The sequence below is a fragment of the Anoplopoma fimbria genome, chromosome 3, assembly GCF_027596085.1.
Source record: "Anoplopoma fimbria isolate UVic2021 breed Golden Eagle Sablefish chromosome 3, Afim_UVic_2022, whole genome shotgun sequence".
In the NCBI taxonomy this organism is placed as follows: domain Eukaryota; kingdom Metazoa; phylum Chordata; class Actinopteri; order Perciformes; family Anoplopomatidae; genus Anoplopoma; species Anoplopoma fimbria.
The window spans coordinates 19,590,320-19,819,206 of NC_072451.1; the positions used below are offsets into that span (position 1 = coordinate 19,590,320).

The following is a 228,887-nucleotide window of genomic DNA, read 5'->3' on the forward strand; positions in this document are numbered from 1 at the left end:
TCTTAATGCCTTTCCTGTCTACAGGCCTGGACTTGTTCACACACAAACTTACACACACGTACCCACACAGAAAGAAGATCAAATGTTGAGGACTGTGATGGTATGTTTTGAAATATGACCCACTAGCAATTTCCCCATCACTCAGAGGCAACAAAGCACAAACATGACTGTACCGGCCGCTTCCTGCTCCTCTTTGTGTTCGACATCTGAAAATCCAATTTTTGCTCTGCTTAGACATGTGATGTGAATGATGAATTACCATTAAATTATATTTTGTCTGGGCTCTAAAGCATCTAAATTAGTAACAGATGAAAGTACTGTGGGCCCAGGAGGGTGGAACCTTCTTTAACAAGGCTGGCTGGTGGTGGAAAGGTCATAGGTTCAAACCCACCAGTGCCGTACCGCTGCAAGGCAAGGACACCTACACAATTTACAACTGATTTTGTCGATGTGGGTGCTGGGAAAGATTTTAGAACAAGACTTGTCAGAGCGAGACTTGGTTAGACACAATATCAAACAGACCTGATCAAGACACTTATACTAACAATCTTAACATTGAAGCCTGTTTAGTTAAAATTCTTGTAAACTGTTTTAGTTTAACTTGCCTTGTGGCTGCGGTGCCATGGTGTGAATCTACTGACAACGCAACATCAGCGCAGAGCCAAACACTGTTGACCTTATCACTCTAAAAATCCAGTGAAAGGTCAAAATGTATCCTGCTCTGGGCTTGCACAATAAACTGTGAGTGCAGAGGTCAAATGATCCACCTGTCAGTCCTAAGAGGGGGCTCAAGCTGAAAGGAATTTGTCTCAAAGCAATTATAATTTTCTTTTGCAAATACCAAAAGAGCTCACCTTCCCATAGAAACTATAATAAATTATAAAGTTATTATAAATGTTACTATAAATTTCCTCAATACGGATGCATGTAAAACATTTGTATCAATGAAGGCAAGTGACTAAATTTAGATTAAGAAAAAGTTAAACACTTTGTTTGGGTGTTCGTCATGTTGCACCGCCATGTTTCTACAGGAGCCCAGAACGGACAAACCAGACACTGGCTCTAGAGAGAGCCTTTCGCTTTTTTTTATTACCTAAAGGCCACCGTAGTTCTCCGACACTCTTGGAAAGGGAGGGGGGATTTTTTATGACATGAACAATTCAATGAAAACCAGGCCAAGATCATTTGATACAATCAAAAGCTCCAGAGCAGCTCTTAATCTTTGGTGATGCTATTCATTGATAGTTTTTGCTTTAAAGACACATTGTTCGCTGTGGTCTCGTATATCTACATGTTACAAACAGATTCAATAATTATAAAATGAAAAGTTTTATGGGCAGCACAAGATGTTCCTTCTCATAAATGTTTACAGCAACACAAATATAAAATCTTATTTACTGGCACAACTTGTCTGGTTGAAAAGTCTAAAAATAGTTCTACTTATTTAAAAGTAATGGCATTAGAAGACATTGATGGATGCATGTTGTCTCTCTGACAGAGTACTTTGCCTCCCAGCATCATCAGAATTGACAGTGGGAAGTCTGATTTGTGCGGCTGCTCTCCACTCATCTTCCTGCCACCTGTGAGCAGAACGTTCTGGATGGTCAGGAAGCATTTCACAGCTTTCTGTTCGTCCTTTCTCAGACTAATGCCAGAGCCTTTGAAGCATGCAGCTGCCTGTCACACCCAGGGGGAAACCACTTGGACAGAAATATAATGGAATCTCCATATCTGACTTTGTACTAACCCTTCACCAGGACTGTCATTTTTTTGTTAATCCTTTTTTCATGTTTTGTCTAGCGATGCTGCCCTGCAAACATTATTATGTTGAACAAATGTCTTCTATCTTTTTGTGAAAGTAGGACTTGTTGGACAGATGTTTTCAAAAATGTTTTAACAGTCCAAACATTTTCTGTCCATTAAATCATTATATACAAAACTTACATTACATCTAGTGAATTAAGGGTCTGAGACATTTCAAACCCCATGAAAGCCTCAGTGGCAACATTTTTGGGGTCTCAGAAATCAAAAGATAATTATTTGTTACTTGCAATTGTCACAATAATAAATAATAATATATATTTTAAAAGCTGACCAATGCCCAGCAGTTTTCCTTATTCAAACTGCCTTAAAACTGCATTTGTTCACAAATATGAATAGTGAATGTGAGATACGATTTTTTTTTTTGTCTTGAATCACGCAACCTGCCAGAGCCGCTACAGGTTGCTTGAAGTTAGCCTGTCTTCATGTCTGTTTGTGAACTTAATTGGACCCTTTTAGACACATTTGATCGAGTGCTGTTTGTGAGAACCTGGATTAAAGCAGGACGAGGTCTGTGTGTTTGGTTTGAGCGTGTGAATGGGTAGCGAGATGGAGGCGAGTGTGCTGTGCATATTCGGTTGCAGGGTTTAGTTGTGTAGTTGCAAGAGCGGCATTACTACAAACAATATAAGCTTTAGTGATGTCTGTGCAAAGTGTATAAAGCCAAGTTGCCTTGACTTGCATCCAGGAAATCTTGTATATGACTTATTGAGTCAGTTTTGGACTTCAGCGTAACACTGGAGCACTGTCTAAAATCTTTAAAACAATAATTGCTACAGACAAAGTTGGTACACTGGTTTCCATATAATTTTGTCCTCAGTCCTCAAAAGGCACCAGATTTGTTTTTTTGCTATTAACTCATGATCCTTGAGGTTGACTCTCTTGCAGTTGGAAAGAAGCATACTGGCAGCTTTGTTTTTTCCTTTTATGCCTTCTTTTCAAACACTTAGTACCTACAAGGCTGGTTTTCTATAAGAATTCAATGTGTGTATTTAAGGTTATGGTTGTGCTTTCTAGAATAAATCACTGCCGCTTCAGTCGGCTGAAGGCCTCTGCTTCCTCTTCTTGATGCAGAGCAGGACGATGTCGAGTCAGCCTGTGTGTTCACCGAGCAGCTGGCACCATGGAGGACAAACATGGGCCTGTCAGAGGAGGCCAGAGGCCGCTGGATGGGCCAGAGGCCACAAAAGCCACAAGAATTCTGACTCTGGCATGGCAGAGCAACAGCTAAGGCCTCTTTTAGGTTGGTCTAGAAGCAGAAAGGGTCGTGCTGCATCATGGATTTCTGTGAATTTCAAGGATGTTGTCTTCCTTTGGCTTGTGCCAGTAATCAAGCTTCTCCCCTCCTTTCCTTTTTTTTTCTTTTTTTATAATTTTGTTGTTTTTCTTCCTTCAGAAGGAGCCATGTGCTGCAGCTCATTCTTGTCCACTATGAAAAACAACCTCAGCAGACTTGCTTAGGTAAACAATCCATCACAAAAAACATGACAGCTTATGGGATCAGTCAGTGTTTCAGTTTTATCATTATTCCTCTGAGCCGAGCCCATTGTTTTCATATCAGCACTGCATTACGTTACGCTCTGCTTACTGTCAATCACCTCACACTTGGAGGTCTCCTGGAGGAAGTAATCAAACCTAACATCTGGAGGTTCCTGTGGGACGGCTGCAATAAGTTGGAAATGAAAGCCTGGGTTTGTAAATTATATTTAAAAAATAAGCTAAATTTAAAAAAAAGAAAACTGGATGAAGACAGCAGGAACTGAGTATCTTCAGCCTCTGCATCTTCTTCCTTTATTGTCTCCTTGGTTTTTTGTGGGGGGTTTAGGGACAATTTCTACTTGACCATGCAGTTCAACACAATAGGATCTCTTGTGGCACATGGGAGTATTTACCAAAGCAACACAGATGAAAGGATCTTTTCTCTCCCCTCCACATCTCTCTGTCACTCTGTTTCCCGCTTCCAGTCTGGATTGATTTATCTGTACTATTTCAATTGTCTCTGTAGCAGCAGATGTCGGCCATATTGAAACTGAACTTGGAGCCAGGCCTTCTCAACTGGGCTCAGGGCTGTCTCATTGGTTTGACTCATTGTTTGATTGCTGAGTTTTTTCTAGTATCACAGTTGTCCCTCTAAAGTTGGAACAACCCTGGGTCAAGTACAGTACAGAAGTTTGCAGAAGAACACTAAGAGGGCCAGAAAATGTAAGTAAAAGTAATATCTCTATTTGAAAGAAACCAAAAATATTTGATTGGTTTTTAAAAGGTGCATCTCACCTCCTAAGAAGATTGAATGAACAGTACTAATTAGACGTAGTCACTGTTTAAGCCATGAGCCACTGTCTTAGCTTCTTTCAGCTCATTGTTTTGATTTCATGACTTTCAACTTTGTTTCATTTTAATCTCACAGCCTTCATCAGACTGCCACAGCAGTGAGATGGCTTTAAAAACCCACTTCAAGTTGCCTGACCGTCACTAATCAGCTGACAAACAAAGTAAGCACCTATAGGTAGCCATTTTGCAGCTACAAGCGCCAGATACAACCTTCAGGACTTGGTGGAGACCAAATACAGAGCTAAAACAAGGGGGATACAGAACACCAAGTAACTGATTATGTTGCTCCATAACTGCAGGATGTGTAAATAAGAAACTGTTTACTGACAGGTTCAACATATCATCTTAAAATATGTCAGTGATGTGTTCACAATGTCTTTTGTTGCTGCCCCCAAGTGGCCAATATATGTGCGAAATGCAGGGTCAAAGTAGCTTTAAAATCATCTCTACACTGCCTGACATTGTACAATATATTGTCAGTCAGCTCTTCATTGAACACAAATTTTCAAACCCCATTTTTAATATGGCGGAACTATTCCACGAAATGCACCTGTGCGTCATTTTATATACTTTAAATATATATTTAAATATGTCAGTTTGATATATTTGGTATATCTAAAACCTTTGGGGTCTCCATAGTAGTCAAGATAAAATCCTGTAAGCTTGAGCAATGTTTGGCTGCACAGTAAGAGTTTGGCTGACCCACCAGTGAGTCAGCTTAAGAGGTTAAACTCAAGATGATAACTAACATGTCACTGAAAACTCATTGCTAGTACTGTCAGTAACTCCTCTGGCCTGATCTACAGTAACAAACAATCAACAGTTAAACAATTAGCATCCCATAACTCAGTTTTATGTGCAATGTGCGCCACTCCCTTCTCATTCCACTTTTTACAGCCCCCTCCAGAAATGACACAAACGTCTACAGGGAGACATGAAGAAAGAGGCAAACAGAAAACAGCGCAGTCATCCAGTTCTTCAGAACACAGCTTTAATCAGAAACAGAGAGACTGTTACTTTGAAATGTCCCCTCTCACATTCATCTGCTCTGACATGTTTGGGGACACTGATGACAAAGGCTTAATGCAAAAAACCTGTTAGAAAGATCCGTAAATGGTTTAAAGAGAGAATAATAAGTTTGCAGCAGTTACAGGCAAAAGCATAATATTAACACTCACTATAGGAAATGTGAGGATACAAGTTTTTCCTTGGTTTTACTGTCCCATTGAGCCTTTTGACAATCAAAGCAGCCTTATTTCCACCTCTCATAGATCACATTCCTGCAGCGAAACAAAGAGAGTGCAGTGATGCTTTGATTAGCCACACAGGACAACGCAGGGGTCAACACACCAGAACAAGCCTCCCAGTTTCACCTCCCTGCCTCCAGCTTCTCCTTCTATACAACTCTTCTTATTAATTCCCCTTCCGGGCTTCTTGCAAATCCTATCAGTCTGTTTGTCCGGATCTCGCTTGGCGGCTTTTCCGGATCTTGAGAAAAGAAGGAACTAAGAGAGAGAGAGAGGAGGGCTGGAGTCACTCTCCCAGAGCGTGGATCCAGGATTAGAGGAAAAAGGGCAAATACCATGGAGGGTATAGAGGGAGGCAGCCGTGAGGGTTAAGACGCCAAACAATAGAAATTAATTAGAACTCTCTCAGTGGAGCATTGCTCTACTGATTAAGGATTTGGGGATTATCGGATAACCAGGTGAAATACTGTTATTTGTGTAAGACGGGGCCTCTTTCACTATAATTTGTCACTACATGTGAAGGCATGGATGTAAACTTTACACTGCAAAAAATATTTTGGCACAGAAGTTTAAGTTGACTGAAAAATAAATCAATACATGGTAAAAGCTTATTGACCCCCTTTGAACCAATGTTCCTCTTTTGTTTCCCCTAAAGCTCTCTTTTTTCCTCAGTACTCGGTTCCTGTAACAATTTACTTAATTGTCAAGCAAAAACTCCAAAAATTCTATTTTATTTAACTATCTTAACTAGCTATAACTTTGAGAGAGTTTGTGATGACTGCCACTGGCGGTTCAGTTAGTTATTAAAGGGGAACTTTTTACTTCTGTATATGTGTAAAAAAAGTTGTAGGGAGCCTTTTGTGGCTCCAGAGGAAGCTGATTAATTACCTCAAGTGATGTCAATTGAGACAGCGTCGTTGGTGCTAAAGACTACAAGTTTAAAAACAAAGAAAAATCTGGTGGTGTGTAGTTAAAAATAAGTGAGCTCTGTTTGAGGCTAGCAGCTCAAGGCTACATTAGCATTTACTGGCATAAAACACCAAAACCTGCTGATAATCAGTGATTGTGGGTTGGAATTAAACTTTGGTGCTTTTGTGAAGATAAAATCTGTGTTTGAATACAGGTATAACACAGTTGGTCCAGTGTCAGAGTGGCTGACTGATTAATGAAGAGGAGCTGGAGACTCTAACCTGAGGGTCAAAAGATCAGAGACACAACAGCGGAGAACCACAAGTTGAAAAGAAATAGGGAGATGGTAACTCAAGGCCAAGGTCTCTCTCTCTCTCTCTCTCTCTCCTCTCTCTCTCACACACACACACACACACTCTCTCTCACACTCTCTCACACACACACTAACAGACATTTTTGGGGAGAAAAAGTCTTTGTGAAGGTTTGATGTTGTTCGTCGCTCCCTCCCACCCTTCAGGCAGAATGGCTAATGATGAGAAGGTGTATAATTTGAGGGCCACAGTTAAGAAAAATGTGCAGCATTCATAATGAATGATAACAAGCAGGATGTTCAACACAAATTAAAAGAATGAAAAGGCTCAGTGTTGTCCCAGGACAACTTTACCCCTTATCAATCCCAAATAACACAAGTGTAGTTTGATTACCCATTCACTATTCTATCAGTGTAAACCATTTTAACAACCCATTAACAGTGTGACAACAGAGGCTTATTAAGAGCGTGCACAAAAACCTTAGTTAACCATGTTTTAGCCCATGCACATTTAGTTCAGTCCAGTTAAACTAATTCGGGCACAGTCCTTTTCATTTTTTATTTTTTTTATTTTCGGACTTGGACTGTGTGTTGTTGCAAACAACAAACAAAAAATACCTCACTGTGTTACTCAATTAGTTTTTTGGTTAAATAGAGTCCTATTAATATAAATATCCTGCTTCGATAACTCTGCAACAGCCTAGTAACTTCTTTGGTGTGATATCAGGATTTTGCAAGCCGTTATTGTTCGAAAATAATTTCAAGTGTAGAAGACATTATGAAAATTACAAGTAGGTAAAATGTGCCAAAAATGTCAGTCTCATATAGAGTAAAATTTGGTTTTCTTCAAACCCAGTGAGGAAAATTTATGCATGGGTTGGCACAATTTGGTGTTGTAAAGTCTCATTTTAAAGGTGGTTATTGAAAAATAATGTTAAACAAATATTGATTTGACACCATGAAACGTTGATGTTATGATGCTGCTTTGCAGTTTGGCATTAAGTATTTGTGAAATAATAATCATTTTCAAATGTATTCAAAGATGTTTTCATACTCAAAACATCTAAAAATTCAACAGTTGACCATCACCTTGTACACGTGGGCGTTTTGTTTTTTTCAGTGTGCATGTAACGGTAGAAAACTTCAATACATACTCCGCCCCTAAAATCTCTCGAGAGTCTGAGGGGGAGAAGAGAGTCCAGTCTCTAAACACACGTACAAACACTCCTCCAGCACGCACGTAAAAGCAACCGAGCTGCTTCACTTCACCAGTGAACCAGAGCGTTGAACTCATCCAGTCTGCGTCCTGTAGTGGAGTTGGGACTTTCCTTCGTTTTCTAAGTGCGATTCTTTGTTTTGATTGTTTTGAACCTCAGGGACAGCGGGTTTTTTGCATTGCATGTAGCGAACGTGTTTCCTTATGATGCCCGGATATCCAAGGAGTGTTTGCTCCACGCTTTGGATTCATAATGGGAGGATTTGTGTCGGAATAGACAAGGACGCTGCGTAAAGGAGATCCTGAACTCCCAGTGTGACCATTGAAGCTCGTTTGAATCCTCCAAAGTGCGGTATGGGTCTCTCATCGACACTGCTTCTGGTTGCTTTTCTGGGTAAGACACTGTTTAAGTTACCTCAATTGACTCTGATCCATGAAGTGCAGCAAGTGTAGATGTTCGAGTGAAAAATGTGTTTGACTCCACGTGTGCGTGGTAAACAAAATGCGTAAACAGCCTATAACCCCTGATGCATAAATAACAGATAATGGTTAGATCACCTTAATTATTATTATCATTATTATTGTTTATTTTGTTTTAACTTTTTAAATTTGCAATACATTTTGAAGTGCTTTCTTCCTCTGTGGAGCGTATCTGTCAGGTAGAAAACTGACATTCCTCTCCTAACCTCAACACACCTGTTTATTACCATGGCTGTGTGTTTGTGTCTACCAGCACTAATAGTAATAATATTTTCTTGATAAGTTATCCCTTATGCCACAGTGATGAACATGTTTGAAGGCTAAAAGGCAATAAAAAGCTTCCCCCAGGGCTGCTTGGGCAGATGAAAGCACTTGAAGAGTTAAGAGCCACTTAAAACATCCATTCCTGATGAAAACCCTGTCTGAGCAGCAGAGGATTATGGGACTGCAGTTGACCCAATCCATCTGCTGGCAGTGACAGAGGAAGGCAACATTTGGCTGCAACTTCAAATGATTGGGTTGAGATAAAACGATATTTTAGAGTTCAATTATTCTTAAGTGTGTTTGAGTCAATCTAACATTCAATTAAGTGGTGTGTTATTGCAGCCTTTAGTAGTGGCTATGAAAATGCACTGTCAGGATAGATTAGTGTGGGCTGTAAATCTACCGGGGGGAGAAAACTTCAGCAAGAGCTTCAGAGAGTTAAAGGTTAAAAAAGACTCAGAAAGAAACATGGAGCAGCAGCTGCTTGTACTTCACCTTTTTACTGATGTGAATAACACTTCTGCTGGGGCTCTATACTGTAGGGTCTTTACATATTATTTAGTCTGTAAGTGTTCAGCAATTTCCAAAAAGAATGGTTGTTTAAGTAATTGCTTATCCTACAACTTTTGATTTTCATCTTGATGTTGGCTACAGTAAAGATATGTGTGAGTCTCTCTCAGATTTTGGTGATTTGCCAGTGCAGGAAGTGGACAAAATGGCAAACATTAACAACAATGATAGAAAAATGATAGAACATTTTAATTTAATTAAACTTAGACTCAGCAACAAGTGTCAAAAATACATGGAATCAGCCTGTAAAACGTGAATGTATTGAGTTATATTTATTTGCATGCATACTTTTTATACATAAATATACGCAGCTATACTGTATGTTTTGTACCGTATATACTGTACTTTGCATGCATATAGCTAATAAAACACAGATTTAATACATTAATGGATTTTTAAAAGGATTATGCTTGTGAGATATAAAAACAACAAAATGTTTTTATATTATACATAAGGGCAAAATGATTATCACGATTATTTTGATCAATATTGAAGTTGATTATTCATTGATTTTAGAGTAAAAAATAATTTATTACACATTCAAATAAACAGCGACTGCTTTCACTTCCATTTTGTGCTACATTCCTGCTAATGTACAATACTTTGCATCCCGATAACACTGGTCCTTATTCACAGTGCTCCCCTAGCTAAGTATAAATAAAACAGTACCAAAACTTTTTACCCAAAATATAACTCTTCTGCTCTGGACTGCAGCAGCAAAATTTTGGAAAGTTTTTCATAGTCTGCCACTATATGCGTGAAAGCTCCCCTGAAGTGAAGCCAAAATAACTCGATCGCCCCCTGTTGGCTGGCTGATAGTTTAGGAAGAGCTTGATTTCATATTCTGATAAAGTTGTTATCAAGATTTATATACGATAAAATGTGCAGAGAATATTCATCATTCCTGCAGGACAAACACTGATGTTAAAGAATAGATCCTTGACAAAATGATCTCACCTCACGGTCCATTTAGTAACTGCTCTAGAGTTTTCAATTGTATCACATGATCTTCATCAACAAGTAGAGTTTATCATTGAATTTTAGACGTTTATTTTCCATTTAACCTTTTTGTCCATGTTCTCTTATACGTTGTGCTTCGAAATTCGCTCTTGACTTTGGAAACAAAAGAAGAAGCTTGGTAGTTTCAGAAAAGTTTGGTACTAAATGGAAAAGATGGGACTGAATGGACCCTGTTATTATCAAATTATAGTTTCATGATGTTTGGTAAATGTTGGTGTGCTTTTTAGATCATGTCTGAAAAAATGTGTAAGCCTCATTACACAAATAATTTTAGAGTTTCTAAAAAGTAAGCATATAAAATGTTAGCATCAGCCTGCTACATATGCTATTGGGCCACAACACTTCTAGCATGGCTATAGCAAACTGTTAAGCTTATTCTAGTCTGTTTTATTATTTTTGTGGAGGTTTTTCCTCATCCTGCTTTTCGTCTTTCTAGGCTCATATCTGCGACGGTCTGTTGCATGTTAGCATGCTGGTGTTAGCATTTAGCTTAAAGCTCCACTGTGCATATACAGTCTAACTGAGCCCCTGGAATGGCGACACGTGTTACAAACCAAAACAATATTTTATGATTTTCCTCTAAGCTGAATGTTTAAAATTCTTAAGATAAATGTGTATCGGATTATAAAAAGTGCTGTGTAGAGTAGTATGTAGAAAAAATATACTCAAACCAGTACCTTAATTATTATTGTACATCTGTACAGTCCTTAAAAATCTGCAAGTGTTATGTCATTTTCTCCAGACCCTTCAAGGTTAACATGGTCACTGCCAAATGCTAAGATAACTCAAAGAACAGTCCTTTGTCTGGTGGCTGCTCTGGCACTCCTGGATTATTCTCTTCCCATAAACGATGTGGAGTCTCTCCGCTTGTCAGGGGTCCCAGTGCTGTTACCTCACTGGTGGGATCAGGCCAACTGGAAATGTTCTCTGTGGTTTGGGGCTCTGGGAGTTTTGTGGGTGCTTTGATTTAGATAGAGAGCAGCAGTCTGGGAAAGCAGCAGCAGCGAGGGACCGGAGAGGGTTCAAGTCGAGCCTGATTATTGCCTTAATGTGGGGAGGGTTTTCTTTAAAGAAAGCTTTTGGAAGAAACTCACACATTCAACACTCATTAAATGTGTACAGACGCTGACACTTAAAAAGTAATTTTACAAAAAGGCTACACATAACCTCTTTTTAATAATTTCCTCATTTATTTCTCTGTAAGCCTGTTTTTCCATTTTGAGTCATTGTTTGGCTTTGATGTGGAATAAGTGTTTGTAAAAAAACCAAAAGATTTGTATCTGTGTTTAAAATTTCTCTAAATGAAACTTGTGTTTCATTATAATTATGATTTTCTCACAAAGCCACAAATAAATGTTGAAATAAGACTGAGAATGACTTGTTCATGCAAGTTATTCTTAGTTTAGAATATAAATGAGCTTTCCTTTCAAGATAGTGTGTCTTTTTAAGTGAGGAAATTTAATTGGAAGCTGGGAAGGAGGAATGTTGAAGATATTGGAAAAAGATATTCATTCAGTATCTTACCAAACATTACCCCAAATCACTTGAAAGCTGCAATTACAGGCGATTACAGGCGATAAAAAAATAGGTGGGTGGAGACCATTTGAATTCTCTCACAAACTTTCCTTTGCTGCTGTACTTAACTTACGAACATAACCCAAATTTCTTAAGAAAAATACTTATTTAAACCCAATGAACCCATCATCTTTTCCTAAATCCAACCAAGTAGTTTTGTTCCAATTCACAATGTTAACCACTTGTTTAATAACAGCGATTGTTTCACCGTTGCACCTGTCAAAGGTACTCTCCACCGGTCATGTATGTAATTTCGAGAGTCCTTTCCAAACAACCTATTCTGTCATTTAAGGTATGAGGATTTGTTGACAAATATCCACAGATGAGAGGCTGAGTATTGATTAAGCTGGTATTTTTACTCGATGTCCACTTAGTAATTAATTAATCCACGTATTTCATGAATAGAAAAACTACTACATGGACAAATGAATGTCAGTAATAGATTCGTAATGCCGGTAACTCAATTGATAATGGTTGTTAACCAGCCCTTGTTGTGTGTATGTTTGTACTTTTAATATTATGCCTTGTAAAAAAAAAATGCAGTTGTGTATTTTTGCGTATCTATTGCATGCATGTATTTGTATAATGATGGAGGGGGAAGTGTGTGTGTGTCCTAAACTGAAATTCACCTGCTATTAAATCTGAGGCACGGAAACCTCGTTGAGGTTAAAAGTGTGTTTGCATTAAACATCTCACCAGGTTTCCTATTAAATTCACACACACACATGCTGGTAGTTTCTGCTCTCCTCGTTGTTAAAGCAACTGTTGGCAGCCACTTAGGTTTTTTTTTCCTCTGGTCCAGAACTGACTGCAGGTGCAAAAAAAAGGCCTCACACACATAAACACACACAGCAAACTGTGAAGCCTTTTCTTTGACTTTTTTTATCACAGCTCCAGCCAGCAGCGTTACTAATGCCACCAGCTGAGTCGGGGTATCAGGTCTCCCCCCGTCGAGTGTTTCCACAGAGCAGCGCTGTGATTTGGTGATTTACACACATAGGAGCTGCCTCGCTGGGTGTAAAAAAACTTGAAGGAGCTTTGTTCTTCATGGAGCTTCTGGCTCCTTTAATCAGATGTGGGTTTATTTGTTCCTCCCTTGGAGTTATTAGTCTCAAATTAATAGCACTGAGGCGACTGCAGCAGCATTCCAAGGTGTTAAATGATATCACCCAGCACGTCGGGTCCAGCTAGAAAGAATTTAAAGCAAAGTCTTCATATTTCATGGTAGATTTTGATGATATCAGAGTAGTACATTTAATAAATCCTTGCTGGAATGTGAGCCTCAAGGCTTTTCTTTGGCTGAAGGCTTTGAAAATGCTTTAATTTCCGATATTGTATCCCCTTAAGCTCAGCCCATTGTTGAGCATATTGTTGTTTCATGTGGTGCATCGAGGGTACGCGGACAGGGTGGGAACTCAATCTTCAATGCTGCTCTTGTCCTTTTTAACCTTCTTTGTAGCTTGAGTTTATTTTAGCATTTGTTTCAAGTCAGCTGTAGTAGCACAAAGCCATGTATCAGTTGTTCAACTTGGACATCTAAGCTTGGCCTGTTCGTCACATGTTCAGCTAATATTAACCCATAAACACCATAAAGACTCATACCAGGTGTTGCAGGTCCCAGATGAAGCCCTGTAATCCTAATCATAATGATGACATGAGTTAAAATGACTACATAAAACCTTCTAAAACTCTTCAAAGAATAAGCAGAGTGAAAACTTGAGCCAAACCTCAAACTAAACTGACAACTTCTTTTCCTACTTAATTGTAATTTAAAAGCAGTTGTGCTTCATTTATTAGGGGGTAAAGATTTAAAAGAATAAAAGATCTGCCAAACTAAACTCATTCTTTAGCGGTTTATTCAACCTCAATGAAGCACATGTCTGAGGTTAAAACCTAACTGAAAGGCTTATTCAGCACCAGTGTATCTATTCAGGATTTCAGCATAATTCATAACACTGCGTTAATAATCAAACATAAATAAACTTTTATCCTCCCAATTTCACATTCTTTTCAGAATAATATCAGTTGAATCCATAAGGGGTGCTCATTTTCAGGTTCATACTTGTTATGTGGGTTTCTACTAGAAAATCTTATAATGCTTTAATGGTCAAAAGGCATATTTTCATCATACCATTCGTCTGATTATACCTGTATTCACCCTCTGTTTAAGCGCCTGTCTCTTTAAGCCCTGCTCTGATTGGCCTGGGAGAAAAATATGGTGCACCTTTTTCAAAGGTAGTTCTCAGGCCGGGGGCGGAGATACTCAGATGGGGTGCGATAAATTCTAATGAGCCTGTGACATAGCAAGGGAAACCAAATCTTATTGGCTTGTAGAATCACATGTTTTCTGATCAAGTTGACGAGTTGTATTCTTAGTCAAAAATCTTATGGTTGAAACCCCTTTTTTGTTTATATTTCTCTTTATGAAGAGCAAAAAAAATAATAAAGTAGAAATCCCACCCAAGCTAAACCTTTTGGTGTCCTTATTGTTTCCACAGGCTGGGCTGAAGGTGGTTCCTCTCTTCACTACTTGGACGGTCGGTCCGGCCGCCTCTCTCTGGAGAAAACCTTTGGCCGATCGCTCAAAGACTCCCAGTGCCATCACATGCTGAAGCACCTTCACAATGGAGCCCGAATCACTGTGCAGATGCCTCCCAACGTAGAGGGTCACTGGGTTTCCACCAGGTAAAGAACTAGGACTTATGTCTTCTATGCATCTTTTTTAAAAGCAGGCAGGAATATTTGACATACAAAATCCAATGCAATTATCCCCTATATGTTTAAACGAGGACATTTAAAACATGACATGTAGCCTAAAATAGTAAAGGTGATAGGTGATCTGTAATTGGGGAACCTCCATCGTAGAGGTTTAATTCAAACATACTGGTGTTTTTGCTTGTCATTTTGAAGTGTACCTTACACCAACAAGCAGTTCAGGCTGGTTTTGGTGAGGTATGAAAACAAAAAATAAATGCAAAGAAGATCTATGGGATGTCCCCTAAATAGTAGATGTTCTCTGCAACATGAATCAATTCATAATTTCATGTCGAATTAATTCATTTCTAGAAGACATTATTGATGATTTAAACACTTTCTTACCAAGAGAGTAGTAAATATAGATGTTGTGCAAGGACATGCACTTATGATGAAGTCAGAAGGCAGTTTAAACAGCAGCTTGACTGAAGTATATTGTGTAAAGCAAGCAGAGGCAGAAAAACACCAAAAATAAAGAAATGGCTTGCTGCACACTAAAAAGCTCTCGACCAACTTAAGACCTTTTGGTATTAATTTATAAAAAATTTAAATGAGAACTTGCACAGTATTTATCTGAAACCTCTGTTTCCTGTTGCAGCTGTGAGGTGAGACCAGGTCCGGAGTTCCTGACACGCTCTTACAGTTTCTATGCCAACAACACCTTCCAGGCTCACCAGTTCTACTATGAGGACAACCACTGCACCAAACCCACCTACACCCTGGTGATCCGGGGTCGTCTGCGCTTACGCCAGGCCTCCTGGATCATCCGCGGCGGCACAGAGGCAGAGTACCACCTCCACCACGTCCAGATGGTTTGTCACACAGACACTGTGGCCAAAGAGCTCAGCCAAAGGCTCAACCGGAGCTGTAGAGGGGCCGTGAAGGGCCCCTGGGAGCCCAGTGTGATCTATGAGCTGTGGAGCGAGGAGGGCGGCTACGACTGCTCCAGGGAGCTTAACTTTGCCATGCATGAGCTGCAGCTGCTGAGGGTGGAGAAGCAGTACCTGCATCACAACCTGGATCACCTGGTGGAGGAGCTGTTTCTAGGAGACATCCACACCGAGCCGTCCCAGAGGCTGTACTACAAGCCGTCCAGCTACCAGACCGCCCTGCAAAACGCCAAGGTAAGTCCCTAATGATCATCTCTCAGGTAGTTTTGGGTAAAGGGGTTGAAATGTAGCTGTGGAGTTTTTGTAGAGCAAAAATATATAGCTAGTATAATTTTGTAGATTCCCCTTTAAAGGGATCACAACATCATTTTTAGGGATCGTGAGGTGATAACCAGAGTAGGAAACAAGTCTGAAAACACAAAAGTGTGTTTATTTTTTTTAACAAAATGTTGGCCTTTTATTCTTTTAATTGTATTGCCATGCTTGCAGTGGGGCTTAAGGAAAGATAATATCTGTAGAGGCCTCAGAAGATTTTCAAAAGTAAAAGGCCATGTATTTGTTCACTGTAGTACTTGTCACTCTTAACCTGGAGAGGGTTGCACACAGACTTATTAGCTGTAGCCAATATTCTTTCAACAAGGATGAGACATCTCGTGTCAGAAACAGCATGAACTGACCTGGAGAACAGTCTGTTATGAGAGTTTATCTTAAGCGTAGCCTAGCAGGGCTGTGAGGAGACATGGGTAAAAGAGCATTTGAAAGTAAGTCTTTGCATTTTGTTTATTAGGTATCAGAGCAGTGGACTGATCAGAAAAAAACCAATAAGTGCTGAAGGATTAGCTTAGAAGGATGAATGTCAAGTTATTTTAATATTGTAACTTGTGAGACAATCTGAATGGTTTTGCGGCTGTAAACTCCACCTGTCTGTGGCAACAAACTGCCATTTAAGACTTATTTAGATACCTTTTTAATCCAAATCTGATTTAGGATCAGTGTATATGCAACAATCTTTCCCCTCTGCACTAAACATTTGCACTAGTAGAAACAAGAAACTGTGTACTTATTGACTTCATCTCCAAAATCTAACATCAAGAAAGAGCCCTTTCTTTCCTCCGCTGTGCTTACGGGACGTAATTTCTCTATTTACACTGCTGAACAGCAGTTTCCCCGCTGGGTGAAACCTTAGAGTGTTGTTTTCACTGTCACCCTCTACAGAGATTACAATGAAATCATGTTCGGGTCCGCTGTCTAAATAAACATCCATTTGAACGGGGACGTTGGGGCTTGGTGTTGCTGATCAGAATGTAAACAGAGTGTGAAGTGAGGATCTGTGATCAGACAAGCTCCCCTGTGATTCTGCAATGACAAGAGCTGCTCTCCTTAAGCCTTTCTGGCCCGCTGAGGCGCAATGTGAAACCCGGCCTATCTCTGGGAGCGATCAACATGTGGTATTCCTAGAATTTGGAATCTTGCGGCCATATGAATTATTCCAGCGAGCACATACCAGGTCTGATTTCATGCATGCCTGAGACTCAAATCAAAGTGTTGCATGTGCTCTATTTCTCCTTCTTTTCTTAAAAGGAGGAAGTGTGATTCACTTTGCAGTTAAGAGTCAAACTGAATTATAGCATTGTCTTAAAGGGATGGTTAGGTTTTTTCTAAATGGGGATGTATAAGGTACTTATCCATAGACAGTATATGACCTACAGGAGATGGCAGTCAGAACGCACCCAGTTTTGAGAAACAGACAGGAGTACCGGCACAGAAGCATAGCAATGTACTGCTGAGGACCCCTTTTAAAAAGGGCTCTCTGACTACAAGGTAAAGCAAATCGAAAATATTCTAAATATACACTTTAGCTGATATTGACTTTAAGGTAAGCTTTTCTTTTTGGCTAAAATGTTTTGCTGCTGCCCCCATCCACAGCAGAAAACCCAAATATGATGGAGGTGAATGAAGATCTGATTGTGGTTCTATGAAACATCACATTTACAGAATTCAACATCAACAGCATATTTTACTAGAAAAAGCATCCCCATTTACACACACTGTCAAGATTTATAGCTACCTTTTTATTTTCTGTAGAAAGTTGTTCCAATATAAAATGTTCGCCATTTTCTTTGGAATAACTGACAATGTTTCTGAAGACATAATGCTGTTGAAAGTTGTAGTAAGCAATATTTTTGAGGTTTTATAATTATGTTTAATGGAGAGGTGACAAACTTTGTTAAAAGTAAAGTGAATATTGGTGAAAAGGCTTTATGCAATGTTTTCCACATACGCAATAGTACTCCCCAAGACCTGTTAACAGACTTTAAATTCATCAATTGGCCAGACACAAGACTCCATGCTGTTTCATGTTTGAATGTGTAAATAGCAAACTATTTGCTAATATGAGTCTATTATCAACTTTATAAGGTTGTCATTGTTATGTTCACAGCTTGCTGCATTCCCCCAAGTGGACGAAAAATGTATTAATGCTGCTTTAAATCTGGCACAAAAATGATATTCCATTCACCTCCATATGCGTGGAGGCAGAAAATCTCAAATGCAGTCTTATCACAAATTCAGCTCATAATGCCAAAACTATCTGCTTGGCTAGATCCCTGTAAAGAAAAGTGAGGAAATATATTATTTTGTAATTTGAGTGATTTTATTTAATAACGCAATCCTGAATTATAAGCATTTTTTCAAAACCTTCATAACTACATTGGTCAAATTTGGGCCCTATTGTTTACCAGCTATGCACATATAGTAAATTAGGTTTTAAATTCTATACTTTTTGGGTGAAACAGTGGTAGAAGGTACCTCACTCCTTCCTACTCAAAAAAGCACTAAATCCGACCAACTCTTGAGGTTGTAATGGTTTCTTTTCAGGGATTTTTATTGCAATGGTGACTTTCCAATCCATTAATCTTAAGCGGTGTACCCACAGCTGGTCCCAGTCCAGAACATTTGCTGGTGCCAGCATGTTCATTCGTGGTTATTGGGTGTATCTCAGAAGTGATGCAAGAGTAAAGCAGCAGACTATGTTTTTAAATTTGTTTCTGTTCTGTTCTCTCCATTTTCTGTCGCCTGGTTCACCGTTATGTCATTGAGGCAGACTAATGACCACTTGATAATGATGCTTGTTAGGAAGGGATCTGTGTTTTTATATTGTTGTTGTTGTTGGTAAAGGGTTTAGGTGGTTATCGTGTTTTCACATGTATCCCTCATGCAGAGAGTCATTTGTCACGCTTTCTTCAGTTTGGTTTATGCTTTGTTGTCTTTTGCTATTTCTTTTTGAGACTATAAGCCTTTGAAAAATATTTAAAACTTGAGCAATAAAGCCAGATAAGAATCTTATTATGGATTCCTGGGGAGTCCTCTTACAGGAGAGATGCTGGTCTAGCTCTGAGGATCCTATCATAAAAAAAAAAACCTTGGGTGAAGTTAGTGGTGGAAGAAGCATTCACATCCTTTACTTAAGCAAAAGTACTTATACCACTCTTTAAAAAGTGAAAAGTAAAATGTTCCCTGTCAGTGTTTTACTATGAATATGATTTTTTGGGGATTAATATTTCTAATGCGTATGTTGCATTTTACTGCTGTAGATGTTTATACAGCAGTTTAAGTATAACATAATATATAATACTACATATTATATATGTAATTTAATCAACAGCAACACATATTCTTTAAGATCAGCATATGCTTGTAGCGCTGCTGTCCTGTGAGAACCACTAATCTCTAAAGAGTCAACGATGCAAGGGTTTTAAAAAAGTTTATTTAGTTTAGAAAATAGGATAATTTTCACACACACATAAACACATAAAGGAACTCTTCATGTTTTAGTTTATCACAAACATTCAAAATCAACACATGTGGAGATAAATGTATATATTTAACTTTGACAGGAAGGGGATGAAAAACTGTAATCTGAAAAGTAAGCTGTCAGATAAATATAGGGGAGTAAAAAGTACGACATTTGCCTCTGAGATTTAGTGCAGTAGAAATATAAAGTTGCATAAAAGGGAAGCACTCAAATGAAATTCAAGCACCACTTGAGTCACTGTACTTAGTTACATCCCACCACTGGGTGTAGTTTCTATGATATAACCAAGAAGTGTTTTCAAGCCTGACGTGGTTTCTGTTGCTTGTAAAATGTTTGCTTCTGGACATCATCTTCCCCTGAATTATGGCGGTAATGCCCAAATGAAAGATTTCTGCCAAACAAAGTGTCATTCAGTTCTAGTTCGCCTTGATCTACTGTGGCTTGGATTGTACCTCATTTGTACGTCAATTCAGACCAAAGTGGCTGCCAAATGTAGCAGTAAAAATGAAATGAATAAATCTAATTTATTTGAAGCAAGAGAAGTAATATCCTTCCTCATTTCCTCCATTTTTTTATTTAATTCCAATAAGGGTATAAAATGCTTTGCTTTCAGTATAAAGAGCCAACAATTTATTGAAACACAAGATTGAACAGGTCGGACATTGTGTGTCTACAGTTGTGTATTTTGCCGTATAAATGTAAAGTTATAACTTTACATTCTTCCTTTTTCCTTGTAGTCTTAGTATGTTTTACATGGTTTGACTCTGGCTATTAGTTGAAGAACCATCCAGTTAAACCATAATCTGGGTTCTAATCATTATTTTTGAATGTTTGAAATAAGTATGGTGTCCCACCAGCAGTAAAACTTTTATTTGCAAGCTGCAGAAATGTGTACAAATACTGGGTAAAGCTTTCCTAAGGCTGCTCTGAACTGGCTTTTAAACTCAATGGTGTAATTTCATTTGAGTAATCTTCAGTTGTTATCAAAAGCTTAGCAAGTGAGTGCTTTACAGACCTTTTTCTCCTCTAAGGCTACATACAGGAATCCCTACTTTATTGCTGGAATGTGTTGCAGAGTGCAGACACTACTCAGAGCTGAAAACTAGCACTGCCATGTTCAGATTACAAAATATAATCTATGTTTTTGTATACAGTTAATATATATAATTTAAGGGATGCTAACATTTAACATCAGTTAAAGGATAGTGAAGCACAGTGGGTTTTTTTTTTTTTTTTAGTAAAGATGAAAATACCACATTATTGATGAGAAAGTAGCAGGTATCAAGGACCCTAAAGGACTTCAGATTTACCTAGAATTTCAATTTTTGTTATGCTATTATCGAAGCATGAAGCACAGTTACCAATTTATTCATATTTATTTAGCGTTGCTTAGTTGATTTAAATGTATAAATGCATCCATCCATTTATACATGGATGGATAGATCTCTCCCCACTTTTGAAACTAATCCTATGCCCTTGCTTCCATCATTCATTGCATAGAAGGGCACCATGAAAAATGGGGGAGATGACCTAAAGAAAAATAGATTGAAGACATTTTCATAGTCGGGCCATTTTTTTCAGCTCAGACAGGCCGTCTGTGTTTTATGGGCTCAAGACCTGGAACATGTTTTCCACACCTGCAGCCGTCTGCACTTTTTCTTGTAAACACACGTGTTAAAATAAACTCTCTGCATACTGTAATTATTTATTTTTCCTCCTGCTACACATATACAGTATATATGTCTTACTCGTACATACAAATACTAGTTACAAAAGTGCAGTAAAAATGCACTACGCTCTCATACACACATGGCTGGATTCAGAGGAGGCCTCCCCTCCAATCTTCCTATTAACCCGTCACTCTGAGGCGTTTATGGAGCTGCACTGGGATTATCATCTGTAGGACATAGTGACCTTTTTCTCTTTCTTTCAGAAAGTTTCAGTTACTTTTTTTTACTTCCCATGAATCTCATGCGGACATAGTGTTGCCTGGGAAAAGAGTGATTGGGTTAGTGGGATCAGGTCTTAAATGTTGACCACCCTCAAATAACAAAAACTCAACTGTCTCCCTGGAGTTTAGTTGTTGGAAAAGATTTTGTAGAATACAATATGACGGAAGCTTCCAGCTCTGAATCCGTCAGGCCCTCAAGTCTTTTCTGCAGCCAGAGACCCACAGCTGTCCTGCCTGTGGACACTATGATCACATGCTGCATCGGGGCTCCACTAAACCACACACGATATGAATTTAATATGATTAATGCTCATTTATAGACACTTTTTAATCAATATGAGGGTGAGGAAGAAACCCTGCTGTTTCGTAAGAAGCATGAAAGTTCAGTTCCCTATTCGCTATGTGACATCCTTTTGTCATGGCTGTAGTTCGACCAGACATCTGTCTTTTACAGCAAAATTATGCGATCACCCTGAGAAAATGCTGAACCCTTGTCTGACTTCCAACACTCAAGAGAACCAGACTGAAGGAAATAGTTTTTCTCCTTCACCTCTTAACTGAAGCCAGAAGTTTTTTATGTGGATTTCATGATGCTATATTCTGATAATGGATTAAAACAATTTTACAGTGCTGAGGGATTTAATATGACTGGATTTTTTTTTACAGCAATGTTTAAAGGGAACTTCAGCTCAGAGTTTGCAAACACTTAACAGCCTCAACAGCTGATTTATTTTCATGAATATTTATTGTTTGTCTTTCCTCACCTGTAATAATTTACTTTTCACTTCTGTATCAATAGAGCCCAATACATATCATTAGCTGATATTAGCTCATTGCAGATGTATCAATAAGTGTATATTTTGGCAGAGGTACTAAGGAACAGCAGCACAGAATTAGCAAAGATTCTTTTCTGTTTTAAGGTAATTTAGAAACCGTGTTTCCATCACATACCGCTGAATGAGAACAGTAAAAGGTCCCTTCTTGTTTATTTATCTAGTTCAGTACACATTTAGGGTTATAGTATGATAAGTGTTGATGTGGGAAAAAAATGATGTAAATGTACAGTATTTGATATTTGAAAGTCCATCTCGGTATCTGCATTGAGAAACCCACCAAATTGTAAATCAAGTTGATATTGCACACTAGTGGACTATTCTGATCTGAAAAGCTAACCCATGCCTTTATTTCCAGTAGATTGGATAACTGCAATGGTCTATTCACAGGGCTTTAATAAAAAGCTCTTTGACAACTTATTCAGAAGGCCACTAAGTCTAGGGTCCTGACAAAAACTAGGAAATATGACCAAATTACAACAGTTCTAAAATGCTTACACTGTCAGAGAAATAATTAAAAATATTGCTGCAAAGTCTGCGGATCACACACTTTGGGCCCAAATACATCTCTGATCGTTTTTGCTATATGAACCTTTTAGAACCATCGGTACTAGCTTACTGGTTGTCCAAAGAGTTACTTTAAATTTTGAATCTTTTGCGTCACTGGCCTGTACTTTTTGAATTGCAGTAATTGTATTACCATGTAAAGCTCATTGAATTGTCCTGGTGTATGAAATGTGCTATACAAATGAAGTCGCCTTGCATTGCATAATACAGTTGCTTAACAAGCAATTGGTTTCCTTCTTTATTAAGGATCTGTAGTTGGAGTTTATGTAGTTGTATTTGTATTTGTATATACCAGACTCACCTTTCCCCACCTTGTTTCTCAGAACCATGACCACGGCTGCATTGCATGTCGTATCATCTACCGCTCGGATGAGTTCCACCCTCCCATCCTGCCACCACGAGCCGACCTGACTATCGGGTTGTACGGCCAATGGGTGAGCCAGCGCTGCGAAGTTCGCCCCGAGGTCCTTTTCCTTACCCGTCATTTTATCTTCCACGACAATAACCACACATGGGAGGGCCACTACTACCACTACTCTGACCCCGTCTGTAAACACCCCACCTTCACAATCTACGCCCGCGGACGCTACAGCAGAGGGCTTCACTCCACCCGTGTCATGGGTGGAACAGACTTTGTCTTCAAAGGTAACTGGTTGATATTTTCTGGCCTTACAGCTAATGTTTTTTCTTCAAACGTTAATTACCAACAATTCTCAGCAGTGACTAGAAAAAACAAATGATGTGACTCTGATAACACAGTTTGAAGCAAATGTGGAACCAAGGATTTCTTATCTTTAGCTCTTCCACACGTCTCTATATCACATGCTTGCTTGAAGGAGCTAAGACCTTAGGGAAGCGAGGAGAAACATTAGCATAATGAAAAGCACCCTGACTCTCAGAAGAAGTTAACAGGTCTTTTTATGTCTTTCCTCCCTTAGTGAACCACATGAGAGTAACTCCCATGGACTTTACCACCACCTCCCTCCTCAACGTCTTCAATGGTAACGAGTGTGGTGTTCAGGGGTCATGGCAAGTTGGGGTGGAGCAGGACGTCACCTTAACCAACGGCTGTGTTGCACTGGGCATCCGTCTCCCCCACACAGAGTACGAGCTTTTCCGCATGGAGCAGGATGCCCACGGCCGCTACCTACTCTACAATGGCCAGCGTCCCAGCGACGGCTCCAGCCCTAACCGTCCAGAGAAGCGGGCAACCTCCTATCAGATGCCCCTGGTGCAGTGCTCAGCAAGCAGCCAGCCGTCCGAGTACAGCAGAGCGGACGACATCGACAGGCCTCTGCAGCATCACAATGACTGCACAGGATGGTACAGAGGCAGCCAGCAACACGTCCAGATGACTCTCGTGGCATTCGTCACTTCTTTGCTTCTCAGTTGGCAAAGCTAGAGAGCAGTTAGGGTTTTCTTTTCTACATAAGACACAACAAGACAAAAGTGTGGATTACAAGAGCAGACAGCTAATTTTAACATTTTACTTCTCTGATGTGAAAGAGGATGAAAACCGGTGCCCCTGATCCTCTGAACTCCTTCCCAGCTACCAAAAGACTTGACACTGCTGCACCACAGAAACTTTAGCACTTTAGAGTGGAACCAAAGACCAACCTGCCTGTGTTTCCACGACTATACAAAGATGTCTATATATCCACACAGACCTGAGTTTATGTTTTATGCAGTGCATTTACCTGCAACTATCAAGTTTTTTCTTGGTTCTGCAAAAAGACTCAATTTGATGTGTGGAAACCTTTTCTATAATAAACTCTTGACAATGAGCTCCGTGTCTCGAGGAGATGTGCTTGTGGATAGTCAATGTTTACAGTAAAAAGGCACTACACTCCTTGCATAACAGCAGTTTCTTTAAATATTGCAGGATGATGAACTCAACAGTAGTTATCTGTAATCTATTCCAGTATAAGGTCATGCCGTTAATTTGAATCAATAAAGGTAATTCATTTCCATGCATTCTTAAGAGAGCGCTCCATATTCACTGGCCAACACTTGACCTTGTTTCTATTGGGGCCATTTTGAAATGATGTTATACTCTGATTGGGAAACAGCAACTGCAAAATTGGCATATAAACGAGCAATTCCAAGCCATCACATGTTTTGTTTTTCTCGGTTAATGGAATACATGAATATATTTCTAGACATAAATGGGCCTCTGTGTTATGTTCAATTTTGGTCTTATTGATCATACATAAAATAACTGTCCTTCTGTTCTATAAAAGACTGTGCTTTAAGTTAAGTTTGTTGTAACAACAAATATAGAAGATTAAGGTTAACCAGGAATTTAACTATTTTTGGGTTAAATATTCCTTCAACTGTTTACAACCATGGTCTAACATGAATAACTGGACATTTATGTAAATGAAAAAAACAGATTCTGGTCACAAAGCACTGTATAGTAGGCCACACCATATCCAGATTGTGCAGCTCCTTGAAAAGGTTTTCATTGGGGAATCTGTGAAATGACAAAACAAGAGATTTGGGTCATTTTTAAAATTTGAGAGTCGAATACATTTAAAATGGCTGATGTGGCATTAGGTCTTCAGGTGTGGCACAGTATCAGCGCCCCTCAGTTCTTTGGTGGGATCTCAATTATAATCTTAATAAAGGACTCTGGGATGTCATCAAGCCCATAAGGGTGGACAACTATGTGTTTTGGAGTTTACCAGCATGCTTCTTCTCTACCAAAACTTTCAATGTTCAACAGAGAATGAACAAACATGCCATCACAGCATATTTTATGTCTGCAGTGGAAAAATGTTCCTTCAGCCTTATCTTTGATGTAGAATCTTGTTCAGACTGAAGAAACTGTATTGGACTTAAAGACATGTCTTTTTGTTACTGGATACATGTAAATAATAATAAAAGGTTTGATACTCCATCTATCGAGTCATTTTTTTAAGTGTGTCCATTTCTTTGTATACTTTGTAAAATTTGCATAGGCTATATAGTGTCATGAAAAATGTCTTGAAAAAAGTTATAGTATAATGTGTCATAAGAAATTCATAGTATAGTACGTCATGAAAAATGTGTTGGATAATGTCTTAAAAAAGGCATAGTATACTATGTCAAAAAATGTCATGAAAAAAAAGTAATATGTCGAAAGATTTCAAAAGTTTTATAATACTTCAAAAAATGTTAGGATAAAAGTCAGTATAGTATGGTGAAAAAGGTAAGGATGAAAGTCATTGCATTGTATGTTGAAAAACGTCATTGAAAGTCATAGTAAAGAATGTCGAAAAGTGTCATGAAAAAATTCAATCATAAAATGTCAAAATATGTCAGGAAAAAAGTCATAGTTTAGTATGTCGAAAAATGTCATGAAAAAGTCATAGTATAGTATTTCGAAAAGTGTCATGAAAAAGTCATAGTATAATATGTCAAAAAAATATCAGGAAAAAAGTAATAGTATTGCATGTCGAAAAATGTCAGAAAAAAATCATAGTATAGTATGTCAAAAACATTTCAGGAAAAAAGTCATAGTATAGTATGAAAAAAAATGTCATGAACAAAAAAGTATAATAGTCGAAAAAATGTGCATATATGTCAAAAAATGTCAGGAAAAAAGTCATAGTATTGCATGTCAACAAAATGTCAGGAAAAAATCATAGTATAGTATGTCGAAAATTGTCATGAAAAAATTCATATATGTCAAAAAAATGTCAGGAAAAAATGTCAAAAAAATGTCATGAACAAAGTCATAGTATAGCATGACAAAAAAATGTCAGGAAAAAAATCATATATATGTCAAAAAAATATCAGGAAAAAAGTAATAGTATTGCATGTCGAAAAATGTCATAAAAGAAATCATAGTATAGCATGTCTGTTACGTACAGTGTCTTGTATGTATACATGTTGTAGGCCTACATGTATTGTGTTCTGTTTTGTGTTGTTGGTTTGTGGTGTTGTTGTTCTGTCTCCTCCTACTGTTTTCATTCTCCTCCTTCTCAGATGTGCGCACCTGGTTCCAATCATTAATCATCACCACACCTGTTCCGGATCTCCTATCAGCCATTCACCTTTAAATGGTCCTTGTTTGTGTTAGAGAAGGTTGTTGTTTTTGGGTTGAGCTCTGCTTGGTTTTGCTGGTTCATTGATTTATCTTTAGTTAGAACACCTTTGTTAAAACCATTTACTTTAGTTGTTAGCAGCCTACTTTTGTTTTGTCTTTTGTTAATTCTTTGTTGTGCGCACAGGGACAAACGAGGGTAGGTAAGATACCCTGGGTATACATATTACATGCACGTAGGTTTACCTTTTGTTAAAACCCCAGATTTGCAAATTTCCCCGCTGCGGGACCAATAAAGGATTATCTTAGCTTATCTTATCTTAGAGTGAGCACCACCTGCTGTACTTTTGGGATATTTTTTAAAAAAAGGGATGATATTTTTCAAAAGTGATATTTTTAAAAAAGGATATTTTTCAAAAGTGAGGATATTTTACCAAAGGGATGATTTTCTTTTTTAACAAGTGAGGATATTTTTCATGAGTGAGGATATTTTTCATGATATTTTTTAAAAAAAAGTGAGGACATTTTTCAAAAGTGATATTTTTTAAAAAGGATATTTTTTTTTTTATTTTTCAAAATTGAGGACATTTTTAAAAAGTGAGGAGATTTTACCAAAGTGAGGATATTTTACCAAAGTGAGGATATTTTTCATAAGTGAGGACATTTTTAAAAAGTGAGGATATTTTTCATAAGTGAGGATATTTTTCATAAGTGAGGACATTTTTAAAAAGTGAGGATATTTTTTATGAGGACATTTTTAAAAAGTGAGGATATTTTTTAGGATATTTTCAAAAGTGAGGATATTTTTTGGAGCACATTTTTAAAAAGTGAGGAATTTTTAAAAAGAGGATATTTTTAAAAAGTGAGGACATTTTCAAAAAGTGAGGATATTTTACCAATTTTGTGAGGATATTTTTCAAAAGTGAGGATATTTTACAAAAGTGAGGATATTTTTCAAAAGTGAGGACATTTTTAAAAAAAGTGAGGATATTTTTCAAAATTGAGGATAAAAAGTGAGGATATTTTACCAAAGTAAAAAGAGGATATTTTTAAAAGTGAGGATATTTTTAAAATTTTGAGGATATTTTTCAAAAGTGAGGATATTTTTTAAAAAGTGAGGATATTTTTCAAAAGTGAGGATATTTTCAAAATTTTTAAAAAGTGATATTTTTCAAAAGTGAGGATATTTTTAAAAAGTGAGGATATTTTTCAAAAGTGAGGATATTTTAAAAAGTGAGGATATTTTCAAAACGTGAGGAGATTTTACCAAAGGGATGATATATTTTTTTAAAGTGAGCACATTTTTAAAAAGTGAGGAAAAAGTGAGGATATTTTTAAAAAGTGAGGATATTTTTCAAAAGTGAGGATATTTTACCAAAGTGAGGAATTTTTGAGGATATTTTTTTTTAAAAGTGAGGATATTTTTCAAAAAAGATTTTGAGGATATTTTCAAAACATTTTTAAAAAGTGAGGATATTTTTAAAAGTGAGGATATTTTTCAAAAAGTGATGATTTTTTTTCAAAAGTGAGGATATTTTTAAAAAAAAGTGAGGATATTTTAAAAAGTGAGGATATTTTTAAAAAGGATATTTTTTAAAAGGATATTTTCAAAAAAGTGGGGAGATTTTACCAAAGGGATGATATTTTAAAAAAGTGAGGACATTTTTCAAAAGTGAGGATATCTTTTTTTAAAAAAAGTTTTTCAAAAGTGAGGAGATTTTACCAAAGTGAGGATATTTTTTATTTTTTAAAAAAGTGAGGATATTTTTAAAAAGTGAGGATATTTTTTTCAAAATTTTTAAAAAGTGAGGATATTTTTGAGGAATTTTGAGGGGATATTTTTAAAAGTGAGCACATTTTTGATTTTTTAAAAGTGAGGATATTTTTCAGAAGTGAGGAGATTTTACAAAGGGATGATATTTTTAAAAAGTGAGGATATTTTTAAAAAGTGAGGACATTTTTAAAAAGTGAGGATATTTTACCAAAGGGATGATATTTTTAAAAAGTTAAAAAAATGTCACAAAAAAGTTATAGTATAGTGTCAGGAAAAAATTCATAATAAAGTATGTCGAAAAAATGTCATTAACAAAGTCATAGTATAGTACGTCAAAAACATTTCAGGAAAGAAGTCGTATAACATGTCAAAAAAATGTCAGGAATAAATTCATGGTATAGTATGTCGAAAAGTGTCATGAAAAAAATCATACGTCGAAAAAAGTCATAGTATAATATGTCAAAAATGTCAGGAAAAAAGTCAGTTAAGCATGTCGAAAAATGTCATGATAATTTCCACATACTATAATATGATTATTTTCATGACATTCATAATAAAGTCGTAGCATAATGAAAAAAATGCTTATGCAAATTTCTACATGCAAACATCTTTAGTTGTGAATCTACAGAGAATCTAAGCATATGTCCGTTGCTGTCTGCATCCCATAGCGGTTTTGTGGCTACCACTTACCATGTGGGGCCGAAGCGCACCGATCACCATCAAGCCTACACTTTGACAGAACAGCAACGTAATTAACTTTAACTTGATCATACATTGAATACCTAAGAAAATGCAGTTTAAGACTAATACGTTTAAACTGATATTCTATTTCAGATGCAGCAACTGGTCATTAAAGCACAGCTTCTCTGTTGTCTCATATTTACAATTGTGTAACATTCAGTTTGTCGCACAGTATCGCCATAAAGTAACAGTAAAGCATGTAATGCTTTAGTCTCCCTCTCACTCCTGCAAAGAAGAAAAAACTCAAATCTAGTGGTCTTTTCCCACGCTACCCTGTCCTCCAGGAGTCTGTATGAATCATACTACATTACGCTTTAATTAAATGATTGCGGGTTTCGCTTTTTGGGAAAATAAGTATCATGCAAAGAAGGTTCTGTATTTTAGCCATCATGCTGAATTGAATTAAGTTTGGGACCAAATGACCAGTGCAGATTTTGCCATCCAGCATGCAATAATGTACCAAATTACCGTGGCAGAAAAAATACTTTTATGCAAGATGGAACCATTAAAATGTACAAAAATCTCCTCCCTTCATAACTAAAAATAGAATCCAAACTTTCATTTGGATTAATCCCTTCAATAAACAAAGCATAACTTAACACTAGAGGGTTTTGTTTTTTTCAATTAAAGCTCATAACAGAGCCGGTGTCTGAGGTTGAGAAGCATTTTCTAGTTCTGCGACTCTTGGCAACTCATCACTAAAAGCCAAATAATAATATCAGTAGGAATGTCTAGAGTAATTAAAACACGTACTGTACTTGTACTAAAAGAGAAAGTATAAAATACAAAATGGATGCAGCAATACAGAGGGGAAAACCTGGCACACAAACCAAATCAAATCAAATTTATGGTATGAAATTATTAATATTTAAGGGTGTATCATTGAAGAGGGAGAGACAGGAAAAGACGGCTATCAACCATATTTTTTTTTTCATTTTTATTTCTTCAATGCTTAATACCATGGGACAGGATTTTAAGAATGGAGACCTTATTTCAGTCAATATTTGCCTCAGAAGGAATATATGATTTGTATAATAATAATAATAATAATAATAATAATAATAATATAAAGTCTGCATTGGTGTTGTGAGGAAAAGGAAAGGACAGAAACGTACAAGAAGGAGGCACCTATATTATCCCCAGCTGGACCTGAACATTCCAAGACAAGAAGTAGAAATTACAAACTGAACAAATTTACTTCAGAGGCAATCCAGCAACAGGTAGCAAGGTCTTTTTGATGGAAGTTCTTTCCTTTTTTGTTTAAAAGGATTTAAAACATTTACAAGACACCTAACATTCCATTCAATTCCTATTAAAAACAACAGAGAGAGAAAAAAAAAATGGATCTTTTGACTGCCTCTTTGCCCATGGTTCACTCTAGGTGCATCTTCCATGTTGACTGATAGTATACAACTCTCATTGTCCCACCACATTACCTGTATAATCCAGCCATCAAAAAACAGAAAACAAAGAAAGGGAACATTCACTTTTTTTGTCGCCTTTCTTTTCTCAACTCTCTGTGTGTACTAACCGTGTGAGATTGTAAAAAGGCGACGCCTTTGAATGATGCTGTACAGATGTGTTCACTGTAGGCCACACTACCAATGATATGGCAAAGTCAACACAAAGACTTCTCGTTTTTTTTTTCCAGGCCTGTTTTATTCCGGAGCCGGGGGCGGGGGGATACGGCTGGCATGCATCTCCCAGTCTACAAGATGAACTTCCCTAGGAAGAAACCAATGAAGATGGCTGCTATGACGACGAGGAGGGAGGGCAGGGAGGCAGTGCTGGCTTCTCGGCCGAGGAGGCTAGTTGAGTTTGATGTCATGTGGTCTGAGCGGGGTGCCTTTCTCATTCTAATACCGTCATCCTGTAACAGAGGGAGAGGGGCAGAGCAGAAAACCGTCAACACATGTGTAATACGTGTGTAATACAGGACATGTTTACATGCATCGATCCCGAGGGATGGCCTTCCTTATGGAGCCAGCTTTAAGTTGCCATTCGATGAATTGCAGTTTTTGGCACTATAGTGTTTGCTTATTTTTCAGCTGCAGAGATTACTGCTTCGTCTAAACCTCTAGAGAGCAGTACGACATCAGTTCTCTAAACACCATGATTCATGACTGCTTTTAGTTTTATCTTGAGTAAAATACATTAGAATGAAAACCACAAAACGCCTTTCTCACAGAAGACATTTTACCATGAAACTAGTAAAAGCAGAGGCTTAAATAATGACATCAATGACCGCTGAATTCCATTTAACTCATTTCATTTTAGGTTCCTGGTATCGAGCATGCTAGCTCACTGTGACTAGAACACTGAATAGAACAGAGCCATGGTCGATGTTATTCGTAAGATGTGTGCTTTTCCTACTATGACTAGTCAAAATGTCTGGTGTGATAAAGGCCTATGAAAGCACAACGTTTCATCATGTTATGAATATCACTCGTCAACCGATCTGACCTTTAATTGCCGGTTCTCATCAGTCAGCTTGTTCATCTCAGTTTGCATCCTCTTGCACTTCTCCAGCACTTTCTTCATCTCCGTGTCGTCCACTGAGGCAGCTACAGGCACCGCGGCTGCTGTTGGTTCGGCCTTCGCAGAGTTCATCACAGGGGCTGCTTTGGTCGCCTCAACGTCATTCTGCCCAACAAGTAGAGGGAGAGAGAACCACTGAAGTGAAATCCACCATGTCTTGAGCTAAGTAGGGAGGTTCGCCCCTAGACGGGAGCCTGAGCCAAGGAGAGGAAGCCTTCTCCGAGGCCCAGAAGCTCACAGTGACAGATCAAAGAGACCAGAGAGGAAATGCGTCCCTCCAGAAGTCACGTTTGATGTGGCTTTGTTTTGTGGGACAGACAACATGACGGCATGAGGAAATGAAGGGCTTTGTAATGGACATGCAACAACTGTAGTGACGGTAGATGAGGGTTGACAATCAATACACAGACAGGATATATTGTTATTATCCAATGTACCACAAGGCAAGCATTTATTATAAAAGTCCATCAAGTCCAAGGTCTTTTTTTTTGTACAAAATAATACTAAACAAGCCCTACAGCATGTTTTATTAATTTAGGCCCCTCAAAAGTAGGGCTGCAAGATTAATCTAATAGAAATGTCAGCCTGAGTGATTATATCGCCCCAAAAGGCTGGGATTTAATAAAATAAAAACATACATGTGCGAACACGACTCTTTACAACTAATCTCTGCTTGTGGGAAGTCTGCTCATTATCTACGCCCATAATAAAGCGATGACCAATCAGTCTCTGTTTATGCAGTGAAGCGTGTGCAGCCGCAGCATATGGTTGACATGACTACGCGGTGTGCCAAGTCAGACGAGGAGGCTGACGCTGGACTGCTGGCCCCCCAAAAAAATGCAACCTCTGTTACATGGCGACACTGAGCAAAAAAAGAGGAACCGAGTATAACTTGCAAAATAAAAGCCACGACATTGTGTGAGAACAAGACAAATTGGTACAAGCATAAAGAGGTTCATGTGGAAATAACTAGGGTGAAGTTCTATTCAACTACTAGAAACCTGTGGTCAAGCAGGAGGACTGAACCAAACATCAGCCTAACCGTGCACTTTGTCGAAAAAAGCTGCAAAAGCTTGCAAACATTGTATTTTCTCAAGGATCACAACAGAGAGAACAGAGGCTTGGGCTTAAAAGAGGAATTTCATCCATTTCATTACAGCGTTATATATTATCTTGTACCCAAAAAAATGCTGGGTTGAAAACAACCCAATTTGGGTCATTGTCATAACCCAGCACTGGGTCAGTATGTAACAGAACACACACTGGATTATATGAAATACTGAGATTTCTTTTTACGTTTTACATGAGTTTTCTTTTTCAGAAAACTTAAAAACACAGCAATGTGTTGCTGTTTTCTACTGAGGTACTATAAAATAATGAAAAAATAAATCCTACATATTTACGTAATTACCTTTTTGCACATTCATACATGTTACACGTGCAAAAGCAGAGAGCAGATACCGTGTTGACTCAGCAGTCCACATACCCACACTGTTGAGCCTCTTAACATAAGCTCAATCTGGCTGGCCCTGGTGGCATTTTCACCTGAACTGTGAGGACCTGCTGAGCTGCCCAGCAGCACTGCTTATCTGAATCCTGATTACACCGAGAGCTCATTAATACAGGATCCTAGTGTTCACAGAGTCACCGGCTCATTATGAAGTTCTGTTTTAGTTGACACGGTGAGTGAGGTGTTGATTCAACTCTCGGAAATTTAGATGCCGAGTTTGCTCGGTTATACGAGTTATCTCATATATGACTAAAAACAAAAAAAAACATTAAATGGCATTATTATCATAGTATATAATGCTACGTTCACAGCTATAATGTTACTGCTAACTTAATTTTGGTGTTTCACGATATACGGGATACTAGAAAAGGTATCGCAATAATAATAATAATAATAATAATAATAATAATATATAATTATGGCTTATAGCTTTTCCAAAGTCTTTTGCCTTTATGGAAAGCTAAGGTATTCTGGACATTTTCAAAGTTGAGCATTTGACAGAAATCCTCCAGAGACAAAAATCATACTTCAGTTTATGATTTTAAATTATGTGGAAATAAGCTGTTTTTAATGCGAGGCAGCATCTCTTACCACTTTATCATTTTCAGAAGGCAGCTCGAAGACACATCTCAGCTTGGAATCCATGAGATCATCGGGTTTTGCATCTTTCCACTGGTGGAGATGAAAAATGGGCATGTTATTCATCAACTAGAGCTGCTAACAGCTGGATTCTATCCACACACACTTCAACCTACATCATACTATTCACATGCAGTGCAGCCTTGAATCTATGGACATTATAGAAAACATGCACAGCTTAATTTAAAAAAACCAAACAAAAAAAACCCAGTAAGAACCCCCTTCTCAATTTACCGGTCACAAGTGTACATTTTTCCACTGGTTTCAGGTCTGTATTTTTTGTGACAAATTTCCATCATGTCATCTACTGAACTGTGAGACTTTTTTTGTGATTTTATTCACTCTAAAAATTCTAATAAAGCAGAGAATTGCTTTAAGATTAAGTTAAAGAAATAATCTCTGTCATAAGTGAACACAGTTGAGTAAAGCAGTAACCTTATTCGATTCCAGTGTAATTATCAGGACCAGTGAGACCTTTGTTCCTCTACACTTCCTGGATTTTGCTTCTCTTTCATGACAAGTCAGTTCATGAACATGACTTCAAGGTATGTGAATGTTTTACCGACTGACTATGCCTTTGCTGTCCTCTGGTGGACAACTGAGAATGCATCTCTATTTTTCTTTCAGATGTTTGCTGTCATGGCCTCATCAAAGAGCCTCATCAAAGAGCCAAATATCAGCAGAATGGCAATTACCCTGCCATACTTGATTATCAAATTCAGAAGTTCAAAGTTTTTCTTTCATTTTCAGTTAGTCCTGTAGAATAATTAAAGATGTAAGAGTGTCATTTGACTCTGAGGCGTTAGAATGTATTGATAGGTCTTTTTTAATAAGCAACAGAAAGCACACAGTAATCTGTATTTATCTTAAACAAGAGTTCAAGATTAATTCAAAGAAAAACACACACTAATTCAATTTGAAATTCAGGTTAAAGAAAATTGCTTTTTTTAGGGAAAACAATGTAGTTTAACCATTTGTCTGTTTTACTATAATTTTTGAGAGACTCCAGCTTATTTGTGTTCTACCCTATTTTGCTGTTCACTTTCTGCAATGTGAGGAATATTCTAAGCTGCCCTAGGTACAAGAGGACCTAGTTGCAACTTTTTTGGTTGTTTATTTTTGTGTGGGCAAGCTGCAGAGTAAGAGTTTGTGTTATACAGAGTAACACAATTTGTGTCAAGCTCCAACTTCAATGCATCCTTATTAATGAAGGTGTGTGGATTTCCAAATATTTGAATGGTTAATGACACAACTGGAAAAAGTAGGTGTTTTACTTTAAATATTTTAAACAACATCTTTGCTAAAAGTCTTTAAGTAAATAAAAATCACTCACCAATGAATCCATGTCAGTAACGTTTGACGGGGCAAAAATCGTCTGCACCATGAACTTATGTTTACTTTTCTCATTGGGGTCATAGTCAAAGGGCTGTAGCATGACTGTAAATGAAAGAAGAACAATGTTAAAACATTACACTCTCCACAGAAAAAAATATTATGTAAATAATCAGCATAATAAATGCCAGAAATCAATTTTCTGTGACAATGTTGATTACCCAAAAGGTGACAATTTCGCAAATCTATTCTGGCTATGTCAAACAAACATGCTTTTGGCCTGGTGGCATTCATCACGGCAGGAAGCAAAATGGAAGTCATGTAATTTGGGGGTGTTGAGGTGTTCATTTTCAAAATCTTATCATTACATTTGATTTTACAGCCATCATGTGAATTATATTTATTTTTACAAGGCTTTCCCTGCTTAAGACTTTTCGAGGGGTTGCCTGTGTTCAGTTTTTCCCTGCTTTCTATGGAACGTTGCCCCTCTCCTCTGATCTGCAGCTCTGTGTTGCTGTGTGTGCTTCTGAAAAGCTTTGGGAAATCATCTCCGAGAGCCTTAATGCATTAAAGAATGCTGCAAGGATAACGTATTTTTGTCGGGCCAACCCAGAAGTTAGCATTGTACTGGTTCCCTCGACAAAAAGCCAATGGGATTGAAAATAGCTGAGACCAGCTACACTTTGATTTGTAGCTCCTTATGCAGCACCAAGTGTCGGGCGTCAGTTTGTAGCTTCATGTCTTTGACTTCCATTGAAAATGACTTGTAGCCTGTAGCTGTATGTCCCGCGTGGTGCAACGTTCATTGGGTATGTTTTTCGTTTTAAAGTGGTTTGTGTGGTTGCCTTTATGGTGGCGGAGGATATTGAATTCCATCAGATCGAGGTGCGAGTAATCTCTCAGAGAATGATGCACCAATTTTTAACACAATCACACCTGCTGGATGTAATGAAGATAATTTTGTTTCAATGCTTCCTCTGAACTCTGATGTTTCAAAACATGGAAAGATAGACTGTATATAACAGAACCTGTAATCTCAGTTCAAAATGTTTAGTTATTGATGCTATTTCACCTGTTTGCCATATTGTCCTTAATTACCATCTGACCCTTTAAACTTTCCAATTACCTGCCAAGTCCTGCATTCAAATGACATGACTTCCATTTTCCTTCATGCTCTGTTGAAGGCAACCTGACCAAAACCGTAGTGAAATTTGATTAAGTCATGAATCTCCTGATGATCTGCGTGTGCCCTTTTCACCTTTGGGTATTTAACATTGTAACTCTGTGAACTTGGGTTTACCCCCAAAAACAAATACTGGTAATGTTTATCCTCTCAAAAAACCTAAATGTTAAAAATCTAATTTACCTAAACGGAGTGGATGTTCACCTCAGCAAGCCAAAAATGATGTTCTTTATGTAACGTGTAAATGTCAAGTTAGTACATTCCTCCCACACTGAAGGTAGAGGGCTAACATCTGATCGCCCTCATGTTGTTGTGGGGGTTTTTTTATTAGTTAATTCTATCATCTCTTAACCAATTTGAAGAAGATGTTTATTTTTACAGATTTAATCCAGTGTATAAACAGTGAATCTCCAATGTCTTTGTCCACCATCCAAAGTTTTTATTATAAATAATCTCTCCTGTGAGGCCTTAATGAACGGCTGCTCATTGGAGGCAGCTTGTATTAATGTCACTTGTAATGTATGATGGTAATATGTTTTCAAGCAGCAGCTGCCTGATCAGTAAATGGCGGCCGTGTGTCCGGTACCGCTGGCTCTACTAGACCATTATCAGTAGCCAGTCAGCTAAACCAACATGGCAATGTTTGGATTTGGGTATTCAAAAACAAAAAATGTCCCACCTGACTACCATCATTGCATTATTACTGTTGTGCATTTAAAAAGGTAGCTAGTGACCATCCAATCAAAAGTGTCTTTTTTTGTTTTTGATGAGGCAAAAATATATTTAAAGAAATTTACCATCAAGTCTATTATGAGACTTGAAGATATCCTCCTGGGCTGAAAATGAGCCTCATCTCTTTGCAAAATGCTTTATGCAGCATCTGATTTCTTAGACTTGGGTTACATAAATTCATATTTTTAAATGCTGCTGTGGCACATGAGGTAGAGCGCTTGTCCCGTAACCACAAGGTTGGTGGTTCAAACCCCTCTACCGGCAACATGCCGAGGTGTCCTTGAGCGAGACACCTAACCCCAAGTTGCTCCCCGGGCGCTTCATTGCAGCCCACTGCTCCTCCGGGATGGGTTAAATGCAGAGAATTGTAATTTCCCCATTGTGGGACTAATAAAGGATTGATTATTATTATTATTAAATACCGTATGGCAGTACACACTTGCAGTATTTAACTGACCAAGTGAATATAGAAATACAGGAAAGTTGTTTGTAAGTTACTTAATTTGGCCATTGAAGTTTCAAATGATGGCTACATCCGTACTCCACAACTGGCGTAAAAGTCATTTTCTGTCTAAATCCAATATGTACACTACATCACATAGTGGACTGCAGACCATGTGGACTTGATGATTTGGTAAAAACAGCTTCCAAAAATAACAGATATGGGCTTTAACGCCTCAGCTTCAACTTATCATGTGACCTTGTTGACCTGTGACCATATTGTGCTACAGCTCCCTGGCTTGCACTGCGTTCCAAATAGCAAACTTTTTCTTTTACTTCAAGTACAAACTGCAGCTGCCCTTTGTAAGTATGTACTGTTGCATGCAGTATGCATTCAATTGGGATTTACTACATTTTCATAACATCGCACCTTAGACTTTGACCCTCTTGCTCATATATCCACTGAGCAGAAGATTATGGGTCAGAATAGCCAGAAAGGTTTGCTGGACTGCATACTGCAAAATGCATCCGGATGCAGTAAGATATGCTGGTATTTTTGTCATACTATGTATTGGGACTAGGAATGTCAGTTTCGGTTGTTGCTTTTGATAGCCCAACACATAAGACAAAAATGCTAAATGACATGAAGTATAAAAGATGCTATCCATATGATACCCCCACATTTCACTACAAAAAAATAAATAAGGTGGCAGCTGGCTCAAAAGCCGTCTGTATGTTTGGCTTAGTTTAACACATATCTTTAAATTCTTGTAAGCTTATCTGCTGGCTTATCTGCATGGTGTAGTTTTTTTTATAGCCTAACGTTTGCTTTTTACTGCCGATTGCATTTACTTACAAAAATCAAAAAAGGTGTTAATTTGTTAAGATTATCTTGTTGAACAAAATGTATGTTGAACAATATGTGTAAAAGTATCAAAAACTTTTGTTTGCCACAGAGCTTATTTTCAACAATAATTCAAAATGCAATGTAAAAATCTCATTGGCCTGTTGTTGAGGGAACTAGTGCTAAGCTAACTTACAAAAACACATCATCTGTGTAGTACTCTATTAACAACAATTTGAGGGGCTAAAGTAATGTTTGGTCACTGAACTTAAAAAGGGAAAAAAAGATGAATAATAAAAAAAATACTTACCAGAGATAATGACAGTTGCCCCGGGATCGATGACACCGCTGTTTGGCCGTACACAGTATCTGCGAGGCGCAGTTGTCTTCACTTTGAAACACACTTTTCTGTCAGAAGGGTTCCTCAGTTTGAGGTTGGTGGTGACTACATCTGTGAAAGGACCTGATGGACAAAGAATTACAAACAATAGTGCATTATTATTTCTGTATTTTTGAGTAGACTCTTCTCCTGTTGGCACACCACCACAGCCAAACTGTAAAATGGAAAATAAAGCAAAAAATAATATCCTTATAGCAAAACTTAAAGATACTGCTGCTGCATTAAATTACATGGAGACATAATTTACCAGGGCATTTTGAATATCTTTAGAAAGGTAGGTAAAAATGCAGAATAGAGTAAATTAAATATTTCAAGTTATATATCATCCCTGAATGGCAGATAAGGACGACAGTGTTTTGGTGCCAAAGAACTTCATGAGGTCAGATCAAAAGTCTCGCCAGGGTCCAACTCCATTAGGCCTAAATGATTAAGAGGACTAATTGAATAGTGACTTCCTTGGCTTGAAGCTCGATTGCAGGAGTGATACCTTAATATTATTAACATAATAATATTACAGTATTCTAAAAACAGGGGATGGATGAAGGAAAATAACCAGAACTGAACTCATATTATTAAATATAAAAAAAAAATGCATCCTCAAATAGCTGATCAACTATACAGTCCTGACAGAGGGGTATTACTACCTCAAAACGAAAGCATGGCATGAGACATTCAAAAAGGTCAGGAGCTCCAAGAAAATGTAAACTCAGGTCATACATCTGGAGGATCAATAGTTAGCTCTCCATCTTGTGACAGAGCTTGCTTCAAATTAGCTCCTTAACCATAGTCAGCACCATCCACCTTTGATGAGTCATATCACGTCAAAAACACAAATGGAAGCCAAGTTAAATAAAAACAACTTACAATTAGCTTCAGAGTCATGAAAGCAATGTGTCCCGATCAGAGTTATAGGGCGCAGAAAATAAAGGAGGCAGAAATAAAATTCAATCCCATGTCTAGATTTCTGCAAAACTCTGATGGGTGTCTTCATGAAAAAAAACAAAATTTTGCGCATGGTTGATTTCTGTTAATTCAAGTTCCCGTGAGGAATATTCTACAATATATGAGAGAGACAAAAGAGAGAGGGAGTGAGTTGCAAAGGTGAACTTCCTTCTCTTTTAGAGAGACAGTCGCCTCTCACTCTGCACTCTGTCAGTCAGTGAGATAAATAAATCTCAGTCGGATATACAGCTGCTCGATAAAGGTACCCGGTAGCAAAGAACCATTGGTCCCTTTCAATCAGGAGTACCACGGAAAGATAAGCAGGATTTCTCTCCCTCTGTAAAAAAAAAAAATGTTTTATTTGTCATCCCCTACCTGCCTCCTGGGCCCTTACCATGCAATCAGGCCTTTGCGCTGACAAAAAAAAGCTGTGAAACTTTCCTCAAATTGTACTTTACAAAGAGAGATGAGGACAAAAATCTGACTTCACAGATTTCCTTTACTGACACAAAAACTAAATGTGCAATAATCACATCCAACAAATTACAGGAATGGCCCTTAAAAACAAATATGCTCATATAAAAAGGTCTTTAAGCAAATTAATAAATAAATAAACAGATTGTAGCCTATACCAAAACAATAAACAAAAGATATGGCTTTGCTAATAGTGTCTATCGATATCGTCAGCTGTGTTTCAATATCCTGGGGTGATCTGCCTTTGTGTAAATAATATTTTGACAGAATAAAATAGTTTTACAGGATATAGTTTATCAGTATTTGTGGTTTTATTCTCAGTCTCAAACATAGCTTAACCATGGCATGTGAAATGCTACGTCAATACACTTTAGGAACAAATATAACAGGGATCACTAGAGAAAATTGCAGATGTTGCATGTAAAATACATTGATTGAGCCAGTTAAAGGCATTGTGCACAAGCATGTGTGCACCATTCAAGATAGTTTCATCTCCACCTCATTTTAAGACAGGGAAAACCCTGATGTTGCATGGTTGGCTTACAAGTGTTTATTTTGATGTCACAAATTCTAATACAAACTGGAGTTTAATAGTGCCATTTACAAATCGGCGACATTTGTAGGCAAACCATGCAAGTTGTCAAGCCATGGAAAACTGAAATTGACTTAGTTGTGGTTAATAAAGTTGAATGTAAATTTTGGACTGAGATACGAGATTCTGGCGGTTTAATGTGACCTCACTTAGTGGAAGTACTTTAATTTATTCTTAGGAATGCAAAATGATAAGTCATTAAAACAAATTACTTTTTTGTGTATTCATTTTCTCATTTCCCAGTAAATCGCTACTTCAAAATAAACTTCCTATTAAAATCATCATCATATGTCTCTGATGATGATTTAATAAAAGGTCTATATATTAAACATTTCCATGAGATAAAAGCATTTAAATATTATTTTCTAGTCTCTCGCTATACAATTTTATTCCAGCTTGGTTGCTCAGGAGTTCACAAAGCCCACATTCAGCACTCGTTCACACCCAGTGTTCATAAAGATAAGAAGCAATGCATGACCAGATTGGAGTGGCTCCAGCCAGCTAAAGCTAACAGAGAGTTAAAGTAATGACTGGGGCGTTGTTTTCAACACAGGTGTGTCACAAAGGCATTCCTACAAACCTGAAAAACCTCATTTGCCACATGGGATTTTCCCATGCACAAACTCTGCTTCCGACATCTTAGTTTTTCCTGTTCACTTTCGTAAAGCTAGAGGTAGAACATACGAGATGCTTCCTGCTGTGGTCATACCAGATTATTGTAACAAAGATGGTGAGTGATAATACACACTTGTGGAATTGTAATTACCACATACAGTGTTTGTCAAGATAAACTGGTATATCCATTTTCATCCCACTCCTATTAACTGACTCAGAGCAGTAATGCAATTTTAAAGCCTGGAGTTGCTTAAGTTTGAATAGTGACCTTTCGGATGTTTTGAATGAGAGAGGAATGACGGTAAGTAAAGGTGTTGAAGAGTTGAAGAGCTCAAAAGTACATGGCAGGTATTATCATTACAGCGTATAAACCATTCCTCCTGACTTTGCACATGCCTGAAGCCTTTCTTATATCCTGTACCTGCTGGTGGGCCTAGTGAAGCATCAATTTATTTATCAAACCTGTTTCTGTCACACAGACACAATAAAACCGTGTAGACCTAAAACAACTGTGTCATTTCTGCAGGAAAAACACTATGTGGTACTGTCAGGTGGTGTTGGGCTGTATACCGATTCATGCGGTTTTAATTTCCCCTATGATATCAATTTTTCATATACCGAGTAGGCCATGAAGAGCTCTACAGACGGGGAGAGCTAAGAGTGCGTTGAGAGTTGACCCCTCTGAATAACTTACACAATAATGAATAACCCACAACTAACTCTCTTTAACCGGGTAAAACACCATGGAACAACAATTTGTGAAACTTAAACAAGTTGTGAAATTAATAATTGTACATTCACAAATTCACAACACCAAACGGCATCCTGGGTAACATTATAGCTGCTATCATGGAGCATTACAATCTGTTAACAGCTAGGAGAGGCTCTGTCGCTACTACGCAGTCAAGAACAGAAAAGAGAGATCGATGATGAAGAGAGAGAGACCAGAGATGCACTGGAAGAACCAAGAGAGGAGCTGAGTCCGTTAAAATCCGTCACTGTTGTTTCCAGTAGTGCTAAAGCTAACAACCTCTGTCAACGCAGCACAAAACGTGATGGATAACCAAGAGTGCGATTACGGTCGTTGGATTTCTGGCCGTCAAAAACAGTGAAGCCAAAAGGGTCAGACTCCACTTGTAGAGGCATTTTCCCATGACACTGCATATGACAGGAAAGCAAGAGGTGCAGTGAGCGACATAACAAACACACAACAATCCACCTATGCAAGTTCATGGTCCAACTACAGTCAATTGAAAAAAAGATCAACGATTAAAACACTGGTTTCGAGGTATGTCTTGCCAGGGCGAAAAAAATTCAGCCAAACCTCTATACCAAAATTATACCAACAACACCGACACAGACGCCCTCTTTTCCACAACAACAGACCTGTGGTCAGTTTGTTGTGTTTGTACAATTATCTTTAAATATTTTGTTTTGGAAAGATAGATGTTGTTTTCATAACTAAACTAATTTATTTTTTTTTTTTTTCTATGTTGCAGTTTGCACATAATTGTTTACATTCTGCAACCGTCTCATGCATTCTGATTTCATAATATACAGTAGTTCTGTGGGGGTCAAGCAAAACTTAAGTAATTAGCCTTCAATATAAAGCCTTCAATATAAATATGAGAACATAACATTTTTTGTTTATATTCTCTGTAATCCTGACTGTAGAATAAGCCACCATCACCCTATATAGAGGGCTATAAAAAATAAATACTGTGATGTACCGTAAAAGATCTTAAAGAATCTTGAAAAATACCGTGATACAGATTTTTTGGGTCATACCGCCCAGCACTATGTGTAAGCATTACTATATCAGTACTGAAACAGATGGATCACAGGAAAGCAGTTATGCACATCAGATACACACCCACACCCACATAGCCTGCCTCTATTGTCTAACTCTGAGATGCCACCTTTGCTCAAGCAGCGCTAGCACCATCTCTCTCATCTTGTTGCATGTATGCTTAGCTAGGGTCCCCCAGGCCAGTTCTATTCTAAAAATACCAGCCAAGGAAAGGAGGGCTGCCCCCTCTATCTTGCTGGAGGAATCCCAGCAGAGGCTCTAAAGCAGACCAGCTCTCAGATACACGCAGACCAATTTAGCACGTCCTCTGTGACAGTAAAGGAGCCGTGGTCATGTTCCTTCTCCTAAGATTGTTTTTCAAAAGGCAGTATAGGAACCATTTTATTAATATCTGTGATCCTCCTGAAGTACAGATAACCTCCCAAACGGAGTGACCCGTTCTCTTTCAATGTAGCGCTTTGTGTTTGATTTGACCAATCTACCCTTTAATTTAAATTGTCTGGGTCAAGGTGCAAAGACTATTTGCATAACGCATTGTATTCAGAATCAGGCTTGCATAAACAAGAGGTTAAGAGGACTATTCAGATTGTACAAGGGCAGATACAGCGCAGGTGTTACTTGAAGTCAGCTTGCTAGTTATTCTCAAACTAAACAGAAATACCAAAAACATTTTGTTCCTCATGCTTAAGATTACAAAAGTTGTGTTCCAGGTGCAATAGAATAGAACAAGTGGTCAATAAATGATTATCAATTAATGATCAGTTTTGTCATAACTTTGTAATTTAGCTTTGCATCCATTCTAGCACACAGAGGTTAAAAGTTGAACCTCTCATGATAACAGAAAATGTAAACCGTGTGACTAAGCAGAAAAACTCTAACTGGAGCATAGCCTTCTGAAATCAGATACAAATAGGAGGTACTCTGATCAGATTTTGACAGACCACGTCTCTGCCATCAGACTTAATAAAATATCAAGGGGATTAACTCTTGACTCCGATTTTCCAAACCTTTATCTCTCTACTCTCGGCCATTTCACTTCTTCACTGACGAAGTCTGTTGAAGCCCTATCAACCTGTTGCACAACATTAATGCAAGTCTGATCTGGCAATCAAGCTTAAAGTCAGTACCAGTGTATAATTTTAACTAGCTAGTTTGAAACTTAACGCAGCATGAGTTTTGTTTATCTCGAGCTGTAGCCATTTGTAATTCACATTGACTGACAGGCTCTATTCACCACCACAAACCCCAAACCTGATACAACAGTCACAGATCTGCAAAAAAAACCCCAAAAAACAACTTCCTGATTTGAAGAAAGAAACAAAAAGTGAACCACTTTTAAAAAGTACTGCAAATGATCTGGGGTAAACATGTGGCTTTTCATGCTTCCCCCTAAGCCTGTGTTATCATCAGGTGTAGGATCTGCATTGTGTAAAAAGATGTGACAAATCAGTTCTACGTAGGACACCTCACCACCAAAAACATCTGTGACCTCCCCCCACCCAATAGCTATCCTGTGGGTCTGGTATTTGAACTGGTGACCTTTCCAACAATCCTGTCATGTCCAGGCTACAATCAATATCCACTTACACCAAGTCCTTACTGACAATCAGCATCAATGAGCTGAACAATTCCTGGTTCTAGAGGAGGGGTAAAAACACATACAGCCACAATGACAATCAGGCCTGCAGCAAAGACAAGAGTAGTGACACAAGAAATGAGAAGGAAATAAGTCTGTGTGGTGCTGGCCTGGGATTGTTTTAGAACACCATAACTTACCAACACTAAAACTATTGTACCTATTCGTATTAGTTTGTTGCACTTATTGTATTCGTATTAGTTTGTTGCACTTATTGTATTCATATTAGTTTGTTGCACTTATTGTATTCGTATTAGTTTGTTGCACTTATTGTATTCATATTAGTTTGTTTCTGTACTTTTGCTCTTAGATGCTTGTTTAAGAAAGGTGACTTCTGGTGACTAGTAGTTCTCTTGATACCTATGTTGAATACACTTATTGTGAGTCGCTTTGGATAAAAGCGTCTGCTAAATGACTGTAATGTAATGTGATGTAATGTGATGTAATGTGAAGCGTGTCACTACTTAAATCAGCACAATAGGCAGAGATCACCTCGTGCCTTAGCAGTAGACCCTGGCCACCATCAGCCAACTGTTAACTGACACATCACTGCACGTTATCAGTGCCAGGCCAGCAATCAGTGGTAATCTAAAAAAGGTGTGTGCATTACTTTGATTTCCTAGGGATGAATTCAGAGAACACTCTTGTCCTGTTAACACCTTTTATTGAGCATTTATAACGTGATTGTGATGGGTGGAGTCAGGAGAAACGACCTAACGTCAGCTGGACGCAAAAACCGTTGCAGAAAACTGACGGTTGTTAAGCTCAGTTGGAACTGTCAGTTACTTCATCGGATTACCATGACAACGTGTCTGCCATAGGTGTGCCAGGCTTAAATAAAAGTTCCATTCCATTGCTTCCATTTTACATCCGGGTTATGAGCCGTTAGCGCTTTCAGTGTGTTACAGCTGTTGCTAACGCCACTAGCGACAGCAAACTGTTAGTAGCTCGCGCAGCTACTGGAGACAAACGTGCGTAACGTGCTCGCGTCCATTCCATTCAACAGCCGCTGGAAGTTGTGGCTAAGTGTTGTCAGTTTAACGTTGTCTGGTTATAAACGGCAAACCGGGTCCAAAAGACACGCCACGCCGGCTATCCACGTCACTACACTGCGAGGATACAGCGGCCCGTCTCGTCCCTGGCTAACTTAAAATGGCGGTGAATGCTAGCTAGCTTCGGCTTTGAGGGAGTGTGAGATCGCTCCAGTCGGGTCTTTCTCCACCGCCTTTACCCCGCGGGACGTTTGACACGTCAAGAAGCGTCGGTTTTACCTACCTTTAAATTTGAGGTCGCAGGGAGGGTCGAGGACAAGGATCTGATCCAACTTTGACATGTTAGCTGTGGGGGATGCACTTGATTTCGGTGTAGGGAATAACTGACAAGTGGAAACCCTCGCTCCCCTGCTGCCACTACTGAGTCAAACGCTGACTGAGCTCTGCGAACGAGCATGTGGCTACAGAAACTTGAACGCGCGAGTGCACAACCCTGTTGCGCGCCCTCGTGGCTTGGCAACTGAACTGACGCGATTATGGGACATTAACTAAGGGGGGGGGATTGATCATTTAATTGCAAGTTATTTAGTCTTTGTTTGTGGTTTAAATACACAGTTAGACAAAACATTTTGTGTGTTCAAATAAAATGCTTTTTTTTGTTGTTTTCTCCATTCGCTTTAAATTATTTCCTTACTTTAAAACTGTCAACACTTAGTAATTATCCTTTATTGGGCAGGGCATCCCTTAAAACTATTAATTGTGTTAAACTTGTTTAATTCAAAAATAACAATTAACAATATAAGATAAGATGAAATAAGATAATCATAGACGAATCTTCAATTTACCCTTTGATAATTTAATTGCAAGTTATTTAGTCTTTGTTTGTGGTTTAAATACACAGTTAGACAAAACATTTTGTGTGTTCAAAAAAAATGTATAATATAAGATAAGATAAGATAAAATAAGATAATCCTTTATTAGTCCCGCAGCGGGGACATTTACAGGATTACAGCAGCAGAGAGGATAGTGCAAACAGGAGACATAGTAAATAAATAAAAAAACAAGATCAAAATAAGTATTATAAATAAGCAAATGAGCAATAAAAAACAGTAAAGAACAGTAGAGAATCCACAGTAACTGAAATATTATATATACAGACAGAAACTATTATAACTATTGTATTGGACAGTGTATTATTGTCATGTGGTCTACTATATGTCATTTTCTTAAGTTAATATATCCTTGCTTATTTCTTGGTAGAATTACTAAAATGTCGTCTATTTCATTTAATTTCATTACTTTTGTAATTATTTAAATTAAATTAGATATCAGCCAATATTTACATTTGAGAGTTTCAAAGAATTTGATAATTAAATGTTGGATGATATTTTGTTTTCATGATATCAATGCATAACATTAGTAAAATATGAATAAAGTTTACTATTTTTCATTTTATTATTATATTTCAATATCCCTTAAATTTGGTTATTTGATAACTGTGGCTAAGATATGTAATGTGCAGAGAATAAACTTGTAAGTACGCTTTGATTGATACACTACACACTAACGCTGTTGATGATGTTGAATATATCATAACCATTCTTTGTACTACATATCGGCCACAATCTATGCCAATGCCAATGCTGTGATAAGCTAGTATAAACCTGCTAATTAACCGGTCAGGCTCTACTTCTTAATCAGGATAAAGTAAGTTTTCAAAGCTAGTTTGGATTATTTATTTACCAGAAATAACGTGTGTCCATCTTTATGCAATTTCTCCACTTTATCTGTCATTAACCTATGAGGTCAGTTCTAAACAAAGACATTATAAACACATTAACACATACAACATTAAGTAATCGAACGTAGGTGTAGGATTTGATAGAGCCAGATAGAAAAAAGTATAAACAAAAATAAATTTTCATTTGTGTTAATTCAATGACATAAGAGTTATAAACATGAACACTGTGTTCGGAGTCAGACTACCATTGGTAAACAGATGAAACTGCATGATCACTTTCAGATTGGCCTTAATTCCCATCATAATCAGTCAAACATGTTTTATTGTTACTGAATGCCATGTCTGAATGCTAAAGCCATTTCAGGAAAAAAGGTTCCTCCTGAAAAACAGAGACAATATTCTCCAGTCTTTACCTTTACTTACAGAGAGACCATTGACAACTGTGGCTATGGTTAAATCAGTCTCCGTGACAAGAAGTTTAGACCTGCCAAGAGTAATGCTCTGCAGTGTACTGAGTAGGACTCTGTGGGAATGCTCTTCTCTGCGTGTAATTTGTGTGGTATATGCTTTTCAGAAGGTTACATCAAACATACATGTGCAAAAATAACACAAAACTAACTTGAGTCTTTCCTATTTTTGAGCTAAAGCTAATAGGTTGTGGGAGAGTAATAACTCTTATGTAAGAAACTCCCACTTTGGATAAGTGGTAAGAGGAGAGCAACAACTAAAATTTAAACAAAACAAGGTACTTTGTTCTCACATAATGTGGTTTTGCAGTGAAAATGAGTAAAGCTTTATCAAAACTATGAAACCAAATAGTGTAATTTTCACTCTTTAGGTTCCTGAGGTGTTAGTTTAAGTGAGTCCCCCTTTTATCTTGTTCATCATTCTGGTCTCCAATAACAAAACATAAAATCAGTGAGGCTATATAATAATCCTCTAAGAGTGTCCTGGTGTCTTTGACATTTCAAAAGACATATTTCATTCAGGTGAAGTAACAAAAGAAAAGAAAAGAAAAATAGAATAGTCACTACTTTATTACACTGATTAATATACAAAGGTTAATCTGGTCTACAGAGGATACAGGGAGCATGATTTAGGCAGACAGTATAAGGATGGCTGCAGATAATTGTTGACTGTTTTGCATACAATTAGTCTGTGCAGAATTAGTCAAGTAATTCATGCATTACTCTTGACGTATGCACTTTAAGCGGTGTCATACATTTGTTTAGAAAAACACAAAAAAGGCACTTGTGCGGCAACAAATAAAACACTTGAAAATCTCATCACAATGTCAACATGTAACCTCTAATAAAACTTATTTGCTCATAATGTAATTATCTCTAGTATGGAGGTAATATAACAAACTGCATCAAAAAAGCGGTGTGATTTTAAAATACTGTTATCAATCTGTTGGTTGATTTCAAAAGTCCGTACATCTGGACTACAAAGCAGCTCCTAATTTGATGTCTGATGTCAGTTTCAACTTTCCATTTCAGCCAATTACTACATTACATTTAAGTGGAAGCAATGACACATTAATTGGCTGATTTCTGAGAGGAGTTTGGATTGACTTCCCATTAAAAGAGACCAGTTCGTATCAGCACAGTTATACATGAGTGCATTAAAAACTACGAGTTGAATTCCATTATCCCTTCATACATGTTGGTAATATGATTTTTTCAGTGGTTATATAGAACCAGAAATACTGTTACATAGGAAACCACGTTGTATCTAGGTCAACTTTCATGTCCATTTAAAAAAAATGCTGTTAAATAATACTGTTACTGTTTCAACATTTCCAATTTTTGTAAAAAAAATTCTCCAAATTAATACTGTTAAATGTATGCAAAGGTGCTGTTATAAAATTATTAAGTGGCCACACCCAAAGGCACTGCTGGCAAAGAAACATCAGCAAACAATTTACCTAATCTTACCCTTTTTCTACTTCTTTGCACGCTAGAATTTATTGGTTTAGGCTTTAATAAAATATGGTTTTTTTTAGAGCTTGGTTAGTATATAGATAACCCTTTCAGCATGTTTTGATTTCTCCTCTTAACAGTATAATTGTAACTCCTTTTCAGATAAAAAGAAAACACGTCACACAACATCATTCCCTGTGGTGAAATCTCAGACAACACATTTCAGCATGTAGAAAACAACTTTAACAAATCACCATGTAAACAATTCTAGTATTGGTCACAGTGTTTAAACAGGGGGTGTCAGCCCGTAATTACGATTTTGGCCTCTAAGCGGTTCATTCTGCAGCATTATTGTTGTTAAACCCTTATAGAGTTTTTGTGTGTGAAAACACACAATCAAGTGGAATGTAAAGCCGCTGCATTTGAGCTACAGAATTGAATGTTTGTCTAACGTTTGATCTCGACAAACAGAAGTTAGAATATTTTAACTCAATACATACACTTGCATTAAAGCTCCATGAGAAGAAAAGTATAGCCTTGATAAAAAAAACCTTCATTTAATGTGTGCCATTTAAGAGCCACTGTGCAAATCTACAGAGCAGATGACTCTTAAAAATGAAAATGTAGTTGCATCATAAGTCAAAACTCTGCGTAAAAGCACATCAGCTAGATCACTTGTCATTTATGTGTGCTGAATTTTAATGTTACTACGGTAAATGGGATAAAGCGGCCTCTTTGTAAAGAGCTGTGTACTATACCGCACAGAGAGAAATCTTTATGTAATTCAGGCAAAACACCACCTGAGGGGGACAAACTGCAGGCCTTCTGATTCCAGACCTCATCAGCGGTGAAACTGCTACAATCAAATGAAATAAATGTGCAATGACCTCTGTTGTACGGTTGTTTCATCTGACAGCCGACCACACACGCAAGCTGATCTCTGTCTGTCCACTGTCTTGTCTTTTCCAGGAGTAAGACACTGTGTGCATTGTGGACTACGTGCTGTGCTGGTGGGGTCTGTGGTGCTGAAGGGAGTAATCTCATCAGCCACCGTTGGTACTAACAGCATCTCCTGGCGGACGGAGCAGACTGCCGGGTGAGTTTAAAGGAGTCGTTGCTCTCCACCTCATGATTTTCCAGGGGTGGGATCTGTTTACCTAAACACACAGCACAGGGTCATTTACAGAGTTACCATGGCAGATTTATCTATTTTAATCATTAAAAGTGTTTTTATTATTACTACTGCGATGTATTTGAGAGTACATCCTGGTATATTAACCACTACTAGAAGTCTCAAAACAAAACATGATATATTTGCCGGTTAAAACACTTTTTTAATACAGCACACACTGTAAAATCAAAACATGACAACTTCCAAAGGTTGTTCAGATGAAACAGATACATAAAAAAGGAATAATAATTGTTAGAAATCTGGCATTTTAATTGTCTGACAAATAAAATGGTGTTTTTTTGCCCCATATTTTGGGGGAAATATATTTTAGGCCTACAACTTACAAACTGAAGAAATGAAAACACATTGCCTAAAAAATGTCTGAACAGTAAATGAGAATATTTATTTTATATTTGCAAGAATTAATGTTTTTATTTGTGTCTACATCCCATGTGAGATTATATGGCAGACAATTAAACAACATATAAATAACAGCTCCGGGCATGGTTGAAAGGCCTCTCAAATTATTACAGTACATATATACAGACTCACATGACATAGACAAAACATACAGTAAAGACATGACACCTACTGATTTTCTGAAAGAGCTCCTCAACGTTGACAGCATTTCTGGCACTAGTCTCGATGAAAATAGCTGCAATTGATTCAGCAAACTCCTTAGCTTCCTTCATTGGAACTTCCCTGCAAAAGAGAAAGACACTAAAGTAAACATGGAGTAGGTTCAAATTTAACAAGTGTCCCATGGCAAATCAAAAGATTTTTATCCATTACATCTTTTCTATTTAACTCGTAGTCAGAGATGTTGCGGTGGCCAAAAGGGAGAATATTAAAAATGTTTGGACCTTTACCAATGTTTTGGAGGTGTTTCTTTAGCTGCTATAGTCAAAGAAACAACAACTTATGATTATTGTGATTTTTTTATTTTTTATTAATGAAGCTGTTGAGAAACAGCACAAATTGTATCCGTTGACAGTTGAGTGACCAAATCATTTTGCTGCTAAAGCCTCAGCTGGTTTCTACAAGCGGCCCCTGGTCTCTTTACAGCTGCACAACAATCGCAACAACAACAACAACAACAACAACTATTTAGACATGATTTTCTTTGCACAGTGAACTTGACATGAGCTTCATGAAAGGTACAACAAGAACATTACTTTATTAGTTTTGCTTGTTCACTAAACTTGTAAGAGTTTGCTGTCCAGAAAGTCCCTAAAGGAGGTGATGCAGTGAAACAAGAGTCATAACTGAGACTGCCATGAATCTTTGGGGGCAAATAATAAAGCAAGAGGTAAGAAGCTCAAGTTTTATAAAGAAAAAAGAGATGTGTTTGTGTTGATGCATGGCAGACTTTTATTATTTATTGTTTCTAGTAGTTGGTGTCTCTTAAACTTGAATATAATCACCATAATATCCAGCTATGACAGTCTAAGAAAAGAACCCTTTGCTCACCTGATGTCTCCTAAATCATTCTTGTTCCCTGCTATGGCTACAACAATGTCCTCTGGACCATGTTCTTTCAGCTCCTTCACCCACTTCTTCAGTGTCTGGAAAGAGTCCTGAACAACAAGAGCACATCACGGTAAACTGTGGGATGGGTTCCTCAAGAGAATATGCCTGTTTTCTACAACTTGTGTCACATATTCATTGTATTAGGTGATGTTTCCATGACCAGACCAGGAAAGAATGACATTTGTAGGTCATGGAAGCGAGGCATTCCAGAGGGATGGAAAAGTAATCCAATTTTACATCAGGGTCAGAGTGTGAAACCACTTCCTCTGTTACACACATTTAATACACCAGGGAGTTAATGAACACAACAGCAGCTCCAATGGTACTTTTAGGGGTGAAGGGCATTGCTTGCCCTCAACAGTTGTTAGGAGGGCAAAAAGGATTGTTAGATTTTCCATTTTGTCACAGGGATTTTGTCCACTGATCTTGCGATATGACCACTCAACCCAAGTTTAATTTACTGTCACTTCTTTGATCAAAAGATAATAAGTGTCCTGTTATTCTTACCAGTTTAGTGATGTCATAGACAATGACAGCAGCAGCCGATCCTCTGTAGTACATAGGAGCTAATGAGTGAAACTAAAAAAGACAACATATTACTGGTTAGCATGATCAATTAATAGTTCAATGTGCTTTATAAAGATTTAGACTAGGGATGTCTCGATCGCGGCCAATCAAGGCATGCTTTAACTGATTGGTATCGGCCTATTTGATCCTTCGTTTTTTACGTCAGCTGTCAAGTGCGATAAAATAATTATTAATCGAACTCATGCAAAGGATGTACAGACCATGAAGATAAACACCCAACGGAACATAGTTAATTAAGGTAACTCAGGCAAAGACTGCACCAAAGCAACAAACACTGGAGGACACTTTAGAGGGAGGGAGGAATTCCCTCGAGACAGTGACAAGGCCAAAGAATATTAGAGAGATGTTGTGTTATTTTATATTCTTTGTTGTTTTACAACATGGATGCAGGCATTTTTTTCTTAATGCAACGCAGTACTAATTAATTGTGAAGCAGGGGATTGATTTTAATAACTTTGCACTGTGCAGCGGTCTTATTTAGGAAAAGTATCGGATCGGGACTAAGTATCAGCAGATACTCAATACTTACTAACGCAGATCAGGATCGGACGCAAAAAAACTTGATCGGGACATCCCTAATTTAAACTAAATACAATTTTAAATCTGGACCATAACATTAAAAATAAGGTATTAACTCATAAAAGACTCACAGAGTGTACTGTAAGTAGACTGTGTGATGTTGGCAGATGGAAAGGAGTTATTTCCTTACAAGCTTCAACTCATCTTAACTCACTAAGAAGGTTACATTCAGTGTTTTGAAGAATGTTCTGACAGAGAACTCTTTTCCACATAAAAACTGTTGATATTACACCAAAATCCACTATGTGTATTGTTAAGGCCTGAACATTTCCTTCCCCAAAAAACATCAAATTCTTTATTTTAATGTTTCAAAACCTAAGTTGTTTCCATCGCCTTTTACTTTACAGCACATCACCATCACCAACAGCAGTCAGCACAAATGTGTACCACATCACCCCTGTGCCCGTGACAGTATGTGCAATACAAACCATGAGGGGGCCCACTCATCAAAAAAACATGTCTATAAAGCCCACTAGTGGTCAAATTGTCTTTATATTTCATGCAGCCAGTGGTTATGATGACAGCATTTTAGTTATTTAAGTGCAGTGAAGACATTTACTCAAAAAACAAAAAAAAAAGTTTCTTAGTATTGCTACATTCACATTTTGACCTGTATGTTATGGTGTTGTTTACCAAATAGATCACACAGATAGTTACGAGTGATAAGTTTAACATTAGCCCCACAGAAAAAGAGAACTTTAAACCCTGGTGAAAGAGGTTTTTAAGGAATTGCTTTCACACAAAATACATGCACTAGTTTTTTCCATGCAGTAAGCAGTCTCGTAAGTTTTAACTACCCATACCAACCCTCCATAAAATGAATCACCGTGATGTTACCACAGTCCCAATTTACACCTAATAATAACTCTATGTCAGGAGGAACCTTGTCAGTGAAATGATTGTGTCACTGCTAGCTTCCTGATGCAAAATGTAATGATACATTTACTTTTTAAAAAGTCATGTCATGTGTGTAAACTTAAAGCTAATAATAGGAAAATCTGGAATTTATGTTGTAGGTGCACTCACCCTTTCCTGTCCAGCTGTATCCCAGATCAGGAATTTGTGTAGTTCATGTCCAGACGGCACTGTTTTGGTTAGGAATGATGCTCTGTGGATGATGAAGAGCATTTCACAACAATGCTTTTAAGCATGTTCTTTAAAAGGAACAGGAAGCAAATCAGTACATGTCAGCAGGAACCAAATAACAGAGAATAAAGATGGTCGACACAGAACCTATTTTGTCTCAAAGCACTAATGCAGAGGTCAGACAATCAACAATGGTGAAACTGAACTAGATGGTGCCGAAACAATCTATGGACTTGATCTCACACTGAATTTAGAAGTACAAAAAATCTGAATTAAAAACAACACTCTTATGTTTGATTGATTCTTTTTCTTGCTGTTACACTGTCATTTTGTGATGTGCACTGCTATGCTCTTACCCTATTGTGGGACTTATGTTGTGGTCAAAATGATCTTGAACGAATCGGCAAACAATGCTGGATTTCCCTACTCCTGTGTCCTGAAAACAAAAGGTCGCACATTAGTCACATGGCTCCTGACACACACACACACACACACACACACACACACACACACACACACACACACACACACACGTAAACAGAGTCACTGATCAGTGGTCACTATTGAATCCTATTGATCAGACGAATGTCTGGTCACATGCCAAACCCATGTGATAGCTCCAAGTTAGTCCACACATTTTACAACTAGCTTTTAAAGCAAATATTACTTATTCATGCAACACAATGCAATGCATCTACAAATCTCCTTGATTTCCATAACAGTTAAGTAAATTAACATGGAAACTTTTGGCTGCATGTCATTTGTTCTTCAATAACAGCTGTCCATATGCCTTTTTGTTAATCCAGGCACATGGACAGCTCTTATTCCATCTGTGCATGGTTAAAGTATTCATCTCTGCAATATATAAACAAAGTGGAGAACCAAAGATGTGAAAGTACAGTCTGTGGTCAACTTTTAGGTTGGCTATCAAATGCCTGGTGAGCATGTCAGTTCCTGTGGCTTACTGCACATGCCTGTTGAGCATTTGTGCAGCTCTCACAAGCTCCCAGTCCATCCTGTACTTCATTGATAAACTTCCACTGTGCAGTACTTCATTGATAAACTTCCACTGTGCAGCCTAACCGCCTCTGACGGCCCCTGTCACCGTCCCCTCACAGAGGGCAGTGCTCTGTTTTGCGAACGCAGCAGGAAACCTAGTTAACGGCTCGCTGTGACTATGACGTCATGCGCCATAAATTGAGCCGTTATAAAAAAAAAAAAAAAATTAAAGACAAACGCAAGACAACTTCAATAAGACGATTTATTGAAATTAAACGTCACGTAACACGACGATAAAAAAAAAAAGGAAATGCTTAATGATTGCTGCGCCCACCGGCCGACCAGCTATTGTTTTTCACTTAAATAACGTTGACTGTCAACGTTTTTGAAGTTTTCTGACCAGCAACAAGACGGCAAAGTCATCAGAATTTTGAAAAGTGACCGTTAACAGCATTCGCGTCAGTTGGAGTTGGAGTAGCTAACGTCTGTAAATTTGCTGTTAACGTCAAAATGTTGTCGGTTGACGTAAATTACGTTACACTCGGAGCAGACAAGGAATTTTCCCTACAAGTTGATCAACAAAAAACAGCTGCCACTTACCCCTAAAAGGCAAACTTTGAGCTCCCTGATGGCCATGGTCAGTTTAGAGAGAGTTCAAATCATTATTTTAAAGTGTTCACTCAGTGTCTTTGTCTCGTCATGCTTCAATTATTTCTTTCTCCTCTTCTTGTGTTAAAAGAGAAACCCAGCCCCTGAGACTGAGACTGACCGTCTAATAAACTAGTGTCAAGTTTTATGAATGAATGATAGCACATCCGGTGGTGACTTTCAAAATAAGACCCCCACACTTACCAAAAGTCTTCTTTCATTATTTGTGTGTGTGATCTGGATTTTCCACACAAACTAATATAACCTTGTTAGAAAATTGTAAAATTACATTTACTCTTTCCCTCTCATTGGTGGAAAAAAACTAATCTATGATCATAAACGAACCCTTTTTTTAATTTCTGAATTTTAACAAGTAGACGCAAGTCGTTTCATTGTGAACTTGCATTGGAGATTTCAAATTTTAACATCACACAATGTTACTCTGCATATACATATTTCTGAAAAGTGATTGGCAAAGTTAAACATCCAAATGAAGTAACAGTATAGGCAAAATACATTTTAAATTCTTCTAATATCAATATTTATGAACAGAGACACTATCTGATTGTATTTCAGTAAAAAAAGCTTTGACATTAGATTTGAAATAACTCATCCATGAATAAGTTATTTTCCAGTAGTTTAATAATGGAGAGATGAAATACAAAAAACTCAAATATAAGTTCAACCCAAGTCGTTCATTTAAACTTAAGCTTTAACTTTGAAACCCATTTTGCTTGTATCCGTTCTGTTTCTGGCTGTTTTTTTGCTACTTGATGCCGATACTTTCCAAATCGGAAACCAGTTAAAGCGATGACAAAACAGTCAGGGGCTTCAACTATCTCTATGATACCAAGGCCTTGATTCTCAGTAAATACTTAATTAAATACTTTACCTCCTCAAAATGGATGCAAAGGATTTATCTACTGACTCATAAGGGTGGGAGAGGGGAAAGTATTCAGAGAAATTGTAATGGAAAAAGAAAGCACTAAATCTGGACTACGCTTCCAGGAGGCATAGTTCAGTAAAAAGGTAGCCTCTGTGTGAGAGAAACAGACAAAGATACAGATACATTATTCGGATCGACACTTTATTCTTCACAGCATTATTCTGACTGCAACAATAAGCTACAAAAGCTTGGAACAATATGAAAATAACCTCATGAGAAGCTTCTGAGCCCAATCTAGCATTTATCTGTTTCAGTCACAGGATTATTAACATGTTGAATCATGAGTCCAGATCAGATTGCTTTGATTATCCCGCGACCAAAGCAGGGGGAGTCACACTAGCGTACTACATACAGGTCATTAATAATAAAAAAGAGGAACATATGACAAAACATAAAAAGCTGAAAATACAGTATATTTGCAATTTTACAATGATATAAACAATCGGTAAGTAAGTGCAGGCCATGCCTTTGCTTTAAATATCACTGAACAATGACAGTACGTTGCAATAGTCATGGATCAGTTGTGAAATGAAATGATTGACTTGTTATCTTGAGTTTTTTTGTTTTTACTCACTTCCAACTGATGCCATGAACGATAACTCCACACATCAAGAACCTTACCCTTAAAAAACACGATCAAATACACAACAAAACTAAATAAGCCTCCTGCGTGTCTCTGCACACATATTTTGGCGATAATAATCATCACTTCAGATGTAAATCCATCATAAAAGTGGAGAAATATAACATTTCCTTGTTTGTGCAAGAGAGGCAGAGAGAAAAGAGAAGATGATTGCACTACAGAGCAAAGTGTGACTGTAACAACGCAGCCTCCAGCTGTCTTTCTACATTTTCCAGTGATGAATGTACTTTTTTTGCGTATTTGTTTGCTGTTCATGTTTTCATCTACTGGTCAGTTGCGGTGGCACCTACAATACATTTGTACACATATTTATATATTACTAAAAAGCTGTAACTTAAAATCAATGTATTTCATGAATAGTCATCCGTATTCTTCAGAATACTACTTAAATATATAATATATAGATCGACCAATCCTAAGTTCTTCATTAATTCAAAGAGCTTTTTGTATTAGTGGTTCTCTGGGGAAAACGTGGCCTGTCTGGTGTCTTGGGTTATGGCACAGTGGTCTCTATCCTAACATGTCCAATTTGCATCTTGGTGAGGGACATAGTGAGATACAGGGACTGAGATTATTTCTGGTCTATGTTCATCTTTTTTTAGACCTTACCAGCAAAAATAAAACTTTGTCATATACTGGCAAGGCTCCTGAATTTTGCTTTTTTTTCTTACTCTATTCCTTCCCCTTACTTGCTTTATGAATCCCTTCATTTCTCCTTTCCCCCCCTCTTCCTTCATACAGGCTTTGCACTGTGGATCTGATGATATGATCCACCTCGTCTCTCACAGTAGTAGCCAGTTGTCCGCTACAGCAGCTACTCGATTTCCTTTTTTTTTTTGTGGTGTTTGTGTTGCATGAAAAAATGAATGCCATCTGTCACTTGGTGGACACAATTACTACCGAACCCATGGATCCAGCAGAGAGAAATTTCCAGTGGATAATGAGAGACACTGCAGGACAACTGACCAGCGGTAGAGACGTACAGCAGCACAGAGCCACCAAACGCATCACTGAGACGACGTCTCACATGTTGGTGTCCCTCCTGTCTTTGTTCGGCGAGGGCTTCGAAGGATCCTTAGCTGCCTTGCCGTTGGACGAAGCAGCGGTATCTGCGGCGACAGCAACCGTGGTGACAGAGCGTTTGGTGTGCTCCTCGGTGCGGGGCTCCGGGCTCGGCTGCGTGGGCGGGGCCTGTTCGGCCGGCGGCTGGACTGTCAGCTCCTGCTGCAGTTTGTGGCTCTGCAGCAGGCGGAGCTGGACACGGAGCTCCAAGATGGCTTCTTGCTCCTCGTGAATGGCCTGGTTCAGATGGGTGTTTTTGTTCTACGTGGAAATAAAACACAGATATTGTTTGAGAAACCAAATTAAAAAAAAAAAGAATCCTCAGACAGAAAACCACACCTGAAACCTTCAACTAAGTATTGCAATTTTAAAAACACAAACAATATTCTTAAGTGTTCCTTCAGACTTTGTCAGAAGTCAAGACACTTTATTCAACTTTTACTTTTATATTTTTCTTTCGGCTAAATAACGGACTATGACAGCCGACGTTAAACAGCCAATATGTGTTGAATATTTTGCACACCTCTAGTTCCTCATTTTGTTTCTGCAGATCTTCCAGAATCATCTGTAGCTCTTCCTCATCTTCACTCTCACTTTCACTGTCTGATGAATATTCCTCCGTCTCACTGCGACCCTGCTGACGACTGAGGAACAAAATGTCGGGTTACAGTTGAGACCTTTAGTGCATTGTAACGACAGTTGTGCATCATATTACAACATGTTTAGCACCTGAAATGGTCTCAGTGTTTTCTCACCTCTGGATGTCTGCAATCTCCGCCCGCAGTCTCTCGATTTCTTCCTTCTCAGTGGCAATCTGTCGACGAAGCACCTGCTCTAGAGAGATCAGCTCCTCCTGCTCTGTTAGGATCTCATTTTCCTGATTATTGAAAGACAAGATTATTTCATCTCAGGTTGGCATACAATAAGGACTTTTTTTAAGACAAGTTTAGGTATTCAGGACCAATTCTTGTGGCATTTTGTTGGTCCCAACACATTCTTTATTAACTTGTATTATTGTGTGTTTGAGTGACTCACCTGTGCTAAGAGGAGGTTAATTACTTCCTCTTCATTCTCAGTCATTTCCTCTTTTGAAACATCTTCCTTAGAGAGGCTTGCTATCTCCTGGGCTATCTTAGTCTCACACTCCTAAAATGCAAAAGGAGGAAAGATAAAGAAATAAAAGCACAATGGTCATTTTTGAGGCAGTAGTTTCTGATATTGTTTTACTTAATTGTATTATATGGCAGAGTGTTCATCATAACCACCATGTTTATGCAAATTAACCTGCTTGAAATTTGGTTCAAGCACTGAACATTTACATTTGTGCTGTAATTGAACAGCTTTGATTGTTTGTTTCCTTATTTAAAAAAAACAAAAACAAAAAAAAATAGATACATATGCTCACATATAGTATCTAGACACAACTTACATGACGTTTAGCCTCCCTCAGTTTGCGTTTCAGAGCAGTCAAGATTCTCTGAACCTCCCAGAGACGCTCCTCTTTAGATAAGTCCTTCACCCCGGCCTGCAGGTCCCTGTGCAGGCAGTTCAGCAGGAACTCCTAAAACACAAGCACATTTTTACTACATGTTAAAATTCAGTTGACACCCAAACCACAATTTAAACAAATTTAAATGAGGGCAATACTCAAACAAGTTTCACTTCCTTAATTACAGCAGAATTTTTTTTTAAGCGTCACATAAGGCTATTTATAAACACTTCAAATGAAATGGTAAGTACTTCTGGCGAATGATGAGACTATCAAGTCCTCGTGGTCTGAGAAACAGAGGCAAAGATAAAGATGTGCACTGCTGACAAGACAATGTAGTATCAACAGAACAGAAGCAGCTTACTTCTAAACGCCTGCTGCATCACTACAAATCTACTCTGAAACACTTAAATCCATACTTAAAGTGATAACAATTTATCATCTAGTTAATAAATAAAAGAAAAGATATATAAATATTTTAGAGAACTTGAAAATCTAATATACCCAATTGAGTAAATTCCAGTGTCTTACTTGAAGACTTTAAAGCAAGAAGTGGATTAGGGCTGCAACTAGTGATTACTTTCATTATCCTCTGGTTTTGTCTATAAAATGTCTGAAAAAGTTAAATAAAATAGTCATCATTAGTTCAAAGTGATATTTTCAAATAGCTTTTTTAGTCCAACAATACTTTTACACAAAAACCTTCAACTGACTATTATATAAAACAGACAAAAGTAGGAATCCCCATATTTAAGAAGTTTAAATTTGTCATTTTTGCCATTTTTGTTTGATAAATGAGCTAAACTATTATATACATATTGTCTTTTTAAAAGGAATAAAGTTTGAGGACCCCATCATATCTGTCCGTTCAATATTTACTCCAGCTATGAGACAGTTAGCTTAGCTTAGTATAAACACTGAAAACAGGGAAACACCTAGTCTGGCTCTACCCAAATGTAAAAAAATTATTTGATGAAAAAGAAAGAATTGGCTTCAGCAGGACTGAACCCACCTGTCGTCGGATCTCCTCTTTGATGTTCTCTTGGGTCTCAGGCAGCGCCGGCATGGTTGCCATGTTGGACCAGCGGAGCGGCCGCACCACCGGCTTCAGGACTACGTCTCCAAACAGCTCCCTCACGTGTGTGAAGAACGTGTAAAGAACACGGTTCCCAATCTGAATGAAAGGTAAACAAACCCAGTAAAAACAAAGAAAATCAGCTTCAGAGTTTTTCACAAACTGCATGAAGTCTTGCATTGCATGTGAGATAGGCTTTGTATAATGTGTGTAAGACTGTACTATGAAAGCCAATTGTCTCTGTGCCACCTTCTCCACAACACAAACTCCTGCATATTTACTTATCCTAATTAAACTGACTCTGGACTACACTCACTAATTGAGAGAAGTGTTAATTTAACGGTGTCGTGGCTCCTGCTGCTGTTGGTTCAGAATAAGTGGAGCAGCCAAAGAGGAGTCCCTTATGGGAATAAATTAGATTCACTAAACTAGGCCAGGGTTTTAGAGAAAACTGACTGTTTGGTCCAATAAAACCTTGGTTGGTTTGTTGCTAAGGGGAGGTTTCTTATCTTTGAGCTATACTTGAGTCTGAGCTCAAGACCTATTTTTCTATTTGACGTTTAGTTTGACTGTTGCTGCTGAATCACTGCTCTCTGCAACATTTACATTTTTTTTTACCAGTTTCCCTCCTTTTTTTGATCTTTTCCCATGAATTTATTCCTCTCTGACCTGTATGGTTGGGTTGAGGACGATGGAGATATTCTGAATATTCATCTTGGTGTCCGCCTCCCTGGCGATGACGTGGTCCATGTGCGTGATGAGCCAGGAGAGAATAAGTCGGCTCTCCGGCAACACCTCGGCCAGCAGCCTCTGGAACTCTGTCATCTTCTCAGCCTCCACCTGCCGACTGCAGGCGTCCTCGAAGCGCTGGGCCAGATCTCGAACCAGCAGGTTATCTGGCAGCTCGCGTAGGTACTGCTTTAGCAGGCTGGCCACCGTGTGGGGGTCATACTCCTCCAGGCAGGGGCATTCCTCACGGTCATAAGCTGCTTTCAATTCATCCACTTTGGACTTCATACCTGAGAGGGAAAGAAGTTGATGTGAGTATCAATCAGACTTTAAAATATTGAGATACATTCACATACTAGTTCTACCTTTTTTGCAAAGTGATCAAAAAATCAAAAGCTCAAAGTCTTCTATACCTGAGACCCGGTAGATGCCTTCACACTTCATGCCATAACTCTCAATGTAGTCCACACATTCTCTGAAGACGGCTGGCAGCTGGATGCCATCATACAGAGCCGTCCTCTTGACAGCTTCAGTCAGAGGTGCTCCAAAGATGGGCCTGAAGGTGGGGATCTCCACCGGGACTGGCTCTGCCTCTGTGGTGGGCTTCTTCTTCTTCTTCTTCTCCTTCCATTGTTTAACCACGTCTGCAGCCGTCAGGTCCTTTGATTTTTTGTCCTTGGCCTTGTCCTCCTTGGGCCCCTTCTCCTTCTCCTTCTCCTTCTCCTTTACCTTGAAGTCCTTTTCCTTCTTCTTGGAGAAGCTGGGCTTCTTGAACACATGGATTCCCTTGGAGCGCTTCATTTTGGACGGGCTCTCTGCTTCATCTGCTGAACTGTCCTCCTGGAAGGCGGCGTAGCCTTCGGCTGTGGAAGTGAAGAAAGAGTAGGAAGAGGCAAAAATAGGGTTAGAACTGAGGGGAGAAACACCCCTGTTTTCTTATCCTCCTCCTACGAAAGGACCATGAGAGCAGTGAAATAGAAACAGGAAGAGAGATGTGTGAGAGAGAGAAGATAGCAAAGGAGGGAGAGAATTGGGACTCAGAAAAGAGGTCATCCACAGATTTAGCATAGCTCCCAGAGCCCCTTACGCCTCTCCTCTCTAGAACAGGCTCAGTTTAAGTATTTTTCTCCTCGGAGGAAGCAGCTACACCACAGTGTCAAAGACAGTTAGGGGCCTCTTTGTCTCCATTGATTATCTCTACTCTGGGTTTTCCGTAAAACAAGCGCTTTGTATCACACAGCTGAATGAGACACACCTTCACTGGGCTATCTGGGTGTGCTCTGAACTGTCCATCCCTTCCTCTCCTACACCCGACCCTGGTTTAGAGGCTAAATACAGACATGGAAAAATCCTGATCAATTCTCAGTAAAGGAACATTTCTCACAGCTACAGGCAGCAACAGCCCACAGGATGGAAAAGTGGGAAGCTCTCTCCCTTTACTCAACAGCTAATACTGGGGTGACCTTCAGCAACATTTCAATGGTATTCAGTCCTCAAGTGTTCTGAAGCTGAAGGTAAGTGACTTGAAGTAGATGATTTGTTTGAGCTTAGTAGCTCCAAGATGTTAAAGGATAATGAAGGTGATATGTGACCTGTTTGACATTACTAAAGTAGTACTCATTTGCATGCCAATCATATACCGACCAAGTATGCTGCTTGCCTGCAAGGTTGCGATTAATGCAATATCATAAGAGATATTACATCACGATTAAGTTGATAATAGAGTATATTACAAGGTGAAATGCAGCAGAAATTATAACTTACTGGTGAGCCAAGAATACTAATATATATATATGATATACAGCGGGTAAAATAAGTATTGAACACGTCACCATTTTTCTCAGTAAATACATTTCTAAAGGTGCTATTGACATGAAATTTTCACCAGATGTCGGTAACAACCCAAGTAATCCATACATACAAAGAAAACCAAACAAATAAGTTCAGAAATTAAGTTTTGTGTAATCAAATGGAATTACACAGGGAAAAAGTATTGAACACATGAAGAAAGGGAGGTGCAAAAAGGCATGGTAAGCCAAGACACCAGCTGAAATCTATCAGTAATTAGAAAGCAATCCTGCCCCTTGTCAGTGCAAATTAATATCAGCTGGTTCAGTCCCAACTGATGGCCTATAAAAAGGTGTCTCACTACCAAGGTGTCACACAAGAAACATCTCATGATGGGTAAAAGCAAAGAGCTCTCTCAAGACCTTCGTTTCTCAACAAGCTCGTTTAAAGTTTGCTGCACAACATTTAGACAAGCCTGTGAAATACTGGGAGAATATAGTCTGGTCAGATGAGACCAAAATTGAACTCTTTGGATGCCATAATACACTGCACATCACCCTAAAAACACCATACCAACAGTTAAGTTTGGAGGTGAGAACATCATGGTGTAGCGCTGTTTTTCAGCATACGGCACTGGCAAACTTCATATAATTGAAGGATAAAAATCTGCTGCCATCTAGCAGGATGATGAAGATGAAACGAGGGTGGACATTTCAGCAAGACAATGATCCCAAACACACAGCCAAGGAAACTCTCAATTGGTTTCAGAGAAAGAAAATAAAGCTGCTAGAATGGCCCAGCCAATCACCTGACTTGAATCCAATAGAAAATCTATGGAAAGAACTAAAGGTCAGAGTTCATAGAAGAGGCCCACGGAACCTTCAAGATTTGAAGACTGTTTGTGTGGAAGAATGGGCCAAAATCACACCTGAGCAATGCATGCGACTAGTTTCTCCAGGTGTCTTGAAGCTGTCATTACCAACAAAGGCTTTTGTACGAAGTATTAAATAAATTTCAGTAAGCGTGTTCAATACTTTTTCCCTGAGTCATTCCATTTGATTACACATTACCTAATTTCTGAACTTATTTGTTTGGTTTTCTTTGTATGTATGGATTACTTGGGTTGTTACCGACATCTGGTGAAAATGTCATGTCAATAGCACCTTTAGAAATATATTTACTGAGAGAAATGGTGACGTGTTAAATACTTATTTTACCCGCTGTATATTTTTATGGGATTTACCCATTAAATTGTTTCCATTTTCAACATTGCCTATTACACAGTTTTTTAATTTAATCTTGATTTTGTCATTACTATGAATTTCTTTTTGTTGTACTCATTAACATGTAGCAAAAATATAAGGGTTAGTCTGACAAAGACTTATAGCACAAAAATCACTTAATGAAAGATTTCGAGAGCTTTCAGCTATTTCTCGTAGCTTTGGCAGCATTTGGAAAATTGCTCAAAGATCCTCAAAATGTCCAGTGAGTGACCTTGAGCTTTTTCAAAACTATTTCTAAGGTCATAATAATCTTCAAACTGAAATTACAGGATAGTTTCTTACTCCTTTTCTCCTTCTTCTTGAACTTGTTCTTCTTCTTGCTGTGCTCTTTGTCATCGTCTGAGACATAGGCATCGGGTGCCTCGTGGTGGTGGCCATCGTGAGGCGGCGATGGTTCACCGGTGCGGTACAAGCCGGGAAACTTAGTGGGACTGATCTCCTCAGAGCTGGGGGTGCGGGCCACGCCCCCTGGGTGTTCAGCCCTACGCTGCTCTGCAGGGCTGCTGCTGGGGGGCAGGAAGCACTCGGTCATGACTGCTCTGGCCTATCACTCCTCTGACTGACCCATCACCTCTCCATCACACCTGCAGTAGGAAGAAATACAAAATATAAGAAAACAATACAACCATGTATTCACTTAACAGATAATCTCAAGTTTTGTCCTGTTTGCAGACAGATTCTTTAATTATTCCTGCTGCTTGTTATCAACGTTAACCGCCCTTTGGTTATGAGACCATTGATGGCCAGGCCTGTGAGTTTTATTCTTTGCATATTTATTTTTGTGTTAACTTTTTGATCATATTTGAACAAAGAACTACATATATATAAACTGATCTTCAATGTAAGTAATTACTGACTATTTGTTTCTCATTCCATTTAATGATTTTAACCCTTCAACTTGGACCTATTTATACTCTATATGCTACAATCATATGTATGACTGAACTTGGTTTGTTGCAATGTTAGTTTTCTCTCTTAACGTTTTTCTCGCTGTGCTCAGAAATTCTTCCAAAGGAGATCTCAATCAGAATGAATTTATCAAATCAAAAAAAGGTTAAAAAAACCACTTTGGCTCTACTAAGAACCCGCTTATCATAACGGACGGAGCGTATAACTATTTAAGAGCACATTATAGCAACACAAATGTACAGGGACAGCAATAGCAAACAAATCAAATCAAAATCCATTCAGTATCTCAGTATAGGCCCCAACAAATGACAATCTAAATTCATTTTTTTCCAAAAAAGGAAATATGTACGGATAGTTTAGAAACCATGTTAGCCAAGTGCAGAACACAGCTGTAACATAAACATTTCATCATTACTTTTTTCAGACAAGTGTTAGTGACATGAGTCATTTTCCCTATAGACTAATATTTCCAATCTGTAACAGATCTATTCACCTGTAAACAAAAATAAAGCATGTTGTACTCAGAAAGTTAGAATCAGAATAAAACAAGATGTAGCTCTTCCCTGCTTCTTCTTTTCTTTATATTTGTTTCCTGTATAAACAGAACTGTAACAGTAACGTGCACCCACCAGATGGGGCTCTGCTACATGGACAATCACATCTTGCATGTCCTACTTCTAATTTAGCCAATTCTGACATCCACAGTTAACTAAATCCACCTCATCATCTTTCGAAACGGTGTTTATCACAAACACATCCCTGATGACAGTAGATAAGAATACACACATGTTCAGATGAATGTTTATACAGTTATTTGAAACAACAGCATGGCTGCCTGCACAGTGTATTTCAGATTAAAAGGACAAAAGGGAACTCCTTGGCCTTCAGCTTGTACGTGTTAGGAAGTAGATTAATTACATAATAACCACCAGGGTGCTGAGTGTTTTAGAGATTCAGGTTTCCTGCTCATCACAGTAGCAGGTTAAAGATCTCATGTTACATATTGAGACTAGAAACAAGTGTTTAGTATTGTGCATTCAAGAAAATACGATGCACTACTGCCACGACAAATGTGTTGACCAATAAAAACAACACTTATAGATACAGCCTGTCTGTCTGGCATCTTAATCTATTATCTTGCTCTGTCCTGTTTCCAGTCAAAGGCTAATCAAACACACAACCAGCCACATAACACCTCCATATTACAACACTCCTCCTAGTTTCTCCAGTAGCGAATTAAAGCACGTTTCCATGAAGAAACAGTCGGGGAGTAGCAGCTCTCCTCTGAATGGAGGGGCCCATATGCTAACGGTGGCTCATGCTAAGCTAGCCGATTAGCCAGCCTATCCGTCCCGATTAAAACCAGTTGTTTCGTCCAGATAAATAAAACTAACATGATATATACAGATAGATAAAGGTAATGGACTCTATTTTGTAGCCGCTCTGCTGTCATTGAAAACGCAAAACAGAAAACACCCAAAAAACTTTACCAAGAACTATCCCGTTCCGTCAATTTCGGAGTGGAGCTTCCGGTTTTCCGAATACTAAATAAACATATCTGCGCATGCGCGTCCGCCCAGTTGTATGCTGGGAAATGGAGTTCGAAAGCGATTCTAACAATCACTTGGCTCTCTCACCGCAAATGTATAGTCTATGTAGGTTTCTTGGCCCAGAATGATCTGGATTTAATGAATGAATGTTTAGGCTGTGGTCTCATTTTGATTCTAACCACACATGCGCTGTAATACATGCGTGTGTACAAGATAAACTGTCAAACAATGTGTTGAAAAGCAACTACCATCCACATTTAGCAAACCACTTGCTATTCTGAATCATGTGGACTTTCCCAAATGCTGTGGTTGCACTCAGAAGACTGGTGGTCATCCTGACATATGAAACACATTAGTCCTCTGATCTTTGTTGGCACCGTCTGCTCCAAATCCACAGCTGCAATTGCGAAATGAGGTCGTGATTCAATATCATAAAAAAAAAGAGAAAGAAAAGACAAACAAGGTCTCATTGTGCGTCCGGTACATTAGTCTGTGCAAACTGCTGTTGCATGCCAATTGGGAACAGAATCAGTGATAGGGCACCCTGCTGCCCTTTTGAAAATGCACTGGCGTCACAAAGAGCACTTGTGTGTGGCGGTGAGAGATTGGCATCGGTAAATGTTCCCTTTCCCCTCCGCTTGCATGAGACGGTCAGTGAGCACTGGAACACCTGTGGACCAGCATGGTATAACAACAACTCTGTTTCCCCAGGAAATTATGTGTTTCCTCACTCGGGCGACACAAGGCTAAGATTAGAGCAGGAGACGCGCAACTTGGAGAATAAACATTTACTATTCCACTCATGCACTTTTTTACACATCATTTAAAAAAAAAAAAAAAATGTTTAGAGAAGGAAAACATATTTTAAGATCAGACACCTTTCTGTGAGACAAAACAGTCCATGTCACCAAACTTTTCTTTATTTGGCATGTGACTGGGATTTAGCAGACAATAGTTGTAAAAATACGTTATTCATATACACCTCTAGTAAAAAAAACTATTGAAAACATCTAAAAATATACAGTGAAACATAACAGCAGAATAAAAACAATTTGCTGGAGTAGGAGGGGTGTAGGGAGTATTTTACAAGGTAACTGAGTAATTCTAACACATAACAGTCATAGTTTCCTCTGCCCTCAGTCCTCTGGTATGGCCCAGACATTTGGTACCAATATGTGCCCGCACTTCAGAAGAGACAGTTCATGCACTTCACAGCCTTGCTGCCGTAGTCCACACACTCCGGTCCGATGCACTGGCAGCAGGCGTTGTGAAACCAGCGGTACTTGGATCCTCCCATTGACTCACAGTATAGTTTACACTGGCGGATAGACACGCAGTCGTCAAAGTAGACCACCGTGCACATGTTCTCTGAAAGAAAAATTGTAAAAAAAAAAAAAAAAAAAAAAAGAAGGGGAAAGAAAAAAATGTGAGTCACAAATCCAGTAAAACGTGGTTCATAAAAACAAGCAGCATTTTAAAGTAATTACCTTTAACTCTGAATGTTTCTACTTTTACTTCAGGGAAGGAAATTAATTTGCTGCAACTGAGTATGACCATATGTGTTGGTGAGCTTAATGAGTAAACTGCTCAGCTTTGTGGGAACACTCCCATTATGAGTGTGTCTTTACAGCAAAAAGTACTGGCTTATAGGCAGACAGTCAAAACAACCACTATTGAAAATAAATAAATGACACAGGAAAAACACTTTTAACAAGGTTCCATTACTCAAACTGGAGTTCTTTTGGCATTCCTGTCCTCCTGAAATGATGAAAACCTGACCCAACTCAAACCGGTCTTCAAGTTCAAGACTTTGTAGTCTGCTTCAGCTCTGGGCAGGGCCAAGTTTTATTACCATGGGTATAAGTGTGTGTGCAAAAATGAAAATGAAAAATTTGACTGAACCTGACAGGACCAGAAAAAAAAATGAATAGCAATGTGAATGTGAATAAAGCACGCTTTGTTTTTTAATGTAATGTAACTTTTTCAGAATCTGAGTAATGTTAGATGCAAGCTCTCTATTAAAGCCTCAAACCAATGTGATGCTGCACATAATCAAACAGCAAGTAACAAATCACTGTTCTTCAACAGAAGTACAGCAGAATAGACGTATAAAGAAGCATAAAATAGAAATACTTCAATATATCAGATTACCTCAAAATAATATTTACATTAAGTTATGTACTGTACCAGTCAAAAGTTTGGACACACCTTCTCATTCAATGGTTTTTCTTATTTTAATTTTAATTTTTTTCTACATTGTAGATTAACATTGAAGACATCCAAACTATGAAGGAACACATATGGAATTATGTGGTAAACAAACAAATGCTCAACAAACCAGAATATGTTTTATATTTTAGATTCTTCAAAGTAGTTGAATGAGAAGGTGTGTCCAAACATTTGACTGGTACTGTACAGTGGTTATTTTACACTAAATAAAACTTACACTTCCCATAAAGAGGAATGATATCAATCAGTAAATGCATATAATATAGATAAAATCTAGATTTCTGCGGGCTAAAATAATCCTTGAAAGCTGAAGTGTTACCTTGAGTGTCGTAGCTGGCGTGGATACTGTTGCTAGGCACAGAGACGTTCTGAGGCTGGCTGTCGAGCGACTCCAAGAAGGACACCAGGTTCTCGTGATGGGAGAGCTCCTCGGCGACGGGGAAGGACACCACCATCATGTTGATCGGCGCGTCGCCCTCTGTGAGGGCGCGGAACAGCGAGGGGATCGGACGGTGCAGCTCCTCCACGGTGCTCTTTGACGTAGCTGGAGTGTCGCTGTAGTTCTTGGGGTTACACATCCCTGACATGAAAAGATGGATGGAGGCATTAAAAGTCAGTTCGTGAAAAATACAAAATAGTTTGTCTCTATTCAGCCATGCAGATAGTTTTATTTTCACAGGGTTTTTGAGATACAGCATCTGTCCCTTTTTTATCAAATGGAGTTTGTGGTGGTCACAGTTTTTAAAAATGTAAGACAGACTGTGAGAAAAACCTAATTTTGAGGAAACGGCCTTTAAAAAGATACATATTGTAAAATTTCATACATTTTGAAAGACTCTACTGGTTAACAGGGTAAAAATAACCTAATTGATATCTTTATGAAACTTCTCCAGTTGATTACTTACATTAAGATATTTCTTTTTTGCATTTCAAGTTTTCTGAAATTGTATGTCTATATATTCAAATTAAGCATTATCCAATGGTAACTTTTGGTGAATTTAGGAGAAATCTACAGACGCAAATAGACAAAGTAGTAAATTAAGCACCTAAATGTGTATTTTGGATGTTTTCTTTCCATTAGGCTAAAAAGAAGACATATTATGGAAGCAAAATAGCTCAGACTTCAAAACTATATGACTTTGTTCATATACTGCATATTCTAAATACTGTTACAAAACTTTCTCAACACTGCCCGGTATCCAATTCTAGTGGAGAAACATAAGTCATTAGTCAAATTAATTGATTAAACTAACAACGGTTCTTTTTTTTTTTTTAAATCAGCCATTAAGAACCCAACATTTTTAATATGTGTTTCATTATCGAACGTCCACTCTTCTTCATGTCTTCAAACTCCTTTAAAATCCCAGTTATATTAGCAAGAACCCGACCTCATGTCCTCTGGTTGAATAAAACTAAAGGGTTTTTGTTTTTCTTTTGTAGTTTGGGTGAATTGACCCTTTAACCAATTTGGCATGGTTTCATAGTTAAACGGTTTCACACATGATTTCAACTTACAGGGGCAGTTTTGTAAAACCACACAGCTGTCAAGAGTATCTTGTCTCAATTAAGATCCTTTTAACACTTCATTTAATTTCCAAATACAGTAGTAATCGTTTGACAAAGTCCCCACATCCTCCGATAGGATCTTCTTAAGCCTTCAAATGAGTCAAAGTGAATTACAGCTAATGGGTAAATCATTTAATGGGGAACCGAGTTTGACAGTAGAATTGGATTACAAACCAATGCTAAAAGCAGAGCCAGAGCAGCTGTTTTAGATAAAGCTTACACATGGGTCCTCCCTTCATGTCCTCACTCCCTCCTCCTCCCTTCCTCTAAAATACAAACTGTCCTCTCCCCACCGCTCCTCTACTGGGCTGCTCTAACCACTCGCAGATACACACTTCAAAGTAGCCAGCATTTGGCACTGATAACATGTTTAGAGTGGAAACTTACTTAAAGTGGTCATAAGGCTAGCGCTCTGAGAAAAAAAAAGAAGAGCATATAAATGAGAAATATATTCTAGTTTAAAGCAACAGGCTGTCCTCAGTGTTTTGTAAAAGGCCTGTTCAGGAGGAAAGCTCCACCAGCGTAACATCTGTGCAGCAGCAAGTTCAGCGCTCAGTCAGATTCTTGTGTTGATGTTCCACATGAAAGAGTTTTAATAAAGCCTCCTTGTCAGCACATACAATAATACCTGTCTGTCAAAGCTGATCTGAGAGCCTGCTGGTTTACAGGGGCGGGGCAAGAGAGGTAGGAAGTGTGGCTTAGGCCCCTTTTGGTGGCCATCCTACCAGAGTAGGACAGTGATATGGTAGCTGGGCTACCGGGGACTGACCCGCCAGTAAAGCCCCGGTAGCCCAGCTACCATATCACTGTCAGATGGGTCACAAAGAACCATCTGAGAAGGCGTCTTTGGAAACTGTTTGGAAAAGGGCAGGCACTTTCAAAAAAATATGTGGCAGGTGATTGGATCCATTTGTCAATCAAACTGAGTTGGGAGAAGAGTAAAAAAACATATTTTCCATCAAGAAAAGACTTTAGTGCCATTATTTGATCTTCTTAAGAAATACTCTCCAGTTCTGATATAACTGATGGTACTGCAGCATCTACGCTAACCTGGTGCCGCCATTGTTGTTTAAAATGAAAAAGTCTTGCACACACCTAAGCCACGCCCATAGCTGCCAGCAGCTCCTCACAGGACACTGATTGGTCCATAACTCTGGCCTATGAGACACGCATTACAACGCATTACTTGAAGCCTGACAATAATCGACTTGGTTTGATATGTGATCCGAATCCAGCTGCCATGCACAGCAACCATGGAACCTCTGTATGAACATGTCCTGTGACTGCAGAAAGAAATGCAAAAAATGACCAGAAAGATGCACAAAACTACGCGCGAAATGGCAAATAAGTGATGCAGAACGAGACATAGAACAACATGCAAAAAGATGCAGAGCGACAATAAAGACATGCAAAACAACCACAGAGACACAAAACAAGACACAGAATGACTTGTAGATATAAAAGGACTAAAAGGAGAAGCAAAATGACACCAGAGATGCAAAAAAAAATCATAAAGAGACACAAACAGACTATGAAGTGTAGCAAAAAAGGAGACCACAGACACGCAAAATCACACGCAAAATGACTAAAATAAAAGCAAATCAGCCTAAAAAAGATTCAGAACGACAACAAAGAGACACAAAACAAGCCAGCCTGTGTCTCTCGTTCCAATAAAGCTTGTGTTGGGGGTCTTTTCCATGTCTGTGTCTAAAAACCAAGTCTTAAAATTTGAGTCTGACGCTCATTTATACCTATTTTACAAAAGTGCCTCCATTCTTTAAATCTGAGCCTCAGTATGCCGCCTGCCCCCCCCCCATTCACAAGTTCCCCGCCCCTGCTGGTTTTGAAGCAGGTTACAGATGAAGAGAGGAGTTAACAAGCCGAATGTCTCCTTGTTTCACAAATCCGGTCGTTGTGGATCTCGCTGGGATTTATACCCCCATCGCACCTCGTCGCCGGGAGGCTGAAAGTCAAAGTTCATTTGAGCGGGTCGACCTCCTCGTCCCCCCTCTCTTCCGGCTTCTCCATCCTTTGATCTTTAGGAGGACTTCGAGACTTCCTGTCCACATGTGTAGGTGCTACTCGGTAGTGACAATATCCCCTTTAATTTCCTGCGCTCTCATAAGCGGTGGTCCTTCCCCGCTCTGTTTTGCATTAACCTCCACGTTGTCACCTCTCAGAGGCACCTTCGGTATCTGGCTTCACTCTCCTCACACTCATCTCGTATCAGCGCAGCAACACTCTGAACAAACTGGGTCCTTTCTAAACCAGCATGCTTCTCAACTGTTAAGTGCAACAGCCAGAAGCTCATTTTTCACAAGCTTTTTTTTTTTTACATGGAGAAAGTGCTCTGCGGGCAAGGTGACTGAGACGAGTGTCACATGTGTGGAATGAGCTTAGTGCCAGAATCATTTTAAATATGTCGCAATCACAGTATGATCAACGGGGCTCATAACTTACTGTTATATTACGTTCTGTCACCTGGACTTAATTTAACTCAAATTAACATAACTTCTTCTTTTGACATGGTTCATACTACACACTTGCTTGTTGTTTATACTTAACAAGGCTCTTTTCCCTGTATATACTGCTTGTGTAAATACTGTCCACATCACAGTTACATCACAAATATATCAGAGCTGCAATCACTCATAGCACATGCATATTTTTATATTGGTTGTATGTTCATTTTGTACATTAAATAATTTGGTAACTTTACTTTAACCCTCGATTTAGCATTTATAAGCAGTATGTAATCAAATACATGGTTTATAGAATGGTATAATATAGGTGAGAGCAAATACAAGAGTATAATTATAACTCTTCCTGTTGGCATCCACAAGCAGAGGCTGCTGTTTAAACATAGACTCTATATAAGAAGTGGATCAGCGTGAGGTCACTCATTGGTTTGTGGGCAATACAGTTTTGGAACCTTGAGTTCGGCATTTTGGCTGTCGCCATCTTGGCTTTTCGAAACTACAGAAGTGACACGAGTGGCTGGAGTTAAGTATAAGGGACACTCAATGAGACTTTTAGGCGACCAAAAAATGTTACAAGTAACTTTCACGAACTGAAAACACACTGTGAGGACAACTCCCAGACTGGACAACGCCGTGGAAGCGACTTGTCCACCACCACTATGTAGCCTTATTGGCTTTATAATCTATTTTTCTCTAAATGGGACTAAATCATTTATTTTATAAACATCATGCAATATTGAAGAAGACTTGAAACTAGTGACTGAGGCCATTAACTCATGTGCACAATATTTACTGAGGTAATAAATCAGTGCAAAGTAGAGTCATTTTCTCATTGACTTCGATACAATCTGACTTATTTTTGTAACCAGAGGAGTCGCCTCCTTAAGGCCATTACAAAGAACGCAAGCTTAAGGCACTTCTGCATTACTTCACTGTGCAGACCCGCAGGTTTACATCTGTGTATTATAAGATTATGTAAGACTATATAGTAAAACACAGGTGTAAAAATACTAGCAATAGTCTTCACAGGGGCGGTTAATTGTTAACAAACACTGCACATTGATAAACACCTAAAAATGCCATTAAATCTGCTTACTTTATAGGGAGATATAATCGATTTATTAAACTGTCTATATGCTGCTCATACATTATTAATGGGGGTTTATAGTAAAGTGTTAAGATTCATTTTTATATAAATCTACATTCACAACAAAAATGTAATCTATCACTCTTACTGTACAGCTATGACATGAACACAATATGTTAAGTGGCTGACAATTAAAGATATTAAAATGAATATGTCACAGTCAAGAACTCTACAAATGATGGTGTAAATTAACTTTAAAAATGATTTTGAATGAAAAAACTTTGCACATTAAAAAAGCATCCTAAAACTGAAATAAATTATAACGTTTTTATTCATGAATTCAGACTGCAATTTCTAAAAAATATTTTTGTCCCATTTTGAACGGGAGATATGATGGTTAAAGTAAGTGTTGAACAGCAGTAGCACCAGATAATAAAATCCTACATGAAGGATGAACAGAGTTACGCGCATTACATTAAAATCTAATTCAATTTCACTCCTGGTTTCACATTAAATTGTGCCTCAACCTTCCAAAAGCAAACCTGACAAATGTATCATCAAGACATCTCAAATGCAAATCTTTGCCGGCACTTATCTCTTTTACAGATGTTCAGCTCAACCGTCATCACAGAACGTGGGCTACACAGAAAAGTCCAAAAATGATATGCTGACTTAACTTTGCTGCTGTCAGCTGTAAAATATGTTGCTAATAAACGGAGACGCAGCACTCACCCACGCAGTCGCAGCACTCCTCCCAAAGGTTCCCCAGACACAACATGCACTCTTTACAGCATGAACAGTTCCCATCAGACGGACGACACTGGCACAGCTCCTGCGGGACAAACACACAAATCAGTTACATATAAAATAGAGACAAAGAACATCACAGATCCATGTCCGTCACCAAAATATAGTACTGTTTGGTAGCCTGATAGTAAAGACTGAATTTTGATTTTGTTTCCCTTTTGAATTGTTGATAAAAACAGATTTGGGCAGAAATTCAGAAGTCTGGGAAGCGTGCTGATAATTTGGAGTTGAGCAGCAGATATTGGACATGATACATGGCTAGATGATACTTTCCAGGCTCTTAATTAGGGTTATCATTTGTGTTGATTTGACATTGTCTTTACTCCCTCATTGTTTGGTGTCCCACGGATCCCAATGCTGCCCTGTACATTTTAAGATAATAGGAATAATTGAAAATCTACCAATCTTTTCTTTTAAATGTTCTCTGAAACCCCAAACAGAAGTAATGTACCATTTCTTGTAGCGGTGTGAAACACCATTAGCTAAAAAAAAATCATGTTAACATGCCATTTTTAAAACAAAATTGAATGTGTTAAACATTAGCGTCAAATAGGGTGAATACAAACAAGTAAACTCAACAAGTGAACCAAGCAGCAACAAGATGCAACCTACACATTTTGTAAAAATTCAAAAACAATGGTATAATAGTTATGGATTTCTTCTATTTAAAAAATAAAATAGAATAAAAAGGTTGAGCTTTATTATTAACCATTTAATCGCAATCAGCCCGAGATGTCATTGCTTAATTACTTTTTACAAAATGTTGTAGTGAGAATAATAATTCCTACCGAGCTAATCACTTTAGTTTTAAGAAGATTGGAAAATGCAACTGTCCATCATACATTCAAATGAAATAAAGAATACTTTTCATTATAAAAAGATCAAGGTCTGATGGGTGCAGTAGCAGCGTCAGGGTTAGAAAACACACAGCAGACAGAACACAACACGTAGACTCACTCTACAAACAGGAGACGTACCATTACAACGTCAACACAAAGAGCAACAGCTGCAGGTTTGCTTCATGTTGTACAGTAACTATTACTGCACGACATGTGTGGCATGTCTGGTATCCATGGAAGTATGCAACATCGTGATAACTGTGAGAAAAAATAATAAACCTCAGCTGTATTTCAATACAGGAACACAGCAGGTTCTGACACGTCCAACCTGACAGTATTCAAAACTTTTTCTTGAACACGCTAGGCTTCTGACAAGTACTGTACTCAACACAAGTACGAATTATGGTACTTGTACTTTACTTGTGTTTCCATTTTATGCTACTTTAAACTTCTAATCCAAGTACTTTTTACTTCACTACATTTGTCTGATAGCTATAGTTACTTCTCAGATCAAGACTTAGGACTAAAACATAAAATAAACTTTGTTACAGAGTTAACCAACCGACAGTTCATACAGTTGTTAAAATGTAACACTTCAAAATGGAGACATTTTGCATAATGGCTGCTAATAATTTAACTTGCGTATTTCTTTTTCATTGTAGTATTACTATATATCTTCCTCCAACACTGCTGACTGAGTTTTCATTTCTTGGCAGTCCTTACGTCTTTAGGGATAGTTCAAGATGAGTCATCATTCCAAATCACAAAGGTCAAGGGTAAGTCTTGAGCAAAAAAAGTTATTAGCTGACATTTTGTGAATGTGGTGACTGAAAAAAACTCCAGGGTGCACAGACAGTTTTGGACTTGCAGTAGTTTCTCATGCACATTTTGTCCACAATGTTATTTGCAGCATTTTGGGTGCGCTCGCTTTCAGCTTTACCTCAGAATAGAGTGGTTTGCCTCACTGTATGACCGTCTGACTGCTCTTTGCATAAATGCCCCCGTGTAACCAGAGCTTAGGGACTACTATGTTATTATAGCTGATTGCAACCCGAGTTGTTATAAACCAGAATTATTCTTTAAGTCAGGGATGCACGACTAAAAACACACTGACCTTATTAAAGGATCAGGTATCGGCAAGAATCGCTGACCAAAAAAGATCCAAATTAAATAGTCTGTTGTCAATGTCATTATAACATTTAATGTTTATGCTTTCAGTTACATTTATGTTACCTTAATAAAAAATAAATCCAATAAGGTTCATGTAGTATGGAAGAGGTTGTTGATCAGGTTTTGATATCGACAAGTTGATTTGATTTATTTAAAAGAAAAGAAAAAACACAATATTAATGTAAACAGAAAATGAAAAAGCACCAATCTCCCCCAGTTTTAATTAAAGACGTTCAACTAAAATAAACTTAACTGATTATCATTTTTTAACACAAATAATTGGTTTCAAAACATATATTTGTTATCCTGTAACCAAAGTATCACACAGATAACAAAGGTAATATGAAACCTTTACAGAAGTAGAATAAATAAATAAACAAACTCCAAGAAAATAACTGAGACTGAACCTTAACTAAACACTAAAAAGTTTAAGGCATTAGAGTAAATGTCCCTACATGAAGTCCTAATCAAGTGCAAGTGTCAGGTCTGAAACCTACAGCTCGGACATATTTAGTACAATATACAACCTGTCAGCAAAACAAACTGCTTGTTAGAAATTATAGACAAGGCAGCAGTGAAACTAAAACAAGGATAAAAAAGTTTCCACAAACTGCTGATTTTACAGCTTTGTTATGAAATTAATGCATGCAAGAAGTATTTATATCCTGTTAAAGTTATTTCTTGCAATTTCTTACGTACAGATCTTTTCATTTTTGTTAATATGCTTCGTGCACAGGCGGGGGAAAAAATAAACTCTCTTGCCGAGAACTTCTTGCGTTGCTTTATATAGATGGAAGGTAATATTATTACAAGAAGGTCTGCAAACATCCAAAAACATGCAACCTCTGCTGATCCCATAACTCTCCAACAAACACTTAAATAGCTTCATTCCTCAACGTCAGTTTGTCTCGGGGGACGCAGAGACAGTGAAGGAAACTAAACTCTAAAAACGTGTAGGTGGGGCTGAAAAGTGGGTCTTTCTCCCCCCTTCTGTTCTCTCCTGACACAGAACAGGGAGCACATTCCTCCAAGTCAAGGTCACCGCCGATGAGGGAGGTGGGGATGGGGGAGAAACCGAGCGAGGGAGGGAGGGAGAAGAAAACACCTGGAGAACAGAACATGGCTGCTCCCTTCACCCCCAAACAACACACTTCCCCCTCCCTTTCTCCCTTGTTTTCTCTCCTTTCAGACTTTCTTCCCTCCCCCTCATGCCCTCCCTTCTCTCTTTCTTCCCATTTGCTTTCTTTTTTCTATATTTCTTCTCCTCCTTTATATCTTCGCAGAAGCCGTCTCCTACACAACAACAGTCCCCGGCGATGATAAAAGACTCTCCAGTGACTCACCCAGTGACGGATCGCAAAACCACACACACAGTTCACTTAATCACCAGCCTCTCAATCCCCAAACCTCTGATCAGGATCTGATCCCGTGAGTAATTATGACTCTCAATAGGTGGAATTATATATGTTATAAAAAAGAACTGTTGCCACGGTGAAACACATCCATCTCATATTTCACAATTCAGAATTTTTTTTTGAAAGCGTTCAATAAAAAACGCTTTAACAGACATGAAGGTTGTGTCAGTAACTTCCTGTTATCATAACAGACTTAGTTAAACAAACAAGATATATTTTCAGAGCCAGGATCTTCTCATCTAACTAACTCTGATCTAAGAAAGTGAAATTCCCAAAATCTCAAATGATTCCTTTCGCAAATAGTGCTGGATGATATGGCTTATAAATAATATCAGGACATTTCTAGGCTATGCGGCAATAAATGATATGAATCTAAATGTTTTCATATTTTGTCTAAAATAACATTATTGTTTGGTTTAACCCTTTGATGATGAGCGCGATCATTCTAGCAAACTAATCAGATTTTAGAGGGAAACAGCTAGTTTATGACATTTTAAAGGACAATTTTGACCAATAAAACTAGGTTGGATGTGGAGAAAATGCGCGGAAATTCAAGAAATAAACCCAGGGGGAGCGTTTTTTAAAAACAAGCGGCACATCGCTCAGGCTGTCCGCTGACACAGAGCATGTTAGGGCGTCTTCATTGGGTATAATTGAAACAATCTGATGTTCTCTTGTTCGCATCGTGTCCAGTTTAAGAAGAGGTGTCGTACATCTCACACACTCGACCCCTTCTTTTTCTGTCTATGAAAAAGCAAAAAGTAAATTTGGGTGTGCACCATACTCATTTGTCAATATATTTTTGTTCATGGCTGGTAGCACCCTAAAGAATATATTTCAAACAAAGCGAAAGCATTTCTTTAAACATTTTAAAAGTCATGATGAGTCTAAATAGCACTCTTACTGAAAACTATAACAACTGAAATAAGAGCATAAAAAACAAACAAAACAATATTTTCATCCAAAGACGGTGAACATGTAGACCATTTTGCGTGATTTTGAAATGATTTTGTCAAACGTTTATCAAGCAAAGCATGGCAAACATTCTCTGGTTCCAGCTTCACATAGTTAAGGATTTGTTGTTTTTCTTTGTCTTATATGTTGTAAATTGAATTGAGTTTTGGACAGTTGGTTTGACAAAAAGAATTAAAAGAAGTCACCTTTGGTTTGTAGAAACTTGTGATGGGCGTTTTACTCACTACTACAACATTCAACAGGTTTAAACAATCGCAAAACTACGACCAACAACTTCCTCACTGCACTGGATGAGGTTATCTCAACGACTTTTAAGAGCTCCCATTAGGCTTCCCTCAAGCGGGAGCTGCTGTAATCAGTCAAAACTCAGCTGCAGCGAGAGACAAAAGGACTCTGGAGAGAAAGTGAACATGTGCCGCCTCGTCCTGCCGAGCCGACCGCTGCTGTGTGTTAACTCTGAAATCTGCTGCCCCACCCTGCTGAACAGCCCGGCCCGGACAGAGTCGGCCTGTGGATCTCTGCACCAAACTGTATATTTCCCTTCAGCCAACCTCCCCCAACACACACACACACACACACCTCCTGACCCTAACCTCCCCTCCGTCCCTCCCTCCTCTCAGGTTCTCCCACCCCCTCAGGGTTTTTTGGGGGGGAATTTCAGACAAATGACTTGAGATTGCAGCAGAGCGTAAAAGCGAGCGTCGGACAGCAGATCGCACTAATCACAAGCAACGTGGAGCTTCTAGAGAGACGGGCCAAGAGGTAGGAAAAGTTTCTCCTTCATGGCACACGCACCATCGCTCTCGCCTCTTGACAGCTAGCGAGTCGGTGTCGGCGGGGTCGCGGAAGCTACAGAGCTACAGTGATTCATCGGGCGAAAAATAAGCCACCTGGAAGTAAAGAAGAACAAGCAGCAGCCACAAATGTTCTGCTGATCACAGGAGGTTTAAGTCGTACAGGAGGAGGAGCAGAAGCTGGTGGTTTTGGTAGCACTAAGTGTGCAGACTGTAAACTATAAAAAGGACCACGAAACACTTCATTTCCTGTGAAGATTGACTTCTTTTTTTTTTAAGTAGACTTGAAATTCTGCCTTTTTTCTTCAATTTTTTGGGTTAAAACTTTAAATTGGGCGGCATTGACATGCGAGTGCTGCTGAAACACCAAAATGAATTGATTAGTAAAAAAGGGGAAAATGTATAATCTATTGTTTAATTGTTAAAAGTAATTTATTAATAGATCAATTCCTCCAGATTACTGGTTCAAGCTTTTCAAGTGTGAGAATTTGTTTATTTATTTTCTTTAAAATCATTGTAAATCAGATATCTTTTTTTTGATTAAAACAAGTTGATCAATGGACTGTGGGAAATTTCAATAGGTACTACTTTAGAAACAATAAACAGATTGTATGGGCACTCAAAATCATCTTTTAAAGCAAGAACTTTTGAGTTCTTAATTCTGACAGACTCAAGTTGCCTAAAATAAAAAGCAACAGATTCTTAGACTTGGCTATTGGGTTTCTGAAGTCACATCTTGAATTAATTCATTGATTTTTCATCATTTCATTTTTTTATGGTTGCAGCTTTGAGAGTTATTTTTAAATGCATATATTATAAGAATTTATGTACTGCATGTTTTTGATTTGTCATTAATGGCTAATTCAAAGCAAGTTTCCCTTGAAGCAAAATAACAATTTAGTAATAGTTAGGATTCTGAAGCATTAAACTAAGTTGGGGGGGTCGTATTTTTAGCAGCGGCGAAGAGAGGCCTGCGACAAAAAGCGATGTCATGTCTATGGAAATCTGTGGCAGCTGCTCAGAGATAATGAGATGAAGTGCGGCCAAACTAAAAGTTGGGGGTATATTAACTTTTGGCAGCAAAGTGCGGCCAGAAAATGTCTGCAGCCACTTTATAAGGAGAACCCAACGTGATGCCTTAAAGTTGCTTTTTTTTTGTCTGACCAACAGTCCAAAATCCATAGATATTCAGTTTACAGATGATTTATCAAAAGAGAAAAGCATCAGATCCTCACAGGCATGACTGGCTTTTTGCTTTATAATGGATTTAGCAATAAATTGATCATCAGAATTGCAGATACATTTTCTCTTGATTGGGAGGTCTTAGTGGTTAAAAGGTACATCTGAAGCTCCATCATACAGGGATCATCAACAAATGCTAAAAAGCCAAAAAATAATCCTTGAAAAAAAGATTATAAATTAATTAACCTACTGTTTCAACTCCAATTAAAAAAAGCTCAACTTCCTGTGCCATGAACCGTGTCTACCTAAACGATCTGAAAAATCCAAAACATAAAAAAAATCCTGTAGTTCACTCACACAGGAACTGAGGTCAAACAGGTGAAACGGCCACTGAGGTTAAATACAGTACTTTAAAGATGTTAATGGGAGAGGCAGGTCCACTGAACGAACACACACACACACACACACACACACACACACACACACACACACACACACACACACACACACACACACACACACACACACACACACACACACACACACACACACACACACACACACACACACACACACACACACACACACACACACACACACACACAAAGGACAGCGCACAAGCAAGCAGCTCAAATTTGACTTGACAGGTGTTGCAGAGACAGGCCGACACTTCTCATGTTTTTCCCTCAAAAATAACCAGAATGCATGACAGACTGTGTGTTAGGTAGCGGAGTACCACCCCTCCACCCCTCACCCACTGGGCTTCAGAAGGGAGGGAAAAAGTGACACAAAGGAAGTGATGCTAGAAAGTCAACAAAAGTCAGAGGAGTTGACATTAAAATAAAAGAGGAAAAACCTCACATAAATCAAAGAGGTTGTACAAGTAGAGAGCAGGTGTGCAAGAAGCTGAACATTTAGATCACATATCTGCTGCTCGCTCTGGGAAAAACCTTCCCTCCGGACCTCACTCAGCTTATCGAAGGAATGTTTTTGGATTCTTCACAACAGAATCCATCTTTGTTCTCCGATCCAGTTCTCCATCAGGAACGATTTTAAATTAACTTTGGCTGCTGCTGCTGGGTTTTGTTTTTATGTGAACTATTTGCACAAAACTGATGTTACAACAGAGTAGACATACTTTCTTGTGTAGATTTGAGTCTGTCCTGCCAGTTTAATGCTCATTTAAATTGTATTAAAAGAAGGTTTGACTCTTAACTTGAACTCAACTCTGCCTGCAGGCAGCGTTTAATTTGTGGTCTGATCAAGAAAAACAACAATCTCTGCTTACACGAAAACAGCTGCAACACTTTAGGAGGAATAGCTTGAATTTGGCTGCACTCATGTAGAAAGTTCCCACTTGTTAATCGACAGAAAAGATCAGCACTCAGATCAGATTATCCGTCTGCAACCAGAAAGCTTTTTTTGTTTGAGCAGTGATGTAGAGAATAAAAAAAATACAAGTCTGTGTACATTTTTAAAGAAATCTTTGAAGATGCAAACCACATTTTCATGTAGTTTAACAGCCGTTTGACATCAACAAACAGAATTACATTCATTATAGTCCAAATTTAAAGTACGAAAAAGTGACATTTCGTAAAGTGGGTTAGATTTGGGTGGAATTCTTTGCTTGTGAGTCAGAAATTTGTTGCTGCCATGTTTCAGAAGGGGAAGGATGAGTCGTTCGTGGTACAAACATCATGCATCCGACGCTCTCAGTGAAAGTGTGTTTATAGAAAGTGAAAACATTAACGTCCTTTACCTGGATGAGACACTTGCTGACGTCGCTCGCACAGAGGGCTTTGTTGCAGCCGGAGGTCAGAGACAGTCCTGATAGGAGGAAGAGGAGAGTGGCGGCGGCGGGGAGGATCAGCTGACCAGGCCTCATCCTGACAGCTCACCAGCACGGCACTGGAAAACACCTACATCAACATGAGACACAGGACAGGACCTCAGGGACCAGCACAAATAAACAAAAGTTCATCACTGACATTCCACAGGAGGAAAAAGTGAAGAGCTGCAGTTGGTGCATAATAGATGAGAAGACAAAAAAAGTGAAAAAGTGGTGTCTGATGGTTAAACTACACTTGTTAGATTCCTCATACTGAGCAGGAGCCCTTTTATTTTTTTAGCCCAATACAGATCTCAAAAGGTAAATATTTTTTTATCCATCAACTCCATCAACTTTTTTTATCCATCAACTCCTGAGAAGATTTTAAACAACAATACTGAACAATGTTTTTATACATTCATACATTCTCTGTGATATCTGAAATCTTAATTTAAATTCTAAAAAGGGCTCTAAAGTGCAGCAAAAATTACATGTACACACATTTATAAACATATATATTATATATATATATATATATATATATATATATATAAATATAGTACCAGTCAAAAGTTTGGACACACCTTCTCATTCAACTACTTTGAAGAATCTAAAATATAAAACATATTCTGGTTTGTTGAGCATTTGTTTGTTTACCACATAATTCCATATGTGTTCCTTCATAGTTTGGATGTCTTCAATATTAATCTACAATGTAGAAAAAAATAAAAATAAAAATAAAGAAAAACCATTGAATGAGAAGATGTGTCCAAACTTTTTACTGGTACTGTATATATATTTTAATACACATTTTATATACACATTAATAAACACACACACACACACACACACACACACACACACACATATATATAAACATATATTTATATACACATAAATACATATACATACATTTTCCATATCTAAATATATATCAGCACACTCTTGACATGTAAACATCACATTTTAAGAGGCCTGCGTCACATTTCATTCAAAGCCAGAACTCACTCACGTTACTGTTACTAGATAACAACACACACACATCTGGCAACATCAGCTTCCTTTCACCTATTCCCCCCCCAAAGTGTAGCGCGTAACCCTCTCCTTGTAACACCTCCGCCACTTATGCTCCACAATGTTCCACTTCACATGACGGAGATGAAACATGTGAGAAACATTAGCTCCCTCAGTCATGAACGCGTTTCTCTACCTTCCTTTTTTGGGGGGGGGGGGGGCTCATCGCTAACACCGAAACTTTGTTTCACTCGCGCGCAGCCACGAGAGAGTTCACTGCAGGAAACAGCGACATAATAAAGAGAGAAGGAGTTTCAAACTCACCACAACGCTGTTAATCAATCCGAGACTTTTTCTTTTTAGGAGGCAGAGTGTCTGTTCTTCTCTTTGAACTTCTCCAGGATGGTGCTCTCTCTGCCGCCGCTCAAGTGTCCACTGTGTCCAGAGGGCGTCAGTCTCTCCGCAGCACAGCGCGACAGGCAGTCGGGCGCCTTAAAGGCACACACTCCATTTTCTCTCCCACGTCTGAGGAGGAAAGCACCGGGTCAAAAACACACACACACACACACACACACACACACACACACACACACACACACACACACACACACACACCGGAGTGTCTTCAGGGTAACGGACATGAATGATCCGACTCACCTCACAATGAGCACCACCACCAGAGACAACATCTACATGTGCGCCACGCGGGAGTTGTGTGCGTAAAAGAGAATGTGCGTATTGTGCGTCAGGTCTGCTCTGTTTTAGCCTCTTTTTTTTTTTTTTTTTTTTTTTTTTTTTACACAAGCAATTCCTTGCCGAGCCTCCCCCCACTCCATTAAACAGTCCTTTGTCTCCCGTCTTATCAGCGGCCTTGTGAATGCGCTCATTAGGTGAGAAAGGCCGATTCGGAAGCTGTGAAGTGGCGCAGACTTCCCGCCGGGACGCGTCCTCCCCCTGGGCTCGGTTGTAGCTCATGGTCGCGGCAGAAACTTTCTCTCTGGTGGTTCGTTTCACTCCACAGGTGTTTACACGTGGTTTGCTTCATCAAACACAAACACATACAACAGGCCCCACTGAGGTCAGACAGGGAACGAGGCAGGGCCTTTTAATAAACTTGTATGATTTATTTAAGGAAAGTCAAAAAAAAAAAAAATCATAATCTTTAAACATGGTTAATTAATGATTATTGTGGTTTCTTATCATCAGATAATGAGTTTTTGAGTCTGAATCATGTAGTTGAGTTATGTTAGTATTGTGGTTTCAGGTAAATGTTATTATTTTGGAAAATACACTGCCAGTTATGAGGTAGCTACACATTTATTTCTAAATCTGATGCAGTCTAATACAACAGCAGTGCAATAAATCAAAGCGCTACAAAGGTTTATAATAGAGGTGTTGATTCAACACCATAGTCTTTTTTTTTTGGTTGCTTTGTCTTATTCTGAGGGAAGTTTCTCATATTGATGTGAATGGGAGTAATCCCCCCCAAAAACATGCTATGTTTAGGTGCAGTTTATGTGCTTCTACCTGCGTGTTGTTGAAGCCAATGAACAAGAACTACAAAGCAAAGGTTTTATACTTGAAACGTTTAATTAGCCCCTGTAAATGATTATGTGAATGCAATGAATGCCAAACATGCAGTAGCTACACAGTATGTTTGATTACTTAGCAATTTGTGTCTTTCAGAGAAGGAAGTTATTTTACTCTAAAAGTAAAAGAGTAAAAGTAACAAAACAGTTGTATAATACTCAAAAGTTAATGCATTCAAAAACATTTTATTTAAGTTAAGAGGTCATAAGTTGTCTAGTATCAAATGTAAAAGTACACAATGCAGAGATTATTATTTATCAATCATATTATTGGAATAGAATTGATGCATAATATGTAAACAGCATTTTAATATTGTAAAAGTCCCTGACTATGTATGACACATGATGGTTAATATTTAAGGAGCTCTTATCAATGCAAGCTCAATAAACTGACTGGATGATCAGTGTTGTGTACAGCGACATCTACTGGCTGAGGATGAAACTGCTGCAAGAGAATAAAAGAATAACTAAAGATGCATTTTAAATGTTAAAATTATGGATTATTTCTTGTTGGGCTGCAAGGCACGATTCATTTAATTAACAGTTAATCTTTTGATAGTAAAATGGACATTCAAATTTCTCAGAAGCTTGATTGTACTTGTAAAATATATTCTCATTGCAATAACAGCCAAATAGTGAAAAGCAGCAAATCCTGAAATTTGAGAAGCTGAAACCAGTTTGGCTGTGTAGCACTTTATACAACTAAAACACTTCTAATCAATAACAAAAATGTTTATTGACTAACTGATTAATCTGATTGTTTCAGATATAATTCCTTAAATGACACCATAACAAACACTTTTAATTTCACAACAAATAAAATTTATTCAATTATATATTACAAATATGTACAAGTCATGTAACAAGTAAATATTAAAATAGACATTTTTAGAACTATCGTTCAAAAAGGCATTATGTTGAAAAAATAGGTTTTGTTGTGATCTCACATTGAAACTGTAAAAGTATGCTTTTTCCCCCTCGGGCGCCACAACAGACTTTAATGTGCGCGAGACACAATGGACAACAACATGAGGAGTGAGGCAGCAGAAATGGACATAACACAATGGCGCAAAAATAAAAAGCTGGAACACGTCAGTAAACCTCACAATTATGTCCACAGTACAGCTTTTTTAGGAAAAAAGTACAAACAACGCAACGCATGCACAGCATTTAATTGCCAAAGTCAAAAAACACCAGCTGTGGCGTGGAACTCCAGATGAGGAAGGAAGAAACAGTAAAAACAAAAAACACAACATAAGCAAACACATGCTTAAGATTTTAAGCCAACGACAACAAGAACATCACCAACGAAGAGGACACTTGATATAAAAACCAACTTTGGTCCATTAAAACATGAGACGGAACAAGTTTACAATCAAAATATCTATTATTTTTTGTTTTTACAAGTTTAAAACAATAATTACATGGCTATTTACAAATGCACAATTGTTTTTTATGTATAAAATAAGTTAAAAAATTAAGAGCACAGTCTGTACACAATGTATGGACACTCATTTTGAAAACAATTGAACTCTCTCAGTTGCGTGACTCTGCTTGATGAGGTGGTCGCCGTCCACACTGCTTCTTGCTGCAGCTCTCCGCTCGGCCCGGCCCGCCCGGGCTTTTGGTCTCTGCTTCCTGGGCTTCATCTGCGGCCTGGAACCCCCTCATTCTTCACGAGGAACACTCGGCCTTCGTTCCTCGTCCTCGATGTGGGCGTGCCGGTTTTTCGACTGTTAAGTGCGCCGGAGTCAAATCGTCTTCTTCTCTGAATGCTCTTTTGTACCACCGCCACATTCTGAGTGCTTCACATTTTTCTTTCCTTTTCTCTCGAATGTGTGGGCTGCCTCTCGTGTCCGTGATACGGCGGACGCTGTGGCAAAGCACGTCTGTCCTACAGCTCATATCGGGGTGAGGTCGAAGTCGTCGTTGACCTCCACGAGTGGGATGTAGAACTCTGGAATCTCGAAGATGCTGGTGGACTTGTAGGTGGCCGGGTCCAGCTCCTGCAGCTTGAGCTGCCACTCCAGACGCTGCACAGCGTTCAGGGCCGCCGCCTCGTGCTGCTGCCTCATCAGAAGACACGTCTGCGGAGGGAAAAGGTACATTATTATTATATCCAACCAGATGGTCTTACTAAGATCGAGTTTGTCTGTTTTTTTGTGACAAACACAAAAAAGCACAAAAGAAGTGGCGAGAGTAACAAAAAGAAGGACAATTCGAAAGGAAAAGGCTGCGACTTTGGAAGACAGACATGATTTGTCCACTGCTGAAGCCTTGCATTAACCTCATACATTGTTTGCTATATTTTTGCACATAAAGAAGACTGTACATGTGTTCCCCTATCACATATATTAACAGGAACCCTAAACTGCCAATGAACAGGAGGAATGATTACAGTTAATAAAACCTCTGTATTACAGTTCTACAGGTTTCCTGCAAAAACACTAAACTTGTATAAAAGGAACCTCCCAGTCGTAATCAATGGATAACCCAAGTAAAAGATATGCGATGGATGTTTACCCTAAGGAATAAGGGGAGAACCTTCCCATAAAATGGTAAAAATGGATCATCTTCCTTGCAAGCAATGAGGACAAAGTCTCATCTGGATCTGAATACACACTGAAGGACATATGGACATGAAGATAGTAGACCAGGAAATGTATCCCCACGTGGTTCCAATGTTTTGTTTGTCCGTTCAGCCAGTTAACAGACCGTTAAAACGTTCAAGTAAACAGCTCGCCTTGACTAAGAACCGAAGTGCAAGGCCAAGTGGTAAATGTATCTGTGCAAGTAAAACCGGCATCCGTGACTGGAGACAAGCTTTTTTTTCTCTTTTTTTTTAAAGTATGATGTGTACTTTACTGTATTACATTATTTCTTAAATCTAGCCATAGGGCTGCAGCCTTAGGAAAAATGAAACCGGGTGTTTTTGAGGTCTACAAAGCAAAAATAAATTGCAACCTTGCTGGAGGAAAAAATAAGAGAAACATCTAGAAATATTTTTGTTATTAATTGATAAACATCAAAGATCACTCCTTACTCTGTGGTGAGTTTAAAGAAGACTCTTCACTCCAAACGCACCCGATTGTTAAATGGAGGTGGGCAGTGAAAACGGACAACAATCACAGCAGTCTCACCTTCAGTTTGTCAAACTTGTCATCAACATCTTGTAACCAGGACATGAACTGCCGGGCGTTGAATCGGTCTCTGACTGACGTTTTGCCATCGTCATTCTGTGAACCAAGCACAGAAACCACTCATCAAACACACATACATCTGCACGTTATTATCAAGAGCTGACTGAAAACAAAACACGGGACTAATGGAGAGCTGCCACTCACCTGGACGTCTTGAGGCATGTTGTACACTTCAGCATCCAATAAAACGGTACAGGCACTGAAAGGCAGAGTCTGATTGGCTAGTGTTCTCGCTGCCCGGTAATGGACACGTAAGACTTCCTGTTCATTTGAAACAATCAGCTTTTCCTGAAGGGAAGGGAGGAAAATAAGTCCAATTAATACAGTAAATCCAACATTATATGTGGTATTAAAAAAAAAAAATGTATAGCAAGTAACTTGAGCTCCACTTGAGAAACAAAAACAAAAAGCTCTGTGAGTTAAACTACGTACCCTTTCAATGCTGTGTTGTAGTCGTAGTTTCATACGGACCACCTCTTGCTGTTTGAACATCTCTTTCAGCTGCTCTGGTAATGATGGAGGCGGAGTTATCTGTTCAAACACAACAATGGAGAAGGCGACTGTTTAAATGCTTGTTTCAACGCTGCAGTGAGATGTCTGATGAGTCACAATGCAGATATCAGAGAGTAGAATATATTTATGTCATTTTATATTCCTTTTATTTGGACTGAATATTATCTTTACACCATATAAAAAGCAGATACGAATATTTGAACAGCTTTGGATACTGCCAAGTAGATAAGGGTTCTTTTCACACATCAGGGTTCAGTTAATTTGAATCAAACAGAGGGAATAAAATAATAATATAGAATCCTTTAAGTTTTGGTCCGTTTTGTGTTCAGTCAAGGTTTTAAAACAAACCAAGAAGAGCTTTGTGCATTTATTCATTGTCTGTGTTGTGACAAAGAACTCCAAAAGAAATAAGAGATTATGAATAGGTAGGGACAAACAACATGAGACGCATCTTGTACGGTAATATTACAAAGGGGAAGTACACATAATAGGACAATAAAATAACACTCTGCTGTCATCATTAATTTTCACTTTCTGATGTATCAAAAAATCCCTGCACTCGTGCTGAAGCATAAATGTGTTAACATGGTTACCAAATGATTTTGACTGTTCCTGATGAGCAGTTGCATATAATAGCTCAGGGTGAATAATTCATGCTCAAATCTCATATCTGCTATCAAAAAAATCCTCAGTTTGGTTTTCTTTGCTTTCCCACCAAAAATGAGGCAAATAAGATCACGTTAAAAAAGGTCCATCTCGTTATGATTCATGACAGGCGCTGTGACAACGCAATTAATAATTAAGTAATCAAAGTTTAAATCAACAGATTGATCGATTATAAAAAAAAAAATAGCTCTCAGTTGAGACACAATCTGACCATGTTTGACCAAGAAAGGAAGAAGAACTCACAGTTGGTATGCAGAGCTTGCTGAGTGGGTTTCCATCTAAGAGGTAGGATCCGTTGAAGGTCACATATTCATCATAATACTGCGGTGGCTGTGGGGTGACGCTGCACAGGACCTTGCGCTTCTCCTCGATCTTCTTCCGGATGTGCAGGAACTCGTAGTACGGGTTGGCCCTCTCCGTCTGGTACGGCTGAATCTCCTCCAGCTTCACGGAGTCCACAATAGCAGCTAGAGACTGCTGGCCTCTCTCCCTGTCATGCTGAGTCGCCGAGTACGGCTGGGAGCCCGACGCTTTAGGCATCTTCCTCTTGCGCGGGTGGGGAACATGCATGTCCACGTCCTCGTCCCCAGAGCGAACCTTGTGCCTGGCCCCCGAAGAATCAGAATCCCGGTCTCCAGATTGCGGAGAGCAGCTCCCTGAGGCGCTGCAGGTGCTGCTGCTACTGCTGTTGCTGCTGCTGCTGCTGCTGCTGCCACTGCTGCCGCTGCTGCTGCTGTCAGTCTGAATTGCCGACTGGACGGCGCTTTGACTTTGCTCTCCTCCGGCTAAAGATGACTCTGGTCGCTCGTCGGCAGGCGTCACCTCCATCGGCTCGGAGCCGGCGTCTGCTGTAGATTCAGACGAGCCCTCTGTCGCCACGCTGTCCTCAACTGATGAACTCTCCGTTGTGAAAGAAACGGCAGCGCCACTGTTGATCTCTGAGCTCTGTGGGAGGTCGGTCATCTCCTCAGCCTTGTGTTCGGGGCTCGCACCATCGAATGATGCTGGAGGTGTACTGTCCTTTCTCTCCATCTCAGCATCGGGACATGGAGCTGCAGCGTCACTGGGGAGTCTTGAGTTCTTGCAGTCTTGGTCATTTGCATCCAGATCCTCTTGAGAACATCTGGACTCCATGATTGTTTGGCTAAAGCCTGGCAAGGTCTCCCCTGCTGCGGAGCTGGGAATGTGTGAACTGGTGGAGGGTACAGGACTTCCTCTGACCTCTGTTCTGAAGCCCTCTGTTTCCATACTCTCCTCCTCTGCTCCATCAGCACTCTCAAGAGGTTCATCTCTAAGGTCAGAAGCATGTGTGGTACCCGATTCGGTTTGCTGCAGGATCTCCACACCAGGAACAGTGAGCGGTTCCGTCAGCTGGAGGGGTTTTGTGTTTGTGAGCTCTGGCTGCTCTGCAGGTAGACAAGCTGTAGGTGTCGATGTTTGATCTGAATCCTTGTTACTGCACTCTGCCTGTGAATTCTCTGTTGGACACTGGATGTCCTTCTCAACAGGAGGATCAGAGGAGGGAAGAGTTTTCTGCTCTGTTGACTCTGTTTGAGAGCTACTGCACTCTGGAAGTGTCAGGCTTTTGCTCTGAGGATCTTTGTTCAACATCTGTGGTGTTATAACTCCAGGAGGGCTCGCTGCTCTCTCTATGGCGGAATCACAAACTGAATTCATCCATTGTTGTTGACTGTTGAGGCTCTCTTCTGTTTCGGCTGAGGGCTCTCTTGTTCCCGGCTCTTCGGTAGGCTGGCTGGGTATCGGGTGATTTCCAACAGCTTTACCTTCAGTAGATGAGTTGGCATCCTCGTCCAGAATGGCCCTGAGGTACGGGGATTCGTGTCTGCTGGGCAGCAGCGTCCGATTACTTTGCGGCACATCTGGAAGACTGTTGCAATCTTTGTCGTGAACCGACGGCGATCTGGTGGCTTGAATGACGAGGGAAGACTGGAGGAATGCAGGCTGAGAGTCTGAGGCTTCCAGGTTCATGTCGGAGTCGTATTCAACGTGTCTGGGCGTTAACGTCGTCGCCTGACACGAATCCTCGGAGCTGGCGACGGAAACCAAGGACACCGACCTGGACATGAAGCCGCCGCGTTCACTCTCTGGTCGGGGCGATCTGGTCAGACAGTTTTCCACGGCGGACATGACCTTTGCGCCGATAGAAGGCAGACTCTTTCCATCGAGCGACATTGTTCTGGGGCTGGTGCCGTCCTTCAGGGCTTTATCTCTGCTGTGGACATCAGAGGCCTCAGAGCTTTTGGAGCGCATGAGCTCCTTACTCAGGCACGGTTCGGTCTTTGTCCTGTCTTTAGGCTTGGACTTCCCTGGATCTGCCAGAGGCCTCTGTTTAAGCCTTTCCCGCTCCTTTTGTTTGATTTTCTCCAGGTGTTTGCGATGCCACTGCTCAATCTCCTGGTCCTTCAGGCTGAGCATGCGCTCAAAGCTTGTCTGCATCAGGTCGTCGTTCACGAGCCTCTTCTCTTTGGGCTTGGTGTCCCGTGTTGCTGGCGAGGCTTTTGATTTGGCCTTGTCTGCATCCGTCTCGTTGGCTTTGGCCTTGCTGATTTTGGCCTGCTGGGAGCGGTCTTTGTGGCGCTCCTTGTCCTTCTCCTTGTGTTTATCCGAGTCTCTGTCCCGGTCTCTGCGGTCGCGATCCTTCTCTGGTGTTCTCACAACTTCCTCCTTTGATTTTGCAGATAAGGACTTGCCACTCTCGGACAAATAGCTCTTCTTCTCTTCTAAAAGTAATTTCAGATTGGAGCTTGAGGACAGAGTCCCATCTTTTATTTTGTCTCTCTTTTTCCTGTCACAGTCCTTTTCTTTTGAACGATCAGATTTACCGTGATCCGTGTTCTTCTCAAGAGGTTTTCCTCTCTTATCAGAGTTGGTGCGTTCCTTTTCTCTGTGATCCCCAACACCATATTCTCTGTCCTGCCTCTCCCTATCAGACCGCTTGTCGAACTTATCTTTATTTTTCCTGCTGTCCTCATGCTTTTTGGTTGAGGATAAAGATTTTAGCTTATCATTCTCTTTGTAGTTTTTATCTCCAGGCGAGTGGGAAGAAAAGCTTCCTGTTCTTTCTTTTTCCTTCCAACGATCCACTGAGTTCTGTACTTCGGCTTTGTCTGCGTGCTCCGTTTTAACCTTTTTTTCCTTGTCAGGATGCCTTTTCTCCATTTTCTCTGAATCCTTCTCTTTTCCTGGGAGCCTCTTGTCAGTTTTATCACGTGAGCCTTTTTCAGAGAGCTCCAGCTGTTCCTGATCAGCTGTGATCCCACTTATGGGTTTCTCCTCCGTCTCTTCTTTCATGCTGTTGCTCTGCAGCGAATCGTCAGGAATCCGCCCTGAGCCGTGGCAGTCCACTCTCTCGTCACGCTCACTCAGCTTTGAATCCTTTACCTTCTCCTCTTTACCAGCAGCCTCCTTCCGCTCTCTTTTCACCGCCTTGTCTTTTTCTCGCTCCTCTCTCGGCCTCTTTTCCTTGCTGCTTGCGTGTTTCTCCTTGGCGTTTCTCTCATCTTTGACAGGAGGTGAATCAGAGGTTTTCTGAAGTGAACTATTGTCTTCACCTTCCTTTTTCACTGGCAGATGTTCATCCGTCTCATCACTTTTGAAAAAATTCTCTTTCCAGAACTCTCTGTCAAACTCCAAATTCCTGTGGCTGTCTTTCCTGGCCTCCTTCTGCCTGTGGCGGCTGCGCTCCGCCTCGTATTCCCTCCTGTGTTTGTCTTTCTCCTTATGTTTAAGTTTATGCTTCTTTACCACTTTGCCGTCTAACTCGGTCTTCCGTAAGGCACCTTCAGAGCTGTCTACGCTGTTTCCTATGCTACCGTCTTTGTAAGGACTCAAATGACCGTCGTCCCCGTCTCCACTGGAGTCTTTCTGCTGATGCTTGCTCTTCTCCTTGTGCTTACACCCCTTGGTGCTAGAGCCTTCAGTGCAGTAGTCTGCCTCTGCGTAGTGGTTGTATTTGACGCCGTCCACCGGACATGAGCTGTCACTGATGGAAATGCACATCTTAGTATTCTCCTGTTTGAGTGGTGTTTGTTTATCCGTCAGGCTGTGGTTCAGTTTTGGAGATTTTATGGACGACAAATGGAAGAGGTGGACGGATGAGTCGTCTTTAGGACTGAAAGACATCTTGAACGAGTCTTCCTCTCTACACTTTTCTGTGCTCTCCGACACGGTTGCGAGAGAGAGGACCAGTGTTTTGCTGTTCTCTTTCCCATCCTCTTGGTTTTCCTTGTTCTTATTCTGGCTTTTGCTCTTCTTCTTGACTTTGCCCTTGTCTTTGTCTTTGTCTTTCTGCTCAGCATTCTCCTTTTTAGACCTCGTGTCTGCCTTGAGGCTCTCTGAGCTCTGAGAGCAGGTGGGGGAACACCTTTTCTCCGAAAGGCTCTCCATTTCATCGCTGGAGGTATCCGAGCTGCAGTGGACACGAGAACTCTTCGGCTTTTTGGACTTTGCGGTGGAATCCCCTTTTCCACTCTGTTTTCCTGCCACATGATTCCTCTCTTTTTCCTCCTTCTCACGCTGCCGTAGTTCCCTCCGGAGAATGTGTCTGTCGTTCAGGGCTTTGCTGAGATCCTCCTCCTCTTCTTCGTCCTTGAACTCATACTCGTCCAGACCCGGAACGGACGATGATGGTTTCGTGGTCGGTTTGCCGTCAGAGTCCTTTTCAGTGTCGGAGTCTTCCAGGTTGTCATCTACACTGGATGGATTGACAGACAGCACTTCTTCAGACTCTGCAGAGAAGAGAAGTTCACCTTTAAAATAATACAAATGGAGAAAATAAAGAACTTAATGATTTAATCCAAACACAAGCAGTTATGAAAAATATCACAAGTTCAATATAAGTGACTTTAAACAGAGGTCAGCTAAACTTTAGATCATTCTCTGCCAACCTGAAGAGGTGTCCTCTTGGTCCGACAGTGGCACCTCTCCCTTTAATAGCTGCTCCAGCTCCTGAGAGTCTGCCACATCCACGGGCCGCTCCCCGCGTTTGTTGGCCTGAAAGGCGTTTCCACCGTGGCGCAGCAGCAATTTCACAATCTGTATAGAACACAACAATAATTGGGATTGAGAAGGTTGTAGACAAAACAATTAAAAATGAAAACTCTTGTCCTTTATAGCAATTCAGTTCAAACTGATTTTTAATACAGTGTGACCCTTATTTATTGTTTCTAAACACTATTTAAGATCATTGATTGGCAAAGTTTTGTAACGTTATGCACTTTATAAGTAAGTTAGGAGACCATCAACTATGGCAGGAAAACACACTGGATGTTTTATTTTGCATAGGACAACAGCTCAAGATATTTATTATGTCCAAACATTCACTGTCTTGACTAACCCGTCTACATAACTGTCAAAATAAATCTACATTTTTGGACACTTGTACAATGGGACTATGTCCAGTCTGTAACAATTTCAGACATGTCAGACCTGTGAAAAGACCTTTATCAGAATTTTTAGTTGAAGTACTACATTACTGAGGCAGGATAAACTTCGAGTGAAGCCCTTACATCTTTATGCCCGCTGCTAGAAGCATCGTGAAGTGGCGTGTCGTCATCCAGACCCTGTGTGTTCACTTCTGCACCTGCTGCTATTAAGACCTTGGCCACGTCGTAGTAACCAAGATTACAGGCTTCATGAAGAGGAGTCCAACCTGGTGAAGACAGAAAACAGCAACAACGGGTCAAAATAAAGACTTCAAATGAAACCACCCAAATAATGTGCACAGAATGTAGTAAGATGCACACTGATTTGTTTTTATTATCCCATCATGGGACGTCACCTTTGAATAAGCAGCTTTTACTCAGCTGATGTCAGATTCATGCCATTAATAGCTACCATACAGACAGGATGAAAGCTGTTAAACGGTCACCTCGCGGGGCAACGTACCTGCAAAGTCTTTGACGTTGACGTCAGCTCCCAGGCTAATGAGCTCTTTAACTTGCTTGGCATCTCCCCTGATGGCCGCCATGTGAAGGGGAGTCTCCCCTCGCTCGTTCCTCTTGTTGACCTTGTCCTTCTGTCGAGATGAGGCGCTGCTGGGGACTTTCTTCTGCACAGGGGTCGTTTGTGAGGGGTGACTGGGAGTAGAGTCTGGAAGCAGGCAGAGAGAGAAAAGCACTTAATTGATGCTCGGAGCAAAATCCTGTCGCAGGTTGAGATAACGACCTGAATTAATGTGCAAGGCACTGGATTGAGCAACAACAGTGAAACTCAACGTTGAAGACTGATTATACGCGTCTGTGATTGAGTAGGTATTTATTAAAGGGAAAACAAAATAATAAAAAATAAATAAATAAAATAATATATATATATATATATATATATAAATAATATGCTTACGCAATCCCATATCTGCTGGTAAATTTGATGCTACAGCGAGCAGGTGGTTAGCTTAGTTTAGCAAATAGACAAGCTAGGAGGAGTAGCTAGGCTAGCTTTATCCAAAGGGTAACAAAACAAATAGACCCTCACAAAACCGCCAGTCATTTTTACAAGAACTATTGTTATTTTAGCTTCATTGCGATGCCATTTTGCACGATAAACACATCGCAAAAGATTGCACCATATTTTATGAGTTAGCTGAAAGAGAGTGTCAGTGGAAAACCGCACTTTGCTGCCTTTTAGCAGGATACTGAAAGCAGCAAGAAGGCAGAACTGACTACACTTTCATAAAAAGTAATATCGTTATTGTGATAGGCAACATTACCGCACAGTTTCCTCATTTTATGCAGCCCTTACTTTATTTTTGTATCGATTACTCTAACAAGATTTACAAACTTTTTAATTAGTGAGCTTTAGAGGTGCTGGTAGGTGGATTTTGTGTTAATTAGCAAAGTATTTGATCGAGTCACCACAATGACACTAGAATCCTGTGCTTACTTGTGTCGTTGGGTGTATTTTCTGCAGGTCTGTACTTGTTGTACTCATCTAACAACTATTCACAACCTATTAGTTGCAGAAAAATGATCTCAACTTCTAAGGTTACATGTTTGATGGCAACAGCACAATATCACTGGGAAATTATAGGAAACGGCTTTCTTTCCAGTCGAGCAGTGACCTTAAACATGACACATTGCCCTTTTCTCAAGCAACCTTGAAATATTAGAAAGCACGTTTGTCAAAATACTCAGAGGCATGACTCATCCAACAGTAAATATACTGAGTCATCTTGAAGATGGTGGTTAAGGTGAGAGGGCAGGCACACAAACCTGGACTGTTGGCAGTCATCTGCATTAGGAGAGCCATCTGTTTGCGCTCTGACAGTGGATACCCAAACAGAAGGTTGGGAGCCTGGGACTTCTTGGCCCCAGACTCCTTTTTCACCTTCTTCTTGTCTGGTACATCTTTATCTGCAACAAAACCAAGAAAGATTTGAAGAGAACCGTCCAAAAATACACACACAAAAAAAAATAATCCAGCAGCAATTTCATCGTCACACTAACACGGTTTTCCTCTTTCCCTTGTATCTGTTGAGAATGCAGAGAAACAGATGACAAGCATGAGGTTTGAAAACGAAGACAGCATTCTCTTAAGCCAGCCAAGTGCCCCCCCGCCTCCGTCGATCGTTACTAAACACAGACATGCATGAGCTGTAACGGAGGGGGGGAGGGGGGCAAATGCAGGGCGAAAACACACACACGTGCATGTGTGTATGTGTGTTTACAGCGGCATAGTGGCGCAAAGTGGGTGGCGTGACTTGTAGAGGACACGAGGGCTGAGGATCGGGCTGCAGCGTTTACCTGCGTATATCCTGCAGGGAGGCACTAATCTCTCTCCCCAGGTCTCACTCGACTGGCCTGGGTCTGAGTCATCTACAGTGCAAAGCAGAGAGGATGGTGAGGGGGGAGAGGAGGGAGGGGCAGAGCAAGGGGGAGGTGGAAGGGTGGGAAAGCACTGCATTAACGCTCACTCTCTCTCTCTCGCCCTCCTCTTCCTCCTCCCGCATGTTCTCAAATACAGACAGGCACAGAGACTCGCACTCCACGCACAGATTATGAGTCATGGCAACACAGAAGAAAAGATCCAACGTGGTCAGTGGAGTAATTACTTCCCTTTTGCCTTCAGCTGCTCAACACAGGACCTGAGAGAAAAATGCTGCTGGAAGGCAAAGCCACCCTCCGTGCTAGCTTAGCTCAATGACCTGCGCAACATAAATTAAACCTCGGTGAATTCAAAATTGAGGGTTCTTGTCTGGTAGGATGACGCAGGACCACACAATGAAATGCTCTACAGAGGAGATGAAGGCAAAGCTACAGGACCTTAAACTGTCTGTCAAACACATTACTGGACTTCATTTCTAATTACGATACACTAACCTACTTTTAGGTCTCTGATGTAAACATGCAGTTAAACTTCTAAATGGCAGAAGCAGAATTGTTTATTCATACAAGTAAGAGAGGTAAGATCAAGTGAATAGTGCGTTTTTTGGGGACTTTTTTCAGTGTGTGGGTGAATTTACATTTGGTGCCCCTTTACAGCACCAGGATGGTGTAGATGGGAGTCGACATAAACCACCCAGTGCAACAGTTCGGCTCATTGATGTGTTTGTTGGACAGGAATGGAAGTTCATTGCACAGAGGAATAGAGATGAATAAGACTTTTGACCGAACAGATAACAGGATTTGTTGACAACATTACCTACCCTATCATTTTACCTTAAAAAAACAAAAAGAAGACCGCAGATCATGAACTAGGAGACAATCTAGTAAGAGGAAAGTTAACAGCCAAATTCAAACATAACTACATTTATAACAATTTACCCATAGATTTTTTTTTCTCCAGTCTTATAATAATAATCTCATTGTTCAACACAACAGGCCACAACCTCATTAACACAATGTTTTTTTAAAAATTGTAATCCTGATGCAACACAAGTTTAAACCCAATGACCTATCGACAATCTCCCTAAAGAAAACGTTCTGCAACAGGCCATCGGGGGGCAGTGTGAGGACATGGCAGCCAGCCAGCAGCATGGCTGATGAAAGAGTAGCAGGGAGGAGCAGCAACAGCTCTTACCAGTGTCTGAGTCTCGCTCCTCAGTCCGGAGCGGACTGGTAGTGAAGGAGAGCTTGCGCTTCATGGAAGACTTGGCTTTTCCTTCTTTCCCCAGCAATTCACTCCGGTCCAACTTCGGAGTTTTGGTGAAAGGGGACAACTTGTCTTTGCTCTGTAAGAGGTGAAGAGGAAAACTATTTTAAAAACATCAGGCATTTCAAACACAGCAACGGTGTGGCCATATTTGTAACACGACTCTGTTTGTTTGTGTGTGTCTGTGTGTGTGCGCGTGTGTGTGAAAACAAAACAGCTGTGACAGTAGATAAACTGAGGAGGCCTCATTTAAAAACCTGTTAACTAGTTTTACAACAAAAGGGTTGAGCTTATTGTGCAGGTAGTATTTCAGTTGAGACTAAAATAACAAAAAGTGTAGATGATTTTATTACAGGCTCGCTGTTGTTTCGGTGCTGTAGGCAGCAGGTTTGTCTGCATGACTCAGTAAAATATTATTCCCAAGGCTGGGTCTCTGCCAAGTAAAGAGGAACAGATAAGGAGTGACGAGGTTTTTTTTTTGGTTTACTCACAGAATATAAAAAACGAAGGAGAAAGAAGCCTATTTAATTGTACTAAGCTTTCTAAAGGTTGATCATTTTCACAGTAGTGCTGCAAGTTAAACTCCCAGAGTAGCGTTGGATAATAATAGACTTATTACATTATTGGCTTTTCCCTTAAGTCTGGAAAAAAACAAAAACCTATAAGACGGACAAGCTGCCCTTTACACTCACATTTTAATATGTCCTGCTTTAACAAACATGTCACTCGTACATTAGATCTTATAATACAGGAAATAAAGAAGAAAATAAAGCTAGTGACATCTTGAGGATGACTTTGCAAATCTAGCAAATTAAATAATTAAGTCAACAGTCTATAGTTCTAATTTAATGAAACTGAGGACACAATGAATACATATACTGAACACAATCTTGTTTACACACAGAAGCACACTATGCTAACCACATGTTCTGCCACACCAAAGTTACATATTTCTTTTAATGACCAAAGTCTGGGCTATAATGAAGCTAAACGCTCCCATTTCACATGACAGCATTTTTCTAATTTTATCCCTCCCACAGGCATCTGCTATTTGCTTTTATGCATACAACTATGGTTTTCACTGCATCAATTAAAATGTGTTTTGCATGTGCATGGATAGGCTATGTGGATTCTTCAGAAAATACTAAAAGTATGGTAGGGGTGAAGGAAAATACTCCATTGGCTGATATGCCACCAATGATAGCACCCCTGCATCAGGCCAAAACATTAAACCAGTATTATCTATATTATCAGAATGTCTTACACATTTTAGTTACAGGGTTCTTGCCCTCTGATTTGCAGATCAGGCTTTTTCAGTTCCAGAACTTTAGTGAGCTGCACTTTGGTGCAGTAAAATACATTTCTGGCAGGAGGAAAAATGTCTGCAGTGTGGTGCTTCTTTGATCTCAGTGAAGCAATGTGCCAGCGGTGCAAAGCTGAAGTGTCTGGCAGTGTTGAAAGTAGAGGAGGGTTAAGAAGAGAAACACTTCTGCCTTAAAAAATGAAAGAAGACATAAATTGTCCCTGTCATTTATGAAGAAGGAGATAAATAAGTAGTATTTGGTAAAACAAGTTGAGGGACAGTATATTTTTAAATTGCTGCAATGCCCACCTGCGCGACTATATCAGCAATCGGTGGTTTTTGGTCTGACGGCATCTGGTTGGAAAATTTTAAACATATCGCTCAAATCTAATTGGTACAGAGAATAACGTAGCTAATGGGTGTGTTAACAAGTCTGGAAAGGGCAACTTCCTGAACAGGTGCACAAAAGTGCCATGACATAAATGCACACTCTCTGAGGGAAGCCTTGATTACATAAAGGTATCTTGTTAAAAAAAATAGCAAATCTGCTTTACCATTTTTGCATCTCATAGCCCTCGATGCCAATAGTGTCAAAGCCATTGTCTCCATGTAAACGATGATAAATGAAAATTAAAAGTACTCATATACTAGCCAGGGGTTAAGATGACTTAAGATCCGGAACAGCTTCTAAATTAACCATATTTTGTCAACTATTGTTTTCAAGGTCAAGAGTGAACTCTGACTATGGATCTAATGATGTGCTAAATATCTATATTGTTTGGATCAGGATTAAAAGAAAAATAAGGCCACATTCATGGAGCTCTTTACAGTAAACAGTCATTATATTTGTTTAAAACGGTAGGAAGGCAAAGTGTAAACACAAAGAAAAATGTTTGGATCACTCCTTGCTTAAGTGTTGTTTTTAGTGCTTCTCTGTGTCTGTGCTTACATACCTTCTTCCCCGCCTGCTTATCCACCATGGCTCCATCTCTGTCGCTCCCAGGTTTGGCCATGGTGCGGCACCTGACTAGCTGTGACAGCTACAGCACAGTAGGATCATCATGCACCTGGAGATAGAAAACAACAGCAATGAGAAGGATATCTTTTTTACTACATCAGTCTGGGTGGACGAGCGGCCCTAGTGTTTCTTTAGACCGGGTGTAAACAGGCAGTGACACTGGCAAGAACACCAGGCATGTTTAAATGCAGTTACAATTAGATTTTTCTCAGAGACTGTTCAAAGGCTAAGCTTTCAGCCAACATCTACATCACAGAGGAAACAATAGCCAAGTAAAGAAAAATCACTTCACGCGTAGAGGAGAAGCGCATGAAACGGCACTGCTATAAAGTGTAACTCAGCTGCGTTCCAGGATGTGTTGAGCGGAACAGTAATCAAGGAATTTTATAAAAATTTCCATTCCACTTCTTAAAAACAGATCCTAAAAAAACTGGCAGGAAACAACTACAGAGTAGCATGAATCACAGCTTTAGGGACTCTTGAGCTTCTGAAAGGAAAATGTCCCCCTCTGCATGTTGTCACCATGGTCTACTCATCAGTGTAACCAAGCTTCTCTTTGATGTGGTTTGTGTCAGTGTAGTAGCGCATGCAGCAGAGTCAATGGGGGCCCTGTGGGCGCCAGCAGTAACAGGAGAAGTTTAACACTCAGCTGAACATGCGCATGGAGCCGGCAATGGCACATGTCACTTATCTTGTCACATGAAGTTTGCAGTTTTCAGTCACAAGATGCATTTGTCATGCCCCTTTCTCATGTACTTTCTGTGAACTTTTGGTGCTTCTTTTTTTAAAAACACACTCACTTACAGCATCCAATCTGATTTTACAGAAATGGCATTTTTTCTGAAGCCAACTGAAAATACAGCAAACAGCAAACACTAAGCAATGTAAACCACTTACTGTGATCACAGTTAAAGTGATCAATTGCTTATATTGATCAAGCTCGGGACCGAGTAATTCCTTTGCAAATACTGTTTAAATAATTTGTTTACAGTAATCAAGTCCACTTGTGTTCATTTTGGGTCTTTTCAAACATGGCAACATTATGTAACGTTCAAAAAGGACCGTGGATTAACGTTAACTCAATTTATGTTGTTATTTTCTTTACTCCCTTGATACTTTGCGTCGGGGTAACCTGTCTGCCAAACATTTAATTTAAAAAGAAAGTTAAAATTATCTCAATGAAAAACGTATGCGCACAAGTGAAACTCTGCGCCACTACAACGCAGGCAGCCCATGCAGATGAACGGCCATGTGTCCCTCCAAGCCACTCACCGGGTGGGCGATCAAGGAGCCCCAGCAAAGAGCCTGCGTTCATCTACATGCACCGCCCGTGCTAGAGTGACAGAGTCGGCCAAAAAACGGCAAAGCCTCATCCCAAGTGAAACCTTCGTGATGGAAAAGGCAAAAAATTGGCAGCAAGCCTGTAAATAGAGCAGCTGTCCATTTAATTACTTTATAATCATGTAATAGATATTAAACAAAACTTAAGAAAAAGACAATAAGAAAATTTGACCCAGACAGGCGTGATCACTGTGAGTGGTTTCCACTGTATCAGGACACCTGAGAGCCACAGTTAAGTTATGAAGCAGCCGCCTCAAAATGACTGGGACAGCCCCGTTACTCAACATGCATCCTGTTCGAAATTTACCACACCTTATAAAAGCACTAGCTCGATTATTTCGTTTTCTTTTTTTAGTATTGCAGTTATTCACACAGCGAACAGGATTTCTTTTGGGGGCTACCCACATTGCTTACGAGAACAAATTTTCCCAACAATTCAGGGGATTTCCTCCAATCAGAAGCTAGTTTCCTCCATCAGGGCTGAGTGCTGTTTTGATGAAATTATTTAAGTAATTCATTAATCGTTTGCTCATGTATTTATTTCACGGGTTACAGCTTCTCAAAATATAAATCTTAGTCTTTAATGACAGTAAATTGTACATATTTGGGTTTTGATATTTAGGTCAGACAAACAAGCAATTTCATGATGTCATCGTGGATCCTCCTATTTTGCTGTGCTAACCAACGAAAGATGTAAACAAATTCTTCGAAAAGGCAAAAACATAAATGCAAGTGGATGCACACAACTAAGACAGAAGGGCTCAAAAGGACAGAAGTAATGTAGCAGGCAGTTACTGGACTAAAGAATCAAAAGATGCCAGACCTGTAAACAGCACAGTCAACAGTGCACACTGCAGAAGAATACTACCGATGAAGATTAATTGATCACAACCAGGCGGCAACCTCTGGTTCTGCTGAGTAAAGCCAATGCTTTAGTGCCTTAAAACTTGCATTATCTCTACTCACCATCAGGGGCAACTCCTCTGGTTTAGAAAATAAGTAAAATTGTATTTAAGTCTTTGAGAAAATGACCCTACTTCTCACTTGATTTATTCCCTTAGTAAAGATTGTGAACTTGAGTTTATGGTCGAGATGACTAGTTTCAAGACTTCTCCAATACAGCACAATGTTCCTTTAGTAAATTATGGTTCTATTTAGATTCAAATAGAACATATAGCAGAGAATGCTTTAGGGCGGGATTACTGTGAAAGACAAGTCGCTGCTGCTACCAGAGCCGTATCCAGCGTCACTCCTCCACATTCCAAATATGGTAACTTCCCTTCATTGGATGTAAAAAAGCCAAGATACAGACTGCCGTAATCCAAGATGTCAACGGCAAAATCAACGAACTTGAGGCTTCATAACAGCAGTCCACACACTAATTAGCGACGTCACGATCATCACAACAGACCGCAAGCCTTAAATCATGAAGGTCATCAAGAGAAGCACATTCTGGCATTTAAAACACATTGCCTTGAAGTGGTGGACAATTATGTGGCTTATTTAGGATTTATGTGAAAGCCACAAGTCTGACAAGTTTAAGCAGCTAAAACACTTCACGTTAACAGAGGAACCTGTTTTGCAGTTGACATTTTTAAATGTATGTTCTGTCAAGTCTCAGTTTAACATGGACTTTCTTAACTTGGGAGTCCTTGTGATTGATGTAACGTATAAAGCTTTGGATAGAGTTTCCAGATGTGAAATGATCAGTCGATCAATTCAAGTTTAAATCAATTAGTCATGTAAACACACTTATAAGAAGTTCCCAAGTTCCCCTTTCAGTACTTATCAGCTATCCTACCACATCATACTGGAGACAGAACCAAAAGATGGGTGGGTACGTGGATAGTACTTCCATCTTTATACAAGTTTTGTCCTTTTTAAAACAGAAAACAAAAGTTTCACATGGTGTTATTTACTAGAATAATTTACTAGAGCCAACAGAAAGTAGATTTGCAGCACCGTGGCCATCTTTCTTCAGCCAGCTATGTAACATCACAGCCACAAACACAGACACAACATGCCTGTTTGGAAGATTTGATGTAAATTACATTAGATGTGTTTTTGTATATTGTGTTGTTCCTGTTTTCTCTGTGAAAACAAGTGAAATATACTGCAATTCATTTTTAGTCAGATTTTTTTTTTTATATATACCAGTAACGTGGAGCACGTTTATTTAGAGATTTGTTGGATCGAGAGAAGTTCCTGTAACTTTGTCCAGTTTTGGAGAATATGCAAGTAATTTAATAGTCTTTGTTTTGTAGTTGAACATATAATTGAATATCAATTTTCCATGAAAGACAAGAATCGAAAAAGAAAATTGCAAATTTTATTCTTTGCCTTTCCCAGATGGGATCCAGTCGTACTGGTTCACAGCAGTAAATGATCATGAATAGGAAGACTAGACTTCTCAGAGGAATCTAACGTTTTATTCTTCAAATGCCATTTTTTTTTTTCCTTTGCTGATCCGAAGTAATAGCACAGTGTTGACAGGTATCGTTTTCCAGACACACAGCCGTGCTGCTCAGCTGAGGCCAGTGAGAGGTCCATCATTAGTCAGCAGTTAGCCAGTATGCAGCAGCATCGTCATTCAGGCAGCTGAATGGGAGAATATAGCGGCCCACAGTGAACACGTTGGCGTAAAGAGGTTAGTGTAAGGGGGGTATTAAAGCGGTATGGACAGCCCGGGACCAGACCAGAAAACAAACGCTGACAGGACTCCAATCTGACCCAGAGACGAGGCGAGGAGGGTGTGACTATAATTACAGAGGTATTTGGGCCCTCGCCAGTTTGGCATTCTCATTCACTGCCATTTCATGAGCAGCTTAGGGCTGAATAAGCCCCATGCAAGCTCTGCCATTAACCTTGGGCTGTTTCAAGTCTAGATCCAACCCTGTCCTGATGACTCCAACAGCTCACAGAGACTAAGGCTGAGATAAGTTTTAGGGATGTTAATAATTAACCATTAAGCCGACAATGCAAATTTTGACAGAACTTTAGAACCCTCACCTTTTTAAAATCATAGGGTGGCAAGCAAGACACCGGAACTTGAGTTGTAGTTATTACTCACCAAGAAATAACCAAAACTGTACAAACACTGCACTGCAACGTTCACAGCTATTACGTTACTGCCAACTTCATACTTCCCATCACATCCACGGCTGGTCGCGGAGCTTACAAGACTCTGGCAGAAACCCTGACAGAGTGTGCCAGGCAGATTCACAGCTGACAACCTTGCAGCTAAACTCGGAGACTTACTGGAAAAAGTGGCTAAATGAGTCCATGACTAGGCATGCGACATCGTGGCTACTACTACAACTACTCAACTTGGGACATAGTTGGGGACCTACTTTTTGCTGTAATTTAAATGCTATAAATAGATTAAAAGGATGCCGAAGTAACTTATAAATAATGCTGATTTGTAAAAAGTCTGAATTCATGCTGTCTTACATTTGGCTGCCTTGGTACAAGCATTTTATTTTTTTTTTTTTTTTTTTTAAATGGAGTTTGGATCGATAAGTGATAGGCTCTGCTAACATTGTACCTGTCCAATCAACACACGCTAACAAAATAGCGTCATTGAGGCATAAATACGGCAGCAACATTATCACCATTAAGGTGTCTAAATTGCAGCCCTAATTAGTTTGATATCGGATCCCGTTTCATTAAAAAAACAATGATAGCAACATTTATCCAACCAACTTAAATTCCAATGTAGCAGATCATGTAAATGCTAAATCACAACTGTAAAAGGGTGAGAATTGGAAAACAGACGAGATACACATGTTGCCTCATTCTCAACATCAACAATGTGGCAAATAATTCAGCAGCTAAAGGACACAACCAAATATAATACGGCTGCGACTTATGATTATTTGTATTATTGATTGATCTGCCATTTATTTTCTCAATTCATAAACACTATCTATAAAATGTCAGATGTCAAAAGAGAGAATGAAAAAAACAAAATAATGAATCAACAATCTTAAATAGTTGTGGATTCATTTTCTGTCAATTGACTTATCGAGTAAAATAAATAAAAACCAAGCAATAGTATCCCAAATTCCTTTGTTCCAGTGTCTGAGGATTTTGTGCTTTTCTTTTTTTAATACAATAGTTTAATTAAAATCTTTGGGTTCTTTTTTTTGTTGATTGGACAAAGAAACCCCCTAGGGTTCCCCCTAGGTCAAATCATCAAACGTCATAATGTCTCTTTTCATTGCTACGCAGGCGACACACAGATATACCTTCCACTGAAACCCGACGACCCAAGAAGCCTAGCTGCTATTATGTTGGATGGCTCAAAACTTTCTTCAACTAAATAATTCGAAATCTGAGATCATTTTATTTAGTCCCCCAAACCCCATCACTCCTATTGTAAATGCACTTGGTCCTTTAAATATAAAATCCACGGCAAGGAATTTAGGAGTTCTATTTGATTCCAACTTCACTTTCAGACCCCACATCACAAAAGTAGTCCAGTCCTGTTTCCTCCAAATCAGAACCATTTCCAAAATAAAACCTATCCTCACTCCCCCAGACCTGGAAAAAAAAAAAATCATACATGCATTTGTGTTTTCAAGACTGGACTACTGTAACTCCCTCCTCTCTGGCATTAACCACAAGTCACTCTCTCGCCTCCAACTGGTTCAGAACTCCGCAGCTAGGCTTCTTACTGGTTGTAACAGACGACATCACATCACCCCAATCCTGGCTTCTCTTCACTGGCTCCCTGTTCGTTTTAGAATTGATTTTAAGATGTTGCTGATCACTTTTAAAGCACGTCTGGGTCTGGCCCCGACATACATAGGAGAAATGTTGACCCCGTATGAGCCAGCTCGCAGCCTTAGATCCTCAGGTGGGGCCCTTCTGGTTGTTCCAAAGTCCGTGCTTTTGCCATAAGGGCCCCTCGGCTTTGGAATGACCTACCGGAGGAGATAAGGCTTGCAGAATCAGTAATCTCTTTTAAATCACTTCTTAAAACACATTTCTATAGATTGGCTTTTATGTGATGTCGTCGTTTTATTGGTTCATTTTCATTTGGTCTTGGTATTTTATCTTATATTTGTTTACTATATTTTACCATTATCACTTGATTTTATTTATTTCATTATTTTGTTTGTTTATTTGATTGTCACTTGTTATTTCATTTTGTTTCTTATGCACTGTCTTGCTGGCTGGTCTGTCAAAGCACTTTGTAAACCTTGTTTTTAAAAGGTGCTATATAAATAAAGTTATTATTATTATTATTATTATAAAAGACGTCACATTGAGCTTTCGGAAATGTTTTTTTTAAAACCATTTTCTGATGTTTTAAAGACAAGACAATTAACAGCATTGCTCAGAAGATGACTATCAGATTAAAAAGACTATAATTAGTTTGCCACCATTATTATTAGACTAGTCATGCTGGCTCATGGTAGTCAGTGAAACCACGTACTAGGCTCCGTTTCCCGTGTAGCCACATAACTGTAACGGTTTAGTGGATGACCAAAATATGGAGACCATCTGGGCCGGAGGTCAATTTACTTTTCAGATTACGAGACTTAAAAATATAACAGTTTCTAAATGATCCTCTTCAAGCCTGGACATGAAAACCACATGTAATAAAAATAAATATGGGTCGGAATTTTTAAATCTAAATATCCAACCCCACCGACTGAACTAAGTCAGTGAGATCCCAAGTAAACCGTGCTGGCTGCACTGCTGGTTCCTCTGAGAAGCAGATGTCTCTGTATTTATTTATAACCTGGTGTTCCTGCTCTTTAACTCAACTGGTTTCTGACTAGCAACAATAACAACCATTTCCCTGTGTTGCTGGAGCATGTTGGCCCTGACAGCAGAGCTGCTGCTTCAGTGCGTGTCTTTGCGTGAGCATAGCGGTTTGAGGAGTTGTGGGGTAGAAGAGTGTGATGGTGAAGCGTGAATAGATGAAGAGCACGCACACACTGTACGGTAACCTGATGGGGGGGGGGGGGGGGAAGGGGCTAAGAATAGCACGAAGCCTGAGACACAGAGCGCAGAGTATGCCGCCACCACCAGCAGCAGCAGCAGCTAGTAACATTACTCCACTACAGCTTCCAGAGTACTGCCTGCTGCGAACGCTCACACACACCATGTGGAAAATACATGTGATTTCCCCTTGTCTCCCATGTGGTTAGACACACAAAGGAACCTACTAGAAAACAGGCTCTGAATGCATCACTGTGTACAAATTGTAATAGATGGATTATAAGCAAGAATATTTAAAATCTAAATTCAAGCTAGTCAGGTTTTCCTACAATAGGAGGCAGGTAAATCCTGTAACACACTCGAGGAGACACACTACGCTTGCTGCGACAGTAAACAGCGGGTCACGTGATTGTGGTCCTGTGTGTGCCGTCAGTCTAAATGATGGGGGAGGTCTCTCTCAGCTGCGCATCCACTCCCAGCCTTCGTCTCCTCCGCCTCCTCCGACTACCTAATGAGTAGCAGGACAAAGCCAGGCGCAAAAGGCCCTGCTACTGAGACTACAGGAGAGGGGCAGAAGTGGCAACAATACCCAGCAGAGATTCAGCCATCTTCAACATGATCACACACACAGACTAACAACATGTATGTCTCTATCACCGACCAATTAATGTGCCTGCAATGTATAAATACCTTCGCACTGTGGTCGCCAAATCTGTTGTGTGCCCTAGAAATGTCCAGTCCAATTATTTTCTCATTGACAACACAAAATAAGAAGATAATCCTGTTCTTCAACATGTCAGTAATCCAAATTATTGTAAAAATTAGGGAAAATTATAAACTATCCATTCAATCTATTTATAATAACACCAAAATATGCTTGCTGAGTTCATTCTTAATCTCTTTATAAATTAATATTAGGTTTGTAGCCGTTAGTCAGAATAAGTAAGCAATTCTGAAACCATAAATAAAAAAAGACCTTTTTTATTGTGCCTTTATTGAAATGTTTAATATGGAACCGAGCAAAACATTTATTTCATAAAATACTAGATTAATTACTGACCGAAATTAGGAGTTAGTTCCGTCAAAAATCAAACAGCAATATGTAAACCAGGCCAAGTGTCTTTGTTGCTTGTTACACTAGAAAAGCGTAGACTTTTTTTTTTTTTATTTTTTTTTTAAATATACGATAAACAAAAACATTAGCCTTATCGGTTGGATGTCATGCAATCCTGCTTTCAAAAGCATAACATTACATGCACAGAATAAGTGCAGCTCTCCTCCCGTCGCTGGGTCATCTGAACTGATTTCGACATGGACAAACAAAGAGCAAGTGACACTGGATGCCTCAAGGCGTCTGTTCACCTCTCACTACCCTAACCCCAGACAGACAAAACACACACCTCCTCCCACCAGAGTGTCTGGCCTTCGTTCCGGTGGTTGTTTGGTTGCAAAAAAAATGAGCCAGTCATGTTCCTGGGAAGAGATGGAGAGCTCTGGTTCAACCTCCCCCACATGGGAAAAGCATGGGTTACCATTGCCAATAGTGGTGCAGAAATGAATGAGCAGACACAACTGCTTCCAAATTTTCACAGAAGCGATCCGTTTTATCAAGGCACCAGCCCATTACAGATAACATTTGGTAGTCAAAATTAAGTCACCTGCTAAAACTGTCAAAATGGTCCCTTGATGAGGACTAAATGGTTCATTTCCTGCCCAATCTAAAATACATCAAGCGTACTCTTCAATTAAACCATATTAGTTTGGCAGAAATACTTCCAGGACAACAAATTGTCTGGCTTTATTTCATAATAATCCAAGCATTAAGCTTTTTAAGACTCAGACATAATGCACCCTGTGTCCTAAATATGTATTCTTATGTAAGATTGAGTGCTGAACTCTTTCACGGCCTTAGCCATGACTTAAAAGCTTCAATAAAAAAAACAGGAATAGCCCTAAATTTACAAGGGAGAGGCTCAGGGCATTGCTCGCACACAAATCAAAACAATCATAAAATAGCTTGATGTTTGTACTCGAGACGCGTAAATGGGGTTAACTTTACTGGCAGGAGAAAAAGGCTCAGCCCACTGGAACTCGCCCATTAAAATTACTCGGCGAGTCGGAGAGCCTTAAGAAGCCTGAATGTGGGTTAATGATCAGATATCCAAGCAGCGGACAAGAACAATGAAGCCTTTACTGTTGATTATGGGTTAAAAAGGAGGGAGGGGGATGCGGGATGGTGTAGAGCAAAGGTTAGGACCTAGGCGTTGGTCTTGTTCTTATTTCAGTGACAAGCTCACGACTGCTGTTCAACTTTCAAGGGAAGGTCAATAACACAGCAGAAATTTAACAGTAGAAATAGAGAAACCAGATTCAAAATTCATAAATAACCTTTAATTCGTAAACAAAAACCTTCATTTCTTAAAGACTAGTCACTTTTCAACACAAGCAGTAATAAAACAATGTATAAAGTGAAAAAAAAAATGCTTTATCATCTTTGTCACCACCCATGAAACAAAACATCTCTAACAAGGTGTCATAACCTGAACGTGTCTCCAATCTACTGGGCTAAATATGAGCAAACTAGCTGGCAGTCTGAACAATAAACCATGGAGGGAAATGCTGTTAGTTCTCATCATAACATTCAAGAAATGACTCCATCTACACCTGCCACATCCTATTAAGCTTGGTGAGATGTCGATCGAATCACAGGCTGGCATATGTGCCAAAACCACAGCTTTGCAGTGCCAGAGCCTTAGAGAGGCCAAGATGCAAAGGGTGACACAGCATCCCCGTCTTTGAACTCTTTAAGCAGTTTTCATTTCACCATTGGGCTTTAAGATAAACAAGTTAAACTCTCAACAGAGCACATATCAAGTTAACTTCTACTCCTTTATTGTGCACATTAATAATAAAAAAAGTCAACACACCGGTTGAACTCTGTGTTCTTGTTGCACAATGATACACTGCCCAAAAAGATAATTTGCCAATGAACAGCGTGTGCGCAATACAAGGCAAAAAAACAAGAGGAAATAAACTGCATCTTAAACTGGTTAATGCCAGCCCGGCTAATTCTTTTAGCAAGAAATAAAATGCGCTGTATTTGTTAATGCATAGCTTGAACAATTTAGTGAAAATAACTCATTTTGGTGTAGGGCTGTAGCTTATGATTCTTTTCTTTATTAATTAATCAGCAGATTGTTTTCTTAGAGAGCCAACAGACCAAATGTCAAAGGGATCCAATTGTTATAACAGAAGACTTAAACACCAAACATATTCTGATATTAACCACCTTTGCTTAAAAGAAATACTTTAAATCAGCGCTGGATCAGAACCAGCCTATTCATATTGAATATCTCTGTCTTTATTTGGATTCTCTGGCATTCCAATTAAAACGTGAAGCTGTGTGGGGCTGAAGGACTTGATTCCTCTTTCGCACAGAAGCTTAACACTTGATTGATGTGAATATTCGCAGCATCAGGAATGATAGTATCTGTATTATAAACATAAGACCTCGTATAATTTAATCCAACTGCTATTGATGATTTTAACACTATAATTATTACAGAAATGGACAGCTGACAACCTTACATTTAACACTCACATTTAACACAATACATACCAGTTTGGATGTACTAGTAACCTCCTACTTTATTGTGATATCAGATTGTTTTGATATTGGGAAAAACACTCATCTATCCAAACTAACTAAATATCAGCAACAAGTAAATACATGACGTACTAACTAATTGGACTGGAGGGGAAGGCTTTTACTGTGACACCGCTGCAGCCACGAGACATATCTAATGGTTAACTTAACAAAGCCACTAAGTGCCAACTCCATTCTACCTTAAGGTTGCTCTGCATCCATTTTTGAATATCTTATCTTTTCTTGTAAGAAGGGAGAGCAGGCCAGGAAAGAGGAATGCTCGTATCTGGAAATGATAAAACGTAATACCATTTGGGAACCAATTACTCCTCCATGTTGCAACAATGATATTGGCTGATTCACAAAGACATACTCAATGTTAAATGATGTTTCAACATTTTGTGAATACTACATCATACAAACATCACCTCTGCAGTTGTCATCTTTATCAACAGCTGCTTTTTGCCGCTGTTAAATGTATAAAACAAACAAACGGCGCCTTACTCTGCCTTTATCACAGCACTGAGCTCAGGGTTTCTTGTTCGAAATTTGGATTCTTACATGTTTCTTGAGCTGGACCGTAGTCAGGCTGCTAGCCGTTGCAGCTAGAAAACAAACCAGGAGCTACAAGGCAGCTAGGGCCAGTTGCTAATGCTAGCTACGCAAACAGTAGCAGCCAGAAAGAAAAACAACATATGATTCATTGCCGTTTGATAATCTTAACATAGAAAAAGTTTACTTTAGGTTGACTTTCTAAAAAGGAGCCACGGGGAAACTTACAAAATACTGTTCTATCCAATCTGGTCATTTTTGCAACAGTGGCACCAACAATACCATCACTTAGAAAAGCTTGGGGGAAGAGTTGTCTGTTGCATCTCCCAATAGCTGAAAAGACACCGGGTCTAAAACTAAACAATTTGAAATCTATTGAAACTATTGAAGTTTAAGCTTTAGTCATAATGTCTGCAACTCATCAGAAAAAGAACTATTCATAGCAAACCATGCATCGCATTGAAGCACCATGAGTAGTGAATAATACCAATAGCAATGATTAACAACATTTGAAACCAATTCCAAAAAAAAAAAAAGGTTCAGGTCAAAAAGGTCCGAGAAATGTTTGAGGGGGGTTGCAACAAACAGAATGAAAAAACATGCAGAGAAATCTTCCTGTGGATTAAATACTAATTAAACTATTTTTGCAGCAGGAGGATCCTTGGCCCTCAGAAAGCATCGTCACTGTAAGAGCCAGAGTAAACAGGATATGATCGCTTTCTTTGGCATCAGTAAAGTGAAAGCAGCCCAGCAATGAAGAATGCAACCACATGCTCATTGTCAAATTGTCTTCCTACCTCCAGCCTGTAACAATCAATGCACGCTCTTATCTCTCTAACTGCTTATTCATGAAAGGAAACATTTAGGTCTTATTAATAATTAAAAAGCTAGAATGTTGTTATAATACAAACCATTTTCCCTTTATTTCCTTCCCTCTGCAGTGTCATTCTGTATTCTCCTGCAGGAAGGTCACGGGCTCTCAAATTGTCAGTCTTTAAAAAAAGGATGGATTATCAGGGAAACCGAGATCAGCCGAGATACTGCACTCAACACTCAACACTCAACGTACCAAACAAAAACAATGCTCTACACACATTCAGCTGCTGGTAAAGGCTAGCACATGTTGTGTAATCAGGAGGCTCTACCCACTTCACACAAATATCCACACACCCACCCACCCACACCCCACCCCCACACACCCAAACTCACACGTGCTCGGCCTCTGGAAGACGCAGATATGCGCCCGATGGAGCCAACTGCAGAGCTTTGCTAGAGGCACTTCGTCTCATAAACGGCACTAGTGCTTTCACAGTCATTTGAACTGCAACACAATAAATGAGGTCTACAAATTGAAATGAAAGCGATACAGAGCAGAACTGTAAGCTGTCCGGAATAAAGTAACCTGATTATTTTCTGCTTAAGGCTTTCTTTATCAATTTAATTTATTATAACCTTTCCAGACCGTCATATAGCCGGCGTTAGAAGGAATCCTAAACAATAGGAAGAATAAGAGTAAGACAAAAACTCTGACTGTTTTGGGGGGTTTCCCTTAAGAGACAGTTTCGGTGTGACCACCCAAAAAAAAAAAAAAAAAAAAAAAAAAAGGGGAACAGCATTCATTGTATGTTAAAAGGCCAATACTTCACAGCTTTACTAGAGTCCGAATCCATTACAGGCCTGTGTTGCTAATGAAGGGCAAAGGGCATCAACTTTAGGAGTCATACTTAGCAATGTTGTGAATACCTTTTTTTCCCCTTAAGGATACCGATTCCAACACCTGAACTTGGTATTGGCAGCTATAGAGTACTGATTTGATACCAGTGATTATATTTTATTATCAGCTGTATACCATTAGTCCTGTATGGCTGTGGTGGGATTGGTATCGTTGTATGGACTGGCTTAGGTTAAACCCTTTGTAAAACATGAACATATGCATACAGAGAATGAATGCCATTGAACTTTCTTTTATCATATAACGCAACAGATTTTCCAGGGTAAAGTTAGGGCTGGACGGTACAGCCTAAAATGTATATCACGGTATAGTTTTGAAGCTGAGGCTGTGTCAAAGGCGTTTCAGATACTGGATTTGGAACAACTCAAATCCTAAGGATTCCTCTTAATATATACATGAAAAAGAGCTTAAATATTCAGTGAAATGAGGCTCACACAGAACAAAATTTGCTGTCCACCACTAAAAGACCTTAGTTTGTGTTATTTCAGAAGCATTTCTATCTTTTTCCAGGTAGAATAATGATTAGTTTATGGCTAAACACTTTCTTTTCCATTCCACTGATCTGCATTTATACCCAACCACCTCCACGTGAAGGTCACTTTACTACCCTACCTCCTCTTATTATCCCTTTCTTAAATTACCTAATATACCACCCTAAAATGTGTGATGCAAAAAACGTTTGCCATGGACACATCCATCAGTCTGTTGAGGTATGCAACAAAGTAGTGTTGTGCTATGAAAATAAGATGCCTAAGCGCACTGTGTCTGATCCATCGTTCCTGAAAACAAATCCTCTCTGATGAAAAAGACAACTCCTAAAGCAGACCACAAAGGGACACTGTATGTCCTTACATAATTGTTCCTGCTTTACAGCACCTTGATGAATACCCTATTCTTTAACTAAGAGGCTTAAAGTCTATAGCAGCCATGGTATGCTTTCCCTAGTTCCATATACAGTAAGTTCTTTCTGTACCAGTAAACAAGCCATGTTATCTTTAAATGGTCCAAATATAATTAAGCAAATTTGTTATTTTTATTGTGACTGGATTTCCGGTTGTTAAGATTGTGTTACCAATACATACCTCACATCAAACTGTCCATTATGCCTCTCTTGGGGCTGTATTCCTTAACAGACATCTGCGTTGCTACGTACCTCTCTCTCTGCTTGTATGAACTTTTGCCTGGACTGCACATGTAAAACTGATGTGACTGCTGACCCCCCCCCATCTGATTTTCACGATCTGGGAGAAATTAGAGGAACATTTTTTGGCATCCAGACATGTCTGTCAATGCATAAGGGTGAGCTGAGAGGATGAATGTTGGCCCTGAATGTCGCCACGGTAATTATAGACAACAATATTGCAAAATCGACTCCCTGGCTGAAAGTCATAAAATCTTCAGACTAGCACCAAAGCAGGACTGTAACAAACTATTTTCCATTAACATTATCAAGAATCCAGTTTTTCAAATGATCATTATGTAGAGCAGAAACATAAAATACTCTCAAAGTACTCCAACTAGCCGCCAAAAGATGAAATATTCCTATAGGAAAAAAAAACAAACAACGCTTAATCGTTGTAGTTGTAACCTACTAATATTTACTCTGAAATATTAGAGATATTGTCGCTACAGACTAGCTGGTTTATGTACATTTATATTGCCATATCGATCACGCATCTATGCAATGTCATTGTATATGACAACAATAAAAGTGCATTTGCATCTGTGCAGAGATCCTTCCATCAAATTAAATGCTCCAGATTTCTCTCCAGGCTGCACCAATAAATGACCCGACCATCACACCATGTGACAAACTGTGCACAGGCACAGTGGGTAAGCAATAAAACAAGCCTAATGTATGTGAGAAAGATGGATGGGTAATTGTGAAAGAAAAAGCTTTGGGGAAGCAGCAAAACCAATATCAAATGGATATGTCAAGGAAACTCTTCTATAAAAAGTGAGGAAGAGGAAATTAACATCTGCAACCCCAATTCTGACAAAAAAAACACCCTGCAGTCTCACAGAATATCAGGCCATATTCGGGTTGTGGAAGCCAAGTGGCTTATTAAATTCCCAGTCATCAATTTAAGGTCAACATATATCTGACCATTGACCCAACCCAAACATATAGTGTGCTTGGAGATTTAATGGTGGCATTAACCAGTTGGCAGTGACAGTTAAACACATACTTTGAAAGCAATGTTTGCAGTAGTTGCAGCATCACAAGATAACGTTTGTAGTAATATCATATTAAAATACAAAAAACTAAAGTTAGCAAGGTCATTAAAACTGCCAGAAAACTCCCTGCAGCATTGCAGTACCTACCTGTTGGGGTTTAAGGGGGTAAAAGGGAATCTATGAATGCAGACAGTGGCAGCCCCCCAAATTGACTGGACAAGGCTTCAGTGTTTTTGGAGTAGACTTCATCTTAGCTGAAGGTGAGCTGCGTATTCTAAATTGTGAAATTCAAGGGTGTGCCAAAGCTAAGCAATACGTTTGACGTAGCGCGGTAGCTATCAATGATTCAGATATTTAGGATTCTACAGATCATTATTACCAATAAACTGATCATATCATGTGAGCACAAAACCTTTATTCCTGATGTCCACCATCAGGAATAAAGAGGTGTCTGTCTTTTGATGAACATTGACATTCTTTTGCCAGAAATCAGTGTTTTCCATAGGACTGTAAAAGTAAGTGCGTTTGTCTCTCGAACACACTCTCTCTCTCTCTCAAGCACTTGCTGTCCGGTTGCAATGCGCAATTGCATCTATCAAAACTAATAGATGCTTTGGGATTGCTTGTGACAGGCCCAATGTCAACCTTCAGTTACATTCGCAAAAGTAATCTGCACACTGTTGACTGTTGCCTACACCACCGCAAACCCATCCCATGGTGAGGGTTTGCAGATAGGTGGACAAAATAGGGCTACAAACAAACAGGAGTGTGATATTCCTGTTGAACCAAGTGGATGCGAGAGTCCAATACCAGACACTAACACATAAGCTGTGTCCCAATCCAGCGGCTGCAGCCTTCGGAGGACCCAGCCTTCGCGGTCTACGTCGGCCGGGTCCTTTGAAAATAGCGTCACATAAATGAACCGATCATCCTAAAACAAGTGTGATCTGATCAGGCCCCTTGTATTTAGTTTAAACACTTGTATCTGTAGATATTCACGCGAGTTAAAACCCAATAATTACATTTAAATGTGAATTCTCCCGTTGCTGGTCCACTAGTCACCATGTCATTAAAAAAATAAAATAAAATCTTGGGATATGTTGGGCCGTGAAGGATCCATCAGTTGTATCCTCCAAATCTGGGAAAAGTAGCCTGCATTTGTCGGCCGCATTAGAAGGAGTCGTTGAAATGGGACAGCCGTTTCGCGGCCGCTGTGACGCAATCGGTCTACAAATACACCCTCCGAAGGATGCAGCCGCTGGATTGGGGCACAGCTAATGTTTGCTTAATCTGCGTCAAATATTTCCCAAAGAGACGAAATGTGAAACATAAATAGGCTTAAGAAGAATCAAAATATTAGTGTGATGTTAAGAGTAAAATATACTCCTTGAAACATTTAATTAAGTTCAACCGAGATTAATAGAGGAGGTCAAGAAACACAGCCTTTCCTACATACAGGGCGACATAAACTGTAAGGTGACATATTGCAATATAAATTACTTTCCTCATTCCATTTTCACACTACAACCTTTAGCACAGTGGGACTTCTCATTCAATCCGAGCTAAATTACCATCTGATGCGTCCTCAAGATACATCAAGACTACTACGTTACTACGTTTTAATATGTAAACCTTTTGCCTTTTGCTTCGTTTAAGCCTAGCGTCCCCACTTCTCCTGTGTTTTAGACGTTTGAAAAGGCGACGGACGCCGTCTTAGATTTAAAACTCTGGTTCGCGTTTCAGTCTGGATGAGGAGAAAGGGTGACCTTTGGAAACTATGTCACGGACACCCCCATCCGCGACTTGACTGGATCTCAGCAGTCCCAACGTGTCCTTCTGACTCATTACTCCACAGATGGAAAACAAACAAACAGCCTTGATTACCAAGCAACTACTAGTGGTTAATTCAACATGGATAACGATTTACACGAGTTGCTGACCTTGTTGTCTATGCTAACAGCTGTTATGCATTCGAATTCTGCATTTTATAATGCTACTGCCGCCTAAATGCAGAATAGGTAAGCCATTATTTGAGCGGTTTGCGAGCGGCATGTGCAGCAGAGTAATCAGCCCTATGGAACAGACATTGGAAGGCATAGTTTTTGGTTTAGAGGAGGGTGATGGACATAAAACAGAATACTTTACTTTTCCTATCTATGCTTATTTTGTCAGCACCACTATTGTGAAGTTAACAAAGAAACTGTAAACATATAAAAGGATAAATGCTGCTCTCCAATATGATGAGGTCTTCAAGCCACGTCACAGACTGATGCCATCAATTTAATAATAGTAAATGGCCAAATAGTGGTTGGCAATTTTCCTTTGAAGATATATAGATATATTGTGTTCAAACACCTGTTCCGCTAATAATGCCTTTAGCAACTCAAAAAATACTAATTTACATAAATTCCTAAATAGGGTCCAGGAGGAGCATGGGAAAAGATTTTGTATTGTTGCTCTTTGTGGTTACATACATATTTTTGATGACATAACTAGTTTGTTCTCTGGCAATATCTTAGTTAATTCAAATAGCCCTTTCGCGATCATGGAATGTTTTACCGTATATTGTTGACAGAAGCCTTTTCTTCCTGAGCGTGAACATTTGGTAATCCCAAGTAGTGTTTAGCAACAGAAAGGCACACTTTCCCTTGTGTTCACGAAATTAAAAAATATCTTATGTTGAGGTCACAAAATATTTTAAGAAAGCATTAAAATGTGCAGGCCCCCACGTTCCTATACCTGGCAATACCAGCATGGTTGAACATTTTTTTGCATTTAAATGTGACAGAAGTGTAGACACTCTTCAAATAATGTGCAATGTTTGTCTTTAGTGTTATATTTTTGATACATTTGTATTTACAGTACCAGTCAAAAGTGTGGACACACCTTCTCATTCAACTATTTTGAAGAATCTAAAACATATTCTGGTTTGTTGAGCATTTGTTTGTTTACCACATAATTCCATGTGTTCCTTCATAGTTTGGATGTCTTCAATACTAATTTAAATTTTAAATATTAAAAAAAAAAAAAAAAAAACATTGAATGAGAACGTGTGTCCAAACTTTTGAATGGTACTGTATACCTTTACAAACTAGTGCTCAAGCTATGTTTATGTGAAGGTATCCCATGTTGTGAGGGTTTAAGCTTCTTAGAATTAAATAGTTATATACAATGACTCGAACAGTCAGATTTTTAAATCTTTTTTTAAATCTATCTAATAGTTATGTTGTTTATTTAAGAATGTCAATTGTGTCTTAGGGTAGACAATGACGTCACCAGTTTGCATCTTTTTAATTTTTACATTGTAGAAAAAAATAAAAATAAAGAAAAACCATTAAATGAGAAGGTGTGTCCAAACTTTTGACTGGTACTGTATGTCAAATGTATGGTAATGCTTTGGCAAAATATTCCTCTCCCCTCTCAATATTAACAGTGTGTGTGTGTGTGTGTGTGTGTGTGTGTGTGTGTGTGTGTATACATGTGTATGCCAGTATATGTATACACACACAGATCATTAAATTCTGCCTCAACATAATATCTCTTGGATGTTTTAAATTCCAAGCTCGACGTTTTGTTGCTTTTAAGTGGTGTCTGCACGGACAGGCATCTAAAAACAGGCTGCTTTTGCATCAGGCAACACACCCCCAAGATGTCACAGTCATCGGCTGCGAGGCGCCAGCTCCTGGTTATCAAAGCTATGCTGGTTTCTTCTATGAAATGGCACACACACAAAAACAAAACATAACCACACATGTCCACTAGATTTAAAACAGTAATTACCCCCCACCCCCCCAAACGACTGCGCTGTGGGTAAACATATGGTGGCGTCTGGCTTCACCATTACAAAACCACCACCACCACCACCACCACCCACCTCGCGGGTGATGTAGCTCGTGCTTGCTTATGTTGAGCGCTCAAATGTTCAACTTAACACAACGAGCTAGTGTCCCGAAATGCGTTGCACGTGTACATACGGCCAACATAAAAAAGGTTATCCACGTTTTAATGGCGGTATTTAAAAAATAAATAAATAAAAAAACAGAAGAGCACAGCCGGAGACAAAAGCCCGCTGCAGCCCCTCCACTGCCCCCCCCCTCCCCTCCTCCCTCCTCAGCGCTTAATCTAAGCTAGCTAGCGAGCTCGTTCCCAGCCCGACATAGCCTCTCTGTCTCGGGGCTAACCCAGCTCTCTGTGCTTCGCCATTCGACATTTTCCTCTCGGCTTCCCGTCTTCCCGCTTCAAGAGGCGACGAGTGTTCTAAACGCAGATTTATAAAAAAATAAAAATAAAAGCTGAACATTCCAGCTCGCGACGCACTCGGTTGTGTGTAACGCACGTGGCATAGAACTCTAGCGAGCGCACGCAGACACACAACGTTCCATTTTCGAACGCAGTTTACTTCACGTTAGCTCAGCCGTTAGCACGCTCGCTGTAAACCCCCCCTTCTCCTCCTCCTCCTCCTCCCTGTGTATGATCCGAGGCATTCAAACACAAACCTTGTTCTCTCCGCTTACCTTCAAACTGGGCCACACGTATCCCCAACTGACTCATGCAGGTTCTGCTATCTGTGGGGGGGAAATTGCGCAATATAAAGAGTTATTTCCTAAATATTGGAGCTTAACCGTAGCCTACGGCTGTGTGACGTTCATCGCTGGGTTTGAAAACATCCCAGCCGTTCGTCGCCCGTCCTCTCCGAGAAAAGCCCAGCAAAACATGCAAGCGGCGTTCCTATTGGTCGAGGGGAGTCACGTGACCGCCCGAGCCCCACCGAGCTTAAAAAACGTCTCCGTCTGCTGGATAGACTATAGATGGGTATGTGTGGAAACGGTTTTAACTCGTTGTTTTGTCTGTGCTGTGAGTAAACTCGCAACTTTTATCGATTAGACGTTCTCCTAGCGTTCGCCCTGTGTCAGCTAGTGGCGTTTATAGCGTCCGTGGTTGCGTATAGCGTCTGTATTTGGAGGTTAAATAACAGTAATGGGCACTTGACGTCATCTTTTCCGCTGCTGTTAGTGGGAACTTTCTCGAAGATCACGGCTGATGTTAACAGCTGTTTATTTCTATCATGTGAGCATGGTTTAATATGTTGGTGTCAACTTAATTTAAAACAAAAGCCTGATCGTGTGTGTGATTTAGCCCCGCTTATACAGCCCGGAGACTGATGGCATCGGCCCGCTCAGAATCGGTTGCGCAGTGGCATTTGCATCATGGTGTGTGTGTGTGTTGTGCGCATGCGCCGTGGTGCACAATGTTCTATGTTGCAGAGCAGTGCTTGAAAGTCGCAAGAGGAAACCGGAATGGGGGAGGGGCACCGGCTAGACACGAGAAAACGCCACCGGGGCAGGATGGAAATGTCAGGAGCAGTTGTAGGAAAAGGGTTAACATTATAACTAGCTTAACCGGATTAACTAAAGATATGTGGAATTCCTGAGTAAATCGGTTTATTCATTTAACATGACCAGAACAACATTTTGACTCCTCAAAGTGCTCATTTAGGATACCAGTAATTCAATTTTGTTTTAAGACTCAAGGTAATTTTGAAATGAAGTTGTAGCCTCCATTAATCATATCCATATTTAAGAGCTTGGGGTATTCAACATGTAAATCCTTGTTTAAATCAATCTTGCAACACAAATGCAAGATATCTTATTACCTGGTGACTATCATTTCAATCACAAACATGTAATGATTTAAAATTCTAATATTGTTAGATTTATTTTTGGATAGTAAAAATGGCATTGGGTAGCCTTGAATAAATCGCAGAAAGCCTATCAGTAATCTGTATTCAGTACAGCTAGTATGTGATCCAATGACTTGATTTAATCTTTGCCATCATTGCATTAGGAATGCTGACCAGAAATACAAATCTGGATGTGTTTTTTCAGTTTTGGTGCATGGACTGGTTTGCAAGCATTAAATGTGCCACAATTTCACATGATAAATGCACATGACTCTTCTAAAGGCATTTGAATGTATATACTGTATGATTGGTAGTCAAGTGAAATCCTTTATGAGCTTGTCAGAGAAAGCTATTGCCTAAATTACACTGACAATGGAAACTGCGTCATAAGCTGCTTTTCTTTTAGAGCACGGCGTTAGTCGTGAGGTAAAGCTCTGTTATATTTAACAAAATAAAATAGTATTTTTCTCTAACAGAATTACAGATACTAATTTTACGGTTCCCCGATATGTCAGAATAATAATTCTGTACAATACCAGATTGTTAAACATGCCAGAAAATACTTACAGAATAAGACTTCTAGTGTCAGTCCTATGTATTTATATTCAAAGCCCTATTGTCAAGTGTGACTCAGAGATCCCACAGGACAAATCATAAATATATAATCTGTAACATTAATGCAGTTATTTTACCTTGCCATTATTGGAATCCTGTAAGTGACACCATGACACCTTGAGCACGGGTATATGAACAATTTATTTACACAACATGTTTGAATTAAGCTTTATATCAGCTTCAGGGACAAGTTGCTTTTAACAAAAGCAGATGGTGGCAGAAAATGTCTACAGGTCCGGTCTTACACCGAATCCTGGACCTTTAGGAGGCTCTATCAGAGAAGTCAATCCACCTGCAGGCTCACAGGAGAAACGCCCGTTTCTGTAAAAAAAAAAAAAAGGAAAAATGTCTTAAAGGCCAGTCAGTGCACATACAATGTCAGACAAACAAATTTCAATGATCAACCAGAAAAATATAGTAGGCTAGTTAATTCATGATGCTTTTGTATGTACCTGGGCCCAGGTAGTGGGACTCTGCCTGCTTTAAGCTCATCAATAATGTCCTCAATGTCCTTCGGTGAGAGGTCCTCCTGAAAACAAGAAGAAAGCAGGATGAATATGAAGAAAGCCAGCTTTTCATTGATAGTGGTCTTGTGCTGGATAATTAACTTTTGAATAGTTATTCAAATTCTTCAACCTGTATAGAGAGCTGCAGGGATGACGTATTTTCGTCAAGCGACCCCGGAAGTCAGCATTACTCTGGTTACCTCGACAATTACTTAACGGGATTTTTACATTACATTTTTGATTATTGCAGAAAACAAGTTCCATGGCAAAGTTCACGATACATACACGTTAAGTTCAGTAAAATAATCTTTACAAATGAACCTCACTTTTATTTTTGAAGCGTGAATTCTATGTAAAGTTAAAAAGTTAGCGTCAGGATATAAACTAACTACATCACGGTCACATGACTTCAAATATACACAACAAGGCTGTAAAGGCGGACTACTGGTCGTGATGACGTTTTGTAGTCTCATTCAGCCACTTGTTAGCAACCTTCTTTTAAAGACAAGTAAAATCTTAAAAACTCACAAGGGTGGTATTTTTATAAGGTAGAAAAAAACATCAAAATAAATTTAGCATGTGTTCACGACAGACCTTATTACAGACATCTTATCAGAAACCCATCCAAAAAAACAATTGACTTCGAGACAAGGAAACCAGAGGTGCAAATATGTTAACTATTTACCAGGTTTTACGACTCAGTTCAAAGCTAAGGAGAGAGGGGGAGGTTAAGAGGAAATACTTGAAATACTACTTTTGTAATATTTCAAGTAGCTTTTGAGGATTATGGAGATTTTTCACTGTCAAAAAAAATGACCAGACTTCCTCCATAATAACCCATTTCAAATTTAAAAATAACCATTTTTGTACAGAAAATGACTTCTGCCATCTGGTGCTTCTTGCTTCTGAAACTTAATCAGATAAAGTAAATTTCCATGTGCTATAACAGGTAATGAAACTGTTGGTTCATATCCCCTTAAAAATATAACATTGTTTTTCCTAAAGTCAGTGCTTAAGTGGCTACAACTGTGCCAAATAATAAATTAAATAAAACCAAGTCCATGCAATAGGTGACAGAATGAGTGCATTTCTGAGTACCAATTATACAGATAAAATGCTAAACTCAGTTCCACCTTACTCTTGATGTTAACACATTGTACCTGTTCTGCCTCCAGTGATCACACCTCAACAATTTGAGGTGTTACAGAAAATTTCTCCTTTCTCAGCCACATTTATTTTAAATGGGTCATTCACTTTTTGCTCGGCTTGCAATAACTAAACTTCCCATGACAATTGAGTGCAGGATGATTTAAGATAAAAACAAGCTTTTTATATCTTATCTGGCTCCTGAAGTGATTCTTTGCACAAGACAAATATGTTATTCCAGTCATAAGATTGTTTTTTCTGCCATGGTTTCCATTTCCTAAATTTATTAGTTTTAACTTTACAAGCGTAGGCTGAATCACACCTGTACTGGCTTCCAAAGAAAATAAAAAATGGTAGCACTCCTTAAAAAGGGCTGACAGATTTCAGCCTTTAACCTTATTTTGTTTATTTAGTTATACTGTTCGGTCATGAGGCCATCTGCACAGAGTAGTCAAACACTCACGTAATAGTTGTCGTTGATCTGGACCATTGGAGCGTTCACACAGGCACCCAAGCATTCCACTTCTATTAGAGTGAACATCTTGTCGGGGGTAGTTTCCCCAACTTTGATACCTGTGGGAAAACAAATAAAGACATTTATTTAGTTTATATTTAGCTACTCTTTTCTGACAAAATGAAGATTATGTTACGGAAACAACAAATCATTTTAACTCAAGCAGTGCTACCTAAAATTACACAGCTGTAAGGTGAGTTATAACTATTAGTATAGCCTCACTATGTGGTTGGTTGATTGAAAGAACAAACTAGTATGAGGATGCTCTATTGAATGCTACACAGACTGAAGAAGGTTAGCAGAAGTTGTCTGGCTTGATTTCAGGCTGATATGTCTTCTTGTTTGCTGCTACAGTTCGCTGTTGTGTGTATATATAACAATTGTATATTTACAAGTTTGTTCCCGAACTCTGTTTATCTCAAATATACACAATAAAAGCAAATGTCATCTGCCTTTTCATCTCTTCATTGGTGTCGCACCATAAACTGAAAAAATGTCTCTCTTACCCAGTTTGTTTTGGATGGCCTCCAGGATGCTGTCTGAGTTGCAGAGCATGCAGGGTGTTGTTGTGCAGATCTGAATGAAGTATTTCCCCACGGGTTGACGCAGGAACATGGTATAGAAGGTCGCTACTTCATACACTCTCATTGGAGCAACTTCCAGAACCTCAGCAACCTGAATGAAAACAATTACAAACATTCACCGTGTCATTGCATGACACACAAGACATGGTGTTGTATGGCCTTTCATATTAAAATGTTTTCCAACGAATTCAATAAGCATCACACAGCTGTAAAATAATATTGCAGAGGAAACTCTGTGCCTTGTTCATGGCAGAGATAGGGAGCCATCCATGTTGCCTCTGGGCTACGTCCAACACTGGGATGGTGGCTGCCTGCTTGTGTCCAACAGGGTACATTGAAATGATCGCCTCAATCCTCTACAAGGGATCAAACAGAAAAATAGTTACACAATGATTATACAATAATTAGACCAATTTAAACTATCAAATGTTCATACAAAATAATTAACTGAACAGTATTTACAAGTAATGCACTGATCCTGGTATATGGATTGACATCAGCTTTAAAAAGTAATGTGAAGCTGAATACAACAAAATAATCATTGTTTCACCTTGGTGATAATGATCAGGTGCTTATATTTTACTGTCCATTAAAATGGCAAGAACTCATTTAACAATATATCAATAGAAAACCAATTAATCACATTTCAGCTTTATAGATAAAAAAAATTAAAATAAAAACAACGTGAAAATAAATATTCTGGCTGAAACAAGAGAAACAAATGCTGTTTCACTTGTTCAATTTGTTTGTCTGAATTTGTATTTAAAGACTTGTACAGACAAATCAGAACAGATCAATTGACGCAGGGAAATATAAGATATTGGTCAGTGCTTCCACTGAATGCACTACTCAACACAGGTCAACCTTACCATTTTGTTCTCCTCAGTGAAGTCAAAAGGAGTATCTGCATTGTTGTCAGGAGTATCTCGGTGCTAAAACAGAAATACCACAGTTTTAAATGGACAGTAAACAAAGTTTTCAAAGATATAATTATCCTTAGTCATCTTCAAATAGCATTTATCTGCCAGTTTATATTTGTTCCCGTTTCAAAAATGTGAAGCTAATACTTTTGACTGAATATTTTGTTTATGTTGTACATGGATATGATGCCTAAATCAATATTATAGATGTTTTTTTCCAACAACCACCGCTTTCATGTGAGCAACAGGCTTATGTATAGTATTTAATAAGATCTGATAAAATATGAATAACCCACCATGTAAGGCCACAGGGGAAAACAGGTGCTGCTATCAAACCGTTGAAAAGACTCAACACAGATAACAATTACTTGGGCTTCTGCACACACTGCCCCCTTGTGAGCAACAAATATCCTTTGTGCAATTAAGAAAAAGAACAACTTGAAATGTAATGGAGTTTGAAGGTAAAAGTGTTAAAAGACAGCATAACCAATTCCCAAAGAGTTCAAACACAATTCAGCCAAACCTACTTTTCGCCAGTCACAGATTTAAAAACATCTGTACTATCAAGGGACAATGAAACCATGGCATGTTTCCATTACATGACAATAACATGTGATGTTTTTGTTGCACAGCATGGCTCTAATAGGCTCTGAAGGAAGCTACTGGGATAAATTAAGAGCTTCTGAAAACTAACACCTTAAGGATTATTACAGCAAAAATAGAAGCAGAAGAATATTGCTGAATCATACATGGATTACATCTATACATTAGTTGTATTGGCTGAAACTTGTACAAATAATATGACCACCTGTAAATAACAGGTAAATACAGTCGTTAACTCAACTGACTTAAGTTCGTGGTTATGAAAGATTTATTTATCAGTATTGTGTGTTAACTCTCGAGTAAAACAGGCATTCTTTTTTTAATAATAATGTTGATGGACAAGTAAAACCTCGATCTCCAGAATGTAGAGCACAGAATGAAGGAAAGAATTGTTGTTTTGATTTAATCCTGGTGTTTAATCTTAAATCTTTCATCCCAGTCCCATATGTGTTTTCTTTAACCACTGAAAATGCATCATATTGTAAATTTTATTTTCATACTTTAAATAAAATGTTGCAACACAGTAAATTAATATGCCACATACGCACTGAAAGGTCATTAAAATAGACGTAATGGACTGATGCTTTGACATAATAAAAAGTAATGGTTTAAAATATTATTTGCATGTTCTCTATTACAGCTGGGCTGATCACACTGATACAAGGGAATACAGGTCAGCAATAAGAGCAATATTTCTGAGCACCAGAAAGAAAAATGTGACTGTCTATTTCTATGCACCTTCAGTGTTGATGGTAACTCAGTGCATTCACTGCTTTCCCATGTAAAAGTAGTCCCTGATTTAGGAGCTAAAATTAAATCTGCTTTAACCGAATTGAAAACCACTAATATTCTGCCCCATATAACCAAGCTTAGGGTACCATTTATGTCACAGATTTGGGTGGAAGCATATTGACATTATGACAAATTAATTATTCCGATGATTCTCTATGAAGCTGCTGATTCAATGTGAACCACTGTGTCCAGTTCAACACTGAAAGTTAATTGTGAGATGTTCAACAAGCACTGGACAAATTAAGCCTGCCTACACTGCACTGGCTACTCTGTTCCAAACCTCTTCCGCACATTTCTTGACTTTGGCAAAAAAACTGTAACTCACCACAAAGATGCCACCAGCTCCAGCGCGTGCAGCAGACCGATGCAGACTCCTCACCTGTCTGGCCTGCAAATACATAGGCAAAGAAGTCAGAATAAAATACCTGGTTGTGTGTGTGTGTGAATTGAAACATTAACTCCCTAAGGGAGAGTCTTTTGGGCGGGCATATCTCGCTTCCGATTACCTGAAAGGACTGGAAAATTAAAAAGATGCAAACTGGTGACGTTGTCATTGTCTACCCTAAGAGACGGTGTGTCAAGTCCAACAAGGCATAGTTTGAGGGTATTATATAATGGACATTCTTTGAATAAACAACTATTAGATAGATTAAAAAGATTTAAAAATCTGACTGTTCGAGTCATTGTTTATAACTATTTAATTCTAAGAAGCTTAAACCCTCACAACATGGGATACCTTCACATAAACATAGCTTGAGCACTAGTTTGTAAAGGTATACAGTACCATTCAAAAGTTTGGACACACCTTCTCATTCAATGGTTTTTCTTTATTTTTATTTTTTTCTACATTGTAGATTAATATTGAAGACATCCAAACTATGAAGGAACACATATGGAATTATGTGGTAAACAAACAAATGCTCAACAAACCAGAATATGTTTTATATTTTAGATTCTTCAAAGTAGTTGAATGAGAAGGTGTGTCCAAACTGTTGACTGGTACTGTAGGTGTCATTGACATTTGCACATTAAAAGGGGTAGAAATACAGGTCGTATTCTACAATAGTTAGAAGCATCCTTGTTGTTCTAGTTTGCATCTTAACGTAATGATTTACGTTATGGGGACCTGCATGTTAACGCTACATGTTCTGAACCAAACTATGTCAAATACGTAAATGCTCATTTCAAGACAAACGTTTCCTTTGAATGGCTCATTTTGTGCAACGATCACCTTGTAAACGCTTGACAGCAGTAGGCTACATTAGCTAGCATGCTAACGTAACCCAGCCTTACTTAACACTAGCTTAGCGGCCTCCGCTACTTGCCCTTGTGAGGAGTCATAGCTTTTTTCTCCAAGTTGTCCAAAAAGAGCATTTATATTTTTACCCAGAACCATCAGAAATATCATAAACATACCGTCTGCGATACTGCAGAGCGAACTGCAGCAGACAGAAACATCTTGGGGCTTGAAGTTTGGTCCCAGTGCGTTACTAAATGGAGGGGACAGCAGCAGCCGACATCAACACAAGCTCCACGCTCGATTGGAAGGGTCTGACGTCAGACACTACGTCAGGACGTCAGACACTACGTCAGACGTCAGGAGTCAGGGGTGCAACTGAATCGATCCCAGAGTCATTTATTTGAACAGTCATTTAGACATTTGTAATGCAACGTTTACCGGCGACAAATATTCCAGGGCATAAAAAGAGCGAATGTGTTTAATTACACATTATTACATATTATAATAATGAAATGTGCATAACATTTACACAATAACAAATTGTAACACTTTTACCACAAAACAAAGTGCTTCTCAGTAAAGCAATGATACAATCCATATTATAAGTGATAAAAGCGAGATGCTAATTAAAACTATTACTTTAATAATGTTGTAATGTTTCTTCTTTTGCCAATTGATCTTGGCTCAGGGCATTTGTTTACTGGATGTCTCTCTCTGTCCCTGTGCCCCCCCCCCTTCTCTCTGTCTGTCTGTCTCTCTCTCTCTCTCTCTCTCTCTCTCTCTCTCTCTCTCTCTCTCTCTCTCTCTCACCGACCCTATCAAATCAAATCACCTCATGCCTACATGAATCCCCAGCATTCATCCTGTTGCTGCACACTACCTCCATCTCCACCTCCTTGCTTGGGAAAATAATGCCATCAACAGGCCAGCGGGGGCTCATCCAATGAAAAAGTGGGAGTGCCGCACCCTGCAGGCCGATTGGCTGCCCTGGCCCTGAGCAGACAGAGTGAGCCTGCAACTCAGGGATTAGAGGCGGGTCTCTATGCATGCTGAATTGTGCTGCTTCAGTACAAGAGGCCTTGCAGCATTCTTACTTTACTCAGGAGGATCCAGACAGATCAGATTAACCCATATTCTGATTCATCCTCAGATGATATAGGCATCCGTCCTTTCACAATGGTGGTTCCTGAGTCCCAGAACAAAATGTACTACCCTCCTGATGACCTGAAGGGGGATGCTCATGTGCCTGATTTTAACTCCTATTTGGCACTGTACAGGAAATCTCTTGAGAATCCAGAAGGTAGGTCAAAAACGTCTTTATTTTTAGTGCAGTGCTTGCAGGATTTCCTTGCATTCTAGCTCCCCCTGATGTGGATGCAGTATCTGTTTGTGTTTATCTGCCCTGGCTGCAGCCTGTAACACTGACATGAAATATTACTTTGTTTCAGCGTTCTGGAAAGAAGTTGCTGATGATTTCTTTTGGAAGAAGCCAGCATCAGGACCAATGCTGCAGTACAACTTTGATGTGACAAAAGGGAACATTTATGTGAAATGCATGGAAGGGGCCAAAACCAACATGTGCTATAATGTCCTGGACAGGCTTGTGAGGGAGAGGAATCTTGGTGAAAAGGTTGCCTATTACTGGTAAGAGACAGTTTCTGTCCGCCATGAATGATAGCTTTGATTGGAAATACTGAATGGAGTTATGTCAGGTATTCCAGTCAATAGCAACTGTTGCGTCCCCTGTGCCAACCCGAGTGCAACAAAGCAAACCTCAGCTAGTACAACACAGTGTCAGTGCCTCAAACTTTCTCTCCTCTGAATCAACAGAGAAAATTAAACAGGATTTTTTTTTTTGCAGAGTTCATATGAATTGGGTACAATGCATTTTACAATCTAGCATGTATGCAAATTGTAAGAGTACTTAAACTTTCATAAAAACAAGTTTTGAGGTGTTTTATTACCGTACAAAAGACGAGTTCTACTTGAATCATCCCAGATTCTTCCAATATGAAAAGTCTAATAACAACCTTTTGGATTATTTTTACGACTTCATACATTCTTTCACTGAACCCCTTTTGAGCTTGTGATTTCCACTTTCCTCTACTTTATGTTGTTTTCACTTCATGTTATGGTGCATATTTACTCTGTAAACAGAAGGAGGCTTAGCAAACAACAAATAGTGGTTTTGCAAACTCAGCAGTAATAGGGGTTTATTGGAACTGGGCACAGTGGAAACCAGACATCGCCCACAGTGTCTTAACGCTGATTGTTCTGCATCAAAGCATTTATGCAATATGCTCAAGTGTTTGTCATACCGGTTTCAGCACTCCATATGAGGAGAATACAGTCTGTCCTCTGTAGTACCAAGGTTATAATGAAGTTATCAAATCACATCCTGTATGAAGGTATTGAATGTTAAACTAAAACAATTAGAGCCTTAGGGGTCATTCATCAGCTGCTTCAAAATGCCCTTTTGAATTGTTAAAGGTCATTAGAAACAGTTTCTATTAGTAATGCATTAGCTTTTATATCTGTAGGCTGCAGACAAACGAAGATATCTCAATGTCAAGTTTGTCTCAGTTTTATTTTATTTTTTTATTTTTACACAAGAATAGGCAAGGCAAACAAACCAATGAATGTATACAGGATGCATGCATCACATAATATATTAAGACTGAAATAATGAATAACATGAAATCAAATACAGACTAAAAGAAAAAAAACAAAGAAAAAGTCAAGAAAACGAAAGAGCATAATGAATAAAAGACTGAAAAGTATGGTGCATGTACAACAACAGCACAGCAGCTAAAAGCAGCTTCACCATGTTTGGATTGTATGACAGATGACCTCAGATGATCTGTTGGATCTTTTTGAAGTGGAGTAATGTGCTCAGCTCTCTTGGTGTTTGTTCTTTCAAGCAGCAGCATTTTCAATCAGACCTGTGAAAATCCTATTATAGCAGTCTGGCCTGCCAGAGATAAAGGCGTGGAATACGCTTTTTAAATATTGTTTGTTCAATGCACATTCAGAACTAATGAGAGCATTAAGCAGTTGAAATAATTATTATATTATATTCCTTTATTGATCCCCATGGGGGAAATAAAGGGGTACAAGGACTGACCCCTGTGGAACATTTGATTTGGTTGGTTCTGATACATATTTTCAGAGATGCATAAAATAGTATATAAAGACAATAAAGACAATCGAATATATGTACTTTATTGATAGCAGTTGCTTTAATGAGTGCAGAGTTTCATCACTGTTATCAATTATTTCACCGTCATCATAGCGGTAAGGTTGATGACAGGTTTGAGTGAGTTGAGTAATATGCTGCTCGTTGGCATGTGAAATATTGTACAACATAGCTTTACAAAAAACGATCACACAAACATTCAAAACCAATAGTCTCAGAAACAGGGGGGGGGGTTAACTCCCCTGTGAACTCAACAAACTCACAGGGAGAAATCCTATTGTCTGAAAAGGTACTTTTAGAAAAAACAGGGTATCTGGAGGGTTTTTAACGCAATGTGATTAACACACATGGACAGAGCTTCATACAATCTGAGACAGGCTTTGCATGTAACAGAATTGGGTTTTGTTTCTCCATCTGTATTTTGTCCTCTCAGGGAGGGGAACTCACCTGACCACCACATGGCCATCACCTACCGCCAGCTGCTGAGCCAGGTCTGCCGTTGTGCTAATGTCCTCAAGCAAATGGGTGAGACATTTTAGACCTAAACCACATAACACCAATATTAATTGGCTCGTAGCTTAAAAAGAGATCACTTCATCCTTTTAAATGACCTTCAGCAGGTCAAAATTTGAGTAAAACAAGAAATACATGGACGCATGCCTGAATCATTGCTTGATTCCAACATATTTTCAGCTTGTAGCTACACACTAGATACTACTATATAGCCCTATGTGGTATGCCAAATGCACTTGTTACATATCAGACAAACAGATAGGATCTGGCATATCCAACATGTTGAAACTCACCTTAGAGCTACATTGCCATTGCTGGTTTGAGTTGAGAAGTAGTTCAGATGCGGCAGATATCAGGCCCAGATGTGATTTGTGTTATCCAAAACATCCAATCGGCTTGTTTCTGTGTTTAAGGTGTAAAAAAGGGAGACAGGGTGTCCATCTACCTTCCCATGATCCCAGAGCTGGTCTACACTATGTTGGCATGTGCAAGGATAGGAGCTGTTCACTCCATTGTGGTAAGTAGTATGATGAACGATCCAATTTTTGATGAGAATTATTTTTGTTTCACAAATTTTGGAGAGGCAGATGAGTGGGTTTTGCTACATGTCAGCATGTTAAAAAGAAAACAAGATTTTATTTCTTAATGTGAGCTATTTCACCTTCTCTGCAATCCAAGCAGGAGTCAGTCAGCATTATTTTATGGTAATATTTAACCCATAGCTTGCGTGCATAAGTTCCAATCTATGTGACTTTCTCCTCATCTCTTAGTTACAATTAAGTCATTTTAACAGTCAACATGTAGGTTAGCAGTGTTTGCCCTGCTCTTATCAGCTGTTCTCTGTGTGAACACTGCACTGACAGCACATGCACTCAATATATGAGTCAGCCTCTGGCTTTATCTAGCTTGGATAGGCGACAGAGTCTTTGCAGTTTTGCAAGGAAGCCAACTCTATTTTAGCGTTTCAACCTTCTTCATCCATGCAAAGGTTAGTAGCCCTGTTAAAAATATCTCAAGGCTGCTCCAAGATGGGTTTGCTTCATAACTTGCAAAGGCCTATTTCTGGCAGACTAAGTGACCAGTCTGTGCTTGGTCATTGTTGAACAAGTTTTTTTTTTAAATACTTGATATCAACACCACTGAGCAACATAAGGATCTCTTGCACAACGCCAGCCTCCTGGACTCTCATGTGACTATTAATAATAATCATAAATTAGCTTGGCATGAAATTAAATCATAGATGGAGCCAGACAGGACAGTCAATGCCAGGTATGCAGTGACATTTTGCTGAGTCCAGAGTCCTCAGTGTCCCAAATCATAAAGCTGTCATCAACACTGGAACGCCACACTCTGTGAACTCTTAACCTTGACCAAAACACAAGCGTCTGGCGGTGGACGCAGTCGATGACATTCCGATAAAAGAGTTATTATAAATGTCTGGTTTATTATGTAAGATTGAACAAGGTGACTTTGCTCTACTTGATAAAGGGAGAGAACAGCATGCAGCAGACTGTTTGCACTTTAAAGCGAGAGTATCAAACAAGGAATAATGGTACAATCTAGTTAAACAGTTAGTAGAGAAGAGACATAAAGTCAAGTGTGTGGTTAATATCTGAACCAAACTTTTAGTTTGTGAGACGAAGGATCATGGATGGGTTACTGAACAGGCCTACCGAGCACTGGCCCAAGGAGGAAAAGCAATAGGGGCCCCTCTAGCCTTGACCTACAAAATGTAAAATAGACCCGTATCGACAGGGAAGGGACTCAAAATGACCACAAATAAACATAAAATAACTACAAGGAAACCAAAACAACTATGCTGTGCTTTTATATATGTTTTATGACATTTTTGTTTGTTTTACTCTGTGTTTTATATGTTAAGTTTCTGACTAATGTTAATTTCATTCTCTTTGTGTTTTAAATGTGTGCTGCTTTTATTCTAAAGCACTTTGTTGCAGTGTTTCGAAAGGTGCTTGATAAATAAAATGCATTATTCTTCTTCTCATTATTATGGTAAACGGCAATCAAAGCTTACAGACCGATTTCATTGTTATAATTTAAAGGTTTAGGTAATGAGGCAAAACTGTTGTCTTGTTTACAACCAGTCATGTTTCTTGCCATGTTGGATAACAATGTTATCAATAGAAATGATGGACAAAACCATGACAGTAAGATCAAAGCTGTAATAGATCAGAATTATCCTTAAAGGTCATAAGCTTGACCTTCTCTTTCTCTTTACATGCTCAGTTTGCAGGTTTCTCCTCTGAGTCTCTGTGTGAGAGGATCATGGATGCCCAGAGCAGCGTCCTGGTGACAGCAGGTTTGTCCGGCAACAGAGCAGCATCAGGATGTGATGTGTTGTAGCGCTCAGGGGCTGTAAAGATGGTTATCAAGTTCACACAGTTCATCACCCATCTCTCCATTCCTTTGTAATGTACAGATGGTGTTTACCGAGGAGAGAAGCTGATCAACCTGAAACAGATTGCAGACGAGGCTCTGGAGAAGTGCCGAGAAAAGTAGGTCTGGCTGACCAGGCCAACAAGTTTCTCATTTCTCAGCAACCGCCCTTATTTACACTAGCTGCTCTGCTGGTAATGGACTCAACCCTGACATATGATTCACTAGACACACAACACCCCCCCCCCCACACACACACACACACACACACACACACACACACACGCAAAGCAAAGTCCTATCAGCTGATATCAAGGACGTTGAAGAAACACACTTTCCAAATTTCGGGGTTGCTGGGCAACATGGGAAACTCAGACTATTTAGGAAAGCTCAAGCTGCTTGTTCCCCGTAGCAACATGAGCCGGGATGTGATCTGTTATAGGGGGTGCAGCTGTAAAGTTATTTATTTATGCAAAGCAGAGCAACACAAGCACTTAATGCCTTTTACTGCCTCGAACAAAACCTTTTTTTTTTTCTCACAGAGCGTCATCTAGTGTCACTAAATGCCTCGTCATCAAGCACCACGCACTCAGGACAAAAAGCGGAGCTGCATGCAACAAACTACAGGTATGTATGTTTTAAAAATAACCACCTAATGTTTAGGTTTTATTTCACTTAAAACACATGCTATATAAAAAATCTTCTAACAAATTACATGTCAATTTATAATTTACATGGTCTGTTATCACCCCTATTTTCGCAAATTATTCAAGTCGATAAAATGAGTGATTTTATGTCCTGCATTTGTTCCTTGTTGTGATGCGTTCAGACCTCCTGGGACTCAGACTGTGATGTGTGGTGGGATGAGGTGATGAGAGACTCTCCTGAAGAGTGTGAACCCGAGTGGCTGGATGCTGAAGATCCGCTGTTTATCCTCTACACCAGCGGCTCCACCGGCAAACCCAAGGTAAGATGAACGATGTGCAAAGAAACCAGTTTTATATAATAGAAACACAAAGAGTAGCTCAGGAAATCTGCATGTAAATTCTCAGCGAAACCATGTTTTTTAATTCGCAGCATATTATTTCCTTCTCTAATAAGGATCTAATGTTGTTAACTGTGCTCTCTTTGACATAATATTTTGTCACTGCTGTGAAATAGCGAGAATTTATGTTTTTCTAGAAGGCATAAATGAATCCCTAGGCAGTTGAAAGCACAATAATTGCTTTTGTATTTAACATGTGTGTCATGTTATTATTACATAAAACAAAGGACTCAGAGCATCAGATATATGAAATTATCTGCGTTTTTGTCTCTCTCTCTCTCTCCCTCTCTCTCTCACACACCCACACAACAAACAAACCTGCATAAGCCCCTTTATTTTTGCTGTCTGCTGTCTTTTTGCTGACCCATTACCTCCTCATTCATGTTTCCGTGCTTGTGAACTTTACAGGGTGTCCTCCACACTGTTGCCGGGTATCTACTCTATACGTCGCTGACCTTCAAGTACGTTTTCGACCATCACCATGACGACGTGTACTGGTGCACCGCGGACATCGGCTGGATCACCGGCCACTCCTACATCACCTACGGCCCCTTGGCAAACGGCGCCACAAGCGTCCTAGTGAGTCTGAAAGAGACTTTTATCGCATTAAAAATCATCACAGTGCCATCAGAAGACATATCTTTCCATACCATTTTTAAGACCTCCTTTGAGATGCATGTTTGTGTTTCTCCAGTTTGAAGGTATCCCAGTTCACCCTCATGTCGGCCGGTTCTGGGAGATCATTGAGAAGTACAAAGTGACCAAGTTCTACACAGCTCCTACAGCCATCCGCCTGCTGATGAAGTACGGACGGGAGCCGCTGCAGAAGTAAGAGCCTGCATCTTCTGAATGCCACAGCAGCTCAGAAACATCTAGATTTCCGAAAGGCTGACTCATAAGTTTGACTTTTAAATAACAGGTTGATGTGGTCTGTGCTTGGAGCGTATTGTAACCTGTGATACATCTTGTGAAGTGTAATCCAAAACTCATTTATCTGTCGTATGCTCACTACTTCCCAAACACTGAGGAAAGTTTTCTCCTCTGCCTCCTCCAGGTATGACCTCTCCAGCCTGAGGATTCTGGGTACTGTTGGTGAGCCCATCAACCCTGAGGCGTGGCAGTGGTACCACGAGGCCGTCGGTCAAGGCAGATGTCCCGTAGTCGACACTTTCTGGCAGACAGAGACCGTAAGTGCTCAGCTGGCATTCATTTATAAATCAATATCATGTTTAGAGGGTTAGAAAACATTTCAGTCCATATATACAGAAGAATACATGTGATAAACTGTGCAAAAGCATTTGATGTTACCAAAAACGACTAAGAACCACTGCAATTTAGATTTTCCTTCCTTTTAATATAAATTTATATATCTTTAGGGAGGTCATGTTTTGACTCCTCTGCCTGCTGCCACGCCGCTGAAACCAGGCTCTGCCGTAAGTGACAACATCTGTTATCTCGTAATATTTTAATGTAAATCTTAAACCCACCAACATCTACATACTGGTATGGAAGGGTTGGACTAAACCAATGCAGGAGATGCATCGTTTCTATTTGGCTTTAGATTATCATCCAGACTAGGAAACATAGAGGAGCTGTTCAACAAGAGAACACAGTGACCTCACATTAAATCCACTTCTCATGTTTCAGACATTTCCATTCTTTGGAGTGGAGCCCACAATCCTCAACGAACATGGAGAGGAACTGGAAGGCGAGGGCGAGGGTTATCTCGTGAGTATCAATTCAATTCTATGCAACTTTATTTATCCATGCAAGGGAAATCGTGTGCAGCAGCTCACCGCCCAGATAAACAAATAGGAAAGTAAGAAAATACCATAAATCATAAACATTCAAAGGCTTTAGGATTAAAAAACAAAATGTACTGTATGTGTAACTGATAACTAATACATTCATAAATAACTGTATAAGATAAGTTCACCTTAACAATTCAGCTACAATTATTATTGGCTTGTCAACCATTCATTTTGTGTAAAAACAGTTTTCAAATGTATTAGTTTTATATAAAGTTTAATACTGATTTTTGATGTTATTGTTTTATTTGCTTATTTCAGTCTTTTTATAGTATTTGATTATGTCTGTATTTACCTGATTTGAATGAATTGTAGTTCTGACTCATGGTTTTTAACATGTAAAGCCCTTTGTTTTGAAGGGTGAAGTTAATTATATGAATTATAAGTTTATTATTATTGATGGTAGCGGTTATACCTCTGTTATGTATTGTAAGTATTTTCTGTGTTTTGTTAAAGGTATTCAGGAGACCCTGGCCTGGAATAATGCGCACTGTGTACAAAAACCACGAACGCTTCGAAAACACCTACTTCAAGAAGTTCCCGGGCTTCTATGTAACGGGTGATGGTACGCCAAAAAAACTTTTAATACGTCTTCTGTCTGGACACTGAAGTTAAAAAACCTGCAACACAGACTATATGTCAGAAGAGTTTTAATACCAAAAATGTACTTGATTATGTTACTTCTCTCAGGTTGCAGGCGGGACAAAGACGGTTATTACTGGATCACAGGAAGAATAGACGACATGCTGAATGTGTCAGGTACTGTGCTGTGCTATTGTCTGATAACACCGCTGCTTCTCAAAACCTTGAAGAAAAGGTTATTACAATTGTAAACTGAGGTACTGAGGGGAGAACAAGGGGGCTGTGATTTATCTGTTAACAATTGTAAATAATTAAACATTATTTAAACATTTTCTATATCTGTTCTTTGGATTTAATGTAATTTTACAGGTAAAACATTTCCAAATGAGTTCAATTTTCAGACAAAGGACGTGTAAATAATAAAATACTTATTTAACTTTAACAAGTTTTGTCTTTAAGCTTTTGGGCTGGTATTTATAGTAATAATAATGCAAAAAAAAAAACCTCCTATTATCGTTTATTCAATATATAAATTCAGTATGTGTGTCTTTATCTGGCTACATAATATGTTCAAGTATCCTGACTGGGTATACACAGTATAATATGACTGACGAAGTAGAACATGCTTAAAGAAATAATAAAAGAAACAGGAATAAGGAGCAAGAGATTGCTGATACCTGCAGATACATACAGCAACATGTGAATAAGCACGTCTCCATATGTATTTTTATGACCTTATGACTGTTTCTTTGTGTCTTTCAGGCCACCTGATGAGCACAGCGGAGGTGGAGGCGGCTCTCACGGAGCACCTGGCCGTGGCGGAGGCTGCAGTAGTGAGTCGGCCTCACAAGGTGAAGGGCGAGTGTCTGTACTGCTTCGTCACCCTCAAAGACAGCAGGGAGTTTAACCACAAACTGGTGGAGGAGCTCAAGAGACTGGGTGAGCCTCCGACACAGGGGAGGGTTGTCTTGAGTGTTAAAGGAAAAAATGTACTCAAACTTTTTTTTTCTTATAACATGGTAACTAAAATATCTTTGGGTTTTGGACTGTTGGTTTGATAAATGGAAGAATTGATAATGAAACAAATCATCAGTTGCATTTGCAGATATTTTTGCTCTCAAATAAGATAAGATAACATACCACTCTATTGATCTAGGGAGGGAAATACTGTATTAGCCTATATCAGAATACATCTCAGCTTTGTGTGGCTGTGCACAATAATGTATGATGAAAAATATTAAAGAAGAAAATGACAGTGAACAATAAGGCTCAGATTGTTCACCAACTAGCTGACATGCCCATAGAAACACCTTTGAATGAAAGCAGCCATTTTTAATTTTCAGTCAGAACGATCTTTATTTTGCTCTGCGCTTATTCCTTCTCTGTATTCTTTTGTCAGTGAGAGAGAAAATCGGACCAATCGCCACGCCAGACTTCATTCAAAATGCTCCCGCGCTCCCGAAGACTCGCTCAGGTAAAAAGCTCAACTCATCATTAAAACCAACCTCCTCCACCTCCTCCTCATCTACTCTCCTCCTCAGTAACATCTGTCTCCTCTGACTCTGGATCCACTTTAGGGAAGATCATGAGGCGAATCCTCCGGCAGATTGCCCGTAACGAGAAGGACCTGGGCGACCTTTCGACCCTGGCCGATCCGAAGGTGGTGGAGGAGCTGTTCAGCCAGAGATGGGAGGCTGCAGCCTGAACAAAAACCTCACCCTCTCTCTCGTCCTCACCTTCTCTCTCGTCCTCACCTTCTCCCTTCATGCTATGCAACAGCACACATGAAGACAAATCACAAACTGCTGGTCCTGGGTCTGCATCTGTGCAATTGTTGGGACTGAATGAAGGGGCTGGGATCAGAAAATGTGTACTGCTGATACTGAGATGTTTAAAATTGTGTTTTAAATGGAGAAAAGAAAGAAGAAAACAATTGATTTCAGTAAAATGTCAGTGGTTGCTTTTTACAAGCTGATATATGGGGCTGTTGTTGCTTTGCGTTTGGGCCAAAATGTCAAACAAACTAGTAACAGAATTGCTTTTAGCTTCCTGTCTCATATTGTTGGAGGGGAAAGTTATTTTTTCAAATTTTGAAATAGAAAAGTCAGCTTTGCACAGATTGTTTTTGACTGACGCCTGATGTATATTTTCAATATGTGACACATTTCTATGAGTTGATAATGAAGTGTTTAATCTGTTGTTGTTGCCTTTGTCCATTTCCTTTCAAGCTCAGCAGTTGATTGGCCCCCTCATGTGGCAGGAATCTTCCTCTACAGCTACTATCTAAAGGTTTCCTGTAAAATGCCCTTTTCACTCTTGTGTCTTCTGTCTTTTAATGATGCACAGACTGCACACACAAGGCTTTGAGTCCAGCAAGGAGCTGTGATTATGGCAAAGATAGAGGGATTAAGAAAAGAGAAGGTGGTTTAATCTTAAATGAACTGGATTCTTTTGAAATTACAGCATCAGTTAGTGGTCTTCAAAAGGAAGAAAAAGAGAGATTAGATTGCAGCTGGTTGTTATTAAAGTAGCTCAGAGGACTGCTCTCTTATCTAACTGTAAGTGTTGGGTCATGTTCAGTCCGTGCACTCCCTTCGTTTCATGTTATTGGTCTCCTCTACACCATTAAACATAACATGCATGCAGCGATATACTGTATGGTTGTGTAGGTGGGGAGGACGAGGAGATAGGAGCCCAGAAATACAGCAATGGGTAAAATTACATCATCAGCCCCAGCAGCCGAGGAGGGGTTACCATGGAAACCTCTTCATCCCCACCTCCTCAACACCCACCCCCCAAACCCTTATTTTGCCTTTGACCACAACAGCAGTCTGCAGATGTTTTGTAACCTGATGACGCTGACTTCCTGGTCTCACACACACACACACACACACACACACACACACACACACACACACACACACACACACACCCTAAAAAACGGTTTCAACATTTTTCTGCATCCCTTAAAATTATTTTAGACATTAAAAACAACATTTTTTTCTTCTAAAAGCAGTCATGCACCATACCATAACGTTTGACAGCTTTTTTTTAGAGATGTGTTGATTTAAATGTGTGGTCATTTAAGAGGGTGTGTTTTATAATGCTGTTGGGCCTTATTCTGAGAGGTGAAAGGTTTCACTTTCTCTTATTTATAGGTGTTATGTCATCCTTAATATCTTTAAGATATATAAAATACACACATTTAAAACTCCAATCTGAATCTAACTCTCCACCAACCCAACAAATAATAAATTGTTAAAGAAATAACAACAATGAAGCAGATTATGGAAACCTATCAAAAAACAAAGACATAAAAATGTGCACACATATCCAGTTTTAGACACCAACAATCCTTCACACGTCTATAACACATTTCCACAAAACACCCTTCCCATGCATATTTCTTTCAAAACTTAGGGGAAGAGAAACTGATAGCCATATCCATCCTAAAATGAAGGAAAACATCTATAGAAATCTTTGTTCCCAAAAATATGGAAGAAAAAATGCCCAAAAATCTTCTTATACAAATACTACAGTTTTGCTTCTCATGACTGGTAAGAACTTTGACAACTGATCGTGATAATAAAATAGATTTGCAACCTAAGTAATCATAACTAATAATATAATTGACCATTTGTTATATGGTGTTAAAAATATATAGGGAACTTTTTCCGATATTTTACCCAACCCATAAATATATCGTTATAGATTGATAGATCGACCTTTAGGATGCCAGAGCAGTTTATCAATAATTCACTGTGCGCCATAATGTCTTCTTTGTCTGATGTGCTGCTGCTTGTCGACATTCAGCTGACCGTCACTTTGTCAGGACCGTTCAGTCAGCAATGACCAGCTCCCCCCTCCCTGCCATCAATGCTTTAAAGTCAGAGTTTGTGAAACTCAATCTCCTTAATTCAGTTACAAACAAAAAAACTGCTGTGTGTGTTAATTTGATACTTGAGGTCAATATTTGATTGTTAAATAAATGTAACAATGGATTATCAGATATCTTTGCTGTTCACGTTTGATGTGATGTGATGTGGATGTTACAGCTCTGTTGATTAGACTATTATCCTGTAATTGATTAATATTCGGCAACATTATCCCTTTATCTGCTAAATTCATCATGATATTTTAGATTTTTTGTCATATTTTTTTCCAGCAATGATCACTTCTATTGCATTTTGGGAGAATACTTAAAACAACAGCACACTATGAAATCAAATGTTTTTTATGCTGTTTTGAGTATTTTTTGTCAACGCACCATATACTCAAAACCTTCTAATATGTATGTTGAATGGATAAAGTCATGTTTTTTGTTTTCTGTTTTGGTCTCGATTAGTCATGTAGTGGTAAGGGTTAATGTTAGGGTATGAATGTAAGTCAATTCATTTTAAGTCCCACATTCATTTTGTGACAATTTTTTAAATGACCATTTTGGCAAAAAGAATAAAATGTTGGAACTCATTCTGAACACCCCAATACATCTGGGAAACAGAAAATATTGCAAACACATTTTAACATTTTAAATGAACATCTATAGTAATCCAGAAGGAGACACAGAACATTGTGTGTGTCTGTGAAGCATTACAACTCCAGTCCAACCTTCCTCAACCCCAAGCTGCCGGAGGATTACGGCCAAAAATCCTCCGTTATTGTTTCTGATGTGGTATCACACCGGCTCAGAGAGAGAGAGAGAGAGAGAGAGAGCGAGAGAGAGAGACTTACTGTCTCAGATGTTGTGGGACGCACAGGTTTCAGCGCTTTACATCCCGTTCTGTGTGGAGCTAAAGCCCCGCTGTGAGTGAGCTCTGTGTATGTATGTGTGAGAGACTGAGCACGTCCAAAGCAAATTACACAAACAAAAGAGGAATCAAGGAGGCAGCAAATGAATGGCGTCTTTTTTGTTTCTGCTTTTCAAAAGACGGACAGATGGTCTAACTGAACTTGAAGCCCACTGGACATTTTATTTTTATTTTGAAATGGTACCATACATTGAAAAGGAGGGCTTTTTGAGGTAACCTGGTGGAGGTCAATCACAGGTCAACGATAAGCAAAAAAATGTTTTGTATACGAATAACACTGAGCAGAGTGCAACAAATTTGGTATTTGTCTTGTATTTAAAGATTCCCATTTCCATCTGGGAAAACTCAATGATATGCTACTTTATCCACCACATTTCAATTAGAATTTAAGTTTTTATTACACTACATTTATTTGGCAGCTATAGTTACAAGTTACTATAGATTCATATTTTACATTTTCTGTCTGGGGCCCAGTGTCACATTTCAGATGTCTACCAGTAGTTAGCAGTTCCACCAAAGAGACATTTTCCCAGTAAACCATGTGTCAGTACCATGTGCTCTTTTTACTCTTGCTCTCTACATTTCGTAACATTAGTACTCCACCGCTCGTTTTAGTCGCTACTGCAAAACCTCCCCTCAGTGAGTCTGTTTAGTTTATACAAAGTTGGCCAGCTACAATGGTCCCAATGGCTATGGTACAAATTAAAATGGCTGCTGCTCTTACCATCCTGCTACGTTGATTTGAATGTGAAAGTCCGTTCTACCCTGATTTTATTTCTATGCTGTGCACTGTTTCTACTTCCCTACCTACTTTATAAATCACACGAACCCTATGATTTATCTTGTGACCCTTAGGAAGGGATCTGGCCTCATAGGCTGGGAACTACAGGACAGCCAAACTGTAAATAAAGAAGTTTAAACTCACTCAACCTCCACCAGAGTATAATTATATATTAGTCACCAGGGGCCATTTGTCTGCAGAGCGAGTACTTTTACTTTTGATACTTTTAAAGAGAGATCCTCTTTTTTATCCCAAGCATTCTTCTTTCTTGTCAAAACCTGCTGCCTACATTACTCACATCAATGTGACTACTATTCAGGATCCTACTTCTGTTCTTTAACTTAAGTATAAGTTTAAATGCAGGACATGTAATGGAGTATTTTTAGATTGGTTGGACTTTTTATTTAAAAGATCAGAATACTTCCTCCACCACTGATTTCCAAAACGTACATAGCCAAATTATAAATGTACTTTGCCGTAATTCTCTTGTAGAGATGCTTTCTAAAAATGTTTCCCTCGCTGAACATATTGTTTCGGATTCAACGCCAGCCTGAGCGACGGTCCTGCTGGTTTAGTTCAGGGTTCAAACGGCCGTCACACTCTTCAGCACAATGGGACTCTCTGTTTACTCGCACAATAGTGTATTTCTCGTGTTAAAATCCAACAACAAAAAAACCCCACTTGACACCCAGCCTCTGCCACGCTGTTTCCACAGCTTGAACACCCTGGTGGCTGCCTCCGCTCTGGTCGGAGCCTTTTCCTCGCATGAATAATGATGTAACAGAAAGTGAGGAGAAGTGAAGGGCCTCCAGGCAAAGCTCTCGCTAAATATTAAGTCTCCTCTGGACTCCTGGTCGAGTGTGGGGCTTTTTGTAACGTTGGCATGACAACCTCTCAGCTAATGGCACAGCCAGGCCCATTGTGTCGCTCATTGTCTGTTAGAGGCCTTTGCACACAGCTGCAGGCATGTGCAATTTGGGGTCCAACTTTTGACAGATTGCACGCTGAACGCGACAGCGTGGAGCCTTAGAAACGTTAATTCTGTCAGCAGGACACAGGGAGAACGAGGGCAGTTTAGTAAAATTGATTTAATTGTGTCTTTATTCATGTCAGATTGTACTTGCTGTTATTTAACTGTCTGGACAACAGGTCTCCTTATTTTAAATATATTTAAACAGTGAAAGGTTTCATTCACTGGAGTATTAATGTTTCCTTGATGTTTTGGTTAATTTTCAAGTACGGTATACTTTATAAAGGGTTTCAAAATTGTTAATAGTAACAATTCAACTGATTATAAAACACTTCTACTACTACTAAGCTTTTAGTAAAGAAGCATGCGTTTGTGAAGTAGTGAGCGTACAACTTGATAAATGAGACTTTGATTATACTGCACTAAAGTGAGAGATTGTAAACAGATGTTTTGAAATAGTTTTGCTGTTATATGCGGCCCCCATTTTAATTCATGAAGAATTTTCTGTTTTGGATTCTTCGTTCACCATGTAGGCATGCGAGAAAAACTGTTTTCTTCAAGAATTCAAGGGAACGAGGGGTGAGTAATGAATGCACAAATGGATATTTTGTGGGTGAAGTATTACTTTAAGGGATTGTCACATTACATTTCTGTCCTGCATATATTTGCTTCTTCTCCCATTCACTTCAATTAAAAAGGGAGACAGTATCAATATAAAACTATTTCACAACTGGGTGAAAGCTAGAAAAATGGTAAATTAATGGTATGAATGTCATCTTATTTGTGGTTAGTATGAAGGTGGTGATTTAAAAAATCTGCTGTTAAAGACAGACTTTTAGTAGTTTGCTCTGAATTTTTTTATTTTGGTGTCCGGGACACCGAGTCCTAATAAGACTTGATAGGACACTCTTCTCTGCAGCCGTCTCACTCTGTGATTAGTTTAATAAACGGGGCAAAGCTTTCTGCTGCTTTTGAACAAACAAATCTGCAAACGAAAGTCATTTGTCTTTCTCTACAGTGAGCCTAGATTGTTTTGACATCCACTGGACTTTAACACTGCATGTCGATCCCCAGTGTTCAGATCCAACTGTCAGCTGAGGCCTCAGATGGCAGCGGCAAACTCATCAGCGGCAAAAGAGAAAATGAAAGACTAATCTCATCTGTTTAGTCAAACACACAAAGATTTGGGAACACGAGGGGAAACTGCTCTAAACAATCTGACAGAGACGACCAGACAGCCGCCGCTGCATTATTCATCTTCGCAGTCACAGAGAAAAACGTGGCTCTTTTTATTTTTTTCAATCACAGTCAAATGTTCAAAAGCAGCTTTTCAGAAGTCGGACACTCACAGTTTAACTCAATTTACTTAAAAAAAACACCCAAACTTGTTGACACCCCAGTTTTGGCCAGAAAACCCCCCAATTCATATTGATTATTCTGTTAGTTTTTCCGACCAATGAAATTTTTATTTTGTTTGCATCAAGAGTCCTGAATGTATTTATCGAGCAGCATTTTTTGGATTTCACACTGTTGGCTCCAAATGACTCAAAGCAGTGAAGACAATGCAGTGACCCATTACAAAGTTTTAACAGGTGTGAAACTGTTTTATAAGACTATGTGACTTTGTATTTTGTTTTTTATGTGTCCTGTCAAAGACAAAGTAATCATATTGGCTCAGCAGATCACTGAATGTCCTGACAAACATCCAGTAGCCTCTCTGATGCATCATTTATTTTTCTTATCAGTTAATTGGATCAAGTGACTTTGTAAAGTAGTTCGTGTCAACTGTGAGGTGATCAGACGTCGGACGATAAATCACAAAACTTAGCATATTTGTATTACACTATGTAACTCTTCTTATATAATGAACTTCGGCTTGTGGCCAACAGAAAAAACATGTACAGTAAAACATCATCGAGTCTAAAGCACAAAAAAATATTAAAGAATACAAATATTTAATCAGAGGTGGGACAAAGTAAGTCTCACCCCGGTCTGCTCCAGCTTGTCCCTCAGAAGCAAAGGCTGGATGGTGTTGAAGGCACTGGAGAAGTCGAAGAACATGACTCTCACAAGGCTGGAAGCACTGTGAGAGTCATGTTCTTCGACTTCTCCAGTGCCTTCAACACCATCCAGCCTTTGCTTCTGAGGGACAAGCTGGAGCAGACCGGGTGGACCACCACCTCACTGCGTGGATCCTGGACTACCTCACCAACCGTCCACAGTATGTGAGGATAAGGGAGTGTGAGTCAGATCGGGTGTCCTGCAGCACGGGGGCCCCACAAGGAACCATTCTTGCTCCATTCCTCTTCTCGATATACACATCAGACTTCACATACAACTCTGCTACCTGCCACCTGCAAAAGTTCTCTGACGACTCTGCAATCGTCGGCCTCATCTCCGCCGGCGATGAGAGGGAATACAGAGAACTGAACCAGGACTTCATAGGATGCTGCGGAAGTCCACCACCAGCTCTTTGGTTTTACCAGAGTTGATCTGGTGGCGGACTTCCGCCGGGGTAAACACTGTCCTCCGGAACCAGTGAACATCCAGGGACAGGACATTGAGATTGTGCAATCTTATAAGTACCTGGGTGTTCACCTGAACAATAAACTGGACTGGACTAATCATACAAATGCACTTTATAAAAAGGGTCAGAGCAGACTGTATCTGCTGAGGAGACTGAGGTCCTTTGGAGTGCAGGGAGCACTCCTGAGGACCTTTTTCAACTCTGTGGTGGCATCAGCCATTTTTTATTCAGCGGTCTGCTGGAGCAGCAGCATCTCAGCAGCCGACAAGAAGAGACTCAACAAGCTTGTCAGGAAGGCCAGCAGTGTGCTGGGGTGTCCACTGGATACGGTGGAGGTGGTGGGAGACAGGAGGATGATGGCCAAGCTATCATCCCTGATGAACAACACCTCTCACCCCATGCAGGACACCCTGGCAGCTCTGTGCAGCTCCTTCAGCCACCGGCTGCTTCACCCCCGGTGTGTGAAGGAGAGGTACCGCAGGTCCTTCCTTCCTGCTGCTGTCAGGTTGCACAACCAACTCTGCTCCCAGCAGACCACATGACACATGACAATAAAAACATGACAATAAAAACCTGTGCAATACATTACACTGTGCAATAATAGTTAAAATATTTTTTTCTGTCTGTAAATATAATATTTCAGTTATTGTTGATTTTCTACTGTTTTTTATTGCTTATTTATAATACTTGTTTTTTTATTTTCATTTTTTATTTTTATCTTGTCTTTCTTCTACTATGTCTCTTGTGTGCACTTTACTCTACGCTGCTGTAAGCCTGCAAATTTCCCCGCTGCGGGACTAATAAAGGATTATCTTATCTTAAGGCAATAAAGTTCTGAGTCAACTGGCCATCCATAAAAAAACGATAGCAAACATTAGAAAATGTTTACACAACATATAAGGTTCTCCAAGTCTACACAAGCCCAGTTTTCATCTTACAACTCTAATCCTTTCATAGTGAGTTTCAGTTCATGAAAGTAACAATGTTTTATACAGCGTTCAGTTGTACTAAGCTCAAACCTCGTGTTTCAGACCAACGGGAGACATTACGCTGACTACGTCCACCTCTTATACAGAGTCAATGGCTAAGTGCCACTGACTCGGAAGCGAAAATTTTAATTATTGCTAGAATGACTAATTAATTAACTTTGTATTCGTCAATTTCCTTATAGAATAATTGCAGCCTTATTTTTAATTCTTAAAAAACTTAACCAACAAAAGACAAAAATCCAAGATTCATTATGAAGATATAAACCCCTTCAGCTCTATTCAGGTCCTCCGGCAGACTGTTTCAACACCCGAAAGGCTAAAAGCTAAAAGCTTCCTCATCAAAGGTTTTAGTTCATAAATACCAGCAGAGGTTGAAGTGCCACCTACAGAAACTCTGTCTGAAAATGTCACACATTAAATTTGAAGTGGCTTCAGACTATGTCCTGCTCCGTCTTTGCTTCGGGACATCTGCAGTATTTTAGTGTGACTTCTATTTCACAGAGGTCACACCCTTTTTGCTGCGGCCAACATCAGACATTATTGCAGCAGAGTCCAGTGTTTAGAGAGCAGCAGTGTGCTGTGTGTGTGTGGAGGGACTTCAAGGGCTAAATTATTCAGCAGTGGTGGGTTTCTCTTGGGGCGGATGGAAGTAAAAGCAGAGCATCTTCGTCTTCCTCCCTCCATTGACCTGCTCGGTGCCATCAGCAGCTCCCAGAGTGCAGCTGGGTCGCATTAATTATTCATCGTTATAACTCAATGAAAGGTATACGGGGGCCTTCCGCTCTCTGCCTCTTTATCACTCCCTCTCTCCTGCTCTCCAACAATCAGCTTTCTCTCCCTCAGAGCCAATAAAACATTTGAGTTCTCCAGTTAAAGCCAACAGTTTTAAAATGTATTGATTTAATTCTTGTGCACGTAATTTCTTCTCAAGACGTGAAAAGCTAAAAATGGGCAGAATAAAGAAAGATTAAGATATTTGTCTCTATCAGCAGGCAGCAACATCAACCACAAGAGGCTGCTGCTCCTTAAATACAAATGTGTTTTAGATTTTTTTCTTTTTATTAGAGGGTTAGTTCACCTGAATCACTTTCAGTTATTTTAAGTGGAAACTAGCAGACTGTAGAACTCAAGGTCAGTCTTTGTATACTTTTTCAAAAAGCATCGTCTTGAGACTGACCCAATTTCTACAACACATTTATACCAACATTTTGCTTTCCTGAAGAGTGGATATCAAATACATCCCTGCAGAACCAATGGACAATGATAAAACAAATCTAAAACTGCACAAAACAAGTTTTTTTAACACAGTAATTGCATTCACAGTAATGGCAGTCACTGGTGAAAATGGTCTGTGCTTTCTCATGCTTTTCTCATTTAAAGGAGAATAAAATAGTCCAAAAATGATCTAGTCATGGACTAACCTAAAATTTAAGGTACAGTTTGTTCCAATTTACACTTTTTTTTCACTTACCTAAATAACCTTATATCTAGCAATGCAGAATATTAGGTGTTATTTGCCCAGTTTTTAACACATCTGAACAACGGCAGTGGAGGTAAACACAATTTTGTTCGTGATGCTGAAAGTTTCGTCTCATTACGTCTGAAAACTCAACTGCATCTTATCCTTCCAGGTCTGCGATCTTCAGTAATTAGAACTCAATTCTTTAAAGACATGTTGTTGCTGAGCTTTTTAAATGATAGCTTTAAAGTCTGTCCTCACTATTCACAGGAAAAAGACAGCACAAAAAATGTAAGGTATTTACGTTTTCTTACATGTAACTTCTGACGGTGGATGATCTGATGTACAAAGTGTTTGACTTTGACGTAGGAAATGTGCTACAAACAGTCAAACTGGTTTCTTTTAAACACAATCATGTCCATGATCTGTCCCCAAGCCTTAACCAAGTAGTTTCACTTACCTAAACATTACCAACACATTGAGGTTGCAGATCAAAAAACACTCAATCAAGTCATTGTTGTTGACATGGGTCATTTGGGAAGACAATAAGACTTTTTTGAGACATTTTTTATGATTTAGCTCGAACAGCATGGAATTTAGCTTTCTTTGTAAAGGCCTTTTCACATCGGACATTTTGGTATATCACAAGTAGTAAAAAGCAAGGACTAGACAAAATATAAAATTATAGATGACTGAATTCCATTTGGGATACCTTAATGTTTTTGCATATAAACCCAAAATATAACATAAAATAGTAATATATATGGACACAACTAAGGACATGTTTAAATAAACTAGTATATTTTACTGGTCTTTATCTTGCGTGACAAACTGAGTAACATGAGTAAGGTGACACATTTATGACCATGATGCAACAGGATTTGACTTTTGGGACGACACAATCTTCTTATTCCCATTCACTGTGTGTGTGTGTGTGTGTGTGTGTGTGTGTGTGTGTGTGTGTGTGTGTGTGTGTGTGTGTGTGTGTGTGTGTGTGTGTGTGTGTGTGTGTGTGTGTGTTTGTCTGTCCCCCTGACCCACTGTAATCCTGTGGTCTGCACTGTAATCCACACTCACACGCACGCATGCCACACACACGCACACACACACACGATCCAGGATCAGTCTGTGCCTACAACAGAAACTCAGGTCTAATGAAAGAGCGTATAATGTATCACAAGCTGTATTTAACCTTTATAATCGAGATGTATAAACATACAGATATATATATATATATATATATATATATATATATATATATATATATATATATATATATATAAAACAAGACCGACAGATGCAAACCGTAGACTGTATATAAAAGTGTGGGTGGTCACGGTGACATCAACCGCTGGTTTGTGCACTACGGTTTTGAAGCCTTAAGTTTGCTGTTTTGGCCGGTGCCATCTTGGTTATTTGGAACCAGAAGTGACCACATCTGGAGCAGGGCCAGTGCCGATAGCAGCTAGTGCTAGAATGGTTAGCAAGGTGAATCTGTAATTCACATCAACTGTCTTGTTATTTGGGATGCTAATTTTGGCTAATACAAAAAAAGGCTTAAAACAAAATGTGCTTATATAAAAAAGTACACTTTAACTCTAAACACGTTATGGCAGCAATGCCGTGGTGGCAACCTGTCAGTCAAAGCAGCCTTGATATAATTTTAACGGGTGAGTTTTATACTAAATTCAACACTGTATAGTTGTCATAAACAGGGATATTAGCTATAGGTAACAAAATATTTTTGTAGGAGACTGTTAACATGTTTAATTCTGCTGTAAAGTTAGGGATTTTAACATGAGGGTCTATGGGGATGGACGTTGGAGTCAGTTCAAGTGGCTATTTGAGGAACTTTTGGCTGTTCGTTCAATTTTTAAGACCTAAAGATTGTTGCTTGATGCAAACAGACACACTGAGAGGAGGATATCTTGTAAATACACATTCATGTTTATTACCATTTAGTATTTACATAAGACTATAGATCTGTAGACTTTTTTGACATAGACTTTTCATTTAAAACATTCATTTTTTTTCCCACAATCCCTTTTTCTTGTCAAAAGAAAAAGTAATTAATATCCAATAGTAACAACTGTACAAAGACAGCCTGGTAGATACAATAACTCACTTAAAAATTCTCATTATTTTAGTTAATGCAAATCTTGTGTCAACAAAAACAACAGCTTGAGAGTTCCCATCACAACATTTTTTTTTCTTTTCCCCCCACAGCGGAGCCGAGTGATCACAAATGACTAGAGCTCATATGTACATGCACTAAAGTGCTAGTGTTCAAAAGGCATGCAAATATTTGACTGATATTTGTACAACTGCCTTCCAAATATGCATCTTCTACGTGTTTATAGAGCCGAACATTCATCCCCAACTGAAAATAAATACGTTAGCATCAGAAATGACATCATGTGTCTCTGCTTCAGACCCGATGAAGCAGAAGTAGTTTTTTTTGTTTGTTGGCTCTCCCCAAAACTAAACAGAAAAGTCATGCTTCAATGGCCGGCAACCAAAACACAGAATGTTTTCTCTTATCGAAACAAAATAGTTTGAACATGAATTGATGTAAATAACGTAGAAAAAAAAAAGAAAAATGTAAACAGATGAGAAAAAAAAAATCATGTAAACTTCATACAAATGCAACAGCTGACCTACAGTTTCCACAGATGAGTAACTTAAGTTTCTGCAGGCACCTCTTATGGAAATGTAGTTTTAAAATGTTTTTTTTGATGATATTACAGTACATTCCATGTTCTTCTAAAAAAAGTTTGGGTTCCTCGATGGTCAGCTGGTGCTACTTGGTGGATACCAACCCCCCCTTCAGGCTCCATCCGTTGGGAGTCTCTAGATTAAGGGGGGATTGGGTTTCTGAGGTACTGGGTCTTTTAGGCTGAGGTGGAGGATGGAGAGAGGAGGTAGAGGACGGCCTCACGCCGGCTCCTCGCCCTCCAGGATGGTCTTCCGGTGTCCTGGCGGCGGGAAGGTGAACCTCCTCTTTGTGCCCTCGCTCCACTTGGGGGAGGAGCAGGGGGAGCGGGAGGCCCAGCGCGAGGGGGGGCGGCGGTTGGCCGGGCGGGCCGGTCTCAGGAAACAGGAGTCCAGGGGTGGAGCCACCGGAGAGCGAGGCAGGTCCTGCCAATGACAAGGAGCTGTCAGTGAGTGGGGGGCGTGGGGACGACGACAACGAGGCGAAATAAACAGTAAGTGAACGGATTTAAACATAAATGAAAGAAGTGAAAGAGTGAGCAGGGTGAAGATGAAGTGATTAATCTTCCACTTCAAGCAAAGAAGGACTGAATGTGTCAAGAAGAAGAAACAATGTCAATTTTATAGGAACTTTCATTTTCTTAGGCGATTTCTATTGTTAGTGTGTTACCATTCTGTCTACAACCACCCTTTTAAATTTGTGGAGCAGCAGTTTTTTTAGGTACCTATTTAAAATCTAATGCAGTAGATCCTGATGAAGATTGTGGTCTTTTGCTAAAAGCAGCATAACAAACAAGTAAGTGGACCTTGAGTTCAGATTGTTTAGCAATGTCAAAAAATTAATGTCTAGACCAACTACACCAAATCAGTTAAAGATGTTAAGGTTACAAATATAAGCATTTTCTGAATAGAATTTTAACTGATTATATCGCAACATGTATTCAGCAATTGCTTCACAATAACTATGTTTACAACCCTATACACAAATACAGAGTAATCAGATGAAAACAATAGTTTGATTTAACTACACTGGGGTATTCCCATAAGCAGAATTCTTATCAATTCATATTTTCTGATATTCTTTTTTCAATTTAGACGACGTAATTGTGTATCACAATATCTCCATATATGATTTCATCATAAGCCCTACTTCAATCCACAAAATCAATACTAAATGGTAACTTTGAGGCTGCAGGTGGTGGTGGTGGTGTAGTAATATTTATATTCTCATGTTCCCCTTGTTTACCTAAATAAGGGACAAAATATTAAAGACAGCCTTAAAAAGATGTAATGCTGATAACCAATATGAAGGGATGATGAGCAAGAAACTAAAGAAAGCTAAAATAAAATGAACCAGTAAAATCCACAGCCTCTCAGTGACTCACATTTTAACTCATCTGTTCAGGTAAACATGCGGTCAGATAATCAGGTGTGATGTGTAATATATAAATAAAGCTGTCATTTAACAATGCCTAGTTACTGCTGACATAACTCAGTCCCTCACTGATTGGAGGATCTAATGATGCACAACTGGTTTCACTGATTGAGATAATTTGCCTCAAAATCATAAGCAAAACCAAGTAACAATAATTAAAACAAATCCCAACAAGAAGTGTGACTGATAAACTGATGAACTGGCAAAAAACTTGAATAAAATAAATGATATACCCTGAGAGTGGTGAGTAACAAGGCTTATGCCGTGTTCAATTCCTATTTTATTTTATTCAAATAACAGTACGACTGGGAAACTTTCCAGAGCGCTCCAATTATTCTGACTTGCCACTTAATAATGTTGAACAAATAGACATGGAAGCCTCTAATTAGCCAAAGTCCCTTGTTCAAAGTAACTTACTTGATATAATGTTATATCGTCAACGCACAGTGTTTTTAACTCACACACAACCAACTCTGCAGTCATTTTGAGTTGTGCAATGATGTACATCAAGTCGTAAACATGGGAGGATCGCCCATCTCTGTCATTTGTGAAATGAGTCGAATAAAACACGACGAAAATAGTGAAGGACAAATTGTCCTTGTTTATGTGCAAACATGGAAGTATAGTCGCCTTGCATCCATTTATGTCATGATGACTTTAGATTTTTAGATTTATGCAAACACAGGGGTTAATAAATCTAGTTCAGGACTGTGTATGCATATTTCAGCTGAGGCATACATAATGATTAATGGTGAGTATAAAACAAACATATTTAATGCATCTGTCCCCTGATGAAAACAGTAAAAGTGAATAAAAAGAGGACGATAAGAAGAGAGAAAAGTGGCTGAGTTTTCTTCCCCCTTGTCAGAATGATGACGGAGTGTGATTGGGTGAATGATCACAACCGGGACATCACACCACCGGCCTGATTTATAAATAGCTCATCTCAAGGCGTTAGTTTTTTGGCTGAAGGATGGGATACATCGAACCCACAAAGCAACAATCTAGTTCTGCTAAAAATACACGGCTGTGAGGCTGCGGTGGCCTGAGAGGATGAACTGAAGAAAAGAAAAGCGGTCAGATGAATGAGAAGGCAGACCCACCAGTGAGTGATGTGCTACAAAAACTGTAGTTCTAATGGAACTGATGGGAAAACAAGTCACAGAGATGGAGGGGCGGCGTCTCCATCAATAAATAATTTGTTTTTGAATACAACTGATGGATTGGACACACAATCCAGTTTTAAAGGGGCAGCTTGTGGGTTAAAACAAGATTTCCTGTGAGATGCTAATAAATCAGATCATAAAACACCACAGATTCATGCACCAGTAATGAGAACAGGAAGTCAGTGACAGAGAGGCTGCTGAAGACAGTAACGTGAACAGCTTCACATCAACTCTGACTTCTCAGTCGATGATTCAACCTTAAAGGGGAAATCCACCATAAAACACTTTAACACCATTAAAACAGATAACGTGATTGCATCTGTAGGCATGTTTAAATTTTTTGTCACCATGGATACTTATCCAAAGAAAGGATTTGCAGCATCGGATGTTACATTATTTCAGCCTAAGACAAGAGATTTCACAACTGAACAAAAGTTAAGCTTTTAAGCGCAATTTCATGGCTCTAGGATTTGATGGATGATCATAATGGGCCAAGTCAATTCAAAACTGCTTGATTTCAATATGAAAACTCTCATATACTCCACTGTAAGCTTTCACTCAGTTTTTATAGTTGAATATTTTAATTTGAACAGTAATTGATGAGTGTGAAGGGGCTTTGATTTTATAGTTATTTAATACATTTTGATAATGCATGAGTAAATTAACGGTTTTAAATAGTGCATAGTTTTTTATAAATGTGTTTTTAATATGAGATCTATTTAGTTTATTGAGGGTTTAGATTTTCTAAGATATCCACGCCTTCGTCGTTTGTGCGTACGCATGGTCAGAGGCACTTCTCAGTTGCTTGCAGAGTTCGAACAAGTAAGACAAATAGGACAAATTAAAATAAATGAAATTCACTATAAAATGTAAGGTTTTAGAAACGAAGAGCAGTGTGATATCATTATAAATTTAATTAAATCACCATGTTTAGTTAAGTAGTTTAGTTAAAATATTGTACTCTGTCAACAGGGGACTATTTGACTATTTGAAGGCTAAAGGATAAACTTTGTGACTCTCCAGGCGATCACAAGTTTCGCAGGGCAGAGTGTGAACAGTGTTACGTGCACTTAAAAACTATTACAAGCAAGTACATCTCAAGGCTTCAGTGGCTTTTTTTTTTTTGTTCAGAAAGAGTCTGCAACATTTTTAACACAAAACATTACCAAATAAACCTTAACCTTGTTATAATATCCACGTTTTCATATTGTTTGTTTTCCAAGTTTGACTTCCTGAAAGCTTGAACAAAAGCTTTTTAGCTGCCGTGTCTCATCGCTCAACTCTCAAAACTTTTTCAAAGCACTTGAACCCCTCATTTAAGGAGAGTTATCAAAACAGACCAGAACTCTTTGCTTCAGCCACCTACCACATAGAAATGCAAAAAGTTGCATCTTTTTTCCGCATATTTGTTTTTCAAAAGTGTTTTTTCATAATGTAGGAAATGACTACCTGACCTACAAGCAGACGAGGGAAGCAGAGGAACTCCAGCACTCGTCATAAAAATACACTGACAGGCTGGTAACATGTTGTATAACAGTGTGAGAGTATCTGATGGTGGATTTTCCCTTAAAGCATGCACAATGGACCAGAGAAAGCAGTTAATATCCACCAGGAATCGAACACGACCCCGACAGGTGATAGAGTATAGAAAATTATGAGTGTTAGCAGCAGTCATCTTCGGTTAATCTTTCAAGGACTTGTTAGTGCGAGAGGAAATGGTTAGAGGGAGGAGGAGAGAAAACACTGTATGGAATTAAAAGAAATCATGAAACGTCAGTCCATCAAGTCGCACACGTGGTGACAAAGAAGAGGAGCACCTGGTAGAAACACAATGTTAGAATAATCCAGATGTTATTATTATTTTATGCAGGGCCCCCAAAACAACCTGCACTGAGGAATGTGTGAAACGTCCAAAAGAGTTGATTTTTTTGTGTCACGTTTACTGGTTCAGATGTTATCTGATCAGCCGTCAAGACACAATCTGAACACTCTTTGAATCATGTGGACTGACTTTTCTTTAAAGGACCATAACGGCAGCAGGATCCATTCCGCTAATATCAAACCATATATATGTCACATTACCGCCAAACTTTGTTACATTTCTTCTCTGGGTGGTATGACAATCAACTTGTTGAAGAGTGAAAAACTACTTCAGGATTTAGCTTAAATAATGTATTGTAAAGACAAAAAATATATGTATATATGTACACTTACTAATATCTACCAGGTTTGTCTCTTAAAAAACTAGCCTTGGTTAATGTCAGCATTATAGCATCTCTGCTTACACATGCTGGCTTATTTCAAAGTTAGCAATTTTCTTCAACACTAGATTTTCCTGTATCATGAGCAGTGAAAAGTGAATGAGTTAATGACTTCAGACAGCTGATATCTACTCCTCAACATGAAGCTGTACTGCAAACAATTAGAAGTTTTATCACATAAGTTACGGCTCTCCGCTGGGGTGGACCTCAACAATACAAATCCAGCTCAAGTAATTGATTAACATTCTCATGCTAGTTACCTAAAAGTTGATTTTCATACCGTTCTGGCTGAAAATGCTTTTAAATCAAATTATCTCAACATGTATGGTATGAGACTAGGTTATTTATGTGGTTAATGGCCCAAAACATGCAAAAAACCACCATTATGGTCCTTTAAAAAACAGATGATCTATAACAAAGAAACTGAGCATGCATGCATCAACACAATGATACAGATGTATGGCCGTCGCACAACTTTTGACACCAATCCGATGGCTTCACACACTGTCACTCTGCCGTCCTGTGAGGCATGCATTAATGAAGAGGGTGAGGGTGAGGGAGGAGGAGGAGGAGGAGGAGGAGGAGGAGGAGGAGGAGGGGTCTGCAGGGCGTGAGGTGAGAGGTCCCTGTGGCTGGTAAGAGGAGGAGGAACTTACATCACGGAGACAAGAAGAGTTAGAGTCCCCAAGGAGTTGTTAGTATGACAGTGTGGTTCTGGATCAGAGCACAGCGGACAGGGAGGAGGGGAAGGGAGAGATAAAGCCCAGAGGGGAGGAGGGGGGGGAGGAGGAGAGAAGATAGAGCGGGAAATGTTAATTGGTAAAATTGGGAAAAGAGGAAGTCTGATAAGTTTGGCATATCAAAGGCAGAGAGGTTCTCCAGAAGAAACAAAGTGGCTGATTTCAGTTTGCAGACCACACAGAAAGCTAAGTAAACACACACCCATTCACTTTAGACCTGGAAAGAAACTCAACTAGGACTTTGACCTTGATGTGGACACACAGGCCGGTGGGATATTGTTGGAGATAACAAAATATTCAAAATGAACTAAACCAAAGTAGTGTTGGATGATGTGAAGATTTACACCGCGATAAAGGTGATAAAGTTACTAACAGGAGATATTTGTCATCCACTTCAGTTTCTGAAATGTTTAGTTTCGATCAGAAAATTTATAAAAAATAATAATTTTCCATTTATTTAAGCAAATGTGCAAAACATTTGCAGATTTCAGCTTCTCAAATGTAAGATTGTGCTTTTTTATTTCTCTGTTTTTATACTAAAATAAATCGCTGCAACTGTAATTTACCTAAAAGCAACAAATTAAAGTCTGAAATTTGAAATGGTTTTAATGTGGACCTTTGATTATATTTATTTTTGAGCTAAAACAACGAATGGATTGACAGAAAATTGATGCATAACAATTCAATATCTTTCAGTTACACAAAACAAGTCATTTGAAGACACAATGTTGAGCTCTAAAAGATCGTGATTGTACTTTTTTCAATATTTTCTGAAATTCTATAGACTAAACTACTGAACAATTAATTTAAAATATATATAGTTATTCACTGGATTAGCAAAGAAATCTGACTGTAAACTTACTTTTCCAGCAAATACACATTTTGGTGACACCTATAGCAATGTTCATTTTGTTTACTGGCCAAATTTTTGCATGGTTTGAAAAGGGATTTTTGATAAAGACATTTTCCCACCCTTCTCTGTGTGTAGTTATCAATTTGACACACGATACACAGATATGATCCGTATCCAGGTCTATATTATGATATTAACATATTGTGCGCTTAACTACCGTCAGAATCCTTTATTTCCATCCGTCATGCACAGAAGGCATCACTTAGTGAATGACTGCAGGAAACACGCACTCCACCATCATCCATAAAATCACATATCAGCCACTAATCTTACTCTTGTCTGTTCTGCAGATCAGCAAGCAGCAGCTGGTGAATCCTTCATGTTTGTGGACGTATTAATCAGCATGTGTGTGTTGCTCACTGGTCATACTATGGTTTCAAATATACAGCACGTCTTTTGGTATATTGTTTTAATGTACAGCTTTAATACAGCATGACCTACTCGTTTTAATCTGTCTTTTGTGGCGTGCTGGTAAACACAGTAATCTGAATGCATTTTTCTTTATGTTTCATCCTTTAAACATAACCAGAAAGATGGTTTTCTGTCTGTCATTTATTTTTTTCCCACAGGTCAGCTGAATGGGTGGTGAAGAGGACCCGACCAACGTGTTAGTGCACCTGTTCTTGGTTTATTTTGGTAAAGAGGAAATCAAATTGCTTCAAAAACTGGAGCCCCTTAAAATGCAGGTTGAACATTTAATCAGAGATTTGCTTACAATGATAAATTATGCAACTCTGTAACTGTGATCTCACTCTGATCATTACTGCGAGATCATTAATTCCACCTCCCCAGTTATCCAACACATAAATCAGGTTTCGGTCGGGCCTCAGTGAAAGTTAAAGCACAGAAATAAAAGACAAACTACAAGAAGAAAGTACAGAAGAAGAAGAAACCTTGAAAAGTGTCTACATACAGCCATGAGGAAAAGTTCAGTATTTTTGAAGAGGGTCAAATATTTTGACATTACCATTGCATCAGTCAGTGCTTTCCATCTGAGAAAAAAGCAATATTTTAGTGATATCATAACGTAGTTGTTAAGCTTTTTCTCTGATTAACCACAGATGCCTTAAAGTTTGTCTTCAACCATTACAAGGAAAAATCCAAGGCAAAGTCATAAATATTTTTGCATCATGAAACATGGGCCCCAGATCAAATGAATGATGAAGCGCTGAATCCAGTGCGTCTGTATATTTACCTCCATACATCCAGACTGTCCTCTGTCTGAGTCGGCCGGCCTGCTGCCGTCTCTGCTGTGGCTGCTCTGTCCTCCAGCCTGCAGCCGCCGCTCATCCCTAAAGTTCTGCTCCTGCAGCTTCTTATTGAGGATGCGGGCGGTGTTTTCAGCCAGCGTGTAGCCCGGTGGGGCCGACAGGTCCTGCCTTATGCTTACCACCTCTGGGTTTTTGTCCCCCTGTGTCTCCACTATCAGCTGCACGGGGCTGGGGGAGCGCCCGCGTGCTATCCTCAAGCACTCGTTCCTGGGGTCCGTGGCGAGAGCCCCGTGGGCGGGGCTGGGCTCGGTGGTGGAGGGAGGGTCGGGGCGAGAGCGACTTGGGGACTTGTTGAACTTCTGCATGGACTCGTAGGGCACGGGGTTGTGGTCGATGATGTTGAAGAGGCTGGAGAGGCCGTCGTTGATGGTGGTATGGACGGGGCTGTCCCGAGTGGTGGTGGAGCGGGCCCACGCCGACTCGCTGTTGCCCTTCTGCGGTGTGGTGGGGGTGGGGGCGCGGCTGGTGTTGGGTAGCTCAGCCTTGTTGGATGTGGACAGTTTGCGCTGAAGCTTGGGCGAGCCGTACTTTGGCGAGCAGCAGGGTCGCTCAAACTTGCTCTGTACGACGGGAGAGTACTGAACCTTCCTCGTGCTGCGTGACGGGGAGGAAATAGGCGTCCCGCCGCCTTTCGGGGTGAGGCAGCGGTGGGGGCTGCTGGTCAGGTTCCTCAACAGGTCCGTTTGTAGACCCACACTGATGGTCTGAGTGGTCTGAGTGCCTCGTGTGGTGAATCCGTTGGTCTGGCAGGCGGTGTCCCTGGCGACGGGCCCCGGTGGTGAGCGGATGGCGTTCCTCACAGAGATGGCCACCTCCTTCATGTCGTCGCTCATGTTTCTGGAGAGCTGAAGCTCCAGGGAGGAGGTGAAGCCCACGGCGGGGCAGATAGGAGACTGGCTAGGAGAAGTCCTCAACCCCCACCGTCCAGGAGCCCACATGCCCACCTCCCACTGCTGAACACCTCATCCGACCCGCCGGCTCCAACTCCAGCCTCTCCTCCGCCCCTGGCTTTGGTCCCTTTGGCGTACAGGAAGTCTGGGTCTTGGGCAGTAGGGCGCTCAGCTGCCCCAGGTCTGGTGGGACTGTGGAGCATGCGGACCCCGTAGTGCTCCACTCCCATCGCTGCCGCCCCCGCTCCGTTGCCCCTCAGCGGGGACTTGTGGCAGTGCTCGGGGCTGCTCAGGGTGCTGGTGGTCAGGGTGGCGCTGGTGGTGAGGAACCAGGTGGCGGGCTGGAATGGTTCAAGAACGAGCTCCCCTCCCAGGGCCTCGGGGGGTTTGTCTGTCCACATTTCCAGGGCCGGATCCGGGCCAGAGGTGGATGCTGGAAAGTCCCAGCCCTTATTGTTGAACTCCTCAATGTACTTGAGGTCGTCCGGGGACAGAGGCGGGGTGTCGTCATCTTGGCCCAGATCACCGAGGCGAGTCTTGTCGGGGAGGAACGGCGAGCTGTCCATTAAACGCTGGAAGTCACTCATGGAGCACACGGACTTGGCTCTGGACAGAACACACACACAAACACACACACATAGTTCATTAACACTAAAACCAAACATCACAACCCAATCCTGATCTCATCTCCTTTATAGTCCGGCTGCTGGCAGGCAATCCTAAATATGTGTTTATGTTTTTTGAAAAGCAACTTAATGCTTTTAAATGTTTTAAAACTGTCTGAATTATTTAACAGCACTGTGAGCTGGATTTCGTCCTCGCCATAACAGAAACTTTCAGAAGAAATTCACCAGGAGAAAACTCACTGTTACACCAAGTAACAGTTAATAGAATCAATAGCTGATCTCTCAAGGGATTGATTTGTATGTATGAGCAACAAAAATGCTGCAGCAGGCTGAATAATCAGCAGAATACATTTTTACGGAATATTTTAGGCCTTAAAACACTCTTTGAACTTAGTTTGACTTGAAGCTTTCTCATGAGCTTACCTGAGCAGACTCCCACCGCCCATCTCGTCATCTGGGCTCGCAGGATCCACTTCTCTCTCCGAAATCTCATTCAGCGCCTGAAGCACAACAGATACAATAGTTAAATCATTCGGAAAAACGTTCAGTGTAGGATGTCAGGAAAAACAACGAGTCAATATCTGTCATTTGAAAACAGAAAAAGCTTTTAGAAAAAAATCAATGAATAAAACATTTTCTTTTTACAGTGGAGTGGTTTGAACTCATGAATTTGTTATTTTCTCTTTAAAATGCCACAAAAAAGAGAAAAATGGCCATTCTGTCATTTACATAATGGACTAACAACAATATATAACTTCCCAAATATCCGTGCTGCAGTTCATATCTCTTTCACTCTGGTCGAAATGGTTTTGTGTGTTAAAGCGCTTCATTAGTAAAGGTGACTTTAAGTGACCTGACTGATGTATGTTACCTCCTTCATGCAGGGGAACCTCTTCTCACTGTCCAGTCTCGAGGGTGGAGGGACCTCCAGGACGCTTAGGGGGTCCAGAGACAACGCGTCCAGGAACAGGTTCTCCGTTGGGCCTTTCAGCCTCATCGCAGCCCCCTGCTCGTCAAGCATGGCCTCAGAGTCGGAGTGGGAGCGCTTGGGAGGGGCAGCAGGGACGGGTGTGGACGTACAGGGGGAGCGTGGGGAGCGCGGCGACCGGGGGGCGCTGCAGGGACTGTCCTGAGGAAAGAACACACCTCTGTGGTCGGAGCCACCATCTTTGATGTCGAAGCCCTCGCCCCGACGGGTGTTCAGCTCTCTCTGCATCTGCACAAAGAATGACACATACAGACATCAGGTGATCAGTCAGAGAATTTACTTATATCCGAAAACACGTTCTGCAAGGTAAAATTATTATTCTTTTTTCAGTGGAGTGGACTAGAGGGAATAGATAACAGCTTCAATGACGGAAAGGTAAAGCGTGAAAATATTTTAATACAGCGTTCACTTAAACTTTTTTTGGGTGAACCTCTCTTTAAGTTGTCTAAATTACATTTAGCTGCTGCCTCCTGTCAACAGCAGTACATTATTTTGCTCCTGTGCTAATACTTCTGGACATTTTCATCCAAACTGGTGGCATGCCAACTGCTAGATAATACAGTGACTATTGTACCTCTGAGTACTATAAAAAACATCTGAATCCTTTAATGGTCTAAAACATTCCAGCCTGACTGATACTGGATTTCTTGGCCAATACTGATGCAGATGTTTAAGAGTTAAGAACAATTCTGATAACAACATATCAATCAAAAATATTTAAAAAACACATTAATAAACACACAGAATAAAAAAAAACATTTTGATATGGATCCCCTCATCTTAAGTTTTGACATTTCTTGTTACTTATTGGTGCGCCAGTATAGATATAGAATTTATCGCCCTAAATGTTCCTGTTCTGGGGGATTTATCGGTCACCTTGTAAGGCCCTTTACATTTACAGTATGCTTAAATTATGCAGTGGGAGGCTTTCTTCACACCTTGCTTTCCTATAATATAAGAAACTGCGAGTCACTGAGTAATCCTCCTATAACATTCGGGCTTTAGTGCCTTGCTTCAGGTTCGAGGTTTAAGGAGAACAACCGCATCACTAATTAACTTTCAGCCTGCCAGTCTGAGCGGTTCAGTTGGTGACCTGTTCTTTATAGTTTGCAGCATCGCTAAATAATGCATCTCCACTTCCTGCTCTGTGTCTCTAACATTTTGAAAGAAAGCCCATTTAAAAGTCTCTGTAACCGGTCTATTGTTCAGTTGTTTTGTCTCATCATCAATCCAAAAGATAAACATCTTATATGACATAAAAAACAGGAAAGGCAAATTTAGTGCTGAAATGAATAGTCAGTTGGCAGAATAAGTGATTTAAAGTCTACAAAGCAATGAAGCCCAAATTTCGCTGACTTAAGCTTCTCAAATGTGAAGATTTGTTGCTTTACTCTGTTGTACGTGAATGTGAAATTGATATCTTTAGATTTCAAAGTGCAGTGAAACATTGTTTAACTATCTCCTCACATTTTTCAAACTCAACAATTAATCTACTAAAAGGACTTTAGCTGCACCGTTAATTGTTTCTTTTTCTTTTTTAGCACTTTATCGACTTCGTGACTTGGCTTTAAGGTTGAAATTAAAAGTGAATTCTTCACCTCAGAAAAAGAAGTCTGATGCCATCCAAAGCTCCATATCAGTTACTAAATGCACCTTGTGGTGTGATTGTTTCGTCAACTGCTGTTTCCAAGGTCAAAAGTGAACATTCAATCTCACCTATTCAGCCAATTTGGACTGTTGAACCACTTCCTACACGTTGACTCATCAAATATCTAGTGTGTGAGCCTGACATTCTTATCATTTATTCTCTGCATCTCTTTCTCCACCCCATCATACTTCTTCTACAATAACTCTTCTTTCCTCTGTCTCTTTTCCACCTCCTCCCGTCTCTCACCCTCTCCATCTTGCGTTGGAGCTCCCTCATGCTGCCGTCCCACTCCTCCCGCTCCCGGCCAAAGCGCTCCAGCAGTTCTCCCCTCTCGCGGCTCCACCTCTTCTCTCCGTGCTGCAGCTTCCAGCGGAGGTCCAGGGAGGTGCTGTGGCTGTCGGCCAGCAGACGCCGGTGCTCCTCGCGCTCCAGATTCATCACCCACTTTGTGTCTTCTGCCAGCTCCCCCTCACCTCCCTGAGCTTCACCTCGCACCTTGCCTTGTGCCTCCTCCTCCAGCTGGTCAAAGAGCAAAGACACAGGGAGGTTGGGTTGATTAGTTATTATTAAGTCATTATTATGCTGCACAGTATACAAAGAAAATAATGAAGAGAAGGCTGGAAATACCTCAATAATGAACATAGTTCCACTTAAATGGTGGACTGACCCAAATTAAGACACAATTTTTATTGGTACTACTTTCAAGTGAAAAATAGTCTTTATGAAAACTTTTTGCAGTAAGATTTGTTGATTATACAGGGGAAACTAGGACATTGTTTCTGGGAAAAGAGCATCAATTCAGTTGTTAGTGTAGAGGTCTAACTCTCTAGACCTGAGCAAATAAAACCCAAATCATCTGCAAAAAGCTGGAGGTAAGTGAGAAAATATGTTCTTTTGATGAGCCTCTGCTCTTTTTTGAATGCAATAAAATTTTCAAAAGAAAGAAAAAAGACGACGAGTAGCTTTTCATTCTGTGTATCCTCATGACACCAAACTAAGCCAATTCATGCAGAAGCTAATGATGAACTGGCTTACTTTGGCTGTTTATTTATACAAACAGGTGAAATAAATATTAAGAAAATCAATAAAAATGCTAAGCCTGCCTAGGGACCAACTTTAGCTGGAAAAATGTTTATCCTGGCTCAACTCTGGCTGCAAGGCAACATCAGCTACAAGGCTCTGTGTTGGCCAATAAGTATGCAAGCACATTCCTGGAAGATCAATACATAATGTGAACGCCATGTTTGTACGGTTTACTTTGGGATTGGCTTGACAAAAGATAATATAATTACCAGGGTGATGTCTTTAAACATATAACCGCTGTGCAATGGAGTGATGCAGGGTTGACGCATTTTTGTAGGCCAGAGCGGAAGTTAGCATCACACATAATGCTAAGACACATGAAAGCTCCAAAATTTATGAGGGATATTTACTGACTTGTTTTATGTAGTTGAACAAAACAATAAACTCTATTAAAGTTGTGTTCAACACTGACCTTATTTCAGGCATCAAACCAAAAGCCCATCCAAAAAAACCATATAATTGGAGACGAATGAACTGGAAATGCAAAAATGCTGATTCATTTCTGGGGTTTAGGACTCATCCCCGAAGCAATCTATGTGCAAACGGATCTGTTACTTAAATTGAACATCCTGTTACCTGAAGCAACACATCCCCAACAACGCAGACCCCTGCTTTGTTTTAATGCAGGTCTGTTTTCAGTGCGAATACCACTGAATTTAAATCACTCATATTCAAAAGGGAAAACAATGAGATTAGGAAAAGGTATCGCATAGCCCCAGTAGTTGCTTTGTAGCCGACAGAGACACACAGTTAAAACTTGAGTCAGGGCTGCCCTCCCAAATTTATATTTCAAACCACTCGCTGGTGGAAGGACATGAACCGAGGATTCAGACGAACTGCAGAAATCTTCAAAGCTGCAGCGCAATAGAGGGGAAGCTACAACAGAGCTTTGTAATCTTCAGACGGGCTTTGATCCCTCAACATAATGGTACAAACCAGAGTATGCAGCACTGGAGCTATGGGAAGAGAAAGTCAAGGCTGCCTTTAAAAAACCTCAGCTTACATAACTCCCATTCAAATATTTGTCTTGTATACTTCTACACTGGGTTTGAAAATTGTCTGGTAACATACTGGAGAGGATGACATGTGTGCAGTAATAGCTGCTGACTGAATGCTAAGCGCCAAGATGTTAGACATTATAAATATAGCCGGTCATTTAGAAGGCTTGACACGGCGTCCGGTGACCAAACCATGAATGAAACATAAGCCAGCCTCATATTTATATCTCAAAAAATAAATCCACATATAAAGACGCAGGTGAGGGTAATTTCCAATTCTGCTCTGCTCTGCTGGGCTGCGTAATAATCCTGGAAAAAAAAACCAGGACTTTAGGGGCATATTTCTAAAGTCTTAATCACGACGAAGCACAGTGGAGCAAGAGAAGAACTCAACATTGTGTTATCAGAGGAAACTAAGTAAATTAGTTCTTACAGAGGCCCTCAGTGACCCCTGCTCTGGGGAAGGATACGAACCATGTAAAAAGATGTTCAGATTAATAGCATGAGAGTTAAAAAGATAATCCTCCTCCTATAAATCAACTGCTTAATTCGTTCGCAAAGCCGCAGTTTTCATTTTTTTTTATCAGACATAGCTGCGAAAAAGACACTACTCTGCCTCTGTCGGTTTCAAATGTTATCTTCCAATACATGGGGTCAAGAAACAACTTATTCAATGAACTCAAATTGATTGCATGCTTTGTTTTTTCCCACACTGTTTCTGATCGTGCTCTCTCTCTCAAAGGGAAAGAAAGTCTCGAGATGGAATCAGACACATCAGTCAATGAGGCTCCAACTGCACCACAAAACATCATGACTTAATCCCTCTGTGCCACTCTGTTGTACCATTCCTTCAGTTCTTCTACTGAAAATGTTGTGCTGATCTTTTTTGTCTACCAGGAAATTCAAACACAACCCAAATAGTACGGCTGCTCTCTCCTAATTGTCTTGGTTGTAAATCGACACAGATTTCTTTAGTTGATTAGTAATTTTTTTATGTTTTTTTCATTCTGAATGACTTATTTCCAAGAAAGGTTTTATTTTTCTGGTGCTCTGCTCTCATTCGGGCCATTCAATTCCAGAGAGAGCCAAGCAAGGTGAACACTATCTTATATTCTTTTTAGGTGAACTCTTCCTTTAAGTACAGTACTTGAGTAAATGTACTTTGTAACTTTCCACCACTGTTGATTAGTCTTGATGCCCAAAGCCAATAAAATGAGGTCGGTCCTGGTCAAATCTACATACAGTAAAAAGAGTCTATACCTTCACATCTTAAGCCACTACTTGTTGGTGTAGCATTTTAATATTCCCCACTTTGGTTTCCCCATGAGGGAGTATCAAAAGAGTCAGTGTGGCAGATGGCAGTACACACTGCTAACACCCTGCCCCCCCATGAATCTGACCCGAGAACACTGAGTGAAATGGGTTGAAGGCAACACTTAGACTGAACCATTTTCACTGGGATTGGTTCATTTCTCTGCAAACAGGTAGATTACTTTGTAATGTGAGCAAGATTATAAAGCTGTTTACCTTGAAATAGAAAACAATAAAATATTTTAAAAGAAGGGTCCACAGAAAAAAGACCAGAAGTCTTAACGGGTCCAAAATGTTGGACATGATCTGAAACTACTCAGGCTATTCATTAAAAATAAAACATAAGAAATCCAACAGGGATAAAAAAAACCAAAAAAACAATTATCAAGCAAAGAGCTGTAAATCCTGTTTTGTAGTGTTTTTGAATCTGATAAAGCTTCAGAATTGTGGATGTGTTTCTCAAATTTCATCATCTCTCTTGTGCCCCTGTGTTTATCGTGTTCTGGTTTTGGTCTTTCATGATATAATTTATATATAATTTATTGTCATTTTATAAGACAAGGTTGCTCAACAAAATGCAGCCGTATTCCCTTTATGCAACACAAGAAAAACAAAAAACATAACAAAACCAGTAGTGCATTCCTGTAGTGCATTTTAAAATTGCATCATGAGCAATGTACAGCAGCAACAAAAACACCGGTGAATTCTCTTTGCAGATAATATGGCCACAACATTAAATATGTGACATCAGCAAAACATTTGACAGTCCGCCTCCTCTCGTCCAACCAGAGGGAAGCCTTTGGTCTGAAACCCTAAACATTTTTATTTTCCAACGGAGAAAAAAAATGGAGAAAAATAATGAAGAAAATCTTAGAGGCGTTATACTGTAACTGTGAATTAAAACATTTTTGATAATGACCTAAAAATCTATAAACTCCATACTAAATAAGTGATATCAGCTAGCTGTTTTCTCTTTCCTGTTTAGATGAATATACTCGTATCCTAATCTACAAAGTATTTAAACTCCCATTAGGAATATAAGAGAGTGCTTTAAGCCATTTCGAGTTCACTTAGAAACGCTGGAACAATGCTGAATGAATCATAATGAGTTTGCACAGTGAAAGACTCATTAGTGCCGATTCATCATATTCTCATTTTATTGGAAGCTGTCCTTCCTGTTTTAATTTAATTGTTGAGGGGTGATTACGAATTTAATTCTGTCCTTTTGTTTGTCACCTTGGATATGGATTAAGGCACAACTTCATTCCATTGCCACACTCTCAAAATGACAGAGATTGGCCCAGGGGAGTAAGTTGAAAAGCAATAAAAAGATTTGTTGTTTTTGACTTGTTACTGCTTTGCCCTGAGTGGGATTTCCTCCATGGAGAAGGCAACATGTTTACTGTCACCTTGCTGCTTATTGAACGCACCGCTAGCTTTCTACACCAGATTGTGTTCTGTCCCTTTATGGTGGACGCTGAGACGCCATCTGTACCTGGGCGAACTGGCACTTCATCTCTGCCCACTTGACCTCCCAGGCGGCTCTGTCATTGGCGTAGGACTGCTGCAGTTGGCATCGCCGCGTCTCCTCCTCCCGCAGCTCCTCTCGAAACTCCTCAAGCAGCGTCCGAAGGGCCTGCAGCACTTGCCGGTTCTCCCCAAACTGCACAAAGAGGATTCAGACAAAACAAAATAATTTAGTAAAAAGGTTAATCCACCACGCTCGGACACACATGAAAATGGCAAGTTCAGCAAGTGATGTCCTTATCTTGAGCGGCTTGTCTCTTGTTGGTATCTGTCCTTTGTTTCTCTGTAAAGCACTTTGGGACAAACATCCTTTGTAAGTGCTTCATAAATCAATTTCACTTGAACTTCTCCATCCTGTTTCCCATCTGTCTCCTGCTCCTCTTCTTCTTTCATCCTTATCCTTTCCCATCTATCCTACCTTGACCCTTTTAAGCACTGAACCCTGTACACACATACGGGTGTACATACACTCAAAAATCTTAACTCGAAATAGGTGAAATGTGGAGTAATTAAAGCTGCAACAAAAAGCTCTTAGATGACTAAGTATGTATTTTGGTCCAGTTTCGATGCTGTGGGTTTGAGACAGTGAAGAGCATGTTCTTCCTGCTCACAGAGGTGTGTGGTGAGCTGTTTGCCTCTGGTGCTCCTGCTGCTGAGACTCCTCAGGTCTTGGCAGGAGGCAGTGAAGCTCAAAGGAGTCTGTGAGTAAAACATCACCTCGAGGTTTCACTACAGCGCCGCCAGCTCTGCCGGCCCGGGCTGTGAACACGATATGAGCTTAGGTGCTAAAAGTTAAGTGCACTTCAGTCCAGTACAACCTGGAAAAAAGGGGAACTCACATGAGTAAATAGATTGTATACTTGTTTTAACATACTCTTATTTGTTTATTTGTAACCATATTTTATTGTACTTCTATTTCTAAATGATGTCTTATACTTGCACTGTCTACTGTTTACTGTTATGCACCAATAGATCACCTAGCCAAATTCTTTGTATGTCTAACGTACTTGGCAATTAACAGCTTCTGTGATTATTTATAATAATCTATAGTCTATATATATTGGACAATAGAGAGGTGACTGAAACTGAGGAAAGAAATAAGTGAACTAGTTTACATTATGGTGTGCATCTTCTACTCTGAGTTTTCAACAAAAAAATTGCTAATTATTGCCACTATTGGTCAAAATATCCAATGGATACCGTAGATTTAAAGGCAGTACATGTAGCAATGAACGGCAAGCTACTACTGCACCACAATGTGTGTACACATTTTCACAGGGACTGGGTCTTATTTTTCCACCAAAAAAAAATAATGCCATTAGAAGATGCTATATTCACATTTTGTATCTTTCCCCAGGAGGATTTCCATCCTCTGTAAATCTCACTTAGCAGCTGTCAGCACCCAGGAGCTTTGGTAAGATGCAGTGACACAGGTATTTTTTAATAATTCACAAGCACGTCTTTTGATGTGGGAGGGAACCAGACTACAAGAAGGAAACCCACCATGTGTTTGCTGTGACACAGAAAGATCCCAGTCCCTCTTCCAGTGAGGTGGCAGTTCCTACCAGTGAGCTGCCCAGCTAGATAAAGAGCCTGACCAAATTCAATTTTGCCATTGAAAGAGCTGTTCCAGGTATTTAAGGTAAGTTTTCAATTAACCGTTTGGAGTAACACATTTTACATATATATATATATATATATATATATATATATATATATATATTTTTATATATATATATATATATATATGCTAATGTACTTAGTTCCTTATATTAAATGAGAGTATTTGTACATACTTAAGCACCTCAACAGTATCAAAGATCAGCAGCACTAGAGGGAATGAATCAGGATTTTTCTCTCACCAAGCCCCCAAACTGCAAGTCCGAGTGTTTAGTGAAAAATTTCAATGACGTCTATACGGCTTAACATACAATTATCTCACCCTGGCTGCAGGACTTATCATCTGCTCTGCCGTAGTAACGTTTGCAGATGCTTACTAAAGCAAGTCTGCATTTCTGCATTTAAATTTCTGCTCATGCATAAAGCTTTATATAGTCTACTAGGCAGTTTGCTAAAACTGAAGAAAAAAATACTCACAAAGTAATGTGAGTAATGTCAGATCACCGAACAAACCATTTTTATGATGTGGAAAAAATCAAAACAAGGCAAAGTAAAGCACTTAGGCCTTCTTAATAATGCATCCACCCACAAATGCTTGTGTACGTTCTTTAGTGTTACAGCGGGGCAAAGTGGTCGCTGGACGTACTGATCTCAACACACCTCATGTCTGGGTAAAACCTTCAGCAGAGTGAAGGACAGAAGCTCCTTTTGTCTTCTTTACATGTAACTGACGAGTCTGTGTTTTTGTGTACTCAAGAATAATTACTGCCTCTAACTAGTTATCTAGGCCAAATTATCTCATCTGCATATCATGCCAAACTGCTCTAATAAGTGCCTGCCAAACATTCATTTGAAACAATGAAAATGAACGAAAGAAATGTAAAAGCAAAGCTAAAAACACACCATTTCACTAGAGAAAATATAGTTACCAGTCATTACAGTGCTATTGTTCATTATGTGTGTGTTTTATATATGTACATATGTTACTGTATACTATCTTTTTTTGTAAATACAGTATAGGATTCTGCCTTGCTACCGTGTTTGTATTGTATATTCCTTATTTAGTTTTTCTTCTTTAATATATATTTAATGTGTGTAGCATTGAGGGGCTACATTCAATTGTGCAATCATCTACTGTGAGAATTAAAGCTTAATAAGTAAGTACTCTGGCATGGACTCATGCACATGCTAAGGAATTTACTTGTATAGGTATAAGTCATACAACACAACCATATAAACCAAATAATATGTTGTTTCCAAAGCATGATGAAACACAATTTGTTAGACAGAGAAGCGAAAGCTTAATAATGATATGGACCCTCTTATATAAAATTACTTAAAAAAAACCAGTGGAGGAGTTGTAAATGCGAGTACCTGTCTTTGATGCTGCAGGTGTCGATCAGGTGACGTCAGAGGGATGATGGGCCCGGGGTCGGGGACGGACCCTGGAGTTTGTGGTAAACACAGTCTGTCTTCTCGATCCGACTCTCCCTCCGCCTGCTCCATTATCACTCCCAGCTCTGGGATGCCCTCCAACTTCTCAAACTGGAACAGATGACACAGCCATGAAAAGCCTGTGTTTTAATTCATGCACTCAATTTTTCTGTACCAACACATTCTGTTTCAGGCTCACAGTCGCTGAGCTTATCCCAGCATGCAATGGGCAGAGAACTAATTTTACTCATTTTTTGTAGGCTCAGTACTCAGTCACATGTATCTAAGCAACGACCTTATCATTTAAAATACTTTGGACTTGAGTTGTTAAACGCGGCCCCCATTATTAAACTCATTAAGTTCTTCGTTAAACATGGAAGCATGCAAGAAAAAGTACGTTTTCTTCAAGAATTCAAGGTAACAAGGGGTGATATATAAATGGTATTAAATTAAACTTGACTTAAGAAAATGTTCTGCTGGTTTTCAATGTCAAGTCAAGGGCGGGTGGCAAACTTCCCGCAAGGCACACGTGGGCTGCACACTGCTGCACCATCTGTAGACTCAAATTAGGTTTCATAAGATGCTGCATGAATAAATTGCTGTCAACTGAAAATTCAGGTAAAAAGACTTCACAGTAAAGAGCCAAACTGCTCTGTGGTCTCTGGGGAGGTGCAGTGCAGAGCTTTGAGTTCAAATCATGTGAACATTCCCCGAAAAACAAAACAAAACAAAACCAACAAAACCTGAATCTCACAAATTAGGAGTTTAATCAGCCGGCAGAACAAGAAGATAACATGAAAAAGTGAAGTATCGACCGCTGAATCAACAAGCTGAACAACATGTGGAGTCGCTCAATCAGCCGGGTGATCAATTAACCAGACTATCAATCAGTCCTACAGCCGGTCTTGCTCCCCGGTGGGAAGTACTGGCCTGAACGGTGTTAGGAAGAGACGATTTGTTGCCATTTTGAGCATCATTCCTAATGATCGACTCAACCCACAACCATTATATTTGAGTTTAATTGCTATTGAAATGTTTTTTTATTTTATTATATCTATTTTCTTTTTTATTTATTTTAATTGTATATACTTTTAGATCCCTATTTATGTACTTGTGCTGCTGCAACACCTGAATTCCATCTCTGGAAATCATTAAATACAAGTTCATATTATCTTTCTGAAGAAGCTTGACATTCATGGAGTCAAAAAGTCTTTCTCTGTTTCTACCTCAATAAAAATACATTTTCTTTAATTATTTTATTTTTTTGCTGTTTTGTTTATAAGTCTGTTATTTGCGTTTTTATGTGTGAAACTTTTATGCTTTGAATTTCAATTTGACTAAAATACACATAGTACGTACTAATACTGTACATTTATAACTGATCTTACTTTTTTTAATTCTTTTACGTTTCAACATGATGTCACCTTCAAACGGTTCATGTATAAATATTTTGTGACAATATTTCAATGTGTAAAACAACTTCACAAAATAATAAATAGTTGTGATGATGACCAAACAGTTAGATTTGGTCTACTTATTAAACCTCTGACTCACCTCCGGGTTCACCGTCTCCTCTCCGGAGTCGTCCTTGCGGCCGAGCCTCCAGTGCATGAGGATCCACCTGAGCTTCATGTAGAAGACGATGGTGTTGCGTCTGAAGAGGCGAACCTCTTGTTGCAGCATCGCTCTCTCCTGAGGCCAGGGCACTTCATGGGTCTGAAGTCCCTGCAGCTCCAGACCTCCACGCTGGGCCTCCAGACGCAGTCGCTCGTCTTCCTGCTGAGGAAGGGACCAGAAGAAAGATGTGCTTCACATTGACAGTAAAAGGTTTTATTCAAAATTCTTATACTCAAATATTAATGGTAAGTGAGCGAATGAGTGACATGCTGCTAACGTATTAAGTCATTTCTATCCATAATTTCTATATGCACATAATGCAATGTCTCAGTAGGTCTATTGGTTTGACAGGGATTTTAACAACCATTTAAATAATAAATATATCCTACGATAATATTTGGCCAGAATTTAGTATGTATATATATTCAAATTGCTTTTAAGATAAAGATATTCTGTTTAATTTCCGAATATTAAGAAAACTAGGATTTTTTACATTTAAGAGGCAAAAACCAGAGAATTTTTGGCATTTCTGATTAAAAAAATTGGGGGTATCAAGTAATTGTTTCAGCTCTAATGATGCTTTATGATTTTGTGTGCTTAATATGACCAACTGTTTATATTTTAAAACATAGACCCAGACTTCTACTTACCATTTATTTTCTTTTTTTCAACTTTGATTGAAAGGATAATTTTTTGTGTGTTTGTGTGTTGCAAGCACAAAAAAGGGACTTAGTGTAAATTGCATGCGACATAATGAAGACAGTGTAACATCCATCTAAGTCTAACACAAAATGAAGGTAGGGCTTTTAAAGCAAAACTTTCTTTCCTCTCCAGTGGTGACACTTAATTAAAATCATGTTAAAACTCCAGCAAAGATAGCAGAACAAATGAAGTGTGATCCTGGTGCTCATACGCTCAAACATGGCGTGACTGACTGAATTATTGTACCTGAGGAAGAGAACCGACAGCCTCCCGTTCCTCCGTCGCTGCTCTCAGCCTTCGCTCGTGATCCAGACGAAACTGGATGTCAGAAGCAGGCGTGTCCCGGAGCTGAACCCACAACACCACAGAGCACAGTTACTTTAAAAACACTTTGGATAAACTACATCATATGTCACTATCATTTGTGTGAGATGATTACGCTTGATTATATTTGCTCTCTACAATTTCCACTGCAAAACTACTCAGCACTAAAAAAACCTCTGATGAGGACTGACTTTCCCACAAGCGGAAACCCATTCTACCTTCTTCTAAAACATCTCAGGAAGTGACTATAATTTAATGCTGCACATTTTCGATCTGGACTTAATATTTTTTTCATCTAGCAACTTCAAAGCTTTTCTGATAAAACCTCAAACGAAGGTATATAGATCTCAAAGGAAAAGTTTGGCCTGGCTCTGTCCAAAAGTTAAAAAAAAAATCTGCCTACCAGCACCTCTAAAGTAAAAATGACTTCCTGGAGTTTGGAGGTCATTCTAAAGTTCTTGGGCAACCGGTGGCAACTCGAGGAAATCACGCAAAGAAATAATTTGGCACAAAACCCCCCCTGAAACTGGACTTGTGTCTTTTCACTTTAATATTTGTACGGATTAAACAAATAAGATATAACTTAATGAGCTTTAGGTGCAAGTAAGTGGATTTGCTCACCTTCAGACAGAGCCAGGCTAGCAGTTTCCCCCTGTTTCCAGTCTTAATGCTAAGCTAAACTAACCCATTCCTGGCTGTAACTTCATATTTTCTGTAGAGTGGTATTAATATTCTCATCTAATGCTCAGGAGGAAAGAAAATAATTGTATTTCTCAAAACTATGTCTAACCCATTAGCGTCCTTTTCTTAAAATATCAAAAGGTTAGTTTAGGCTAAAGAGAATACTGACTATAAACTGTGATACACAAAATGATACTGAACTGAACAAATACTGTATATTTAAAAGGTGATGTACTCTACTAGAGCTGCTGACACCAAGAGCTCAATGTCGCTCAAAAACAAAGCATCCTCTAAATCATAGTTTCTATCACCAAAATAAAACACTACTAAACCTTGTGACAGGTATTATTTACAAGAACGCACTTTAAGATTTTCCAGGTGAATTAATGCTCATAGGGAAATGAGATGCTTATGTTAATGGTTTTGAATGTAATGATTCTTCAACGTCTTTTACAAGACTTCCCTGTCTGTCTTCCTAAAAAAACAGTGCAGACTTCATCAATTTAGAAATGAAAGCGTTTTTTAATGCGATTTCCTTCTTCCATCCAGGCGGGCGTTTGCTGTACCCTCCAACAGTAAGTTGAGCTGTTCAGTGTGTACTGACCCTGGATCACCTCCCTGTCAGCCCAATGTCAAATGCAAATCACACAGGCCTACAGCGCAGCGCTAATCCTGCCATATTTGAGCCGCTTTCCCATTCATTCATTTCACCTCACAGATTACACTGCGGCATAAAGCACAGGGGCACATCCACACGGGTGAACTGGAACTGTAACTGTTACAGTAACGTGTCACATCACCGCTGCCAGAACTCTGCATTACATAACAATTTTCTCTATGAACACAAGCATGAGGCAGCTATTATGAATCACGGAGTCCAGCCGGTCTATTAAAGAGTCGAGTCACTGAAGGGTTTAGCAGATCTGAGCTGAAGAGTGCTGCAGTAACGTAACTATGTGCCGCTTTGATTTTTTGTGTGTGTGTGTTTAAAGTGTATTGTGATACTTCTGTGCAAGCTGCACTTTTACATACATTTAATCTGCTGAGTCGAGTCATGACGGTGCAGCTGGTAGTGATGAAGCGATACCAGAGAGCTTCACGACAGAGTGCAGACTCAGCCGTGATACACTGAGTGCATACATACGCCTAACAAGTCGATATACTGTAGCTGTCTCACACTGTTTTAGAGGGCAAAAAACTGTCTACCAGCCGATATCATTTTTATAACACAACATGCATGGAGAACACTTGGTGCAAGAAATGTCCTAGAATGTAAGAACGCTGTGTAACTCTGGAGTGCTACGTATGCAATCTGATTTCTACTTGTTTCTTTGAAATCAAAAGCAAAATGTCCACGAGAACATGGTGTGAATTTAAAAAAGGCAGTAATAAAATGTTAAACCAAAAGATTTTAAAATAAATAAATAAAGATCAGTGGCTGTAGGAGTGGATATTTAGTGTGAAAGTAGAGTGAGTGAATGAAAGTGAAATCGTGTTCAGCATTAACAAAGTGACCGTGGCTGGAGTGTCACTAGACATGCTGGACTCCTTCTGATCATAACCAACCAAAATTCTTAATCAGCCATATTTATAGTTTATAGTGCTCAGAGGCAGTATTTTGCTAAAAAATGTGAGAAGACTCCTTAGGGGATGAACGTCATCTTCAGAATTGACTTTAAATGTATTTAGATAGTATAGAAGTAGAAGTATTGGAGATAAACTTTTTATACTTTGGTGAAGTAACCAGATATATTTTTTAACTCCTTTAGAACTGACCAGCATCTGTTAATGCTATAAACTGTTTCACTGAAGGGCAAGTTGAGTCTTTCTTACCATGGTGCACTGCTTCTAAGGCCATATATTTAAAAAACAAACCCCAAAACAATGTAATTTCAGTATAGTGACCCTCATTCTGTACCAACATTTACTCATTGTTTCATTTTTGGTGTGTACATGATGTGACAACTTTCAAAATGTATTTTTGTAGAAGTATGATTCGATTACTTTCATTCATATATTTGCCTGTATGAAACATTTAATCAAATCAAAAATGACATACTTTTGGGGCGTCTTCAGGCCCTGCAGAGCTCTATTTCACAACAGTTCACCATTGGAAAGAAAGGACTTGTCGCTCCAGAGAGAAGAAACCAAACCAGATTTGTCTCGAAATCAATTTCAATGATTAGAAAATAGAGTCCAGGTTGTACGGGGCTCATAGTGTGGAGCCAGTGTCAACTCAGTCCCACAGGTGGAAAGGGAGATGGAGGAGGGAGGAGGCACTGACCTCTGCTCTTAAAGCCAGGGGCCTGTGGTACCTAGTGAGTCCCGTGGCTCCCCTGCTCTGGGCCTGGCCCCAACCCTGGCTCTGGCTCTGGGGCTCCACGCCTCGCTCCTGTCCTAGACGCCACTCCAGCTCATCCCTCTGACCGGACTGTGAGTGACGTGGGGTGGGGAGGGGGAGGGGAGGGGGAAGGGAAGGGAAGGCAAGGGGGTGAGGGAGGTGGATGTGAGGGGTTGGGGGGATGGGTGAAAGGTGCAGGATACGTGGGAGCAGGTAGTGGTGGTGGTATCGGGGGAGATGTGTGAGGTGGATTGTGGACAAAACAGACAGAAGACAACAAACGGGGTGAGGGAACAAGGGACAGAAAGCAGGCGGGGGGGAAATAAACAAAAACAAAACAGAAAATGGGTAAAGAATATAAGCTGAGAGGGGGGGGGAATTAACTAACAGACTACACGGTGTGGAGAAAAAACAAAACGGACTAGAGTAGGAAGAAAAGCGCAAAGAGAAAGACCAACTTAAAGATGACGGCGTATGAGAGAGATGAGAAGAGAACGAGAATGAGGATGAACAAAATCATGGGCTGAAACATCTGGCGGGAACACAAAGAGGAACAAAGAGAGGGAATCGGGGGGGAAAAGAATGCAAAACACTTGTTATGAAGCGCATGCAATGAGGGATACATGAGTCCAAACCAACAGCTGAGAGATACCACGGCAAACTGCAGAGCGAGAGCTAGCACGCTAAAGGTTTCCAGCACATGCCTGTGCACAGCCGGGTGTGTTGTGAAAGCAGTCAGCTAAGGAGGGATGCATCTTGAGCCTGCATGATGCACATTGTTTTCAGACAATACAGCATTTAAAATACACTGGAGGCATTTGAGGCTTCAGTCAAGGTTTGAGACAGTGCCATGCTAGTTTTTGTAGCGCTACCAGGTTATATTACTGAGAGAGGGTTCTTCCTAGTTAGCAGGAACTAAATAATGCTATTGTATATATTGTATATTGACATATTATCATAATTGTGACTTCCAAACCTTGAAACTATTATCTTGTATTTACAAAATTTGTATCTGATATTTACAATATTATTATTTAGTAAATATCTCATAATAACAAGAGCCGCACCTTTGGATTTTACCTGATCGCCTGAGTATCAAAACATTGTTAATTTTATAATAAAATAAATAAATAAAGTATAGGACAAGTTGATTAGTTGAGTTTCTTTCATGATTATGAAATACATAAGAGAATATATTTCTTATATACACTTACAAGATAATTATGAAATAGGAATCTTGTAATAAGTGCACGATTCTTTGATTTCTTTATGATCAGCATCTTGTAATTATGCAATGAGTTTTTCAAGTCTATTACGTCTTGAATACAAGATAAACATCATGAACTTATTAGAAACTATCATTTAATATCTACACTTTTAAGATACAAATTGTACTTGATGATCTGGGTAGTGAAACATAATTTAAAGATAGATACTGCACGATATTTTGGTTATCTAAAGATCCACATCTTACAATTCCGAGATACGAAAGTCATACTTACAAGAAATAATTACACATATCATATCAATTTACAAGATAATTATGGGATAAAAATCTTGTAATTATGACATACGGCTTTTGTTCTTATGAGATTATAGGAATCTGAGATAATAACAGAGAGAAAACATCTCAATTTCTTTTCTCTGGTGAATCTACATATTTAATTTAATAACCTAATCTGTGCTGCTGCAGTGACAATTTTTTGCCATTAATCCACTACATTTTAAACTACACTCCTCTACAGCTTTGTTTATCTTGAAGTACTCTCAATGGACAATGGCCTTTTTTCTTTAAACAGGTGTGAGTTGTTAGTACAGTGGTTAGCTTTGACTAAACCACCCAGCTTCATCCAAAATAACCACAGAGCCGTACAGGCAAAGGAGCAAAGCATAAAATAAATCTTTGGATAGAATCAGTATGGAGGCAGCTTCACTCCATTATCTTAACAAAGCAGATTGGGTTCTTGAAGTGAGAAATGTTTGAAGAGACATTTCTCTTTTCAAATATGTGGCTTATTGGAAAACACACCCAAGATGCCTGCCTGATCATGCAGCACAGAGATAATGAACCTGCTTAGGAAGAGTACACAGTGTGTTGACATGTTGACTTACACTAAGCTGCAATAAAACATGAACAGAAAGCAGGATTCCAGCCAGCGAGGTTCTTCCACAGGCAACTCACACTGCAGCCCCATGCAACTCTTTTTTTTTATTCAACAGAGGTTATTTTAGACAGTGCACACATTTTTATGGTTCGTCTCCTTGGCAACACCATGGAGTAACCAATCCCACGTGTCTGTGTGTGTGATGAACTGTGGTGCCAACATAATAGCTACACCATTTGTGCGTCATAATGAGTCACACAAAATGATAGCATGGTGTAGCAAAGCTGTAGAGAGAAAAATTACTAAACTTCATAATGCATGCAACAGTTCACTATGTCAGGAAAAGGTTTGAATAAAGTCAAATGGAAGAAGCTGCCATAACTCCTTTAGTACTCCATTCATACCAAGCACCCTCTCAAGCATCCTCCTAAGCATCCTCCCATTTGCCCTGGCTGACTGGAAGCGGAGCAGCTGCAGACAGTGAGTGCAGGGAGAAGGAGGCAGGCAGGGCTGCTGGCTATGAGGATGTGCATGGAGATGCAGATGTGAATGTGGCAGCAGCAGTAGCAAGCGATGGTGGGTTCAGAGGAGGGGTGGCGGTGGTGCCAGTGTGGTAGAGCTGGGTGGCTCATGTCGGAGCGGGGGTTGCTGCTAAGTCACCCCTGTTCTTGCACTGGACGTCTCAAAAGTCAATCAATATTTCCTCTGGGGGCTTTAAATGAAAGGTTCGGATATTTCAAGTCTATCAAACCTCATCAGTCTCATGATGGTTTAATCCCAGCTCACTTTCTCTGTGGGTGACCAATGAAACGCTTGGTGAATTCTGCTTCACAATGATGGAAAAGCCAACACTGACGAATCTTGGCATCGTACAATCTAGGAATAATGAGGCCCCGATTTCAAGCTCTGTATTTATGCTGAAAATAAAGAACAAGTGAGCTTCTGCTCCTCTGCTCTGCAGCAGGTTTCTGTCCTCCCTGAACCTCGCCTTAGGACACCGGTGTTCCCATTTGAAAGCGTCAACTTCCCACCTGTTGTAGCGTGAATCCACTGAACAGTAAGAAATGTGGGACAAAATCCAATGTCCTCGCAAAAATGCATTCTTAAGTTTAGCCAGGGTTGATATGAGGCTTCAGCGTCTGAGTAAGCCCAATTAAGTCAGACCATCTTGGAAAGGACACAAATTACTCAAGCCTCATATTAGCTTTGTCTGACGTTAAAGGAGTTCTCCTCTGATTTAAAATTGCACTCCTGTGACATAGCCAGTATTGCGATAAATAGTAAAAAAGTAAAAAAGATATATTAAAATCAATGCTACTGTCTTTTTTTATTCCATGCATTCTTCCTCCTTGTCAAAAACTGGCGTCTACATTACCGACAAAGCCACTCAACCTTAAGCTAGTAGCGGCTAATGTAGCCTCAATCTGCTAGCCTGAAGCAGAGATGAGAAGCTACAGCGGTCTGGTAAACTCACTTCTTTCTAACTCCACATCAAACTTGTAGTCTTCAGCACCCACAAAGCTTTTCGGACTTCACACAGCTCCCTCTGGAGACACATAAGTCTTTATATAACTTCTTTCACATATGCCCCTCAACACCTGCAAACAGAGTCTGATGAGTGAAATCGGTGCACTTTTTTATATGGAACGAAGATTTGGAGACTTTCTCCCCCATTTCTTAAAATGGAGTCACACTTGTGCCACTATCAAGAAGGAGAATGATCACAACAACCTTTAACTCCCTCAACATACATACTGGCATATAAATATTGTGTTAAGATAGACTTGAAAGAATCCGAACCTATCCTAAAGCTATGTTTGCCTTTAACCTACAATGAGATTCCCATTGACAGGCATGGCTTTGGATAGTGTGTACTGCTAAAGATGAACGGCGCTGCCACTGTCTTTAATTAGAGCTGAGTTTTAGCACACAGTGCTGACTGAGGATCTCATTTAGTTTATTTTGGCCTTAAATGGTCGACTAATGAATGCACACTTAGGGCCATTAAAATCAAACTTTAATTAATTATCACATTTTCAAATACACCATGGGTTTTCTCGCGGCTGTCCGCTATTTGACAGGATTTTGCAGACCAAAGATTTTTGTCTACTGCAATTTTAAAGTAATGAAGCCGTTTGGTGCAATATTGACTTGTCTCCATGATATTGTTTGGACAATCAGAAAGGTTGCTTTTGAGGTTGGGTGCTAATCAATGTTTGTTATGCAAGATTTTAAAAGAAAATCTTGTTTGCATAATCTAAAGTAATGACTGACAGGCCATCTCCTTTATTATTGGTATATTGTCATTTCTCTTTATGCAAAAGAACCAAGCAGCCACAGAAAAAAAACCTCTCAATGCACTGAGGGATGTCATCTTTAAAACAGCAGAAAATGCCACAAGAAGTCTATCCCTTGAACTTACCTGGAAGTCGGTAACCAGGTCTCTTCCAAAGGTGCCAATGGGAGAGTCGCGGGACATGGAGGTGACCGTGGACAGGAAGCTGCTGGACTCTGTGAGGTTCGGCATGGGTGACAGATCGTCTGTCCTTTCTCTCAGCGTCTCCCCTACATGGTCCAGCTTCTCCATGAATATGTGTAGCTCAGTGCGGAAAGCCTTCATGCGGGTGTTGATGGTGTCCAGGACTTGGGTGTCTGGTTTGGATCCAGACGCCTCCTCTCCTTCCAGACTCTCTCCTGTGGTCACCAGCAGCCTGCCCTCAAAGATCAGGCTGTCGGTGTCCGTGATCAGACGGTCCACTGTCTTCCCGAGCCTGTCCGCCTCTCGTTTCACGTTGGTGAAGGACTCACGTTCTTCTCTCCTGCGGTTGGCCAGTTCAGTGGCGCTGAGCTCACTGCCATCTGACGGTTTCATGCTTCCGAACCCTGACGTGGTTGCAGTTTTCTCGAACAGGTCTTCGGAGTCACTCTCGCCCCCAATGGGCCCCTCTCTCTTGGGGTGGAGGAGAAGAAGACGCCCTGCCTCCTCTTCCTCGGCTGCCTCTCGCCGGCCTGTGTCACTCTCTGCGTCGCTGTCTCTAGGGCTTCCTGTTCGCAGGCCCAGGTGTGCAGCCAGGTCACAGCGCTGGACGTTGGACATCAGGACCCGGTTCTCGTACTGCAGCTTCATCACCTTTCCACTCAGCTCATTGATCTGCATCCGGGCTGATTTGAGCTCCTCCATCATCAGCCCGCTGCTGGCGCTGTTGCCGTTCCCCCCATTACCCGGTTTGAATAAGCCTCCCTCACTACCCTCCTCGCCTACAGAGCTGCTGCTCGGGCCGAACTTAAAGCGATTGAGTTCGGATGTCAGCTGCCTGTTGTGGTCCTCAATCTCTGAGATGGAGCGGCGCAGGAGCTCGGCCTCCTCCTCCACAAATTGCAGATGGCGACGTAGCTCACTTGCAGAATCCAGCGCATCACCGCCATAAGGCGACGAGGGCATGCTGGAGAAGGGTTCCCGCCCAAAGCAGTCTCTTTCATACTGACAGCGGATGTCTTCGTTTTCCGACCTCAGGCTGCGGTTCTCCACTTCCAGCTCTACTATCTTCCTGCCCAGGATGTTAGCCTCCTCCTCCACCAGCTTCAGCCGCAATCGCAGCTCAGCCTCTCGAGTGGTGTGAGGACCACCACCAGAGCACTCTGCCAGAGGAAGGGGACTGTCCACGTCCCCGTAGACTGACTTGTACTTCTGCAGCTCTTGCTCCAGTTCGTCCTTTTCCCGGCCCAGCTTCGCCATCTTTTTCCTCATCAGGCCGGACTCTTCTTTGGAAAACTGGAGCTGGCACCTGAGGTCTGCACTGTCCTCCTAGCAGGGTGAGAGGGAGGATGCCACAATTAAACATTTAGATTGATAAAGTTGGTGAGATTCTTTACTTTTCTTATTGCCAACAAACAGCTGGGCACTGTACAGGAATAAATAGTGCATTTGTTGTGGACTATTTTCAGCAGTGGATAAATCCAAATGTGGTGCTCTAAAGAGTATTTACAGCAGCAGGACAGTGTTTGAAGATTATGTCAAAATAAACCACAGTTAGTAGTTTCTTAAGGAACAAGTAACCCATTGCAACAGTGTGCCTCATTAATGTGATTTTAATAGTTTTTGGACAACTGTGTAAGTTGATATACATATATACCGTAGAAGTTTGATTGGTCTTGTCAGGGGATTTGTTGACAATAAGAAAAATATAGAATATTAACAAACTTAACCTTTTATGCATATAGCATACAACAATTTCATGATAGTTAATTCAGAGGAAAGGGTCAGGATAATATTTTTTTTTTACCTGACTTGTGGACTTCTTGTCTTTAAATGTTTCCCTACTTCCTCGTCTCCTCAGTGCAGTCTGGAAAAGAACAAGGAAGAAGGATGTAAAATGTGCACAACATTGTTAAAATAATCTCCAGCATTCAGTTGTGCTGCTAGAGGGGAAACAGAAATTATACAAACCAACACACAGCACACGCAATAAATGTGAATTCAATAGTGAGCATCTCTACCAGTTTTAAGATTCTATTGAGATTTCCATAGATGAAAATGCCAGTGTTTATAGAGACAGTAATGATGATGGTACTGTATAACACAGATGAATTGGAACAAATGTGTTTGCCAACATGTTCACCAACTCCCCTAATATGAAGCAGACTCTGCAAAAGGCCAGAAGAACATTAATCCATGAGGATATCTTACATAACATTGCCATCATCAGGTCAAAGCTAAGTCTAATAGGGAAGTATTTACTCTAATGCAGACTTATCATCACATGACATAATTACTGTCTGACTCATGCATGTAGTAATGGTAATAGCCGAAAATCAAAGGCCAACATCTGGTTACTATATCAGTGTCACTGTGAGTGGAGGTGCAGAGTGGATGGACCATAAGTGTGATTAACTTGTTGTAAAGTAAAATTGTCACTCAAACAATTCTGCACAGCATTAAGTCCAGAAATAGTACAGATGATTAGGATGTTCTGTTGTATCTTTTTTTCTGTATGTATGATGCACCAGGGTGCTTTAGATCCCATTCAGAGCTCAGTGTGACAGACGTCTTATCCCGGCTCAGATTCAGTGACACATGCTGCTTCCACAACGCTCTGGGGGGAAAGCATCTGCCTGTCCAGTGGGGAAATCTGTCCTGCAGCTAATACTGTACTAGGAACCGCACGCAAAGCCGGGATAAAACAGGGTCCTCTGCACGCCAGCTTAGTCTTAGCGACTAATAAAAATCATTCAATTTGATCAAGTCGGTGCACTTTCTCCCACCATCGGCTGCAGCTTCATAAGACAGCGACAAGATGAGAGAAAGGAAAGGAGAGAGGGAATTAGGAGAGGGAGAGGGAGAAATCCCCCTCTTTAAATGCAGAGTGCAGAGCTTTCAAGTGTGAACCTTTTTCCAGGAACAGATTGCTGTCCTGTCAGTTATTTAAAGGTTCTGACGATCATTTAAGCCATGCTCTTTTTGTAGGGAGCATGACTTGATATTAATATTTTATAATATCAGGGTCACAATCATATTTCGTTGTACAAAACATTTTAATAAGGCTTCAGCAAATTATTTGTTTTAATATTTTTTAGGTGATTCATTGTTAGAGGGGAAGTATCACGCACATTTTTAGGTTCATACTTGTACTTTTTGTTTTAACTGGAACACAGTCGCAAGTGTTAATGTTCAAAAACGCATAATTTTTTTCCTACTGTTCGTCTGATTATACCTGTAATCACCCTCTGTCTGAAACTCTTAGCATTAGCGCCTGTCTCTTTAAGGAAAAAGCCCCGTCTGCTTTTATTGCCTTGAGGTAATTATATGGTGGACCTTTGAAAAGGGAGATCCAAGGCCGTGGGTGTAGATACTCAGTTTTGGGTCGATGTATCTCTCCATGTCTTGTTAAATCACACGTTTTCTAATCTAGGCAGTTCATAAAATAACTGACTGGGTTGTCTGATTTCAATTTGTGGGTTTGTGGGTTTGACGCTCCAGATACACAAACGTATATGCACAAGCAATGAAAAAGTTAGTTTTTCATGATATGCCCCAGACTACAGTAAAAAAAAAAAAAAAAAAGAAGTGAGACATGTAACAATTTCAAAGAGCCTAAAGGTGACTTCTTCAAATGTAATATTTTGTCTGACCAACAGCCCAAAAAACAAAGATATTGTCACATCTAGATCCGTTTTCACACTACAGGAAAACAGCCTACGAGCCTATCTGTAAATGTGTCGGCGTTCATTTTAGATTTCATTTTGACAGTTTTTATGCGTGTGAATCAATTGTTTGTGTGTTTCTTGCCACTTGAGAGTTTATTTACGAGTTTGAGTATTTAAAAAAGAACTGAATTTTACCCAGTTAAGAACTCAGTGAACAGAATATTCAACAGAGTTTCAGCTGCTGATTTTTTAAAGTTACAATGGTCTTCTTGTACTTCTCTCTCATTTTTAGGCTTTGTACAAAGCAAACTCTTCGCTCTGTTGCCAGCAAAAATAGACCAGTAGGACAGTGTGAATCATTCATGGACAGACGGCTGGAAATTGTGATGGTGAACCTGTTTTGCCCGGAGCAGGGACAGACCTTGACTCAGTCGCTGGCTCTGCGACAGGAAGGGAGCGCCCGCTTAGAAACAGCACCAAAACATGAACATAACCATGTTGTAGAAGGTCACAGCTACAGAAAGAGATTTGTGCCTCCTATAGCCCAGTTCTGTGACACATTGTACCTTCCTGAAGCACTGAAGGCAGCTTCCTTTTGCTGCTCAAGAGAAGTTCTCTTGCTTCAGATCAATATTTTCTCATTTTATCTTTCATCCACATTACGGTAGAAAACACAGATTGTTTCACACATACATAGAACAGGCTCAAGCTGCCCTCTTTTGGCATCTCTTTAGGAGTTTTTGTGTCCAATCCAAACTCAAAACTGTGTTTGACATCTTGTAAGATCTCCTCAACGCACCAACTCTCTGATTTTCCTTTCAAACGAAAATATGCAGATTTGTTTATTACCATATTTAACTTCAAGTAAATTTCTATCTTTCAAAGTCGTGCCAAATAGTAACATGTCAAAATGAATAAAATGAGAGTGACGACACGTTGTTATTGTGAACCCAATGCACAGATTAGTTCATATCAACCACTTCAACCTCGGGAATCATCACCAAGACTATAATTGTTTTTTTTTGATGATGATGACAGACTGTAATTCACGGTTTACTCCAGTTATTTATTTGACGGCTACATTAGACTTACCCTCACCCTCACCCTCAAGGCTCGCTCCCCTCCCCTCTCCTCCCCTCCCCCTTCTGGTCCAGTCTCAGCTTTGTGTCTGTGCCAGTATCTCCAACACCAGTCGTGGTTTAATTCCCAGCCGTGGTGACAGAGCTAATCTCTCAGGGGAGACAGCGGATTAGACGACATCTTGTGTAAAGCTCCTCACAACCCCAGACTGCCACGACCAGGGGATCCTTGTTTACTGTGTACAGGAGTCGAGTTGAGGCTCAGAGAAACAACTGTGTGATCGGAGAATAAATAACACTGATCAAATACTTTGTCGGAGCAAATTGCCTACCTGTAAAACAAAATGTTCTTAAAGCTACAATTGTATGAGCTGTACTGTGGCTGATACTTTTAAGAATGACAGATAATAAAAGTTACCTTCTTAGTGTTTTGTTATTAATTACGTCTGCTGTCTCCCTTTTTTGTTGTTTTTAGAAACACACGAACATTCAGGGAGACACATAAAATCCTTGAATATGTTTAAAAAAAGAACAAGACAACCTCACGACTGAAACTGCTTGTATATCATGTTCTCTCCCAATGAGCATGAGTGTATCTATAGCTATAGCATCAGGTATAGATACAGCTAAAACGATTCGATTGGACACGTTGTTAGTTTGTCAGCAATCTGCTACAACTGTAAGTAATGCTTCTGGGAAATAAAATAAATGCGCATTAGAGCGAGAAGATTTGAGTTATAGAAGAGAAACCCACTCATACACCCACAGTCCTAATCACAGGGTAGATTATCAATAAGATTAGCTTCTCACAAAGTGGGGTCACGTAAACAATGAAACAGGAGAAACAGAAGGTCAACAGAGAGGTTAAAGATGCAGAGTAACCGGTTTGATCCGTCTAACAGATGGTGTATCTTTAAATACTGAGGTGCCTTAAAGCTAAACACCAAACCTCAGCTTCCTCCTGAATCGACGCTACTCTCTGACATTGCGTTTTAACACCTTCTGTATGGTTATTATTCCTTCCCTTCCATTCAATGCCCTTAAAAGAGAACTCCAATGATTGAGTATAGTTTTGGGAAAATAATCAATCTTGATGCAGCAGAACCAGAGATATGATCTTTTTTATTCCAGGCATACTTCTTCACTGTTGAAATGGCGCCTACATTATCCTCAACGCAGCTTGAACGCTTAATAATCAAACTAATGTGCAATTGAATAAACTGCGCTCCACTAATACATTGGATTGGGGTTGACTGTTTGTTGAACATAAGAAGGAATTTTAAGGTATCACCTTGAGCTCTGGGAAACTGTGATGATCAATTTTCAAAATTTTCATACTTTCTTTTTTGACCAATTGAATTGTAAACTCGTTATGTGCAGCGCTGACTGCACCACCCTCTCAGATGTGCATGACAACTGCTCCACATATTGACACTAAATCTGCAAAACACACGGTCACCCTGTTCTTTGTGTGACTGTATTTCTTCCACTTTAACACACAATTGCACTCATGCACACCGAATAAAGCACACAGGCACAAACATCTCTCTTCCTCCGAGTGCACTGTTAGCACGGGTTAGTGGCAGTCAGTCATGCAGACTTGCAGGCTGCTCCAGCTGGTGCGGGAGCTGGCTGTAGTACTGGTGCAGCTGGTTTCTACTCCCCTGTGTCTCTGCCAGCCTGCGGGATTAGTGGATTGTAGTTACACAGTCGTTACCCTGCTGGGACTGAATGAACCAGGCGCTGTGGGCCCGGACTGACTGACTGATTGGCAGTATTTATCTGTCCTTCTCCTGTAGCTCCTTCCTGGACTCCCAATCCCTTTCTACTTGGTCTTATTCCACCGCCCATCATTCACTCCCTCCTCCTGTTCTTCTCTCCTCCGTTCTCTCACATCCTCATCAACATGTGACCAGTGACGGACATCTGAAATGTAGGGAGCAGCTATAGGTGTGTGTGGGTCTATCCTTCTGAGAGAAAGTATGAGCCAGTGAGGTCACCCTGGCCACCAAAAAACATCTACAAAGGCCTCATTTATGGTGAGGATTATGATTGATGGTTAAGATGAGAATACAAATTTTATTACGTTTAAAGTTGAGGTTGAGGTACATTTTAAGATTTGAATTCTCTTTTAAGGAAAGGATATGGATTAACTGTAGATATTCAATAGCAAAGATTTAGGTTTGTTTAGGAGTCAGACCAAAAATGTACCTTGCACTGCAGCTGACTTCTCTGGAAAAGAATCCCAAGCTCACATAATGCACAAAAAATCATGTCAGGCTTCAAGTAATGCCTCTGTGTTTGGTAAGCCAGAGCACAGACCAATCAGCGTCCTTTGAGGAGCTACAAGCAGCTACAGGAGTTACTTAGTGTGGAGGGCATTTCTTCATTAAAAGAAGGGCAGACAATAGCACCGAAGGCTTTTCTGAACAGAAACAATATTTTTTGCGGTTCTTCAACTGGCTTTGGGAAGAGTTTTGTAGAGTTTGATTGACAAATGTTTCATCCAATCACGTGCTTAGTATTTTTTGAAAAAGCCTGCCCTTTTCCAAACAGTTTCCAATGAAGACTTCTCAAATGGTTCTGGGTAAAAAACTAAAAGGTTTTCCAGCAGTGGATCTTTGTATTACAGTGGGTCTTTCCCCATCACTCCTTCATGTCACTCCTCTTATAAAAAGCCATAAAATGACAAAAATAATTCAGCTGACGGCATTGTGTGTAGAAGTAAAGCATTTAGATGGGGACATCAGGAATGTGCATGATGTGTGTGACAGTTTGGTTTTGTTCAACAATTACTTCCAGCGTTGCTCTACGATTAGTGAAGTGTCACAAGTCATCCAATACGGTGTGTGTTTGTAGGTGTGGAACTGATTCTGGCTTCCATTAGTGTCACTCAGGGGAATAGATGAGATGAAAGCACATTGTTCAATAGGTAGCATTTGCTCTGCATTTTGACACTGCTGCTGCTACAATCACACTACATAATATTGGAAAAACTGGTGCATTCACGAGTGAAAAGGGAATATTGTGTACTGTGACATGAATGACATCGTACAGTGATATCACCCAAAAGATGTGGGGAGGAAAATATTTGGGGGTTGGAGGATGAGTAAGAATGGGAACACAGCGAGTGTATTTCCGGCAGCATCTGTACTCAACAGCTTGGCCTATTTATGATTTTGCTCGAAGACCCTAACAGAGTGCAGAGAGCGGCGTCTGGCTCTGGTAATGGGATTTAACAATAAGTGTGGTGTGACCAGCGAAACGGAGGCGGGACAGAGGGTTGGCGGGGGGGTGGGAGTGGAGCACAAAAGGAGCTGCGACAGGCGGCTGGATGCAGATAAACTCCTTCTCAGCGCTGACAGCAGAGCCTAAGACTCCAGCACAACAGAATAAATATTGCTCACCCGGCGGGAGAGCTCAGAGAGATAAATCGCTCCGAAATGTTTAGAGGCAGATTATATTAGTGAGATCTGGATGAATGAGCGCTCAATCTGGGCTGTAATCCGTTTGAATAAATTAATTAATACTGCACACACACTTGAATGAATGGGTACAAGTGTCTCATTCTCCCATTTAATTTAATTTTTTCTCCATCCCAGGACACATTCTGACACACAAGCATTTATTTTTTTTTAAAGCTCCTGCTACACCATGATTTACGGTGCTGTGTTATTTTTATAAGGATGATCCATCTTTGGCTTGCAGCACCTGCAGTAAGCCTGCACAGTCTAAATATACTGCCTCTGGATATGCTTGATCAGCCAAATATGAACCATGTAACCCATTGGAATTCAATTTGATGTTGAAAATGGTGCACAAACCCCCCGTCACTGGTAGCAGGGAGGCTACTGTGCACAGCTACGGCTGTGTTATTTCAAAAAGCCCTAAACCAATCAAAGATAACTGAATTAAAGTAATCCAGTAGAGTGTGCTGCTCCGCCGGTGTGCACACGTGTGTTTTTTGTGCACATGCGTGTACAACTGCAGTCATCAGTCTCCAACATGTGTTGAGTAACGTGTGGGTGCATGTTTACCAGTGTGTGCCTCTTCCATAGTCCTGCTGCATGTGTGTGTGTACGAGGCTGAGCTTATATACATCTGCCAGTGTGTGAATTTGTTTGGCGGTAAGACAGGCTGAATGCAGCACTCTCTGAGGTCATTCCAATGTCAGGCCATCCCCAGCGGATATGAGCATCTTGTAAACAGACCCTGGCCTCTCTATCGGGCCTGCATCTTGACATCAATAGCTGTCCAGAGAGCCCTTTCCACCTCTGTGGTGATTGTGAAATCTTATTGCTAGAACCAAAAGAATTACGCTTATGAATGCACAAGCAAAGGTTTGGAGAGAATGCCAGGCATGGGACTGCATATCTAACTTCGTACACATCAAATTAAAGGATATTACAATATGTCTTTCCCTTGGTAAAATTTAAAATGGGCTTTGGCATAAAGAACCCCAATATAAGACATTACATAGGTCCTTTGCTGAGGATCTAATAGCTCTTGGTCAGTGTCCCCCTACTTCTGAAATCGGATGCACCTTTTAGCAGCTGTATGCTACGCACCAGGCTTTCAAATCACAAAGTAATTTAGGGATCAGCTGGTGAACATAATGGAGCACTAAGTAGCTAAAGAGCCAGATAGTTTTTTCTCAGGAGTAGGAGACTTAAACTTAACCTTTATATTTATCGTCAGTGATGATAGGAGACAATCACACACTGCACAATGTAATGAAATTTGACCTCTGCATTTACCCGTCCAAAGCATTTTAGCATTGAGCTGCTGTAAAGCTCCAGAGGATGAACTTCTCAGTTCAGTGTATTGCTCAAGACATTTTGACATGTAGACAGGAAGACCTGGGGATAACAGCTGCCCCTACAAAACTTAGAAAAAAAGAGCTAAAAGGAGAGTGATTATTGGACTTACTTTTGTAAGGTAGACGCAAACACCACTCCAAATGGTTCCTAATGTTGGTCTGTGTCTGTAAGATGTGTGATGCAGCTCAAAGTAAAGACATTATAGCAATATCTTAACTGTTGCCATTTGAAAAGTGCTCATTTTTGGTTCGAGACAGCAGAAAGTTTAAGCATAATGCTGACTGTGGTTGCTAGAAATATTCAGATTTTATTGTATTCTAAAGCGATGATCCGTATCATTGCTAAATCTAATTAACTGATAATTGGAATAAGAATCTGTCAAACATATTTCAAACAAGTTGGATTACAGCTTTTCAATATATCTTCATAACAAAGAGAAGTGACAAAATTACAACATCATCTTGACGGACATAAAAACAGTAAAATAAAAACAAAAAACCTACCATAAAAAAAGTATATTTGCATAGTAATATATAAAAAAGCTTGTTGCTGCTATTCTTGGTTGGCCCCTAGAAACCTGAAGGCCCTATAGTAGATTGAGAAAACATTAATTCTCTTAGGAATCGACACTGGCAGCTATAGCGATGGATGCTGACATGCACAGGTTATACATCATTCAGTGCTGCAACATGTGCACAATATGGCCGCCTGTGGGTGTATAACTCAATGTTTGTGTATGTATGTGTCCGCAGGAGGTTGTGTGTGAGCAGCCGAGGGTCACTCCCATACTGTGCCTCTTCACTAAGCCGGCCCTGACCTAAGTCTAAGACCCGACATGCATTTAAGAGCAGCACAAAAGAGCTTTTATGGGGCGTGTCAGTCGCGCTCTCACTCACTCCTTACAAATCTCCCTGAACAACCCGACAGACTGGCATGCTGCTCGGAGAAAACACGATGCCAAAGTGCCAATTGGCGCAAACCAAACACACAAGATTGACACAACGTGAAATAAATAGTGAGAATTTCACCAGGAGTCATTTTCTACTAATCCCCATTACTGAACAGAGCAGTGTTGTAGTTTCATGCTGATTTGAAAAGAAGCAACAGGATACGGTAATTAGCTGCTAATAATTATTAGCAATGTTCTTGATTAGAGGATAAGGACTAAAACAATTTAGTGCTCAACAGTGAATCGTGTTTGTGATTAGTCATTGTGTGTGTGTTTGTGTGTGTGTGTGTGTGTGTGTGTGTGTGTGTGTGTGTGTGTGTGTTGCATGAATGATATATTAACTTGTGGGCAAACTGGTTTTCAAATGCCTCGAGTGCATAGTGCTGAATCAGCAGATCCCACAGTAAGGAGGAGGCAGCAGTGAAGCGAGGCCACACTTCAGCGAGCGCTCCCATTAGCAGGTTTAGCTTCTCTGAAATGTATAATTACAACCAGCTCCACCTCAAGGTCCCTTCATGGCACACAGATTCATTTTAGCTGAAGCTCTGCCCGATGTGTGTTACAGTAAAGTAATGTGCATATTCTGCATATTAGCAAAAGTAACAAATGATAAGAAAAGAAAAAGCTTTAGTCATATATTTGGGACTCTTTCATGATAAGCAGCAGAAAAAGGGGATTAAATAAAGCAAAGAGAGAGGCAGTGAGGAGTCTTATCTGTGTCAAGATAGCAGCATATTAGACCAGGTAAAGACAGATAAGAGGGAGGATATATAGAGCCCTCTTATTTCAACCTCAAGAGTGTGTGACCTGTACACATAACACAAACAGAACTGGTGACAAGCAGCTGTTACTGTTGACAACACTTCATATTTGCGACTTCTTTATATATTTTGGCTGATTATTATCACGAGTCTGTGGTTATGACTCCTTAAAATGAAGCATTATCTACTTGAAACATCTTGTCACATGTTGCATTTGTCAATCATTTGGTTTTCCCTCCTCAGGCATTTTATTTGAATATATGCCTGAAATGGCAAAAAGTATCATTTATTTTTTCTAAAGAAACAGGAAAATATTAGATACAATTTAGAATAACACAGATTTTTTTATTTCAGGAGCCATTTCTGTAATTTTCCCATCCTGTAAATCCTTTTGAGACCCCCTGGTTTATCTTCTGGCCTTGTGGATGGCTCTCGACCAACATGTGGGAACCATTTACATTTACTTACTATTGTTAACTAGTTTCTTTATTCATGCTTCTTCCGCTAGTGCACTATTTTTAGTAAGTATACCTATGTGTATAAGAAAAAAACTAATCAAGGGCAATTGCTTTTGAACTTCTAATATTTAACAGTAAATATGTCTCGCCTGGCTCACAGTCAGAAGCCACACTGGTCAGTTGCCTTGTGAACAAGAGAAGAAGTAAAGCAGGAAATCTTCTCACAGTAAGTAATGGCCCTTCGCCTGCCTGGGCTGCCCATCTCTGGCTGCCATGGTAATGGATAGTTTGAGGCAAATCGAAAACTCTGACCTGAGAATCGACGGACTGAGAAGAGGAGCGAGGGCTTATTTAACACAGGGAATTAAGAAATTGATTCCGTGTTATGGATCCAATTATATTTTAAATAGTACAATAACATTAACATTTGCTGCTTTTAATATTCTACAAACAACCAAACTTGCAGAAAATCCAAGAAAAAAGATTCGTTTGTCTAACAGATGTCGTCTGTTAAGTGGAAGTAAAAAACAAACAAAAGACAACAAACAAGCAATTTCACAAAAATAAAAAGATATTGTGACAGTGTGTACCACTTCATAGATCACAAATAATGGTTCGCTAGTTCAAAATCTCAGTCATTTTTCAAACAATTATATTTCAGATGTAGACAAAAGCAGGCTGCTCATTTCCAGCTGGCAACCGGCGATGTTGCCTGCTGAAATGAAAACTGTTGTAGCAGATGTTATCAGCTGTAGCTTGCTAATTTAGATGGATAATTAAAGGGTTGGCTCAAAATCGGTCTCCGGCTGACTTTTTAATGCTTCCACTTGTTTTAGAATGCAAATCCTGTAAAAGTAGGTAAATCACTGACTATAAGAATATATGTAAGAGCGGCATCATGCAGGAACTTATGTCAGGTAACATGGGAAAACCATGTTAAAAGGGCTTGGGGGAAAAATATCATTTTGATACTAAAATATATATTCTTAAACCTTTGAACCTTTGAATACATAGGGAACACTGGAAGCTACGAAATGATATAAAAACCATAAACACAAAAATAATAATAATATGATAATGGACCCACTGTTATAAATTGTTTTCTAACTTTAGGCAATATATTATCCCATGGAATTAGATCTTTAGACTGTGGGATGATATTTCATCAAATACTGTGACTCTAAATAACAAACTTACAAGCTAGTGAGCTGCTTTGGCCCTCTAGCCAATGTGGAGGGTTGATAAGTGCAGAACTGGTAACCTCCCCCCCCGTGGCTCTGTGAGGGAGCCTGTGGTGAAGTCTAACAGGGAGACAGATCCCCGACTGCTAGAGGCCATAAGGGGGAAGTGGTGATTGATATTTCTGTTATAAAAGGGACTTGAGGAGACTATCAGGCAGAGTGAACAGACTTCTGTGAACAAGTACATTTAGAGAATTCCAGCCCTGGGATACAAAGAATCTCCAATCAGCTCTTATCATCTTTATTATAAGTGTTTGCTGGTGGGGCTTCCTTCATCATGACAGCTTGTACTATTTTGAAGTATTTGAATTAAACTATTTTTATTAAAAAAAAAAGAAATCTAAAACATGAAACAGGTATGGCTGATATTAGACAAAAAGTTAAACATTTTGGGAAATACACATTTGCTTTCTTGCCAAAAGTCAGACTAAAAGATGGATACCACTTTTTATTTCTATATAGAGATTGAGCCAGGAGGCAAGTAGCCTAGCTTATCATAAAGACTGAAAGTAGGGGGAAACCCTGCATGTCTCCCTTTAAAAACCGCCTACCAACACCTCTAAATCTTAAGCGACATGTTGTATCTCATTCATTCAATCTATACAGAAATAAAAATGTAAAAACAACTATTTGCTGGAACAATTTCTTGGTGAACAGACTTCCCGGAGTCTCCTCGGAGCTGCCATGTTGCAATACGACCAGCAGAGATATTCATCAAGAAATAAACTAGAGGTCTTGGTTCGCGTGGCTAACTGTTTGTCCCCATTTCCGTTTTTTATGCTAAGCTAAAGTAATCACATCCTGGCTGTAATTTGCATTTGGCACACAGTTATGAGAGTGATATTGATCATTATTTAACTCTCAGCAAGAAAGCAAATTAGTATTTTCTAAAACAATTCCTTCAAAAGACAGAGGATAACCAAAGTGAAAGCAAAGTGTAGGTGGCAGCAATAGCCTAAAGGTAAGAGAAGGATAAAGTCAACTCTGAACAACAGAAATATGAATGAGCCACCCAGTTACTCCTGCTCATCTATCACATAGCCCTTGGTAAAGCCAGGAAACTGTAGTGGGCAGATCCCAGGCGGGAATATGTGTAACTATGAATGAGCTGCAGGACGCCTCTTTAAAGGAGCATGCCGACTCAGCAGAACGCTTCTCAAGGGATAAACAGGTGACAGAAAAAAAGACCGATACATTTTTTTGCAAGGCATTCACTCCACTGCTCTGTCTGGAGGTCATCTAATACACATCTAATCTAAAAAAGCCTGCACTTCCGACAACAGTTCACACCCTTGACTCTAAGTGGAGGCTATTAAAAAAAAAAAGTAAATGTGTCACAAGAGTCGTCCCGTTTGTGGAGCAACACTAAAAGCTATAAATGACACTGTGGCTCAGACAGGCCAGAAGGAGGGAGGAGCTGGCATGTCGTCTGCCGGCAAACTCTGCAGCAGGGCCGCCGGGTATTCTGGGGCGGCAGGTTGGCAGCGTGCCAATGGTGTGTCATGTGCAGAGATAGAGAGAGAGCCGTGTAGCGAGGGCGAATGCCACTTTGCTCTCATCATGATGTACAGCGGAGACGGATATGATGGGAAAGTAGCACTTGACTGGAGCCCCCGGGCAAAATAATGCTGACAAATCACAAGTGGAGAGAGACACTACATTTCCCATGCTGTTCCTGTCATAGCAAATATCACAGACTCAGACATGCAAAAAACTATTTTTATGTAATGGAACCTGTCTTGAACCAGTTTGTGGAGCTGAGGTTAAGCATTTATTTTTCAAAGGGGATTTAAAGGATAAAGCTGGTGTTATTGTATCTTTACATTTATTTAATCTGTTCGCTGCTATTAACGAATCACATGAAAAGATCAGAAACCAATAATTGATATATTCTGCTTCAGACCGTATGTATTAAAGCTGACACATTTAAACTATCATTTTAAAGTGTCACTCAAAAATAAAAATAAAGATCAGTATGACAGAATCCGAGTGATTGTTGGTAGTTGCTAGATTGTCGGCTTTTGCCTCGATAGTATTTTGGATAATTCAAGACGATGATCTCAAAACACCTCACTTCAGTGTGCATTGTTTTAATTAAGTGCTGTCCTCTTTTGATTTGTTTAACTGTCTATTTCTCTGTATCTCGACATAATTGCAAATGAGGAAAACCTCAATGATCTTCAAGGCTTAAATAAAAGGTTTGAATGAAGGAATGAATGAATGAATGTGGTGTGTTTGTGAAGTTAGAAACTGAGATAACATCGGCAACAGTTTTGCAGGCGCTGTTTTTCCCAACGAGCTTTGCAAAGGCGTTTGAGAAGCAGTTGCTCCTGTAGTGGACATTACCATGACTGAGTGACCTGTTGACATAAAGAATAAGGCTGATGATAGTTTTCTTCTTGTACAAATAATCCTTTTAAAGGACCAAAACTAACAATAAGTGATCAACTATTACATTTTTATCGCATCATATTTCAATTGTTAGACCTTCAGACATTCCATATAAGAAGTCGATGTTTGTCAGGGGTAATGAAAATAGAGATACATACAAACAGAAAATAAACTTGATAGAATCAGAAATATCAGACTATTGATTTCACTGGTTCAAATCTCAGTTCGGTGTAACAGTGGAAAACACAATAAGCCTTATTAGTCAGCTATATCTAATTGTTTCTGTAAACAGTTTTCTCAAGATGGCTGCCGGGCTTTAATTAAGGCTTTATCTACAGCTTATTATCCTTCAGCCCGTGATTAGCATCTAGCGAGGGACTGCAGCCATTTCTAAGATCATCTACTATTCATAATTAGCATGAGCCAAGTTGTTTTTCAAGAGTCTAGAGTGTTAATTATATGACTCTTAGGTATGTATCTATGGTAATAAGGCAGAGATATATAAAACCTCATAATCGTCTATCAGGGACTCTGCAGAAGTATCCTCCCTCTGGGCTGCTGCCATGTTTCTTCTGTTCACTAATGGGAACCAGACAACAGAGCGTTATTCTCATCTGTGACGGGAGCTTGGATGGGAGGAGGGTTGGATGAGGGGTAAAGGGGGTTCTGAGTGGACGGCTGTCCAGCTGGCTGATAATGAGGTCGTCCTCACCCCCGCGCCACTTTCCGCCTCCCAGTACTTCACTGTCCCCTTGTGTGTGTCAGAAGGTTCACAATAGGTTGGTAATAAGAGGGAGGGGCCCTCGCCTCGGCAAACATGCTGTCTTTTGTGGCTTGAAAATGGCAGGAGGGGAGCCAATAAAGGATTTGAAATAAAGCGTCATTAGAGAATCCCAGAGGACCACCGAGCCTCCACAGGACGTTGTAAATAATAACGAACTCTGAGCTCAGGTGGCAGCGGAGACCCACAGTAATCTAGAAGGTCGTTACCTTGACTTGTTATCCACCCAGAGCATGGATCATGTCAAAGCGTTTGTGTGGAGTTTCTGAAGATGTGGAGCTTTTCCTCCCTGAGCTATATCGGATTTTCTGCTTTTTTCATGATTCATTAGATGAGTCACAGCGTAAAGGAAATAGCAACTGGTGATGATAGCAAGCAAGAATAAGGACATGTTTCATTTCAGTAAAACATAAAACAATAAGTTTAAAAATTAGTTTAAGTTGTCTTACATGTCTGCATTATGAAAAACATGTAAATACCGCAGTGCTGACATTTATTTTGTTTTAAATCATTTCAAAATAGATGATGCTCTCCTTAGTTTTGCAATCGTACGCTTGAAATTCTTAAGTGATCCATGAATAATGCTTTAAGTGAAAGGTGGTGGGACATGAGATTTTTAAAACTTGTATGATAGTATAACAAAGACGAGAGATATTATATTTTATTTTCCAAAATAAAAGCTATTGAGAGCAAGTAGAGGAGGTAGAGAAATAAGATTTACTAAGATGTCACCGCTTTTGATGAAGTCTTGCCTTTGAGTTTAAAAAGCTGTGTAGGCAGGCCTCTGGCTTTATTGCTGAAGTCATCATTTAATAATGCCTGCATGCAACATACAACCCTATAGAGCTTGGAGTGCCAGCGTCTGTCTCCATCACTAGTCTTCCACTTCTTCCCATCTTCTATAACGAGCATGCTTCACTTCAAACGAAAACGCGATTCTATATGCTCAAATACATGCTGCTAAATCTACTTCTGTGGAGAAAAAGCTTGGGGGATTTTCCCCCATGCTGCTTCCAAGAGCTGTTTATTGCCCAAAATAGAGCACTTTGAATATGATACAGGGATATTGCAAGCTTGACCAAACACAGCTCTGTGCTTTTTTTCGGGGAGCTTATGGGCTCTTGGATTGTAAGAAAGAAGTTAAAAGCATTGTGAGTTGTTGTTGAAATTTAACCAAGCTTACAAGGAAGTTCTTCCCGGTGAATTGTTAACATGGTCCGATCTACATCAACTAGCTTTTTAATAGTTGTTAGTTTGTGTAGAGCTAGGTATTGTTCTGAAATATCAATACTCATAGAAGAGTTTTAGTTTCACTATGAGAGTAATACTTTTTTTATATAAATGCAGAATGAGCAGGATACAAAAACAATCCCTCTCCATCCTCAATTATGAAGCTCTAACAGTGTGGAGTGGAGTCTGACTCTGCAGAGACACAGCCCATATTTTCTCATTTGTCTGTGTAAAGGACGTTTCTGGGCTTCACCTCTTTAAAAACTTAGCAATTAAGTGCTAAATCTTAAACAAAAAAGGCAGACGCAGAGCAGAACTGTGTATTGACGAATACTACTCTAGTAGTGGAGCATTTAGAAGCTAAAGAGCCAGATATTTCCCTCTGGTGTTGGTGGAGACCAAAACAGAGATAAAAAGTGAATATTGGACTTCTATTCACCGGCTGGCCAGAAACTACGATTCCAAATAAGTGCTAATGCTGTTCTGTGATGGTGTGTAAAGAGGCAACTGTTTATTAACAGTTCACGAAAAACAATTTAATAGAACAATGCATTTAATACCAGCTATCTGTTTCTGTTAGGAATGAGAAAGTCTTATAGTGCAGATCATTTCTCAACAAGAACCTGCAGAGAACGTGTGGATGTGCTTTTGGCTCAACTTTTAATACTTAATACTTTTAATACAACAGACACATTCTGTTCATGACCAAAAAGTTTAAGATTTCTTGTCTTTTTCATGACAGAGAATGTTATATTCTTCTGAGCTAGACAGCCTCTGTTGACGCAGCCCTGTATCAGTCTGCTGCTGTTGGCCTGAACATGGTGACAACCCTCGGTGACTCAGACAGCCTCTGACCCTGCCACATCAAATGAACTCTTTTAGACCATCAGACTGCAGAGGACCTCAATGACTCCACACACACCCCGAGGTCTCATCTATAAACAGGGGTACACACAGTCTTTGACATAGAGAGCCGTGGGGTTGACACTGAACATGTGACTGGGCTTGGATTATATAGAGATCTAAGAAGTGGTTACTTTATGATAGTTGAATGTTTTTGAACAATTGTTCGCACAAAACAAACAATTTAAAGAAGTAAACTTGGGCTCTTCTGACAACATTTTTCATGTTTACATTTAAATAAATAACAAATACCTTGATTGACAGCCAAACTTTTCAGCAGATTATTTGATATAAACCCTATTTTACAATATGAAGTCACTTCCCCATAGGAAAAATAAAGCTACATTTGTTGGTTTTTTTGGTCATTAGGAGCAGAAGAACTCCAGAAAAAAGTTGCAGACACATTTCCTGACATATTATCAACTTATAAGGTAGTTACCTCTCACATGTTTGCAAACAATTGACTATTTGGTGTCAGATCAAAACCAAAGTCTTCATTCTGCAGCCTTTCGCGAGACCAAAATCTGTTTTGTTGAGGACAATATTTCTCTCAAGGCTTCAGCCCCCAACATACTATTTTTTCTGATGGTCTGTCTGTTCCTTGTGTTTGGAGGAGAGGTGAGAAACACAATGACTCAGTCTGACATACATTCTGCCAAGCTGCTGTCAACCTCTCTAAATATAACTGCTAATACCATTCGATACAGTGGAGAAGTATCCAAGAAACCAATGCTGGATGGACCATGGATGTTGTTTTCAGATCTAATTTCAGCCTTAAATTTAGCAGCAGGATGATGAGGTAATGCATTTTACCCGTGTTAAACCCATTTTGGTCCAGCCTGAAATATATCAACAACTATTACATAGATTGTCATTAAATTTAAATTTGGTAACGACAGGCATGGTTCCCAGATTATCAATCCTAATGACTTTGGGGATACCCTGACTTTTCCTCAAGTGCCAACATGAGTAGGACATTTGTGCATTTAAATGTTGCAACATCTCATCTTCTGTTTGGAAAGAATTCCACCATAAATTGGCAACTATGTTTCATCTTCCTGCAGTCGATTATATGCATCAGCTGAGAGGAAAATTGAAGGATTATCTTTGACTTCATGTTTTTGTTTTACAATTTTTAATATTAAACATCACTACAAAAGGTTGTAAAAAGGTGTCTGGAACTCTGCACTTGCGACGTTCATGGAACCACTGCATGAAAGAGAAATGTTTTTGGGTCTAACAGACAAGACAAACATGTAAAGGTCAGCTCCTCTTTGTTGTAAAAAAAAAAGTAAAATGGACGTAGAATTTAAACAGCTTTGATACTTTAACTGGTGCTTTAAATCAAAATGACATGTGAAACACTATCAAAGATTGTGTTTAAGATGACTTCAAATGTGTTTCTGAAACTGCTTTAAAATGTCCCTTGATGTGTCTGAAGACATTTAAAGACACACTTTGATTGCTGCAGCAGGGAATGCTTCAGGATGTTTTATGATTATAAAGTGGCAGCTTTGATACCTCTGGAAATTCAAATACTAGCAAAACATGTTCATATGAATGAGGAATTTCATTTTTCATGGGTTTTAAACTTCAAAGGACGGCGCTTCGGAATTATGACACATCACTCCGGGGTTTCATGCAGAATTGATGATTTCTCGATTTGCGTCGTGTCGGAGATAGGTTGCCTTTGGGGTAACAGTGTCATTGTCTCTAAATGCTTTGTGACACATCATACAGGATTATCCTATAATGTAATTTGATATTACATAAACATACACACTACTGCCATCAGGTTAAAATTATTTTCAGGAATCAATCTTTATTATATTCATAATATTTCCACATGTTTGACCTTTTGAGCAAAAACATGCAGATCATCTTCTGTAAATTAAAGTTGTGAGGTCTCTGAATACCAGTAATATTTACTAAGACACCTCCATCGTGTTAACAGAGATTTTACAGCACCGCTGCTGTGTGACGATAAGCTTCATATGGATGCGTGTCACTGCAGCAGATTTTGACTTAAAGCAGAGTCCCTACGCTACTCCTCTCCCCACGCCGGCTCTTCCTCCCATTGGTGGAGTCAGACACAAGATATTAACTAGGTCAATGAGATGCCTTCGCACTCCTCCAACAGGGAACCACAGCAGAGGAGAGGTGTAGGGGAAGATATGAGGGAGAAGAGAAAAGCAGAGATGAGAAGAGCAGAATCCTTTTCAAAGCCAACACTTCTTCTGCTGAGAGAGAAGTGCTCTGACATGAAACAAATCATGTCTGCAGTGACTCTCACTCAGACATTGTTGACGCGACATATGGAGAATGCAAAGATTCCCCTCTCGTAGCTTTGTAGTTATGAAACGCAGCAACAAAAGACTCGAGGTTCGGGAAACTCTAGGAGATACCCGCTATTCATATTTTTATATACGTGCAAAAAATGCAAATGCTGCCAATGTTATAATCACACAACAGTGCTGGTTGATGTTTCAGATGTGTGGACTAGAATGTTGCTTTTTTCTATTAGAGGTGCTGGTAGGCAAATTTGCATTACATTTGGACAGAGCCAAGCTAGCTATTTAGCCCTGTTTCCAGTCCTTATGCTAAGCTAGGCTAACTAGCTGCTAGTTGTGACTTATTTACTGTACAGATGTGACAATGGTATCAATTAGACCTGCAACAATTAGTTGATTAAACAATCAGTTGATTGTCTGGATACATATTAAAGCTAAAATGCAAAACCAATTATCTGGTTCTAGCTTCTAAAATGTGAGGATGTTATTCTTTTTTTGTTTTAGGGCAGAAACAAACTATCATCGATTAGTCATCAAGTCTAAAATGTAGTGTCTTAAGATTTCAAGGATCATGAACTTACAATGATGTGTGACAAAGAAAAGGCAACAAATCTCAGTGGAGAAGGTGGAAATATTCAGCATTTTTCACTTCAAATGCATCCTCAAAATAGTAGCCTTTTCTGTCAGTTGAGTAGTCGATTAATCACGTATTGTTCCAGCACTACTCTGTTTTATATCAAGTTTTTTTAATTGTTGGTTTGGAAAAAACAGCTATTTTAAAACATGGCGAAAAATCTTACATGGCACAATAACATACCCTTACAACTCCATTGCAGGAGAGATGCCTCCAAAATGTGTTATGAAATATGTGGATTTTTTGCTTTTTATTTTGTGCTGTCGTTATGTGATCTGCTGTCAAGTCAATGCTTCTGTACGTCAACAAACACAGCACAAAGGATTATAATTCTTCCGCAATAAAGGATGAACTAATCACAGCGGACAGAGAACACCTAATAAATCACCTGATGCTTGTGTTGTGCCTGTTGACATTTCATTAGTTCCATTTCATTACACGTATCAGTGGGCCTTTCTTCAAATGTCAGGGGAATGAAACATCTCTCCACCAATCGTTGTTCGCCTTCACACTGACCACACAGAATAAGCAGCAGCAGTTTGCTCCCCGGGCCGATACTGTAACATCGGAGGGTCCTGTCGACCAGCCCTCCTAAACTGTAATATCAGGTCTGTAAGCTGTGGTCGTATCGCGGGCAGACAGGGCCTACAGCCATCTGATTACAGTCATTCTCTGCCACTCTGCCTCTTTGTCTTTTTCTCTCTCGTTCTCCCCTCCCATCAGAGTGCACCGAAACACGCCAGGCTGTTTTATAACAGGCCTTTTTGTTGGATTAATCCATGCAGGGGCGCCAATCTCTGCTCCAGAGTCACACTGTGTGGCCTCTGATAGCAGAAAAAGGGCTGAAGTATCCTGGGTCAGCTGCCCTTTTACTACTGTGGTGAGAAGGTTTGACAGGTAAAGTAACATACCAAGCTTTTTGTATTCTTAAAGTGGTTTAACATTACATTACATTACATTACAGTCATTTAGCAGACGCTTTTATCCAAAGCGACTTACAGGAAGTGTATTCAACATAGGTATTCAAGAGAACTACTAGTCACCAGAAGTCATAAGTGCATCTCCTTTCTTAAACAAGCATCTTAAAGCATAAACCAGAGCAAAAGTATAGTGCAGAGGCAAATTACTACAAAAACAATAATTGCAACAGACTAATACGAATATAATAAGTGCTACAAACTACTACGAATAGGATAAGTGCAGTAAACATATACTTATTCAATAAGTGCAGCGAACTGATACAAATACAGTAAGTGCAACAACTAATACGAATGCAATAAGTGCTACGAGGAAGGCTCAGGGTAGTACTTCTTGAAGAGGTGAATTTTCAGCCACACTTAACTTAAACAGGCCATGTTATGCTATTTTCCGGATGTATATTTTTAGCTCAAGTTACAGTTACAACATGTTTACATGCGTAAAAAGGTTATAACCCGCCTTGTTTTTTTCATCCTGGCTGTCCTGCAGCACCTCTTCTCACCCTCTCTGTGAAATGCTCCGTTGTAGCGCTTGCTCCTCCCTCCAGAAAGAGAAGTCTGCCCTGATTGGTCAGCTAGTCCGCTTTGTTGTGATTGGTCAACATTTCACATTTAAAAAAACTCTTCCTCCGGAGCTTCAGCTCCGTCTCTCTCTTTTGTTGTTTGAGGGACAAACTAGCCGGAAGGAGTTTTACGTCACTTCCGTAACATTATGACCTCATAAATTTACAGAAGTGAAGGAGAGAGTTCAATGGAGCCGTTTCAGGCATCTCAGGAGCAGTGATTCTAAGGGGGAGGGTAACTCCTTTTAGGCGTGGACTTCAGGTTTTACACTCTACGGACCTTTTACATGTACAAAAACATATATAACACACTAAAGAAAAGGGAAAAAGTGGAAAAGCATAATAGGGCCACTTTAAAGGTGAAAGAACTGCAAAAGATAATTTCAAAAGCTGCATGGAAGAACACGCAGGTGCCTCCGATGGAGTTCTAAAAACAAGTAAAAATCCAACTGCATTACATTACACCTAGGTCACGGTTTACAAAATCTAATTAAAGCAAAAAGGGGAAGGAACAACCTTTCAGTCCAGTTGAACCACATTCCTATCAGTAAACTGTGCTCCTCTCTTTATCTCTGTGACTAAGCAACTACCAGAGAAGAGGGCAGGTTCTTAGATTCATTCATTGAAATGCATCCTTAACTAAATGTTTGTAAAAACTCTTATTATCCCCTGCTACCAACAATAAAAAGAATAAACAGGACACCCGCTGTGCGTTACGGATTTCACGGAAAGAAGACTTTCAAAATGAGTACATGGTGATTAAACTACAGGAAAAATCCCCGACAGAGAAACTGTGTATTTCCATGGAACAAAATTTAAATATTGGGGTGCTGCATTATAAACGCACGACTCTGGTAAGGAAGGGAGGGAAGAGACACAGCGTCATGTGATGTTGAGGTGCAGATTCAGAGACGGTTTGTGATTTTCTGGGACAAACCTTGGGGGAACACAAAATAAAAATCTGCAATCGTTTGGAGCAGCCTCTATCTCAGCCCTCTCCTACTCCCTCGCCTGTTTCTCTGTGTACAAGAAAGTCTGTGTCATCCTGTGGTCCTTTGTATGGCAATACCGCTCAGAATAACAGGTCGGGAAAATAGAGCTACCACAAATATTCCAACTGCTATGCAAGTTAAAATTTACATCACATGTGGGTAATCCTCTCACTTCAGCTTTACTATTCGCTTATCATTTTCTTATGAAAGGTTACCGGTGTCAAGGGACGACAACAGAAACTTGACCTTGCATTTGCTGCATTAGCACATCTGGACTAGAAATGGATTTTATGTCTCGCCCGAGCACATGCAGCTCAGTCGGGGGCTGTTAAGTTGCCTTTAAAAAACATAAATGTTTCAAACACAGATAGTTAAGGTCATAAATTGCTTCAGAATATAGATTTTCAACCAGCAGAAGATCTATTTTGGGAGGCATATAGCAGAAGTCATTTGGCGTCGCTGTGGCACATGCTGGGAATCAAAACAGCAGCAAACGAGATAACACTAAAAAAGAAACATCGTCTCTAGTTGCCAGAAGAAAGCTACATCTCCATGCTGACTGGTCTGGTATTAGCCTACTTTTTCTCTGCTGGCAGACGGCATGTTACCTGCTGATGTCAAAATCGATTAGTCTAAGCAGCTGAACCATGGCAGCCCTGAGGAAAGCCTCCGTTCATGTCATTACCTGCAAGAAGACTTTACTTCTAATATTCCCTCCGCTGTGCAACATGAGAGTAATACTGATACAAAAGTCTATAGACAAAAGTCTATAGACTACATTGTAAAATTGGGGCTCAAACCATCAATAGCTCACAATAAATAAATTCAAGATTCTAATGCCAAATGAATTATTCTGATGTTTAAACATTTTAACAACAATATTAATTGTACATCCATAGTTACAGTGCAATTGCTAGTAGCAGAGGAATGAAGACATGAGCAAGCAAAGGTAAAAATGAGGCTCAGATCTATCAAACTTTATGACTCTATAGTAAACGTATACCTGTTAACATCCTTTAAAGCAGGATGGCAGCTGTAGCCCCAGAACACATTAATCAAACTGGAACAACAACAGATTTTACACTAAATGTCCTATCAAAATGGCTCTTATATTCCTGAAACACTGACAATCTCATCAATCCATCAAATCAATTTCCTGTGTGTGTGTTGAAAACTTCTGGACTTCCAGCCCAAATAAACAAAACCGCATTGTCTTTATTCATAAAAAGAGTTCTGGATCGTGTATTAAATGACTGAGTTGCCAATTAATGGCCAATTGATTTCTAAATTGCCTAAATAATTCTGAAAATAAAAAAATACATTTCCCGCTGGACAAAAAACAACTATCACCCAGAGACATCTGGCTTTTGTCTCAATGGCAAAGGTTACAATCCGAATCCATTCCCTGAAAAAATAACTGAAGTAGTCACAGGTATTTTTGACTGACGGATGCGTTTATTTTGGTAGAAAAGGGGTAAAAGACATGCCTCCCTAAGACATGTACTGGCAGTGATATAAGACACATTACCAACAGATTGACTGGCTGAATTCACAGAGTATTTGTGAATTCTTTAATTTTGCAGAGCTAAACTGGAGAAAAGATTCCTGGCAAGAGGAAGAGTTGTTGAACAAATGGACTTTTATGGGAACTGACTTGGATTTCCTTTTGCTGGTTACCATGTGAACACACCTCAGCTGTGAGGGGGGAGGGTGGTTGCAGCTTCGGGTAGTACTGAGTAGTATTGTAGTTCTATCTGAACATCAGTAGTATTTGTGTAGTACTCTGGAGTGTCGATGTATCCAACCAAACATTTCTTCTGCAACTATTCTACAAGAACTATGATGTAAATAAAGACATGCTCGTACTGTGACAAGGCTTTAAAAATAACAGGCACCATTGCACAAAGCAGTTGTTTTGATAGGGCTGTCAAGCAGCGTTTAAGTGATTGATTAAATTAATTCACTGCAGTGACCATGCTGATCAGGCCGGTGATCATCATTGATCCCCTTGCTTTTATGCCGGTAGTCAAGTGGCCACAATATTGAATAGCATCTTGTGGTAAACCAGAGATTTATCCCATTCAAACAGCATAGTCACCAACATCGTTGCCATCACAGTTGTCATTTTCCCCATCGTTCATTCACCACTAGGCCCAATCAGATTCTCAAATCAAAAACAACATCTCCATTATCCTCCACTCACCTCTTTGGTCCTCTCCAGCTCGTTGTGCAGCGCCTGTTTGGAGATCTCCACCTCTATGATCTTCTGTCTGAGCAGCTCGTTCTCATCCTCAGCTCTGCTGCGTTTGTCCTCCACGCTCTCCAACTCGTTGTGCAAACGCACCGACACATCTTTGGCCACCTGAGATCACAGAGACAGATATGTTGAAGGACAAAAACATACAGTTCAAAGACATAATACAAAATAGATATATAAATATTTCATGATAATGATCATTCAAACACCATCACATACGTATACATGCACGCCAGTGTGTGTGTAAGTAGTGTTTAATGATTAGTCAATAATTGTAAAATTAGTCAATTTTTTGCTTTAGACAATTCTATTTGCCAAAATATAAAATACTAAACACGATTCATCGATAATGAAAGTAATTGTTAGTTGCAGCCTTAAAACAGTCGGAATTAAGAAATATCTCAGCATTTTATTTTTAATGATTCCATTTTACATTTGGATTTATTGCCCATATTGTTTCCCATCATTTTTCCAACACTGAAAAGTTGCTGAGGGTTGTAACTTCAACAAACTTCTATTCCAAATTTGAAAAAAAATATTTCATTAATATGGGTTCAGTCGATAGCTTTAATGTCTTTAAGATAATGTTTTAGTTTTACAATTCTTGGAGAGTACTTGTAATATCAAATCCAAATTTGTAAGGAGATTATTAGCCAACCTTTCAATCAACTCACAACAAGAGCATGCTTGGCCCAAGACAAGCAGTAATGTCATGCATTGCGTATATTGATTGCCATGAATGTGTTTTGTACGTTTATGGAAGTGTCGTATTTGTAACTGTATGTTTAACCTGTGTGTAAAATTCCTGAAAGAAACTGCCTAAGGATGCAAAATGAATTTAGGTATAAACTGATTGATAGTATCGTATCGTATTTTATACAAACACTGAATAAAAGCACAGTGTTGACTGGTCAATACCCTAACACAAAGACACAAACATGCATACAGACATCAACAGGCTCTCACAGACCTTCAAGTCCTGCTCCAGACTTCGCAGCAGGTCTCCGTCCACGTGGCCGGTCTGTGCCACCCGCAGGCTCTTCTGCTCGGCCTTTCTCAGGCGGTACTGCAGGATGCGGCAGTTCTTGTTGGAGCGGTCCAGATCCCGCCGCAGCTCCTGCAGCTGGTAGACCTCCTCCTCCAGGTAGCTGTCCCGCACTTCCTCCATCTCCGCCCGCAGCTCGTCCACTTCATCCTGAGAGACACACAAGCTGAAAACCTTAATATCACCTCCATGCTACGATAATCGCTTATGTTTATATACAACATTTGTGCCATTCTTTGCTGCAAAAAGTGCTGACTCTGTTTATGCTGTTTTAATGTTATAAGTTCGCTTTGCAAACATTATCAAGTACTTTAAGTTGTCTGTGTGTAAGAAAGAACCAAGCTAATGACTTATTTTATAGGAAATATATCCCTTTAAATGCTATTATTGTCAAGGATGTAATGCCTAATTCTGTAGCAACAATACTTCTGTTGGTACACAAGAGAAATACCCTCTAAAAGTTTTGAATGTGTGAAGCAGTTTTTGTTTTCTAAAAAATGACTTAACCTAACCAGAAGTGGGTCAAGAAGAGAGAAGTTTTTCCTTAGGGTGGCGTTACAGAAAAAGGCCCCAGGATCATCAACATCAAAAGGAAGAAAAAGGATAGATAGCTATTTGCATCCACATAATAAATCATGTTATTTTAGTCTCTTCTCTCCATTTTCATATAGTAGAATTCAAAATGTTCAGCTTCTGGGGAGTATGAATTTGCTCTTTATATTTCATGGCATTCTGCCCATTATATTTGAATAGTTCCTCTGTACAAGCTATGACTTGGGGTGCATTTAGATTAACAAATATCCTGTCCTCAAATAAACAACAACATCATGGATTCCATTAGTTTTTGTTTTTGTCGTGGACAAAGGTGTAGGTATCATGAAACTGACGTGACAACACCTGTGGCTTAAAAACGGCAATGGATACATCGGAAGTGTTGATATAGAGTATTTCTCATTTCAAAATTTCTTTTTGGGCCATTTTTAGCCTTCATTCTTCAGGTAAATTAACTTTAAACAGCTAATATAAAATTAAGATTCATTACCGTTTAATGAAAAACATAACATGGTTGACGATGTATAATTTGTCTTCATCAGAGCATACAGTTGGTACGGCAGGTGTAGAAACAAACAAATCACATCCAAATGCATTTTCGGGGATAAAGCTATTGCAGAGGAGATGCAATGCAATATACCTACCGTTGATTATACTTATACTTATATGATTACATACATGTTCCAGTAATGCAAGTACTCTTAGTGCGGATGATGTAACACAACTAGTTGGCTCTAAGCATCTTATCTCTCGGATTGGATGTATTAAAACTCCACATCTCCTCATCCTATCAACATGAAACGACCCGGCCTTGATGGAAAAAAAGAGGTTAAGATTTATCCGTAGTACTACGATCGTTGGTTTGGTAACCTCGAGGGTATCTGATATTGGGATGCACTGATCCGACTATTTCAGTCCTGATACTCATAGAGATAAAGATAGCTGGGCTTTGGGTATCCGCCGATACAGAGTACCGGTACGATTCCAGTGTTTAATTAATAAGCCGTCTGCCTCACTGTGTGGAAGTGACCTGGATTATTCCTTCATTTGTAGGGAAACATCAGTTTTGACTTTAAAATGACTTTGCAAAACAAAATGTAACATACAAAGTACATAGATATAAATTGACTGAATTGTTATTCATTATAAATTATTAAATCGTGCCCCAGCAACTTGGTAAAAAAAATCTTCAAAATGAACATGAATTACAAAAAAATTGTAAACCTTTTTAACAAATTGGTCAAAACTTAAACAGGTGTTAAAATGGCAGTATAAAATATATATAGAATATAGACGTAGAATTGAATTGAATAAATCGGCCCCAATGTCACCTATATCAGATCCAGCTATTTGAGCCAGTCGACTTGATATCTGATATAATTTCGGTGCATGCCTAATCCGTTTGCCTTCATCCTGAGGAATCGGTTTGCTCCGAAAATTTCCCTTGGGAGGGATATTCAAAGGGTTTGACAGGCAGCTGAGGAAAAGACAATTGTATGCTGAAGGGGGAGTTGGGAAGAGTGTGTCAATTAAGGAAAAATAAACCTATCCTCATTTGGAAAAGCACAGTGCCGATGGTTTTCTGAGGAGGACCCTGGAGGAAGGAGCTAATGACCTTGCACAGGGTCGGCCCAATCAATGTCCAGGTTAAAAGCAGAGGCAGAGCAGCATCCTGGGAGCAGATATATTTAGAGAATATCACTGATGCCTATGGGGAGTGAGTGCACAGAGTAATTTCCACTACTTAGTCATCTCTTTAAGGGTGTTAAGTGTGTATATCTTAGCTGAGTAGCGATTAATTGATCAAAATTTCTATATACTCTTGGAAATGTCCAACAAATCATGAACAAAATCATCATAATATCTCACGAACCAAGATTACTTATCCATCTAAGTTGTTTTTTACAATAGTCCAAAACTGAAAAATAATAAATTTGCTATCAAATATGACAAAGTAAAGCAGCAAATGTTTACATTTGAGGAGCTAAACTCAGAATTTTCATTCAAAAAAGTACTAAAATGATTAATCACCTATCAAAGATCTATTGAAATCAAATGGTGTGACTAAATTCAGAGAAAATTCAAGCAGCAACAACTTTGATAATCCATTAATCGTGTATTTGCTGGTTCTAACTTCTCAAATTTGAAGTTGTGATGTTTTCTTTGTTTTATGTGTAATTAAAAATGTTTTAAACCTAAAAATGCCTGCAGATATGAGTGTGAGATATTGAAAAAGTCCTAAGGTCCAAAAGATATTACATTTATAATGATATTAAAAAGAGGAAAGCAGCACATCTTTACATTTGAGAAGCTTGTCGGTAATGTTTTGCATTTTTGTTCTAACAATGACTTGAATTAATCGATTGATTACCGGAATAGTTGCCGGTTCATTTTATGTCGTTTCACTACTCGATTAATTGACTAGTCATTGCAGCTCTAAAATAAACTGTTCGTTGCTGCCCCCAAAATGTGTTTCTTGGTGTTGTTCAGTTACACTGTATAGACACAATAACACAGGTTGAAATTGTTTTCTCTTCGTGCAATCAAAAGAAGCAAAAATACCTGAAATAAAATCTAAAATAAAACTAAGAGGTGTCAAAATAAATGTGCTGAACAGTTTTTTTCCCCATCAGCACTACTGATGTAGCAGTGGTGGGGATTCCCAGACATTTGGGGGATGCATGGGAGGCGGGGGAGGTAAAAGAGTTCACTTCAGAGTCCCAGCTGGCAGACTGACACCAGGCAGGAGGGCGTTTGAACCCAACACACATGGGACATCTGACTGTTGTCAAGTCCTGTGGGATAAAGCCATTACAGCCAGAGCCAGTAAAGCTGATTAACTCTCTTGTGTTTGCACCGAGAGAGAGAGAGAGAGAGAGAGAGAGAGAGAGAGAGACACAGACGTGCGTGATGAAGTTTGAAAAACAATACTCAGAGTAACCTGCAAATAACCCTGTTTCCCATTTCAAAACCAGCAAGATTGTTTGCCGCATTATCTGTTTGCCTCCCCTCCCCAATTTATGGGGATAGCCTACTTAAAGAAGGGGGGGAGGGGGATCCTGCATGAAATCTGCAAGCTGGATCTTCATGCAAGATGTAGGATACAACGATGACACGATGGCAAACGAAACACTGATTTAAAAACTACAGTGCATCCCCGAGTACAATCTGTTCATATTAACAAAGAGTATGCTACTCTTAGTGTATCAGATGCAACATGAGGATTGGGGAGAAAATGTTGAGTCTTTCTGTCAAAATAAGACTTTAGTGACTTGACAGCAACACTGTATATAATATAAAAAATAAAATAATAAAAAAAAGAAAGTCTAAAGGACACATCAGGGCTAAGGCACTATCAATAAAACTCTCATCAATGAAGGTCAAACCCACAGGGAAGCTGGGAAGGATAAAAAGACGACATGATGGATGGAGAGTCGACAGGGGGACACCGTGGTGATGACAGCTGGGCATTAAAGGTAATGCTTTGAGATTTAAATAATTTACACATTTAGATTATGCTTTCAACAAGGGAGCAGGTGGAAGTTGATCAATGACACTTAAAGAACAGGTGATGTTGAGGATTGAACCCGGGACTGTCCTGTAAAGGGACAGTTTGGCTCCTCTTTGGGAAACAGCTGCCTCTGGACTAAAGGGATTAAATGAGCCTGCTAGAAAACGGTCTTATAAATGTATATTTTTGAAACGATGTGTTTATATAAAACAAACAGCCACGTTAGTCTCTCTTTCAGATTACACAGCCATACCTTGAGGTAGTCGTTTTCAGATCTCAAATCCTCCATCTCCCGCAGCAGGTCCTCCTCGGTCACATCCTTGGTGCCTGGCAGTCTGAACTGTGCGCCTGATGAGGGTCTCTCCTGCTTGGGTTTCTCTCCGTGCGCCGCCGGAGCGGGCTGAGCCTGAGACATGCTTCCCTTAGCGGGGGAAGCCTCGGTTGTGCGCAGCGGAGAAGCAGCAGCAGCGGCGGCGGACTCTCCGGTCTCTTCTGCCCGCGGCGGATTATCTCCTCCCACCTGATCCCGGTCACTAGAGCCGGTACCGGACTCAGCGTCGCTGCTGGCAGCCGGTGCCAGCTTCTGCTCGTCAGACAGCGGCTCGGACGGGCAGTCTGACAGGTCCGAGCTGCTGTCGGTCTGACTGACCCGGCAGAGAGCCGCTCCGGTCGGTACCCGGATCGGGGATCCATGGCTGAGAGGGCCCGGGGACCCCGAGGCTAGTTTCCCTTTTTTGCCTTTGGCGAGGATGGGACTGCTGGTGCTGTCCGGTTTGATGCTGCCGGCTTTGGGCTCCACTGCTGCATGCTGAGGCACCTTTGTGGGCTTTTTCACCACAGGAGACTTGGAGGAGGTTTTGGCCGTGGCTGGCTTCTCTTTGGCCCCGGTCGCGTGGCGCCTGGAGCTGCGGTTCGGATGGGCCAAGGGCACCGAGGAAGACTGCTGCTGCTGCTGCTTGAGGAGTTTGGGAGATTTTGGTCCGATGGCAGGTGGTTTGGAGGAGCGAGAGTGCGCATCCTTGAGGAAGGGTCTGGCCGGGGAAGGCGCACGGTTCAGCCTCTTCTTCTCCAACTGGTGGTTCTGCGGTTTGGTGTCGCTGCCAGAGCCATTGGAGCTCTCCATTATACACCGACACCGGCAGCAGGAGGGCGATGGAGGAAACGATCAATCCACAGCACCGCGGAAAATCTCTGACATGCGACACCAGAAAAACAGCCAGGTTGCTCTACTACCTTCTTCCTTGACGGGCTGGGGATGCGCATCCTGGGCTGTGTGCTTGGCGCTGTTTACTCCACGTCGTCCGCATTCACCAGGTTGTCATTGTGTCCCCTCTGCATGAAGCCCCCGTGGAGGAAACACTGCAACACCAAATGGGATTTCTGGGAAGGACGGGATGACAGACAGGTTGCATCTGCAGAACAGGGGCTCGTAAGGCTCAAGTTAGAAATAAAAATAAGAGTCAGTCGGAGTCACATCAGCCTTCTTCTTCTTCTTCGGGTCTCCATCCTTCTGTGAGTGATGGGGGCCCCCCTGATCCTCGTACCCCTTCCCACTCCTTCCTATCTGTCATGTAAGATCTGCAATCTCTGCGGTGTGAAGCTCGACGCCCGTGATTTTCTGCGAGGCGCATGCGCTGCTGGTATTACAAGCACCCAGGCAAGCACACCCCTAGCTTTCTCTGGGACCAGGCGGGACCTGGTCTGACACGCTTTGGTGCGCATGCCCTAATGACACGCACTCTATTGGCTATTGAACACCTTCACATGAGGAGTAAAGATTAACTCGGGAGGGGGCCAGTACTCACCTCTTCCTGTGGGGAACCTCAGACTCAATACCTCCAAATCAGATCCTTGAATCAATGGTTTTATCCCTAAGACACCAGTCTAAAATATCATATCTGTAGAAGTAAAAACATCCGAGTCTAGAGCAGTGAAAGAACAAAACTGAGCAAATGATCATGTACGTGTTCCTGGAATCCACTATAGGACCCCTGAGAAGCCACACATCCCACTTTTGGAAACAGAAAGAAATCAAGACCATAATCTGGTAATAAATATAGATATCTTTAATTGCATTGCATTAGTTCAAGAATGCCACAAGTTATAAATACCACAAATCTGCTTTTAAACATGCCAAAACTTTTTTTTCAAAGACTTAAAACAGGTTTAATACAAAGCACAGTCTTCCATCTTAAAGGATACACATTTCAAATAGAAGCATTTCTTAAAATGTATATTCAAAACATGAGTAGTATAAGGCTTGGCTATTAAAACAAAGACCACAGGGTTAGTGCCAAATGCTAATGGTCAGGGGGGCGACAAATGAAAGTTGTACGCTACTTAACAATGTCAAAAGTAGTTTGTAATTTGTAAAAACACAAGATAAATTGTTGCAGATAACTTGTATGGTTGTTTGTTGGCTGGTAATCATATTTCAAGATGTGCTTGAATGTCACAGACTGTTTTTTAGCAAAAGGTATCCCAATTTTTTCTGTTTTGGTATGGAACTATTCAATAATACATAATGTGCCAGTTTAAGTCCACAGAAGGTTGACTTTAACATAAAACTTAATAAAAAACAACAACGAATTAACCAATGGCAAGTTAGTTTAGATCATTTTAGATCAGGTTCTTTAAATTGACTCGTCCTTTCTCCCCATCAGACTTTTACTTCAAAAAAACAAAACGAAACAGAAGAACGCACAGTGCTACAATATTGCATTAATTTAACAAAAGACGGAATAATTAAATGTATTAATATCTATGAACACAGGATGGCTTAACATGCATAGCCTAGTTTTTTATTGAAAATGTACAGGTACTGGGATACACCCGTACTGCTCTGTAACAAACGGCCAAATCTTAAATTAAAATCTGCTGACCTCTTCTTATTAACTCAAACACCCCCTTTAAGCAGGATTTTATATGAAGATGTTTCTTCATCATATTTGCAATGAAACTCAAATCAAGTCTGCAACAAAAGCCTGTCAAAATGAGCAGATATGAGCCCTGAGTCCTTCAAATACTAAGCAAACCTTACTGCTCTATTCCCATCCAAAAGGGAGACTCAAACATTCTTCTCCAAGCTGCAGAGGAAAAACAAAATACTTTGCAATATTAGTAACATAACCAAAACAAAGGCTAAAACCATGTGTGTGTCCTCTAGCTACTAGCTCTACTTCCTCTTAAAAGCCAGTAACACACATGGAAAATGGCCCTGTGAAAACACCAATCCCTCAAAGACTACATTACCCATCTCCCCTTGCATCGCCATCCCACTTTAACAGGGAAATCAGAACGGCCACTAGCGAGGTCGATCAATGATCTTTACTAAATTACAAGTCGTGTACTTTCTTTTTTCTGCGTGTCAGCTTAACTAGGTGAGATGGATTGTAGTGCAAAACATAAAAATGTACACAAATGTGAAATAAGCCGATCCAGCCACTTTAACACTTTAAGGCAAAGGAATATAAACTGATATGATCCACCACGACACAACCACCTACTGCTGGCTGCAAACATCTGCACCTTGTCCAGTCATTACAGCAACACACCATATTTACATCATGTGCTTTTGTTTACCTCAAATCAACTCCTCACTTGGCAATAATACCTATTAATAAGAATATAAAACTACTGTACCGAGATCCAGAATTTAAACTAAGCTGAAGAGACATGAGATGTTGTTATCCCTTTCTCTGAAAGCTAGATGATGCAGAAATACCAGACCATCGGGGCAACTCAGACAATGTCAAACTTAGTGTACAGTATGTGTGATGAGTGTTCATCAGGAAGCTGTAAGGCCCACAACAATCAGCCTCCTTTTACCATGTGCAGCTGCTACCAGTGGGCTCTCTACCTCGAAGGCACCTGCGGGGCACAGCTAGCCTAACAGTCCGAGGAATGAGGTAGTCTGGCTCAAGTGTAGACAAAAAGGGGTGGTAGATAGTAGGTGATTCACCAGGCCTAAGTGTTAGTGTAGTTCATGTCATTGTTTACAGTTACGAAAAAGGAGAAGAAGAAACGGGGGAGGATAATACTGGTTGTTGAGAGAGTCCATGCATCTTACATCAACAGTTAGTAACTTCAAACTGCTGCTATTTGCTGCCCCCTGGTGGCCAGGTTGGTACTCTGTATGTGTGTGTGCTGTATGTGCGTGTGTGTGTGTCTGTGATGGGGGACCACTCTGACTCTCAGCAACAGCGCATGCGCGGAGGTGACAACTCCGGAGGCACTTCCGGTTCAGGCTGCAGAGACAGGACGCTGTTGGAAAGCTCATTGTTGGGAACTTCTAGAGGCATCTGTTGTATCAGGAACAGAGAACAAGTCAGGAAACAGACGGTTAGTGCATCGAAATATTTAGGCAGCGTGCTTAAGCTCGCATCCACAGTGACGTTATTGACAGCAATGACTGATAAAGCATCAACTTGTAGAACAGAGACAGATAGATAACAAGAAACTAAGCTTTAAGGCACAAATAATCAGTGTCTTGATAATGTCTGAGGTTTATAAAACAGAATTGCTCTGGGAAGAAATATTGTAATATATCATAATATCACACATAAATAAATGACAAACATGGTAAGAAACCTTTTAACAACGTTAATAATTTAGGCAGAACAAGAGCCACAAAGGAATTTGTGTGCAGAAAATATTCACTGTTATAACCTTCTGTGATGAAATTCAAAAACACTGGCAGAAAGTGTTGAATTTAGCGGGTTAGGACAGTATATCGATATATATACTCTCATTTGGAAATAATGTTGGCTGATATATATATATATATATATATATAATATAATATAATTGGCTTGTCGATGAGTAAACTAGTTGATTAAACGTTGAAACCCTCGCTAGTCTACACCAGAAATTCTAGGTGGTTATTATTTTTATCAATGTAAACATTTAAATTACATATTGATGTATGCTGTCTCAGCTGTTGCTGTGGAGAGCCACTATCCCAACATCTTTGAGCTGGATGGAAAATTATACTTTAAAATAATTGCTCAAAATATAAGTCAACTAAAAATGCCACTAATGCCGGGCTGCCGTGCATGCCACCACATTTAAAAGTTAGTGTTGAGCCTTGAGGCATTTCGAACAATGTGCAGTGCCCTTCTCAATATTCATAATGTACCAAAAAACATTGCGACAACTACCTAACCAAGCAAATAAAGCATTGTTCCAGTGCAAAAGTGAAGTGAGTTCCAAGTGAAAATTGGCGTTTATTTTTGCAGCAATACAATTACCCTCTCTGCACATATCTTGGTCACAATTCTTTTATAACCATATTTAAGGAATATTTATTAAACATTTTTGTTCATGTTATGCTTTATGCTAAAATGAATTCTTTATTTTCAGATATTTGGTCAGACTCTACTCTCAACACACCAACCTTGCTAAGGATGTCATCCACAAGCTTCAGGAAGATCTCGTCCACATTGAAATTATCCTTGGCGCTAGCTTCGCAGAAGCGCATTCCACTTATTCGAGAGCAAAACTACAACACAAATAGAGTCAAATTAGCTCAATTTCAGCAAGAGAAAAACAGACTCATTCCACAGGAGCAGAAATAATGCTGAACAATGGATACATGGATACTTCATAAAAAAGTGCTACACATAATGTCAGTTTCTGAAGGGGGCGTCAGTGTTTTAAGTATGTCTTTGTTGCACATAAATATTGAAAGCATCAAACAGAAGACAAGGTTTTGTCATGTGATGGTGAGCTGGAGCATTGTGTGATGAACCCACCCGCTCGCCCTGCTGTCTGGAGATGATACGATCAGTCTCACAGTCCAGCTTGTTCCCGACCAGGAGAAGCTCTGCTTCCTCCGAGGCGTACTGACATGAGAGAGAAAGCAGAGAGGAGACACGTCAGGACATCATCAGCCTAACAATTCATAAAAGCCAAACCAGGTTACTGCAATGATATGTGTTCAGCATACTGTCACCATGAAAACTGGTTCTACAGCTCTGCAGCTGAAGGGAAACGTCACAACAATTACACCCTTGAGGTAGTTATTTAAAAAAAAATAGACATTTTCTTATATTTATGCAGTTTGATTTGGCAACGTTACTTGGAACCTAATCATTTCACAATCATCATTAATTAATTGCTTAACTGTTTGATCCACTTTTGTGTGTTGCTAAGGGGGGACCTGCAATGAATATCGCATATTAATTAAAACTTAAAAAATGGCAGTTTCATGACCTCCCTCAAATTCTGCCAATTTGATTTGGTGCTCGAACAATTAAATCGACCAGTTAGCTATCAGCTCATTGCAGATATATTGCATCGGTGTCTATGTCAGCCGATAAATAAGAAGACACAGAATTACAGAAATGCCAAAGATATGTTTTGAGTATCACCGTTCTAAACCTCATTCAACACAGAGTTGTGACAAATTGTTCCAACTGTAAAATGTTTTTCCAGGACATTTCACAGTGCTAGTGCTAAAGACAACGGTAGAAATGAAGGATCAATATCTGGAGAGCTATGGCCAGGTTGGCAATATTATTGGATTCAATAATTATGTAAATCTTAAGTCCTAGATGTATGACAAAATCCAATTGTTTTGTCACCACACAAAAGAAAAGTGTTTCTGACAGCTCTGGCATATATGAATACTAGAGGACCACTCACAGTTCATATAATTCTAGCAGTCTGACAGTTTATTTACCTTGTCAATCATTTTCATCCATTTGGGCAGGTCGTCAAAGGTCTCCTGCTTTGTGATATCGTACACTAGCACTATTCCCTTGGCGCCTCTGTAGTAAGCTGATGTGATGCTGTTGAACCTCTCCTGGCCAGCAGTGTCCCTGTGTGATATGAATGAAACTCAATGTTAAATCAAGTCAGTGCAGGGTCCCCAAGACTTCTCTGAATACCAAACAGCTGATTGACTGATTTGATCAAAGGTATTTTTTTATACATTAAAGATGACTATGGCTGATTGGCTGATGTTTAAAAAACAAAAAACTAAGATCAAAGAACAAACGAGGGGAGGAATAATCAGTTTTATGACAAGTCATAACAAATACAATGTCCTTAATCAATTATTCTTACAGAATTCATAGTATAATTAGTACTTACATCATTCATTTTAACATCGAACGACACTTTGAGTGGGTTAAATCTGATATCTACATGTCATCTTGTATCGAGCTAAAATAAAGACACCTGAAGAGTTTTGTTCCAAAATTAGATATCAACACGTTGAGGAATGATGACATCCCATGTACAGTTAGCCAATGATTGCTAACCCTGCACAGTTTAACCCTCTGTATATGGCATTTATAAGCAATATATAAACATTTCATCAATGGTTTACAACAAACTATCATGTAAGCACATGTATGTGTCCATTAATCTATTTATCAACAACTAGAACTCCTCCTGTTGGCACCCAAACGTGGAAGCTGGTGCCATTACAGAAAATGAAAGACAATATCGCAATAATGTCTAACATGTTGTTTGAGGAGACTTTATAATTGTTGAAACTATTGCACATTAATAAACACTTAAAATATCGTTACAACTGGTTACAACTACATTTTATTGTTTACCGTTGCCATTTATTAAATGTTTATATACCGCTTATAAATGTTCAAAGTTTCAATGTTTTTCATTTTGGAAAATAACTCTTCATTTTAACAATGTAGAGGTGCAAAATAATTTAAATTCCATGCGTGAATACGCTTTTTAAGTTTATGTTGTTATTCTGCTGATCATCTGAGTCTGGGTTAAATTTAGAAGCTTGACAAGCAGATTGAGCTGCACCCACAGTGCAGTGTTACTGTACCTTCAGCCCGCTAGTCTCTCCCTGTTCCCTTTGTGAGTCACAGTCAGGCTTATGAGCAGAAGAGCGGACAGAGAAACAGCAGCACAGTGGCAGGGTTAGGTAAGGCCGGGCGTGGCAAAGATGGAGCTTGATGTGAGCAGTTCAACGTGAGACACAAAACACATTGAGGACGGCCATCTTGGGAGGGACAGGACGCAGGGTGGGCAGAGGAACGGGGGATAAGACGGGACGAGGTAAAGGGTAGATGTGGTGTGGAGGTGAGAGGGTGGATGGGTGTAAGTGAACAGCACAGATGCGTTAGTGAAAAAAGCATTGGAGTTCCCACAATTTAGCCCAACACTGTCGCACACAATCAATTCAGTCATATACTCAGTCAGTAAAATACTTCCTTATTGTGATTTGTGGCATGTTAATCAGTTTTTCAATCGTTTGACAAAACACTGGATGTCATCAAAATGTAGTTAAGACCCATTTAAAGTAACAAGACACAAGAAGAGGCAGTATAGAATCAAACCTCTAAAATAACATCATCCCTGCCACTGCAGGTTCAAGACTCTGGGATCACTACCCAATTTCAAATAGTATATTACAATAATGATAAAGTGAAACCAAAAGTCAATTCAGTCTGAATATTAAGCTACAATAAAACGATATGTCTCAAGTGGCCAGCTGCTATAAAACTGACTGTTCACTAACATTTTGAAGTATCAAACATACATCACTCACTTATTAATGAGGGTATTGAAACAAAAGATGGCATTCTTTAAGTGTATCTTATTTGGATTAGCATTATTGGTATCAAATAAAAATCAACTTAAAACCACTTATTCGTACTGCAAAAAAATTATCTGTGAAGGGTGTGAGTGCTACTCTCTACCCCTCTGCCTTTTATTACTTTTAACTGTCTAAGAATCAAAGTGCAGTTAAACCTTGAAATCTGCCAATTATCTGCCAAAGTATCATGTGTGTTTGCAAGTCATCAATGCAAATTAGGAGAAAATACTTAATGTAACAACAACAGTATGTTATATAACCAAGAATAAAATGATTGCGTTGGATAACAACATGGGTATGAACGTGTGCTGCTGCACATGACGTTTCAAGTTATATCCCAGCTTTTTATTATGCGACTTTGGATAAAAAATGCCACATCGCATGTTTATGGTTGACAAAAACATGCAATGACATCATTTATAGGAAATCTTATTTGCGCAGAGAATGCTTACGTACAAAGCTGAAAGCCACCAGTAGTTTTTGTTAGAGCAGCCTACCGGGTGACAGGACAGACACAGGAAATGCACCATGCAGAGGAATAAATAAAGGAACTGGAGACTTCTGTCCAATTACTCACCATATCTGTAGTCTGATCTTCTTCCCTCTCAGCTCCACAGTCTTGATTTTGAAGTCGACTCCTGCGAGGGGAAATCAGAAACACACATGTGGCCACATACGAGTATTAACATTTCCTGTATTGTTGGACACAACCTTTAATGCAAAGCAGGGAAGTGTCCATTCAAATCTTTGATCAAAGAAACACAATAATAGCGACACTCTGTGACACATAAATGGCAGGGCACAAAATGGAGCTCTAACATAGCAGCTGCTTGTGGGTGACTATTCTGGGATCGGACTGACTGTTGTTTTGGTCACGGGACTGTTTGCTCAATTCCACATTATGTAGGGTTTCATTTACCAGAACTTTGCCAGAAAGGTCTCTTGTTAAAAAAAGAAATGTTATTAAAAAAGTATAAAGTATAAAAGTGATATGTTTTCATGTAGAACTATGTGACGTTAATGTGTCAGCTCTTAATATTATGACATTACATTACATTACAGTCATTTAGCAGACGCTTTTATCCAAAGCGACTTACAATAAGTGTATTCAACATAGGTATCAAGAGAACTACTAGTCACCAGAAGTCATAAGTGCATCTCCTTTCTTAAAACAAGCATCTAAGAGCATAAACCAGAGCAAAAGTACAGTGCAGAAACAAACTAATACGAATACAATAAGTGCAACAAACTAATACGAATACAATAAGTGCAACAAACTAATACGAATACAATAAGTGCAACAAACTAATACGAATACAATAAGTGCCAAGTGGAAGGCTCAGGTTTGTACTTCTATGAAAAATTGTTGTTTAGAAATGGAGATTGCATTTAATGATGGACCACACAAAGCAGGCTCCCTCCAAACTAATTCAATTAACTAATTACTGGACAGCTGCAGATGCTATAAAAGTGACTGTGTTGGGCTCCATCTATCTAACCCCTTCTCCACATTCAGCTTGATAAATGTGACAAACACCCAAAACACCCTCCCAAGTTTGTTTAGCTCATGTTGGTATCTTCATTGCAACCTAAAAGCCAACACTGATTTGTAAGCTACAGCAGTGTTGTTGTTTGCATTAGCTTAAGTTAGCTAGCTCCTGCCTGTAGGGTTAGCTCTGCTCATTCTCATTGAAGAAGTCGTCCAGCCCATGGTGGTGTAAGCATCCCCCCTCCAGTAAATACACGCAGCCCTGCTCAATGCTGTCAATACAAAGTGGACAAAAACAAGTCCCCTAAACGCCTCCTGTCCTCACCTACGGTCGACTTGCAAGCTTCGCAGAAAGTGTCATCGGTGAACCTCTCCATGATGCTGGTTTTACCGACACCACGGGAGCCAATAATGATAATTTGAAGTTTAAAATCAGCGGGTCTTGGAGGCATCTTCCTGCGGCGCGACTGAGCCCCCAGAGCGGGGAGGAACTCGCGGAGCCCCCGCTGCCACCGGCGGCCCTCCGCGGGATGTCATATCTGGAATCCATTTAATGACTCCACATTTGTAACTACGAGAAAAGAAAAAAAAACCAAAACAAACGCGGACACACTGCTGTGCTACCGAAACGCTTCGCTATTTCCAACTTTCTTTCGTCTCAGTAGAAGTTTGCGAAAGTTTGTCGCTCGCCCACAGTTGTTGTTGTCCAGCCATTAGAGACCTCCGCCGTCATGACGTCACTGACCACATAACCACGGACTTCCGCTTCCGTCGCTTCCCAGTGATTTTTATAACTTGTCTAACTTGTTTTTTTTTTTTTTTTTATAAAACAAGGATTCGTGGTTTGTAGTTAGTAGCCTTGAAGCACAAAACTAAAAACTTTGCCTGCTCTAAATAAACTTAAAATCCAAAATATTTCCACCATGATAATCTGAAGGCAAATATGTGTCTCACATTTAAATGTACAGTACCAGTCAAAAGTTTGGACACACCTTCTCATTCAATGGTTTTTCTTTATTTTTATATTTTTCTACATTGCAGATTAATATTGAAGACATCCAAACTATGAAGGGACATATCCTCTTTGCTGCTGTAATCCTCTAAATTTCCCCGCTGCGGGACTAATGAAGGATTATTTTATCTTATTTTATATGGAATTATGTGGTAAACAAACAAATGCTCAACAAACCAGAATATGTTTTATATTTTAGATTCATCAAAGTAGTTGAATGAGAAGGCGTGTCCAAACTTTTGACTGGTACTGTATATTCATAACAGAAACAGAAAACAATGTTCAGCACCAGCTGCAGAGGCTATAGTCAGTCTGAAGTCCCCCCAACCCAAAGAAAAATACATCTGCTATTCAACATCTGTTTATAAACATAGCAATTCTATATTAGACCATGTACTTAATTCAATTCAGTTTATTTTTTATAGCCCAGAATCACAAATTATAAATTTGCCTCAGAGGGCTTTACAATCTGTACACATAAGACATCCTCACATCGGCACAGGAAAAACTCCCCTAAAAAAAACCTTTAACAGGGAGAAAAAAGGAAGAAACCTATGGGAGAGCGACAGAGGAGGGATCCTTCTCCCAGGATGGACAGAATGCAACAGATGTCATGTGTACAGAATGAACAGCATAACAGAGATACAACACATTCAATGTACTTTTATTTTTGGTGTATACTTAACTGTATATAATACACATATCTAGTGATGTTTTTAAGTTAGTGAAGAATAAATCAACATATTCAACTGTTTATACCATCATGAAATGAAACTGTGACTTGAAAATGTGTATTTATTTTTTGTTTTCTGAAGTGTTCAAGTGACAGCAGCATATCTCAATTTTCTTTGTGCGTTTGGTTGTGGGTCAACAATGTGAATCAATAGCCCACTTTTTAGTCTGCATATTGAATGTTTTGAATACATTTTTATCAATCTTCCAGAGGTAGATTTATTTTTCTAAAACCACCTGGTATATATGACTACACTGATATATACATATATACATATATACGTGCTGTATATATATATATGTGTGTATATTTATATGTGTATGTATGAATGTATTTAAGTATATACCTGTGCAGCAGTTACAGTAGAAAGTGCAGCCATACAATGAAATATATAGTGCAGGTGTAGATACAAGAATTTTTTTCAATAATCTTCATCTTCCTGTCGTCATCTACTATCCAGCAGTATATAAAGTTTTCAAATTAGCTCCACCTTTACAAGCTCCAACCTTAATGTGATGAGCACATTAATAAATAACTAATTCTAACCCAGTATAATATATATTATTCTGGGTAATTTAGCACAAAAAAAAAAAAATCCAGGCATGTTATTCCTATGGTCTGAGACAGTCTAAAATATTAGTAAACATGAACACCTATGTCCCAAATCCCAAAACAAGTGTGCTAAAATGATGGCATAGACCATTTCACATTTGTAAACGTAACATTCCAAATGTGTCCCAGTTTATTTCCTCTTGCAGTGTATGTGAATGACATCCGCTGACAAGAAGTTAACATGGACCCAAGCTGGTGTCTTGCAAAGCATTACTGTTGAAACTGTCAATATAAAAAAAAAGAAAACAAAGATGCTGTGGGTTCACAAAAAATCAGCCTATCGTGCAGTGTCTATGCAGCTCCACTCTTTATGCCTGACTTACTTCTCTGGTGTCTGGCTTTGAAGGAGAGTAGCTCATGTTCAGAAATAGTGATTAAACTTTCATAATCTATTGAAATAACATGTTGAAATTATTAACTGTAGATGGTATTCCCGCTTAGGTATCCTAAATACATATATACTTAATATATACTGCATCTCATATCCACTGTTCATACTGTTTATACTGTTTATACTCTCATACTGTTATTTTTCTTTTTTTTATTATTATTATTTATCTGTTATTTATACTGTTATTTATCCAGCACATTGCACTGCACCTTTACTGCTTCTTTTGTACTTCTGGTTAGATGCTAAAACTGCATTTCGTTGTACTAGTACTTGTACTCTGTGCAATGACAATAAAGTTGAATCTAATCTAATCTAAATGATACACAGTTATAGTTGCCCACTTTGTCTTGACACTGTGCAATAATTCTGTTACATAGTAAATCATTAATTGGATCATTTTTTTATTAATACAGTACCAGTCAAAAGTTTGGACACACCTTCTCATTCAATGGTTTTTCTTTATTTTTATTTTTTTCTACATTGTAGATTAATATTGAAGACATCCAAACTATGAAGGAACACATATGGAATTATGTGGTAAACAAACAAATGCTCAACAAACCAGAATATGTTTTATATTTTAGATTCTTCAAAGTAGTTGAATGAGAAGGTGTGTCCAAACTTTTGACTGGTACTGTACTTCTCTGGTGTCTGGCTTTGAAGGAGAGTAGCTCATGTTCAGAAATAGTGATTAAACTTTCATAATCTATTGAAATAACATGGTGAAAT

At 39.6% G+C, this 228,887-nt stretch overlaps 10 protein-coding genes across 13 annotated transcripts; 2 read left to right on the forward strand and 8 right to left on the reverse strand.

Moving 5' to 3' along the window:
* The first annotated feature begins 7,803 nt into the window (after nucleotides 1-7,803).
* LOC129088931 (protein APCDD1-like) lies at nucleotides 7,804-25,374 on the forward strand. The gene is made up of 5 exons (XM_054596208.1): nucleotides 7,804-8,228; nucleotides 14,242-14,428; nucleotides 15,096-15,621; nucleotides 22,876-23,197; nucleotides 23,491-25,374. Exons 1-5 carry the CDS (start codon nucleotides 8,189-8,191, stop codon nucleotides 23,952-23,954), a joined length of 1,539 nt encoding a protein of 512 aa, XP_054452183.1. The 5' UTR covers nucleotides 7,804-8,188; the 3' UTR covers nucleotides 23,955-25,374.
* A 4,757-nt stretch (nucleotides 25,375-30,131) lies between these two features.
* vapal (VAMP (vesicle-associated membrane protein)-associated protein A, like) lies at nucleotides 30,132-46,240 on the reverse strand. The gene is made up of 6 exons (XM_054627200.1): nucleotides 46,058-46,240; nucleotides 38,624-38,776; nucleotides 35,115-35,218; nucleotides 33,734-33,814; nucleotides 31,558-31,737; nucleotides 30,132-30,964 (listed from the first exon to the last, which is right to left on the reverse strand). The coding sequence occupies exons 1-6, from the start codon at nucleotides 46,113-46,115 to the stop codon at nucleotides 30,803-30,805; spliced, it is 738 nt and encodes a 245-aa protein (XP_054483175.1). The 5' UTR covers nucleotides 46,116-46,240; the 3' UTR covers nucleotides 30,132-30,802.
* A 2,294-nt stretch (nucleotides 46,241-48,534) lies between these two features.
* Nucleotides 48,535-56,168, reverse strand: rab31 (RAB31, member RAS oncogene family). The gene is made up of 7 exons (XM_054596020.1): nucleotides 55,991-56,168; nucleotides 54,748-54,827; nucleotides 54,332-54,413; nucleotides 52,646-52,717; nucleotides 52,079-52,185; nucleotides 51,201-51,310; nucleotides 48,535-50,594 (listed from the first exon to the last, which is right to left on the reverse strand). The coding sequence occupies exons 1-7, from the start codon at nucleotides 56,024-56,026 to the stop codon at nucleotides 50,497-50,499; spliced, it is 585 nt and encodes a 194-aa protein (XP_054451995.1). The 5' UTR covers nucleotides 56,027-56,168; the 3' UTR covers nucleotides 48,535-50,496.
* Nucleotides 56,169-57,108: 940 nt separating this feature from the next.
* ralbp1 (ralA binding protein 1) lies at nucleotides 57,109-67,502 on the reverse strand. The gene is made up of 10 exons (XM_054627009.1): nucleotides 67,453-67,502; nucleotides 65,336-65,637; nucleotides 62,396-62,845; nucleotides 61,923-62,272; nucleotides 61,191-61,352; nucleotides 60,119-60,250; nucleotides 59,725-59,835; nucleotides 59,445-59,566; nucleotides 59,213-59,333; nucleotides 57,109-58,950 (listed from the first exon to the last, which is right to left on the reverse strand). Exons 2-10 carry the CDS (start codon nucleotides 65,583-65,585, stop codon nucleotides 58,651-58,653), a joined length of 1,998 nt encoding a protein of 665 aa, XP_054482984.1. The 5' UTR covers nucleotides 65,586-65,637; nucleotides 67,453-67,502; the 3' UTR covers nucleotides 57,109-58,650.
* A 785-nt stretch (nucleotides 67,503-68,287) lies between these two features.
* Nucleotides 68,288-85,651, reverse strand: twsg1a (twisted gastrulation BMP signaling modulator 1a). The gene is made up of 6 exons (XM_054596454.1): nucleotides 85,556-85,651; nucleotides 85,223-85,423; nucleotides 83,816-83,975; nucleotides 75,607-75,706; nucleotides 70,061-70,321; nucleotides 68,288-68,880 (listed from the first exon to the last, which is right to left on the reverse strand). The coding sequence occupies exons 3-6, from the start codon at nucleotides 83,939-83,941 to the stop codon at nucleotides 68,699-68,701; spliced, it is 669 nt and encodes a 222-aa protein (XP_054452429.1). The 5' UTR covers nucleotides 83,942-83,975; nucleotides 85,223-85,423; nucleotides 85,556-85,651; the 3' UTR covers nucleotides 68,288-68,698.
* Nucleotides 85,652-88,265: 2,614 nt separating this feature from the next.
* On the reverse strand, nucleotides 88,266-122,746 carry ankrd12 (ankyrin repeat domain 12). 4 transcript variants are annotated; one of them, XM_054596778.1, is made up of 13 exons: nucleotides 122,211-122,746; nucleotides 102,231-102,344; nucleotides 99,903-100,053; nucleotides 98,627-98,698; nucleotides 98,096-98,236; nucleotides 96,774-96,977; nucleotides 96,395-96,537; nucleotides 95,774-95,921; nucleotides 91,110-95,614; nucleotides 90,120-90,218; nucleotides 89,832-89,975; nucleotides 89,628-89,723; nucleotides 88,266-88,574 (listed from the first exon to the last, which is right to left on the reverse strand). In XM_054596778.1, the coding sequence occupies exons 2-13, from the start codon at nucleotides 102,288-102,290 to the stop codon at nucleotides 88,389-88,391; spliced, it is 5,949 nt and encodes a 1,982-aa protein (XP_054452753.1). In that variant the 5' UTR covers nucleotides 102,291-102,344; nucleotides 122,211-122,746; the 3' UTR covers nucleotides 88,266-88,388. The 4 variants fall into 4 exon arrangements, with proteins under 4 accessions (XP_054452753.1, XP_054452752.1, XP_054452755.1 ...); XM_054596777.1 differs by having other exon boundaries at nucleotides 91,110-95,635; XM_054596780.1 differs by lacking the exon at nucleotides 98,627-98,698 and having other exon boundaries at nucleotides 122,211-122,744.
* A 1,349-nt stretch (nucleotides 122,747-124,095) lies between these two features.
* On the reverse strand, nucleotides 124,096-130,599 carry ndufv2 (NADH:ubiquinone oxidoreductase core subunit V2). Its single transcript, XM_054596781.1, has 8 exons — nucleotides 130,473-130,599; nucleotides 129,382-129,444; nucleotides 127,611-127,673; nucleotides 126,981-127,097; nucleotides 126,664-126,832; nucleotides 126,107-126,216; nucleotides 124,444-124,520; nucleotides 124,096-124,312 (listed from the first exon to the last, which is right to left on the reverse strand). Exons 1-8 carry the CDS (start codon nucleotides 130,512-130,514, stop codon nucleotides 124,219-124,221), a joined length of 735 nt encoding a protein of 244 aa, XP_054452756.1. The 5' UTR covers nucleotides 130,515-130,599; the 3' UTR covers nucleotides 124,096-124,218.
* A 739-nt stretch (nucleotides 130,600-131,338) lies between these two features.
* Nucleotides 131,339-142,035, forward strand: acss2l (acyl-CoA synthetase short chain family member 2 like). The gene is made up of 18 exons (XM_054596192.1): nucleotides 131,339-131,596; nucleotides 131,745-131,940; nucleotides 133,926-134,017; nucleotides 134,419-134,522; nucleotides 136,253-136,325; nucleotides 136,446-136,521; nucleotides 136,945-137,029; nucleotides 137,232-137,369; nucleotides 137,856-138,026; nucleotides 138,142-138,275; nucleotides 138,502-138,634; nucleotides 138,824-138,880; nucleotides 139,095-139,175; nucleotides 139,712-139,820; nucleotides 139,946-140,014; nucleotides 140,600-140,776; nucleotides 141,237-141,311; nucleotides 141,415-142,035. Exons 1-18 carry the CDS (start codon nucleotides 131,473-131,475, stop codon nucleotides 141,540-141,542), a joined length of 2,022 nt encoding a protein of 673 aa, XP_054452167.1. The 5' UTR covers nucleotides 131,339-131,472; the 3' UTR covers nucleotides 141,543-142,035.
* A 12,270-nt stretch (nucleotides 142,036-154,305) lies between these two features.
* On the reverse strand, nucleotides 154,306-211,418 carry LOC129089326 (microtubule cross-linking factor 1). Its single transcript, XM_054596736.1, is given in 15 exon segments — nucleotides 154,306-154,509; nucleotides 161,794-162,786; nucleotides 162,789-163,365; nucleotides 163,809-163,885; nucleotides 164,239-164,601; nucleotides 166,268-166,540; nucleotides 170,909-171,076; nucleotides 173,935-174,105; nucleotides 175,549-175,773; nucleotides 176,560-176,661; nucleotides 179,603-179,749; nucleotides 184,187-185,569; nucleotides 186,048-186,107; nucleotides 210,182-210,340; nucleotides 211,206-211,418. Coding segments are annotated over 15 exon segments (5,100 nt in total). The 5' UTR covers nucleotides 211,404-211,418.
* A 5,975-nt stretch (nucleotides 211,419-217,393) lies between these two features.
* Nucleotides 217,394-226,135, reverse strand: rab12 (RAB12, member RAS oncogene family). The gene is given in 7 exon segments (XM_054627597.1): nucleotides 217,394-219,644; nucleotides 220,739-220,843; nucleotides 221,097-221,186; nucleotides 222,026-222,164; nucleotides 224,499-224,559; nucleotides 225,736-225,895; nucleotides 225,898-226,135. Coding segments are annotated over 7 exon segments (726 nt in total). The 5' UTR covers nucleotides 225,961-226,135; the 3' UTR covers nucleotides 217,394-219,536.
* Between the last annotated feature and the right edge of the window lie 2,752 nt (nucleotides 226,136-228,887).

Bases quoted from the DNA above. Each gene is read 5' to 3' on its own strand.
- twsg1a (XM_054596454.1), bottom strand. From the start codon at position 83,941: ATGAGGCCTGGTCAGCTGATCCTCCCCGCCGCCGCCACTCTCCTCTTC. The intron at 75,707-83,815 runs GTAAAGGACGTT...TTTGTCCCGCAG, and splicing joins TCAGCAAGTGTCTCATCCAG to GAGCTGTGCCAGTGTCGTCC. The intron at 68,881-70,060 runs GTAACACTTCAG...TTTTTCTTTCAG, and splicing joins CGCCAGCTACGACACTCAAG to AGAACATGTGCACGGTGGTC.
- ankrd12 (XM_054596777.1), bottom strand. From the start codon at position 102,290: ATGGCCAAACCTGGGAGCGACAGAGATGGAGCCATGGTGGATAAGCAG. The intron at 90,219-91,109 runs GTGAGTTCTTCT...GTGTTTGAACAG, and splicing joins GCAAGCTCTGCATACCAACT to ATAACTCCGCCTCCATCATT. The intron at 89,724-89,831 runs GTGAGTGGCAGC...CTTGGTTCACAG, and splicing joins ACATGCCTCAAGACGTCCAG to AATGACGATGGCAAAACGTC.
- LOC129088931 (XM_054596208.1), top strand. From the start codon at position 8,189: ATGGGTCTCTCATCGACACTGCTTCTGGTTGCTTTTCTGG. The intron at 14,429-15,095 runs GTAAAGAACTAG...TTCCTGTTGCAG, and splicing joins GGTCACTGGGTTTCCACCAG to CTGTGAGGTGAGACCAGGTC. The intron at 23,198-23,490 runs GTAACTGGTTGA...TTCCTCCCTTAG, and splicing joins AACAGACTTTGTCTTCAAAG to TGAACCACATGAGAGTAACT.
- vapal (XM_054627200.1), bottom strand. From the start codon at position 46,115: ATGTCAAAGTTGGATCAGATCCTTGTCCTCGACCCTCCCTGCGACCTC. The intron at 38,777-46,057 runs GTAGGTAAAACC...TTTGTCCATCAG, and splicing joins CTGCGACCTCAAATTTAAAG to GTCCTTTCACAGATGTAGTC. The intron at 31,738-33,733 runs GTAAGAGATGCT...CTTGTTGGGCAG, and splicing joins CTTCTGAAAATGATAAAGTG to AATGACGTTGAGGCGACCAA.
- rab31 (XM_054596020.1), bottom strand. From the start codon at position 56,026: ATGGCCATCAGGGAGCTCAAAGTTTGCCTTTTAGGG. The intron at 52,186-52,645 runs GTAAGAATAACA...CTTGTTGTTCAG, and splicing joins TCTATGACATCACTAAACTG to GACTCTTTCCAGACACTGAA. The intron at 50,595-51,200 runs GTAGGTGTCATG...CTGTGTGTTTAG, and splicing joins GGAGCTCTTTCAGAAAATCA to GTAAACAGATCCCACCCCTG.
- ralbp1 (XM_054627009.1), bottom strand. From the start codon at position 65,585: ATGACCGAGTGCTTCCTGCCCCCCAGCAGCAGCCCTGCAGAGCAGCGT. The intron at 62,846-65,335 runs GTAAGAAACTAT...TCACTTCCACAG, and splicing joins CAAGAAGAAGGAGAAAAGGA to CCGAAGGCTACGCCGCCTTC. The intron at 59,334-59,444 runs GTGAGAAAACAC...TTTGTTCCTCAG, and splicing joins GAGATTGCAGACATCCAGAG to TCGTCAGCAGGGTCGCAGTG.
- ndufv2 (XM_054596781.1), bottom strand. From the start codon at position 130,514: ATGTTTCTGTCTGCTGCAGTTCGCTCTGCAGTATCGCAGACG. The intron at 126,217-126,663 runs GTAAGAGAGACA...GTTTTCCCACAG, and splicing joins GGCCATCCAAAACAAACTGG to GTATCAAAGTTGGGGAAACT. The intron at 124,313-124,443 runs GTACATACAAAA...TTTTTTTTACAG, and splicing joins GTCCCACTACCTGGGCCCAG to AAACGGGCGTTTCTCCTGTG.
- acss2l (XM_054596192.1), top strand. From the start codon at position 131,473: ATGGTGGTTCCTGAGTCCCAGAACAAAATGTACTACCCTCCTGATGAC. The intron at 139,176-139,711 runs GTGAGTATCAAT...GTTTTGTTAAAG, and splicing joins GCGAGGGCGAGGGTTATCTC to GTATTCAGGAGACCCTGGCC. The intron at 140,015-140,599 runs GTACTGTGCTGT...TGTGTCTTTCAG, and splicing joins CGACATGCTGAATGTGTCAG to GCCACCTGATGAGCACAGCG.